Source organism: Seriola dumerili, unplaced genomic scaffold, assembly GCF_002260705.1.
Source record: "Seriola dumerili isolate Sdu_G_001 unplaced genomic scaffold, Sdu_1.0 BDQW01000478.1, whole genome shotgun sequence".
Taxonomy (NCBI): domain Eukaryota; kingdom Metazoa; phylum Chordata; class Actinopteri; order Carangiformes; family Carangidae; genus Seriola; species Seriola dumerili.
The window spans coordinates 4,304,251-4,559,850 of record NW_019174733.1 but is presented as its reverse complement, the minus strand read 5'-3'; the positions used below and the strand labels follow the sequence as shown (position 1 = coordinate 4,559,850).

At 40.5% G+C, this 255,600-nt stretch overlaps 6 protein-coding genes across 10 annotated transcripts; 2 read left to right on the top strand and 4 right to left on the bottom strand.

Moving 5' to 3' along the window:
* Positions 1 to 1,752: 1,752 nt before the first annotated feature.
* On the bottom strand, positions 1,753 to 55,822 carry bicc1 (BicC family RNA binding protein 1). Its single transcript, XM_022763741.1, has 21 exons — positions 55,354 to 55,822; positions 38,866 to 38,912; positions 31,170 to 31,239; positions 27,007 to 27,086; positions 25,922 to 26,080; positions 24,355 to 24,408; positions 20,409 to 20,591; positions 17,687 to 17,938; positions 16,037 to 16,168; positions 13,371 to 13,575; positions 11,413 to 11,574; positions 10,894 to 11,081; positions 10,621 to 10,762; positions 8,798 to 8,951; positions 8,189 to 8,348; positions 8,061 to 8,100; positions 7,464 to 7,618; positions 7,164 to 7,326; positions 6,273 to 6,436; positions 5,752 to 5,851; positions 1,753 to 4,366 (listed from the first exon to the last, which is right to left on the bottom strand). The coding sequence occupies exons 1-21, from the start codon at positions 55,544 to 55,546 to the stop codon at positions 4,239 to 4,241; spliced, it is 2,931 nt and encodes a 976-aa protein (XP_022619462.1). The 5' UTR covers positions 55,547 to 55,822; the 3' UTR covers positions 1,753 to 4,238.
* Positions 55,823 to 59,100: 3,278 nt separating this feature from the next.
* On the bottom strand, positions 59,101 to 61,754 carry LOC111235184 (ubiquitin-conjugating enzyme E2 D4-like). The gene is made up of 7 exons (XM_022763523.1): positions 61,588 to 61,754; positions 61,036 to 61,099; positions 60,894 to 60,925; positions 60,470 to 60,547; positions 60,188 to 60,293; positions 59,461 to 59,554; positions 59,101 to 59,365 (listed from the first exon to the last, which is right to left on the bottom strand). Exons 1-7 carry the CDS (start codon positions 61,609 to 61,611, stop codon positions 59,320 to 59,322), a joined length of 444 nt encoding a protein of 147 aa, XP_022619244.1. The 5' UTR covers positions 61,612 to 61,754; the 3' UTR covers positions 59,101 to 59,319.
* A 3,699-nt stretch (positions 61,755 to 65,453) lies between these two features.
* rgs7 (regulator of G protein signaling 7) lies at positions 65,454 to 117,718 on the top strand. Of its 3 annotated transcripts, none has more exons than XM_022763590.1 (18): positions 65,454 to 65,635; positions 66,597 to 66,715; positions 93,015 to 93,111; positions 96,474 to 96,524; positions 106,035 to 106,141; positions 107,247 to 107,298; positions 108,304 to 108,368; positions 108,741 to 108,817; positions 109,032 to 109,113; positions 110,159 to 110,233; positions 110,369 to 110,467; positions 111,201 to 111,262; positions 111,757 to 111,867; positions 111,956 to 112,081; positions 115,369 to 115,555; positions 115,859 to 115,948; positions 117,174 to 117,210; positions 117,373 to 117,718. In XM_022763590.1, exons 2-17 carry the CDS (start codon positions 66,638 to 66,640, stop codon positions 117,192 to 117,194), a joined length of 1,380 nt encoding a protein of 459 aa, XP_022619311.1. In that variant the 5' UTR covers positions 65,454 to 65,635; positions 66,597 to 66,637; the 3' UTR covers positions 117,195 to 117,210; positions 117,373 to 117,718. The 3 variants fall into 3 exon arrangements, with proteins under 3 accessions (XP_022619311.1, XP_022619310.1, XP_022619312.1); XM_022763589.1 differs by having other exon boundaries at positions 117,368 to 117,718; XM_022763591.1 differs by lacking the exons at positions 65,454 to 65,635; positions 93,015 to 93,111; positions 96,474 to 96,524 and having other exon boundaries at positions 66,642 to 66,715; positions 117,368 to 117,718.
* Positions 117,719 to 119,098: 1,380 nt separating this feature from the next.
* On the top strand, positions 119,099 to 126,442 carry grem2 (gremlin 2, DAN family BMP antagonist). Its single transcript, XM_022763819.1, has 2 exons — positions 119,099 to 119,504; positions 124,839 to 126,442. Exon 2 carries the CDS (start codon positions 124,840 to 124,842, stop codon positions 125,416 to 125,418), a length of 579 nt encoding a protein of 192 aa, XP_022619540.1. The 5' UTR covers positions 119,099 to 119,504; position 124,839; the 3' UTR covers positions 125,419 to 126,442.
* Positions 126,443 to 126,521: 79 nt separating this feature from the next.
* LOC111235377 (formin-2-like) lies at positions 126,522 to 162,666 on the bottom strand. Its single transcript, XM_022763818.1, has 17 exons — positions 160,452 to 162,666; positions 157,314 to 157,477; positions 153,395 to 153,547; positions 151,268 to 152,112; positions 150,573 to 150,714; positions 145,942 to 146,029; positions 142,524 to 142,585; positions 138,791 to 138,882; positions 138,574 to 138,703; positions 138,325 to 138,471; positions 137,650 to 137,709; positions 136,861 to 136,981; positions 134,614 to 134,706; positions 129,930 to 129,981; positions 128,815 to 128,964; positions 127,677 to 127,758; positions 126,522 to 127,414 (listed from the first exon to the last, which is right to left on the bottom strand). Exons 1-17 carry the CDS (start codon positions 162,664 to 162,666, stop codon positions 127,388 to 127,390), a joined length of 4,623 nt encoding a protein of 1,540 aa, XP_022619539.1. The 3' UTR covers positions 126,522 to 127,387.
* A 2,804-nt stretch (positions 162,667 to 165,470) lies between these two features.
* LOC111235350 (muscarinic acetylcholine receptor M3-like) lies at positions 165,471 to 241,074 on the bottom strand. 3 transcript variants are annotated; one of them, XM_022763783.1, is made up of 3 exons: positions 240,873 to 241,074; positions 216,495 to 216,609; positions 165,471 to 169,435 (listed from the first exon to the last, which is right to left on the bottom strand). In XM_022763783.1, the coding sequence occupies exon 3, from the start codon at positions 169,414 to 169,416 to the stop codon at positions 167,464 to 167,466; it is 1,953 nt and encodes a 650-aa protein (XP_022619504.1). In that variant the 5' UTR covers positions 169,417 to 169,435; positions 216,495 to 216,609; positions 240,873 to 241,074; the 3' UTR covers positions 165,471 to 167,463. The 3 variants fall into 3 exon arrangements, 2 of the variants coding, with proteins under 2 accessions (XP_022619504.1, XP_022619503.1); XR_002665678.1 differs by lacking the exon at positions 165,471 to 169,435 and adding an exon at positions 169,923 to 170,050; XM_022763782.1 differs by lacking the exon at positions 216,495 to 216,609.
* Between the last annotated feature and the right edge of the window lie 14,526 nt (positions 241,075 to 255,600).

Sequence of the window (255,600 nt, the reverse complement as noted above, 5' to 3'; positions counted from 1 at the left end):
ATTATAAGTGGCAATACTGCCCCCTTGAGGTTTTCAATCAAGCTGCCTGTGTTGTTTGCAATGCAGAGCACAGTATTTAGCTGGAAAACAATGCATCGAGCCAAGTGGTTGTCTGTTCTTCAGTTGGTGGTCACATTCTCTAAATTTTGCTGAGCTGCTCATATTCAATAAGAGACACTGTCCTGGCTTAATGTAAATGTGCCTGGTGACACAGTTCAGAGAGTTTGTGACCATGACCTCGCTCAAATGGATGACTTATGATAAAAATGATGATGAAAAAGTAATCGACAAAGTAATTTCTACTTCTTTGATGGTCCAGTAACCAGGTGGACAAGACAGATGGGCAGTAATTTACAAACCACACACTTGAGACTGAGCTTAAAATGAATTTGCTCTCATGCATTACAATATATGTTGTCTCTGCCAGTTGCAGCAGATTCATTTGGTTGGATTAAGCAGATCCTGGCTATGCGGATTAGGCATCATGTAGGCAAGCATGGCGCTGTAACCACATCTCATGGGACTGGGTTGTTTCTCGACCTGCAGTGTGTTTTTCATTGTGGTCATCTGTGAGGCTTTCAAACAGAGACACCAAGATGACGTAAATGTTGTGCACAGCCAGGCAATTAGCTCTTATTTATAGACATCATTCTTTATGGGTACTAAATTTGTCAGTGGTATTTTTTTGCACATATGATATCTAAAAATGTACCTATTTCAGTGTATCTGTGCTTGTGAACAGTGATTATAACACTTTTTTTAGCTGCTTGCAGAACATTCCTGAGGTAGCAAGGTTACAGCGCCTTACAGATACTGTAATCCTGGATTTCCTGAGAGCTTAAAGCTAATATCATCTTCCTTCCAGACTGAGACTATGGAGAAGATACATAAAATGATTATTGACACTGATGCTTTGTCAATCCTAACAGTTCCGTGATAAGCAAAAAAAAAAAACCAAAAAACAAAAAAAGAAATTTTGTTTGCATACATTTATTACCTTCATAATATCATTTGAATGTTTGAACAAACATTTTTTTTTGCCTGCTTGACAGTTTCTCCAAAAAGTCTTCTGTTTATGTCTGTAGTACAATACAGTTAGAATAACAATAGCATCAACAGTGAACAGAGCTTTGGCCACATGGCAATGTTTATACACAAATTCTCTGGAGCTTTGTGCAGAATTGTACCTTTCTCACACAAAAACAATGGTTGTATAAGATGAAAAAGTTGTACAAAAGTTATGTAATACATCATTTCCTTAGTGGTTTACATTTATTATAAATGTACCATTTGATTGCAGTACAAAGACTCCTTCAAATAAATCCCTTTGGGAACAACAATATGACTAACACAACAAATCAAAGACATAATTGTGAAACGATTCTAGGGCAAAGGGCAAAGACTAGACAAGCTGGCAGTAAACTTTTTTGACTTAATGAGTCCCTTCACTGATCCGTAATAAATCTGCAATAACATGCATCAATATTTTTTTATTATTTTTTTTTTAAACAACATTCACTTGATGAGACAAGAACCTCTACTGCCCTCCGAGCAAACACATCCGAACAAGGTGAAGGATGAAAACAAATGTCTGCTAGGCAGGAACACGAGTCACAGCACTGGGAGAATCAGTGCTCAACAGTTTCAATGTAGTACCATGATGAGTGGGGGCGAACTGGCCCCGGTTTTCCTCTCAGGATAAAGAATCCTTCCCCTTTTTTCAGTTTTTTTTTTTTTTTTTTTTCTTACATTTATTCTTTTCTTTACCTTTTGGCATTTTTTTTGCCTCTATACGGCAGTCGACAGCAAAGAGGCAGAGAGGAGACGGGGTGAGAGAAGGGTTCCTGACATGCAACACAGGTCCCTTAAGACTTCAAAGAAAACAAAACAAACAAAAAATTAAAAAAAAAAACAATTACCTGGTTGGCGTCAGCAACCATGTCAGAACATATTTAGTATAGTGTTATTAACTTGACAACCACATTGAGAATGGCTCAAATCAGATGCGAGGGAGGGTGGAAAAGTGGTTAAAAGTGAATATGATAAACAACAAATCACCTTAAAGGGATCATTGTGAATCGAAGAGAGGCAACAAACGACTGACTTCTTTCCGAGATTACATGAGGACTGCTGGTACTTTTTTTTATCATAGCTACATTGTCTAGATAAATGCTCATGCACTCGACAGTGATAATTTCTCAGAAGCGCCCTCTACATACTTAATAGATTTTATACACTGTACTCTCATTTAAACCAAGATAGGAAATTCTTCAGTCTGAGCTTTTATACTTATTGTACTGCAAATATAAACACATTTTCCCAGAAAAAAAAAAAGAATGAAAAAAAAAAAAAAAAATCTACAGAAGAGACACTTAATTGCACTTGATACGAAATGCTCAGGACCTTGGAAGATGGGTCGGCTTGTAGACTAAATCCTCAGATAAATCTTAAGAACATCACACAAAAAAACACTAGAGTTATCCAAAGTTAATGAACTGTTGGAAAAGGAGGTTTTCCTTTTCAAAACACATGACTGAATATAATACAGGAGCCCAGAACAAATATAAGCTTTAATGATAAACGCTGCTGCTGCATGCATAATCCTGTTACTTCATTAAACACTGCTTAACCAGGGTTTCTGGATATATTAGATTGCAAGACTGATACTAGAAAATTCCAGATTTTTATTTGTTTTTATCTGAAATCTCTCAGTCCTTTTGATGACTCTGCTTCCTTATTTGTGTCTCACAGAAATGCTCATATGAAACTAGCTTGGCTGTGAATATACTGGTTCTTTGTGTGATGCACCTCCTATCTGGAGAGCAAGGTCAGACCAAAATATTAGTGTTCTTAACAAAATATCTCCCTGCTGAAAAACTAGTTATGTACATTGGCACCTTTTACTACAAAGGCATGGTCCTGCTCTGTCACGAGGTCTTTCCTTGCTCTAAGTGGGACAGCCAGTGAATAGAAAGACAAAAAAGGGCACGCAGTTCTAACATAGAAACTCCTATTCTGGGTATATGGAGGAGTACATTGAGATTTTAGGCACACAGTTGGGACCGCAGGGAGGCCAACACTGACAAATAACAGATGAGACAAAAGACCATGCAATATAAACAAACAGAAGGGAAAACCACAGAAAGATGCCTGTTGACACAATCAGAGAGAGGCCTGTAAAGCTTAGCCTTACTGCCTCATGTCTCTGCTGCTGTCTTAATGGCACAGCCATGTTACGGCTCCACAGATTAAGGGGCAGGGAAAAAGTAAAAGATACTAATAATCTAATAACAAAATAATAGAAACTCATTCATGAACGTATAAAAAATACATATGTAAACTGATTACCGTTAAACATCCCACCCATTCCCCTAAAATGGTAATAAAAACTAAAAATAAAATCATAATGCATATTGAGTACAAAATATTTGATTTTTTTTTTGTTTTGTCTAGAAATACACAGACAGACAAACAGACTGTGGTTGGACACACAAACACTGACCTTGGAGGAATGTCCACCAATGAAAACACTAAAGGCAGCCAAAGGTCAAAGGCCACAATCCACAATGATACTTTCCTTTGGTAGATGTGTTAAAGTTGATGAAGTCACCACTTTGGTGTGCTGACCCATTTTGCACTTCATTTGGTGGCGCCCTAATCTCACTGGCTAAGTGCTTACATTTGGTTTGGTACAAAATGCATCTGTGCTTTTAGTCAATAAAAAAATGCATAGTTATCATTACTTCAGTCTAAGGAATTAGGCTCTCACAGGCAAAAGTCTAGTATTGTTAAAGTGCATGTCACTGATACAACAGCATAATACAAATGCAGGTAGCATCAATGTGTAAAATGATTGTACTAATCATTCTGCCTGTTCCCTTGAACAAAAAGTGGACAGAAATACTGGACAGTACCCTTTCTTCAGAACCATAACAACAACCTTCATATATAAATGCTCCAGATAGACTGAATGGCTCTATAAGGAGTGAACACTGAACCTCATGTGTCTGAGAAATCCCTTTTTTTCTTGTTGGCACTTCAGGTAAAACTATGGCTTTTTTTTAATACATATATATTTATACTATATGGCAACGACAACATTCTGAACAGTCTTAATTCAGCTAAAGCTGAATAAAGGTAAACAACCACTGAAACCTGGCCTGCTGAGGCGCAGAAAGACACTGGAGGCTGATCTCCATCATGGACGGTTCTGAGAAGGGCTGGAGGTCTGAAGGAGCCTACCATCGTCCACTGACGCTGGCCATGTCTGCGTGAAACTGGCGGGAGAGGCGGCCGCTCGCACCCCCTTCCAGAAAGGAGGACCTGATGGGTGGCTCAAATAGCTTCCTCCGGTTCTTGTTTAGTTCTGTGGGGGAAAAAAAGTACCACAAAACGTCAGCAGTCGTAAAGATGAGTGAAGAAATAAATAAATATATATACTATATATACACACAGGCCGTGTCGGAACATCAACATGTTGATGGGCGTTGTAAGATGGTCTCAAGTAACATTTCTTTTTAGCCTCCATTGATCAACAGTGACAAGAATATTGGATTCAAATCAGGATCACATTTCCTCGGATAAACAAAAGTCTTCTTTGTGTCCATCTGGTTTTACACATTAGCTTGAATAAAATGCTTTCATAAAAATGTCAGAAGCACACCCTGGCATCTCTGGGTTATTCATATGATAGCTGCGTTGTGTCGCTGCCAGCATAAACCTTCAGTTAGATCACTGGAGACAGGCGGCGTGCTCCAATAGCTCTTTTTACTGGAAAATCGGCAGGAAGTTAAAACCTGGATTGCCTTGACTGGCATTCTATCTCTTTATTATGAGAGGCAAAAACACAGAAAGACAAAGAGACAGACAGAGACATGCATGTTCCTCTTTTGGAGCCACAGAGTCCGTCGGCTGAGATTAAAGTTGACCTGTATTTGGCTGAGGCGTCAGGCAGCAAAACCAACTCTAGCCTTGGATCACTCTGCTTCCTTAATAATCACAGCACTGGCCTGGCCATTTCCCCTCGTTGCTCTCACTGTCACCCCTGGCTCCGGCCTGATGTTTGTGAACTGAACATTTGCAGAATATCCAGGAAGCTCATGATCCCAACACGTGCATGATGAACTTCTCCAGCCTAACAACTCCAGCTATTACAATCTCCAAAATATGACATCAGTAATGAAGTGTGACACCGACAACAACATTCATTTTGGATCCAGTGCAATGACAGGACAGAGTCTACATGAGCATCAGGGAGGCAGCTGGAGCAACTGGAGAAATATCAACATAGTCATCTAAGAAGAATGTGCCTTAATGCCATTTACTCCTATTGGTGCGAATTACTGCAGCATGTTTTCTCGTATCTTTACAAGATAAATTATTTGGAACAGTATTTGTCTTGACCTTCTCTGTTAGAGCCTTCTCAATAAAAAGGGCCACATATAACTTTGAAATTCAATGGTTTGCAGTGGTGAAGTTGGCATACACATTTTGTCTTTTGCACAGCTGGGCTCCACTAAGGCAACGAAAGACAAAATAGGAAACATTATTGAAGCACATAAACCAATTTGTGTGCACTGCCTTCAGCAGGAGTGAGCTGGCGGCTCCAGCTGGCATCAGAAAATGACTAATGTCATGGTGGCTGTGTGTGGGAAATCTCTCTACCATATCTGTTCTTATGTTAATGTTTTTTGTCAATTCTGAATTTGAAACTGTAAACTTTAACGAACACATGCTCCTCTTCATTTGTACCTGAGATGGCAAGCAGCATTTTCCTGCGGGCTCCAAAGGTGGTGATGCCCAATTCCTTCAGGTCCTGGTCTGTTAGAGTCAGGAATGTCTGGAGGTCAATCTGGAGAAAGAAACATGTCCATTTAGCACTACTATTGCCACAACCTGGCATCTTCTACTGCAGTAATAGACCTTCAAACAGAGTTGTCATGACTAGAACAATTAACATACTCTACACACCATCCTCCAACGCATATGTGTGAGGAAGAAGCAAAGCGATCACCAAAGTCAGTAGGATTCATCCTCTGGGGACCATAAATGGCTGCACAAAATATCATCTCACTTGATCCAATAGTTATTGGAATATTTTGGTCTAGATCAAAGTGGTGGACTGACATTGCCATTCCTTGAGCCACGCTACTAGCATGGATAAAAAAGTTATGGAAAGCAGTTACGGAAAAAGCTTGTGCCTTTCTTCAGGTCAGACAGTCCCTCAGTTTAAATCATAACACTAAAAGACGTGAGTTCATGTTCTACACTACCTCTTGTTGCTGGAAGACGTCTGTGTACTTCCCCAGGCCGAGCTTGCTGAACAGCTCAGGCAGGTCTGAGCCTTTCAGAGACGAGCTCAGGCTGCAGCCGTTGCTGCCAGTTACCGAAGGGATACAGTCCATGTAGTTGCTGCTGCTGAGGTAATGCTCTGCAGCTGTCCGTGGCAGGATTAAGGCAAAAAAAAAAAAGAAAAAAAGAAAAACACATAATGGTGATATTTTAGAAGTAGAAGCAAAAAAAGAGCTTTCACATCTGTGAGCTATCACAGATGTAATAAATAAACTACAGTACATTTAGCATAAAGTGGTCATAATGTTTTTACATAAGTTTAAGTGATGAAAGTCACATGACAAAATTTAATGTGCTACATTAAATGAGACCAACACAGATCCTGTTTTACAGGCTAGTGTTAGATTGGTACAACAGGCTGAAGAGCCATCTCTGAAGGAGAATGAGAACACCGAGAGCACGAATCAGCAAAACACACAAGCATGAATATGCCAAGCTCTCAGTGTGGAGAGACGTGTGCTCACACTGAAGGTTTAAAACAAGTTCACCTCTGATGGTAGATTGTGTTTTCTCTGGAGTGTATACTTCGTCTGTTCTCTTCAGTGTTTCATAATTAACGGTGTGGTATTTTTGTGAAGCTCATTAAACACAGAATGAAATGGAAAATGTGACCTTTTAATCTATTAAGTACTTCTATGAAATTATTCCATCAGTGCCAAAAATGGAAGAACCACATTCTGATAAACTTTGCTGAGGAGCATCTCTACAAACAAACTGATGCTTGTATAGTTTGCGAATACAACGCTTAGAAATGATCAGTTCTTGTTTGTTGTCCTTGTAGCAGCGATACTAGAAAAAGATGTTACACTGACCAGATTTGTTCTGCTTCCTCTTGGGGCTGCTGACAGCAGAGGCGAACTCGGCGTGACCGGGCAGTCCGTTACCGGTGCCGTTTCTCTCTCGCCAGTTGTCCGAGTCACTGCCGTTCCCCACGCCCTCCCGGCTGCTGGATCGAGACAAGGACAGTGGGGAACCCTGCGAGAGAATAAAGAGGCGAAGGCAATCCAAACATCAACAAGGCGTTCTGAATGACGGCACTGCATCTCAATATAGGGTCCAAAAGCATTGCATGTACTCAAGAATGGCAAACACTGGACGTCTGTAGGTCTGACCTCGTATGTGGTGCTCATGCTGGGCTTGTATGAAACGTGATTGGCTCTCCGCAGCTCCTTGATGGTCTCAGCTGGCATGGATTTTGAGAAGCCCAGGCCACTCCAAGTATTGGTAGGGGTCCGCACCTCAGTCACCACGGGCTTCTTTAGCATAGCTGTGTGAATACAGACATTGAGTGATGCACACATGCACCTATACAGAGATAATGTCAAACAAATGTAATGTAGATTGCCTGAATGTGACCAATTCATTTTTAATCACATAAAACTATTTCTTCACACCAGTTATAATGTTACACGTGGTAAATGTTATGCGTCTACTTAACTAAATTTTTAGATAATGTTTTGTTTATTTGAACAAGGCAATTAAATGCAATTAAATTGAACTAAAGACTATATATTTTTGGTCATATGCACAGGGGTAAGAGTCCTCTTTCAAAGATACATTTTCAGGAGCCATAAGATAAGTCCATGACTTTTACTGGAAGATGTGACCTTTTGATTATGTATAAGTGAATATGTCTTCATATAAAGCTAAGTGAAGGGCAACACCCAGGCACTACTAATGACAGTGTCCAGACACAAATGCCAGCTTACCTTTGGTTGCCAACAGCTTTTTCTGTTCATAGTCAAATGCCTGAAAAGACAGCAGTTTTATTCCTTTATTCCTTCATACCACCAAGGTGTGTATTACACATGCGTGTGTGTTGGATGCATGAATGTACCTGCATGTTGGCGAAGGAGGTCTGTGGTGCCAGCCTGATTCTCTCCCTCTCGTTCTGCTGTGCTGCCCTCTCAGCCGCCCGCTCGCTACCCGGTGCCCTCTTATCCGCCACAGGACTGTCTGACGAGCTGGACTCGGCATCCGAGAGAAGACAGTCAGAGCTGTTGGGATTACACGGAGATAGAGTATCGTGGGCTCAGAAATGTAGCCTAAAGAGCAACAAAAAACAAGTACAGAGCCGCAAAGCATTGCATAACCTCTCTTCCATCTCATCTTCTCCTCACATTATCACTGAGGCTGTTACTGTTCCTGGCTCATTGGGTTTGAGTGCACACAAGTTACAGTTGGTTATTCTAATAAACCATGCTGTTCAGGGTGAGTCTGTGTGAGCCCAGCCCATATGGCAGCCAGTACTTAAACACAAAATTTGAATGAGATTGACTGAATGCAATTTCACCCCAGTGTTTCTGTGGCTATCCTCACTTTGTCCACGTCTAAAGGGATTAATAGAGGCCTGCCAAACTGTAACAGCATGAGCTTTAAATGATCTCAGAGGGGATGCTAAACAGTACCAAGACGAGCTGTGAATCATCTCTAGATTCAAACGTACTGTAGATGAGAATTTTTGGTGCCCTGCAGGAGCTCCACAGCCTGTCGTTTCCCTGATGACGTCTTACATGAAGCCAGCATTTGTTTCAGCTCGCTCCCATTGGCTGAGTGAGAGGGGCTCCTGGGCATGCCCACTTCCACAAATGTGTCAGAGCCTGAAAGAAAATAAAACACAAGCATATCTGGATTATCACTTTATTTCTTTCTTGTTAATTGGTCCAACTTTAAACAATGTGAAAACACAGATATAGAGTTTACAGCTGTCCTCTGTCTTCTGTACAGAAAATACACAATATTATGAGAACGAACAGTCTGTTTTCAGCAGTGACCGGGTCGCTCAGTATAAAGGAGTGTGTGTAGCTTGGTGGGCATAAGTACAGTATGTGTGCACGCATTGAAGTGTGACATGTCTCAGCTGGGATCCTGGATTAATTAAAAACACAGCAGCTGTAATTATGGTGGTTTTCATCTGCTTCTCTACTATCAGCCTGACAGGAACCTGCTCTGTGTAAGAGGACGTGCATGAGCGTACGCATGTTTATAATCAGGAATATCTGAATGTGCATGGCGTGCTGTATAACGTAAAATAATATGATGTCAGTCAATCTAATGAATTTCTCTGGTGTTTAATGTTTGAACAGTTCCCCCAGCATTCCCTCATTCCACAACGCAGTCGAGTCGGACTGGGTGAGCCAGTCCAAACACATTCTGGGACACAGGAGGAGGTAAGAGCGGGAGAGGAAACCTTACCAGGACACGCTGCGTTCGGGGAGGACCGGCTCAGAAAACAGCGGGGAAAAACGAGACGCGTGAGAGTGAAGGTTTGAGGGGAAAACCGCGAGTGTAAGACACAGAGGAAATGAGGGCCTTTCTGAACCGCTAGGAGACCAGCAGTTAATCTGTCTCTGCTCCAACACAGTAAAAGTAGTCAGAGGGAGTATGAGGTTCGGAGGACAGTATGGAGGAATAGAAATAAGTTCATTCAAGGCGTTTTCCTCAAAGTGGGTTTAAGGGTTACATAAATCTCAAGTGGAAAAGTTTAAATTGGATATTTATGTTAAGTCTGCAAGGCCGAGGTCCAGCAGAGTCGAAAATGTTAACAACTCAAAAATCTTGTCTGTCCAAGGTTATAATCACACATTAATCCCAAGATTTTAAGTGACTCACAGGAGGGCCAAATTCCTGATACAAGAAGACTTTTAGATTTGACTTCTTAGCCTAGGAGAAAACAATAATTTCCTTTAAATAACATGCCCAAACAAAACAGTCTTTTAGATCAGATTAATCATAAAAATGATTTAATAGTAGTAATATACTGGCTCACTAGAAAAGGTAGACATTCCAGATGACAGACATGTTGGTCCTCTACTCGCCTAATAACTTACAAAGTTGAGCAGGATAGGGTTGACTTTTTCTTGAATGGGAGGTGATTAGCAAATAAGCTCTAGCCTCTGTATTCTGTAGGGCTGAATAAGCTTTGTGAATCAATTGAAAACAGATGTGGACATGTTTTAAATGTTTTTCAGTCTGTACAACCTTCACAGTCATAAATTTCAGGCTGAACATGGGTCTTTGTGACGCAGGGAGATGATGCAATTTTCAGTATTTTGCTCTTTGAAAACAGACAAAAGCATAACTCTCCTTTTAGTTTTTTTTTTTAAATGACCTAATATGATACAATAAAAAACAAAAAAATAAAAATAAAAACAACTTATTACAGTTATGCAAGATTTTGTCTGGCCACTTATGAAAACCACATCTAATTGGTCAACAACAACATTTTTCATAGTGTGCGTGCCAGGATAGTTGAGCTGTGAAGAATACCTTCATCTGGACTGGACTTGCTCGACAGCGGTTCTGATGGACTGTGTCCACTGGCCTCCTGGACCGAGTCACATGGAGCTGGACTCAAAACTGTTTCTGCAAGTGATGCAGTTGCTATCCTCCCATAGACTGAACCAGGATGCTGCACAAATATGCACACACAAACATTCACATGAAGTGAGAGAAATAATACATGAAAAATGATATTTACCAAACAAAAAAGTTCAAAGTGAACTCCAAGTAATGCAGCATACAGTATATAAATGGGCCAACCTTGACATGTCCATTGAGAGTGCAGGGGCCCTTGGTGCAGTCAGGAACCCCGTTGGGCTGCTTGTCTATGGGGGCGAGGCCAGGCGGAGGGGACGGTGTACTCTGTGTGTAACCCTGCACACCTGACAGCAGGATGCTACTCAGGGTGGCCTGGGTGGCAGGGTGCAGCATCAGCGGAGATGAGAAGCCTGAAAGGAAAGAACGTAGCATCAGCAATTTTTTAAATTTGAATAATTCAAAGGAGAAAAGGTTTACAATTATCTACAAGGTCTGTAGGCTTCTGTCTGTCTATGCAGCTACACATTCATTCAAAAAAACTACTGAAAAAATGATAAGGAGATCAGTAGCTGCAGGATAAGTCCAACAATTAACTTTGCGTGGTTTTTCTATGATGTATGGTATAATCTGTCTACAATATCACACTGGATTAAAAAAAATAATCCCTGTACTTTGAAATATGCATAAAATGAAAGAGCAGTAGAGAACAAAAAAAAGACATCAGAAATCCAGCATTCGGACCTTGGGTGCTGGTGAGTGAACTGGGCCACAGTGAGGGGGAGGGTGTGGGGGTGCTGGGGCTCGGGGTCTGCAGGGGGCTCATGGAGGAGTTTAAGCTGTTGAGGACAGCGTTTGGGGCAGCCGAGGTGGTGAGGGAGTGGGCCGCCGTTGCACCCAGGAAACCTGAGGACAACAGAAAGGAACGGGGGGCAGAAAGGAGAGAGCAGGAGATGGATACATCAGCGGTGGTCCTGTCAAAGCACAGAGCAATTTTTCAAGCTAATCACACGTTACACTAAGGCCCTCAGAAAATAATCTTGGTCTTCAAGCTATTTAACTGGAATTCCATCAAACTGCCATCAACCAGACAGCAAATGAGAGGAAGAATTTCTTCAATTTCTACAAGGTCATGGATGCAAAAAGAACACATCTAGTGCGTCCTCATACCCAACTAAACCATGTTATTGAGAGCACCAACAATGTGGTGCTTGGTGTCTTTACCCAAACACAGTGTATGAAAACAGAAAGAAGCAGGTCTGTGGCTTTAACAAGGGGCTAGTTTGGCTCCAGGAATAAGGCCAGGGATTCTTCTGGCAGACTGGCCTGTAATCTGAGGAAGAGAAGCATGTAGCAATTACTAAAGGCCAGGATGTGGCCGTCCACAGCTTCACCCCCAGGCCCCTAGGTTTAAACCAGGCAGCAAGAAACACTTTCTATTGTAGTGGTTCATCATGGCATGTTGTATTTTTTATTTGATTGTCCCATCTCATTTGGTGGGGACAAGAGGACATAAAGCAAAATCCATAAATTTAAGTCCTACATACATTCCAATCAGAAACAAATACAATTTGCTATATTTCTCCAAAATGAAAACCAAATACAGACGCGATATTAGTGCTCACCTACGCTGTATGCCCTACATACCTATAATCCCATGACTGCTAAAAAATAAATATATTCTGGAGATTATTAAATTAGTGTCATATTCTGCCTCTTTTAAATGTGTAAAGGAAATGTCTAAATAATATAATATTAATTTGGTGCGGTGAGAATTTGACAATATAGATGCATAAAAAAAATGCTGCATTTACAGAAACACCGTGATAGATCCATTCCCAGCAACAGTGCTTACAGCCATGAGCTGCTTCCTGTCAGCTTATTCTTTTATCTGCTTTTCTTTCTGCCTTTGATACATTACTCATATCCTCATTTCATGTTTTTAGATAGGCTGAAGCCCAAAACTCTATTATATGAAGGCAAAAGGCAGATAAACTGGGGCTAAATATTTATGCATAATACTACTCTTACTACAATCTATTGAAAATCACCCTTGGAAAAAAAAAATCCTGACATCTGTTCCAGGCTGAACTCTATGCCTTCATGTTGAGGTCAGAGCTGCAGACAAACAAACTCCTACGCGATTATAACCATTCATCATCCTATGATTCATGAGCTTATGATTCATTCAAACTAGTGCAACTAAATTCGTATTGAGGTTATTTTCTGATGGTTGACTGATCAAAGATTTGCACATGTGGAACTCACTTCTTGGCATCATGGTGTAGTCAGACAAACGGCTCCTACTGTAAAGTGCATATAGAGATGATGGTGCCATGATTCACTGGCTGTGATTTATGTGGATGCTGGGAGGATATTTGTATCTGGATATTTTAGATTCTGAAATCACTTTTACTCAGTGATTTAGTAAACCAGGTGATAGGAGGCTTTAAGGACATCTGGCTCACAGATATCTTCAGTGGATGTGTTGCTAAGGGACTCCCTGTTTTGGAGTGTGTGACTGGTACAGACGCAAATGACACTGATATATGAGAACATTAGTTCCTCTACAAAGACAGTGCATCTCTAATGCATTTCTTGAAAGAAACAAAAAGGGTAGCGTCTTATCCTTCCTGGCCAATTCATTTTTAACCCAAACATGTACGAACTAAGTTTCTTTACGAACTAGACAGTGTCATTACCCAGATTGCTCAGCCCCAGTCCAGCTGAGGCCAGGATGTCCAGGCCAACGGGGCAGATGAGGGACGGGGACGGGCCGTTGGTGGTGGGATTCAACACCACGGAGGGTGAGGAGGACGACACTCCGTTGCTCTCCAGACCCAAGAGGAATTTTCGGGCTTCGTACATGTTCACCGCATTCCTCTCCACGCTCTTGACTATCACAGACTGAGAGAGATTGAGGGAGAAAGGAAACGGTGATGAGAAACCCAAGAAAAGACAGGTGGGGTGGATAAGGAAGTAAGAGGAAAATGGAAAGGAGAGAGGCGAAAGAGAAGGAGGGAAAAAGGGCATGAGAAAGAGGCAGAAGAGGGAAGGAAGGAAGGAAGGAAGGGAGGGATAGATAGGGTAGAGAATGCTGGCACCAGAGATAGAGAGTGAAAGGGAGGATGAGGGGGAGACTATCATGAAGGGGAGGAAGGAAGAGGGAATTAAGGGAAGATTAGAAGGATAAACATTGAGACAGTGTGGGAGAGAGAAGGAAACATGGAAGCAAAGTTTGAGAGAAAGCGTTTTTTAATCTATTGCATAAAATACATATCTAGCTGACTGATACGAATGAAGAGAATGAGGTAATACGTCAAGTGACTAAGTCAGTGACTATTATACTATGAAGCACTATATCAACAATAAAGAATTAGAAACAGGAATTTTTTAAGTCAGTGAGAGCGATGACTTCTACATTTTCCACATCACCAGAAACCCTGCCCATCATAATAATCAAATAAAAATGAACATCGAGCATAAATCATGTCCTGGCTCTTTGTGTTTTGCCAGTGCTGAGCTTTAGAAAAATGGATTCCAATCACGATCAATCTCTCTGACACACACACACACACACACACCCTCCTTTATGGTTCTGCCAAAGTGCCGGGAGCACAGAGGCGACAGAATGCATTTGGACGGGCCTTTTGGATTACTGCTGTCACCTCGTTAAAATGTTTAAGTGAAGGGTTCTTAAGAGGATCTGGGCTGGGTCAGTGTTTACACTGGCACCTCCACACCAGTCCCCACAGGCCTGTCTGGTTTGGGCAGTGAGCCCTGGCTCAGAGTGGGACGTGGGCACCTTGAAGAGACAGTCAGGACAGGGCCAAGTGGTGAAATATGATTATGAATATTATGTGTTGTAGAATAAGTAGACCATGAGTAACATTAGAGGCTGGCTTCGACTATAACACAGGTGCACCACAGTTAGCAAATCCTATTTAGTGAAATGCGAATGCGAGTGCCTTCAATTTACTACCTACTTTACTAAGAACACATTCAAATCAAGCCAGCTATTTTTTTGGTGGGAATAGCAGAGGCATAATAAAAATATTTACTTTTCCTGTCCATGAAGGGAAACGTGCACAGCGAGGAGAGAGCAGCCTGTGATTCCCCCCATTGTGGCAGATGTCAATTTGCCAAAACTATTCTCAGTGTTGGTATGGCATGATTCCCCTCAGCATATGGTTCCAATTTTTCCTTTTAAATTTCATCAAATGGTGATGAAATGTGACATGGCAATCTATAATTTATTTCAATGTCATGCTGTGACATTTGATGGGGAGTAATTCTCGAATGGAACAGTGGCGTATTTGTTTCTTGGTAGTTATATTTTTTCCCTGCCCGACACAACATTTGAAGAAGACAGACAGCAGCAATGTTTTTCTCAGGATGAAATTTAGGACGCGTCTCCTTCTGAACTTTAAGGTCTATTTGAAGTTTAGGTTTAGTGGGAGAGAGTCATTTCATTACTCTTGTCTCTTCTATGCCCCAACATCACCCCTTGAAACAGACATTAATCTTGACAAATAAAGGTATCGGCTCCAAGAGCAAAATGTAAATAGGCCAGCACATCAGTTTTAGTCTTTAATGCAACTGAAAATTCTTAGCAAGTATGATTCTGTACGGACAGTAAATCTGATTAAGCATATATTACAGGCCCTTTTTAAACTTAAAGACTCTAAAGCCATTCTAACAGCTGTGACAGGCTTTACTTAGCATGCTGACATGAGCATTTAGCTTTGCCTAACATGCTCATGATGGCAATGCTAAATTAATGCTAACATTTGCCAACTGCCACAAAACACAAGGACAGTTGAGGTTTATGGGGAAATAGTCATAAACCAAAGCATTGTGTCACTGTTTGTATTTTGTTTATATTCTCTTTATTTTAAAAGCTCATCTATAAATGGGCATTGCAAACTAGCTAAGGCTATAAATGCTGTGGTATGAGGCATTGGTGCTATTCATGTCTCTATAGAAATAAACATGAAATAAATAAATATTAGACAAATTGCAATTTTGAATTGATGGTGACATTAGATGAAAAATCAGGGGATCAACCAGTGTTAGGATTGTCTGTACACAACTGCATGGTAATCTATCCAAAAGGTCTTGAGGCATTTAACACAAAACCACAGATTTTGAACCTCATGGTGGTCCCTAGATGAACAACTCAGAGTAACACCAAAGTCATAATGATTCGTTCTCTCGATCTCTCTGAATGTGTGTACAAAATTTTATCGCAACCTATTTAATAGCTGTTGAGATATTCCACTCTGAACTGACCAACACGCTGCTGCTAGCATAGCTAACAATCCCTTAAAACTTCCCATGCTGTGCGAGTGTAAGCCTGGTGTCATACCTTGCTGGGCTGTTTGGGCTTTGGTTTGATACTGATGAAGACATCCAGCTGCTCCATTAGCGCTGTGATACACTGCGGCTCCACCTCAATGTCCTCTTTAATGTCAAACATCAATACCAGAGGCAAGCAGCCCTGTGGAGCAAACAAAAAATAAAAAAAAGTAAATCAACGAAAATACTGGTTTTCTTATGTCAGCTGTGACAGACTGTGATCATATATTATAGGCTTTTTCTCATAACAGTAGTAAATTATCCTTTATATTTTCACCATTTGCAGACCTGCATGTTAGCCATACCAATAAATACAAGATTCACTGCTGGATTCATCCCACACAGGGCTCGGGAAATTCCGCCAAGAGCAATCTGTTTTGCATGATCACCACCACAAGCACCACAGACATCTATATTTTGGGCCGAGAGCTGGACAGCGCTCCTATTGTGAGTGGGTGTAATTAGCAGCAGAGTATAGGGCCAGGCTGGCTCTGACAGGGCCTGAGATTGGAGCTGTAATCTACAGTCTGGCTGGAAGAGGCCAAATCACACAGTACACACTACTGCGGGCAGGAAGGCTTCTACTTTCACAGCAAACTCCCCTACTCCTCTTTCTCAACCTCCTCTCCCTATCCCATCCCTTGCTTTCTGTGCTTCCCCTCTCCCCTCTGACTCCTCTCTCATGAATCAATTGTTTTTTTTCTCTCCCACTCAGACAGTGAGAGGATCCTTCTTGTGTGTCCTGTTTCCAGACCAAGAGAAAGTCATGTTTAGTCACTGCAACAACTTTGGCATTCGGTAAATGTCTTTGGGTCCAAACGGGAGACCGCAGACAAAGAGAAGGCAGCTCTGGCAGAATTACTGCCCCACATTATGGATCTCCAAAACAGAGAGCCAAAGCTGTTTATGGCTGAGAAGTCTTATATGCACCAGCTCAGCAGAAGCCTTACGCCAACAGTAATTAAACAGCCATCACTTTTGCACATTTTTGAAACAAACTTCTGATTATATTCATAAGTAATTCAGATAAGTGTAGCCTCAGTGGTCACGGGCAACAAGACAAGAATGACCACATGACATTTTTAACCGAGAGAGATTTAAATGCGAGGCTCTTCCTCCTGTTCCAAAACGCTAATGCTAATGTGCTGATCTCTGAATTACTGACAGGGCTGAAATTCCCGTCCACCAAAATCTACTGTACATGCAAGCCAAACCATTAACACCAATAAGGATAATCTGTATGCACACAGGACATTAAGAGCTCAAGCCAAGCTGATGCAAATCTCGGTGTCCTTCCAACATGCAGGTATGTGGCAGCGATAAATCACACAGGCTAACCTTGAGGTGACTACAGATTGTTGTTCTAACTGACCTGAACCTCTCAGCAGTTTGAGCAGAGCCAAGCAAATCTCTCCCAAGGCTATTCAAAACCACCAAGGCAATCATGGTTTCTCCTTCAACCTCATTTCAAAACACATGCCATAATGATGTTAATGAAACGGTGACATCCATTACAGTGACCACACAGCATGTGGAGTCCGTATATGTTAGGGAATATATTGCTATTGCCACTCTACAAAAACAAAGCTCAGCAGCCTCAAGTCATTCTTCTCAATCAGCGGACGTCAATAAACAAAACACAAACACACAAAGTACACACCATGAGGTACTGCCGTGCCAGGCAGACCGATTCAATGGTGCCCTGAATGTAGACTGTGGATTTCTTCTGGGGGCTGTTGGGGTCAGGGAAGTGGATCTGGGCACCTGTCCTCTGGGTGATGTGCTTGATGTTGCTGCCATTGCGGCCCTTCATGAAGAGGTGGTGCTGGGGCGCGATGTCCAGGTGGGTGGTGACAGAGATGGTGCTTGCCAGGCTGCCAGCCAGGTGCTCCAACAACAGAGCTGTACCCCTCTGTGCAAACAAGGACGACACACAATTGAAACAACTGACAAACTATATGAATATAGAAGTCACTCTCCACCAAATATGTTTTGCTTTTTGTTACTTCACTATTATATTATTCATGGGTCACGGTGGTGTATGCTGTAGAGATTGTTAAGCCCCATGAGGCAAATTTGTGATTTGTGATCATTCCAAGCAGAGTTTTTCTTATATGTGTTAAAACATGAGGGGATCTGTAAAACAAACAACAAAAAAAAAGACAGTGCAGTAGAACTGATATTTTAACAAATCCAAACACAGGTCTTCAAAAATCATGTCAGAAATTATATTATATTATAAATATTTGCTTTAATGATATGCCATGAAAAGTTATGTCAGAGCCAACCAGCGTTGCACCTGATGGTTATTTTCATTATTAATTAATCTGTCAATTATTTTCTGGATAAAATTGTTTGGTCAGAAAATAGTAGCCTTTCATAATCCCACTCAGCCTAATGTGAGGTCTTCAAATGGCTTCTTTTGCTCAACCAACAGCCCAAAACCCAAAGATGTTCAATTTACTTTGATATAAAACAAAGAAAAGCAGCAAATCCTCACATTTATAAAGCCAGCTAATGTTTGGCACTTTCGCTCTAATCGTTTATCAAAATTTATATTAGGAGCAATTTTCTGTCAATCATCATAATGATTAATAAACATCACTCTTCAGCTGTGATGCCAACTTTCATTGTGTATGAGCAGTTTATTATATGAGTGTAATAATACAATAAAGAGTGACGTGACAAAGAGTTAATTTCTTTGAAAAAAAAAAACAAAGCTAGAACAACATTTAATTCAGAGTAATGTCCAGGCCACATTACAAACTAATTGGTTAACAAGGAGAGAAGTGGAGCCACGTTGCCCGTTTTCCAAAGTAAACACCAGTATTTCCTATATAACCAATGGAAACTATTATTTTCATTACTGTATTTTCCACTGCATTTGCAGGCCAGTTGAACAGCCTCATTCCTCACCGTCTCTGCAGTGCCTCTGCAAGCCATCACTTGGCCTAGTAAAAGTAAGGCATTTCCAGTGTGCAAGGGGAATCTACACACTGTGGCCAGCATAATGCAACAATCCAGGGTTTTGGCAATCCTCAAAGGTGTTCCAAGGGTCTCACACCACCACAAACATAGCACACACATTCCTCTAATCCTCTAGACTTCATCTGGCTGGCTTCCCGATATTGACTGACCCCTCAGACCTACCACACACTCGGGGGCTGTGCTGCGGTATACGCACATATGCACACATTTACTGTACAAAGAATACAGGAAAATGCACAAATTCATACTGGTGTACTAATCAAAATAGAAGCAGACAAGCATATATGAATAAAGATGCATATACGCCAAATGCAGTTGCTGGCAAACTGGAAAGAGCTCCATATTGTTAACTGAGGCCAAGTACTGGGGAAAAAAAAAGTGAGGCAGTGGGCATGATTTCTTGGCAGAGATAATGGGGAGAATCTTTGGCAGGCTTTAACTAAACACAACTCAGATGCCTGTTCTGGATGTGCATACATAAAATGTACAGTATGTTTATGAACATACACAGCTGCAGAAAGGAAGCACAGTAGGAAACTCCAAGACCAATTTCAAATAGAAATGTAACTCAGGAGAGATGTTTGGACTTGTGGCCACAGTAGTGGTCTTAGTTGAAAGAGCAGTGTCTCCTCCCCGGCGGAGAGCTGAACCAGCAGCTGTCCAGTTCAAGCTACCAAACATCTCTCACCACTCTCTTGCCCCTGCGGCGCTAAAAGCAATGAGGCAGTTCATACGAAGTAAAAGTGAGGAACGCCGAGAGTGTTGGTGGGCCTTGACGTGGTGTAGCCCTGGAAACCTTTTCTTGGTCTGTGGCTCGCCATGTAAACGGGTGGAGAGGAGTGAGGGTGCTAATGCAAATATTGTTACACTCTAAAATGACTGACAAGGAGTGCACAGGTTATTTCATTCAAAGTTCCTTTAACACTGGCTGCTGGGTGGGGGGTTATGACCTTATGATTTGGTCTCTTCATAATTTCACTCCAATTTAAAAAGGGAAAATTCGAATCAGCCAATACAGTATCAGTATGGACTGATGACATGCGACTGAGCTGGTCAATTAGTACTGAAACTGTGGATTTATAACGAATTTACATCTACAAACATATTGCACATAGAACACTAATATAGCACATCCTGATGGTTAGACAAGTGTCAACTGCTGCCATCATTGTGTGAGTGTGTGTTTGTAAAGCATTGTGGGTTACAGTGCTATATTAATTCAATCCATGGTTGTCTCTTGAAGGGTGACAGCTGGGAAGTTTTTTTTTAAATTTTATTCTATATAAACTTTTAGATTTTGGTGTCTGAGACAGAGAGAGCACTGATGATCCCAGTCACACAACTATTCAACACCGCCAACAATCTTCATTTCAAAATCACGAGGGGCTCCTCACCTTGACTGCGTTGGCGTTATTCTGTGAGCCGCGCACCACGCCCGTGGCCCTGTAGAGACGTGTCGGGGGCTTGAAGGAGACTGTGAGGTTGTAGGTCTGCGAGATGTGCTGCACGGTGGGGGAGCTGGGGTCAGACTGCATGATGGCGGGAAGCTCAAAAGACAGCACAAGAGGGAGCAGCTCCTGCAATACGGGGGGGGGGGCGTGAAAGTGAACGTGAGGGAGAAAACCCATCGTATTCTTCTGAACATGGCATCACAGAATGCATCACCACGATGGCTGCTAGAAGACGGCAGTTATTTCAATTGTGAAAGCTTGTCATTACGCTGTCACTGCTTCTGCAAAAGAATAGAGAAATAAAACATGTGCCAACAGCTTTCTTAACAAAAATCTTGTATGATGCTGTGCAGTCATTCTGACTCATTGAGGCCATTTGGACACTGAGTAAAAACACTGAAGCAAGAGAATGATTTCTTTACATACTGTAGGTTTATCTGAATTGATGCACAGACATAACAACCCTTCCTTCAGCAGAAGGTGGCATGTAAATATGTCAGCTCAAATAAATCCGGAGAAGTTAATCAAAATAAGGTCGGCAGTGTGAGAAATAAGAGCAACCCTTTGTTGAAGGGAACGAAGTACGCTATAGTGTATACTGTGGCGGTATCACAGGGGAGATCGATTTAAACATTATGGCTACATGGTCGTTCAAACTATGGTTTCTGCAATTCTGCAAACATCAGTGGTCTATGGCCTGCTCACTCTCATACATTAATTTCGAGCCACTGAATCAAACCACAAGGAGCAGCGACAGACATCAACTCTCGTCATTTGTATCGCAGCAGTCATTCAAAGAAAATAGATGTGGACAGGAAGGCTTCGCTTCATGCATACACATACTTATGCATGCATGAGAGAGAAATCACACAGGCACACACCCATACACAGACCGACTGAAGGGAATGCACATGTACACACTCACAAAGAGGAGAGTGAATACACACTCTCTCTCTTGAACACACACACACACACACACACACACACACACACACTTATCCAAACACTGACTCTCGGGCAGAGCGCCACTATGGTTTTGGCTGCCAGTGAAGGGCAAGCAGCATGAATTGCTCTGACCAAAGAAATGCATCCCTGATCAGTCCCATATGCGCTTGGCCTTACATTTATATCACGTTTCAGCACTCGCTCTCAGAGGGCTCGAGAAATTTAGGTCAGCACTGAGGGAAATGCAAGAGAGGACAAGCAGAACAGCGGGAGTCAGGCGCTGAATGAAGAATAGACTGATTTTTATGGCGGAGCTGACCTCAGCTTTTTTTTTTTTTTTTTTCAGAAGCCTACCTGGCAGATATGAGTTTCACATGTATTCAGCCTATTAAAAGGCCTCAGTTCTCCCGACTTTAGGGTGAGAGATGGAGAAAAATGAAAATATCTTCAAGGTGAAGCAACAGGCCAGACCTTTCATCACCTGCCTGTCAGCTCCACCTCCGAAAGCTCCTAGAAATCCCCAGAGAATCCATCACCTCAACAACCGACTTGTTACAGACTCAAACAGATCTCCACCCAAGAAGGCCTCTGAAATTCAGTAGACCTAACAAGTCCACTACAGTGTATCTGAATGTTTAAGGGACGTTACGTTCACTGCTAATGCAGCCCAGGGAAAATGGCTTCTGGTTTCAAGAGAGATGGGGAGGATGTGGTCTAAAGGCCACCCAGGACCTAACACACAGAATACTGTGTAGTGTTTGGAAACCTCAACAGTAGAGCGTAAAGAAACCCTGCATTTTACAGTGTGTTGCCTTAATACCGACACAATACCACCCTCAAAAATTATCCTCATATTCCTCTTTTCAAAATAAATTTAAAGGAATAACTTGATATTTTGGGAAGGAAACTTTTCCCCCCAATTTCTTGCCAAGTGAAATGAGAATATATCGATACTGGCACAGCAGATGTATCTGACTGAAAATGAGGAAACTGGAAAACAGCTAGCCTGTAAAAATTGCTGTTATAACCGATAAAACTGTAACCTGTCGTTTCTTCACACTTTTTTTTTTTTTCAATTCATGCTTAATCCATGCTGGTAGGCATTTTTTGTAATCAGATTTGGTGTTCATTAATGAAACATGTATTTTTGTTTTTTTAGCTAATAAGATGATTACTAACATTTACAAAGAAATCCTTCAATCACTCTCATTCTGCACAAGTTTGCATGTATTTGTTGACCAACTATTATAAAATATTTCATTTGTGCAGAAATACCTTGTTATGACTGAATGAAGACAAGGATGCTTTATAGATGTGCATTTTTCTATGTACAGTAATGATTAAGTGGACAAAGTGCCACAATGAGATGAAAAGAAAATCTCTCTGATGTGTTCCTCTCTCCTGCTGCATTTGAGGAAACTACCACCAGCTGAAGTGATGTCGCTCATTCATGATTAAAGTAATGTGTGGAAGGACTGTCTAGTCAGAAGTATCGAGTGTTGTAAGGATCACCATACAAGGTGTTTGGGAAGCGTGGAATGAAAGTGAGTATCAAGGTCTGGCTCCATCAAAATAAGCCAAGTTGACAGAGGGAAACCTGTCTTTAGATCCGCCTCGCTCATCCGCCGACTCTGTGTGCTTTGGAGGCCAGAGCAATCTTTGTGGTTCTCTACAGCTTATATTATAAACCCCTTTGTACAACACTCACTGCTACGGTTAGGTTTGACTCTTCTTTTTTTTCCACCCATAGCAAAAAAAAAAAAAGAAAAAAAGAAAAAAAAGAAAAAAGGAGTATGAATTGGGCTGCGGCTTGCTGCTTAAGAAAACAACCATTAAGCACGGAGAGGTATGCATACATGCCGACATTTGCCAATACACACTGCACAAATATCCAGCATGACCTTCTCTTTTTCTCTCTCTCTCTCTCTCTTCATTGCACACACTTCACTCACTCAGTCATTCTCATATGCACACACAGCCTTGTTAGTTTTGGTCAGTCCATAGCGGAGGAACGTGTTCACTGTAGACAACTGCTGCGGTGTTGAAATTCAGCAAAAGTTCAGAGATGTAACAGTTCACACGAGCACAGAGGTCCTCCGCCCACAGAGCCGGGGGCTGGAGGCCGAGCTTCCAGTCACAATGAAACTCAAGATGAAGATGAGGCTTGGACATGGACTGCAGATTGGCCTCTGAAAAGGGCCGAGGCTCATGCTTGTATTTTACAATTGTTCTAGGGAAGTGGTCTGGGAATAAGTTAGGAATGGTGCTTGCGGCTTAGACAAAGTGCTGAAACTGTGCCTGGAGTGCACAGTTACCTACTGTAATACTGGCATTCTTCCATTTGCAGGATTAGGTAGAGAACTTGGCTGTCTTGAGTCTGGTGGTTCGTTTACTGAGGAAGTAACTGTTTTGAGTAATGCACCAATCCCTCTTTCTTTGCTGCTTGTATTATTTTGACATGATATAAACAATCAGTGTTTCCTGAATCAGAAGTCAATCCCACCTCCCCTATTAAAGTGGCTGGACACTGGAGAACCCTCAGTTCAGTCTGATTGGACTCGCCCCATCCCACATAGATATTAATGGGAAATGAAAATCTGGTCTGACTGCACCATAATCCGTTAAAACTAATCCACATGATCAACAGGGTTGTTGCGTGTCCAAACTGAGGCAGAGGCAGCCATATATCTGGAAAAAATGTGACTGTTAGGAAAAACAATGAGCATCATGCTGCGGGAGAGGTGTCAAAAAGTTTTTATGGGTGTTTTGAAACTTTTTCTCCTTTAAAACTGTCAGAAATTCAAGCCGACTAGTATTGCTTTGCTGCACAAAGGTAAAAACTACAAACTTACACGCCTGCAGGGAATGACTGTTTGGTACTCAAAAACCTGGATTTTTGGATGGAGTATCCCTTTAAGACAAATGTGGCTGAGTTCCAACTTACCCTTATTTTCACTCGAGCTGCCTCCACCCCTCCTGGCTGCCCTGCGATGGACACCTGTTCACAATAAAAAGTTACATATGTAAATCAGTTAGCCAGTCCCTGACCCAATCCAAAACAAATAATGGCTGTGATCTTGCATGTAGTTGCTCTTAATTTCAGTGTTGAGAGCAAAATCTAGAACAAACAGGAAACGCTGAAAGGCCTCCTCTAAACTGAAACCTGATCCATTCAGTATTCTTGAGCCACATCATTACTAGTACCATGAATCTAACATCGTAATAAGCAAATTGTCCTTCACAATTTAAGTGATTTACTTAACAAAAACACCTAGATGAGAGACATGAAATAAAAGTGATGATTTCTCATCTCTTATTCTTTGCCCTCTTTCATAGGCAACTGCTGATTCATAGTGGAGCAAACCAAGAACTGGTCCACGGTGTTACTGCTCCAGATTCAATTTTGGGGAGCCGTTCTTGGAAAAAAAAAAAAAAAAATGACAACATGACAAACATAAAGCAGATCAGTCTGGTTCATCTCGGGCCCTCCTTATTTTCCCACACGAACAAAACACACACGGCAGAGTCAGCAATGATATCTTTCCAAATGAAAATCATTGTTAAAGCCTCTTGTTAGAAATCATCCGCCCTCCTGAAGTGTGCTTAAGCAACATCCTGAATCCTACCAGCTCCAGAGAGAGTGAAAGGTAAGTAGCCACTTCATTGATTTTCACAGCTATCTATATTTACTTATCAACATCACTGCACTTGTCAATATGCTCTGCATCTCAAAGGCTCTGCCGCAGTGAGAAAGCTTTTGAAACCAGAAAGAGACCGACTGCTTGAGGGCTGTTGGGCCTGAAAGGAGTCTCTTGCTACTTATCAGCCTTTACTTGCATCATCAGAGTAAGACTGGGGGGGTGGGGGGGGTGGGGGGTTTGTGAGATGCAGAGTATTGAGAAGTTTAATGGTGTGCACAGCAAGCCACACTCTGCAGAGTCCACAGACATAAGGTTAAAATTGGTACCTTGGATAAAAAACATAAGTGAACTTGTCATTACTTTCATTCACAGGTGCACAGTAGAGCACACCTGGCAAAGATAAGTATCTGATGCCGTGCGTGGCAGTGTGCTGAACTCCTCATACTACATTTTAATGGTAATTACAGCAGGATCCTACTGCTCTTCTACCGAGTCCAGCCAAAACACACCGGCTTCCTCCGGCTTGGCCAAACAAAACAGCCAACTAGACCGACTCTCTGCAACCTGTCCAGTCAGAGACGCTGTGACAGTTAGTAAATGGACTGGGGTGGTGCATGTACAGATCAAAAAACATTTTTCTGAACCAGTTGTGGAGAGATGATGAAAGTAAACACTCAAGGCAGCAGAATGCAGTCGATTACACTCAAAACATAATCATGGTGCGACGTTGCGGTTCATTAGATGAAAGCAAAGCATTCGATGAGGCAAACTCTTTGATCAGCAAGTGGTAAACATCTCGCTCCACTCGTCTATCTATCATACCTCTGTGTGAATGCATATACATATATCCATGTCTGTAGCCCCACAAACCTGGTTGCTTTTCTCTGTCTGGTTGTTCCTGTTGGAGTCGGGGAAATGGATGTGGCACCCCGTCTCCTCCATCACCCTCTTGATGTTGTTGCCACCTTTGCCGATAACGTGGGAGTGCTCCGTGTGGGAGACGTCCATCTTCAGAGTCACCCTGTTACTCTGATGAGCAGGAAAGACAGGGCTGGGGTGAAGTGAAGATCAATAACACTTGCAAGAGTTCTGTGAGTGCAGTATGGTACGGTGCATGTTATTACACATGAAAGATACTACAAATATTAAACTTCATCTCATGCATTCATTGTAAGTTGGACTGCACAAAAATATTGCTGTAACCGTCTTCCTCTACGTTCAAATTAAATTGGTCAGTTTTTATGGCTATGTGTCATTTTAAAGTACAAACCAAGACAAACTGCACTCTCTGGTTCGCATCCTGCTCCTCGGATTATAAATGTTGCTTTGCTGAAAGTCCAGAGCAGCATCTGTCCTTTTTACTCCATCTAAACAGTCACAAGACCCAGAACCTACAATTTCCCCTCTTTTAAACACTTTCACATGCTGCAGTCATTTAGAAAAGAAGTAAATGAGCAACAAAATATGCAGGATATTAAAAAAGAAAAAGAAAAAAAAAAAGAATCAAATTATCAAATAGCTCTGCTGTGTCTGCCAGACTAAAACGGCCTTTCCGTGACAAAACCATATGAAATGCTACAAACCGAGCCAATCACATGCTGCTCCTTTTTGTGTGTGGCTGTTTGAAAAGTGCACGGATGATTGCCTGCCCCCAGGGGGTGCTACAGAGCAGGCGCCCAGGTAGGCGATTTCTTGTGTTGCCATGGCAACGAAGCCTTGCATGCACACACACTGCAATCCACAGCAGGCTCTGGGATGTGAGTATCTGGCCAGATTAGTGCCAAGTTGCACCATACTGCTGTGTGCAATCTGTCACTTGGACAGCGGGAGACCCGAGGTGAAACACATTCAGTACAACTGAGCGCCAAGAAAGGGTGTGAAACAGAGGCTCGAGAGGGCAACACAGAAGAGACATACACATGAAATCTTCACTGCGATAAAGATGCTTACTGTACCTTTGTGTCGAGGACGGACATAATTCTGTCTTTGGCTTCCCTCACGTTCTCCCTCTTCCCGCAAACCTTGATGTGTGGATCTGCAGGGAATGACAGGAAAAAAGAGAGAGAAAGGAAAACATTAAAAGCGGGGACGCAGAGTATGTGTTTATCATGTCTGCATGTTCAGTATGTGTGAGTAAACGAGTCAGTGCTGATAAATTTTCAGATAGAATGTGAGAAGTGGGACACGGGTTAAACCCATTTAACCAAACATGACACAGCAATCTGCATTTGTCAACAAATTACGGCGCGTCGAGAGAAAAGCTCTGCAACAGTAATTGCTGCGTTGATATCTGCCGAGACTCATTTAAGTCGGCGAGTAACCACATGGCACAGGGAGGGAGAGGGTGGGGTGTCGGGGGTGGGGGGGGTGGGTGGAGATGCAGCTCTGTCGAATTGCATTCAGGCAATTCATCAGTCAGCAGAGCCCACAGAACCACTATGAGCTGAAGATAATTGTTCTGCTTCAATTTAGCCCCGACAGAGACAGTCATGTTGATGCTTGTCGTGTCATTTTCCTGGACGTCATTCTGTCATTCAGTCCCTGCAAAAATATACGCCAACTAATTTTTCAGCTTCTTTTTCAGACTTTGTTGCGGTGGAGTCAGCTTGCCTGTGTGTGTGTGTGTGTGTGTGCTCTCTCTGTCAGCTGACACGCACAGAACCAATGTTGTCTCCTCAAAAATCAAGAAATGATGAGATACCAACCCGCATCAGAAACTGCGACATCCTAATTCTCTGTGTCAATACATTGAGTGCGCGCACAGAAAAAGGTGCAAGTGAGGTCCTAATAGCTTGAGCAAACTGTGCCTCCACAGACCCCCCCAGCCTCTAAATACCTCTGTTAAAATAACCAAACAAGGCATACCTAAACCATTCAAAGCAAAATGCTTGCGTCTGTAGCCTACATCTGGCTCCTCCACATGCCGGACCCCTGGAGAACCAAAATGTGAAATGTGCAAACACATGCATTAAACAGCCATGCTCCATCGCTCCTGTGTTAACTGTACTGAGCTGCAGGAAGTCCGGTAAGCCCCATTCCAGGAATACCCCCCACCACCCACCCCCTACACACACACAGTAGGTCTCAGACTTACAGTATAGCCGTCAAACAGGACCCACTGAATCCGATTCACTGTCACTGGGACCTCTGAGAACCCCACGGCTACATGCTTAACAGTGCAGATATGAGAACAACTAGAAAAAGATGGACGGAACAATTTTTGTGATGACGAGGGAGAGTTCCAAATTCACCAAATATTTTTGATGATGTGTAACTGTCATCAACAACTCACCAAAGCCAAACAAGCTCTCCACGCAGCTGAGAAACACAAAGAGAGCACATGATCTCAATCTTCTTTACAGAGCAGCAGAACATGGGTTGGCTCGAATGAAAACTTCTGTTGCCCCTGAGTATCAGAATGAGCTTCAGCCCTCTGTTTAATGGGTACTGGGAACTATGAGAAACCGCGAGTGCCAGCAACCGAGCACTGATCTTGTTAAGAGTGTCACGAGGGTCAGGCAACCTCAACACACACTCAGAGACATGCTACATCACATGAAGGAGTAACAACAGCTCTCAGATGTTTTGAGGGGTGGGAACTAAACAAAGGCCAAGCTGCAGTCTGAGACAGGAAAACAAAACAAAGGAAAAAGAGCAGAGAGAGCGGTCAGAGACCCATCGCAGCACCGCCACTGGTTCCAGGAAATTTTCCCATCATACAGCTGTTGCTGTGAACAATAGAAATCTCTCAGCTTCCTCCTGTGTCACCCACTGTGACCATTGGAGGGAGTATGGTTCTTCCAGTGTCTAACCTGCACTGCACATCTGGCAAACATTAGCCAGCCTAAACGAGTGTTGCAGTCGTGATGTCGAACACCCCCGCATTTTTTGAAGTGGAGTGTGCTGTATGCTCTTTTTTGATGAATGATTTGTGGAAAAAAAAATGAACACCTTAAGCCTTAATTTGGCACAGTCGACACCTATAAAAACAAACACAAACAAGAGAAGACTTGCAGCTGCAAAAAAGTGCTCTCAGTTGCACAGATTTTTACACTGTTTCACTTGACAGAGAAGAAACCTTTTGACCCCGAGCTCTGTGCTGGCAAAGCTAGAGCATTTTTCCAGCTAGGGACTACATTCGAAAATACCACACAAATGAAGGGAATTAAGTCCTTTTGGCTTGGTGGTTCTCATTCAAAACATCTGCGGAAACGTTGAAACAGACAATTGGCAAGCAGGAGTTGCATTAAAGATATTTACCACATAAAAACAAAGAAAAAAATCAAACCTTTAGAATTACAAAACATGAAAAAAAAAAAAAAACACAAAGACTGGCCACACAGTGTTGACCACTCTGTCGCACAGTTCTGAAGTTGCAACACAGAACTGTCTCGCACATGAGCGATACGGGTCCTCACTGCATCAAATCGCCGGCAGCGCACTGATGATGGTTTGCCCCAGAGGTTAACTACTTGCCTTATCACACTTATGCAGGTGGCAGCGATGGCTAGCTGCAGGTGATATATGAAAAAGAGGAGCTGGCATTTTGATGGAGTGTGGCCCTTTATGGACAGAGGTTACCAACATGCACACACACACAAACACACACACTCACACACACATCTGCAGCTACCCTGATGAGTATAACTGATCCCAGACCACACATGGGAGAAAACGCCAACGCAAAATTCCGGGAAAACAACAAGCAAACTAACACCCTCAAAGAGAATGACTTTAGTCAAAACAAAACAGCCACGTTATCAGCTATTTTAGGATGGTGATGATGGCGACAGCGCCAACGACTTTTGTGTTGTCACATCCTGTGTTACATGATGAGGGGAGAATGGAATGTGGCGCGACACAAGTAATTTTCCTGATGGCCTCTGCGAGGTTTCAACCTGCAGGTGACGCACCCCCCTCAGTCGTCCGAAGCCCGCTGACTCTGTAAGAAGTAGAATACTCTCATCTCACCCATCTTGCCTTTCTCCTCCCATGAGTTCAGGGTGTTGAAACGAATGGCCAGTTCCACATTTCTCATAAGATAAATGAGTGATTATCCAACATTCCTCCTCTTGGTTTACGCAACACAGAGGGAAAATCTTGACGGGCTCCACATCGTGGGTCAGAATTTGAAATATTCCCACTTCACACTCAGAACATCATTCCCAGGTGGTGTTGGAGGCAGGTGTTGGGAGGCAGGTTTTTTTTGTGAATGAACTAATACTTTGGGGTGAATGGAGGGCTGTGTGTGAATGGGATTGTCAGGTCGTACAGTTCAGTATCCAGAGAGAGAAATGTTAAAAATTCTGATGTAACCCCTGTCATCTATTTTCTACAGTGAGTGAGGAAGTTACATAATGACATTGGAGTCCACATCTGGCTTGAGGACGCACACTCGCAATTCTCCTGAGAACAACAAAATGGGCACAACTACACCTTCTAGCCCCCCCCCCCGAAACTCTGCCTCACCCCCCACCTCCCGGATGAGCTTTAAATAACCGTGATAATGTTTTATTGGTAAGAGTGCTGGAACAACCCCCCCCCCCACACACACACACACACACAGCAGAAACAGCAGAAAGTCCTCAGTGCAGATGAAGTTACTGTCTTGTGAGGAAACGGCAGACATGCAAGCTTTCATCTTCCTCTAAATTAATTTTTTAATTAAAGCTAGTGCAACCTTGAAGTACTTTCCTCGTGTTGGTCCGAGTGTAATGGTTTTACTGGGAACATATTTCTAGTTAAAACAACATAGACTCAATCATTAACCTATGTTGTTACTTCAGACTCCTACAATCAGTTTAGTTGTCGGTCTCGTTGTTGTACATCTTGTGAAGTACTTGCGAGTGAAAGGCTCTGAAGTTATATGTTTAAAGTCCGAAAACTGATTTGCTGAAGACAGAGCTTTAAACGTTGATGCATTTGATGAAGGGCAAGTTTGGTCTTCATTTGAAATCACATTCATACAGGTCCACTGTTCACTTAACCCTCAAGTTGCACAAGAAAAAAGTAATGCAGGCAAGGCAGGGATCCAATATAAGAATAATCTGAAAATGAGATGTAAAAAAAAAAAAAAAAGAAAAAAAAAAAAGGGAAAAAAAAAGAAAAAAGTAGTTACCTTTTTTGGACTTGGCTCCGATTTTCAGTTTGGACGGCCATGCTATCTGTGTTTGGGTCTCATCCATGATCTGGAACAGAGTGAAGGAAAACTGACATTAGCTTATCACATATCATATCAGTGTTGGCAGACACTGTGTCTGCAGGAAAAAACAAGCAAACAAACAAGCAAAACACAAACTATCGCATCAGCTTGCAGCATGTGATTTGGCAGAACAATAACAGATTGCCAGCCTGTATGCAGTATATGTTCATCATAATTATACTGTAATATCAGTACTGGTGACAAACACCCAGTATCCATTGGGCACAGTAGGTATTATATAGGACCTTTTTAGATTTTTTCAGTGTCTTAATGTGGCTTTGGCTTCACTTGAAGTGTGGGCAACTCTGATTCTCCTGTGCTAGCAAATATTAATATAGTTGACTTAAGAGAACATATGGAACAAGGTATTAGCAGCCAAAAGAAAAGCCTTACATGATGAAAAGTGGTATAGAACGCCAACATAGCACAAAAAAAAGAAACAAAGATCTGCTATTCTTCTTTATAGGTTATGGAACCTGGAGAAGTCGGAGCAGCAGTTTAAACATGTCTGGTGATATAAGTTTATACATTTCCAGACATTGTTTCGTTTCAGCTCAACACCCGAATCCTCTGAACGCAACACTACCTAAAAAAACCCCAAACAAAACATTAAGTACGCTTGGCTTTGGTACACGTGAAAAATGCCAACAACAATCTACGTTGAGAGCCCTTTGACAAGTCTAGTCATCGTAACCAGGAGCATATGTACTGATGTGAAAAAAGCAAACTGCTGGCAGCACAGAATGAGTAAGGCGCTGGTAAAGATGCTGTCAGCAGACCAATCGGGGGAAATCGTTTTACCCAATCTCCTGCTCCTCTTTTCAACCACGGGGAAGCTCACCTCGCCTGGATTTCTGGCTACAAATCCACAAACACACCCCTTGAAAAGTGCAAACTTGATGTTAGTGGAAAAAAAAAAAAAAAAAAAAAATACAAGTGGAAAAACTGTCAAACCTTCCAAACCAAAAAAACAAAATGAGGAGCTGACATGCTCTCTCCTAATGGCTCTGTCCTCGATGTGCACTATCCTTGTTTTCACAAAGGTCCTGTGGTCTTCAGTTTGTTTTAGTACTTTCCAGGGGTTTATGTTTTCAGGGTGGAGAAGAATATGAATTTCTCAAAGTTTTCAAAGCCACGTGATCAAGCACCGGAGGTCTGCCTCAACCCATTACATGAGCAAAAGCCGCCACTTAATATTCCTTGGTGGTCCAGTGCATTAAGCAATGAGCCACATTCTGTAACTCAAATGGGAAAGAGGGTCCATTAAGATGAAGATTAGATATTAGGTTTATTAACACTGCTAAAGCCATCCACAGCCTTCATTAAACTTTTTTTTTTTTTTTTACAAGCATTTTCAAGTTTTATCTGCTCTTCTTCCGTGCCAAAAATAAAAACAACGGCATGTATTCCTAAGGGAACTGATGCACAAATCAAAAAGGGAAGTGCTTAAATTCCTCCATATGTTCTTCTGGAAGTAGCATGGTCTGCTTGGCATCCTTTACAACTAATTCTGACAGCATGTCCACCGCTAGTCTGACACACCTGTAAAGCAGAGAGACAGCTTTGCTCTTTACTCTGCAGCTACGTACTCCGGGTCCATGATGGTTGACTGGAAGCCCTTTCAGGCCTCGCTGATTTTCTACAACCTCCTATAATCAAATTTAAAAGAATCGACAGCCTGGACGAGCAACAGCGTGAGGCATCTCTGCCACTAGAAAACCAAACTAAAACAAGTACCTGTAGTCAGAAGCGTAACCGTTTTCAAAAGCACCTTTTTATTTATCAAAAGCAGCTGCAAGTTTTTGGTTTTTTTTAGGCTTTCTTTGTTGTAAATGCACAGCAGAAAATTAAGAGCTCTTCCTTCAAAAGACGAGTTTGTCCGTTCTTTAGTAAAACAGGATTCTGAATTCCTCATAAAACAGCCAATGAAAACCATTGCAAAACACATCTGTACTACTGAAGTGTTTTTTTGTTTGTTTGTTTTGTTACATTCTTGCTTCCCTCTCTTGAGCTCTTGGTCCGGGTTGCATATCTTTGGTGATTTTTATTATTTTCTAATGGCAGACAAACATTCTTCCAGTCATTCTTATGATGTCTTCTGCTTGTGCCTCTGTGTTTACTTCAAGTTTCTACTGAGTGAATCACAAAACTAGAAGGAAATTTTAATCATCATCATCATCAATGCGCCATGAAAATAAAGACGAATTCCTTTCAGATCTTGCGCTTGGCTATTTTTGTAAGGAATTCTTCCGTGCTATCATTAATGTGACTGAGCTGAAAGGAGTTCTAGCTTTAGCATCAAGCATGCTAATGATCGCTGAATAATGTCCACTGACTTGAGACCTTCCCATCCCTCCCCTCTGTAATATTATCACAAGTGCTGCAATAACATAATCAGTTTATTCACTCTTAATTGTTTTACACACAATGGAATTTAAGCCTGAAACCTAAATCTGATGAGTAGTGTGTTACTGGATTTAGTAGCCTGAGGCACAAGCGAGTGTAATCATGACACCATCCCGCCGTCGTCTTGTATATGTGAGAAAGGAACAATAAATCACAAAAAAAAACAGACACCCGTGTAGCTGTATGTAAACCTTTTCTTCGTTGACTGAAGTCTCATGCTCACACCAGCAGCTGGATGTATCACAAACAACATTAAAGGACATTCTGTTCTCAGTGATAAGGAGAAATTCCTTTACTGTTCCCCCCACTTTCACATTGTTTGTCTTTTGTTCCTTAAAATCAGCCTCCTGGGACGACGGCTGGTGAGTCTGGATTTTGTTATAGAGGCGTTTGATTCAAAACCAAAAATTAAAGAAATATAACAACTGATGCAACCTCTCAGAGGATGTTTATGTTACAGTGGCAATGTGAGAGCCAATGTGTGATGAGTCACTGAGATCAAAATAAAAATGTCATTTAAAAAGTGCTGATTTACGATGAAAATGGTCTTTTCGGTACTTTTCAGCAACTATGTAAAAACATTTAATACGCGGCCCTGTATAAATGCAGTACAGAAAAAGCTCATGATAAAAACGACAAAAGTAACATCATATCAGAAGTCACTCCAATTATGTTTTCCTAAAATTATCAAACTGCATAGCCTATGCCTCATCAACTTTTTCTCTAAAGGGCCTTGTTCACAGAGACCTGTTTCCTGTCCAGTGTTGCTGTTCTTGGCAGCGTCCTGCAGATGGGACTGATTTCTAACAGACCACACACCATTTTAAAAGGGTGGATGGCGTTTATTTTCATGAAGGAGCTAGCAAATACCTCTCAAATGGGTCAAGATATTTGCACAAATTAAGTTACCTACTCATATAGTGCTCCACCCTTTCTTCTCTGCCACCCCACCCTTTCTGAAATGAATAAATACATGATTGACTATGGTTCTGATCAGTTTCATGGCACGACCTTGACATGATGATTGGTTCTTAGAGGTTTGCAGCTGGTGAATAGAGACGTGTGCAGAGCTGGAGGTGAAATCAAACACGATATTTAAGTAATGTCCTGAAGGACAGCACATGTGTTCAGCACACGTGACTGTGTGTGTGTGTGTGTGTGTGTGTGTGTGTGTGTGTGCGCGCACATTTATATGTGTGTACATATAGCACAGCAGCAATCAACATGGTGGAGGCATGTTTCCTGGCCTGCACTGCAATGGTGCAGCTGTTTATGCAGCTGGAATGTCTGCGTGTGTGTGTGTGTGTGTCCGTATGTGTGTGTATGTCTGGTGTGTGGGAGGGGAATACGGAGGGGGTGTTGGGGGCCGTAAAGACTTGGTGAGTGGAGCTGAGACTGACCGAGGGGGCAGCAGAGCTCGACACTGACAACATTGACTCAACTATACCCATGAGACTCACCAGCCATAACTGAGTTCATGTTAACAACCCGAGCACTAACTTGAAGCTAAAGCCCCATTAAACCTCAGGTCGAATACTAACATATGCATAGTTATGAAAGAGCAATGAAAATTACAAGGAAGGGACTTCTGCATAAAACTTTCTATTGCTGAAATGCATCAAGACTTGAATAAAGACTCCTTCATTAGAGGGAGCATGATAAACTAATTCAAGCTGCTTGATAAAACACAAACATTTGTTTATATATGTTTTGCTTTGATGGCACTCATACTGACCTAGTTATGTCAACATCTCACAATTTTTTACCAACCAAATATGTCATCCTGACAGTCTTAAATTTCCTATTTGCCCTGTGTCAGCGCAGAGAAATACAAGAAGCGCCAACGCCATAAACCAAATGAAATGAATTACGCCTGGCCTGAGATCTGAGTGCGCTGGCACTTACATATCACGCCTGGCATTATTTACAGAACCACAACTGCTGGGAAGGAGAGATGGAAGGGGGGGTGATGTGGTGTGTGGGGGGGGGGTGGGGGATCAGAGTTGAACTGGCTGGGGGTTCAAAGGCCTGTCTCAACTAAAATCCACTCCAAGCTCTTCTGTGGTGCACAGTTATCGCCTCAACCAGCCGAGCTTCCCGGCTCTTCACTGTCCCACAGCTCGACTTGTGCGCAGCTCTCCAAACGGCTTATTGGTCTGCGCATGATTTGACACTGCAACAGTTCACAGTCCAAAACTTTCACTGCAAAACAGAGTGTTTATCTGTCCACTGATGCAGGGTTTTCTGTTCAACAATCAAGCACGTCATTAATAGAGAAATCCCCTCGTTATACCAGACTGATAACAATGACACACCAGTGGTTTAATCGAGTGAAAAGATGAAACAACACTCAAACAGCGGGAGGGAGGGAGGGAGGGGGGTCTCGGTGGATGAGGGAAGAGAAGGAGGGAAAACATGCGGCAGAGACTGGAGACCAAAACAAAGACTGAAAAGAAAGAGGGGCATGTAGCTGCTGCGTTTCCCCCATGTGAGCTGAAGGGACTTGCACATTTCCTAATTTCCCAGCTGTGGCACCCTCCTGTGGTCCCACTTTGTCTGCTATCCTTTTTACTTTTTCACTGACTGCATGAAGAGGGCGGACTGTTCGCTCTCTATTACAAAACGTTTCTCTGGACTCAAAGGAAGTCCAGCAGACACTGAGTAAGAGGGTTTGATCAACCACAGGGACCGGGGAGAAAGTGCGGGGGCGGAGCATTTTATGTTGCTCTCGTCAGCGACTGAACTCGAAATCTCACTGCTGAGGCAACTTCAAAATCTCATTCCCAAAGCCTTGTATGTAAAAAAGTTTGTGCGTCAGAAATGACCATATGCCTCCTTAGGTGTGGGACAGAGTTGCTACGCATGTACTTTATTAGTCTCACTGAGTGTGTGTGGCACATGGGTGTGTTGGACAGGCAGGAAGCGGTCCAACTAAGAGTTTCCATTTTCATCAACTTCAAGGTATTTCACACACCTCATCCATATTCTTTCAACAATACTGTTCCAGAGTCGCACTCTGTTTATTTTCCTGACTTTAATTGGGCATGTATGGTGATCACGCTATCAGAGGGAAACTATACAGAGTTATCCAAATGGAAATTCTACAATAAAAACATGACTTTAGCACTCCTCCTTTACTGCCCCTCCACAGCCTGCCAACTCAAACAGCTGCACACTAATTTCTAATTGACAATTTAACCTTTGGTAACCACAGTTTCTTTGAACAAGCTGTGACAATATTACAGCCACAGACTTTATAAACCATGACTGCCAAAGCTGATACACCAGCAGCCGTATTTTGTCAGAATATCTTTGTGGAGCGAGGTAGACACCTACACTGGATGTCTTACACATTACAGTTATATTCAAACCAAAGGGGGCAGTGAAGGAGCAACAGTATAGCTAGAGTTCTTGTTAAAATTCCAAGGAGGGGAATCTTAAGGCGCCTGGTTTGCATTACTTGGTTTTTGAAATCGACTTCAGGGACAGTTAAATTGCCTCCTTCTTTGACATTTAACTCAGCTTCCTAACCTCCAAAACCAAATACGGAAAATAGACAAAAGGGAAATGCTTAAACAAACCACTATCAATCATTTATTTCATTACAGCCATTAACATACTATAGAGGGAGTTCAACATACTCAGGAAACTGAATTTTAAACACCAACAAATCCACTTGAGATATTTAAAAGAGAACCACGTAATTAACAAGATGCCTTCATAGTAACTGCTGCCCAAACTCAATGAAGGCTAATGGTTAACTTTGATTGTTGAGAGTGTGATTGTTTTCATTTTCAGCGCCATGTGACACTGAAATCACACGCACACGCACGCACACGCACGCACACACACACAGCAGTTAGGGTTTAAATTAAACAAATGGAGTGTATCAGGGTTATTTCTTTGCCAGTTCGTAAAACATGAACACTCTCTCATCTACTGCTAATGGCTGATTTTCCTGATAATGAGGCCAACTGTGGTCAAACATTGTTGCACAAATGCAATGAACTGTTTCAAGATTAGGGTTGGGCAATAAGGCAAAAACATTTTTTCATGATCATTTTTTTCAGACAGATATACACAACTGAATGTTTCGATTCTTATCCATCACATTGCATCAGGGAGGTTAAAATTCACTCTGCAGCATGAAAACAACCCCAGACATACAGCCAGAGTCATAAAGAACTACCATAAGAACTACCCCCCCCCACCACACAGAGCCCTGATCTTAACATCATGGAGTCAGTCTGGGATCACATGAAGACCCAGACAAGTCCACAGAAGAACTGTGGCAAGTTCTCCAAGATGCCTGGAACAACCTGCCAACTACCTTAAAAAAGGAGAAGTGGTGTTGTTGTAAAGCCGAAAGGACGGTCACACCAAAATACTGATTTGATTTAAATGCTTTCTGTTTACTGCACTTTGTATGGTGTTAACTGATAAATAAAAATGACTCATTACATATGTATGAAAGCATCAGTTTCTAACTGTCTAATTGGGGAAATAAGGATCATTGTTTTATGAGGTTTATATTGGTCAGGACTCGCTGTACAAATAAAAGGAAACTCACTGCTGCGTGATGAATGAATGTTCGGAAATGATTTCATTGTTAGAGACATGGAGGCTTTAATAGGACATGTGCTTGCTAAAAACTAATCTTTGTAATTATAACTTGTATGAAAAGACCATTAATTCACAAAAGGAACTATTTAAACTCTACACCAACTGTTTAAAACCAGGCAGGGTCACAGACTTGACTGATCAGTGAGGACAATGTGAGCAAGCAGTGGAAAAAAAAATTCCCATTCAAGATTATTTAAGATCACTGAGGCAAATCGTTATTTCATTGCACATAATGAAGCTTCTGAACATTAATTAAATCAGTGACAAAGAAAAACCAGTGAGGCAGCACTGGACTGATCAGTCTCTCTTCTTAAACTGTAGAGATGATCAGGCATATTATGGTACATTATGTAAGTGAGAAAGGCTCACAGTGTTGTGTCAGCTGCGTTATAGGATCAGAGCCCCGGAGTGATTTCACGTCACTTTCGTTCCATTGTTTTTGTTTGTTTTGATTTGTAATTGCGAGTGACTGGAGGAGCACCTGACATCTGCTCCCTTACCAAAGGGAGAAGCGCTGCTCAGTGGGCTTGAACGCAACCCAGAGACAAAGCAAACACTATCCAAGCGCAGACTACACACTCACCTTCTGAAAGAAATCCTCCCCGCCGTTGACTCTCCCCTCAGAGGCAGCTAGAGTGAGACAGAGAAAGAGAAAAATAAATTCATAAAACCACACAGAGCCACTCAGTTTTTGAATACACAATGTAACCTCAACACAGCCAAATCACACACAGATTATCCGGTCTCCTCAAAATGTTACGGTATCTTCACTCAGAGTTGTGTTTATGGTGGATCTCCATTTCTTTGGATATTGTGTTTGGCACAGCTACTCATGCTGCTCATTTGCAGGAATGGAATAAAATGTTCCAAGTCATTTTCTATAATCCAAGAGATTGGACACAGCTTCCGTGTAACAAATTGATGGATACTGTGAAAATATTTGGGCTTTTTACAGTAGCCGTTAATGGAATATTTCATACCACACTTGGGTCAACTGGTGTCAGTTTCACACATCTTAAAAGAGGTTTTCACACTTTTGAAATTTGTCTGTCAGCACACTCTACACTTCCCGCCCTGGGAACTATACAGCAGTATATGAAAACTTGTGAACAACCTGTAAACAAAATAAGCACTAAGGAGAGCCCTGGTGTTTTAAAGCCTTTTTCAGACCGGGTGAAAAAGCCAAGAAACTTCCCTCAGATGATACAGTAAGCTGCAGAGAAACAGAGGGCCAACTACCAAAGTAAGTCAGACCTGTAGTCACTAAAAACACATCTGCAAGTCCTTCAAGCTGTGGCAGCTCTGTTGATACAAAATACATATCTGCTCTCCAAGGAGGATTCTCATGTTCCTCTGTCATTTGGGAGTACAGGGAAGGTTTAATGATGCGTTTCAGCCAGCGATCCCGAGATGGATGTGCTGCTGTCTGTGCAAATCTGGGTCAGGAGCAGCAGCAGAGTCGATGTGGGTTATACAGCTCAGTCATAAATGCTGAACTTGGTGCGAGAATGATATCGTGACTAAAAGAAACCCAAAATCCTGCTTTGTTTCATTTGAAGGAGAGAACTTGTTTATTTTTATTATTTTTATACTTTCATCATAAAGTGATTAAAGGACTTTTCATGTCTGGATGAAGCTGAAGAAAATGTAGTCGTTCGACAGAACATTTATCAGCAACTATTTTGATTACCAATTAACCAAAAATTCTCTACTTTCAACTTCTCAGTTGTAATGATGTGCTGGTTTTCGTATGTGGCAGTAAATTCAATATCTTTGTGATTTTGACTGCAAAACGTCACCTTGGGCTTTAGGAAAATGTGATGAACAGAAAATAATTCACAGATTAATCAATATAGAAAAAAGTTATTAGTCCCTGCCCTGCACACTATACTTCAAAAATATTCTTTGCAACCACACGGTGAATTAGACAACTTGTGAATTTACTGTATATCTGCAAAATATTAGTTCAGGGGGAAAGAAGGCTGATTTGGAGAGACAGGAATCTCTTTATTAGTACTTTTGTTTCAATGATGACTAATAATGACATTTTCTCCGCCAGACTGAAAACATGTCATGACTGTAAGTATGAGTCACAATGGGAAATTCTTCCTTAAAAGTGAGCTAATCTAGCAACTTAGAAGGTGGGTAGAAAGCATGCAGATACACACAGATAAGACGATGATGTGAAACCTGGATGTGGAAAGGCATTGTTATGACTTTCCCCATCAACACCACTTTTCAAGGAACAAACAGAGAAAATGAAAACCCTCCCTGACCAGCTTCATTTTCAACCAGAGCCGACATTATGGCCTATAGTGATGCAGTAATTCCGGCATCATGAGCATCTAACACATGTTTGTACTTACACAGGCTGCCCAGTAAACAAGTGCAAGCCACAGTTTACAAAGACATGCAGAGTGGTCTGCCTGGGCTCAAAGGGTAAATTAATTTCAAATTAAATTTGTGTACATCAAATGCTCAGCACTCCATTACACTGATAAAAGATGAATTAAGGGAAATAAGGATGTACAGTATATTAGAAACTGATGTCCAATGTAGGCCAACACAATAGTTTCACAGCATGTCAAAGTCAGTTTTCATAAAGCAGTCAAAGAAATGAAAAATGTTCCAACCACCAACTATCACCCTTCTGTCATTCTTATCCTGCTTAATCTACAGCACAGCCTCAGTTGTAACAGGACAATATCCAGTTCAATACTTCACATCACATTACCTGCTTTGGACACACTCGTAAAAGAAAATTCCTCCTGTTGTGACTCCCATGAAAGAGCAGCAGTAACAACAGATGGAAACTGTCACAGATGGGGAAATGACAAAGTTGGATGCTTTGCTCAGCTGCTTCAAGAGCCTCTGAATTTTTGTTTAAAGTTACAGTAATCTCACCAAGTGGCTAATACTCACAGTGATGCACACGGCATGCATCCAAATGCTTTGGATAATCAGATGAAGAATGATACAGATAAGGGTGAAGACAGCAGAAACAGCATGCAGCTAGCCAAGAACACTGATATAGACCGACTTCAACACTTTAAAGTTCATTTGAGATTTAGGACTACAATTGAAACAATAACAAAGACGATATTAGTATACAAATTTGACAACGATTGGTTACCAAGTAATTTTTTCCATAATAAAAAAAATACTTGGTCACAGCTTGCCAAGCTCAATAAGTTTCTGCTTTTCCTAATCTCATATGATTGTAAATTAAACACATTTGGCTTTTTGACTATCAGACAAAAATAATGATGTTTAAGATTGCAAGCGGATGAGATACTTGTCATTATCTATGAAATTTACAGGATAACTACTGAATTGAAAAATGATCAATAGATTCACTAAAACTGAAAAGGAGTGTTAGTGGCAGCCCTAATTATGGCTCTATCTGAAGATCAAACAGTCTGCATTCACACAAAAGCAAACGTATTTGGTGACTATGACTATATGACAGTAGCTTTAAGTGTTTCCATCCAATATCTAGATTAGTATAAACAGCTCCCTTGGATTTAACAGCTCTGAGAGAAGTGCTCAGTTCTCAGGTGGCCTGACGTTATCCAAGACCATGAAATACCATGTTACTGGAAGTGCTTCCTGTAAGAACTAAGACAAACAAAAAGAAGTGCAGTAACAGCCAACAGCCTGTTTTTCCCCCGCTTGGTTTACTGAAACAGTTTAGTAAAGAAAGTCAGTCATTTTTCTTTGTGGTTTCTATTCTTTCATCGACTAAACAAAAGTAAATCCCAAAGGTAAAGTCTCTGTCAGTGGGAAATTAATGAGGCAGGGTGTATGGTAAGCCAATTAAAATGCCACTTACAAACATCATTTGCATTAGGACAATAATATTCTAACTGATCTGCTTTGATCATACACTATAGCTTATACGTTTCACTTGAACTGTCATGGAGAGGTAACAGATGTCTCTTATTATTCACAGAGGAAACATGTATGAAAAAGAGAAAAGAAAAAAACAGCCTCTGCTTTATGCCTGCCTGAGTTGTGGAGATGCTGTCAGGCAAAGTGACAAAAGAGAAGATGCGCAGCTACCGCAAAAGTGATGCTTGGTAAGAAAGTACAACACTTAGACCAAGTAAAACACAAACCAACAAACTCCACAAACTGTACATTTTAATACTACTTCAATAACACTTTGACAGCTGTGACATGCAATTTATCCACGCCCTGAATTATATGCTCCTCTTCTCCAAAGCAACCATGCACATACAAAGATGCATTACCAACTGATGATCACACATGCTCCTAATATGCAGTCAGACATGTATAGTAGCAACTGGTGAATTCAAACAACTCTAATGTCAAAGTCAAACAAGAAGATCAAACGAGGCCAAATTATGACATTTTTCAGGAAACAAATAGTTAAAGAAAATGTGTTTGCTTCTTAACCTTTATACACACAGCGTTTTTGTGTGTGTGTGTGTGTGTGTAGGGAGCTGAAAAGAATCTGATATGAAACATGAGTGAAAACATGAGCCATGTGCTGAGAGCAAAACATCCTGTTGGCTCATGTGTGGTGTGTTAACTGACCATGGGAGAACCCAGTGCAGAGACAGGAGGGGTACAGTGTGGTCTCCTATGAGCTCTGGGATATTTACTGAATGTAGACTTTCTAAATCTGCACTGAGCTATACGTTAAAAACAAATAAGTAATTGGTTCAAGTTTCGAAAAACCCATGAATGACAACATGTTCAACTTGAATTCTGCTCTCTTTGTTTGATGTAAGGCAATAGATACTTGAGGCATTTGCAGCTACTAGAGCTTCTTGGAGCAGACAAACGTCATTACCCTGAGCGCCAGCCTGGCTCAAGACCTCTGAATGGAAGGTTATGTGTTGTGTTCATTGATGTCGTTTCCCTTGTTGAAAAAACCCCTGAGCCAATGAGAGCTTTGTAGGTGGGCTTAAGAATGAGGATGTCATCATGTGGAGACAAAGATAGATGAAATCACTGAAGCTACACAAGTTGTTTCTGCTGCTGTGAAACAGTAAAACTGATTTATATTTATTTGTGAGTGCCGCCAATGTGGCGGTCAATGTCGATTAACCCGGCAGCCACTAATAAATCAACGTATGGGAAACACTGGTGTGATTAGAAGGCTACTTCAGCACTGTGTTAGATTATTAAAAAGGGGTCATGATGGTTTTGCATGTTTGAGTCTGCTAACTACAAGTTGCATATATTTTTGATCACTGCTGAGTTTGTATTAAAGTTAATGATGCATTCAATGGAGCACTGAAATTTGAAAGTCAGCTGCTGACTGGCAAACTTTTTAACGCGGGAAACCACCAAATTCAAATATAGTGGTCAAAAAATTCAGGTTCTCTTTAAAACGTTTGCTTGTAGATTTACTTTGCCAACAACATAAGATGAGAAGGGCAGAAGGAGACCAGAGAGATCTTTTTCATTCGTCTCCTTCACTCAAAGAATTGACAGGCATTTTACCACAAAAATGCATAGCTCATGCCTCATTACTTAGATAACCAAGACAAGAAGCCTATTATTTTGTCTGCCAACCAAAAAACCCAGTTTAAATTATAGGCCTTCCCTAAGTAAAAACGACCAAATGGTTGAAGAGCACATCCCTAGTTTAAAGTATATTTTTCAGTGTTTGGTAGCTCTGGTTTGTATCAACGAGACTGTGTTTCATATGTTTCTCAAGTGTTAGGATAGTGGTCTAATAATGTTTTTCTCATCCAGGTTATACAAGGACAATGTAGGGCTCCTCCCTCGCAGCACAGCAGATTGTAAAGGCATCATGGCTGAAAAACAATACGAGACCCCTGAGCACAGATCACATGTTGCAATCGATTCCGTCCTCTGGTGTTTTGGTTTTTTTTTAATTTTTAAATTTTTTTTTTATATATATTGGACAAATAATGTGGCACTGATGTAAAGCAGTTATCTAAACTGTCTATTAATCTGACAAGGTAAACATGATGGTTGCGTTTAATGAGATCCACACCCTCTAATTCGCTCCATATAATTATTTAATGTACCTAATCACTGTCACAGCATGTAAAGAACGAACTGAGTGAAGTTGCAATGGAAAGATATAAACGACTCAAAGCTGGCAGATGGACCAGGGTCTGGTATCCATTATTTTGTGGAGAGACTAAGTTTCTGGGAGATTCCACTGCTTTGACACTGAAGGAATGTAAACAGCGTTGATTTCTACAGTTATGGCTTCAATCCACACACAACAATCAAACAAACAATAGAGACATAGGCCCTAATAAATCAAAAGACATTTTTGACATGAGTATTTTCAATATAAACTGGTGTCAGTTTCTACACTATGGAGCTTTAATGGAAAGATTGAAAGTAGTAGTAGCAGTAACAAATTAGAGTTGACAAACTCACTATGACTTTTCCAACAAGTGGGCAAATACCTCAAGCTCAAATGTAAGAAATAATATTTCTAACATGCTATATCAGTCACTCTATAACCATCAAATAATGGAGGGAGAATTTACACACCTGGTTACCCTGATATTCATGCTGTGCCAGAATTACTGGGCGAGAGCTTATATTGTCAAAGGATCTCCATGAAGACAGGAGCTTTTAGATTACAAAAAGCAAAAGAGAGCCCCTAAAGGCACCAGCTAAATCTCTAAACTGCAGAGCTGCTTAGACAAAATCCTCTGCACTGGCAATAATCACACAAGGACTTAAGGTGAAACTTGGGACATTCACAGAAAAGTCTACGCACGCATTAAAATTCTACTTCCCCTGGATAGGATTTCAAAACACATGACAACTCTAATCTAGCAAAAGTTTGACATCTCAGTCCACCATCTGCTCACATGCCTCCAAAGTGAGACGGATTAATATTAAAGCCAGACTTATGATCCCCCACCTCCCCTTGGCTGAGAAGACGACGACTACTACAAAAGAAACTACATTTCCTATACTTTTTTGAAAAGGGGCGGGAGAGCACAATGTTTTCACACCAGCTTTCCAATGTCTGTCCCTCCAGTGCAGCTCTCAGCTGATTCAACATGGAGGTGGTGAGAGGGCCTCAAGGAGCCGAAGCAAAACACATGCAATGCAGCACCCATTGCTCATTAATACATGTTATTGTATTGTGCAGATATGACATCTGCAGGCCTGACTAAGACGGGATAATTGTTTCAACCAAGATTTGGATCAGAGAAAAAAAAAATAGCAATTACTTCATTATCTGCAATCCACATGACATCTCTTTTTATAACAAGGGGTTTTTCCTATACGAAACTATTGTTAGAGAGAAAATCTGACCTTGTTTAACTTAACAACAGATGTCACAGTCAAAACTTAACATAAAACTGCAGCTTATGAGACAATTTGACTTATCAAGGGCTGAATTAGTATCCATACATTGTTGTATTACTCATTCAGGGTGGGTGAAATGGATTAAACATCTGTCAAGGTATATGTAATATTTTATTGCAATACTGATATAAAAGTCTATCATGATATAGTATATTTCCTGGAAGTTCAACTGAAGTTAAAAAAAAATCTCCAGCTGGGAATTTCTGATTCTGGCTAATCAAGCGATTAAACACACGATACATTCACTTCATCACAATGTGATCCAGGATTTTTTTTAAAAACCAAACATTTCTGCTCTTTGATTTACATGCAACATTGCCCATCAAAGCCTGATTCAACCAGAGATTTTAAAAAGCTACCTCAGTAGCAGTGTTGGAAAAATCTCTGAGTGGTGACGTACACACACACACACACACACACACACACACACACACACACACACACACACTGAGTAATTTAAATCCAGGAAGCCTGTTTGAAAGGTATATAATAAGTTTAAGCTATAAAGCAAACAGCCCATTCAGTACAGTCAATAGCATTCAGTCAGGCTGTTTTCCATTAACGACGGCTGTTCTCATCAATCAAGCCTAAATGCTTCATTTCAAAGACAAGATGTTTCTACACGTGCATCACCTTGCAGCTGACAAGTAGTTGGCAGTAATAGGGTTGAGATCAACATGAAAACAGACAAAAGCCAACACTTTAGTCTCCGTGTGAACTGCTCTGGCATACTCTACGCAGGCTGGCATCTAAACAAAAAGACTCCAACGCCTGAGAAACATTTCAACTGCTTCTCCAAGACAACAGTGGTATCTAATCACCAAGTAAGAATTGGGGAAGTATACAGCTACAGCGGAACTGGCTGTCTGCTTTATGTGGACTTTCATAGCAGCACTGCCAGAGAAGCATACTGAGCTTTGAACACCGACATCTTTATCTTTGTTAAAAGAAAACTGAGGGGTTATTAATGTTTTCTGGCAGACAAATATTCCTCCTACTACAAATATACATTCAAATATATTCTGTAATTATGCACAAAATGACCAGAGATTTAATCCTTGAAGTTTGTGGCATAGTCTGCCATTCCCCCAGTGGATTCAAATTGAATCCACTACCTATCCATGAGGGAATCCCAGGATGCAGCATGTAATCCAATGTTAGTGTTTTTTTATTTTTATTTTTTTATATGTTATTATCTTGATACCAGTCTCACTATTAACAACCTTTAACTGTACGCAAAATTCAAATCACAATTGCAGTTAATCTTGATTGATCCTTTTATTAAAATCAACACGAGTTTGTTTGGCTGCACTACAACAGATAAACCTGTTGCTCTTGTGTCGGTCGCTACGGGTGCCACTAAAATCAAATGGACTGAAATCTTAAAGAATATAGCATGACGCTTTGATACCACTAGCACCTTCCTAATTTTTGGTAATGAGGTTATTCCCCACAAAATTAAACACCTGTCAATGTATTTCTGTACCGAGTCACCTCTGTACTTTAAAAAACGGCCCCTCTCAACTCCCGCTGTGTTGCCAAGCAACTGTACTATCAAATAAATGAACTAAGTGCCAGATGTTGCTTTTTGGCAGACAAAGATGAAAGCCTGCCAGAGAAACTAGAACCCACTGACCCACAGGTTCACACAGATGACAAAGTCTAAAAATAATTAGAAATGGACTTAAAGTTTCTCCAGCCAAAACTGTTTTTCACTGTGTCCATAAACACCAAGTCCATTATGACTTCACATTAACACATGCATCTTTGCAGCAGAATGATCCACTCCAGGAAACGAGACCTCATCAAGAAGTTATTGGTAACATGTTTGGGTTATCATCTCCTCCTTCATCTCCCTTGTGTGAATGCTGCCAAGTGATTACACAACACTGCACATTCCTGGTGCCTGGTATCTACTGTGTTAGATCCCCCGCAGAGCACAGGGAGTCGGTCTCACTTTGCAGGTCATGAGTTGCACTGTAAACATTACATTATGCTATTGGGAAATCACTGACATGTCACATTCATCAGCATTTCAACCATAGCACATCTTTCCTTTGAAGACATGATGGGTCTGTACATGATTATTACTCAATCTCAGAGTTATCTCCACTGATATGTCAATCACAGGATTGATACATAACAGAACAGCTCTAAGGAAATAAAGATAATTCATTTATGGCCTTTTATTAAACGCCTGCTCTTGGACTAACTTAGGCAAAATGAAATTTCCTTTTCTTCTGTTTTTTTTCCACCCTCTCTCTTTTGTTCAAGTGGAGAGTATTCTGGTAACAGCCAGGAGTAGATCCAAAAGGTGCTCTTATAAAAATGCTTTCTCTCCAATCAAGGCAAGTGGAGAAAAGGCAGATTGTACTAGATGTTGAATGAGGAGAGAGAACAACAAACCAAAACCTGAGGTTCTCCGAAGATAAACACCGAAAGCTCTTGGGGGGGGGGGGGGGGGGGGGGGGGTAGGGTGGGGGGTGGGGGGAGTGGTTTAGGGCTGGGTGGTGTGCATGCATGTGTGTTTCTGTATTTGTGTGTGTGTGTCATGAGTGCGCACGCGTGCAGCGTAAGTCAGGGCTGCCCCCTCCGAGAAGCGTTTCTAAAATAGCAACCGCAAACCAGACAGAATGTAAATCTGCACTTTGAAAAGGGTTGAAGAAAAAGAGCTTTGAGGGACGTAGAAAAACAGGTATTCATTTCAGCCCATTTACAGTTCCAGGAGCATAGAAATGGGTCACAGCACTCCAGCTCCACTCGGACTGTTGAAACAGGACTCCTGGTTTTATTTTCTTGAGTAATGAATTACAGGTTTTTCCGCGGACTGAAGGTGAATTATATTACAGCTCCTGAAAGCTTCATCATGCCCAGGATGAAGGAATTCAACGTGTAAGCAAAGTTGAATAGAACTGTTTAATTGTATCAGCATGTTTCAGTAAAACCTGAGAGAAACAGGGAGAGAGAGGGAAGATGGCAAGAGAGGTAACTGGGCAAAGTGAAGAGTAGAATTCAGCAGTTAAATCAAATGAAGCATCTAAATTAGAGACTGGTTGTTCTGATGTGTGTTTGCTTTCCACACAGTTTAGATTCATTAGCTTGGATCAACACTCTGGGCCGCACACTCTGGTGCAGGTTAAAATAATTCTCAAGATTCAGCAGACAAAAATTAAAAAAAAAAAAAATTTTACTTCCTACTGGTATATACATGTTTATATGTATTATTTTCTCAAAGGCAATATGACATATTGCTGTCCAGTGAAAACCACATATATCCATATTTGGTGCTTTTCAGGCTTTGGGACGACCTGAAGGATTGAATGCTCGTAACAGGCTGTTTTCGCTGTTTTGGGAAAAGTTGACTTTTCAGAAATGTATGCCAGTGCTTCCCAAAAGATGCAGCAGGAAAATTCTAATTCACTAAACTTTACTCCATCTACTCAACCAAAGTAAGCAGGTCTGCAAATAATACAGCATCAACTGCTGGAGCTAGCATGGCTAACAAGCTAACTTCAGGATTCCTCAAGCTGAACGTGACACACAAACTCTCATTTTCCCCATATATTCTTGTCCTTGCTATTAATGTAAGCCATGCAGCCCCCCTCCTACTCTACAGCGTGTATTCATTCAGCATGACATTAGATAACCACGAATAAATACAATCAATATTTCCTGAACAACGACAGGTCAATCCTCCTCTTTCCCTCAAATGGACAACTGAAGATTCTCGCCATTTCACAGGTCAAAGTTCAATCACACTTGAACTCTGTGCGAAGCAAACAAGGCAGAACCTATTATGGAAGCAAATGCATCTCTACTTTGTTGTCATGAATGGGAAGCATTTCTTTGTCCTGACAGTGGCCGGCACCTCCAAAAGAAAAAAGAAAAATCAACTGCTGCTCTGGTACAGTCACAGCTATAAACACACATTTTGCACAGAATCCAGTCAGAATCTGGTTTAAACATCACAATATCTCCAACAAACTCATGCGAGAGAATAAAGGATTTTCACATCTCGACACGAGAGAGGGATTTTCCTCTCAAGTGCTGGCTCTATCTGCTGTTTTCCAGTCTTTACTGCATTTTTTCCAAAGTGTGGTCTGTGTAGGGTTTCTCTGCTTCTCCCTCTTTACTTTCACTTTGGAATAGTCAAATATAACGGCGTTACATGACATACAGCACTATATCTGAGAATCAAAAAAACTTCAGAACAGATCGGATCAGTTATAGAGATCATGATGTGCGATTATATACAATTCATTGTGCTTTTTGGCTGCAAAACTGAGGAGTACAAGATGCATAACCACAAGTGCTTCTGATGTTCAAGTCTATTCAGTAATATTTTTTGCCTGGGTTTGGTTAGGTTAGAAGGTCGGAGTCAGGATTGTGTTATAGTGTAGGGATAATGACCCAGGGAAGTCCAACTTCTCCATAGTGGATCTGATGGAAGCTGGAACAACAGAGCAGTGTTTTGAATGCTCAAGAGGGAGCAACAGAGGGGGAGAACGAGGCAGAGAGGAGAAAGCCTGCAGCACATTCCCCACAAGACACTCACTTCCTGTCTGTGAGTCTTACTCAGCACCCAGGAGGAAGAGGAGGATGAGGCCCTCACACACACACACTCCTCATTACGTGGGCAGTGAAGCCAGAGAAATCATTCTCTAAACAATAAGCAGAAGGATATTGAAAAATAATAATCACATTTTCACGAAAGGACCAGTTTCCTTTCTCAGAGGAAGCGTTTCAACTTGCCTCCAAAATAATATGTTCTTCTGTGAGCAATCTGTGGTCTACACACCAAGTTGAGTGTGAGAAAACATTGCAACGTGCTTATTCAGAACAAGTCCTAGTATCAGTATCTTCCACCCAGAGGATATAAGATGAAGTATTGTATCATATTACCCTGATAGCATTATCGCTACATACTGAAAATGCATATGAAAACCTCGTCCCTTCTCACTGCCAAATGCAACAGTTTGTCCATTCTGAGACAAAGCTACCCAATAATAGTCTGTGGTTTAGGAGCAGGCAAACAAATTAGTTCAATGAAGAAAATGATTCACTAAGCCTAATTGTATGTTGTTGTCGCAGTTACTCAGCAAACATGTTGTTAAGATGTGTGCACACACTGGCCCACCAGGAGGCTATGCACAGTCAGAAACACCACTAACTTCTCATCATTACAAGCCTGAGCAGGGAAACCCACAGCAAGAGCTCTTCAAACTGACCCGTACACATTAGAAGACATCAGTAACGTATACTTAAAAAAAAAAATCCATGGAAAACCCTGTTGTACATGCAAACACAATAAATTTGGATAATCAGGGTTGGAGAAAATGTTACCTCTTTCCCACACTTGCCTCTGGTCTCTTAAGTTCATAATGAATGTAAAAAAAAAAAAAAAAAAAACGGCACAAAAGTTCTCTCACACTGCTCCCTCTACACATAAAATTATCTTTCAAGCTCTCATGCCTCTGTCAAGGTCTCCAAGCCATTAACTTGGGAGTTCTATTCTAGGGTGCCAGCAGTACAACAGTAAACCCAGATGGCTGTCAGGGCGAGGTTTTGTTGTCACTTCACACTCTATTTACCAACCTGAGCCCAGGAACCAGGCGTCCCTGCCAGTGGGAGAGACAGTAAATTTGTAATTGCTAAGCAGTTAATAATTTCCATTTTCTCCTGATGCAAATTGTGCTAGACCGGGGGAGTAAAATACAGCTGATTCAAATACAAGGTAGTTTAAGTGTGCACGCTGGGATTTTGCTTCAGTGTGGGGAAATGCTGGTTGAGTCACTAATATCTTTTAATGAGCACAGAGTGCTCCTGGGTCATTTTTATTGTCCGAAATTTATGCAACCTCTGACTAAACGCCTCTCCACCAGTCTGATGTTCCACTCTGACCCACTTTGTGTACCTTCCCAGTACAGGCAGGTTTATTATCATTATTATCATCATCATCATCATCACCATCATCATCATCAGGAAAACATCTTCAAATTCCTGACTGACAGCCAATATAATCACTATCATTAATGCACTTACGAGATTCTGTTTTTCTGGTTATATCTTAAAAACTGTGATGGTCTGCCACATCAGTCAATCAGTGAATCACTTCCTGAAACCTTTCCAAATGATTGTATTTTGCACCCAGAGGGAGAAACTGGGAGCAGAGAGATTTCACAGCAATGTCACAGCTCGTCTACGAGACAACGCACCACACACAATCAATGAAAATGTAATCTGTGGAGCAAGTTGATGCTAATTGCCTTACAGCAGCAGGTTTGCCTCTCTAATTCAATGTAAAAGTTAAACCGCCCAAACTCTCAGGCAAAACATCGAGGACAAAAAAAAAAAAAAAAATTTGGTAAACACACAAGCGTCGGGCTCATTTGTCTGAGCAAACATACACTGCATCACCCCATCAGTCCTAATCATACCAATTAGCTTGCTTCTCTAAACAATGGACACCACATATAGAAGGATTTGATCAATACAGCCTAATTAGCATACTGCATATTGGCTGCAGCTGAAATTGAACTGCAGCAATTAAACTGAATCCATGAATCTAAAATAAAGAAAGAAAAAAAATCATTGCTTTAGTCCTAAGCATCTTTATGCTGTAGTAACTTTTCCTGTTATGCGTTATAAAGATCAGAGATGAATAGTCTGCTAATTGATTTGTTAAATCGACAGACAATTATTCAGCAATAATTTTTGATAATAAATTACCCATTTAAGTTGTTTCTTAAGCAAATATGCCAAATATTCTGCAACTGCAGCTTCTCAAATATTAGGACTTTCTGTTCTATGTCATTATAAACTGAGTATCTTTGGGTTTAGGACTGTGTGCCATACAAGACAACAAGACATTTGAGGATGTCACCTTGGGTTCTGGGAAAATTTAATGAGCACTACGTTGCATTTTTCATTACTTTGTGACTTTTTATAGAACAAACACAAAATAATCAATAGATCCATATAATTTTCAATAATGAAAATAATAGTCATTAGTTGCACACCCAGTTTAAATCTAATTATCCATTTCCTCCATATATTATTTTTTATCTGATATTCAATATGTCCCTGTTCTTTGTGCAGTTTTTCCACAATTTCTAAAGAAAAAAAAACCAAATGTCTTTGTCTTTCACTCAAAACCTCTAATGAAATGTGTACGGCAGAAATGTGTTATCCACACGCAAGAGAGTGAATGAACACAAGAGAGTGTATGTTTAGCCATACTGTACACACACACACAAGCAATTTCCTTAAAGAATAGCCACTGACATAAGAGGTGGTTGTGAATGCAATTTCCACGGCAGAGGATCTGAATATAAAAATTCAGAAAAACAGCTTTGATATTTAACAATTCTGGACTAGGTGGTCATTTAAGCCTTCAAATTGCAAAACAGTGCAGCCATTACCTAATCTAGCAGAAAAGATGCTCAGGTATTGTTGTTAGGGAAGTGACCGCAGCATGATTTGACCTGTGGCTCTTTGCCGAGGGTCAAGCTCACTTTATTTTCCAGGAAAAAGAAGCCAGAGATACCGTCACACACAATAAAACACAGAGTAAAAATAAACTGGAGTTCCCATAAAATTATTTCATTATAGTCCAAACTCGGGGCTTCAGAACATGATGTACCATGTCAAAATCTACAGTTTATCCAATCAAAACACAGCCAGATGTTACACAGCTCTGACCCAACTGGACCAGACTAAAAGAGCTATTTATTGGGATTTGAATTCAAACTTACAGCTACAGAACAAAAAAGGAGACGAGAATCTCTGACCCCAGGGAGTTAAAACAAATCTAGACCATAACCAAAGCTTTTTGTGTCACCAGATGCTAGGACTGTGAAGTGTCTATTCAGAGTTAACCAAGTTACAGATGATGCAACCAGACATCCTGGATTCGTGCTGAAGGTCAGAGATCAAAGGTTAAAGCAGTTTCACAGTTGAGATAGTACGGTATTTAAACCTGAACCTACAGCTGAGCAGAAAGACCAGGAGACAGTGGAACACAGCAGTTATTTCGATTCTACATCCCAGCAGCATTGTCAACATGAGCAGTGTCAGCCACGATGTCATGAAGCAGCTATTGGGAAACAAGATGTTGGCAGAGATACAAGACCAAATTAAAGACTGAGTAAACTGGATATATTATACATAACATATACAGACGCACAGACCGACACATTTAGACACACTGCGTGACGTGGCGCATGGTATGTCCGGGACACTCAGATTTAGGGCCGGCCTCTGCTTAAGTTGTTTTCCTGGAAGAGTTTGGGATGACATGGAGCTTTGAGGAATGTACTGAGGAGCGAGGCAGCAACCAGGACATTCTCAAGGGGAACTACGTGTGTGCGTGCAAGTGTCTGTGTGTATAGCATAAAGGATAAACTGACTTCAAGACCAGCTGCTCGCTGAGGATTACTCCCAAAGTTAGTCACAAATGTAAATCACTACTTAAATACTCCTGATGAGCGGCTCTCACCATGTTACAGTGCTAAAAATTTAAAGCTATACTCATCAGCAATGTGGACACAGTTTATATCATGCTTGTTTTAATTACAGTTCCTCCACAGGTCCTGTTTGGCCGCCTCCCAGCTCTGACTTACAGTCTTCCTGTGGAATTGATAAAGAATCCAGCAGACTTACCTAATGCTGTAATATTCCACTCAGTGTTTTGAAATGTGTGATAAATGACCTCAACCTGAGTTTCCAGGGACCTCTCAACAGAGCCCGGTCTGGCCTCTCTTTATGAGCTTGTCATCGCTTGTTTGACTGTTCACTGTCACGTCATTAGAGGAGAGCTCACACCCTGGATCAATTTTATCACCAAGAGGAAAACATGCAGTAACAGCACACATGCAAGAAAGACATGATAATGTACAAAAGATAGATGACTTTTTTTTTTTTAAGAAATCTGGTGTTGAGTTGAGACAGACTGCATGACAGTCATGAAAATGTAATATATGTAATTTTCTAATGGAGACTGTTGCTACTGTACTTAGACCAGTTTCAATGATTATTTATAAACTTTCAGATCCTTTTCATAACATTTTTGTTGGAGTCCGCCAAACGCTGCTGCACCAGTTGTTTCTGTGTGCAAACTGTTTTACTGAGAAGTAAATGAACTGCATGTTCAGGTCAATTTCAGTTTAGTCTACAAACAAATGCACGCCATGGGAGTTTGTGCAGCGACAGCTTGTGGTCAGGGCATGTTACTACCTCCATAGGCACAGCACGACGGCTACATCATTGATGGTTAACCCTCTCTCATGCCTTTGACCCCTTCGACCTTATGTTCAAACATTAGTTTCAAGCAACACGCACGCCCATATAACTGTAAACTCAGTGAGTTCTTTAGCTGCTCAACACATCGTTTTCTTTAGTATATGAGGTGGTGACACTGACTGAAGTCACAAATTGACTCGGCTTAATTGCCCTAATTGATTCGTTCCGGATCAAGCACATGACACGCTCCTGTTTCCTGGTCGTGCTGACAAGGAGTCCTGAAATTTTAAGCTACTTAAAGTAATAATTATGTCCTGAAAGTGTCATTTTATACGTCCAATTTGAACAAAGGGCCGTCAGGAGGCTGCTAAAGTGTGCAGCTTCTCGGAAACAATGACAAGCAACACTCAGATGAAACGTGAAAAGAAAAACGCATTACTAAATGAAATACTTAAACATGTCACTAACTTTGTACTTAATTATTTACCTAATAACATGACTTCCAACTTCTTACGGTCCACCCGAAACCTCTCCTCAGTCCACTCCGGATCTGGCAGCGGATGGGGGCCGCTCAGATCCTCCTCTGATCCCGGGAGAGGAGAGTCGGTGCTGCGCTCGCTGTTAGAGCCCTGGTCCGACTGCTGCAAGTATCCGCTTAAAGTGTCGCACTGGGCAGCCATTGGTGCTGCGCAGCAACTTCTCCAGAGGCCACTGCGTTTTACTCAGAGTTAAGTTGAGCTGAAGCAAAAGCGTTGAACCTCTGGAAACTTTCTTTCTTTTTTTTTTAATTCCGTCACTTCGCGGTGTTGTGCGAGCTCATTGCAGCGCAGTTGAGACCTTCCTCCGCAGTTTCTTTAAGCCCCTTCGTTTTCCCCCATTAGGTAGACTTCTAAAAATAGGCAGAGGCACACTCGTACTCTCGCTATAGGTTGACTCCCGAGTTAACGGAGAGCCGCACAGCACACTGCAAACACACCAACCAACTCCTCGGGAAAGTTTCACGTGTCATCCTGCAAAAAAAAGCGGGACTCCTCCCAGAAACACTTTTTTTGAGCATCTACCTCCCCCTGGGTTCCCGTGAAAGTCCTCAAACTTTAGTAGGCTATTTGTGAGAAATGCAATGGATTCAATTTGTGTTATTGTGGGACTTGTGGAGTGCACAACTTTTATATTTCATTTGCGGGAAACTGCAGAGGGATCATAGCCAATTACAGCAAACAAAATCATAGTTATCATGAGCTGAAAATTATATTACAAGTCAATGTAATACCACGAAATATGAAAATAAAGTGACCATAAACGACTGAGCACAACGGCAGGCTTGACTTAAGCATACATTTATATTTGTGTGGCAGTTTTTCAGTCTGTCTGGCAGTTTTTAATAACACCCCATGCAACCAATTTATTGGTTTATAGAGGAAACACTACACATCCTGAAAGTGGTGAGAGGAAGCAATACAGGAAAGGGAAACCAAAACAACGTGGAGCAAGACTACATTAAGTAAATCAGACCCAAAATTGCTACAATCCAAAAATCAAAAATGCTGTATAAAGTAAAACAGAACAAAGAGTTACTATATTGGTCACTGAACATAATAATGTTTACAATGAAATGTTTGCAAGTCCCTGTAGAAATAAAATTCCTGGGTTATTCCCACATGGTGGCCAGGAAATGATTAATGACATTTTCCAGTGATATATGGCCTTGTTAAACGAAGCTTTCCATCTCTTACATTTACATTTTTAGGTTCCATCTTAACTTGTGTCTGTTGGTAATTCTCCATGTTTGTATTCTTTCACGAATATTTTGTTCTGCTGCATTTGTGAAGTTGTCATCCAGAACAGGAACCTGCTGGGCCAGTGGTTAGTGATGTTATACCTTCATCATTGTTATTCTTTGTATTTATATAAACTCAGTCAGGTGTGAATCTCACTTGCCAGCCATGACAGACTTCAGATGACCCCACAACCACAACCGTACAGTAATGGCTGGGGCCTTCTTTACAAAGCAAAGTAACCCCAGAGCTGCAGTGCCATGGCCCTCTGTCAATCCAAGAAGCCTTGCTCGTTTGCAGTGGCCATCATTCTAAATTCTAGGATAATAGGTAGAAATTACCCTGTACCTGATAACTTGATTTTAATCTTGAGAAAAAACACTGACAGCATTTCTAAAAGCTGAGACCAGCTTTACCTGCAATATAAAAAAAAAAAAAAAAAAAAAAAAAAAAAAAAAAAAAAAACTGAGCTCAGCTTTGACATTTGAGCCCTAAATCTTTCATGGTTAAGGTACTCACACCATTATCTAAAATGTTGTATTTCCATTATAAAGAATCCCCAACTATGTTTTTCCTCTGGTGGGTTATTGGAGTTGAAAAGCCAATATTTGTGTTACTACCAGTTTTGGGGAAGCTTCCTTGTAAGCAAAGCTTTACAAGCTACCAATTACTTAACACTGGAGGAAGTGGAATTACAGCTACCCAAGCTACCCAAGGGAGTTCAGTTAACTAATGATGCTTAGAAAATGTAGTAAAAACTACTTTGTAAAAAAAAAAAAAAAAAAAAAACTCAGTTGAGAGGCATTTTTGTTGGCATGTGCCTTTTTGGCATTAGGCCTGTGTTTTTTTTTTTAATTGCAAGAAGTGCCTACGTGTTCACAGGTCATACATAAACCAAAAAAATTAAAAATAAGAAATCAGGCCGTGGACTGCCTGACAAATGCCTGGGCATGTCTAGTGGTCAGATCAGGTCAAAGGGGGCTCAATTAAAACAGAAAAAAAATCATTCCTTTCCTTTCATGGGCCAAAATTGTCTTTAGTTTCAGTAGTTAAACAACTCAAAAATGGCAAAAAAAAAAGAAGTTGAACAACCAGAAAGCTACTGCAAAATGTAGTTAAAGTACTAGTGTAACTATAAAATGCAATTTCTGAAGAAATGTGGGAGGTTCAGCGATTTTAATAATGCCCCACTTCCTGTTTTCCTCCTGATTTTATGCTCTCAATTAACATTAGAGACAGTGGGCCAGTGGGATGGTACTCCCGTCACTTTGAAGCTCATAGTTCAAATTCTGTAAGTCACTGCACTTGACATGAACAAGACAAAATCTCCTACAATTTGGCAAAAGATGATGCACAAGGTGTGAAATTTGTGGATGTGAGAAGAACTTTTGGAATTTTTAAAGATCAGAAAAGTTCATGAAAATTAAACATTTACCATATAAAAAGTTTTTTAAAAATTTAATATAACCAAAAATGAATGAACTTTTGAATGACGTTTCTAACTGAAAGTATTAATGAGTAGAAGGGATTGAAAAATACATGAAAAGTTATGAAAAATTTGAGATTTTGAACCTTCTTTCCATTCATTTCAATGGGAAAAAAATGCAGATGAAATGTTGAATATTTAGGTAAGTATGAAATGTATTAAAAAACTAAATACATCTGATAATGTCCTAATTTAGCTGAACATTTTAAAGTTTGAATGGAGTTTGTTTAACATGTGTAGAAGGAGTTACATATCAAAAAACAGAATAGATGGAATAAAATGGAATAAGAACCTGAGAAGAACATATAGTGGGTTTGCTTTTGCAGCAATCCCACCTGATTACATGTAGTTCACTACTCCCCAACACTAGTTACTACTACTTGTGTTACTACTGCTGCTCAATTAATGTGTGTAGACTAGCTTCACCAGTGTACAGCAGCTAGAGTGCAAGCAGCAGAGGTGATGATAACGGGTGGTTTAATTTCAATGGACATAACATCTCTTCTCATTTCCATTTCATTAATAAAACAATATATTGTTATATCCACTATCCCCACGAATAACCATTTAGCAAATGGCCCTGAATTGAATGTAAAACAAATGTGAAAATTTAGTTGTGCAGGAGAGAAACTGCCCTATGTAAAAGGGTAGGAAAGTAAAAAGTGAAGGATGCCACCTAGTGGTCATGTGAATAATAAACGTGATTTGTTATTTGACAGAAATTACACTGAACCACCTGAATTTTGTTCCACAGGAGGATAGTTAAAATCATCATTTTACTTGTGTATTGTGAAGAAAGAAACTGTAATTCAATTTTGATCAATGCTTTTAATGCAAAACAATGCAAAATGAATTCAGTACAGTCTTGTCCAATATAAATCTCTTAAAAGAAAAATACAATCAGGCCATCTCACCACTGCTAATAATAATAATAATAATAATAATAATAATAATAATAATAATAATGATAATAATAATAATGATGATAATAATAATAATGATAATAATGCCAATTTAAGGGAAAAATAAACAGTAAAAACAGTTAAATCAAGTAAAATCTGATCTGAGTAGAGAAAGTGCTTCAAGCGTATAAAACACCTCAGCTAGAACCAGTGTGGATGAGCAGTTGAAACAGTACTGTCATATATTGAGGTGTTCAGGGATGCATCATTGTTGCTGACACTTCAGTCCTTCACATTGCATACCTCTGAGTCCATTCTCTGGCTACTTTGTTGTACCTGTAGAGAGAAGAAAATCAGAGTGGGGTTTCTAAAGAACAGTAGACTGATTTCAGTCTGTCCACATGCCAATAGTCATTGACTTTCATACTCACTTTTGTCTGTCCGATTTGTAGATGTGTGCAATGTCTGGGACTAGCGGATCATCTGGATTTGGGTCACACAGCAAAGAGCATATGGATAATAAAACTGGAAAAAAAAAGATGAAAAATCGGTATGAACACAGCTTTCAAATAAATTAAAGATGACTTCCCCAACTTCTTAGCTCAATCTTCACATACCAATTTAAATACAAATGGCCAAGCTTTGATTTCATGCTGCTTTCATCCTTGAAACACATATTTGAACATCACCATCGTTTGTTCCTCCAGTTACACAACACAAAACCTGCAATTTCAGTTTTTAAAGTGACAAAAGTACACAGGATGCAGAGGTTGATTTTTGGATAATCAGCCTCGGAAAATCCTGTTACCTGTGTTTCTAGAGGCTCAAAATCATTCATTTGGGAGAATCCAGATTTGACAGCACAGTGATTGCATAACTAAATACAGTTCACTGCCTCACTCTGTTTGATATAATTTAACATACCCATCTTTGACAATCCCTCCTAATGGTATATTTTGTCCCTACATCCTAATTTACCATTAAGCATGTCAAATTACGTTAAAAAAAAATCAAAATTTTCTCATGACTTCATATTAAATCTTAGATACAAACCAGATCATACGCAGTGTTTCTGTAATGTATATAATCCAGATCATACGCAGTGTTGCTGTAATGTACTATACTGTACTTCACAGGCAAAATGTAGATGTTAGTTACCTTTTGACACCGTAAGTGCAGGCGACCACTGTGACCTCAGGATGTCAAGGCAGATGCTACCATTGCTGTTTATGTTTGGGTGATAGATTTTTGTTGTAAAGGCAACCTATGGAAATAACAACCAGAGAGTAAATAGGTTAAATACCCTGCTTTTCAAAGTGGATTTGGAGTCTCTGTCAATGGACAGATTTGTTAATTGTTCTATAAAATGTCAGAAAATTGTGAAAAACAATAAGGCGGTGTAGTTTTGAGCTAATCAGTGTCTTGGATAAATAATCATACCTTTGGTGGTTTAAAGGGATAGTCCGTGGGGAAATGAACAGAAAGGAAGAATACTCCTCCATGATACGGACTGTCATTCTGAAACAGATGAGCAAATTATGTTAAATTATGCCTGCTACAGTATCCTTATGGGATAAAATACCATTTCCAATGAGTGAGCAAGCATAATTCAGATTATTATTTGACTTTAATTTGTTTAAGATTCCCTTTGTTTAAATTAAGATATTATGGCATTTCAGTTTTTCCTATTGTCTCAATAATGCCATGGGCTTCAGTGAGTAACATTGGGATAGAGTGTGCCAGTCTGTGCTCTCCATACAGACTAGAAAGTGCTGTAAAGTCAACATAAAACACTATTGTCTGGAGATCCAGAAGCAGCTTGGTTTAAAAAAAAATCCAGAAAACTAATACAGAAAAGGCTCACCGGTCCTGTGATGGTAGCTTGCCAGTGAAACACTACAGGAAACAATGATAAAGAAACAATCTGTGAGAACATACTTTACAGACATATATCAATTACAAAGGAGCAGATTACATGTCATCAAGTTATACATTTTCACACTTACTGTCCTCCCCTACGGGTCCAGCTGAACAGGAAGCTGGAGGATCTCTCTGTAAGTCATTTAACTCCTGTACAAATAAACAAACAACAACTTGTTTAACAGCTTCCGCCCCACTGTAGTGCATAGCTTTAAAAGCAGCATACTTAAAATTATAGTTACTTAATCTGCAAATTTACGAACGACTATTTGAGATTCTGGGGATTAAAATATATTGAAAACCACCCATAAACACAACTTAAAAGTGCTTTCACATTGCTCGTTTGCTAGGCCAACTTTAGCAGCCAGCGAAGTTAGCTCATTTAAGTTTAACGGCTTTGCTAACTGGCTTTGGTATAACGCCATCGCCACTAGCACAAATAGCAGACTTGCTGGCAGTAAAAGCTGTGTCGAGAAATAATCTCCTAGTCTTGTATCATTCACAAAACGTTGGCATAATAATCAACATTAGGTTAGCAAACAGATGCTATAAGGTGATTGACTCGCTACCGTTAGAGCAACGTTTCCGTGTCGCTCCGACCTTTTCAGCACATCAGATAAATTAACGAATACTCTTACCTTCTGTATTCTTTTCAAAGCCATGGCAAGTCGTTCAGACAGCGCAAGAGAAGCTGTGGTGTTAACTTTGACAGCTGTCAGCTACAGCTACGCTCACTTTATGCCGACTCGGTGTTATTTGTTTTGACAAACTGATTATTTCTTTTGTTTCCGCGTTTTTGTTTGACGACGAAGAATAGACCGGTGCATTATGGGATTTTGAGTTTTCAGTCAAGCCACTTAAAGGGACCGTTCACCCAAATATATGGCCGCAGCTCATCCTGTGAAAACCACTCTGTTAACTTATTAATAAATAGCAATTCTAGTGAATATAGTAAACAAAACTGTTAAACAGGTTGTTGAACTGTTGAACAGACTCTGACATATTTTCTGCAAAGCTATTATATTTTAAAGTGGAGACATTATAAATAAGAAGGGTATATCGTGTACATAACAGCCTGCAAGTCTGCAGTGGCCTGAATTGTTTGGATATGGGCTTGTCTGTTACCCTCTATTAATTGCATTACAGCTTTAGAATCAGTGGCATTATGTTGTATGAGCTGGACTCAGGTCACTATTATAACCAATGTCTGACCTTTGAGGAACATATGGTATTTAAATTGGACAGACCTGACTATGATGTAAGCTATTGAGATGGTGCTGTGGTTATTAAAACTATACAGTCAAAAGATAGAGATAAAAAATAGAGTCAAAAGAGAGCCATAGTATATGTAAACAGAACCACTTACAAACAAAACCAACTGTTTAAAGACTCCAAGAGTTAGAGATTTTAAAGACTAAAAAATTAAGTTAAAATCAATTATTACCTGAAGGTATCCAAATGTCATTTAAAATGAGAGAAAGTATGATTTGAAAATAATTTGTGTTGTTAGAACCAATGTAAAAAAATCAGTGTATCTCAGTTAAAGGGGTGAATTTATGGAACAGCTAGAGTGAAGAATTGAAAACATATAGTAGGCCTACACTTAATGCTGTTGTGTTGTGTTGTTTCTTTTATAGTTTCTTACCTTATTGCCTTATTGATCGCACATCACAACAAATAAAAAAAAGAATCCTATAAAATATTGAATAACTTGACCTAATGTTGTTTTGAGAAAAAAGTTCTTTCTGGAGTTTAATGGCTGTAACTGTCCCACACAGGGGAGTGTTTTGAGAGCCCACAGTGAAGTAAGATGGATGGATGGGATCGTACCACCATGACCATGAACTATAAAAACAAAGCAAGGCATAGCATTTATTTGTATTATTCACTTCCAAAAGAGAAGCTAAAACAACATATCAAAATATAATATAATGGATGGTAAAATGTAATGAAACAGAATGAAATTAACTAACTAAAATGCACAAAATACTGATTAGAAAAATTAAGGTTATTGCAAAGTACCAGCACAGAACAGTAATACAATTAATAAAGGAAAAATATAAATACAAAAGAATATAATCAATCAAAGACACCTGAGAATGAATCTTTCATTTTGATTTGAAAGTGGCTAAAGTACAGGTACAGTTAGATTCAACAGGAAGCTGGTTCATTCTGTGTGCAGCATAGAAGCTTAATCCAACACGGTGTTTAGTTTTGACTCGAGGCACTTCTAACTGACTGCTTCCTAAAGATCTAAGGGGCCTATTGGGTTTATTTTCTTCGTATTTTGGCCCTAAGCTATTAAATGATTTATGAACTAACAATGACACTTTAAAATCTGCTCTATAACGAAGTGGAAGCCAGTATAACAGTATAAAAATGGGTCTTTCAGCAACATTCTGAATTGGTCTGCAGGGGTCTAGTGGTCTGTTGGGAAACCAAAAAAGGGGCCATTGCTTCAGTCTATCCTCCTGAGATTAAGGCATGAATGAGTTTCTCTACATCTTCTACGGACATGAAATTTCTAATTGCTGCTATTTGTAGAAAATAAAAGGCTGATGAAATTACTGTCTTGGTGTTGCTGCAGAATCCATTATAACACCAACATTTCTAACTCTGCCTTCAGTCCTGCAGTCCAGATACATCAATGAAGTGAATTTAGATCAGTTTGCAGGATTACAGGATTTGGACTAAAAGCAGCATATAAGAGATCAAATATAAGTGGCCTGAGATCTGAACCCTTTGTGAATCTGTATGTAAGCGTGATTAGCTCAGATTAATTAATTCATTGCAAATTTCAACAACATAGCTTCTACTTTCTATATGACGACAGCCATCTTATGAAGACAGCCATACCTCGCTGTCCAATCCGCATCACTAAAACACAAGTAATTTACCACCTATATGAAGAAAATTGTAAAAAACTCCAGGTTGCATGTGTTTGAGGAGGCATTAAGTGACTTTGGAAAACTGCCTGACTGAAGTGACCCACTTGCAGCACATTCATCTTATATAAATAGGCACATAAACAGATGATTACCATAACAGATTATAAGGAAACAAGGAAAATAATGCAAAGACAGAATGAAACATGGGCATCAGTTGACTCGGTATCCCCTGAGGCTCCAACATCTATTGCTGTTTGGCTTACTAGCCAATTATCCTTACAAAATTGTTGTCATAAACACATCTATGATAGCTACACATTATTGTAATTCTGATGTTGTAGCTCACTGTGAAACTGAGTGGACTGAATGTTTAGGTCCATGTTGCAGAGAGCTAAAGTCCTGAGAGAGCAAAGGGGATAGGAGGGACTGAAGATAACATACAGACACATACAGTACATAGGGAGAAAGGGCACATCTGTCATCTTTCACGCCTGGACTGCTGCATATCTCAAAGCCACAGATTGCAGCAAATGAAGAGATTTTCTGTTTATTCATTTATCTCTGCAGAGCTGCATGCACTGAATCACAGAAACTCTTAGATGATTTATAACAGTTTCTTACATTTGCAGTCAGTGTCTGACACAGTTTCATGGAACTTCCTGTGAAATACAAATGCTGAATTTGAGTGAGCTACCTCATCTCATGCAGGTGAAAGAGTAGATTTCAGCTCCTCTGCATATACCCCCAAGTATTCATTTTAATGAAAGAAATGCTAATATGGTTTCAGAGAAGATCTGGGAGTGGCCCGTATCTGTGTTTAAAGTAATATTACATTATAGTCCATGTCACATGAATTATGTATTGAGGACAGTGGTGGAAGAAGTATTCAGATCCCTTACTAAAGTAAAAGTGGCAATACCACAATATAAAAAATACTCCATTGAAAGTAAATGTCCTGCATTCAAAATTGAACTTTAAAGCTTGTAAGTATTATCAGCAAAGTGTTCTGAAAGTACATCGAAGTAACACTACACAGGCAAAATGACTTCAGCGCTATATTATTGTATACTATCAAATTATTATTAGGCTACTGATGCAATAACATGTATTTAGCAGCATAAAATTAAAACACTCAAGTAAAGTGTAACTACCTCAGATTGTACCTCAGGCTACTTGAGTAAATCTATTTACTTTCCACTGCTGATTAAAGCAAATTTACCTCATTAAGACTAAACAGTATCAACCGATAGAACAGCTGGACTCTGTTATAGTCTGCATATTCAGGACAGTTTCTCCTCCTGGTTCAGAAAAATGAAGAATGGAACCTGTGCTTTATTTTGTCTCTTGACCTTTGGTAAAGATTGCATTTGTTAAAATATTAATATACCGCCACTCTCCTCAATCTTGGCCCAGCTTTCAGAACCAGTATATCACCGCAGTGCACGGCTATGCAATTTGAGAAAGGGAGAAAAAAAACAAAAACATATAGCTGTATGTCTCCAAAATGGGTTGTAATTTATTCCTCACACGCTATTGGTCATGGATCGATGCGCGTTCACGGCGCTCAGAGGTGGCGCGCCCGTGCTTCTGAGCATCGCTGGGAGAAGAGGAGAGAGGAGAGAGATAGAGACAGAGAGCTGTACCACACCAAGTGTCCACCGAATGTCTGCCTCTTCACGTTGCCAATGAACAATCCTCGCATTCCTATGTCTGCGAGTTGACACGTTGAACGCGAAGGACCAGGCTTCCACCTCTGCACGGATTCAGGAGTCCTATAGCGGGCTGCGCGTTTTTTCAGGTAAGCCCCCCTTTCCCTCCACTTCCCCTCCCTCTCCTCCGGTGACCGATGTCGCTGTGTTGTCTGTGCATTTGCGCGCTATTCGTGATTAAGGAGAGGGGACGACAACGGGCGCGGGCGTTTTGCGGTAGCTGTCCAAGGTGCTGAAGCGGGCAGTGGCTTGTGGTAAGAAAACACAATATAGTGCAGCTAACGGCCTCATGTTAAAAGCAGGTTACATGACTTCGCTGTTTGCATGCTATAGGCTATTTAGTGTTGCAGACTAAACCTCCCAAGGATGTCGTGTGGGTGTCGTAAGGGGAAGAAATCATGATGAAGCTGTAACGTGCATACCGTATCTGTTACATTTGCACAGTCTTGCACGCTTTGGTTACGGTCGCTTTACCCAAAAAACATGTATCCAAGCTGCATTGTAGAGTAGCCTACCTTCTCCAGGGACGGTGTGTTGTTTTACTGCATTTACCGTTGACAGGGTCCGGGTCTTCACCTCCCCTTATCTTGCCGTTGCAATCTTAGAAAGAGGAGATTAAGATTTCTGCCGAATCCTGTCAACAAACAGTAAAAGGTTATCACTGTTTCAGACACTGATTTTCGTGCACCACGAATCCATCTGAGTAAAGAGTGATCACAGTCCTACATGGTATCTCTCATTGCTTTTCAGGTTGAACTTTTGCCCCATTCACTGGGAATTCACACTGTGGCAGTAAACATACCTTGTGCAAAATCAGCCCCCTTTCTTAAAAAAAGAAAATGTCCTTGTCAAGACCTTGTGAAAAGCAGACATGTGTAGCCAAGCAGGAACTTCTGCACATCTGTTCCATGTGGAAATGTCAAATATGTTGAAAGGTGATCCAGGCCACAAGTTATGTAAATTGTTCTCTTCTTGGCAAGGTAAGGGCAAGTCACGTTCAGGCTCCATTGTTCTTCTGATGGACCGAAATATCCATTCTGTCCACAACAGGAGCACCTGACATTTCCTGTGGCAGATTTACTTACTGGATCATGGCACAGACCAACAGCGGTGGGCAGGGGACCAATGGGGTAGCGGATGAGTCCCCCAACATGATAGTGTACAGAAAGGTAAGACTGCTGCTATTTTTAGTCTGCACGTGTGTGTATTTGTTTGTGAGTGTTAGTGAGTGTGTGTGTGTGTGTGTGTGTGTGTGTGTGTGTGTGTGTGTTGCTCTCACATCAATTTACTTGACGATGAGCTGTGCAGTGGAAATTGCTAATACTAATGGCAAGACAGTGATCTTGTGCCATGGTTGATTTAGGGTTGTGATGCTACATCAGCTTGATGAGAGCATGGAGAGAACATGCAATTTTTCTCTCACAACATACATGACATGCAATGTTGATTCAGAGCACGCTAACACACATGAACACACATGCATGCACGCACACACACACACACACACACACACACACACACACACACACACACACACACACTGAACAGCCCTGACATGAATGCACACATTTTTACAGTTAAACCGTCAGCTTTTATTGCTAACATGTTGGAGGATGGATTTTTAACTGACTGACATTAATGGAACTGAAAGGAAGCCAAAGGCTTTTTAAGCATTGTTCATTACACTGCTAGTGGTGTATTTCTTCACTGTTAAATCTGTTACTATATTAGAAAATTAGAGGAAGGGAGGGGTGTGAAAAGGCCCGCTGCTGAGACACCTTAATCCAGTGCTGCTCAAAACATCAAATGGATTAATGAAATAATAATCTGCAGGGAAGATAACATTTGTTTACTTTGAGGCTAGAGGTCCAATCATATTTTTTTAGAAGCTTGAACACATGTAGTGTGAAATACATGCGTTGGTTTAGATGTACAGCTATATAAGATTAACCTACAAATAAGCCATTTTGAAAATTGCATTCACTACCATCAGGCGAGGCTTCTATTCCCTGGTGACACTGCTATTGTCTAATAGTCAGGGTTTATTTCTGATCTGTTTTAGCATTGACCATGTGGTATGCATTTCTTGAACATAAAATCCAATGCCTAAATCACTTCACCTAACCTTAAGTATCATTATTTCATAATAAAGATTCTGGCTTATGGTGTGTCAAACACCTGAAGAACACCAGAGCAAAAACAGCTGTAAACATAACATCGCCTGATGGGCAGTGTAATGTTTCTGCTTCAATCTCAGATGCACCAATGAAGTGATCATTCTCTCATTTTACTTGTGGACGACTTGAGCATTGAGTGAATTTCTTCATTTCATTCTCTTCACATTCCGGCGAACGCTCCTATTCCATCTGCGACAGCTTCTGCACACCAGGAAGGGGATGCGCTTAGCATGATATCATAGATTGACGGTCTTTTATAGCACTCACAGCGTGTTAGGCAATATTACTGCCAGTGTGGGACAGGATTTGCTGGATGTGTCGCTATGCTTGTTGCAGGAAGGAGTGCTCGTGATTTACAGGATCTTTCCAAAACAAGACAACAACAGGCTTGTGAAGTGGATTGTTCATAAAGCAGGCCAAATATTGAAGCTAATGGAGAGGGTTGAATGAAATTGGTTTTTGTCATTCCTTGTAAGTTTTATTTGTGGAGACAGTGGAGGAAATCACATCTCTTTAAATTTCATTTAAATAGGAAACAGTATCAAATATGCTAAGGCATGAAAACTAGTTGTATCCTGTTTAAGAGCATCAAATATTGACTTGAGGTCTTTCCAGTTATTCAATTACATGTGACGTCTCTTTCTTTCTCCTGCTATTGATCTGAAACTCCTGCTGTTTCAATCATGCCTTTAAGGATGTGTTGAACCAAGTATGCAAATAAGGAAAACATCTTAAGCTCATGTGTGTATTTTGCAGTTTTTATCTTTAGCAACCAGACTTTTTTTTTCATATCTTCAGAATTAGGAGGCAAGAATGATTTTAGACTAAAGGAGCTGTTTGTTCTCAAATGTTTGGTCTGATAAGGCTTTCAAACACCATCCAATTCTTCACTTCTCACCACTTGACCACACATGGCCACAGCCTGGCTGTGTATACTGACTGACCTAGATACACTGCAGAATGAAAGAACATGGTTGAAGGCAGTGAGGATGAAATCGTGTTTCTGGAGTGGGTTTAACTCAAAGTGCAATTGAAAGAGCACTGTCTGTAGACATGTGGATGCCGCCAGCACGAACAGGTGGCCCCAAATGCTTTTCAGATGGAGATGACTTGGCAGAGATGTTGCAACCCACATCGACTGGGCCACACTAACATGAACTGAATTCTCAAGTGGAAAACTCGCTTTAATGTTCTGTTTTTACTGCTCAGACCTCTTGTGCATCAATATCGTAAATACACAGTGGAAACTGATATTAAGCAACTGGCCACGTCTACCTGATAGCTGACAATGTGCTAGTAGTAAATAGTAGTGAAAGCATTATGTAATATCAGGAGGGGGAGTTTTATGGTTGAGGACAGCAGATAGTGGTTTGATAGTCTTTCCACTGGGAGTATAACTATATCCTTTCACTCTCTCAATCTCTCTTTCTCTCTGGCCCATCCACTCCTCTGCTCCTGTCATTAATGTCTAATGAAAATGGATGGGTGAGCTGAGGTGTTGACCTGCTTGCTGTGGAGATGTGCACAGAGATGTCTGTTTTCCTCAAGGGCGGATGCACTCGAGCACCTTGTTTGAATGCATATGTAGTTGTATTGAAAATCTAAATGCCCAAGCACACACACACACACACACACACACACACACACACACACACACACACACACACACACACACACACACACACACACAAAACACAAACATTCGAACAGTTGGGTGTGAAGAAACACATGGGCCAACACACGCCACTTGGCTTTTGTGCTGATTTACTGGCGACAGTCGCTGGTGACCCTGAAAATTTCATCACTCACTATATAAATGAAGGAAAACGCTAACAACTGATATATCAGACCTCCTACAGTTTGTCAAGAAATGGCAATAAAATGTTCAGCGATTGATTCAATGGATAAGCATATAAAAGGCATTGTGTTGTCTCGCTGCTCACACATTTACCACGTCAGGCTTATATCATCATCAAGTGTACCATAGCATGTGTGTGTGTGTGTCTGTTTTTCATGCCTGCTCACGTGTGCACCATGAATAATGCTGTGATGCATTTGCGAGCATGTGTGTATGCTGTATGTAGGGCGAATGTTGCTAAGAGAGAGTCCTGAATTTTTTATGCGAGCCTAAAACAGCTCTGCGAAGTTCATAGCCACTCAGCATGAGGAGGGAACATCTTCTCTCACCAGCCAGCGCTCTTTGTGTGTGTTCGTGATTGTGTCTCTGCATGTGTGCGTCTGCGTGGGAGCGCGTGTGTGTGTGCCGTTTCTAATTAAGTGAGAGGTAAGAGAGAGGAAAGAAAATGAGGATACATTAGACTGATCAGATTTAACGGACAGTATAGACAGACAAAGTCTAAACATTGATGTTTTCACAACATCCACTTCATCCTCAGACAGTGAAAATCTACAGTGCTCACCAGTCTCTTACAACTTTATTCAGTCAGTAAAAAAAAAAAATCTTGAGATGATCATCAAGGCAGCAGACACAGTTAACAGTCTCCTAACTGAAATTTAACTGAAATTTTGGCTTTGCTCCATCACAAGTTTCCTGGATTTTGCATGTTGCACTGCATATAATTGATAGAGCTTTTCAAAAAATGCTCATCTCCACCTGTTATTTGACTTGAAATATAATAACTTAACGATCCACAAGTGACAAAAATCCACTTACAGCTTTTCTTCACAAGGTGATGTTTGCAGTGAACAGTTAATGCCACAAATCAGCTGATTTGTCTGAGCAGATTTTCCAGTAGAAAAATACTGGAAAAATAAGATTCATAGGACTCCATATAGGATAAAATAAAATAAATAGTTAAGATTACATCTATTTCGCAGTATACTGTAACTGCTGGAATGGATCTTCCTCTGTGGTGTAGTATCTGACAGCTGAGACACCAGCCCACTCTTATTTACATCTGAGCTGTCGACAGGCATCCAGTAATTGTTCTTCCAGCAGCCAGTTTGGCTTCTGTCTCTGTGCACAGCCATTAATCCTATGCTGCATGTTTATTGTTTTTTTCTGCTCTGCCTTTTTCCCAATGAGCATATACAACATTGTATCACACTGTTATTGTTATCTTCGGTTGATGTGGGAGAGTTCTGCTTCTGGTGCTTACATGAATGTTGGTACTGTGTATCTTTGATGTAAACTGGTCCCTGGTGAAACTATACAATGATGTACAGAGTGTACGAGTGTGTTGTTCATATAACTATAGCTATTATGGCCAAACAATGTCAGATAATGGAATTTAAAACCTTGCATTAAATATAATTATTTTGACCTCTATGTCACGCTTCAGGTAGCTACAGTATTTGACCTACCTCGTATATTGTTGATGAAGAAAGATTATTTAAATGTCTTTATGTGCTTTCCTCATTATAGCTTTCTGCCTCCTCTGTTAGTCTCTGTGTTTTCAGCTTCGGGGAACTCTGTCCTTCACACGTTTGAAAAGGGTGTTGATGCTGCACCGTGAGATTTGAACCGTTTCCCCTTAGTGTGACTCAGTAATGAAGCAACGAACAAACAACAATAACAAACAGGGCAAAGGTATTAGTGCATGCTATTGATTTGTCAGTTGATTAAGAGGTTGTGTACAAGAGATCATTTTGCTGGGACAAGACTTTCCCTCTCCTGTGCATCACTGCAACACAGCAGTGACACCTCAAGATGATGTGTTGTCAGATGATGCAGAAATGCAGCCATTATTAATACATTAAATCTTGGTTTAGACTACGTTCAATCAGCAGAGATCTCCTCACTGTTCAAACCCGAGCCTAATCTATATCTGTTAAACTTACCCTACATCAGCCTGCCCTGTTATCTGTACAGTTTCCCAACCGTCCTACATTGTTCATGAGTCAGAAAGCGGAGGGGACTGAATACATTTTCAGCTTTTTCTCAGTTAAGAGCCAGATTGAAGGGTTCTTGTACTGCCTGTCTCCCTCAATCTGCAATCAGAAGATCAGTAAGACCGAGAGAGAGAGGGTGGGGGGGTTGGGGGGATGGGGGTGAGGTGGGATGATCTATAATTGCCAGATCAGAGAGAAATCTTTGTCTGTGAAGTAGGGCTCTTTGTATGTCAGATTGCCAGCCAGGTGATTTCTCTTCCTGTGTATGAAAACATGCATGTTCCTTTTTCGCACACACGCTGCTGAGGGAAAGTGTGGTTGTTTGGCAGACACTGTTGGGGGGGTGGGGGTTGGCGTTTATGGCTTTGTTCTAATCCATTTTGCCTGTGTTTGCTGACGTCAAAACCGTAACGCCAATTAGAGGGGCTGGCATCACTGACACATGCTACAGTCGATAGTACTGTAGTTCTGGTATCTCGTCATACTACTGGAGGCTAAGATAATCCACCCGGCCGTGCTGCATCTTGTCACAATGCGACGTATAACTGATACAGCCTACAAATACCATAAGTGACTGGAGGCTTTCTTGATGAAACCAATTTCAGAAATGCATACAGTACAATTTATGTGGGTAGATCATTCTCCTCAGTCCTACTTTTAGTCTTCAAAGAGACAATATAGAATGGCAAGAATAAACAGAAAGCAAGGCACACAGAGAGTATGTAGGTGGCGCTATCAGAGGCAAATTATAAGTGTTAGTATATCATCTGAACACGACAGGGGGGTGTCATGCTGCCTGCCTTATGTTTTATCAGACGAAACACTGAAGTTAGTATGTGAAGAATCTGATAAATGTTCACCCCCCTGTGGCAGAATCACAAAATGACACAGAGAAATGCCTCAGTGCTGAGCTACAAAACATACATATTGAACATATCTGTTAAATATTCACTGCCAAAGTTTTGTTTTTTTGGGATTTACTATAAGAAGGTGTAGAATAGTTCGACAGGTTACACATTTGTACGTATTAAAAAAGATGAGATACAGTGTATTAATCAGTGAGGTTTAAAGGTGCTGGTAGGGAGATTTTTATTTACCTTCAGACTGAGCCAGGGTAGCTGTTTTCCCCTCCTTCCAGTCACTCCTGACTCTGGCTTCATACTGAACAGACAGATATAAGAGTGGTATCGATGTTCTCATCTCCTATCAACTACTTCCTTAAAGCATGGTCCATTTCACGCAACCAGGCTGAGGGCACTGAATGATGCACATACATTTTCTATGAACATAAGTTGTTGTTGTACATTTGTTAATGAATTTGGTGCATAAAATCAAAAATGTGGCTTACCTTGTACATCAAAGGTAGTTACTGAAGTAACAGACAAATGATCCAATACTGGAATTCATCGGATGATGGTTTTGGCTTCTCTGTGAAGACAGTGAAAAGATACTTAAGCCTGTCTCGCTCTAAGCTTTCCCTTCTGTATATGTCTGCCACAGCTGAAGTCTTTAGTCCTGTCTGTTGGGGTTATATAAGGGCCCAAGGAAGCCTGGGCATTAAGATAGAGGCTGACTCAGGCATCTCCTCTGTCTGGTCATTTCATCCCAGCTCATCATTTAGCCAAAGATTACAGGAGAACCCCGGCCAGAGTTGTGAATGACTTCTCTTCCATCTCTGGTGTGATGGTCTTAATGAGGACAGTGATGCTCAGTTAGGGCTGAAGAGAGAAAAGAGAAAATGAGAGGGGTAATGTGTAGAGGGAAAAATACATTGTGTGTGTGACAGTTTCATTTGAATTCTACGCTGTATTTCTCTGTATTCACCACACACACTGGGCATGTGTCTGTGCATCCGTCCAAAACATCATTGTGTCCCTATTCTCTTTGTTTATATGTCCGCCCCTGCTGTCCTGACCCTGCATCTCTGCGTACACCATCTGCATCTCAACTGTGTCCATGCAGTCCCTTCTACTTCTACTTGTGATACACCCCCCAGTTGTTTCTGGTTATGGGTCGTTCCTTCCCGGACACCATCTATATTGTACAAATTCCCGCTGGTCTGCTTATCTCTTGGTCTTGATGTGTTAGACATTGTGTCTCTGTTTATTGTAGAAACTTGGTTTCCTGTCTGCTTCTTATTTGGCAGTTGTATCCCTTTCTGATTTCTTAACTACGCCACACCATCTTAACCACAGCATTTCCTTTCTCGCCTCCTGTGGCATAAGTCCAATATAGTGGTATGCAATGATGCACTGGTGTATTTTTTGCAATGGAGATACAATTTTGATTGTGAAGCATCAGTTTTAATAAAAAAGACATCACATCCCTTATATGAAACATCAACTACAGAACAGCCACCTAATCTCCCCTGATTGCAAAAATTAACTTTCTTGAAAAAGTCAGTGCCTCTTGAATCTATGATTACATCTACTAAAGCATTCTGCCAAAGCAAAATAAAAATAATTGGAGAATGCCGCTTTCAACCGCTGTATATTTCATAGCTGCCTCAAATCGTTGCCAAAGCTAAAATCATATTTGCACGTCAGGAGCCTTCAAAAGTAAACAGAAATAAGAAATCTTGTTATCTTCTCCACAGAGTATTTCATGCATTATCTCTCTGCTCTGCAGTGTATTTTGGCAGCTCGGAGCAAGAATATCGTTTCTTTCTGAAAAACACCCTTTCACTTTTCTGTCTCTCCCTCTGTCTGTCTCTCTTTCTCTTTGTGTCTAGACTTGTGAAAAAATTTCTCTCCGTCTCCCAAGACTTTTTCATCCCAGTTTCCTTCACTGTCTGTCTTGCGCGCGGGTGTTCATACTTTGCCCTCTACATTTCTATCTCTTTCATCCCTCCCTCCATCACTCTCCCCTCCCACACTCATGGCCTCTTTTGTTCACTTTCAGGTCTTTGATGTTGCTCATATACTAACTTTCTCTCTTTGTCTCACCCTGGCACACATGTGCAGTCTCTTTCTACACCCCGCCCCCCTCCTCCCCTCCTCCCTCCGGTGTTTGCTACCTTACCTGTGAAGCATCCATCCACCTCTGTCTCTCTGTCCCCTCCTCTCACATCCCTCGCCTCTCTTTGAAGTCATCAGAGCCCTAGTCAGAGTCCATGCCACTCCAGTCAGCTTTTATCCTCACACAGAGAAAAAGAGTGGAATGTATTTAGACCCTGCTGGAGCACAGTCATCTCTCCTCCTGTGTGAAATGATTCACTTGTGTCTCATAGCTTTATTGGGAACTCTCTCTAAACAAACAACCATTGGATGTGGCGTTTTCTATCCAAATTGACTGTAACTGTAACTGAGAGTGCTGGCCTGATTGTCCCCCTGGAGCTCAGTGCCTCTCAACAATGAGGAGTCGTTCTCCCAGAAGCAATCATGTCTCAGTGATTAGCCTGCCACCACTAAGTGCCATTGCACGAATCCAATACCAAACGAAATAAAGTCGAATCCAAAGGGTACATTTTCATAAGTCTGAGACATATATTTTCATTTGCCAAACACACAGAGGTGCACCTTTGTTTAAAACTGTGTGCTTCATCTCTGCGGCACACACGCACACATGAGGACGTCACTTTATATGGAAAAGTGGTGGGGACATAAGGGCTCAGATCAAAAACCATTTCTTAAAGGGTCTTATATGTGATTTTAGGCAATGTAAGGGGGGTTGGTATAGTCAGAGTTGATTTGATAATTACAACGGGGAAAAGAAAATCCCATAACGTTAGCCTAGGCTACTGCAGAATCGACAACATGAAAATCCACACACAATGTCGACAGCACTCATCCACATGCATCAGCACGGCTGCAACACCATGTCAGTCGCACAATGATAATATCACGTCTACTGTAGGAAGCACCAGTGCATGTCAGTCAGCCCAGCGATAACAATATCCAATATCACTGCCCTAAAATAGGACAAAATAGAAACAACTGAAGGAGTAACATTAACAACCTTAGCTAAGCTAAACATAAGAGCTCAACCTTACCTTTAGATGTTAACTTAAACTTGTTGTTTCTAACATCAGAGAAACAGAGTTCACAAGAGTTCAAGCTCAACTAATCATGACTCATTCTAAGCATAAGGCTTAAATTTAAATCTTTTGAATATGAAATGAAACCTTATGCTGTTATGGAAGAAGAAACTATGTAAGAATTTAAAATTACTGATTGGAACATAAATGTTTTTATGTAATTTTAGAATCAGTAGGCCATTATTTTTTAGCTTACATAACTTTGGACAGTTTGTTTCTTCTATATTTGCATTGCATTGTATGTTTGTATGTTGTTCTCCAAGCGTTCAAGCTATTTATTAAAATCGATGTCCCCAGCGTCCTCAGTGTAAATGACACCTGTTCACACACACACACTCAGCTCTCAGGTCGTACTGTGCTGAGCAGCTTCCACCTGCATCCAACTGAGGCTCACAGCTTCACACCATGAGTTCAGCTTAGCAAGCTCAGCCATCCAAAGTGCAGCCTAGTCAATAAACCTCGGGCACCATCTTGGCTCAACCTGCTGTTGCCTCTTTTTTCGTCTTGAGTCTTTCACTGCTAAAATGTTGCAAAATATTGATTTCCAGACATAAACAAAACGTATGCAGCTAAAAATAGCCCAGGCTATATACATGAGTGCCCTAACATCCAACCATAACTCTTGAACAGACAACCCTGATAATGTAATAATCAAGTCAGGCAAACTTTAAACCATACTCAAAAACTGTATTATTTCATGGATAAATTGAGATATTTTATGTTTTCTTTAAAGACAGGGGGGTAAGGGACTGTGTTTGATTTAAAATATGGGATTTAATTAGCTTAGCTTGCTGGTTATGTAATCTGAAAACAAATGTGAAGCGGCCTATATCATTTCCACATATTTAAATATTTTGAGGTGCGTTTGAAAGAATTATGTCAGCTGTAAAATATGAGGAGGTAAATTAGGATCTGGGTGGAGGGAAATTGGCCTCATTAAACAAATTCAATGTCTGTCTTTTTTGTCTAGGCAGCTATGTAAACAAGATGATTAATCAGCTATTCTGATATAGTTGGCAATGAACATTCCCATCAGCCTCAGCTGTACATGGTAATTTGAAAACGTGGCTGTAGACTCCTAGTCTTCCTACTTTTAAAACAATGCTATAAACGCTCTTTTCAGGCATAATATCATCAATATCTAAAACGAAACCTCTCTCCCACTGCTTCATTAAAATTCCTTATCTTATTATCTCGGTAATAAGATATCTCGGTTACCATTTTATTCCTCTTGGTTGTCAGACACTGACTCCTGGTGATAGTGTCTCATTTGCTAATTGAGAAATGACATTCCTGGGAACAATGCTGTCTAGAATGGTTGTGCTTTCTCCTGCCCTCCTTTTTGTTTCTGCTTTGGTGGCTGGTGGCTGTTCTGTTGGCATCCCCATGACAACCACACCAGCAGTCTGTCAAATGCTATTATCTCAAATACTTCAACAATGTGTCCAGCACACCCGTAGCTAGCAAAGTGACAGAACATGAGTGTGTTTATGTGTGTGTATTTGTGTGTGTGTGTGTGTCTTTCTGTTTTTCTGTGCTACTGTGTGTGAGCAAACATTCACACACTTTCAAGAGTGCTGCTCAGTCCATGAGAGCCTGCAGTGCAGTGGCAGAGTTTATGCATCTTTCACCAACATCTTTCACTTATAACTACATGAATAACAGGATGAGAAACTGTAGCTCACCAGCATTAACCAACAGAAGTGAATTTACTAAAGTACTGTACAATTTTGAACTTTTCTTTCGTGTTTTTTTATTGTATGCTTTCGTGATTCCTCTTCACTAGAAATATTGTGCTTTTTACTTACTTTGCAGATAGATATTTCAGGAACCTATGATCAGTTACATGCTGCAACGATTATTCAACTAGTTGTCCAGTTTCTTAGATGTGACAGGTGATTTTTCTTGTCTTAACTTTATAGTAAATTGACCATCTTTGGGTTTCAGACCATCGTTCAAACTAAACAGCGCACTAGATGACAGGGAACTGGAAAATATGAAGGACATTTTTCACAGTTTTCTGATTCTTCATAGAATAACCCATTAATCAAGAAAATAATCAGCAATAATTGATAATGGAAATATTTGTTGCAGGCCTAATCATTTAAAGAGTTGGATTATTTATTGATTGGTTAGCATTAACATACTGGCTATATCTTTAAAAAATAATACAGATTATATAGAGTATATGAGAATATAACACTTGGGATGAATGTTCATGATGAGTACCCTCCGGCACAGCAGGCTGAAAAGCAGTACTTTACGGTTCTGTCTGTAACCACACCTGACAGTGATGTCACAGTGTGCTGACCCACGCTGAGGTACACTTCTACATCAGTGCATCAAGTTGAGAAGTAAAACTACAGAAGCTCAACAGGATATTCAGGCGGTGTTAAGTTGCTCTTTTAGTACATTTAACAGCTAGTATTCTTGAGTAGTTTTTTTTCCACCATTTTACACTGTTTATTGCTACTTTTACTTGAATAAAGGCTCTTATTACACTATCCACATTGCCCTGATGACTAAAACATACTGTATATTAGATTATCTATCTCTTCTCTGCTTGGCCTGTGACAGAACATTGTTAATAGTGTTTCTCATCTCCCAATAAAGCCCTACCACAGATCTCTTGCCTGATGCCTGTGCTGGACAAAGAATAAAATATGTTATCTAAGCCTGCGCTCAGTGAAAAAAAAAGGCAAGGTCGGGTCTAACAATGCATTAGGATATGGTGGGAAGGGTCTCTCTATTCCTTGCAAAGGACTGATTTGATTTGCTGATATTAGCTTCCCTTGCCTGTAATGTCAACGCAGCCGTGGTAATAGAAAAGCTCATATTGGGGCAAGGAAGAGAGGACATGTCAGGGTGAGGATGGATGTACATGTCCAGATTTTGAGATATGCTATTAGTGAAGCTCTTTTGTATGTATTTATGAACTGAGTCGTTTACTTTTTTCCAGTGGCCTCATTTGTAAAATTGCAATCCTCTAAATTGAGCATGAAAAGTTGACATTTATGACATATATGACATATATCGCTGTACATCTGACCCTCGCAGTGATAAAGTTTTAATTTGACCTTCTAATTTAGTAAGACACTATAGCTCTCCATCTCTATGTTATGTTATATTATTAATGGTATATTAACGGTCTCTACCTGCTGGCAGTTTTGAAAGGTTCAACAAAACCTATCATCCATCATCTTCATTGCCCCGTAGTTCAAGTGTCACTTGCGTCAAACAGTCTGCCCTTATCGGCTTATTGTCTATCCTGACTGTGTCCTCTGAAGTGTGCATGTGTGTGTCTTGTCAGCCACCCAGTCCTTGTCTTGTCTCTGTTCTGCAGACAGGAGAAGGCAGAAGAATGTCAGCCTGCCAGTATACAGCTGCTTCTCTCTTATTGGTATTCAGGGCACACAGAGCCGTCCTGAGTGTCTGTTGCACGTGCCAAGGAGGAATGTGGGAAATGAGAGGATGGGGAGAGGAGGAAGAGAGGAGTGAGGCCCCCTCTCTCTCATGTTATCTGGTCCTAAAAATAGACAGCATCCTCCCTTCTTCTCTATTCCCAGTGCATCTCTGTTTCCATACCCAGCCTCTCTCCCTGTTTCTCCGTCTCCGTTTTCCTCTCTTCCTTTTCCTTCCTCTTCCTCGTTTCTCTGATTGGTGTTAGTAAACATGCTCTCTGGTGCCCAATGACTCCTCAAGTGTTACGCCAAACAGTTTGGACACTGCTAACAGCCTTGCCTCGACAAAGTAACTATAGGGGTGATTTCATTTAACACTACAGTATTCCCATTGCTAGACTGCACTGTCTAACCACCAAAAGTAAAAGCATGATTATTAAATGCTCCTGAGTACGATTCCTAAAGATCCCCAATTATGAATAAGTGCTGCACCACAGTATGATCTTTGGAAACCAATATTTATTATCGGTTTATTCCCAGTCTGTGCATGGCTGATCAATACAGCATGTTTTCTTTTGTTTTTTTTAGGTATGTGTATGAACTCCTTTCATTAACCTTTAGCAACTATTGGCAATTAGATAAACTCATCATGTATTATTTTAGTTTTTGGAGAACTTTTGCACAATATATCAGAAAGTAATGCAGCTTTCTTCTTCCTTTATTTGCTAATTTATGATAGCAAGCTGTTTGAGTGATGAAATCATGGTAGGTGGGCAGGAGGGATATTGGCTTTCAGTGGATTATGTTCTAGCACATGGCCAACCTTGGCTTAGTCATCGCGCCCACTGCCCGCCCACCGAGAAGATGAGAGTGAAAGAGAGAGAGTGAGGGAGAGAGAGAGGCCTTGCCCTAGGAACAGTATCCCACCACTAGCCAGGAACACCAGATCATAGTAGATTTAGAAACAGACAGAAACCAGTGTCTAGAAAACAGAGTCAGCTGGAGGTGGAATAAGGTTTTGCCTCAGGAGTACTGTCCCAACATGAACTGGAGACTCCTGTATGTAACAGTGACGCGATTAATACAAAGAATAAAGATAACACTGAAAATGGAAGTAATAAAGGACAAATGAGTGTGTGTGTGGATTCGATTCCACACCCTGAGTCACCTATATCAGAACTGTATTTGTTACTTGAAAAAATAAAAGTAGACACATAATCAGACTATCGCCACTTATTGACCCTACTGTTACAGCAGCCTACTACTAAAAACACAACTATTAGTGCTAGCATACAGTTGCTTGTACAACTACTTCAAATTCTATTATAGCACAGAAACCGTGATAAACAAAAAAAAAGGAGAGTGGCCATGGGATAAAGGCAATAAAATGTTCAAACTAAATCATGTATTAATATCTTTTAAAACAGTATTAATTGATTTTTTGGACACTCACTTGGGGACACAGCATTAGCATTTATTTGAGATCATGTTTCTGTGCTCCCAACAAATGTAAGTCTAATATTCACTCTCCTTTTAGCTCCTCACAATCTCCCGTAAATAATGTAGCTCTTTAGCTGCTAAATGCTAAACTATGTTAGCCAGCAAGTCGCTGCTATTTGGTGCTGGGTAGGTAGCATGTGGTGAGTTTTTCAGGGTTTTTTAGTGAAAACACTGCTGTGGCTGATGAAAGCGGTGAGGGTGAACCAAAACAGTAAAGTTGCAGTAAACCAAAACAATAAGCTAAAATATGCTAAAAAGCTCCATAGAGCTGAGGGGAATTGCAGAGTTGATGAAAATTCTCCCCCTTTCACATCACTTGTAGTCATTTTATCCATTGTTGATATAAAAATATTGACTAGTGCAGCTTTAATGTGAATAAATATTAGTTTATTTAGCTTACTTGTTATTTGGCACGATACCACCACAATGAAAGTAAGAAATTGAAACTGCACTATGTTATTAGACAAGTCAACAAGAGTAAACAAGCCTGGTGCTTGTAGAAACACATCCACGACAGTGCCAACATTTCTTTACCATTTCTGTTCATAATAAAAGCAAAAGAGAAGAAACTGAGAACAGAACCTCCTGTTTGTGCCAATATACCGTACAACATGGATGAGAATCTGAGATTCTGAAGGGTCTGATGTGAAGCTAAAAGGTTTGTTGCATCTTGTCAGCGTCAACTACAGTGATGCAAAAAATTAAAAGTTAATCTTCCACTATGAAAAAGTCATCACATAGAGCTTTAATTTGAATTGGAACATAACATTATACTACAATCCTTCAGCAGTTTCATTATATTCATAATAGAAATGTGGCTGTGGCTGCATAAAGCATGAAATGGCAGAAACATACTGCCTGGCAAATTTGGAACAACAAATGCATTAACAGCAGCAATGTCAAACGAGGATAAATGCCAGTTTTTTTTTCCAGGGTGTAGGCATAGCTGGATGACTACCTCTCATCCATGATTCAATGCTTGTCTCTTTCTCTCACTACTAGAGGGTTGTCCCTTGGGGAGGGAGTCAGGGGAAATATTGAACATCCTTCTGCCGCCATTCGCCAGGGACGATAATTCTCCAGGGACGTGAGGAGGAAAGAGGCCGTGTGTTCTAGAAAGCTGTAGAAGTTGATGAAAATACTATGAAGGAGGGCATTGTGGGTGCAAGTATCTCTCGGCAACTATCTGGAAAACATTTAAACGACATAGCAATAATAACCATCTGTCCATCGAACCAACACTGCAATTGCTGCTTCTGCTGTTGTGCGCAGGAATTTTTGATTATTTAGATTTCCAGCGAGAAAACAGGTGGAGAAGAAGCACTACCAACCAAGTAGTATATTATGAAAGGCATTTAATGACATTGGAGGAGTAAAGGAGATAGATTAAATATCTAGATTACTTCAGTTTGCTGATAAAATAACTTTGGGAGGTGAAAAGAATATAATATAAGATTGTCAGCCTGCCAAAGTCGTGCAGATTTTTCACTTTGCTCAGTGTGGTCTGGCAAGGCCGTGGATGAATTAGCTTGAGAAAAACATCAAAAAGGCCGTACAACAGATGACTGCCAGCTCTCTCTCCCCGTCAGACAACAACAGGAACTTTTCCTACGCTTGATTAGAAAAAGTCACCTCTCGATGTGCTGCAATTGGCCTTTGCTTCTGATTGTCAACCTGAAAATACACTAAAAACCTGTTTTTGAATAAATTAGAGGCGAGAAGTACATCATGCAGCAGCTGCAGAAGGCTGTCTAGCCCATGTTATAGCTTCAACACCACATTTAAATATTTGTTTGTGAGATTAGGGAGTTTCACATGATGACAAGACCCATCATAAACAATGGCTGTTAGTTCTGGATCGTATCTGTCTTGGCTGAAATCTTCCAGCAGAAACTGAGCTTAATAGATGTAGTCTAGTGTGACTTTACAAGGTTGTGACTTATGTTACAATCTTTATTTCATTGATTCTTTAATCTTTAAAAAAAAAGAGACTGCATTGCTACTGCAGGACAACAGTAGAGTAGAGATGAGTTATGGGCCTGGGAATCAAGATGTCTGTATGCTCAAAATGAGCTAGGGTCATAGGAAGTGTCGTCCAACTACATCTGAAGACAAATATGAAATTTGAAAAATAAAAGAAAGAGGAGTTTGAACTCTTGCTGTGAGGAGTGGGTGTGGATTTTTAGGATTGTTGGAAATTACAGAAATTGTCAAATGCAACCCACATTGTAGGATATTTGTGTTCTGTTTAATCAAAAGGTCAAACCTGCAGCTCAGGGTTCATGATGCCCATACAGCATGGGCCCTAACCACTCGGCCATCGGGTTGCCCCATCAGGGGACTCTTAATATTTTGTTTTTCTTACCAAATTCTTCACATTGATCTGAAGATGAAAGTAATGAGTCTGTGTGTCTATTATGTATATCTATATTAAAGTTTCCTTGTGGAGATTTTTTACCTATCCCCTATGTTTTTCTATGAGTGAGTCCCTGTTTTGTGTATCTCGTGGATGGGTTCCCGGATGACACAGTCCTGCCAATAGTGTCACACTTTTCCACTGATCTACAGGTGGTGGTAACACATCAAAAATGTACAGCAATGCGCCAGCAAAGGCAGAGAATAAGAAGACTGTTGGCACATAAACATGGATTTAAAACTGTCGGATTTTAACTATTTCAGGACTTAAAATTGGCTTTACAAATGTTTTGTGAAGACGGAAATACATTCAACACATTAGTTAAACCTCAAGGATACAAACGATGTGTTGAAGTAAAAACATAAGTTTTGTTTGTTTACAAGGAAACTCCACAGGACACATTTAACAGCTTTGCAAAATCCAGAAATCAGTTTGATTCAAGTCGATTTGATTTGGTTCAAATTTGGTTATTTAATGTATTATTCACATTATTATCCTTTGAGACAAACTTTGGCTTACAGACGGACAAAAAAAAAAAAAGGATATATTTAAGCACATAACATGCCACTCAGGTGACACATACACCACACAGGGAATCAAAGCTCTACAGTCTCACTTTCATCCATTACAAAATCGGACCAAATCAGATCAAGCCATTAGATGGCTCTCAGTCACACCTTGACGAGCATTTCAAAGCTGAGGAGGCATCATGGTTGACAATATCCATTTGTTAACATCCACATGAACCAAAGTCTGTAGTGGCAAAATCATCTGTCCTTAATGCTGCTGCTGCTGCTGCTGTGAGCAAGACAGTTTTACAGTGGCATGAGCTTTTTCTTATCACAGTGCTCCATTATGGAAATAATGGATCAGGCAGTACACCACCAACTGGTACATTATGAAACACATTAATGATATTAGGTGTGAAGAGAGAGAGGAGGCATTGAGGAGGAATAATTTCCATCTAAAAATTTCATAGATCTTTGCAGTTTGCTGCAGAGATAAAGATGTGAGCTGGAAACAGCAGAGAAGATTCTTACCTCCTCAGGTTTCTTTATCCTGCATCTTCTAGGATGTGATGTTATTACAAACGACGTGTAAGGAAGAATAAAGACGACGGGGGAACAAATGTGCGAGAGAACATCCTGAAGTGTGAAACAGTGAAGTGACATTCCAAGAAACAGATGCTCATGTTTGACTGATGGCTCAATGGAGCTTGATTGTGTACACAGAGACAGAACTGTACTGATGAACACAACTGAAAGCAAGGCTTATCAGGCAGCAAACTGCAGATGTTGCTAAATGTTTAATCACTGGTTTGCAGAATCTGCCTCAAGCGTATAGAAATAAACCGTCAGTTTGGATGGAGTAATTGCTTTCTCCCCAGGCAGTGTTGTCACCTGGGCATCTGTTCTTCATGCTCTATGGTCCCAGCCTGCTGTGAGACAGACTGTTGTCCGCTCTACATATGAGCTTCGTAGTCAGGGTACCTATGAGAGTTGAGGGGTTGCATGAACAGAGAAAAGTGTTCAAAGAGACCGAAAATTCACAATAAGCAGCCGTAAAGGAAGTGTAAAGGAAGAAACATAAGACTGGGGCAGAGAAATCCATTTAAACTAGGAGGGAGTATAAATCAGGATGTTTCGTGTAAGATTAAATGTGAGCAAAGCAAGCAGAGCATGACCATCTGTTGCCAAGGCCAAGGGAAGGGTTCTTGGTTTTTTGGCCTCTTGCTTTTCTCTCATTACATATTAGACCTTTACCCACTACATAACCCTGAATGCTGAAAGTTTAACGTACCAAAGTCGCTGGGATGTGGGTGAACAGCAGTTGAAGTAGTGCTTAAACAGTTAGTCCATCGACAGAATACTAATTGCCCACTATTTTGATGATTGAGTAATCCTTTAATATTAAAATATTTGCTGGTTAAGATTCTCAAATATGAGAATTTACTGCTTTATATATCTTATATCAGTGTAAACTGAATATTTTGGTGGCTCCGGACGTATATTCAGATGTTTGCTTGACCTGTGGAAAATTGCAATTTGCTGACAAAGACCAAACAACTGACCGATTAATGAAGTATATAATAAACAGATTAATCAAAAATGAAAACTACAGAAAATTGCAGCCCTAGTGATAGAAAGGTCAACAGTTTATCTTAGGATAATCAACAGAAACAAAAAAAAAGACCCTACTATTAAAATGATCTTGAGGCAAAGGCATGAATGGGCAACTTAAATGTTACACATTTTAAATCTTAAAATAATATATACTATACTATACTATAGTATACTATACTACTACTAATAATAATAATACTAATAACAATAATAATAAAAATAAAACATAACTCTGCTACAGCCCAAAATAATATTGTGGATTTAAGCCAACAAAATATGACTCTACCACAGACAGTGTATCGTACAGCTTAGCTACACAACATCAATTAACAAAGGAAACTTATGTGATGAAAACAAAAACTTTTCCTCTTTTTCATATACTCACATATTCCTCTTTTGACAATATTTGTCTTTCTCTTTCTCTCCATCCTTTACGTCCCCCACCTCCTTCCTCCCACCCACCCTTCTTTCTTTCTCTCTTATGAATGAGCGATGGCGAGCAGCCAAAGATGTCCTTGTGATAGTGGTCGCAGACTGTGTTGCTGTGGTAACTCAGAAGCGAACTGCAACCTCGGAGAGGACTTAAGATTCATGGCATCTATTCAACAACCTTGTCAGCATGCGCTCAATAACTTCCCTCACCTATCTGCAGGGTAATTTTATTTTAAATTCCCAAGTGGTGCGGTACTGCACAGGTGCAGCCTGAGGTGTCTGACTAACTTTGTTTGTATTTAGCACGCAATGTAACAATGTTTTCTTTGTGTTAAAAAACAGTGGCCGGTTAGTTCAGCTGATATGTTTATTGTTTTATCTGACACTTCTCAGTCATGTACATTTGGTAGTGTTTACTCTGACACAAACATTAGTGTGCTGATATCTAATTGGTTGGTTGTAGTTGGGCGTTATGGCTTGGGTATCTAGTACATTATCTGCAGCAAATATTTAAATCAAAGATTGATAGTTATGATCAAAAATAAGCAAACATAGCATTTCTATTTTTGGGGTGTACTACTGGGTATGAAAACCTTTGCACTAGTCACACTGGTTACAATTAGGATTCACAATATATTGACAATAATGACTTGAAAACCTCCCTTCAACACCAATATTTTGTCACTAAGTCATCATATAGATTTTGTCTCACAGATGTAGAGACCTAACCTCATGCACATACAGCATTAACACAATCCATATCCATAGCAAATATATGCATTGTGATAATTAGCTTCCATTTATTGATCACTAGGTTTATTTTGGCCTGGATAAAATACACAGTGAGTAGAACAGCTTGTGCAGCGTTCCAGTGAACCCATATTTATGTAAAGTTATAGAGGGTTATTAAAAATGTTCTACTCATACTGATTGATTCGTTGACGCTGTGCAATGCCTGTGAGGCGTACATCATATCTACAAAACTGTAATAAAATGATTTGTCTCTTGCTTTCTTTTAATATATGAATTATTTCATTTTAATGATGTAGCCTCATGTGAGGGGTTTTACTCTGTGTTTTATAATCCAAAAGCTGATTTACATTACCGCAGCAATGTTTATGATCCAAAAGGTTCGTGTAGACCTGTTATCACTCCCGTTTTTCCCCGCAGTCTCCTGTATTTCAAGGTAATCTCCCAGCGCCCTCCCGTTTTGTTGTTTCTCCCAAGACACTCCTTCAATTTTCATGGCCCTCAACCTTTATTATTAATAATCGTCATACACGGATCCATACGTTTCATGTGTTTGTCTGGCGTTATTCAAGTTGGCAGATTGTGTATGAAACACAAACTAGACACACAAGCCACACACACATACATATTTTACATACAGACGGAAAAAATCTCCTGAATTTTCAAACAAAATGTCGACAGGTATGGGTTTATGGTGTATATAAAAGCTCTGCTATGCCCATGCAAAGTGCTCTTGTCTAACAAAGGCTATTACAGTATGAATGCCTTTGGAGCCTTTGCATATCTCCTCTGTGTTTGCTAGTAAATGAGCAGTTGACCTCTACGTTCCTGAGTGGGGGCTCGGAAAAGTCTGCATTTATCATTCACTTGTTTGTGTCTGTTTAATGTCTCTCGATGGGTAGAGCGGGAAGGTACTTCACTCTCACATCAACACTAGACTGCCTTCAGAGATTTAGAGATTATATAGGAAGAGATAATCCAATTAAGGCTGTTTGAAAACGGTGTTTGATTTCTCCTCCTCACCAAAATCTGGGTCACCACGGATGCGGAACAGCATCATTTGAGTATGTCACCTTTGTATACAGATGGCAAAGGCTAGACAGGCAGAAAGGCTTTTCTATCAAAGAGCATAATATGAGGCAAAATATTGTAGCTCATGATATGCAAGTCAAAAACTACACTGGGATTGTAAGTCTTTGAGAAGTTATTAACGGTTTGCTTTGCCTGTATTGTGTCCGCCCGCTATCCTCCCCTTATGGCATGAAGAACATTGTGTTTTTGGATTTGCTCCATATGCAAATGCGCCAGGCTGTCTAGAGGAGACGTGTGATTCATTTGTGGTGACATAGCATTTCACCGTGCTTTAATGCAGCTATAGTGTAGATCTGAGTGCTTTTGTGGTCATCATATTGATCCTATATAAAAGTTATTGACCTTGGATCTGAGATGTATGCTGTAATTTTTTATTTTTTTTTTTGTAAACCGCTGCTGGTTTTTGAGGGCAAACAAAATGTAAAATATTATCTCTCAGCCTCCACCATAGGTTCTGCCTCATCCATGGAGACTGCAAAGACTGCAGTTCAGAAGGAAATGAGATCAACCAACTGCAAAGACTGTTTTATCTAGTAGAGCTGTCATGCCTTATAGCCACAGGTTCTATTCAGGCTGCTCTCGCACCGCCTTAGGCAGCCAGACTTGAGCTGGGTTGCTCACCTATTTTGATGATGTGGGTTTTATAATATATTAATCCACACCTTCTGGGTTCATCTGCTTTCATAATATGAATCTCTGAGTGAGTGTGTGTGTGTGTGTGTGTGTGTATGTGTATGGGTGTGTTGCATCTCTGAATTCTGTCATATGCTCTGCCTGCAATGTGACTGATAATTGCTACGTGTTGTGTGCATCATGTAATGTTGCAATGTTGCATGCAATATCTGTCCTGTTTGTGTGTGTCAGTGTGTGTGTGTGTGTGTTGGGAGGAATATCTGTTTTCCGTGTGTAGACACACCTGTCCTCAGATAACACTGTGAAGGTAATACCACTCTCCCTGCACATCTGACGCAGTAACATTCACCCATCAGAATGCAGACAACATAAAATAAACCGGGGGGTGGGGGGATAGGAGAGCTTTTAATTTCCTCAGCAGCACAGTTAGTGAGTTTTTTTTTTCTTTTCTTTTCTGCACAGACAGAAAATTGAATGAACTCTATATGAATTTCCAACTGCCTGACAAGACAAGCTGCATTTGATAGAATGTGCTAAGAAAGATCAAATGTAAATTTCTTTTAGAAATTGTATTTGAGGGTAGTGTCACCTTTTATGTCAACAAGACAAGCGCATGCCTCTGAGTTTCATTTTGTTAGTGTGCGTCATGGCAAGTTTTTTCTTTATTAAAAATGTATCGTGATGGATCATTCAGGCTCCAATAAACACCAGTCTGGCTTAAGAGATTTAAAGCTGATGTAAGAAACGATGTTCTAATTAAGACTGTTTGAATATGTTTGAGTCCATCGAGTCCTGGTGATTTATTTCAATCATTTCAATCTAGGTCAACACAAGACATGAATAGCATCACTTGTTAAGGAATTATTTCATGCAAGCTGGAGGTTGTGCAGCACAATCAACAAGAGGATGTTCTTTGGCTTAGACGTAGTATCTCACTTCAATTGTCAATGTCATTTAGGGCATTTTTGAGCCATGTTTCTTCAGGCAGTCTATTCACATGCTTCAGTTAACCCACAAAGGTGCCCATCTCAACCCATACACCCACACGCCACTGTGATTAAAACCTAGGTAACCGAAAGCTCTCAAAATCAGTTCTCAGAAATACCTAGAATGATGTTGTTAATTTGTTTTTCCCATTTTTACAGAGCGTAAAGTTATGGGTTGGGAAAGATCCCGTTTACATGGTATACGCTTAACAACACTTATCCATGTGGATGTAACAACTATTTACTTTAGGTTGCGCTAAAATCAAGTGTAAACCTATTTAACATTTCCATCCTCCATCATCATCACCAAGGCAGCAAAACAACCTGTTTTCAAGCCTCCTTTTGTCTTGTTGAGGTGACTTATAAAGGTCACCTCAAAATTAGCTTTCTTAGGACATTAAAAAACTGGTGAAATTCCCCCTGAAACCTCCTACCTTCCTGATGTGCTCAAGATAGAACCTTGTTAATAACTGGCTCTTTTATCTGCCCACTTTTCTTAGAAAAAGCCTGTCAAATAAGTGGACTCATGGTGCACTTAACAATGGCTAAAAAGGCATCTAAGAGGCCAGTATTGATTTACAAACCCAGTTTGGAATGTTTTTTGCTCCAAATGATGCTTCAGAACATTATGATTGCGCCCTGAGTGCCCTCAGTCATAGTCTTTGAAGTGCTCGGAGCCATGTGCTGACGCTCAGTATGTGCTTATATCCGGAGCTTTTGTTAGTCACTTTATATGTACTGAGTCCTGTGCCATCATTATTCAATGATTCACACTGTGCAGCCAAAACACTCACTCTTATCTGTTAAGAGGCTGCAGAGATGCAGTCAGACAGATCTGGGTGGGTGGATGGGTGGGGGACAGAGAAATAGAGAGAGAGAGAGAGAGAGAGAGAGAGAGAGAGAGAGAGAGAGAGAGAGTCTTGCTCTCCCTCTCTCTTGAGGGAAATGACTTTTCCTCTCTTCCTCACAACATGAAGCCAGAGAGCATCCCGACTTCAAGAGCTTTAGATCCTGAATATTCACGCTGGTGGCATTTTACCATGTGTAGGCGGTGAGGGTTTGCAGAGATAGGAGAGAGTGTGTGAAGTATTGATCACTGTTGCTGTTGTCCTTATTTGCTCTGCGTCTCACAGTGCCAGCTAACTCTCAGGGAAAGACAGTGAGACTTGGATACAGAGAGAAGGTTGGCGTTATAAGCCAGACTTACTCAACAGAGATGAGCTGAACACCATTAGGATTAATATTGAGAGATATGTTTAAAAACAACAAAAGGGATGATGCACACAGCACATAAAAGGAGGCTGCATGAATACTGGTAATTTTTGTTTTTCTGTGCATCAGTTCACAAGCCTAAGTTATATAAGGATATTATATTAGTACTTGAATGGTTTTTGTTTTGATTTTAGTAAGAAGACCATCTGCTCCTCTAACTTTACCTTGTATTAGTCGAGGAACATCATAGAAAAATGAGACCATTTGCCACTTAACTGTCAGATGTCAATATTCTCTGAAGTTCACCAGCTTCAATTATGTTGTGATCAAATATTATAAGCCTCTTTGAGATGTGGCCTTTTTCCTTAACCCTTTTCCTCAGCCTTGCCTCCCATTAATTTAGTAAGAGTCCCTCTACATAATCTGAAAATGTGTTTATATATATATTTTTTTTACCAATTCATTTTTTTTTCTTTCTATTCCTGTCTCTCAGTAATGCTGGCCCTTTAACTCTCCTCCCGCAGCTCTGTAGTTACAGTATTTGCATGTGCTCCATCATTGTCAATTAGGCTCCTATCACTAACTGGGATGATTTTTAGCTCCAGGTTATTTGACTAGCTACAAGCTTTCATAATAACATATGCTACAGTACTAGCTAATGAACTGCCAAACCCGAGTACTCACAGATTTACATATCAAACCCATCTTTTTATTTTATTTTATTTTATATTTTTTATAATCAGAACTGCTCCTTTCTCACCAATATGGCAGCAGAAATTCATTTTCACCCACACAAAACCTTCATTTGTACGAAATGGAATTGGCTGCATTCAAATTGTGTCGTCTATCCCAGATGAGCTCCACTGATAAGTCGTGTGTATGTCATACGAAGATGGAGAGGAAACAAAACTGAGGAGGGTGGGGTTGGGTGGGGGGATATCCATGAAGCCAGACCTGTGAGTACAACATAACACTTCAGCTCAGTGCACGGTCACAGTCACAGCTTCCAGACACCATACACTACGTTATGATTGGTTAAATGTTTAGTGTAGTCAGATAAAAGGGAAACATTTTAAAATCAAAAAGACCATTTTAAACACAACACACAACATTACATTATCCTGATCAGTTAGAGATTCAGCTCTGATGATTGGTTCTGCTCTCACTGCATCTCTCCAAAAGAGGTTACTATCTTATCATGGACCAACCCTTTCCTCTTTAACCTCCCTGTCATGAGATGTTACCCAGGGATCTATCTCGGCTTCCCTGTTATTTTCACTTTACATGTTGGCTACATACTTTTCCTTTTTTTTTTCAAAGATAGTCAACTAAATGTTGACGTCTGAATCAAAATTTCAAGTGAAAATGGCAATGGCATATGTCTTATAATGTGTGTATTGAATGTTTGGTGCTGGATGTCATACAACCTTCTGCACCTTAATGAATCACAATGAAGTGATGAAATGCTTTTAGTGGCATCAGCAAAATGTCCACTATTGTCAAGTATGCCACCTATAATTAAGGCATACTTTTTATAGACAGATTATAGATTGTCTAGTTGATGAATAAAATTAACATGTTTTTACTTGGAAAAATGTCTACAATACTACTGTACCCAGGACTCAGTCAGAAAATCCATTTCCACCAATTATTGCTTCTCTTCACTGTGATGTTTAGAATTGATTTTAAGAGATTATTGAAGGAAATATTTGATTGAGTCAAAGATTTACATTACATTGGTACCCGGTTAGCAACAAGCCTTACTGTCTGCCACAATAATGCCAAACCACTGAAAGGAAGCAAAAACAGATTTTTTTTTACAAATTCTACATATGGTGCTTTTAATGCATATAATGAGAACACTACCAAACTGTTTCATTTTGAAGTAAAGACACTGTGACAAATAAAATCATGCTTAAATTAATTAAGCCTGAGACCTCATTACAATGAATACCTTTTTTCAGATGAATCTCTTTTTAATAATGCTACCATCATATTTCTCTGTTTCTTTGTTAAAATGGACAAACATCGATAGAATCACAACATTTTTGGGTTCATTTGTGTAGCACATACGTATCAGTTTCGTGCTATGCTATTGGATTCTGCGTATATTTTTACACTGAGGGAGGAGTTTGGGGAGATCTCTTGCCATCCGATCTGGCTGACGAACTGTATCGGGGCCATGCTCTATTCTCTGCTTTGCTCCCTCCTTTGTGTTCTTGGAAACGTGGTTGCCTTGTGTTGCCCTGCCAGGCCCTTGAGACAACTCCCAGTACATTTCTGTCCCAGTGACGCTTGCAAATGTTTGTGTGTTTGCATGTATGCCTGGCTGTGTCTACTCGCCTGTGCATGTCTGTTTTCAGCGCAGCTTTTTGGTTCAAATTTGTAACTCAGTCAGTGCTGAACACAGAACATTTGTGTCTGAAATGTCTTTTGATGTCAGAAAAATGTAATTTTTCTTCTCTGCTCTGCAGAGTTTGGATGTGTGGCTTGTGTTTTGGGACACAAACATATTGTGATGGATAATAACTAGAAACTTCATTGCTAGACTTCCAAAATTCAATAACTGTTGCAGAACTCAATAAGTGCAGCTTACTGGCAGTTTTATGTGACAAATGACAGAAATCAGAGATATTTTTCAAAGGAAAGACAGAAATCTGACAGTACTGACTGTTAGTTACCAGCTTTCTCCCTGAAGACATGGCTGAAACACACAGAAACCTGTTTCTATCTGTTTACCTCTTTCTGGCTTGCTCACACACAGCCTCCACTTACAAAGGCAAGTTCATGAAAAGTGCTCACTCTCTCTCTTGCTCTCTCTCCCCCCTCATCTCTCCCACTGTCCCTGTGTTGTCCAGATGGAGGAAGTAATAGCACGCATGCAGGATGAGAAAAATGGCATCCCTATCCGAACAGTGAAAAGTTTTCTAACCAAGATCCCCAGTGTTTTTTCAGGTAAGGCTCTTATCTCTCTGTTCTGCACTGCACTGCACTGCACTGCTTTTCTCTTCTCTTCCTCCACTTGGCTCCCACCCACTAAGTGCCCAACTAGTACTGTGTTCGTGCCAAACAAAACACTGAAAGTATTTAGAGAGTTGTCTGTTTTGCATTTCACACTGGCAGTGCCAGAATGTCAAGAGGATCATATTGGATTTTCGAGCTGTGCTACCTAATAGATAAGAATCCATGGTGCTCCATAAGAGATGAGTTCAGTTAAACATGACATTCAAAAACTAAGAGGAGTGAGGCCATCACTGTTATATTACTGTATATGGATATAACCAGACTAGGTCAAAACCTGGTGTTGCGAATGTGCGAAATTGAGGATGTACTTGAAAAAGTATCAAAAGCCCGATCGAAAAGCCGCTAAATATAACTAGATGACGCAATATTCCAATTAGCATATTCATGACGTCATCGTGTTGTATTTGCATTCTGTCTAGTGTCAGCCGGTTTCAGGCCTTTATCTGTTTGCTTATCCCTTTCTCTCCGTGCTCACATATACAGAATTTCAGGCAGTTGAATTCCCAATGAAGCTGTTCTCATTTACATGTTTACACATTTCAGTTGTCAGACCAGTCAGTCGATATGAAGTGCTGGAATGCATTGTATACTGTAATATAAACTTTCAATAGTTTATTAAAACAGTGTTATAGTCTATAATTAAAAGCCTGCTAATCATTATGCTATCCAAATCCTTATATCATATTAAAGATTTATCAAAGTCTTCTGATAAATTAATAATTCAAACCCTTACTCTAATTCTCAGTTTTTTCGGTAAGTGCTCATTCCTGCCAACTGTGCTTAGATCTCTGCCTTGCGTGATTTTTCACCTCAGGGCGCCAACAATACCAGAGCCACCACTGGTCGCCATCACTGCTAACAAAGGGCCACGTTTGGCCTGTCACAACCAGTGACATGTCTAGGGCCTTTTGACATGGATGGCTACGATGAGGCACAGATTAAAAAAAGGTTGGGCAGTAGGCACCGACATACGAGCACAGACACAGATAAATTTAAATCACTAACTTTAGCTTTAGTGACGTTGGTGAAACAATGCTTTGGGCACATAAAGAGCAGCTGATGCAAACTTCTTTTCTTTTCTTTTTTTTGCTTGGTTTTTAATGCCAGGTCTGCTACACAGTGTTTGTCTTGGTTTAAAAACAGTAGTGGCTCTATTGATTAATGATTTTACATCTGGCCAGGCAGCATCAGCTTAGATTCCATCTCTATTCTGTTTTTAAAAAAAAAAGAAGATATTACTTAATCAGTGCAGCTAGGAAACAGCTACACTCGCTACGTCTTCAGGAACATGATGAAATTGCAACAGATGGCTTGTATTTGTAGCGCTGCTTTACACCTACCCTATGAACTGTACAGTACATACCTTTTACTACAGTACTATATTAATGCTTCATCCAAAAATGATATCGTAATCATAAGCATTACAGTATTTTTTGTCAAAATGTATGCAGTTTGTATCAAGACAGCATCAAGGAAAAGGAAAAGTAGTGTCATTACCATTTTAATCACTTGTTACAGTAACACCACTTATTCTTAAATGAGTGCACTGTTGGCAGAATTGATGTATCCGGATCCCTTCCTCAGGGTAGTTTTTCATTAGAGCTGTTGCAAATGTGTTTTTCGTACCGGTGAGCCAAGCAACTCTGCTGCTCTCAGTTTGTTTTCTATTGATGTTCATACAAATTTCACACAGAGCAGAGGTCAGTAAACATTGACATGCTACAGATTTCATGTACAATTAACAGTGCATTCTAAAATGTCACATTTTCTCCTTTAATTCTCCTTCATGGATTTTTTACTATTTTTTTGTGTAATCTTTTTTTTTTCTCCAATGGTTCATATGGTTCTACTACTATGACTTTCACCACCTCTACATATTATAGTAACTTTTCATTCATTTCATTCACTTTTATTCTTGCATCTTTTCAACTTGATTTTCAAGTATTCTGAAATAATATCTTCAGCTCTGCTGCCCTTTGCTGTATGCTGTCACTATTTGCTGCAGCAATTATCCAATATTTGCCATCACTGGGATCATTAATAATTGATCTTATCATTTACCTCTCTGTTTATATTATTGTCACATTGTAATACGAACACACGCTTGTGCCTAGACGCACGCACACACGCACGCACGCACGCACGCAGAGCCCAATCTATGGCCATGATATTAATCAATTCGGAGAACAGCCTTGTTAGAGGATTACCTTACATATCTCATTTAAGCTCTCTCTTAGAAAGTGGGTCAACTTTGATAGTGTGAAAATGGGGTTGTATTAATGATGTTAATCCATGGAAAATCTCATCTGGTTATTGGGGGGTGAGAGGGGGGGTGCTGCTGAAAAGCAAGGGGGTGCACTGATAGAGAAACGGAGAGACAAAACACAGACAGACTGAAAGGCAGTTTGATGGACAGAGAGACGGCCACAGAGACTGAATGTCTCACTGCATGAATTCCCCGATGTCTCCATTTCACACCTTTTTTTTCTGCCTTCCGCCAGTCTCATCTCCGCAACACACCTTCACCTGTCAGCATGACAGACAGTAATAATAGCTTGGAAAATATATATTTAGTCAAAGTGCCAAAGTCACATGTTGCAGTTGGGTGTGAAAATGAACAGGGGCAGAGGATGCTGTTATGTTTTTCTGAGATGTGAAAATGATTTAGTTGCAGTCTCAGATGGAAAAGTTTGAAATGGGATGGAAATGGAAATGGTGATATTTGAATGATCTCTAGACCTTTACTCAAAATAGTTTTGATGACTGCATCATCTATTATAAAAACGTAATACAAGTACAGTGTATTGCCTTGTCATCTGCTTGATTTTACATTTCTCCTCTCCTCTCCTCTGACCTATTAAATCTTATTCTTTGTTCGTGACAGTTGGAAATGTCCAATGTGATCCATAAACTTACGAAAAGAAACAATTGCAGCTGCAATGTCGGTGCTGTGACTGAGTCTGACAAATTGTGTTGTTACTGTACACAATGGATGCTTCATTATGCCATTGTACCTCTCTGGTCATTTATATTAATGGACTACAGCCAAAAGAGAGCTGGCTTGGAGAGGATGTCAGAAAAGAATATTTGGTAATGGATGGCCCATTACCCACCCACATGGTGCAAGGTGAGAGGAATTGGTATGCACTGTGATGATGAGGGGAGGTGGGCAGAGTTAAGAGTGTCATTGTTTTCCCTTTCATTTGCATGTATATGCAAAAATGTGTCTCAGCACACTGTGAATATATTAGATATGTCCGTGAGTCACTTTTATGTGCTTTCTCTCATTTCAGGTTCTGATATTGTACAGTGGATGATCAAGAATCTGGACATCGAAGATCAAGGTAAAAGAGCGAATCAGTATTGATGTAGGACAGAGGTTTTTAAAGTCCCTGTTAGATATTGTAGTTTGGCTGCTGATTTGGCCCCTTTAACAACATGGTCAGCTGTTGGAGCTGCACCAGTGGATGTCACACACAGCTCACGGAGGCAATTAAAACACAATTTGCATCAGTCATAACTGACAAAATCTGAACACACAGACATGATTAACATATTTTTATTTTCAGTATTACTTACACTTTTTGAAGATAGCATTATCTCCCGTGTCTATCCCAAATAAACACCCATAAATCATAGAAAAATACTCCTGAGCTTCCCTGAGGAAGTCAAGTTTACTTTAGTGTCAAAGCAATCAAGTGATAGTCGTCTCTACATTTATGGGTACAGAGTTGTTTTTTAGTTAATACTGATGCTAAAGATTAAATTGTAGGATGTCAATAGCCACTTTCATACAGAGATCTCACCATATTACCGTTAACAAGACCTTTCTTTATATCGCCTTCGGCTGTTTACACTCAACCAAACAAACCGGAATAATGCTGCCCCTGTGTGTGATTGTAGGTAGCTTGCCGGCGATCTGGAATCAGAGGTGTGATGTGTAACACAACAGCGTTGGCGTATGTCCCGCCATGCCGGTTCTTCCTTTTACACAAATGTCAATGTCTGTCACTACCTCACAATGAGGGGTCTCTTCTTAATGGCAATATAACAGGATCTGTGTATGAAAGGGACCACTGTTACAGCTGTTTATACTTATATAATATATAATTTCAAGCTTGCTGTTGCTTTTCTGGGCGAGATAAGAGGAGAGGTGCTGATCATATATTGTACGTAAGGTTTTGAATGAGAAGTTTTCATTAGCCTGCACATGAAGAAAGAAGAACACCTAACGTGCCTTTGTGGAACCTTAGTGTATGTAAAAGTCCACACTTAGACATTTTTCTTTGATCTGTTTTTTTATGTCCTTGAGCTAAATCAGACACTGCAATTCTTGTTCCTCCTTTTTTCTTTCTTATTCTTTTTTTTTTTTATTCCAGTGTAATGAAGTAGAACTACACTGTCTTGAGGGAGTTGCCAGATCATTAGCTGAGCCCCTCACTGCACAAAAAATAACTCAAAAGTGGGCAGGTTGAACTGTGATAAATATGGAAAGTTAAGACCCGGTTTCTTGCTTTTAAAGACGGTGATAGAAGAAGCGTAGCTAACAATGTGAAAGCGGATCTTTTCTGAGGACTGTAGGTGTGTGTTTACTTGGATGTTGGGGTGTTTATGTGTGTGGGTGTGCATTCGTCTGGTGTTTGTCTGCTCTAGTATGTGCCTCAGTGTTGTACAGCCCAGTTCATACATACATTGTGACATAATCAATTGTTCACTTAGCTGACTCATCAGCTCACAGTTCCTTTGTGTGTTGTTGCATTTGTATGCACGGATCTTCCTGTCTTTTTCTGTTTGTCAATTGTGCATGTTTATGTGCGTGTGTCTGTGTAAGTGTTGTGTGGACAAATTCTGGTGTGAAACCATTGTTGTGAAGACATTTTGTTGTAAGGTTCAGGCTCGAATAGATGTAGAGTTTAGATCAGCGTTAGGAGTAGGGTTATGTTAAGGCATTTATTTATGATGGTTATGGTTAGAGTAAGGGGCTATGGATTACATTATGTCAATGCGTGTCCTGACAACCATAGTAACACCGATATACGTGTGTGTGTGTGTGTGTGTGTGTGTGTGTGTGTGTGTATGTGTGCGTGTTATGTGCTAAACGGGACACATTTTTGTGGTCTGTCTGGCAGTAACACGTCACATATGTTCCCTCAAGCAAATTCACATTTACAGTGCTACATTTTGTGTCACCTGCACTATTGAAATTGCTCGTCCGTAACAGCACTCTCGCTTAAAATTGTCAAAAACTGCAATTTAATAACAGCAAGGAGTCTGAAAACCTGTTAACAACCTGTTAACATTCTTTGTCCTTTAAGAGTATTTTGTTTTAAATCTGTTGTGAAAAACTAAGTGACTTCGGCACAGAGCAACTCCTGGCGGGGCTCTCAAACACAGCAAAGTGAAACGCAATTAATTTGGCTCACAGCACGATAGCAGCTTGTTTAATATAAAGGAAGATGAGCTTATATCAAAGTTGGGGACTGGGGATTTGGAGTTTTTTTTTTTTGCTAAATGAATTCCACAGATAATACAGTGACGCCCTCCAGATGAACTCATCATCTCAATCTCTCTAGTCCCTAAATCCTGTTTTCATTCAATGCTGCATTTGATTAGCCAATGCAAATTCGTGACTTCAAAGTTATTCTCAAAAGTTTTACACGTCTTTTGGGACATTTTAGCAGAAGGTTTTGCACTTGTAACTCTTTACTTTGATTACAATTCAGACCATTACAGATCGTCACACATCGTGCTTCAACTGGTTTGGCAGGCATGAGAACTACTGGAATTAACTACTTGCCACATTTAAGGTGGCTCAGAGTTGATTGACTAGCATGCATTACTGTGCGGCTCAGTCCAGACAGCTCACACAGGGATTAGAAACACTGAGATGTGAATGAGGAGCCACAGGTTGACATGATCTACAACCTTAAGATGATCCGTCTGGTGTGGATAGTAACATGTTTGTATATAATCCTTCAGTTATATATTTAAACATTACACCAGTAACCTCCAAACTGACCGAGGACAAGCCCTTCTGAACAAGACTAGGTCAAAACCTAGTATATGGCTGGATCACATACGATCAATGTGCGAAATTGAGGAAGTAGTTGAAAACTGTTGTGGAACGGCTGTAAACAACAGACATCATCATTGCATCATATTTACATTCTGCCTAGAGTCTGTCTCTCCGTTTGATACTCTCGTGCTCACATACACAGTGTGTATGTTTCTCTCCACACAAGTTTTACATAATGACAGAAATGTAGCCCATAAACGCTTCATGTGAACTTCCAAGCCATTTCCAAGCTGCTGCTCTGCTGCTAAAATCCTGATGTTATAACCGTGACGTTGTCTGACAGAATCACCAATCACAAGTTAAAGACAAAGCCTGTGCTGTGTTTTTGTCTATATTTACTTGTAAAATGATGACTCGGAGAGAAAGTCAGAAGCGACAGAATATCTATCTTATTTTGTCTCTTGCACAGCGCACAGCCTCCGTCTGGGATCCAATTTTCAATGACAGCATTTCTTCAAAAAATGATCAAGGCCTTTATTTACCTCAACTGTAGAAGATAACAGGCCAAATTCCCTCTGTTTGAAATGTATAATTGGTCAGGGCGGTATTTTAGTCCGAAGCCTCATTTTCAGTTGCTCGTTTGCTGTGTTAAAATGACAGCATTACGTGTTAATACAAACTCAACACTCACTGTAACCGTTTCAAATTAAAAAGCCTTCTAGCATTTCAGAGGGCAGAAACCCTTTATTTCTTAACTGGACTTTTATTGCTGTGCTGCAGTAAGCGTATTGTCCCGTGTCTGGTTGCTGCTGTTTCTGTTGTCTACATGTTATTCAGATCTGCTTGTTTCTTTAGCTGAGCAGTTACCGATGGCTTCTCTCTCTCCCTCCCTCCCACTCTGCCTGCCCTCTCTCTGCACAGTGTGTCTTATGTTTAGTTATTCCTCTGCCTCCTTTAGTAATAATGATGTGTAATGTAATAAAAAGTAGTTTATTTGCTGTAATGGAGGCGAGGCTCAGTGAATTGAAAGTGCCACTCAGCTTCCCTGCAGTTCCCGAGCAGCTGGGAAACCAGAGCGGCTCGGTAGACTGCCGGTAACAAGAGGTGTAGCCATAAGCCCACGATTGGCACCCATACACTGTCCAGCCATATACTAGGTTTATACCTCATCTTGTTTGAAAATGATCTCAAAATCTAATGACAAATGTGCTAAGTTGGCAACACTGCAGGCTATAAACGCCCCCCTAATATAAACCATTTGTGCCAATTCATTTAAAAAGAGCAGCCAATGGGGAAACTCCAACTCAGTCACATGGCATTTGGCTGACCAGTGATGGAAATATGATAACTCAACAATGATCACTCATTCACTCAGTCTGTCACTCATGGACAATCATGATAATAGGGCCGACTCCGCCTTTACGGCCCAGCCAAAAAGAACATATAGAGTTTTTAACACTTTGGACCATTTGTGGAGCCAGCATGATTTACTCTTTCCAGTTATGTAACTCTGATTCATCATGAATAAATGCCCACAAATACAATTACACATTATTACACAGTCACTCTTTTTATCTTCACATCTCATCTCACAGACATCAAAAAGTAATCCAATTAATTATCATCTGTAAGTCTGTGTTACAGAGAAAACAGTAACAGCCACCGGCGAATTCAACTTGAGTCTCCATGGCGCAGAAGTGACAAAATCCATGAAAATAAATCTTTGCTTCAGACTATTAATATACTGTAGCCAAGCCTACAGTAGCTAAGAGATGTAACTACGCTGTGAGCCTGTAAATGAAGAGCCTCACAAGAGTCACTCACAGTATGAATTAGCTTTGCTGTCATTAGGCCAGGAGGGTTGTAAAAACCCAATGAAATCCAGCATCAATGGTCCTGCAGCTCTGTTGACCTCTGACCTGCCTGAAAATAAATCCCTGCAGGGGTATCAATATGGCCATTTATTGCTGAAATAAATTCTCTGACACTGCAAAGCTCTTACATGTGAATCAGGTCTGTCTGTAAAACAAGATCAAAATATCATACTAGTATAACAATAGTACATATAAAATAAAAATATAGTAAATAGTTGTTTTCATTGCCAAATTCAAAAGTAAATCCTCTTTTATGCAAATGAAACTGTATCACTGAATAATAGTTAGCAGGTAAATGAGCTTGTGGGAGGCGGGGAAACTGAGTTTGCATGTGTGAACATCTGTGCTTGCATGCGTTTGTGTGTGCGTGTCAATAAATCCTCCACCCTAAATGACCGCAAAGTTCCCTCGAAGATGACCCATAACTGCGTACCAGCAGCCGAGTTGTCATGGTAACAATACATAGGGTAAGGGTTCACGCTACGTCACTTGTCTTCCCTCTTTGCTCCTGTCATCACTATTATACAGGTCACCTAACAATAAAACATAAATATGGGTTGTAGTAAGCTTCTGTGTGTGTGTATGAGTGTGTATGAGAAAACGCGACCAAACTGCATACAAGAAAAGAACATAACACCTAACCTTTTCACAGAAGCTAAAGCATTCATTTCTCACAACAGCAAGTGAAATTTGGGAGGGTGATAAAATCTCAGCCTCTCAGGATAGTGTTTTGTTGACTGACATGTTGTTGGCAAAGAGCTGGAGTCATTGCCTCTGTTTGCGTGCGTGTGTGTGTTTTGTACCTGTGTGAGAGGGAGCAGAAATGAGATGAATGGATCTCTCATGATATCATCATGGCTTAAAAAAACAAACAACATAACTATTTTAATTTTGTGAATGTTATCATGCCTGCCTTAGATGCCTGTGGGGGATTAAACATGACTAAACAACACTAGATAAACACAATAGTCAAATTCATCACACCTCAACAGGATATCAACAAACTAGAATTAATTAGGAAATATGGCCACAATCTCTCCTTCTGTTGCTGAGTTACAGTGTTGAAAAATGGCTCTTTGCAGAACATTATGATGTCACAGTGAACTCGACCTTTGACTGGATATAAAATGTCATCACTTCATCATATATTCCTATTAGACATTCATATTAAATTGTGTGATAATTAGTGTATGAATTATTGAGTTATGGCCAAAAATGTTGTGTGAGATCACAGTGACCCTTGACCTTTGACCACCAACATCTAATCAGTTCATCCTCGAGTCCAAGTGAATGTTGGATGGACGGCATAACAATCAACATCAGTCAAGCTGTCAGTGAGTGTGTACCAGTGTGTTGTTAAGGGTGTGAACTGCATATGAAAGAGCACCTAATCTGCTGTGTGGAACATCAGGGAACAGTAAAATGATCTCTAACAGAGGACATTTGGCCCATCAGAACAGCATGGAGAGGGTGCGTATACTGTTCTGCATTATGGTACTGGTCTTCTCCTCCAACCGTCTTTAAGCCTCGTGATCATCAGGCTTGAGAGTCACTCCTGCAGCTGAGCACTTTAGATGATCTTTTTCAGTCTCCAGACATCACACCTCTGCACACTGCTACCATGGCATGCATATGTGAAATGGTGTCATTTTCCTTCCTTCAGTCAGTTTAATAGTTCCTTTGCATATGTTATTTGTATGAATCTACTACTGCCTCCTGAACGAAACGAGCAGGAGAGCAAGTGCTCAGGTCCTTTACTTAAGGAAAACTACTACTACAACAAAAATACTCCACTGCAAGTACAAGTCCTGCATTCAAAATCCTACTTAAAAAGTTTAAGTCGAAAACCTGTTGGGCTCCATCATAAGGTTCACAAGAATTTGCAAAGCATCTTGCAACGTCAAAAAATGTTCCTATGAAATGCAGCTGAGTACCTCAAAGTACCTCAAAACTGCACTGAAGTACAGTGCTTTAGTAAATGTACTTAGTTACTATCCACCACTATCCGCTAATTAAAACAGTTTTCATCACCTCAACATCTCTATACAGTGCATAGTGTATGCTGCAAACAGACATGAGCAAAATATCACTACAAATACAGAATCTCTGCCGGTGTGTTTAGAAAGGCTCAGCTGTAAAAACACTCCCACACTCCATTTGGCAGGGCTCCAAACTGCTGGGTTTTTGGCACAGAGCTGGTAATATGATGAAATCAAAGGGTGTCTTCCCCCTGGACTCTGAGGCCGGCCTTTCTCAACAACTTGACTAATTCCATTCCAAGGTTTAGTCAGCTATAAAGCTTATAGAAAAGCCTACGATATGTTAAAATGAAAGCCAGAAACTCCCTTGCTACCAGGAATTGATCCTAATAGACCTTTACTAGTAAAAGCAGAAACAAAACAATCTGGCTTAATCTTTTCTTCATCCCATAGAAAACTCTACATCGCATTAGTCTTTTTGCATTTTCAGATTCATTATTTTATGCCCATCATACTGTATATTTTCTATACACTTGAAAGAAATTAAATGTTTGTATTAGAAACTCAATTAGTACTTGCTGCTCAGCTTTATCACATTTTATGTAACTGCCTTTTAATTGTGTTGGAAGATTTCCTAAATTTAAAATAAGCAAGATATTCATGTTGACATTCAACATCCATCCTTAAAACAGCGTCAGAAAAACCTGCAGCTTCAATCTCACAGAGAGACTGAGCAAACCATCACAGGTGACAGAGACACTCAAACACAAAATGAGAACAGATCAGCCCTGTGTTTGAAGAATAGGAGACAGCTCTAACTGCACTGTGCCAGATGTCATTTTTCAGACTTTTTCATACTTTGCTGACTTCAACTTTCATCTGACATTCATCCCGTCTGAAATAACAACCCAGAAAATGAAATTTTTGAATGAATAAGTAAAAAAAGAAAAAGAAAAGGTGCACGGCTGAGTGTATTTTTGCTTGTAAATGTCTGTCTTCTTGAATTCCTGTTTTTTTATGGGCAGATGCAGAAGACACAAAGTTATGATATACAGTAAACTTTAATTCATATATATTTAATACACACTGTATATGTATATAGTGTGGTGCAATATTGCTTTAAGAAATACAGTACAGTGGATATGGTGGGGGTGTGTTTATACGTAAACAGGCTTTAATAACTTATGAGTCATAATTTATTAATAAATGGAGCCCAGTCATAAATATGTGCGCGCGCCCCCACACACACACACACACACACACACACACACACACACACACACACACACACACACACACACACACACACACACACACACACACACGCACGTCACAAAGCTGTGACAGTAACCTCAGCGGTAAAGGAAAAGTCAATCTATATTTATCACACACGCGCACACACAGATCCAATATATGTGTGTTAGAAAGCAATAGAGCAGAGATGTGCAATTTTACATATGCATACAGTACATTCCTCTTATTGCATTCACAGCTCTGCCTCTTTAGATCATGTCAAGCATTCCGACCTTTGTGTCTGTTAGCTTATTAGTGTGTTTACTGCTAGCCTCCCCTGTGCTTTCCACGAAACATCCAATAAATAATCTAATTACGTGACAGAAATAAATGAGGCCGCTGCTGCATGAAGCGGTACGTAGATAAACCGTTTCATATACTGTTCATATTGACCAAAAAGTGACAATATCATCACAGAAGTGTCAAGACATTATAGAAAACACGAATAATAGACATCAACCTCATGAAGGGGTTACAGGTTGAGAACAGCAGGGAATAACTGGTGTCAGCTGATGATGATTACAGGTTTCCATTATCTGATGGTTTTAAATCAGGGACAGTCAAACGTACTGCGGAGCGCCAGAGGGAAGCAGGTTTTCACTCCAACCACGCACAACGCCGAGCGATTTGACTGATGAGTTCCGCCTATCCGGCTGAAGGCGGGCTAATCAGTGAGACCCCCTGCTGTGCCGTTTGGTCAGAGCGGAGACCTGCCCATCCTTTTGTCAAAGCTGTGTCAGGGTCTATAAAAGCAGCAGCTCCTCATTGAGGCCCTGGTGTTCATTCTGGCCAGTTTGTCGAGGACAATATTATACTTGGGGACGAAAGGAGGATAAAGTTAATTAGCTGGTGGGACCGAAAAACAAACAAACAAAAAAAACCAAAAACCCAGCATGCTGGCCCCGGATCTGTGATGAGGAACTATTGACTGTAGAGTAATCAGAGAATCTTCTTTTAATATAAAAGTGAGATCCCAAAGCAGATTTATCCTCTAATGCCCGAGCATAAAAAAGGTGTTTATAAAGAGAATATATTAGAATTTAAATTAAGGAAGGGCTTTATCTGCTTGATCCTTAAAGCACAAGTTTGACATTTTGGAACATTTGCTTATTCGTTGTCTGGCAGAAAGTTAGATGAGAAGGTTGATACCACTCTCATATCTGTCTGATAAATATTAGGCTTAGCTTAACTTTAAAACAGGGGGACACGGTTAGATTGGCTCTGTCAAACGGTAACAAAATCCACCCACCAGCACCTGGAAAGCTCACAAATGAACACAAAATATCTTAAAAAAACAAAGTGGAAAAAAACAACATTTTGCCATTTTACAGGAGGATACGTGTCAGACTGGCTCTGAGCAATTGGCAGGAAACCAGCAGTAACCAAGTAACTGGTCATGGGCAAGAAATAGTCCGACACATAACCCCCACATAAGAGCAAATTGTCACAAGATTACATAAAAGAGGTGATCATTAGAGATGTCGGTGGGTGGATTTATTTCCATTTGACAGTCACACTGACTGTCCAGTATTTATGCTAAGCTAAGCTAGCTGGCTGTGGGCTAAGCTCTTCCTTTAAACCTGTAATGGCCATATTGTTATTAGAAAAGTCTTGATAATTTTTTGTTGAAACTGACAGGAAGAACTGGAGTACACCAAGTTGTAAATTGAATTTTTGTCTGTTTTCCCTCAGTGGAGGCTCTTCACCTAGGAACTCTGATGGCTGCACATGGTTACTTCTTCCCCATCTCAGACCACGTCCTCACTCTCAAAGATGATGGCACTTTCTATAGGTTTCAGGTAAGAAGAATAAGAGTAATGCTCTGATCTTGTTATATCCCTTTGAGTCTCTAGATGCCTATGGTAATATTTAACTTTTAAAAGCATGAAACACTTAAAAGATCTTAATTGTAGTGCAGGGGTCAATCACTTTAAGTTGACTAAATCAAATAAAACACAAAATTGTGATCTTTTATTTGCACACTGTGTATTCTTTCATTCACATTTTGACTTGTGGCTTTGTTTGTTTCGTGTCTAATAACTCTGTTTCTGCCATATTAAGGCTCTTAACATGGGATTTTGCCATTATTTTTGACATAGGCTATATCACCGTCATCACATGAGCTTTAGAGAAAACTTTCACTTGTGTGAACTGAGCGTTTTAATCCTGGGTTTCTTAAGGATCCAGTCATGTGATAAGATGACGGGGCTGCAGGAGATTTCTAGGACTGATAAACTGTTCTTTATTCTATGTATTTTTCATAGAAGAAAAATACATTTAGTAGGTTAACATAGACTATATTGTCATTTCTATATAAAACTCAGTAATAAGAATTTTAGAATCTATAAATGGAGTGACAGGCTGGAGAAAAAGCTCAGAAATCTCTTAAAGAGCCTCAGTGTGATCTACTGGAGCCAAAAGTGAATAGCAGTTGTTGTGCTCAACAATTCTTACAGGTTCAACATTGCTCTGAATGTCAATAGTAAGATTGACAGTTTTAGTGATTTTCTACCCAGTGAGCTCCCCCAAGTGTGCTACACAGGACTAACCAAAGTAAATCAATGCCTAAGGCTGTGACTGTGTTAGCAGCATGCTTGATTTTGCTCTTTACATGTAATCAGTTCTCATCTGAGGCCGGTCCATACCATGCTGAAAAAGGAGGGTCAAGATTCACACTGGTGTCTGCTCTCAGTGCTCGCTGAAAGGAGCTTATGTGCTTTAGACGTTATGCCGACCCCATTATACAACAAAATCTTTTATTGTGACAGATGCAGCACTGTGACTGCATGCCCACCTCGCATGACAGTGCACACTTTGATTCAAAGCACCATGTGGTTAGTTGCACGCTGTCAATGTAAGGTTTCTCTTAGTTCCGTTTCTTAATGACCTATTTCTCTCCCTCAGACTCCATACTTTTGGCCATCAAACTGCTGGGAGCCAGAAAACACAGACTATGGTGAGAGAGCTGTTCCAGTCAGATCTTTACTGTGTGCATTGTGCAGGATGTACTGAAGAGGCTAATGATGCTGACTGTTTGTGTAGTGCATAAAATATATTTGCCCAGTAGATCTGTTATCACCGCTGATATTACCAAAAGTTCAAGAGATGAAACGCAAATGATGCAACTGCAGTATCTGGATGGTTGATATGAAACATAAAATCACATTCCGTTCTACTCAAATGCTTGGCCCACAGCCAGAGCAGAATCAGTTATAGTGCAGAGGGCATGCAATAACTCTGTCTGCTTTCTATCTTATTTATATTTTATATTTTTTTTATTTTCCATTTATTCCAGCCTCAGTCAATTGCATCTGCCTCTGTCATACTGTCTGACTAATGCAGGCTGATTACAGTGACGGAAACCAGGAATGTGTTTGCATGCGTGCACCTGTTGTTCATATTTGCCTGAATGTTTTAATGGCGATACAGGGAAGAGCTTTTCATTCTGTATAGCGGAGCACAGTGGAGATAAACATTTCATAATGCCAAAAAATGGTTCAGGTGAATAGCCGCAGCTCTGCAGGTCTTTCATTTGTTGTTTGAGTTGTAGGAGAGAAAAAAATAAGGGGCTAACGCATTTACTAACGCTGTGGGAATAATCTTGTGGGTGTTAGGGGAAGTTAGAGTGTCTCATATGTAGCAAATGATTCACGTGAATGATGCCCCTTAATGAAAACACTCTAATGGCATAATGAAGCTTTCCACATAATGGTCAGTTAACAAAGGGATGAAGGGATGATGATGATAGTACAGGAAGACATCAAAAGTCAGGCACACACTGTAACAGACACTCACTTGCCATGCACAGTCAATGACCTTTGTGATTTGCAGGCCAGTTTAAATGTGCAGTTGAGAGGATTAAATGAGTAAAAGCAGGGCCACTTAAGGCTTTAAAAACCAAGCTCAGATCCCGTTCTCCCTCTAATACCCATCTCTCTCTCTCTCTCTCTCTCTCTCTCAGCTGTTTACCTCTGCAAAAGAACAATGCAAAATAAAGCGCGTCTGGAGCTTGCAGACTATGAAGCGGTAAGTGAAAAAGGTCTTTTGGTGTCAGCCCTCCCCTCTTCACATATCTGTTCTGTTCCTGTGTTGGCACCGCTCTCAGGATTTATCTCCTGCCTTTTTGTTCACACTGACTCTGAGAACATTCGTTTGTTTTCTTTTTTTCTTTCTGTGTGTCACTGCATCATTTTTTAACTTTCTTCTCACCAAAGCTATGAAATGAATCCCCGGGTTAGTTATATTCTCAGGGTTTTTTTTTTTTTTTTTGTATGTAAGCAGGGATCATTAAAGATGGTATCCAGCCGTGCTCTGTACACAGCATGCGCAGTAAACATAATCAGCCCAGATCCCTCAAAAGCCTTTCTTTTCCTGTTTTGTTCTTTGTTTTACTTGCAGGAGAGCTTAGCAAGGCTACAGAGGGCTTTCGCCAGGAAATGGGAGTTCATTTTTATGCAAGCAGAAGCACAAGCAAAGTAGGTTTCTATAATAACCACACACACACACATACCTCATTATGATATGATTAAACTTAGTGGTTTTCTACAGCCTCTCTTGTAATTACCAGCTTACAACTTCACAGATAACCTGCACATTAAACATGTGGTGGAGTAACATGGATCATACATGTCTTGGAGTAAGCTACGTGCTCCGTCAAAACAGTTCTGAACTCCATTTTTTTTTTCTCAGAGTGGACAAGAAAAGAGACAAAATTGAGAGGAAAATTCTCGACAGTCAGGAAAGAGCATTCTGGGACGTGCACAGACCAGTGGTGAGTAAAATTACTGATTATGTTGTCACAGTCACCTTTGCTGTTCCTGATATCATAGCAGACATTATCGTCATCATTTTTAATTGTCCCTGCAGAAGTGGAATATATTGAAGAAATAATTTCACAATGACCTGTGCTACAGCCCCCTCGCCAAACAGACACACACACACACACACACACACACACACAGTCAAAAGAATAATAACAGAGATATGGTAAATCATTTTTACTCTCTAGGTTATTTTAATCTATTCCACACATTTCACAGGCAGTGGGGGGATGTGTCAGACAATATGACAAAGAAATAATGCTTTGAAAATGTTACAAGCGCTTCATAGATTATATGCAATTTATATGTGAGCGCTACATGATTCCTGTGATGTATGTAACTGTGTGAAGAGGTGAACACACTGCAAATCTGTTGTGCATTTCTCTGCCATACACATGCAACGTCACATCAATAGCTGTCACAACACATCAGCTTCACTGCTGCTCTATACCTTGTTCACACACACACTTGCTTAGCATTAGCATTTAGTTCCCCCCTCAGGTTAAAGGGTCTCCTCTGCTGTATTTCTCCGAAAGCCACTGCTCCATGCTTAATTGGAAAATAACAAGTTCAATTTATGCGTCCTTGGAGCAACATAATCAATATTAATTCAAATTTCACAGTGACGCTGTCAAGCTACTTAGCTCTGTTCTTCTAGAAGAGACCTAGATTAGACCACTTGTTCAATCAGCCAGAATTTGCACACTAAGACTCTGATTTCCCGCTGGTTTACTTGTTTTGCTAAAATTGGCACATTCCATGTTTAATTAACCAGCATCTGACACATTGTCCTGGAAACTTCTCAGGCTCGCTTCACGCCCCGGCTCAGCATATTGGATTAGATTTACCGAAACTCACATAATGGCGGCAAAAATGCACCTTCTCAGTCTGTAGCGTCATCCTTGAAGGCAAAGCATAAATAGCTTATGTTGTAACAATTTAATTTAAGCTGAATTAACTCGTGACATCCTGATTTTCTCCTCACTCCTCTCACAGCCGGGATGTGTGAACACAACAGAAGTCGACATAAAGAAGTCCTCCAGAATGAAAAACCCCCACAAAACCAGAAAGGTAGAGTTTCTTTCTTTTAAGGTCAGGGTTAATGACACTGAAACAAAGACATGAGCAGACTGTGCTTGTCAGCAGCTGTAGGGCTGCTAATATTGATTGTTCCATTTTATTTTGATGTTTTTTTTCTTGTCTCAGTCTGTGTATGGGCTGCAGAATGACATCCGTACCCACAGCCCAACCCACACCCCCGCCCCAGAGGCCAAGCAGCCTACAGAAGAAGAACTGCAAGAACAGGTTAGACCTGCAGGTGGCGCTCTACTATTAAAGATATAGGGCTCTGTTTTAACCGTGCAAAGTGCATGGACTAAAGCACATGGCACAAGTGCATTTTTGCTATTTTGACAAAAAACAGTCGTTGTCCCAGACGCATGGTTCAAAAGAGTTGTACTTAGTCTTTTAATTAATCATGGGAGTGTTTTGGTGTAACTTGCGATAAACTAACCAGAGTGCAGGTAGCACTTGCACCTTAGTGGATTGCTAATATGATGGCGCAGTGTTTCCCACAGAATTAGATTCTATTTGTGGTGAGTTGATGATTCATTTTGAAACTGTGGTGGACTAATATAGTCTAAGTGATGAAAGGGAAACACTGTGGCGGATTTACCAGGTAGTAAGAGAGAATGCTTCTCTGCAGAGCCTCATTTATGTCTAAGAGAAATCCACAAACACACAAGATAGCTATGCGCCAACAACACGCCTGAGCCCACCTAATGTAGTTGTGGTTTTCCATCTGTAACTTTATTGTAACATCATTTTTGGAATGCAATTAATTGTACAGAGCATCATTTTAATAGAATGATGATATGTACATAATTAAAGTCAATGTACCACAGAATGTAAAGTGCACACATTAAGTCAAATAGTAAATATATCTTACAGCTGGTGAGTAAATATACTTGCAAGCCGACGATTTCTTGTGAATTCATGGAGACTGACGTACGCTAACTTTTCCCTGCTATGGTTTCAGATCACCTTTTGGCAATTGCAATTAGACAGGCATCGACTGAAAATGTCCAAAGTGGCAGAGAGGTGAGTGATGTTCTTTCTGTCTTTATTCAGTTTAGCCATCGATCTGTTTATTGAGCTGTTAAACAACCTAACATGGCGTGGAATTAAGAGCTCCGACGACCTTGAGGAGTGATTGGGCCCAGACAATGCCCTCTGTGAGCGTTAGCGCCGACAATGCCAGATGCTGGGGTGCACCCAAAGCATCGGCTTGTCATTTCCTTTGTTGAAGGAAAGGTGCATTTAGCAAAGGGTGGTGTATTATTGTGCCCCAATACAAGGGTCGGTTTCTCTTGTCAAGACTCTGCCTTTTATTTAAATTTCAAGTGTTTGCTCTCAAGAGGATTTCACTTCTCCTTTTGTCAGTTGAAGCTCACAAATAACTGAATCATAATGACTCACAGAAAGATATGGAGCATAATTTCACCAGATGTGATCACTAGACCATATGTCAGATTTCTACCAGTGATGCAGACTGATGCCGTTCATATGTTCTGTGTTGTTTTCTCAAAAAACAGTTTGCTGGCCTACACAGAGCAGTATGTTGAATACGACCCTTTCCTCACGCCTCCAGATCCATCCAACCCCTGGATCTCAGATGACACCACACTCTGGGAGCTCGAAGCCAGGTGGGTATACTGTACTTGTATGTGTGTATTACTGCACACTTACCTTATCTGTGAAAGATGTGATGCATTTTTGTGTGTCGTCTTCCAGTAAGGAGCCAGGCCAGCAGAGAGTAAAGAGGTGGGCTTTTGGCATCGATGAGGTTCTCAAAGATCCTGTGGGGAGAGAGCAGTTCCTCAAGTTCCTGGAGTCCGAGTTCAGCTCAGAGAATCTCAGGTACGTCATGAAATACACACGCACGCACACACACACAATAAATACACCTGGTTTAAGTAACTTAAGAGAGCAATGTGTTTCCTTAAATTCATTCATTAGATGCTTAACCTCACCTTAAAGGCCCAATCTGTATTTTACTACATAAATATGAAGGATATTCATATGCACATTAGAGTTTGATACATATGGGACTGTTTTACTGCCATGTTTACCCTACAGTGAGCTAAGTACATTTCTCTATTACATGAAAAATTCTGCATTCATAATATTTTGAAATAAAAATTCTGAATCAGCAAAGTTGATTTAAACTATCAAAAGTAAAATAATTATTTTATAATAAAAGGCCTATATATATTACATCATTTTATTATTTGATTGATTCAGTGACTCCTAAGCAGCATTTTAATGTTATTGTTGGTCAAGATAGAGATGCACCGATCGATCAGCCGGCGATTGGAAAAGGCAGGTTTTCAGCTGATCAGTGTTGGATAATATCAAAAATACATTCAAGCGCCGCACGATGGTTCATGTTGCGAACACAACAGCCACAACTTAACAAACACACACACACACACAGCTACACGCATACAACATGCCGTCCACGTGGAGTGAAGAGGACACACGGTTTGTAAAAACCTAGTAAACCAAAGTAACAACAAGTGGAGGAACAACGACGAAAACATTCCGAACAGCAAACTTTAGCAGACACTTATCTTGCTGAACATGTCCAACGTCAAGAAGCTAGCAAAGGCAAAGCGGCTAAAAGTTACTTGCCACACCGCTAACCTCACCTGTGCTTGACGGCTACCTGCTGAACTGCTGCACGCATGCGTCCTTCCACACCGCCGGCGTTGCTGCTGCGCCTCGGTGAGAAATGGCCGTCAATACTAATGATAGTCATCCATGATGACCGATCTGAAAGTTGGAAACAGAAAGCATTCACCTGATTTTTGTTAACCCTTGTTCAGAGATAGATAGATAGATAGATAGATAGATAGATAGATAGATAGATAGATAGATAGATAGATAGAGAATTAAAGACAATGCAACTATTAAAGAAAAGTTGCAAAATCTTTGTGTAGCTGCCAATTATAGTTTATATTATAGAAAAAGAAAATCAGAATCAAGAAAATATTTCTGCGTATCTCTAATTTTACTACTTGGGTGTAAATGCCTTGGGTAGTTTACTCCTTAACATTGAACATTGCATCATATTTATAAAATGATCATATATTTCATATTTCATGTTTTAATCTGCAAAGCAACCAGTAACAACAGCTGTCAAATAACTGTAGTAAAAATATCATCCTCTGAAATATAATGGAATAAAAATGTATAGTAGCATAAACTGGAAATACTCAGGTGAAGTACCTCAGTACTTGAGTAAATGTACTTAATTACTTTCTACCACTGCCTGTCAGTCAGAGTAGCAGACTGGATTATGGACTGTACCTTTAACCGTGAGTAAATTGTATCAGTATGTACCGCTACATGCCTAATCCTAACCCTTACAGCTGCCTGGCTGTTTGCAAATTGCAACCTCAACCACAAACCAAGTCTTAAGCCTAAAATAAATGGTTAAATTTAATGGGAGCAGCTTTTTTGTTCCCACATGGGACCTCACAATGTGACTGTGTTAACAGATATTTTTGCCACAACGTGATTAATACAAGCGCGCACACACATGAACGCACACGTGAGAGACTGTGGAGGATTTAATTCACACTTTGCTGTGCCCCCCCGACACACACACATACTATTGAGATGATTGCATACACTATGCGAAACACTCACAGAAACATACAGTATATGCATCGCAGGACTCCCACTTTACATGGCCATAAGGTTCTCCTGGAATAAATAAACACCAGTGTTCTATGAATTCTCTGATAATGAGAGACATGAACAATATTATCTCACTTGAACGGGTTTTTACTGGCAGTACAAATGCTCACATAATTATAGGTATGCTTTCATGTCAACAACAACATGGAAGCTAGCAGCTATCACTCTTACTAATGGGGTCATTGTTTTTTCCTATATATAAGAAGTACCCTACAATAATAAAGTTTCATGTTAGCAGAGAGAGCTGGTGACAGTAGCTTTTTTAAAAATATGCACAACTGCAGCTGTGGCTAGAATAACACAGGTGGGCAGGAATATTATGTTAATCGGTTTATTCATGGTAACAGGAATACTGCAGAGTATTAAAGGTGCATGCAAACAGCTAAATATGAATAGAGTAACGACTGTGCAGGATGGCTCCTTTGCTCCCTCTCATGGTAGATGTCTGTATTGTCTCTACCCAACACTCTCTATAAGGCCAGTTTAATTGAATGTAATTGAATAAGTTGAGCATTGTTTTCCCTCTCCTGTAACTGAATGTGTGTATTGCTGACAAAAAGCATGCTGCAATTCATGGACCTAGTTAATTTTAATTATAAACCTTAACTTTTTTAAATTAAGCTTGGTTCTGTGCCCCTCCACTATTTATAGTCTGTCTCTGCTGAAGTGTCTTTAAGTAAGGCAAACATTGAAATTATTCTTGCTGCAGTTACTGTTGCACATTTCTTACCATGTGTCTTTTTCCTCTGTGATGACAAGATGATGGAACAAACTCTTAAATGTAATACTGTATGTGTAAAATGGAAAGGCGATGCTCCTAAAATTAGTTACTGAATTATTAATAGTACCCTGTGTGCTGTACAGACTGTAGTTTGCAAGTTTTAAGAAAAAAAAACCCTCAAAGGTATTGTAGCGACTAAGGGCCTAATATTGCACCAATCAGAGTCTCAGCTCCAGCACCTCCAATAAGCCTTTATTAAGTGAGTCATGACTGATCTTTTTATATTGACCATTAGGTCCGTTGCCTTTTCTTAACAGAGTTTGGGTCATTTATGTAGAAAATAAAGCCTGCAGTAGATCTAGGCCTAAGAATATGCATTTTGATCTTAGACAGCTCAACTGTAAATTATATATTCGTTCATTCGTATTAGTTGTATATATGCATATCAAAAGACTTATGGTGTTTATTATGTTAAATCCTAATGTCATATATCCCTTGAAAATCTGCCGAGGGAACCCAGAACTGAGCTGACTTCAAGGCTGATCCACAAAAAGTTGTCATCACTGGATTAGTTTGACTTCTGACTAAAAAAAATGAATGCCCGTTGAATAAGTGTGGATCTGTTACATTTAGTTTCTTCTCAGCCATGAAAACTTTTGATAAGTTGTCCAGAGCTGCTATATTAAGATGCAACTATCTTATTGTTAACTTTGGTTCGTAGGTTCTGGCTAGCGGTCCAGGAACTAAAGAAACGTCCCATCAGAGAAGTTCCAACCCGGGTTCAGGAGATCTGGCAGGAGTTTCTGGCCCCCGGAGCGCCCAGTGCCATCAACGTGGACTCCAAGAGCTACGACAAAACCACTCAGAATGTCAAAGATCCCGGACGCTACGCCTTTGAGGATGCACAGGTGACTGATTGATCGAAAGCAAATGATACAAATACATTAAATCATGTTCATAGCTATTTTCTGTAGAGGTTTATATACGGTTTTACGCAGAAAAGTTCAACTTTTGTCTGGAAACATTGCTCATGATCTAAACACTTCATCGTGCAACTGATACAACAGCAGCATCTTCTCTCCTGGCAATTTATGAATCACAGCTCTGCTTTGGTGCTCACTGGAATTTCTATTCAACACAATCTGATACTTGTCTGATGCTTTAATACATTATTTAATACATCATTATCATATTCTTTGTTTCTACAACAGGAACACATCTACAAGTTGATGAAGAGTGATTCTTACAGCCGTTTCATCCGTTCCAGTGCCTACCAGGAGTTATTACAGGCCAAGAAGAAGGTAAAAAAAACAGCCTGACTCAAAACACTGGATACATACACGTCTCAGTTTGAAAATAAGATCAAATGCAGACAAGTACATGCAGATGACAGTGCATGCTAACAACCTGTGTTGCTGTTTGTACATTCACTGATGCTCCAGTCTTGGTGACGCTGAAACTTGCCCTCCTGGCGCCCACAGTCATGCCTTTTCAAAGTCTGTTAAATCACACTTTAAGCCCATTCCCAGAAATCCACTCACATATTGAACAAGTGTGGAAATTTAACACTGATGTAATTCTGCTCACTAACTATATACAGACATTTTTGACCATTAAGGGGCAGAAAAATAGTCCTGAGATATGATTATTATTACGTAATGTTTGCAAACAGTTGGCAGATTTAGAACAACACCGGTGTCCCGATGGAGCTGTGATTCTGTTCCTTTTAGCTTGTCGTTTGGTCTCAGCTAACTCCTGAACAAAAGCTCGTCTGTCTTGAGCTGCAGAGTTGGATGTTTTCCCCAGTAGATTTAACACTCCAAGCAACGCCTTGAAATTACATGCAGTCGTTTGTGTTAATACCACAACTGTCGCTTAAAGCAAGCTCAAGTATATGTTTCCTACAAACATGCAATGTATCTGAAATGGATATAAAATCCCTGAATTTCAGCGGTGTACGTGACAGAGTCGGTTAAAGGTGCGAACTAAAGAACATGTCAAACAAAGTGGCTCCTGCGTGTCGGCAATGCCAACGAGGGGCAGAGAGTGTGAATAGAAGGTATTAATAGAGTCTTGCTAAAGGTGTGGGTGATGGAGTAGCTGATCGGGACTCCTGTCAGGCTTGTAGAAACCATTATGAATAGCAGAGACACGGAGTGTGTCATAACATGATGAATAATTCAGAATTACACAGGTGTATGTATGTGCTTAAAGCCTGCTCCGTCTCACGCCTCCTACACTTCCTCTGCTTGTCATTCTGGCTAAGGAAGATTTTATTTTTATTGGCAGGGATTTTAACAGGAAGAAGCAGCCAAATCTACATCAGTTCCTAGGTGTACGTTATGTTTGTTTTCTTTCTCATATCAAAATAGCATGTGAATACAGTTCACTGGAAGTGACTCTTCACTATTTAGTCTCTTTTGATGCAGTTTTTCCTTTTTGAATGGCTTTATAACGATGGCGGAGTAATCCTCTGCACAGCATTAAGAACGCCTTCACGTAATTATCCTTTTTTTGTTCCCACAGAAAAGTAAGAACTTGTTCTGAAGGCTCTTGCTTCCAGGTAATGTCCAATACAAAATGATACATACTGAACATTGGAATTTGGTTGTTGTAGTCTTAGTGATGCTGCCAACCACTGTAGATATCTTGTGATAGCCACTAAATAAAAGTATTCACTTCCCCACCTGTCTGTTCCTCTCTCTTTTCTCTTCTCCCAGTGCAGGGGAAAACCACAGCATCCAAGAGGCTGACCAGTCGTGTGCCATCATGCTAAATTCAATGCCATCTCTCTCTCTGGGACATGGAGAGGGGGACCATCTCATCTCTTCATCATCATTGTCTGTCCATCCGCTCTAGGCTCAGCCGGGCGATGAGCCGGGCCGTCTGTTCGTCTGTTGTCCACCGGATGTTGCATGTCCATGGAGAGGACGCTCCTTCTTCTCTCTCCTCTTACAGTACCTGATATATTTCCAGTATTCTCAGAAGGGAGGCACTGCTGGACTTGTGAGGACACTGACAGACTGGCGAGATGAAAAATGCCATTGGAAAAAAGAAAAAAAAAAAAAAAATCGAATCCAGTATTCCAGTTCTTTCCATCGTAACTGCTGGATCAGAGCCCCCTCTCTCACTTCCAGCTCAAACAAATGATGTCAGAGAGAAAAAAAAAAAAAACACATAGAAAAAAAATATAAAATGACAGCTTAAACTGATAAATCTAACCAATGTCATCGCTTTACATGATCTGAGGTCACAGATACTTTGTCACGCTATGGGAAGTGTTGTGCAGAATGAATATACAATATATATACATATATATATTCTGATTATTATTATGATTATTTATTGTGCATTTATTTTTGCTTTGAATTATTTTATTGCACTACAATAATTAGCACATATGGTTTTCATTGCACTTGTAAAGTCACATTCAAAATTACAAAAATGCTGTCTCCTGTCTTATGTAGAACATAATTCTTTGTTATTCTCTCCTGCATTTATTTTTATACCATATTTAAAGACACTTTTACTTACTTGTATTATTAAAGTTGGCCCTCTATCTGTTACTATGACTTGGTCTGAATGTGTTTTCTTTTTTCTTTAACTTCTTGGACACACAAAATGCCACTATAACGAAGTGCAGCATTCATTCTTTCACACTTCTCCCTTCTACCACTAGAGGGTGATAAATTATTTGCTACAGCAGGGATCTGCCTCTTTTCAACTGGCTCCTCGTCAACACAGATCAGCAAAATGCACCACGGTACTTTGCAGACAAATGAAGTTTTGTCATGCAAAAGTGTCATCATCCTCTGGTCTGTTGAAGGGGTTATTGTTCAGACTGTACCCATCTGAGGTTTTACAGGGTCTGTTGATGTCTCAGTGCTTTGATGGCAGAAGTGACAGTCAGTGTTTTCAGTCTCTGTGCCCAGTGGTCAGCTTAGCAAGAGCCACAAAACAGACAAACATTATTGTCTCAGTTGCATCAAGGAATGCAAGTTGTGGCATTTTTCAAAGCATGCTGTTAGTGTGTCTGGATACATGCATGCAATGATTTATGGATCGGGGTTATGGGTTGTAATGTGATGTGGTTACAGTGTCAATGAAAGAGGATAATTTAGGTTTTTTTGGAGCAGATTATTGTTTCTATACATGGTGGCAAAATGTCTTACACTTCCTGAAAATGTAAATGCAAATGTCAAACACAGGGGAAGAGGAAAAGAAAAAAAGAGGATAAAGGAGAAGCTGTCAGTTTGATAGGTTTGAAATATCATGGATGAGTGGGCACTACAACAAAGAGATATATGAAAAAAAATCAGTAGGCAGACAGAGACAGACACAGGGAGAGACAGACTTAAATGAAAGAAGTGAAGCTTGGTTTGATTCACACAATGACCAGGGCCAATAGGAAAAACCCTCCCAGTCTTGAGGAGGGAAGGGGTGGTGGGGATTCAAACTGAGGCAGGCTTTACAGTGAGTCGAACACTCTCAAAGACAGACTACAGGCAGTGTCCACAGCACTAAGATACGGGCTTACTGTGACGTAAACCTGGAGCTTTTCTCTTTAACCTGAAAACAAGAAGACGAAAAAGAGAGAGTCAGACAGAGAGAGAGGGAGTGAGACAGAGATACACATTTTCCAGGAAGATGGAAAACTGATCGTGTCCAAGACTCTGAATCTTTAGCAACGGGGGAAAAAAAAAAAAAACAGGAACAAGGACAAGCCTGAGGATACTACAGATTATGTTGCCATGGAAACCGAAACCTGGAAGCGGACGCAAGGACCACTGAAGGTGGACAACCATCCCTGACTGCATCCTCAACACATTACTGTCCCGCTGCGCACTGTGGTGAGAGGTACATAAACCATACTTTATGCTTCACTGAGATAACACTTATTTAACACTTAATCAAAAAACACCCGTTCAACAGTTTTACAGCTTGGAACAACTTTCTAGGGATGTTTTGAAATGTCAACTACCGTAACCGTAAGAGCATGTAACAAATTCCAAATTAATGTTTCATTCAAGAAAGTTATTGATGCAGGATGATACACGTGGACATACAGTATAAATTACCTCACTTCATTGGCTGAACTTTCCTTTTAAACAACAGGATTTCAAAATACAAAGAAAAATGCTTTCAAGATGGACATTCTTGGCAGTGTGTGTTAGGGAACAGTGATTATATATATATTTATGAAAGTAGCATATGTCATTTGGGGTTACTGAGAAAAGTGTAGCTCAGTGAGTGCTGCTTTGGGATATCCCACGTGAGTGTGAGACCGAGTGACTCAGTGAGTCCGTGAATGACTAAGCGCAGAACCATGTCACTCGAACAGCAGTAGTTGAACTGCTACTTAGTATTTCTGCCAGCACTGATGGTTTGATTTCCACTGGGGCCACCCATAATAAAAAATGTACGCCTTTAAGGTACTGTAAGGTATTTTGGATAAAAGTGTCTACTAAATGACTATAATTAGTGGCTGGAGGTTCCAGGGCATTAGTGTTGTGAGTGAGAGAATTAGTGAGTGATGACAGCGTGTTGTACAGAGAGTCTCAGTGAGATTAAGAGTCAGTTTAGTTTTTCCAGTGAATGTGAAAAAGGAGAGAAGGAGAGATAATGATGTTCATGTACATGAGGAAAATGTATTCTGTGTGTACAAAATAATCACTATTCTTTTTCTCTGTTCATGTGTACAGGTGTATATCCTTGTTTGTGTGTGTGTGTGTGTGTGTGTGTGTGTGTGTGTGTGTGTGTGTGTGTGTGTGTGTGTGTGTGTCTGTGTTCACTTTTGTATCATTACTGTATTTGTGTGTAGTCATGTGTATGTTGATTTGTATCCAAGATGGTGTGTGACCACATGTGTGTGTGTGTGTGTGTGTGTGTGTGTTGTTTGTGTGTGTGTGTGTGTGTGTGTGTCTACAGTATGCGTGCGGTGAATGGTAGAGAGTTTGCCTTCTGATCCTTCTTACAGCTCCGGTGACTGCACCACCTTGTACAGTCCGCTCTGATGTCAAAGAGGATTTAGCGCACAGACACATTACAGTTTCTTTAGCAACAGAAAACTCTGCACAGTAAGCTTCTAAAGATAGTAAAACTGGTATTTGATAGAAACCTTAACAACATTCTTAAGATGTGAAGTTTTACGCTTATACACCCGACCAAGTACTAAGAAAACACTCAGGAAAGCGGATTAAAATGGCAGTGAAATGCTGCAGTCTGTCCTGCTGTGATTACTTTTTTTTCAACCAACAGAACATTCACCTTGCTTGAGAGCGAAATATGGCTTAAAAAAGCCGACTTTAAACACTTTAACATGCTGTGGCCTGTCGGTGCGCCAGTCATTGCAAACTCATGCTGTGCAGCCAAACATTGTTCAAACCCACATTATTTAAAATTCTAGTGGGAATCCTAAACTTTCCAAAGACACCAAATGATGCTCAAGACGTCTAGAATATTTCTATTTGATTAAATGGTAAACCCATAAAAGACATGGAGTCTTGGTCTCGGATGTTTCATCCATAAAAATCATATCGCTTCAGTGAAGCGCTGGAACAAGCTGATACAGAGTATAAATGTGATACTGTCAGAGCGTGTGAAATAAGGCCATTTTAGCAACCTTAAAGCTACTTAAGGGGAAACAAAATGACAAAGCTCTATGTTAAAGGATTAAATAAACTCCACTTTAAGTGCAAGTGGAAGGTGGTGTTAATCACTGCAGCTTCATAAGAAGTCTCATCCTGATCTGGAATGAGAAACGCTGTACTATCATAGCATCTCTAATTGCCCCTCATCCACCACTAAAGCACTTTATGTTGCTGAGGCGAAGGAGTTGCCGTACATACTTGCCAGTACTTAGCTTGGAAAGCATTATATCTGGGCTGCTAGTCATTATCAAGATGGATTGTGGTGACAAATGGCTGCCCAAACTGCCTAAAGCAGCCTCCTGGCAATGTTGGCATTAGACACATTTGCACAGAAAAGCCCCCGAAAGGAGCCCCCACCAACTCCCCAACTGTTAATGAGCCAACAGCCGAGCGTAGTTTGGGAAAATACAATCCGCAAATGCAGATAATGACATGGTTCCTCTTTGTGTAATTGGCTCCAAGTGAAAACATTTCATTTACCTCTTTCCCTCTTTCTCTCGCTCTCTATATCCTGTGTGTGTGTGTGTGTGTATGTGTGTGTGTGTGTGCTCGCATGTGTGTGGTCACGTATGGGTGTGTGCATACGTGCGTGCGGCTGCCCGTGTGTGATTGAGGTTTGAGCTGCACGGTGAATTAAATGCAGTTCTACTGTAATTAACTGCACTTACCAGTCTGTGTATGAGACTTTCTGACGCACCAATAATTGAGGCATCAGGTTTTGTTTGTTTTAACCTGCCTTTGAAGACATGCTGGGAAGATGTTTCACAGGGTTTTGTGGAAGCACATCTGTGTGAACAAATTTCAAAGCCGTGACAGGACTTCTCGCTTCTATTTTCAATTATTTAACAACTGAATATCTGAAATATTAAATATTTAGCAGTTAGGCTTTCCTTTGACAATTTTGTTTTTCATTTCAAATTTGAAATTTGAAAAAAAAAAAAAAAAAAAAAAAAAAAAGACCCATTGTTGTGCAGACAGAAAACATTACCATGGTATTATAATGCCATTCTGAAAAACAAAACATAACAAATTCCCACTGATGATAATAGCTGTTTTCAGGAAGGCTTGTGTCTAGCTCAGCAGTCTCTCTGGTATTCGTAATTTCATTAGAGGTCTGAATTTTGGAACCAAGGTCTGCCACAGTTCAGCGAAGCATATCCCCCAAGTATTTGTGGTTCTGGTAAAACATAAAGCTGTGTTTGTGGACAATATTAGTGTTTAGCAGACAGAAAGGTCCGGTTCAGTTCTGTCTCAGCATTAACACACAAAACCACAGTCTCCTTCCGTCTGCGGGGCTGTGTGATGATTGGTGCTGTGCGTCAGGGAGACACACACAGATAGAGTGACAGAGAGAGACAGATGAGGAGAGAGAGAGAAATAAAGAGGCAAACAGCTTGTGGAGAGATATACAGTTAATGGAAGGAGGGCATATACTCCACATGAAGCCCAAGTGAGGCTGGTTTTGTTTCCCAGTAGGTCATCTGTCCCAAACCTCACCATCCTCTCCCCCTTTCCTTCTATCTTCTATAACCTCGACCACTAACCACCCACCCATCCACCTCAGCGCTCCCCCCAAAGCCCCTGAATCCCTACCCTAAAACCGCAATTTGTCTTGCTGCAGAGATTGATGAAGATAGCTTGGCAGGGTCGGCACTATCATACTTAGGCCGGGTTTGGGAGTGGAGAGGTAGCGCGGCGGCTGACTGTATAGGCCATCCGTCATGCCCTATGTACACAGTCGGTCAGGTCATCCCTCCAGAGTCCCTGGGGCTTTTGCAGACTGTAGCTCTCCAAAGTTACAGGGCGCCTCTTGAAACGATGGATGGAGGGGAACAGAGAACAAGAGGCTGCCTGCACACAGAAGCATGGGGGGGGGGGGTTATGTATTTAAATACATAGTCAGCAGGAATAAGACTAAAGACAAATGAGACTTTGTTGCACATGGAAGGTAGATCACTGGAAGATGGAATGGGGTCATGACTCCCTGATGCAGTAGGTGGTGGAAGAGCCCAGCGGGAGTCTTTGGTTTAGTTATTCTAACCGTATGATGGGTGTGGGGGTGTGTGTACTGGCTCGTGTGTGTACGCAAAAATGTGTACATACATGTCTGAGGTGCAGATATCTGAGAAGATGCTCTTGTGGTCCTCTTATTGAATTTCAAATTCAGAATGCATTTGTCTTCTGGAAATCCTCATGGAAAACACCAAATATCAACAATAGACTTGACTATTGTTCTGATTTCTTGGCAGACGGTAGACAAAATCCAAAATGCACCCTTCCTGCACAGGTTTGATTTCTTAATGAAGAAAACAAAAAAAAAGTAGATTGAAGGGATCAGATTTCCATAAGAAAGCATTAAAAAGGAAAGTAGATCTTCTGTGTCAATGTAACTCCAACATTTCTCTTGATATCCTTTAGAAAAAGTCTAGTTAGAATTCATACTACATCTCAGCTTGATGGACAAACAGCTGCTGTCTAGCTTAGGGGCAAGTGCTGCCGGGACAGTGATATGTAGACTTGAGGGCTCATGCAGCTCGGACAGAGCTGCCATGACCCCAAGGTCAAGGGCAGAAAAAAGGAGGCAAAAAACAAAGTGGATTATGATAAAGTAATTTGTTCCATGTCAGAGTGAGTTGCAGGTCCAGGAAGAGAAGAAAGGGAACATACAAATTTGCACAGCAAAGAAGAGTCTGTGAATAGGAGCAGCCAATAGCCTTGAGGCCGTTTGGTTCTCTGTCAGGATTTCTGACTTGATGTCATGCAACGCTTGTCAAGAGCAACATCTGCTGAAAAGATGCTTGAGTGATGGTCAAAAATGTGCTGGCACAAATACTGACAGCATGCACACGGGTGGATACTCCATCCTAAATGGAGGAGAAATCATCTCTCTGGATCTTTTTGGTGCTAGCATGATACAGAAGACATGTCGATTATGGACACCACAGGTCATTCTCAGTTCAATTTGCTCCATAGTATATCACCAAAGAGTAGAAGAGTGGACTCCCAAAGGGTGCTGTAGAGTTCCCCAACTCTTCCCCTAATAACATGCAGATGGGCCTCTCTAATGCCTGTTTACATATCTGCGGCATAGTTCATGACTAAAGTAAGCAAAGCCCTAATTATTTTACCCGGCGACGGGACCAATAAAATCAACTTCCCCTTCTCGTTATGGGTGTTTAAGTGTATCCTTTGATGGCAGAGCTTTGTTTATTTTTGGAAGAGTTGCGTAGCTGAGAGGAAAGCAAATAGAAGTAATGACACAGAGATGCTGACAAATGGGGGCCCTGGTGATGGATTCATTTCCTCAATGATGCCTAGAAGGCTAGACTGCAAAGGTGGTTCAACATGAATGCACATTTACACAATTGCAAACATGATTGGCAATATTCATATCATATTAGCCATTGTATGACTGTTGTGTATCATCACATACCGCTTGAATTATTGTTACACCAGCCTCGGTGTTCTGTTCATGCGACAGCAGATGTTTTCCTCTGTTTGGGAACGTAATGCTTAGTAATGTGTCTCTTTCTTTTTCTAGAATGCTGTGGAGAATAACTATCCCAGTCATACTGGCTGGGGTGCTCTGCATCACTGCAGAGACCAAAAAGCCTCGGCCCCAGGGATCCATCCCATCCCCATACAAGACCAAAGGGAACCTGTCATCAGAGCGTCACCATCGGCTATTGCAGCAAAAACCAGAGGTGCTTTCCTCCAGCCGAGAGGCCTTGGTGGTGACGGAGCGCCGCTACCTTCGCAGGGACTGGTGCAAGACCCAACCCCTCCGTCAGACCATCAGCGAGGAGGGCTGCCGCAGCCGCACTGTGGTCAACCGTTTTTGCTATGGCCAGTGCAACTCCTTCTATATCCCCCGCCATATGGGCCCCAGCTCGGGTCAGGGCCAGAATCGAGGCCAAGCCTCAGGATCTGGAAGGAAAAACCACAACAAGGCCCAGGAGCCGTTCCAGTCCTGCTCCTTCTGCAGGCCACACCGCATCACACAGCTCACAGTGCAGCTAGACTGCCCAGACCTGCAGCCCCCTTTCAGACACCGTAAGGTGCAGAGGGTCAAACAGTGTCGCTGCATGTCTGTGGATGTGAGCAGCCATGGGAAACTGTGAAGGAGGACTTTTAAAATTGAAATGACATCTGAGAATTGTCAAAGGCAGATATTTGCAAACTTCGCCAAACAAAGACTGGCTTCAAGTTGAACTACGCTGCATCATGTTTTACAAATAATGGCTTGTCCCACAATAAAATGACATGAAACATGGAACTGGCATTAATTAAACTAAGGCCCAACATTGATTTAATCAGAGACTATGAGCCATATTGGCGAGCTGATGCTGTTTTAAGAGACTGATTCAAGTGGCCATGCAAGAGACACTGATGATGAAGCAGCCAATTTTCCTTCCTGTTATTTCACAAAGTTCATATCTACCTGCTTTTTGTACATTTGTTTCTAGATTCCTTTGTGATAAAGGAGATGAGAAAGTGCCTGAGTTTTAAACTCACAAAACACTATGGACTCCAGGAGAGACCATGCTGACAATGCATTGCCTTTTAGAAGCTAAACTGTTCCCTGTGACCCCATTAAAAAGTTTTTTGTAATACATGTTTTTCTGCAGGTGAATCTACAGTAATTACAGTCTGCCAGCATTGTTTTTAAAACTGACTGTTTAGAAGTATTGTATCTGTTATCCTGTATCTTTTCCTTAACTTATATGATGTCCCAAATGATACACAAGTTGATGTCAAGGACATGATTTCAAGAAACATGAAGCGACACAGCAATGACCAGTGGCATCCACCTGCTTGGACATAAGCCTGGCTGTATACTGTACATTTGCCACAAATATACTAGCCAGTAGAAAAACATACTGCAGCATGTGTAATGAGGGTGCAATGCAATATATACAGTATATATATATTTTATGTATTTGTGTAAGTATGTATGTGAAAAATATATTAAATCTATTTCATACAAAATCACAGTGGTGTTTAGAGTATACGGCAGTTCTGTACCACATGATAACAGAGGTGGACAAGTGATACACAGAAAACAATTAGCAAAAACAGAATTTCTATTAAAAATTAATGTAATTTCTTTTATTCAATAAATATATTTTTTCATGGTCAAGGGTATTCAATCAAAACATATTGTTGGTATTGCACATGAACATCACATCACATAATCCTATTGCTCAATTAGCATATGGGATTTCACACACTCACATATAGTGGGAAAGGCAAAACTAACTGCATAGGATTTTGCTTCAAACAGAGCAAGTCGACAATAAAACAATATTAGGTCTGTATTACAGCACATCATTTAAAGATGCATGGTCTTTTTGACTGAAAAAAACCCAAACATATTAAACCACCATAGAGGAAGTGCTCCATGTAAAACAAATGTAAAATTATCACAAGGTTCTGAAACACACTTGATGAAACTATTAAGAAAAGTAAATCTGTCATGTTCTGGCCTGTGTAAAACTGATTTTTCTTCTTTATATGTAACAATTAATTACAAATGATATGTCTTAAAAAATAAGCTCTGTACTACAGCACTCCTCTGACCACTCCACTGTGCGATAAGGCACTTTCTGTCTGGCAGGCAATCCCTACCTACCGCATACAAAGGTTATAAAATTCTAGGCTTTTCACAATTAAGGGAGATATAAAGAGGAAGTGTTCATGCCTTCCTAGTAAAGAAGGCCTGGGAATTGCACTAAAAAAGAAAATAGGCTACATATGGCTTATAAAATACAGAGAAAGCTTGGATATAGTGTTGCTACAAATTTCATTTTCTGGTAAATGACTCAACAACATTTAATCATCTCAGCTTAAGGACGTCTTTTAGTAGCAATATTTCATTTAATTATGCGAGTGCTATCAAAAGCTGGCTGAGAATGTAACATTACCATAATATCCACTTTGAACCAACTCATAATAAAAACAGTTCTAAATCAATTGAAAACAAATACTGGAAATAAGTAAATGTTTTAAAAATGACTGATGAGTCGTGTCAGATTGTACAAACAGTGCTTGTGCAACAGGCTTGATGATGATCATTTTCCATTCTCTGCTTCAGATCTTCTGACCCAGCTTTGCTTTCTGTGGAATAAAATAACAGGTCTGAGTTATTTACAGCTGGCAGTGCTGGCACTTATCTCAATATGTTGCTGCTGGAGCCAGGAGTGTTGTTTCTCCTACACCCTGACAAGTGTTTGTACGGAACAGAGTCTATTGGGTGAGCAGATAATGTGCACAAAGGGAAGAAAAAAAGAAGATGGCAGGTAGCGCTGGAAATGAATTAACAAATAAAAGCACAGATGAGACCATAGAGTCAACTGTGATAAAAAGTGCAAAGACGTACTATTCCAGTTGCATGTTTGGGTTTCACACTGTAGGAAGCCTTCTCCCTGGCCTGTTTGAAGCAGTCCTCAGCCATTTTGACCCTGAAAAAAAAAAGATTAGTCATAACTATCAGTCATCCTGTGGAGACCGAGGAGCAAATAATTGGATGTACACACACTCACTCACTGCTGAAATTCACTCTTTTACCCTTAAAAATGAAAGACAGCACAAAAATCCCAGCCTGGACCATCCAGACTATGGTCATGTGGTATTTGGACACAGCGATCTCGGTTTGTCAAAGGGCCAATCCTCCGACTTTGAAGTGACTCACTCTAGTTTACTACTGCATGGAGCGAGCCAACAGTGTCGGTACTCATTTGTGCTTTAAAAAGACAAATCATCAGCATGCTGGCAATGAGTGAAAACAGCAATTTACACTGACTGACATGCATTTTGTAGACATCCATTACATGGGTATTGTGTGTGCCAGCATGTCCAGCGCAGGTGAGGATTAATATCTATAGTTCCACTAGAGTCTCAAAGGAAAACCAGCAGACAGGGGTTGGGATGGCTGCCTATGGCAAAGGGCAAAGAGTTAATGCTTTCAAATTTGTTTTTATTCTTTCCTACTGTACAAGCAAAGGCTGTTACATTTTGCTTTTCTTACAAATACATATCACAGTTCAATCTTCATTTGGCATAATGGACCAATTTGCTTTTTTGTTGACATATGCAACAGTATCTTTATATTCATCAAACCACTGGAAGCTAACTGGATGCTGCATGTGTTTTTTTCATTACTGGGGTGAAGACATAGATTTGGGTCATTTAACCTCTTTTCCCTTCATGAATTTAAATGAATCTGATAGGATCTTCAGTGAACACGAGATGTACTGCAGGTTATTAATGGTTTGGGAACTTGCGCTTGGGGAAAATTATAGAAGTAGGAACATTGGTGTTTCTGTAATGACATTTGTAAAGGTCAGAGAGTGGTGTACTCTTCCAAAAGACAAAGACAAAAAGAATGAAGAGACCCTGATAACTAAAAGCATTTGATTTTGGGACAATAGGCCCAAGGTCCTGTCAGAAGAAGGTATCTGCATCAGTACAATGTCACATTCTGAAACAGGAAACTTGTCTCCGCATCACATTCTCACCGTTCCTGTAACATCAGTTTATTCTGCTTCTTCCAGTGGTCTTTGAAATCAGTGGAAAACTCATGCCAAATGGAGAAGAAAGTGTTGGGAGAGACCTCTTTCTCTCCTGCCTTGGGTTTAACTGAGAAGGACACGCTCAACTCCAAGAAGCTGAGGACAGAGAACAAAAACATTACTTCAAGGCCAAACTATTACACCATGAGATTACAGAAACCTACACCAATTGTTTTGAAACCTGGCAGTGCTATGCAAATATGCGAAATATGAAAGTTAATCTTGGAATAATATGCTTTTTTAGAGATTTAGTGGTAGAGTAGCATAAAAAACACAAACCAATGATGACTCTGCAGTTCAGAGGACAACCGTCCACAAAAAATGCAATTACTGACACAAAAACAGCACAGTCACTCTGACAGATTAACTCTAAACCCTTAAGTAGAACTCTTATCCATCTCATAGAGAGTGTTTAGCTTCGTCACTCCTGTCCCTGGTGTGCACAGACCTCTATGTATATTTGTGTATAGAAACAAGCACATACTGCATATGAGTGTAAGCATGAGTGAGGTGATGCGAAAGAAAAAAAGGTGCACAGCTACGGGACAAAGACAGATCCACCAAAAAAAAAAAAAGCGTGCACATGGCAGGGGATGACACGTGTAAAAGTGTTAAATGTGGCGGCCATTTGCAGTGGATCAATACAGTGGACAGGTTGGGGTCTCTTTGTTTGGAGTGTGCTATAGGAACACATTCCAAGCCAGCAGTAACAGAAGCCTGGAGCCAAGGCTGTCTACTCTCGCTCCGCTTAGATAAACAACACAGACACCGCACAGGGGGCCTCCCGTCTACTGAAGGCCTGGCATGACGGCCTGCACCTTCCATGTAACCGAAGGAACCAGGAGTCCTAAATATTGACAAAGCAGCTTAGATTATATTTCTTTACTGCAGTGAGAATCTATCACTTCAAAACTTCAGGCCTGATCACTGCTGTGACACTTGAGGAAAGAGCAAATGTCACCCATGAAATGGGACAGAAGTAGCTGCATTTATATTGCAGGTGAAGACGCTTCAGGAAAATGTTTAAGGGAAATGCTGATAAAGAATGAGAAAGTTCTTACATCTTCTGGGTCTCTTCCAGCTGCTTCTCCTGCGTTTCCAGTTCTGTTTTAGCTAAAGGAAAGTAAATGAAGGGACAAAAAGCAGTGTGTATTGGTAAATAAATGATTAAAACATTCCCTCCAGAAAACACATCTTTCACCCGCAGTGTGACTTGTATATACGGGAGGATTCCACATGTCACCATTACTTAAACCAACAGTCATCTTCAAGGTCAGTGCTGTGCCACCAGGTTATTAAGTGTTGGATTGTCCACTGTTGCACAACTGACAAATGAGTAGTGCAGACTTCAGGACAAGTGCTTCTTTGTGCAGGGTTACTTCGAATGGAGACAGATGACTGTGTGTGTGTGTGTGTGTGTGTGTGTGTGTGTGTGTGTGTGTGTGTGGGTGTGTGTGTGTGTGTGTGTGTATGCATGTTTGTGTGCCAGAGGCGTGAGAGTAAAAGAGAGACAGCGAGAGGGTAAGAAAACGGGGAGTTGGACACCATGGTACACATTAGGAGATATTTCCAGCAGGCCGCAACACTTATCTCAGTGGGCCATCAGGATCATTTTGACTGCGTTATAAATTATGATATAAGAGAAGGGCAGTGAAACGTGACAGCCTCAGTCAGGAGAATGCCGCAGGTTACCACTTATCAAATTTCACATCTAGGAGCAGATTTTTCAGCCCATTTTCAAATATATATATATATATTTATATAAAAAAAGCTTTGGTAGAGTCAATCCAGCTCTGTTTTTTTGCAGGTCTTTATCTTCACTGTGCTGCTGGACAACTGACAAAAGGTTAGACAATAAATTCTCCCCCACAGCTTCTCTGTCCCCTGAAGGTCAATAATCTGTAGCTGCTTTTGCCTTAAACTGTCAAATGACCAGAGAAGAACTACGGCCTCCTCATGGCTTTCCAAGGCAGATATGGCAGTAGCTGGGACAGGGAATCTTTCCTGGCACAAATCTTGGGAATATCTGGTTGCTATGTGTAGTTACGACCAGCGCCACATCTGAAGATCCCAGACAAACCCGCTGAGACCAGCACTGTGCTTTACCATTCCACAGTGCTAAATCACTCAGGAGCCCACAGTCGTGTCTCCCTCTCTGCTGACAGCTCATAAATAAATGATGACATATTGATAAATAATATGAATGGGGCTTGCTAAAAGCATCTTACTATCAGGATTGTGTTCCATCCTTCGAGCGAAGATAATTTAAGATCCTACTTACCACTTTCTATAACCCTGAACAGGAAGATCCCGTCGTGATGTAAAAGCTATTTCTAGAAACACTGAATATCAATCAAGGGAGATAAACCCTGACACTCTTAGATAAACCTTCCCCTGACACTGAATGAGTCAGTGTGAATTCAACATGATTAATTGTTTTCTTATCTACTTATCTTATTGTGATTATATAAAGACAATGTGGTATTGGGGGGGTTGAGATGAATAAACTGATAAAAACTGTATTTACAACAAAATAAACAGTGAAATATTTCAGGATTATTTAAGGATTGTTATTGCACCAACATCATCATGTGGTTCAACATGATAAAGATCAACATGTCTATTTAATATGTGATTTTGCCAAATTGTGGCGCACATAAACATGAAAACGGTTAAAAGTCTGATGTTTAACCACATCGGCGTAGATGACGTGACGTCCTAGGCGGCAGAGTAGTAGTTGGTAGAAAAGGGAGGTGAGTTTGACAGCAGTCCTCCTAATCTTTATGTCCATCAGAAACAGATTATCACATGGCCAGTGCTCTCTTGCAAGTCACAGTGACTCCATCAAAGGCCTGCATGCATGAGAATTTGTGAAGCGAGCGGGGAAAATCGAGCTAGACCAAACAGCCGAGCTCCAACAAGTCCGCTCCCACTGTTATTCTGTGGTTAGTTTCATGGTCAGAAAATAAACAAAAGCGGTTTAAACTGTGGAGCCAGAAACAGTTTAACCCCAGGCTTTTTAGAAATTACAGAAATAACAAAAATAAGACATTTGGCTGTTGTTCTTTTTTCACCGCCGCAGTGGAGGAACCCCAAGAATCCCGTCTGGAGCCTTCTGAGTCACATGTCCATGTTACGGTGCTTACATTCTGCTCTCAGAGGGAAAAACCTCGTCATTTGCATCAAAGAGAGAGCTCCCATATTTCTCTCAAACACAGAGAGAAAGGAAAAGAGAGGGGGAGAGGTGGAAATGGGAGACATGCTTTCATCTGCAGACTTCCTTTAAAATGGACAGTGAGCATTACCGCGGAAGAACATATGCTATATATTATACTCTCATTTGAATACAAAAGCAGTTGGTGAGAGGCCTGTGAGCTGGGTCCTTCAGAAAGATTGGACACAGTCAAGTGAATGTAGCCAGGGTCAAAGCCAATGTGACAGAAAGAACGGCATTTGGCTTGTTATATAAAAACAAGCATAACAAACTTAGTCTTACACCTTTGAAGTGGACCACAATATCCCAATATTGTTGTAGATGTCAGATTATGGAGATAAAAGCATGACTGTTTAACATCTGGTGGACATGACAGATAAACACAACTACATTTTCAGTGGATTTTACCGTAACAATATCTAGAACAAAAATGTAGTACAAGCTGTTAGCCTCCTTTAGAATAGAAGATGTGTTTTCTGTCTTTGCTCTAATGTTGTGTACAGCAGACCATTAACCATGCTAGCAATGGTTGGTTGCAAAAGGATGGCAATGACGGTCTCTTGGTCCACCACTTTGCTCTAGAGTGAAATATCTCAGCAACTATTGGATGGATTACCCTGAAATTTGTGCCCAGAGGACGAATCCTAATGAATTTGGTGCACCCCTGATTTTTTCATCGAACGTCTTCAGCAGGTCAAAGTTTTCGTTTATCCAGTGAAACCTCTCAACATCTTCTTGATGACTGGCACAAACCTTTTCATCTAGCACCACCATGAGGTTGACATTTGTGTTTTTAAGTGAAATGTCTTAACATGTATTGGATGGATTGCCATAAAATTTTATGGAAATATTCCCCTCAGGATAAATTGTAATAACTTTGAAGATCCTTTTTGCTGACTTTTCATCTAGTGCCATTGTCCAGTTTATGACCAAACACCTGCAAAACTAATGACATTTCCATCATCCTCAGCTGTACTTTGTGTTTAGTGCTACTGCTAAACTACACACTAAACTAAGATGGTGAACATGGTGAACATTACACCTGCTAAACATCAACATGCATGTCATTGTGAGCATGTTAGCGTGCTGAAATACACATTCAGCTCAAAGCATTGGTATGCCTACAGCCTCACAGGGCTGCTAGCGTGGCTGTATACTGTATATTGGTCTTGTTGGAATAAAAGTGCAGTGGAAGCCAGGTTGCTCCTCATTAACAATAAATTCATCATCATCATTTTAATAGCCCTTTTAGTAAACATCATACTGTGAAGGGTTTGATTCGATTTGATTTCCTAATAGGAGTGCATTAGGCCAAGCATGCAACAGAGTGCTTCTTATCTCTCTGTCATTCCTCTGGCAGAAGAAAAAGAACAAACCTCGTTATTAGACGGGCAAAGGAGACTAATGTTGTAAAAACACGGCAGCCGAGGAAAAAATTTAAACAGCAGAAATACAGGCAAATATATGACAAACAAATGTCAAAAGTACAAAGTGAAAGGGGTCAGGTGCTGAACAAGTCAGTTTTGTTCCAGCCTCTCTGGCATCCAGTTCTCTTCCCTGCAGTCAATTTGCTAGGCTTCATGACAAGTTCACGTTCGGCCATCCTGGATCTTCCTTTGAGGGAGAGCAAGATGTACTCTTTTATAAGGTAGAGATCGAGATAAACGAGCCAGCTACCAAGTGCAGTCATAATCCGTCAGAGCAGATAGGTAAACTTGAAACAATGGCCGTGAGTTATTCAATACACACTGGAATAAACACACGTCCCTATGGAAACAACACTGACTGAACCCTTGTGTGCGTATATCACCCAGAAAACAGCATGAAACAGATTTGGAAATGTGTCTGCAGACATAGAAGACCTACATCATTCTGATTGATGAGCTGCTTCACATGCTCTCACACCACAGAGGAATTTTCAGCTTAGGTATACCAAGGGTTTACAGGCACAGGGTACTTTTTCAATCAGAAGGGATAAATTATTTGCCTTTTTTAACCTCTTGCATGATGGCAACACAGATGAGCAAACCATATGTTCACACAGACTGACCATCACCTGTTTCATCATATTTAAAAGGATAAAGCCGTTGATACTCTTAATTTTTTTGTTATTATAAAATCTGATGAAAAGACCAAGACTAATAATGCATTAGTCTGATTATCAATACTTTCCTATTCTATTGAACATATAAATCTTGCAAACATATACTTTCAATAGACAAGAGGTTATAATACGGCCTGTGCCAGGGCTAGCTGGTGAGTGTGCTAACTTCAGTTGAAGAAAAGATGTGATAGGGACACGAGTTAACATTGTGGCAAAGCAACACTGTGGTTCGCTGATGTGTTTTCATTAGTTCTGGAGCTCATGGCTGAGAGCAATAAGATATATCAAGCTTTGGCTAAGCCAAATTCATTGTTGCATGGGATTTCCATGGGATTTGTTGACAAGATGAAACGAATATCACTCATTGATCAGACTGTTGAAAGTCTTATTAATCATCTGTTCCAGCTGATTTGCAAAATAGACTCACCTTGGCTAAGAAATGTGTACATCTTGTCCTTAAAGGGTTGCAGGTTCTCTTCAGAGGACAATTTGCAAACTTTCCCCATCTCAGCGGAGCATGCTGAAATAACAAGAGATGATCATGATGAGAAATGATCAGAGCGATAGAGCAATATTGTGTTGTAATTACAAACTCTACAGTACACTTCACCCTGGTTGAGCTCGCTGTGATAAATCTCTGCTGAATTTCTGCTGAATATGTGTCGGCAAAGACATAATGACCCATAATGACTAACAAGGCACCCGCAGGAACCAGGAAGGCCTGTGCTCTGATCCCGAGAGAAACTTATCGTCACGCTCTATATGCAAACATAACGGATACACAAACTCAGCTCAAGGCCTTAGAGGTGGAGAGGCCGAGAGACGCTTAAGGGAACGGGAAGGTCGGGACTAGGCAAATGGTAATTCATAGACCATATGGTGCCTCAACCTAAAAGTTACACAGTGAGCTCTCTCCACTGAGCTGCTTGCTGATGTCCTTCAGGCCAGCCAAGGCCATTTCTGCGCCGCCTACTTATCAGAACCTCCCTCTGGGAACTGTCATCGAAGCCCATGTCTGTTAGAGCGCTCAGCTGGCTCTGCTAGGTAATGAAGAGGTCTGCAGGTACAGCATGTGATGATGTATTTATGCACGGACAGCATGTGCCACCGCCACTGGGGTCGAAGCAGACGCAAGTCTATTTCCCCAGTGAGCAACTCCATCTTTATGAATTGCAAATAATGAACAGCCTAAAGAATCATTATGGCAGAGGAAAAACAATATTTGGCAACACGGATCAGGCACCTGATTGGTTTAGCAGCAAAGATACATAAAACATGATAAAGAACAGACCGGGTTTGGGGAATTGTCGATCGAGCTGCAAGCGCACATACATACTTACACAAGTGCACATATATGTTTGCACAAAAATACACAGTCATTTTTTACCACCTGTTGGCACTTCAATCCTTGGAAAGTGTTCTGAGTGCCGAGTGACTTGAGACGGAGTAATGAAAGAGAGTATTTCCCAATTGCCTCATTCATTAGGACTCTTTTTCATCCAACCAACCTGTTTGGCTTGTCAAGCATAATTCACTTTCCACACTTTCATCCTGAGGTCTTGATATGCAGTAACACAGCACATTCATTCTTGTGCCTCATTTATATTTTAACAAATTTTAGATAATTCATATGTTATATGTGAAATACCAAATGCAACATATTAAGTCCCTACATGCGACAATACTGTCACCATGTGATTCATTTTATAGTGTTTTGACTTCAGTGCGAGATTACATAAATGTAATCATAGCTAAATGGAAATTCTGTCTCCAAACTCTTTGGCTTGTGAAACCCACTAAAAATCTTTTTTTTTTTTCCCCCCAAAGTTGATGGTTAGTGGCGATGATAAAAAGTTTTAGTGAATAATAACAATAATTTATTCATGACATAAACACTGGTTAGTAGGAAGGCCATCATGGAAAGTTATGTAATTCATGCACCACATGTATTGGGAACTGATTAAACAACTGATTGATGAATGAATGAAGGAAAAAATGTATGAATTAAAGAGTCAAAGAGTCAGCCATTAACTACATCAGTTCATCCATGACTCATACTTAGGACACCTACGGCAAAGTGATGACGCACAACATGCAAAAGAGAGATGCAGGGATATTCTGAAATTCTCATTGTTGTGTGTTGTACATTTGTAGCTTGCAGGGTCAGTGAGGTGATTCAGAGCTCGAGGAGAGCCTCTTCCAGTTCAGTGAATAGCTGATGAACCTTTAACAGTGTACGCAGGTAGTGGAAGTTCCCTGACCTTGCCCCGATATATTTTGATCTCTATTTCATGAGGACAGTAAAGGCACGCCAGGTCCAACAGGAGTCTACATCTGACAAGTCACATCTGCTTCTGGTTAGCTCGTCTGTACGACAAACAGATGCTATCTCTCTGTTGACCCGCCTCTACGATCCACACATGACCATAGCTGGTCAGGTTTGGGAAATTATTTTCCATTGTACTAGGAGATATGTGCATGGATTAATACATAATTTATTACTCCATAAACTGCCATGTGATGGTATTTTAAACACGATATGACACTGCCATAATTTGCTGGTTATGGCGTGGCCAATTTACTACCTAATATGCTTGTTGTAAATATGCTGTTTAAAGGTTTTGGATGTGCTCAAACAGAAGGAAAGCTGTGGAATGTAAGTTGACGACCATACCATTGAGGTCTTTCCTCAGTTTGCGCAAATCTCTTTGAAAGTCCTCAAACTTCATCTGGGAGGCCTGGAAAAGGTCCTGGGGCTCGGGCAGAGGGTAGACACACGTTTCTCTGCCAGCATCCTGGTAAAGCACAACATACATTCATGCACAAAAAAAAACAAAAAAAACACACACCAACGTCAAAGACAATCTTACTCAAATGGGAGAGGGCCTCTCTAGTATATACTGTACACACCAGGCCAGATTGAAATAAATGTCTCCAGAGACCTACATGCACTTATTAGCAGTCCAAACATCCCAGAGAAGATATGGCTGAAACTACAGCAGATAACGACCATTAAGCTTGGTGCAGAAAGTACACTGCAATTCTCTCCATCAGAGTTACTACAAGGCCATTATGAGTGCTAGAGTCATGTCATGCAGGTTGATTTTGGCAGGCAGCACTCTACTGAGTTCATCTCATCTGGAGAACCTAATTATTTACACTAGTGCTCCTTTGGATGCTGTGCCAATGAACAGGCTGCAGGTTTGAATGAAGCCAGACCAAAGCAGAGCAAGAGAAGGAGATGAAGAGTGAAAGACAGAAAGAGAATTATAAGAGAGAGCCAGAGAAGGAGAGAGATTTGTTTCTGCCGTAAACGAGGAAAGGGAAAATAAATAATTTGATAAAGGATAAGCCATGGTATCCTCTGGCAAGAGAGGAGATGAAAAGAGAGCTCTGGAAGGATTTCTAAGCAAATCAGACTAAAACAGAAAAGTGATTCAAATAAACAGGAACCAAAACATACCTCATCAAAGTGCCTTAGATAGTAAGCAACAATGTAGGACAAAAGACTCTTGGAGTTATCCTGAAAGAAAGAAAAAGATCCAAATAAATAAACCAAAACCCCTTTATTTATTAATTTAATCATTTTGGAGCAGGACGTTTTAATTTGTGTGGGGCAAACAAGAATAAGGACAGCGGTCTTAGAAGTTGGGGATAAATCATGACATTGGTGGAGCAATACAACAAAACACAACTGTGCTGGGCTGGCTGTCATAACTCAGAGTTGGTGGAAAGTTTGATGTTCTTTATGGATACCTTACTCGGTTCACCACCACAAAAACACAAACCGCTCTGTCCTTATATGGCTGTGCCAAGGGTACACTGAGCCCGTTGCGATATTGAATAAGAACAGTAAACAGAATGGCCTCTCCACTAAATCTGAACAGCTATGGTCCTCATGTTTGGCAGCAATGACGGTCCCTTTTAACTCCTGGACTCACCACCTATTTTGTAGTGTAATGCTTTACTGCAGAATAAAGCTGTGTGGGTGCACATAAATTACATGAGTTTATCTCTTTATTTTACTCATTTTATACATATATACACTTCCCGTTTGTTTGAGAATAACACTTCATTTAGAGTCTGTTCCTGTAGTGTGAGTGATGTTTGCTTTTACTCCTGGAACACGCAGACTCACACTGCTCTTAACGTCCTTCAGTTTTGGCAGGATGTCCAAGGAGAAGCCGTCGGCCTGCCCTCGAGACCGATTGCCTCCGTTCATGAAGTTGCCGAAAGCCAGCACCAGGCCAAGCACCTGCAATACACACTGACCACTCTGGAGAGACTGGTGCACACACAAATACATGCACAAACAGATGAGATGAAGACATGAAGGTTAAACTGAGTGACAGTAAAGAAAATTAAATGAGAGAGGCCAGTGGCTCACCTTGCATACTCTCTGAAGGATTTCTACTTTGCGGAGGACTGAGGTGATACATTCATGGAAAGTAGACTGAAACAGGATGCAGAACACCCGTTCAGAGAAGTTGGGGATTTGGGATAGCTGGAATAGAAACCTGATGGAGGGACAGGATCAGTCACTATAACACATCTGTTTAATGACTTGTAATGAATTTGGTTCAGAAGGTACACTTGGCTCTTACTGTTCAGGCTTGTCCAGTGGCTTGGCATCCTCCTTGTCTTTGGATGATTTAATATGCTTCTTAATGCTATCCATCTCATCATCTTGAGCTCTCTGTCAGATGAAAATGCAAATTAATTCTAGCAGGAAATAGGTAGGTAATAGTTAGGTGAAACCCACGTACTTAATAAAAATGCATGCAATGCCATGTTATTCATTTATTTATTTTACTTAAATCAAGGTTTTGTAATTTTAAGACCAAAATTGATCCAAGCATTGGTATTATAGAAAGTTTGTAAATTTATACGATGTATACTGGGTGCTATTAAATAAATACTTAGATAGTCTAGATAAAACTTAGTTTTTGCTAGTGAAGATCATGTGATATGATCGACAGCTCCAGAACACTTACTAAATGGACCTTGAGGTAATGTTGTTTTGTCAATTGCGGTTTTCAAGGTCAAGAATGAAGCTTGAACTTTTTCTTTCAAGCCAACATGGACGAGAAGTCTAGAGTCTAGAACATCTACGATTCCACGACAACTGGCAAACTCCATCTGCTGATGAAGATCATGCGATGTGATCAAAAGCTCCAGAGCCCCTAATGAGGTGGGTTTGTTTTTCTTTTATTTCTTTGTTGACAAACGTTAGCTCAAGTGTAAAAGAATTCTCAAATTGTGCCGTTTTGTACATAAACTGGTACCGTATGCCAGCCTATACAATATAAGTTTCATAAATGCTAAAGAGCTGCTTTCAGTCAGACTACATTCCTGACTATTACCCTGCTGTCAGGCTCTGGACCACAGTTTTATACAAGGTGGTTTAAAAAAGAAGGCCAGAAATGCCCCTTCATTTCACAAGAGGCAAAAACAATAGATGTTAATGTGTCTCACGCAGACGGGCAAAACAATAAAACCATCCCCAGGAAGAGAATGTAAACTCTCTCCCAGTCCCTCCAGAGCCCATAGACCCCCTAAGTCTGAGTCTCAGCAGTCTGGTCTCTCCCTCTGTTTCTCTCCATCTTTCTCTCTGGGGTTTAGCCTCAGCATGGATCCTTGGAAAACATCAAACACCAGCATCAAACGGACTGAGGGCCCGATTAGTATTCTACACACCGCCGCCTTCTGTCGACGAGGGCAAGCTCTCCTTCGCCTTCTCTCGAGATGTTTTCAAGTGTAAATATATTTAACACAAAGCAGATCCTTTTCAAAGGGCAGCAGCGGAGCCCAGCAGTGTTTGGTGTAATTGGGGACAAGTAGGCATTAGCGTGTGATCTTTGAATTGCTAGGGCATGTTGCAGCGGTTGTTAGCATGAGAAATACAGTCCCATGTGGAATATCAAATGCAAAGGAAAGTAGGATGATATTTGTGATGCCAGAACTCCAGAAGTAGCCAAGTGGTATTCATTAGCCAGGTTTCTAGCACAGGGCTAAACAGAGCCAGCCGGGGCTTAATCATTATTTATGTCACTCATTTTTCAATGAAATGTCATTTATGAGACTCTTTGTACACTGACCTGCCAAACAATAGCCCCTTAATGACAAATTGCATCATGTAATAAACATGTAAATATATATTTAGACTTAAAAAAAAAAAAAATTGTATGAGGTGATCATTTGTTGTGTTAAAATTCGTAGGAGGGACTATGACTCTAACTGACCTCCATGACATTTAGCTACTCTCAGCTGAAAGGAGTCTGAACTTCAACTTCAGACAACTAGTCTGGGCCCAGATTATGGCTTGTGATATTAGAGAGGTGGGAGTGGTGTCCCACTATCACTGTGACCCCTTTAATGGCAGTGGCTTATTGTTCAAAGAACAGGAGTGGCTGTAATCCGCAGCTCATAGACTGAGCGACTCTGTCCCCGCCTGTGAGTGTGTTTCTGTCTCCATGTACATATACAGTACGGTTTGTGCACATTTGTATGGGTCAACATGTTTGTTTGTGAGCATGTTTGTGTGTGTGAGAAGAAAGAGAATGAGAGAGAGCAGTGTGTGATCTAGCTCCTAGCACAGTGAGTGAGGGTGTAACCATTAGAAGCCCCTCGCATTCCTCAAGACAGGCTGACTGTGCTGCCAACTGTGGTTTAGGGGGCTGGAGACCCACAGACAGGATGGAGTCTCGCAATACAAAAGAGAAACAATTTGGCTCCTCAACCCAATAACATAGCCTTAGGCCATAAGGGGGAGAAGGAGAGAGGGGGAGAGGGAGAGGGCTTGAAGTCTTGGGGTGAGTGGAGAGGTTAGAAGACTTTTGATCCTCAGTTATGACACATTGGTTCATAACTACAGCTTGTCTCAAGCCTCAGTCTCATTCCCATGATCAACATTATTAATATGCCTCTGGCAGCCAAAGGTCCAGGCCTCTCCTGTGTAGTTGTGCCAAAAAGCAATTCACAGGAATTTCACAGCATCTTAAAACTGTATCACAGTTGAAATGTGGAAAACATGCCCGTTTTCATGTTTCATTCTTTACTGACCTGACTTCGAACGGGTCCTGAACCGTTTCCACTGGGCGGGGGAGGTTTTCTATCAGTGAAAGTTGATGAATATGTATTTACTATATACAGGGAGCCCTTCATAGCCAAAATGGAGACATATTGGAAAATAGTGATGACAGCTCTGTAATTCTTTCTATGCAAATATTATACGACACAATGTGGTGATTTCACTTGGCAAAGCTCAGTGTAGTATCTCTCTCTCTTTTTTAAAACAGACCAGCCCTTTCAAGAGAAGCTCTGTGACACAAACACTGGTGTTTCTCAACTACCATTTCCTTTGCACAGGGGAATTATAAAAATGGAATCAATCACATCCAGTGTGAAAAAAAAAGATGTTTACTATGGAAAAGTGTTGGTCCCCTCCCAGCTCCAGCAGACAGACCTATACAGGACTGACTCTGTTGCCAAACAGCACACATACCCGTCCGGTTTGTGGCTCGCCTGTTTGTTTTGGTATCTAATGCACACTTCCTTTAGTTCACCCTTTCAAGTGGAACATGGAATAAGACCTCCAGATAGAGAAACGTGTTCACAGTGAAGTGGCATCTCTGACTGACAGTGCAAATCTCATGTTGCTTTAAATGAGATATTCCAATTTAATTAAAAAGTGGATTTTCCCCCACCTACACTGTATACAAAAGCTTTTGATAATCTTGGAAAGGTAGCTTGTGATGGATAGCAGTTGGTGTTTTGTGGTTTACCCTCAGTCAAGCGCCAAATAAAACAACACTAAACAGCTGATGAATGATTTTCTGCCATTTTGTTGATAACACAGCTTGTTGAGTCTTCTTAAGTTTCATTCTTTAATAAAATGATTGCCTGTTATTCATATATGGCATGAAATGTGTAACCATAAATCATTCTATTTCTCACAAGCAAACTGTTCCAAAATAATACTTTTACAGCAAACCACAGAGGAAAAGAAAGAAGAAAAAGCTACGGTTTTCCAAGACTGAATGCAGCAGTCAAGATCAGCCTGAGCTGTCAGTGGTGTTACTTTGTACTGGGCTTGTTGCTCAACACTGTGTATTTATATGATTCAGCATTGGCAGGAAAGTCCAGAAATGAATTTAGTTTGGGATATTGTCTTTTCACTGGTCTATTGACTTTACTGAAACCACTGTCCACATGAGACTTCATCATCCCCCCTTCAAAGTCAAAAATTTGCAAGATTTAAAAAATGTTTATTACTGTTGTAACCATAAAGACATAGCTCCAATTCCAAGTAGTGCTAAAGCATGTTGTTCTACTCACATTTTCATAAAGGGCATGCAGCGTCTCCAGATCAACCACGGTGTTGTCCATATTTAGGACGGCTGTGGATGGAAGGAGAGGATGACATGGTTAATGTTAATGTTAACGCTAAAGCATGTCATGACATTTCTCGGTTACCTTTAACACCGTTAACAAGTCAGAAATCAAACCAGCACAGACAGGCCTTCACTCTCACAACCTCTAGATTACAACATTTTACATTGGCTGTAAAAACAATCACAAACAGTGACAGAAGACCTTTTCAAATGTGAGTGTTTTTTGCTAAGGCTGAAAGCGGCATGAAACAAGGGCAGAAATTCTCCCTCCATGGCCCACATGAAGCATCATGAGCCGTTTGCTGCGAGTTACATAGTTATCAGCTCTCATCACGATCGCATGTAAGGGGCCACAAACTAAAACATAAATAGGGAGGTCTTAGAAATCTGTCAAAGGTACAAAGATCTGTGTTTGAACTCCTGTGTTTGAATTCCTGGTGTCGCCTTTTTGTCTCGGCGCGAGGACCTGGCGCCCGCGAGCATTAATCCTTTGAAAGTAAATGTTTAAAGACAAACAGAGCCCGGGGGTCTGCGGTGTTGAGGCTGAGGTGTTGCTGTACGCAGTCACCCAGTGAAGCACTCGACACCTATATATGTATTTCACTCTGCTGTGGGTGTCCAAATTACTCACATTGTTTTGATCTGCTGATTTGCTGTTGAGATACAGGGGGAAAAGCTAGCGTCAGGGTGGATAAAGGAGCTTGGAGTAATGGACTCGGTGCACAATGTTCACTTTGCATCACATCTTATGCCTTGACACTGAATATGATTGGACTTCATATAAGCTTTTCACCAACACAAGAAACAAGAATATGAAAGATCAAGAGAAAAACAAAATTAGAAAAAGGGGAAAAAGCCTGAAGTGGCTGTTGTACAGATCCAGTCACTTCTGTGTCATGTTTTTAGCTTTGATATTGCTTTCTCTCTGTATGTAATCCTGTAACCTTTTTAATCTCTTCACTTTTGAGCCACAAGGCAAATCCACTCCTACTTTCCCAGTTCTTTGCTGTCACTCTCTAAACTCTTCACACTGTCTCCTCTTCCAAAGCCACCACAGAAATAACTTCCTTTCCCTCCGACTCTCCCTTTTTCTGTTTCTCGCACTCTTCTCTTGTAACCATTTGGTTTTCATTACTATCTGAACCAGAGTCTGGCTGGCTGGTTTGATTGGAGACGGGTTTTAAAAGACACGGGAGAAAGCCGTATCATCACTCTGACACAGACCTCTTATGACCATAAGCCAGATCCATCTGCCTGGGTCTACCCCGACTATACCACATTCAACCCCAGCATGGCGCCAGCAACCACCATCTAATACTGTGACTGGCGCTCCAAACCCTCACAGGAAGCAGACACCGCACGGAAGTGTCCTATGAAACATGCAGAGTGTCGGCCAAGTCTTGAGAACAAACAACAACAGCTGTGAGGAACAGAAAAATGTGTTGACTTCTCACTGAGCAATCGTGCTGTCATAGAACAGACACAATCTAAATCAGTGATTAAGAACTTGTTTTTCAAGTCAGAGATATATCCAAGTGACGAGGGCTTTACTAGTCGACTTCTTCATCATGGAATCAAGAGGAAATACAATGATTCACAATAATTATAATGTTCTGATGAATGAATCTTCTTGAGTAAACAAATTGTACTTGGATTCTTTAATCATCGTAAACCTCTGATGGCACAAGGGAACATGAGATCTTTTTAGGAAATGGAAAACAATAGCATCACTAATATCTCTTTTGAGTTTTCTTCATTATGTGAAATAATGAATTTTCTATGGCTATAATCATTTGCCTAATATATGTCTAAAAATCCTTAAATTAAAATCCATGACAAAGTAAATAAAAAAGGGTTATTTTGCTTGTGCAGGGCAGTTGGAATCCTACTGCTTTGAGGAACAACTAGCACACATACTGAGAGATATCTTTTCTCTGATCTGGCTCTCCATGATATACTGAAGTTTCCAATCAGGGCTAATTATGTATTATGGCTAAAACTGTCCTAACATAGGAGATGAATGACAGTGCTGATGAGAGTGGCCCTCGCTTGGCCTCCCACTCTGACCTGAGATGAATGTGACCAAAGACTGAAACATAGAAGAGTTAAAATTCAGTCCACAAGATGCTTTGAAGATACTGCAAATGAAATAGCATCACACAGTCACTGTTTATTGCTGTGCAAGTGTACAATATGTACCAGCCATGGTTTCTGTGGTGCACATTTATTTTGATGTAACCTACCCAACTTTCATACGCATTGAGATAACAGATTTGAAGCCATAATAAAGGCTCTGCCGTAGGAGGGTTGAACAGGATGGAAGAAAGAGGAAGAGTGTTTAGACACATGGATGAGCGAAGACTGGCGAGCAATCAGAGAGTAACTAAAACAGGAAGACAGTCTGTTCCCATCAACATCTCCTGAATGACTTCACTTTAACAAAGCCGTTTAGACAAGATGGTGACAACTCATCAGTGAAAGAGAGAGAGCAACTGAGAAACATGATGTGAATGTTAGATGGGGAGAGATTATGCAAAATGAGAGCAAAGAAAAACAGGCGTGAAGAAAGTAACAAAGGAAACCCATTTCATGTGCCTCGCAACATTATAACTTGTGATAAAGCTAACTACTAAAGAGAGGCTTAAGCTTTGGCAATGACCTCAGCCAGTATTCAATATTATTGTATTTTATGTCAGACAGGGTCAAAAAATCTCAACACTGCGGTTTACATTATGTGTACAGAATATGTTTCACAAAATGTTGTGCTTTCAGAGTGGGGTTTGATGACAGCGATCAGCGTGTTTATGAGCATGAACGGGTGCACCAAATTTCGGGGCAATCCATCCAATAGCATCTGTCAACCTCATGGTGGCCCAAGTCAGAAAGTCAATAGATCAGCAAAGGGATTATAATTCATCCTCTGGGTACCGCGAACATCTTTATGAAATTTCAATATTATTTGTCCAATAGTAGTTGAGTGGTAGACAGACAAACTGCCACCCCCAGAGCCGTGCAGCTAGTGTGGCTAATAAAAAACATTGATGAAATGTATATATGTGACAGTTTATGTGACAAAGCAGATTTTTTTTCATGTGAAATACAGGTACATTGAATATCAGAGCAGTATTATCATTTGTATGTTTTAGAAACTATTGGAAAATATATAATCTATTATATCTATTTAACGTTTCCCCACATTGACTATGACAGTAGTCATGCTTTTGAAATCAGCAGGGCAAAACAGCTACGCTTTCTACAGAGAGAAGACACATCCTACCGTCCGCACAATTGTGTCAATTTACTATCACCTGTGTCACTTCCCAAAATATGAGTCAGATACATGGCTACATGATAACACTTACCATTCTGGATGTCCTTCATATCAAGATGAATGCTGGACATCAGAATACCCACAGCCTGTGAACGCTTGTTGCTCAAAAGCTTCACCACCTAAGAAATGATGATACAAAGACACATGAGCAGTGGGGTTATACGAGGTCAGATAGACTAGAGATGTTAATACTCCATATACCATGACGCACACATGCAGACAAAACATTTAATAACCAACTGGAAACAAAAGACAGCAACATCCCTTCTCTCCGTCTGTTTCCTTCTGTGGGAGGAAAACTGAAGACTATTCACCCGCAAACATTAGGAAAATTATAATGCTGTCTAGATGAATTACGGTGATTAATAATTTTTTCATTTTTTCTCCAATTCTCCACATCCATCATCTTTCAGTCTGGTGATTAAAAACCTACAGGTCATTTACACAACAGGCTTATTTGCTAAGCAGATCGACTGATTAAACATACAAGGAATGTGCAAGTTTTTTTTTACATATTAGTTTTTGGAATCACAGAGTACAGATATATTCTTAAAGGGGAAAGAAGTCCATCAAAACTTATAATAACATGTAGTCAAAACAATTGTATTCCAGGTACAAAACTGCCCTGAAAGCTGCAATATTAACAAAAGTTAGCTGAATAATAATAGCTTCCACTTGTCAAACAGCCAGGAGTTGAATATCAAGCCATTGTGGTTATTATGCATGAAAAACTGGATCCAAGGGGGCCATTATGAGCCAATGCTCATCTAAGTAAGCACAAGTGTGTGCTGGGTAGCTGGAAATGGTGAAGGGACAGGACAGGAAACCCGTAGCCTACTGCGATCCAGACAGAATGCTTCCATCTAAACCAGATCACACAGACCACAGACCTCTCAAACACACAGGAAGTTATATCACCAGGCCCCAACTGTCTCTGTTTTCCTGGCTCAGCCACAGCTTCAGGGGACAGGCCGTCCGAGATATGATTCCACAGTGAGTCTGTGATAGCTAGTGTATGGCAGCTATGTAGTAGGCGGTCATTAGTCAACTTTTATCAGCTGACCTGAGTCTCCCAAATGTACAAACAGTTTTAAGTTACATTAAGTTCAGTAGTTTAGTCCCTAGCAGAGTGGCCTGATATTACAGAGGATCACTTTACTATTTTATTATTTTATAATGAAACACAGCTGGATTCATGAACCACCATAGTTATTGAAAGTATTTTTGCATGACTAACAATTTCAACAGTAACCTTTTAGGACAACAAAACTACCCTGCATTTGGGTTGGGGGGTGCAGTATCAGACTTTGAAAGCCCCTGGATTTGTTGACAGAAAATCAAGCTGAAAATACTTTCGTGATGAATTAATTAGCCTATTTACTTAATTTTTTAGTCACAAATGCCAAATCCCTAGTGTCAGCTTCTTGAATGTGACGTTTTGCAGCTCCTCTTTCTTCTCTTTCTTTGTGGTTTTGAACTGTTGGCCAGGCACAACAGGAGCATCACTCACTATTTTCCAATATTTTACTAACCAAAGGACTGAAGGAATAACAAACAACATAATCAGCAGATTAATCAATAGTGAAAATAATTGTGAGTTGTAGCCCGACTGTCAATCATATAGACTATCCTCTTTTAACCTCTTTTAGAATTCTATTTTCTTGCAGGAAAACTGAGTGTTGAGGAGGAATAAACTGTGTACTGTGGAGAGCAGCATACACTGTAAAACAGCTCCGCAAGGGTAAACACTTGTTTCTGGATTATGATTGTATTTCTTCACATTTGACACTGCTGTCTGCAGAGGCCTTTAAACTGGCCTCTGCCAGCTGACGTCAAAGCTGCTCTCAGGCGGGAGTTCTGCAGAAGATGCTTGTTCCCTCTCATCAGCGAAACAGTCGAACTCACAACACACAGGGGGTTGGGAAGAGCTGCAAGTGGTAGGTGATGTGATCGATCGTCTTGAGGCCTTGGGGGCCGGTCCTCATGGAAGCTGGAAATGTCAAAGGTTGGCTCCAAATTGGGGTCAGTCACAGTTCTGTGCATGTTTTTATTTTGCCGTTATTTACTTCAATATCTTCAGCCCATTGTTTTGTTGGGGAACACCCACAGCAGATTCATGCAGTGATGACCAAGGGAATTAAACCCACACCCAACTCAATTTGTCTCCTGTCTCCCACAATTTAGCAATCCAACCACAACATGAGCTGCTTCATGATGTGGTAGCCTACTTATTCACAGTTCTATCAATCAGAACATCACAGCAAGGAGAGGACATTCACTCTGGTCGTTCTCCATCTCCCTGCTGTGTCATCACCTATCAAACCAATAGCACTACATCTAAGCTTGCCGGTGTAGTTCTGCTCTGTTGTGTGTCTATATTATGTGGAAGCAATCATCTGACAGCTCCTGGAGTGTCAACATGATTGATGACTGCTATTTCTGAAGTGTGTTTGAAAAAGGATTCCTGTATGAAAGTGTGATTTTCCCTGTGAAGGGCAAATTCAGTTAGCTTATCTACCGTTTTTTCATCGCTGCAGACTTTTGTGCTCTATTGGATCAAAGCTGCAAGGTGAGTTAGTGGTAGAATTTATCGTATACTGTGTACTCAGCTTCAGTTAGTTAGAGCAACATTCATGACTATTTCTGTGTGTTCAGACCCAGTTACTCTACTGTGCTATTATTTTCCTTTAACATCTATTTATCATTTATCTTATCTCCTGTTGAATCAATGATTGGATTAATTTTGGGTTGAAACAGTGAATAGAACTATAGGATTCGGTGGCATTAATGACTGGATCTGTGAAAGTAAAAATGACTTACAAAAAAAATCTTATCACAAAATGAACTACAAATTCTATTCAGACATTATACCCTTTATATGTAGGATCTGAAAACTTTGGCGACTCCTTGTGATAACTACAAAAAAGACAAGCTGCTACCACCCTGTTACATATCTCAAAGCAATACACATATAGACTGCATCAATTTTCACCAGGATTGTGTTTTTTCACTAAAAACAAAAACCCATGCGGTAAGAATAATGTGAAAGGTGTTATGCAATAAATAATAATAAATAATAATAAATAACCAAGAAATACTAAAAAGAACAAAAAAGACAAATTTTCCATTCATTTGAAAGGCACTTGAAAGAGCTTTAACTTAGCTACTGCAGTTATCAAGTTGCTTCCTGCTGTTGCATGTTCCTCATAAAAACAGAGAAGTAGCTCATGCTTGTGGCTTTTCTTATACAGGACTCTCAGGACTCTTCACAGCTTGAGGATCACATCACTGAGCATTGCAAAAGTGTTACACTCAAGTGAACCCGTGAGCAGATGAAACTAGTAAACACAGAGGCTGAGGCTCAAATATGATTTCTGATCCATATTCTATCTCTCTGACAGACTTGTGTTTGTGTTTATTTATCTTGACAGTTTTCAGCTGTCTGCCACCCTGTGGACCGTACACCTGTCGTGCTGGAAGTGGCATCTAAGTCATTCCTTATATTGTCTGGCGGCATTTAAATGCCAGCCACCTAGGTGTTGGATAGTTAGTAAGGCTCCTGCATCTTAGATTTGAGTCCACTGAGCTGTTTTCAGATTTATCTTGTCTCCTTAAAGTGACAAGCATCAAAGCTGGAGACAATAGAAATGCAAAAATGGGCCCAAAGGACATCAGCTGTTCCACACACACCTGGAATGGACCATGTGGCAAAGGTAAATACAGCACTGGAATTTTTTTAATTTTTAAAGATGCAATGTGGCTTCAGAAAGAACTCAACTGGACTTAAATTATTATTATGTTTGTTTTTTTTTTTTTTCTATGTTAAGAGTAGAGGAGTGCAACCTTTTTTTGCAAGTAAAACTTTCATTCAACTGCTGCCTTTCAATATTTTTTTTTGGTGTCAAGTTTCAATCCATCACTTCCCATAAACTAAAAAGATTTCCCACCAACGTCCACATTTCATCTCAACAAAAGCTGTCATGTGATTCTACTGGGTCTCAATTAGAGGGGTGAAGCAGTCTTCCCTAGTGCAACATTATTTGTGATTTGTGACACATAATTTGGGCGAATAGTACATTAACATATAAATCTTGACTAGAGCAGCTTTAAATTGTGGATCAAAATGTTTGACTTGTAGATTGATGGAGTGGCATAAAGTGCATTAGGGAGGGAAACAGTCTGACTATTAAACTAAGTCGTACAGAAAGCACAATGGGAGGAACCGCATCATGAAATACGGCTCCCAGGCTTCTCCCTCCCTCCCTTTTTTCCTTCTCACCCCTCGCTCTCTCTCTCGACAGTCATCACCGTCGTGAGGTTTCCTCACCGCACGCGAGACATTGGCTCGGTGCCACTTGATGGTCACGGGGGAGTCGGGTGGGAGCCAGAGCTCACACCACATAATAACTGTCTGGCTGTAGCAGTTCCTCCTGTCACTCAAAGCAACTCAGAGACTGACAGTGAGGAGAGAAGGAGAGGAGCAGGGCACCAGAGGAGTAATAGTGAAGATGAGAAAAGCCCTGAAGAGTGGCGTTTTCGGTGACCTAGCCACACACACACACACAGGCAATTGTATACATAAACTAATCTGTACAGATGCATTATATTGTATGTTTATTGTATGTAGAGACAAACACACAAATACCATAAAATGTACAGTACCTGCTTGGCCTTGGACTTGCTGATTGTGTCTGAAATTGGCTTTTTCTTCTCCTTAACAGCACTTTTGGAGAATAGTTCCACAAATTCTTCAAAGTTCACAGTTGGCTCCTCAATTTTCTCCCACACAAGTGAGTCACTTTGTCTAAAGATAGGAGGAAAGAGGAATTATTCACAGTGGGCAAGTGGGCAAGCTTTAATCTGCCATGCATTGTTTGAAAAAGTGGAGCCACTTTTATAGAGTAATTCATGTTATTATTTCACCACAACAGGCATTTTTGACATTTCTAGAGTCTCTTCTGATGTTTTATGGGCGCTCATTTGTCATCTTTAGCAGAGTAAAAATCCATAAGTTATACACTTGTCAAATCTGTCAGCCAACAAATTACATTTAGAATTCAGTATCAAGTTCCTTACTTGCAAATAAATCAAGTGGTCTATTTCTAGACATTTATTCAACTACAATTTTCCAAGCCTTATTAAGGAAAGAAACCTGGTTCAAGTCAATTCAGTGCTGACCGCAATGCCTGGACTGCATCACTTTCATTTTCCACAAGGTTAGCAGCTCTATTGCCATCACAGCATGTGGCCGATCTTTATCTTAAGTGGACAAGCTTCCTCTCAATTCTCTACTGTTCAGAGCATACCTTAGTGCAAATGATCCATGTCTATCTTCACTTTATACAGCATATCCTTACTTTTTAGCATGCAGCTGTATGCGTGTCCAGTAGAGCGGCTTCATTGGCTTGGGGGGCTCTATCACAGCCTTGGCGGGTGCAGCTTCCTGGACCATCATGGAGGGCATGGAGCCTGGTGGTGGTGGAGGCCCAAAGCCTGGGGGTGGGGGTGGAAGTGGGGGGCCCATTCCAGGCGGAGGGGGTGGCGGAGGTGGGCCCATACCAGGCGGTGGAGGAGGTGGGGGTGGTGGTCCGAAACCAGGCGGGGGAGGAGGTGGTGGAGGTCCAAAACCTGGTGGTGGAGGAGGAGGGGGAGGCGGTGGTGGACAAGGTCCAAGACCGGGTAAGGGCGGCGGAGGTGGTGGTGGAGGAGGAGCGACACCTCCTGGTAAAGGTGGTGGTGGTGGTGGCAGAGGTGGGGGCATACCACCAGAGGCGGGAGGGGGAGGAGGAGGGGGAGGTGGGGGCAGAGGAGCTGGTTGGGTGCTGCTCTGCTGCCTCTGCTTGCACGTGCAAACAAAACTCTCTGTCGATTTGGGGATGGAGGGAGAAACAGAGGACGACGCGCTGCCTGATCCTCTGCTGAAAGGCACGTCAAACTTAAACTCCTCCTCCACAGGCGAGGTCTGGACAGACACCTCCTGGCTCATCTTCCCCAATCTTCCCCCTCTTATCTGTGAGGCCTTGTGGTGGGCAGCGCCCAGGGCTCCCATATTATCCCCGCTGCCCTTTGCCAAGGAGGCCTGCTGGCCCTGCAACACAGCAATCTTAATCCGCAGGTCATCGATGGTCCTCTCCAGCTGAGGGATGAGACCGCTTTCATCCTCTGAGGAAGACTGACCTGATTTCAGCCTGCTGGACTCTGTCTGTCAGAGAACAAGAGAGGTGACTTTCACTAAACATACAACTACTTTGTGTTGTTTGTGTCTTTCCTACATGAAACCTTCTTTAAAAACAGGGAATGAAGCCTAGCTTGTACTCTACATGTTGAAAAGCAGATTCAAATTTGCTGTTGAATATTGGACACATAAATTCTACTTTACAAACAATAGAAACGCCAACAACTGAAAGAGCTTAGTGAGATAGCTAAGAGCTAAAGAAGGGTCAAGAAAGTCCATTATGTCTAGACTCCATCAGACCTCTGGCTCCAGACTGGTTAGAGCAGGGATGAGGGGATACCGAGAGATTTGACCCCAGAGACAGTGAGTCTCCTTGGGCCTCATATGGGGAGGGTCTGTGTCTGCTAGTACACATTCCCCAGTTGTGGTCACATCGTTGAATCTTAAGGAGAATGTTCAGTCAGTATGGCCTACCTAATTTATTAAGTCTTCTGGGAAAGAGGGAGGTTCACTGCGACAATTTAACAAGTCTTTCAAGACAAGCCTGACCTCTGGTGGACAAAGAATAAGTTGCAGCTGATGCAGTTCATCCAGAGCATCTTGTGAGCGATGGGACTGAGGTTCACTGTATTCCGAGAGCAGGTAACACAGGTCATGTTGTTTCAGATTTCAAAATAATATCAAATATGCATCAAAGCAACAATCACATCCTTCCATGCCTTATAATCTTGTATGGATAAAATGCATTATATTTACAAATCTAATTCATATTTCTACATTTGTTTCAAATCTCTTCAGACAATTCCGCACATTTGACATAAGGTTTGTAAAATAAACAAAATATGAATTTAATGAGGGGAAGAGAGCCTTAGGAGTCCACCTTACCTATAGATAACTTTACTTAGCTGTGTGTGCTTAAAATGATGCAGTAATTTTTTGCCTTGTTTGTGTGTTTCATTTATATTTGTGAATTCAATTGAAATAGTTTTTTTAAGGCTTTAAATAAATACATGCCAGTCTTCTGATACAAGGAAGGCATTCACTCATCAGTCAGCGAGTGGCTCTTGTAGAAAGACGTATTTATATAAAACCTGTGAAGTTTCATTTTTTAATTTGCTTTTGATATGATTACAGTAAAAAATGAAAGTAAGAGGTACAGACAAATGTTCACAAAAATAAAAACAGAAAAGCTGATGTTAGCAGTAAAACAAAAGGCTCTACCATAAATCAAAGCAAGCGTTAAGCACAGAGTGCAGACAGGGCAAACACGCTATTAAATATTTAGAGACGAAGAGATTATGCAACCAACCTGAGAGTGTAGAGCTCCTGGTGTCTTCGCTGATGATTGATTCAAAGGGGATATCAAGCTCTGCACTCTGCCTGTGCTTCGACCCCCGTAGAGTTCCCACAGGTGGGAGGACACTGGCAGGCCTACAGATGCCCAGGTGTACAGCTGCTCCTCCTGCATGAAGTTCACAAAACAAGCAAGTGCATGTATTGTGAATGAGATCAGATCCAAGGTCAGATGTTTGTGCTTAAAACTACTTGCTCCCTCCAAGGACTAGTACTAGTACATAAATAACATCCACCTGGGATATGAGTTAAGTGGTAGCTCTTTGTGCAAGATTTCGAATGTGGAAACACTTGAGGATAATAAGCAGCAGTAAAATCAAACAGACCGTGGAAGCTAATTCTTGGCATCTTATTTATTGTCTCATAGTCCCATAGCATTGTTTACACAAGTTGGAATGTACAATTATTAGTGACTACGATTTTTATCATTTCTGGTTTTCAGAGTTAGCTGTCCTGTCTAGATTTGTCTTCAACAAAAACATGAAACATGATGTCGCCACTAGACATAAATAAAAGTGCCGTTGGACCTCATTTACTGAAGGGCAGTAGTAAGAGATTAAAAACTGAGCCCAAAAACACACTGAAAGAATTATTACTGCATTCCCTCTCCCCCTCCCTCTCTCTTCAAATGGTCCACTTCATGACCACTTGGACATTTGTTCACAAGACTGCTTTCAAGATGCCTCAACACAGTGTGCAACCACAGAGCTTCTTTGGCAGCAGGTTTTTTAATGTTCCCATTAAGTGCCAAACAAAAGATACCACTCCACAATCACAGCAGCATGTTACATTTATGTTTGCGTGCGTTGGGTCACTCTTCCGTCAAAATGCGCAAATAAAAATGCTAAGCTACAACTGCTTGTTAGCCGGCGTTGTTGTGTATTCCATGAAAACTGCCTAATTATTTTAATGTATGGTAAAGCATGTTTCTCAAATAGTACAAAATCTTAATCACTTCAAACAAACAACTAATTATAAACTGAGAATTAGTGCATTTGCATTCATGTTATGTTACAGTACTTATTTTAATGACTGTAAAGACCATACCAGGCATGACAACAGACATCCACAAATACTATGAGGGTCATTCAAAGGACCCAGTTGTGAGCATGTTCCCACCCAGTACAAAGGTGAAATATATCAAAGCTATAATGAGCAAGTTATTCGAAAAGCTGTTTTGAACTTTCCTTAATTTTCTTAAATACTTGTGCTTAGATTTTAATAAGGAAAGTAATTTTTTTTCCATGGAAAGTGGCGTGTAGAGCTTAGTGCCGTGCAGAGACAAATTATATGATAATATGCCACATTGAAAAGCAAATCACTGAACAGTTAGATCATATAAATCTGCTTAATGTGTGTAAAGATTTAATGTGCACGTGAATCATGTGTGAGCACAAATAGCTAATCTTTTTCAGAGACTTGATGCCTACATTTCCCAACATGCACTGAGGGTTTCTCTCAGGACAAAACCCATTAGCTGAACTCTGGTAACCTGACCTACAGCCAGAAAAGAGTCACGCACACAAGGTACAAAAAAGCATGCCAGACTGATGTGAGCCAATGCCACTAATTAGTATTTATCCACTCAGCTATGTTTTGCCAAGTATAAAAGGGATGACACTTGATTTATATGGTTCTTTTATACTCATCCTCCCTTAAATCCCATTTTTGGACTGAATGAAGCTGGTGGAGTATTTAATTTCAGGCAGTTTGCAGAACAAGAAACAAATCCCTCACACATTTGTTCACGCCAGCAAAATACAGTGATGAAATTTGATACAATGCCATATTTAGGTAGCAAAGTGGAGGACAAACAGGAGATGAGTGGATATAAAAGGAAATACAAGTGGATATAAAAGGAAAGGAAGATGGAGAAAGAGATGACAGAGGTGATGCAGTAAGTGATTCATTTCAAGACAGAATCTAACTGTAAAATGGAGAGTATAAAGGTTTGAGATATTAAAGGGGTTTAAGTGAAAAGGTTGCAGAGAAGCAAAGTCAAATTGATGATTTACTTTAAAAGGGAGATTAGCTGAAAGACAGAAAGCAACAACAAGAAGATCTGTACTTTCAATGGCCACAGCAAAGGTTGTTCTTGGTCAAGTTGAATAATGCAGGACTCCAGGCCAAACTGAGAGAGTGAGGAGCTTTTTGCTGGGGAAGAGCAGCCTGAGCCCAGGGCACGTGGAGTTATTACATAACATGGTCAGCAGATGGTCTACGCAAGCACAGATGTGTGTATGTGTGCATTTGTGTGTGTGTGACTAAGCGAGTGTCAGAGGGAATGCTATTAATCCAGCCATGCGAGGGAAATGTCTGAACATGTATGGGTGTCTCAGGCTGTCCTTTTGTATATGTGCACATGTGTCTTTAACACACTCATGCAACTGTGGACCATTAGTAGAGTTTTACATAAAAAGAAAGCACTCTGCATTTGTGCCCTAACGTGAGTGCACGCTACACAAGAAGAGTAAAATGTGACTGGATATGAGAGATTTGTATTTATGGGAACAAATACAGCTTGAGAGCATGCATGTAATCCTGCTTTTGTCCGTATGAGTTTAGCTGTTTGCATTTAGATATGCATATGAGCATGTAATGTGTATGTCCATGAATGTACTTCTGTGGGGGAGGTGCATTGTGCAGCACTAATTTGATGATATTCTTTGATATACAAAATTACAAGACCTACAGCCAAGCTAGCAGTAGTACTTTGAGACGAATGCAAACATCAGCATGCTAATGTGGTCACAACGAGAATGCTAACGTGTTAATGTATAGTAGGGAATGTTTACTATGACCACTTAGTTTAGCTTGTTAGCATGCTAACATTTGCTAATTAACACAAACCTCAAAGTACAAATGAGGCTGACGGGAATATCATTCGTTTTCCAGGTATTTGGTCATAAATCAAAGTATTGGGCAAATTAAATTTTGACCTGATGATTAGAGGAAAATTCAAGGGGTTTCATTCAAAACCAGAAATGTCAACCTCATGCTGGCGGTAGAGGAAAAGTCTGTGTAATATTTCATAGCAAACCATTGAACAGTTGTTAAGATATTTCAGTCTAGACCAAAGTGGTGAACTGACCAACACTGCCATCTGTAGAGCCACATGGCTACAGTGGGTAAAAATAACAATAATGACATAATAATTTCTATTTAATTTTTCCATAGTTATACGTCCTTAACCTAAACCTGCAGTATTACCAACATAAAGTTCAGTTAGATGGACGCAGCTAGAGGGGGAATTTGACAGAAATGGCTTTGACAGTGGCCGTGGTGAACTGTGCAAGGGAATGTGATGCACACAAGATTAGGTCTGAGCAAAGCATTACTGGAATGAAGAATTAAAGATTCATGAAATCAACTTTCACATGGTCACTCTGACTTGACTACATGCACCACTGCTCTTCAGATAATGAAATGTCTGTGGGATGAATCACAGTAACACAGCAATATATATATATATGTGGAAACATATTGGATAAGCTTTGAACTGACTCTGTATAATGCATATAAGGTAATCACTACAGCATTCTTTGAGTATTTCATCTGATAAGCACATGTTCTCTTTTGTGTAACAGCCAATGTTATACTATCTTCACGCAATGAATTGTTATAAAAAGGTAAAGTGAGAAATATAAATCATACATCACAACTTGGTAATTTACAGTTGATGTCAAATTAAGGTAAAAAAAAAAAAAAAAAAAAAAAAATCAATGCTGACTGATCCTATAATTCCTCTTTAACTTGACTGTACAGTGTTCAAAAACAGCGAAGTCTATTCAGCTTTGAGCCGAGCTGAAGCAAGAAAGCTTGTGTCATTTTTGTAAAACAAGTGTGATGACAGACAGTGATGAGAAAGGTCTTACATTAAAGACTCCTGAGGCATTGCTGTCACCATGGGGCTCTGCGGAGCCATCACTGAATGGTTGCAAAACACCCTGGACCAACATTCGATGACACAATTCCTTTGCCTCTTCTTCTGTGGACCCATCTCCATGATGCATACACAGCCTGTCCAACAGAGTGCGACCTGAGAACAGAAGAGAGATGCAGTGCAAGAATGAAACTGGCCTGGAGAACACAAAGCTCCATTTTCTATGTGGAGAAGGATGCTCAGATATGTTAATCATGATTCTGGACTGTAATTAATATTTTTATACTACTTATTTTTAGATAGCTTAACAAAGAGTTAAATAGAGATGTCTCAGTTTCATATGTGATAATTAAACACCTTCATTTGCAAACTCTATTCACACCATTTACATGTGGGTGACGAGAAAGATGCTGTTAATTGTGCAGCACAAAGAATTGACAAATGATATTCAAGATGCATGTTACCACACAATATATCTAATAATATCACTCAGTTTTTAAACTACTATTTTGGTTTCAAAAACAGTGATGGATGAACTTTATATGATTAAAAAGTGAGTTTTGGCTGTAAAAGAGAAAACACACATGGCTTAACCTTGTGGTTGTAGGGCTTGTTAATTTCTGCATTTGAATATAATAAAGTGGGGGGGAAGAAAAACAGATTGTCTTGGAACCAGAGTAAGGAAGAAAAGCGAGTTTAGCCTGTGAGAAATATTAATGAAATTTGTCTTAATCTCAAAGTCCCGGAGCAGTTCTGGATCCCAGATAAGGGAGAATCCTGTTTCTTGATGATGGCAGGAGTAGACGTAATCACTAGGGGTTGGAAAAGCTATTGACATCTACAGAGGATGTGGAGCCTGAAAAATAATCACAGCTCTATTACTTCAGAAAGACCAACCCTGAAACACTGTGCGGTGAGTTTGTAATGTTGTTAGACTAACTTAATATTTTTTAAACCATGTGATTCCGGGGATAGCACCAAATGAATTAACAAAGTCCCATGACTCATTGTCCTGCGCACATTCATTTGAGGACTTTGAGGACAAACAGTCTGAAGGCTAATGCTGTAATGTTTCGGAAATTGTGCGACAGAAATCAAATCCAGAGTCAAATCAGTTCAGGTTCAAGAATTTAGATCCAGAATCTGTGTGATCAGTCTCAGGGAATGTGTTGTTATTTTTTTCAATTGTTCAACCCTATTTCCCCCTTTCCTCTTCCCAGTTGTTCCTAAGGGCCATATGTGACATGGAAAATCTACCGAATTAATTGGTATCACATGAAGTGCTGAATAAGTGTGAGATGGACTGGTGTAATAGCCAGAATCTGTGAATAAAAACAGGACAGTTCATATCCTACAATTGATATTAATGGGGATTCAAGATACAGTCCATCTCTATTGTGTGGATACAGTAAAGGCACCAAAATGTCTGTGGCTCTCGTATCATGATTTATTTTTGTCATGCACATAAACTGTCAGTTGGGTTTAGCATCCACAAGTGTGCACTGTGTGTGTGTGTGTGTGTATGTGTGTGTTATGTCTGGGCCAGTGGAATCAGAGGATGGCATCGCCGTGGGTGGGTGGCAGTGTTGTCATTCGGTCCTCTGATTTATGAGCACAGGCGCAGACAGTGGAGAGCAGCTGAGCCCTTGAACGGCACCACAACAGAAAGGAGGACAGAGTGGCATTGTTTTATTAGAAGGAGGCATTTGTTCTGAAAACACTTCTCAATAAAGAACACCCACAGTTTCATCATGGTTTTCATAAGCTATTGTACTTTTAAATCATAACTTTAGTACTCCCGCTGTGATAAATTGTATAATGTGATAATTTGTAAGTCATTAGGATTTAAATCACTAGGCAATTACCATAATCATTTCACAATACCATTGCATAATGTCAAATGAGGATGGGGCTCGGAGCTAATGTGAGTCACATCCGGCCCACTGGGGATTCCCAGCAACAATAGGAATAAATGATGAACTATCTCAAATATTCTAAGGGAAGGATTTTTATTCTCCCCCGATACACCGCTAGGTCAGGAAAAGGTTGCTTTTGTGAGAGTGGAGGAGTCAATAAAATGAAGGACAATAGACTACTACATTAAAGGGCAAGTCTGGCGATAGTCTATATTTCTCCAACTGTCAACAAATCCCATGAAAAGACCAAAACTATTGGTCCCACTATGACTGGAATGAACTAAAGCCTGACGTAGGTTACTCCTCTGTGCCACAGACCTCCATTGTTGTCGAAACACTAGGAAAAAACACATTAATGAATGAAACCATTACACTGGGTGACATGTTCCTTCGTTACTATCAACATGGGCACTGTTGTTTACCCTTATTTTCCTGCATATCTAATCTGCAGTGGCTGAAAATATTCCCCAACAAATGCATTATTTACTCCTGTTTGAGTAACATTTGCTGAAAACTACAGTTCCCTTTTGGTTTAGGTAAATGAGTCTACATTAACAAATAGGCTTGGAGCTGAATGTCAAAAATAGGTTTGGAAGTCGGAAGGTATCGAGAGAAGGACTAACATATTGCTGGTTTTGGGCTTTTTAAAGGATTTGTTGACAGTAAGAAAATTATATAAATTCACCAGTCTTATTCTTTATGTCTGATCTATGTCTAAATTCATGCAAATACTAAAGTATAATATGGGCTTTATCTAACAGTATATAAACTAATTGTTTTGTTCAATATTGTAGGGCTGTGACATAAACCTGCCAGATGTCTTTAGCCTGGAGTACTATTTTATTCTTAATCCTTTCTTCTCTGCCTGTTCATTCATTACTTCCTCTGAGACAGACCCCCCCACCCCCCCACCCCGTGCCTAAATCCTTCCAGACAGAGAGCTGTTAATAATCACTGTGGTCTTTATTAAACTAATTAGCCATGTCTGTAGTTAAGAAAGATGATATCACACATCTCATGCCACAATGCCATCCATAATCAGTGCAATGATGGCCAAGATGGTGGGTTATATTGCTAATGAATAATGGGCTGATTTTACATAATCAGGCACTTATCTGTGAGGAAGCCCACACCAAAAAACAGTCCTTTATACCTGTCCTGACTGAGCTTTATGTGTGCCAACAGTTCAGTTACCTGTTTCATATGTGACTCACCAGAGAAGACATCCAGGTAGGGTGCTGTGGTAATGGAGGTCTGCCGTCCATAATGTGCTCTCCTGGAGCCCAGTGTCCAGTAATTCCCACTTATGTGACTCTTCTCTGTTGTCTCCTGCTCTGGGAATTTGGCCCTTTCTCTTCGCTCATCCAGCTCTGGGGACCAGTCTGCAGACACACTGAGGGGCCCAGCGAGGGAGCAGGACCTCTGCTTGCGCCTCCTAAATCCCTGGGCCCCACTGGATTCCACTGGAGCAACGGGGGCATCTGTTTTCCTGGGTATGTGGGGGCTGGTAATGGGAGAACCAATTGGAGAGGTGAGCTGCCTGGTGGTGGTCTTAACATAGGAAGGGTGGACTGGTGGGTAGAGTTTGACAGTAGAGGAGGAGCTGGAGGATGTCCGTCTAGGTTGAGGAGCAAGAGGGCTGTCTGTGGTCAGTTGGCTAATAGACATACTACTCTTCCTCCTTTTCAGGGACAGGAAGTCCCATCTGCCAGTTACCTCTTCCTCCTCCCTCTCCATAGACAGGTCCATGCTGCTCACACTTTTGTGAGCCCCCATTGGCCCTGCCCCAGCCACCACAGGATCCAAGCGAACACTTGGCACGCATATGTTTTTACTCAGTGCAGCTTGATTACCTTGAGACTGCTGTGGGTGAAAAACCGGACTCTCCAGGTCTTCCTGGGGCTCCTCAGCACTCTCATACGAGGTGGTGGTGGCTGTAGTGTCAGGGAAGCTATATGTGCTATTAGTCTTTGGGAAAAGGCTGCCACTGCTTCTCTCTGTGTCTGGGGCTGAAGATGGTGGACCGCTCTCACTCAGAGACCCCGGACCAGATGAATTTCTTGATATGGGTATATCACAGCTTTCGTTCTTTAATTCCTCACACTCAGCAATTATTTCTTGAGCTACACTTGCACTACCAACTTCCCTATCAAGATTTAACAGCTGGTGAGATATTACCTTCTCAAGGGCCTTTTTCCCGTCACAGGTCGAGTGTTCAGGTAGGCGGCCAGTTACCATTTCCAGCACCGTGTCACTGGCCACACACTGGTCTCTTATGGCCTGCTGGATGTCAGAGAGCAGGTCTTCATTTTCAGCTGCCGCTGAGTGAAAACTGTAGAGGTCAGCATCTGACCCTGAGCTCGTCTTCCGGCCAATCTCGTCTGCTATAGACTGGTGACTCTCTGTGGGCAAACAGCTTAGATCCCCCTCGACATCTGATAGCATCCCCATCTCATCAGCTGACAGGCTCGCCTCGGCACCGGGACTGAGCCCTGCTTTACCAGAGTGTGCTGCCCTTCCATCTTCCAACATGTCATCCTTGGACAATCCTTTCGCCTTGGATAAACTCTTCCTGATTTTCATGCTTGAAAACACAGAGCCCTTCGACTCTGACTTTGACTTCTTCTTACCACTCTGTTCTCCTCCTCCTTTACTTATCTTGCTGTGGGACTTCTTAGATTTCTTGTCCACTTCAGCATCACCATCACCGGAGACATCCCCTGATGCTCCTCCACCACTTCCTCCTCCTTTCTTCTGCTTTGTCTCCTGGTTCCCCATGTTCCTTAGCAGGCGGACACCCTTGGCTAACAGGCCATACTGCTGGGGTCGAGGCTGGGCATGCTGGGTTTCCTCCTGGGCTGCTACTGATGCTGGTCCTCTGTTGGATACAGCGCTTTCAGAGCTGCCTAATCCCTGCTGCCTACTCACCACGGTTGAAGGCAGCTGTGATGATGATGATGCTGCCTCCCCCGGTGGCGCTGATGCTGATGCTGATGATGAAAGGAGGAGGAGACTGGCACTGACAGTCGCGGGCTCACTACCACTCACTGCTCGCTCACCCCCCCTCCCCTGCACAGCCTCTCTTGCTCTCTGATCCTTCCTCTCTTTTTGCCCCTCCTCTTTATCCCCATCTGCTCCCGCATGCTCGGCTGTCTTGCATAACGGGCTGCTGGTCGAGCGGGCAAGCTGCAGATGCTCCGGAGGGCACTGCCCTTGTCCGTTTTCAACTGAAGGGGAAAGATATTGCTTGGGATGCTGCTGGTGATGCTCTAAAATGCACTGTTGTTGCTGTTGTTGATTAAGGAGTGATTGCTGTTGTTTACGGAGGATGTTGGTAACGCTGCTCTTCCTCCTTCCTTTGAAAGTGGTGGTAAAGAAACTCTCTTTCAGAAAGGGCACTTGGGTCTCCACTGTCTTAATAGTCTGCATCCTGACTACTGTGGCTTCATCCAGAGGAGAGATGATCCAGAGAGGCTGAAGTAAAGAGAAAGGAACAATTTAAACACTGACTCACTTTATATTTAAGCTGAGCTTCACAATAGCACAGGAAAGGAAATCTGTTCTCAGTTTTTGTAGAATTTGCGTGTCCATTACCTCTATAAATGTTTTGATTTCTTAGACACAGATCTAGAACTATTCAGGAAAATCTAGATTGAGAATCAAAGTGAAATTGCCACTGTAACAGATACAAAATGTACAGCTGAAACGATTAGTTGATTAATCAATCCATCTGCATAAAATGAAAAAGCAACTAATATTTAGATTTATCAGAAACAATTTTGATAATAAACAATAATAAATTTAATGGTTTCAACTTTCTCAAATGTGAATGTTTGCAGTTTTTCTTCCTCTTCTACGATAGTGAACTGAACATCCTAGTTTTTTTTACAGCTGATGAGCCCTGGGATCATGTGATGGTCATTTTTCATTGTTTTCTATCTGATCTATTTTATAGATCAAACCAATCATTGATTAGCAAAGAACATAATTGTCAGACTTATCCACAATGAAAATAGTAGATTTTTCAGCCGCAATATAATCATATAGCAAATATTACTGAAAAATGATATTGTATAAAAATATTACATCTATACTTCAAAATACAGACAATATTACTATAGACAGACAATATTATTACATCAAAACATTTCATTTCCAATCATCTCTTAGAGCTACTAGTGGATGCTTATTTAATTGTGTATATGTGTCTGGGTCTGCATCAAGGCATGTATGAGAACTGATTAATGCCCATGGGTGTGGTACAGTCAAAGTCAAGCTGTCATCAATAATTCTAAACATTGCCAATCCTTTCTTACTTAGTGTAAATGGTTTGAAATAATAATGTGAATTCAGTGGTTTTTAACACATTACGCACAACTAAATAAATAAATGACATGCATTCTTGAAATAAGAATCCTAATTAAATAAGAAGAACATTTACCAGAAATAACCAGCTAACCCATTCAAGTTTGTATTTGTCCAAATACTTAATAACTGATAAAGGTTTTCTTTTCTTCTTGAGTACTTCAGAACAGGTTGTGGTCTCTTCTTTGTAAAACCATCACACGTTATGTAATCATTTAGCAGCATGAGTCAAATTTATGAAATTTGTAGTCAAATTAAACAATATATGAAACAGAAAGAAAAAAAAACGCTCAAAAACTTTTCGATTTTGTCTTAAAATTGATAAATATATAAATGAGTCTACTTGCCTGACTGGTGGATTCCCCTCAGCACTGAATGGAGAAAACAACACAAATGGGTGTTTGTCTTCGTCTATGAGCCGCTCCTTAGCCATGGGTCACATGAAGTTGGTATTTTCCTCATCACATGTCTTGTCTCCTTGGCCATCTCCCATTAGCACTGTCTGACACTCCCCTCACTAACTTCATCAGGCCACATCATGGGAACATACACAACTGTGCAAAAGTCAAAGACCACACTTGTGTTTATTCAGTTTCTGGTTAAAATCAGTCCCTCGGTACTAATTTTATTGCAGTGTCAGACAATGATGAGGGTCATATGTAATAGAAAACTAGACAAAAGCTTCCACCTCCACCCGTAGTATCGAGTGGATCAGTATTTTCTACTTCTGGTTGGGGTGCACCCTGGTGCCACTTTTAAGTCCCTCCCTCCAATCAACTAATTAATTGCAGCTGCGTCAGCACACGTCTGTGACTTTCATCTCTACAGGTTCTGATCAGACTAGTTAAACTATAAGATAATTCAATTACATACAAAATGTTGAAGTTAAAGAAAAACATTAGAAAAAGAAGCTATTCATTTTTACAACTGGAAGATTAGAGCAACATTCACACACAAAAAAGGGAGTTGTGATAATTGTGCTCGAGGTGGCAGGGATCTGAAACTATCACCATTGCGGACAGCATTTATCTTTCCCCAAATCTGAACAGGTTTGATGAACAAGTCTAAATCTCAAAGACTCTCAAACCCGTGTCCACAACTTTCAGTGAAGCATGGTGGAGAATCACTGAACAATGTATGATAAAAGAGTTTGGAGTTGTTGATTTGGTTTTGAGTGAAGGCATCATGGATACTCATAAATATAAATGAATACACCCCTATGTTTGAATGGCAGGAAATGCTATAATGACACAGTACCCTGCTAAGATAACAAGGTCACACTTATTAAAGACACTGCTGGTGGACTGGAAATTATAGAATGGCAACTACAAAGTCTAGACCTCAATATGAATGGTTTGGAGAGAAGATTCAGATTTGGAGCGTCTTACAAGGAGCATGTAACAATATTGCAGCATATTTCTTCAAAACAAGTCTCCCAGAAACAATATAGGCCATTATCACAAGAGTGAGCATATTCAAATACGTCATTACAGACCTAATATTGCACAGTTGGTGTAGAGGTTTGTGGCTAGCACCAAAATTAAAGTAACTTACACTTAATGAACTGTGACAGTGAAAACAAGAATGTAATTATCCCCCTCACATATTTACAGCTGATACAGAACAAATAATAACTAATGGCTCACAACAGTACTGACTTTGTAGGACTGATGCCAAAAACTCCAGATAAGTGCCTTGAACTGGTCTTGTTGGCTGCTCAGCTGCTGTAGTACAAGACTGGTCTCAGATGTGAATTTGTAATAATTTGCAATACTCTGGGTGAATTAACCCTAAAGGCAAAAATAAATGAAAACATTCATGACATGATTTGTGACACAAAAAAAAACAAATAGTTTCTGTCAAAAAGTTTTTTGTTTGTTTATTGACTTAAAATATGAGTATGATTGGCATACTTGAAATGTAACAAAATGTTTGTGTTCACCATTTTGGTAGTTTACATTCCCGATATTTAAGTACAAAAATCTCATATTTTGATGAAGAGTGTAGGCTATTATGACACCGGAGCACACTGTGTTGAAAGCAGACAAAATACCCACTGTTGACAGGCATGGGATATTTTTTTAACATCTCATTTTGCAAACAGCACATAAGTCATACCATTATGCATGACCACTGTATCCAACATAATCCAATCTATTCATTCCTCAGTATGCCAGTCATCATGATACAGTTTATCTCCAATACCTTTTGCACAATATTCATACTGAAAGATTTGGGTGCAGCAACAATGTAAAAACATCTACTTAAGATAAGAATAACATAATGTGCATTACAAATAAAAATAAAAATAAATTCTTGTCTTAGCTGGCGTCTTTATGTTGACTTTTGTTGGTATGTGGTGTTTGCCCACTTTCTATGTAGAAAACCTGATGTACTATAGACCAAGACAGGTATCAATTCTATTTACAAATCAATTGCTTTGTAATTTTAAAGAGGAAATAGTTCACCCATAAATCATATGAAAAAAAAACAAAACAGATGATGACAGAAAGTTAAATATTATACTTTCAATGACTGTGGTCATTCTTTTTTACATGCCAATATGATATTTAAATCAAATTTATGAACTATATGCTAATTCATGAGGCCAAACAGCTTAAAGGATGCATAATCATGATTAAAAAATTCTCATTTTTGTTTTCATATTGGCAGAATTGCACTGTAAAGGTTGGACTAACAGTTCCTGGACAACAGGCCTTTCTCAAGCCACTAGAGGCCACCATTGCTCTACTATATCAAAGATAGGTGGCCTTTAACAAAGAGTCCCTTAGTTGTGTCATTTTGTAGAAATTTAAAAGGTAGAGTAAAATCAAAACACATATCTTTATAAATGGACATCATTGTGTGTGTGCAGCCAATCATTGTGTATTAGAAATATCCAAATGTACACAAACAGAATATTATCATTGTATAATCAATACTCTTGACAGAAAACCGCAAGTACATAAAACACAACCAATGTACTTATTGTCTCCACCATAAAAACCACAACAATCACATTGAACACAACAGCAGTTCACTGACTGTGGTGCCACACAGAATATTCACAACTCAGTTCATCAGAAGAATCATTTTCAGACTGGCTCAAAATTTCAGGAATATCTAGAAAACCAAAGATGAATATCACAAAAATAACAAATCTCTGTTGACGAAAAGTAAGGACACAATTTAAGAACTTTTTATACTCCATCAGACACAGGAAAGTTATATCCACGTAGAAAGGCAATGTACAGGAGTTCTGATAAAAACACATGCCAGTCAAGAGGATGGCAGGTCAAATCAGCACAAGTAGAAGCCTGTGAACACAAAATAGTTTTTGTTTTGGCTTTCAGTGATGTATTACAGATACATAGTTTTGTCTGAAATGCAAAACCACTCTGCATGTTACAGATCTAGCTACCCACAGAGAGAAATGATAAGAAAGGTGAATCACCCAACCCTGTGACAAAGATATCCTTTCCCCTTGTGTCAATTGCACTTCAATAATTCTCCTGCAATGCATTTTAAAGCCCTTTTCTATTATTTCCACTCATCTTCTCTCAGCTGTACTAGCGTGAAATGGTTCTTCAAGGACAGAGGGAAATGTTTCATCTCTGGACCTCATCTTCTACAGTCCTTCACGCATACATACAGCTTTGCTAAATGGATGCTCCAACACGAACACACACTCTAAGACCATCGCACAGGATTGCTGTGTTTGTCATCCCAGCAGAGAAACGCATTAAGGATCTCTAAGTAAAGAAACTCCACGGAAACAACTAAATGGATGCTTCTTCCTTTTCCTTCTCCTATGTTAAATCTTTTGATTCTCTGTTATCAACCATCCAAACTTCCTGTCCTTTACGTAGACTCCCTGGGAATCCTCCTGTGGAAGACCACTGACTGCCTCTGCTGAAACTGCTGCTTCCTCCTTTTTTTCTGGTCCCACCGACACAACAGTATCATCTTAAAGGTTGTGCGGAAAGTCTTGTTGCACAGGGCGTAGCACATGGGGTTAACTGTGCTGTTGACATAGCACAGCCAGTACCCTACTGCCCACAGGGTCTCCGGGATGCAAACTTTACAGAAGGCATTGATCAGCACCATGATGTTGTAAGGTGTCCATGTGATGATGAAAGCAAAGAGGATGGCACTGAGAGTTTGAGCTGCCTTCTTCTCCTTCACCAAGGACATGCGCTTCCTCTTGGTGATCTGAGTCCGAGCTCGGGCTGCAAAACGCTTCGCCATAGCTGCCTCTTTGAAGGACATTGGGACAGAGGGAGATTTGTTGGCTGTGGTGGTAGTACTGGCAGTGGCAGTGGTAGCGGTTGTTGAGGGACCATCCAGAGAGCCTTGGTTAGATGTAGCCTGGATGATAGGCATTGACTGAATCTTGCGAGAGCAGAAGTGTTGGTGGTAGCTATTTTCTGAACTGTTTGCTCCATCTGGAGTCGTGGCAGCAGTGGTGTTGGTGGTGACTGTTGAAAGACTGTCTCGGTTATACTCCGCACCCCTGAGGGGATCCTCTTCTGTGGCTGCATCCAGATCCTCACATGAGGTGAGTTGGGAGTTGACAGCAGCCTTTATACCAGGCAGGCTGAGAACAATGGAGAAAATAGCATGACTCTGGGAAATCATCTCTCCTCCCCCGCAGTCCTCATCCTCTGAAGACCCAGAGTGGTCCAACGAGACCGCAGCATCGTTGTTGTTCCAGCTGTCGCTGCTGCTCTGATCTGGATCACCCTCCACCTGCCGTGTACTACCAGGTCTCCAAGAACGAACCCCAGGCCAGCAGTGGAAGCGACCAACCAGCTCTCGACATGTGCTCTTCCTCTTGGACAACCTGGTCAGCTCGTAGCTGCTGCAACTTCTAGCACTTCCTGTCTGATGGACAAAACGGGTTCTCTCACCCCCATCATTCCCACCTCTTCCTCCTATGCCACCATGACCCCCCGAACCCTGCAACCCAGCTAACTCTTTTGAACGGTTCTGGGTCTCCTTGTAAATGCGCCAATAGAGAACACTCATTATTGTAACAGGCAGATAGAAAGCCGCCATGGCTGTGCAGAAGGTTATAGTGGGCTCTGTGAGGAACTGAATGTAGCATTGACCTGAGGGTACTGTCCTTTTACCCTCAAAATATTGCCATAGTAGGATGGCTGGGGCCCACAGAACAAGAGAAACAAACCAGGCAAGGCCTATCATGATCCCAGCTCGCTTTGTGGTCCGTTTGGCTCGGTAGGTCAAAGGCCTGGTGATTGAAAAGTAGCGGTCAAAACTGATGACCAGCAGGTTCATAACTGAGGCATTGCTTGCCACATAGTCTATAGCCAGCCATAGGTCGCAGGCCCAGTTGCCCATGGCCCAATAGCCCATCACAAGATAAGCTGTGTAGAGGTTCATTGAGATGACCCCTATGATGAGGTCAGCCACAGCCAAGCTCAGCAGGAAGTAGTTATTGACCGTCTTTAGCTGGCGATTAACCTTGAAGGATACCACTACAAGGATGTTTCCAATGATGGTGACCAGTGACAGCATTCCTGTCAGCAAGACAATGAGGACAACCTGCCACACAGGGTGGCCACCCATGGGATCGGTGGCTGTAGTTCTGTTCCCATTTTGGGATTCTGAGGTGAAGTTTAAGAGTTTGCTGGTGGAAGAGTTATCATCCAAGGTATTCACATGAAAAACCAACCAGTGAGCTCCTCCAGCTCCTCCTTGGTGTAGAGCATTGGATTGTGGGAAGGCTCCTGCCACTGGTGGTGAGGTGTTGGCAGCCAGGAAGAGACCAGGGTCTGTGCTGTTGGAGCTCATTGTTATGTCCTGGCATATTCTGAAGAGAGAGACAGAAAGAGAGAAAAAGGGAGGTAGGAAGGTATGGAGAGAGGGAGGGAAAAGGGGCTTGGCACAAAAAGAGAAGCAGAAAGGGGGAGAAGGATAGAGTGACAGAGAATGAAATGGATAAGGAACACATGAGTAGCTGACATTCCTATTCATATCCAGTAGGTGAGGCTAGAAACCTATCCTTCCAAGCTGGGTGTCTGAAAAGACTGAAAAGATGTTTGTGTCTAATTTATCTCTCCTGTTAAACAATCACTCATAACTTAATTTGTATACGATCTGTTTACACACTGTAAATAAAATGCAAGCCATACATCAAAATTACAAGTTGACATCTGAATCAACGAGGCTAAACAGGCAACACTTTCAGTGAGAGAGAAGGATTGCAACCAACACCTGTTACTTATGACACCCAGCAAATTGCAAAGACATTTCACTTGCACACAGGTATTGTATTTCCCCAACATGTTTACCTAGTCTGTAAAGATGACTGTGTTGGAATTGCACCTTGCATATCATCAGGCCTTGGATGGAGGTGGTTTCCCCCCGTCAGATCAGGCGGGGAGTTTATTCAAAATGTGGCTCTGGTGTCAGTCTGTCTATCAGTCTGTCAGTCAAACACATACACAGTCAAAAGAGTTTTCTGGCGATATGTTTTGTAGTTCTGCTGCTTAAACTTTGTTGACTGATTTATCTAAAATATGAACATGACAGACAGCAGCCAGAGAACAGCAGGTGCAGTACTTGTTCATACACAAATCCAAAGGCTTAAAGAAAAAACTAATGACATTGGGAGGGTATAACATCATGTAGAAAACAAGTGTGGGCTTGCAGTATGCAGAAGGAATGGAGGACAAAGGAGATAAATCAATTGAGAAAACCTTGGGAGGTATTCTGGCATTTCTTTTTCCTGTCTGAATACAGAGGTTTTTGGTGTCAGTTTGATCATGCAAATTCATGGTGCTACCTAATTAGTCCCCAGAATTGTGTTTCATGGTGTTTCATTCTGGTGTTTCGTAAGAAGAAAGAGAAGGTTCAAGACACATTTTGGACAAAGAAATCTATGCAGAGACAAAACTGAATGGTGAAATAGAGAGAAAATATCAAATAGCACTGCAAGAGCTAATGGAGACGTGATCCTGGAGAGTAGGGAGTGCTGTTTGTTGTTTGATTGGGGATCACTCCACAATGGAAACACAAACAATAAACAGAAGGTCCTGCTGTTTTTGTCAAAGTAATTATGGATTTTTGGATAATAAAATGAGGAACTGCCATTTTGCCTGTCCCATTCAATTTTGCTCTGAGATAATTCATTATTATTGTGGTATAATGTGGTGCATTCAGATGTGTGCATGTATATGTATGTTTGTGTTTTGCAAGCAAAAAAGAGATGCTTAGCCACGAATATAGTAAAATGAGGAAGTTTTCTGTTAAAAAAAGTGTGCGATATATTTGTATAAATACGGGTATAGCTTAATTCATTATATTTGCATACAATAAACAATAAATGTGTGTTCATTAGGGTGCACTAATTTCTTTTGACAAATATGTATCTCTCTTAAGTTAGTGTTTAGTAACACTTTCAAATATGATAAAATGTGATTTGAGAACTGCAGCAATCAATATAATAGACTTTTGTTTTGGGATTCAGATAAATCAGCTGTGGGTGATTGTACAGAGTGCAGCACATTAACTCTTTTTTTTATTATGGAAGCCGTTAACACTGTCTTCTTCGTTTATGACAATAGTTCATTTAAAACCATCCAACCAGAGCCATCCTGTGTTACGGGAACAAACAATCTCTTACAATGGGGGACAAGTAAGAACATCGAACCCCTCCTCTCACCCACCCTAACTGCCACACACACACGAGACACACCATTTACACAAATATCCTGCCAAATACATGTGCTGACAAACACATGTAAGCACAGCCACAGCAGTCCCATACTGTATAAAGTCACAATCGCACACACACTATTTCATCCCACAGGGAAAGGTATTTGAAGCTGAGTGCTGCACCTGTGCCTTGACAGAATCTCAGACCTCCCACGGAGCTGTTAAAGAACCCGAGTAGCCAACAGGGACTAACAGCCGTTTGTGACACTGAGCACACACCGACGCTACTGTCATCAGGAGGCTCTCTGCTATTCCCCACTGCGGACATGGATAGTACGCTCATTTCATGCATATGCTGTTTATCTTACACGAGCATGAGCAGTCACATAAATGCGTCGTATACATCATCACATATACGCATGTATATGAAAATCAAAACCAGATGAATACAAAAGAAAAAAATCCAACAACTCCAAATTGACTATAAAACGACAAAGCCTGCACAAGCAAATGTAAAGAACTGCAACGTCAGACAGCAAACTTAAAAGCCTCTTAAGAAAACAAAGTCTACTTTTAACTTTTCACAAAGCAAATTCTTCTGAACATGTCAGACAGCAATGTGTTACTAATGAGTGTTAAACATCTTTTAATTGGCTTACGAGGGCAAAATGTGTCTGTGAGAAGATAAGGCCTAAACAGTGGGGAAATCGGTCTATAATCTTCTACCTTGACTAACTGTAAACACAAGAAAAATAAAATTAGAAAAAATGAACAATAAAGTTTTTAAAAAAGGAAAATCAGGCAAATAAATATAGTGAAGTGATTCATATCCTGTCAGGGGAACAGAGTCCCTGATCCTATGGGAAATGGCCAAATGTCAGATTCCCTGTACCTGCTCTCTTGTCTCATTTTGAGAGTCACGGGAGAGTTCAGTGTAGGCACAGGAGGGTCAGGATTCCCTCACATGCAAGGATTTAGAGGATACAATACACTGACATGACAATGACAATTATTTCAGTTGCACTGATTGCATTGTCTAGTTTTGTATGCAAAAATAAGCAATAAATACCCTATGTGTCTGTATATTTATACCATTTATTCATGCTCCATTGTCATGCACAACATTGACTAGACCATGGGAAAAATATTTAGACATGGAACAATTAAGCCTTACTGTTGCCTCAGATTGCAGTGGCTAACTACCATGAATTTATATCTGTCGTCCCCTGGGAGCAGAAACTGGCTGTACAACAGAGGGAGAGTGGTTTTGTGTTATTTGTTTTTCCCTAAAATTGAACTGATCAAGCCTTTTCAGATAAAAACTGCATGTGGCGGATGACAACATGGGTGGGCTTGCTAGACCTTTGACAACCAGTTGAAGCTATTATAGTGTCTATCTCCCCAAGCCCACGTTAAGCCTTATATCTTAAGTTTGACTCCCAGGCACGTAGGTGTGATGGTTTCAGGTACACAGAAAGAGAGAGAGAGAGAAAGAGAGATCGATAGTCGTTTACTGTGTTGCAACACAACGTGTTCCCTGACATTTTGAAGCATTTGTCCCAGCAGGGTTGGACAGCGAAATCCAAGTTGGGTCCAAGGATCCATCTAAATGATTGGATGACTAATACACGGCCATTTCAGGTTTCTATTTTCAGCAACTAATCTAGCAGAGCAGTGATACGGGCAGATGATATCCAGCAAGCATGAGTCATGTTGACAAGCACTTTTTAATAAAGGTTAAAGCTGCTATAATTTGAATCTTGGTCACTTTGGAAACTCCTTGAGCGCCACAACATACCTTCAGTTAGAGGGAATCTGTTCGACAAATTTTAATTTTTCCCAATTGTTACATAGGTAAACAGTAAAGGAGGATTAATCAGCAGTGTCTGTTTTTTGGTGTGGTCCTGTCTAAAACTTCACAATTTGGTCTACCATTGCTCATGTAGCACCTTTTGTAATGAGCACCTCTGTGCTAGTGCCAAGTGCCAAGTGCAGAGAGACATCTGGAGACAGACAGGGGTTTTAGAGGTTTACTATAATAAGGCATTATTCTAGAAACATCTTAAGCATACCTGTCTTGAACACAACAAGGTTACTGCCAAACAAAGCAGAGCTAGACTCAGAGCAAACTCAAAACAAAACAAAAAAACACCCTGGCTGTACAGACTGAGAAAAACAAATCAACAACTGGAGAGCTAGATGGGACTGACAAATACTAGAGTTGTGGGGCACTTGCAATTCCGAGAAAGCAACTACAGACTGAATGCATACATATTTAGTCGACCCAGCAGATGCAAGCAGTGAGTCTGTCATTGCTGTTACTGGCTGGGCAGTGCTGCATTGTCACGCAATATGCAGATTGCTGCCTTTGGCGAGAGGACAGACGGCAAGTGTAGGAGAGAGTCAGGACTTTACACAGTGATACACTGACCATGCATTAAAAGAAACGATGCCTTCTATTTGTTCTCATAGGGATGTGTTATTTAGAAAACAATCCACTAGATTGTGTCAGTAAAGCCTCTGCTACCCCTCAAAGCTGAATGATGCATTGCACAAGGGATAACATTCAAATATATGCCATGCCCATTCCAGGTTGTACTGAGTGATAAAAGGTAGTGAGGCTGCTTGTTTCAGGGTGAAATGTGATCAGACCACAACACCGACTGCTGCTGCAGTTATTGATTCCCATCTACTGATGCAGCTTTGCTGGTAAGCAAAACCGGGAATAGACCAACTCTGACCCAGAAGTTTTCTCTTACATTTGCAAATACTATGACTGACAGATGACGTAACCTACAACTGCAGTCGCATTTGCTAAAAATAGACTTAAGGGAAGGTAAAGCCATTTCCAGATTGATGCATACGCCGTGTGGATTACTGAGTCTGTATGTAGAATCTATAATCTATTTGATATTTACCAACTTTAAGTTAATAAAAGGAGGTGACGCCACAACAGCTAATAACTCGGGAGCTATAAACCTTACACAATTTGACCTTAAGTATAGGCTCTCCCTTATTCGAGACACAAGCACACAGACACTCTCAGTGACCACCAGGGGAGGATATATAAAGGAGGACAATATGGGTAACATTACAAATGGATATCAATATTTGAATCAATATATCCCCCTCAGCATACTAAAATCATGTGATGTGTCCGTGGTGAATCCACTAATATTGGGACACTTCAGAATGTCTTTGCATGGTAATTGTGGAGTAAAGGCAAAATTAAAATAACCCAATAATAAAATGTATAACTATGAATGGCTTTCAACTACATCAGGATTCTAGGCAGTGGAGACAAAACATGTGGTGTTTGATACACATCACAAAACGGCCTCTGATTTCTGGTAGCCCAATAAGCAACTTCTGCATAGATATGCTGCTATTCAGCACAGAAGGAGCACTTCAGGAAGCTTATTTAAGTCCTTAACCTTTGCGCAAAAAGTTGTTGAGAGCTTTTTTTTTTCATATACTATACATCGTCCAGCTGTACACAGAGCATGAGATGATACTAGAGGAGCAACTGGAGTCTGTTGCTCTTTCCCCACCACCTGCCTGTCTATAGGCTGTTAACATGATAATGGATGATCTTTTTGTTTTGTTGTATAATTGTACCTATATATAAACATATGAAAGATGGATATAATAGCTACAACCTAATTATATTTTAAATCATAGTGACCCATTTCGTTATTTTTTCTAACAGTTACATCAGACAGAGAGTGTAAAGAGGTAGTGAAGTAGTGCTGGCTCTATCCTTCTATCCTTCCCTCAAAGAAAGAGACTTTGTAGTTGCAGAGGATGAGTTAAATCTATCACAAGCTGGTGATGATGGGCTTTCTGCCAGAAGATGGTGGCAGGGGTTGTGAAATAGCACAAGGCCATCTGTCAGGTACTCATTGCTGACAAGAACAAGCATTTAGTGACTACTTGGCAGGAGTTGGCATGGACTTGCTGGAGTCCATCTCCAAAAGTTCACAGATTTTCAGACAGGCAAATCTTAAGTATGCGTTATTCTGTGAAGCCTGTCCTGTACAGCACCTCCTCCAAGCAAAGGTTGCGAAACCTGTAGATCACGGTTTAGCTCACAAAGTACGTCAACCAATATTGTCTGTCTCGGTGAGAAAAGTAAAATTTGATTTGCTGGACACGTAATCGCTGGTGGAGCGCCGCTGAAAGGCACAATGGTAACGAGACTGATGCCATTGAAATAAGGGCGGTGTCTAATGGTGGAGGGCGACCATGACCCATAAACTTCAAAAGCAGTTAGAGGAGAAGCTGTGGAGGAGGAGGCAGAGCCAGCTGCTGCAGCCCTACCTGCCAACTGTTACAGATGGTTAGAAGCTACTCTGCTTATTTTAAAACCAATCCTCTTTAAGCATTTCTGCCACCAATTCAATCTTTGACAGGAGTTCAGGGAAGAAACAAACATTGCTATCTATTAGATTACAAGCCACCTTCACTGAAGGAATTAAACTGTTTTAATTTATAATCCTTCAGATTTTCATGAGATTAAAAACCATTTGTTCGTTTGATACTGTTTCTGGTCTGCTTTTTTCCTGTCATAGCCATTCAGTGTAATTACATTTAGCAATTACTTCACAATACAGTAGTTTTCATTGCTAGTGGTAAGGTCTGTCATCAAACTGGCTTCATACACATGGGGGATTCACGTGAAATGCACAGTATGTATGTAATCCAGCATTGCTGATATGAGCCTCACTGTTGTTCACTCTCCTGCAGCTGTAAAATGCCGTGAAGTTACAGCTAATGCAAAACAAACATTTCCTACTGGTGATGCACTGAACTAGGGAAATATGGGGTGACATTCATTATGAAGCAGTAACAGGAAAATCAATCGATTTGTTTCTGAGGTAAGTGCTGACTGCAATTGTTTGGCTAAACTGCATCTGCAAAACAAGACATGATGCTTTTCAGCCTTTCTGACAGTGGATCAGTTCTAAATGTTGCAGGGAGCAATGGAACAAAAAAGAGCAGCCATGCTCCACACCTCAGCAAGCACAATCTCGCCTTACATTACCACCACGCCATGTGCAAGTCTGTCATTACTCATGGCATGATGATAAAAGGCTGATAGTTTACAGGCTTCTTTATTAAAACAGATACACCAGCTGCTCTTCTGTTGCATTTCTGACACAATAGCAGCTCAAGAAGTGCTTGCTGCCCCAAGAATTCTGGGACGTGCGCTCTTAAACAGCACTTACTGTTACCGTGGTAACAGTAAGTGCTGAGCGTACGGCAAAATTATCCGTGACTGAAATCTTACAACTATACTAATTTGATTTCATTAATTTATTGATATGATTTATTGATATGATCCAATATTAAAATGAAGATTTATGCAACTTTACTATTAAAGGTCACCAAAATATTTAATATCCATAGATCCCTTTTCACTATATTACTTGAAACATTTTTTTTTATATCATAAATTATAATTACTTGAAAGTAAATTAATATGACCCTGTCTGCTTGATTATACGCATCATATGTCTGATAATACTGGAAAAAATATGCAGAAAAATGTTTGTCTAGACATTTGTTTTGTTGCCAAAACTAACATGGCATTTAGACATTTAGGGAACATCTCCATCTGCTGATATCGTGCTTGTATTTCAGACGTGTTGATCCCTATAGCTGCCTGTAAACCACATCCGTTCAAATGTGGGTTTGTGTTTATTACAGTCCATGTGTTATTAATATTAGGCATTTGCATTATTTAGTAATGAAGTGTCAGACACTATATTTGTGCCTTTTCTCAGGAGCCAAGAGTCAAATAAGGACACTAACTCAACTTCACATACATGTATGTCTCTGTAATTTATGAGAGACACCTCCGTAAGCCTCCATCTTAAAGTCCAACTGACAAGAAATGTCTCCCCAACAAGCAGCCAACATTTCATCCCTTATCACAAACAGTGCATGAGAGGCTCTCTGCACCCAAGCAGCAAACATCAGAAGATGCGTTGAAGAGATAAGGTGAAATAAAGAGCCAGAAAAACTGTGATGAGTTATTGCACTAGATGACAGGACCCTCTCCATGGTGATTAACATTTAGGGTGCATGTTTTAAGCTAATGTGTGTAGAGTCAAGTCTCTGAATAGCTTTCTCTTCTGGCCACTGTGTCTGAAGTCACAAGTGGGTATTATTTTGCATTGTTTGGATTTTGTGAGGAATTTTGTTGCATTAAATTGTTGAAAATTGAATCTATACATAATAACTAGATCATCATATAATAATGATTGAAATTATACATATTATACAAATATTTATTTAACATATAATAATGTAATTTGCTATGGTTTTTGATAATATATTGAAAACAAAGTTACTACACTATGTCGCTCATAATCTGCATAAAACTGAATGCAAATGACCCCTGTCAGCAAGTGACTGCACCAGCCAGTGCTCTGCGCTCTGGTATTTCTGATCTCCCAGCATTCATAGGAAATTAATGACTGATGCCAGCACATTGCTACACTGAGTTCACATTTGCACCGCATCAGCAATTCCGAGACAATCACAGTTTTCTGATGTCAGTCGGTCCTGAATTAGTTAAGGGTTGCTGAGGTTAAAGGAGAGGAGGTTTTTAAATTGGGTTGATAAGTTACAACAGGTCATACCTAAGGGAATGTGAATGTGAATTTTATAGCAATCCTTTCAATAGGTGTTTAGACATTTCACTCAAAACTACAAACGTGAACCGCGTGGTAGCACTAAAAAAAAAAGGTCTATTAGACGTTGAGATATTTCATTGGATAAGTAAATCTTTGACCTGCTGGTGGCGCTCGATGAAAAGTCAGGGGATCATCAAAGTCATTAGGATTCTTCCCCAGGGGAACATGAATGTTTGTACAGAATTTTATGGCAATCCATCCAATAGTTAAATAGAAACAGAAATTTCAGTCTGGACCAAAGTAGTGGACTGACAGACCAACATTGCTATCACTGTAACAAAGCTACTAGTTTAGCTAAAAAACAAACAAACAATGACTCTGACAAAAAAAGCATATCTGAGGCCAGGTGCCAGAGTAGATCAAGCTCTAGTTGAACAGAGCACTATTGGGTCTTGTTATTCATTCATGTGTTATATATGTTCACACTTGAGCTCAGAGAAAGAAGGGGAAAGAAAAATTGTTGTTATCTAAAATACATTTTCACACTTCTTGATATTGTCGTCAGAATAGATGTGTGTTCACATTTATTCACTGTAAAGGAGAGAAGGAATCTTCCAGCAAAAATCCACCCATGTTGTCATTCGATACCTCTAGGATTGTTTAAGGCATGTGTGTACATTAGCACAAATATAAATACTTGAGTCATCAAATGTAAATCCTGCTCTTCAGATGGAAAGTGTAAATGTGTCCAGTGTAAATTCTTCTGCCTGGAGAGCCAGAAAAACAAGTCTAGTGTCTGTACAATAGACGAAGTCCCGTCAGTCCCTTAATACCAGGAAGCAGCTCAGCATAATTATTCTGCCCTAACCTTGTTTATTCTCCTTTATGACTGTAGGCAGCCAGGAGATCTGCTTTTATTGAGGTGTCTTTTTTTTTTTTGCTGCAATCCCGATTACTGCTGCAGAGTGTCTTGAGTCCTGCTCACACTGGCACCACGGTCCCATAAACAGACGACAGTTTGACGGGAGCTTAGTCTGATAAAATAACAATGTGAGGAAGTGAAATAATAATCAGTGTGAGAGGTTATGCAGGGAGCCAAGGATGGCTGTGCCTGGGATCCAGCCAAACCCCTGGTACTTGGAAAGATCTCTGTTGTATCGAGAGCAGGTAGAGGGACAGCCCAACTATTTACAAGGTGCAATATGTGTAAGCTAAGATGCGCACGTCTCTTCCAAAGGTTTGTGTCTTTTGCTTTTTGTCAGTTACATTTTGTTCTTATAAATCTGAACATGTGGCAGGCTGCATATTTTGCAACTCTGTTTCCAACGTTCATACGCAGTTAATTTGAAATCATGATTTACATTCACAGGAACATTTAGTTCCAATACAGGAAGTAGTTTAACATTCTCACACTGCAGCAGAGGCAAAGAGAGGAGGCTGAGGTGGATGGATGGTTGTACAAAGTCTTTGACTTCAACACAGGAGACCAGGGTTCATGTCCTGTCTCATATTTCAGTTGTGTCTGTTTGTTTTTTTTAATATTTAACCATGAGCTCTCCTAAACCTTAACCAACTGCTTTTCACTTCCCCAAAGATAATCATAAATAACTGAATAATTATTCCGATATGTTCATATCTTGGAAACAGACTGTCCTCCCACGAAACCAACAGCATTATTTGATTCAGTGAACACCCAGAAAAAGCACATATGCTATGTTAAAGTGGCAGAGCCCTCTGGGGACCACCGGATGGGTCGACAAGATGTTGGACTTTGATATAGGAAACCACTGTTTGTTTCCCATCTTCTTCCAGAATCAACATCGGTGTCATTGTTTTCTTTTAATCATGAGCATGATCGTTCCCTGTTAACGATGCAGTAACTTTAACACACACACTGAACCTGTGTCAGATCAGTCAGAGTCTAAGAAGGCACTGACATCCTGCTGACACGGGAGCAAGATCAGAAAATGATTCTATGTGTCATTCCGGAGGGAAATTACAAACAGCACATTCTTTCATTTAAATTGGAAGTTGGAAGTTTGCTGTTTAAAAAGAAGTGGGCCTCAAATTTTCCCCAAACATGTATTAACCGAATTGTAGACACTTGTATACATATGAAAGTAATTCTTATTCTTACAGGATTCAGCTGCTGTGTTAGAGTAGCTCGATGTGAGGAGAAAACCCCACACGTGGAAAGAGAAGCAGGATGTTGTTATGCGTCTGACCACTGCTAGAGGCTCATGGGATTTCACACACATCCTCACCTCGGTGGTGGGTCTCCGTGCTTTTTGACAGCCTCAGTAACAAGCTGCTGGAACTCTTTAGACATGGCACTCTTAAGCCACTTAGACATGCCTGTGTAGTATGTGTGTATGTGAAAGCAGGAGACAGGAAGAAAAGTAGAGAGGCAAAATAGAGACAGTGGAAGAATGGCTCAGGAATATGTCAAACCAAAAGTCTGCGGCCACTTGAGGATGAGAGAAAGCTCAAGTTAACCTTTCTTTCATTCTCACAGTAAATCTAAACCTGGATGAGGGCCAGTGCATACCTTGTGTGCCTTTTAAAACAAAAGCAAAGTTACTGTCACTGAAATTAGTTTTATGGTGGACGTCAGACTGGAACATGAGAAAAAAAAACAGAAGGACTTTTGCATTAAAGTCGCCACAGTGACAGCTAGTTCCTGACAATTCCCACGATCCAAACGCTGAAAAAAAAAAAAAAAATGTCATTTCGTGTGAGGCTAATTCCAGGCCTGACCCTTTGCTGAGCTCCTCACGCCTGCACTTCGACACAACCCTACACAGATGCTATACACATGTAGGTGATAGGCTATTGCAATCAATCCTTAAAAGGAAGTGCAACCATCTGCCTATTGAACAGGAACTCGAAAGAGACAGAGAGGGAGAAAAAACACACACTCACTCCTATGTAAACATGCTTCAGCAGGAAGAGAGGGGTCTTGAGATGCTGGAGGCAGAGATGTGGGGTTGTGCAGAGGGTACAGAAGAGTGAAAGGATATTGTAGGGGGGAAGCTGGAATGTGCGAGGAGACATAAGTAGTCACACCTCCTGTTTGAGGAGTGGAAGTTATCCAGCAGTGAGAGGTTATGTGTTTACATGAGAGAGGTGGAACAAAACAGATTTCTCATCTCAGGACAGAGGGCTGTCAGATAATCAGGACAATGTCTACTACTATTACCGTGTGCTTCTACGCCACATGCATGACGTAACGCTGATGAAGTACACCCGTAAAAAACCTTGACTCTGTCACGGACTCTTGTCGTCCTTTCACTAACACACTTACAGGCATGCAAACACACACACACACACACACACACACACACACACACACACACACACACACACACATCATCATCAGTTGCCAAAGCTCAAACACTCGACGGGGCAGTGAGTCAACAAGGTGATTACAGGAAAGTCTTGAGAGCGATCCAAGTACCATAGTGCCACAAAGAGAGGTGGTGCTGACAGGACTGGTTATAATACAGTCCAAACACTTCTCTTGGCGGATGTAGAAAGGGCTCCATAGACAGTTAACAAAGCCTTAACTGTATTACAAACATGAACACTTGCAGGGGCGTGGAAACACACACACATACACACACACACACACACACACACACACACACACACACACACACACACACACACACACACACATACACATACACGCACTCTGTCTCATTCACTTAAACGTTGCTGTCTCTCCGGCTGTCCCCTCCCCTCCCCCAAAAGAACTTAGCAGAGGGTGTATCCTATTTCATCCAATAAATTCAACCCAGGTGACGTGTCTGTACGTGGCACTGGAGCCAAAGATAGCTTTTGAATTTGATTCCCTAATCACTGGCTAATCACTGGAGGTCACAGTAGTGTCATCTGTCTCTCTTAGCATCAAAATCCCACTCTCTTTCAACCAGCACCAGATGAACCAGACCCTGATGTGTAGATCTAGAGATACAGGAACCGAAAAGAAGAAAACTAAAAATTAACCTCTCAAACATAAAGGCACCGTGGGTGGGCTTGATCATATGGTTGTTTTGCACATGCATGCGCACACACAGCTTAACTGTGCAGATGAACAGAATGCCATTTCTTCCATTCCTGCAGTCTGAGGGATCCCAGGCAGTGCATAATATCATAAATCTGTGTATTTCATTGGAGAAGGTTGTTGTGTACTTACAAAGCTGGACTCACTTTGTTTTTATTAATATTTAATAGCTTTGCCAACACAGCATCTTATCAAACTATTTAGTCCGCTGGATTACTTTATTTGTGTTTACCTTTCTTGTATTATTAATTGATGGTCCTCTGACCTTTCAATATAACTGCGTTATATTTAATTCATTGACTTCAAAACAGAATTGGACTGGGTAGTGATTACACGGACATACTTTGTAGAGAAGTTATGGCTGGCTCAGAGTTTGGGGTTTTTCTGGAACTTGGTTAAAAAAAATCATGAGAGATGAAGATTTAAATGTGTATATGAAAGGCAAAGCACATTTTTAGAAATAGTGGGATTTCCATATAAATTCAGTTCAAAGATGTGAGTGAGAACAAACAGAAGTACATTTTCTCTAGTTGACAATGTTTCAAATGGAACAAAAAATGTGCACTTATCCCAATTAATGAAGATACAGAGAAAAAGAAAGAAACTGGCGTTTTTGGTGAGTTGACAACAGTCAGAGTCTGAGCTGTCACACAAGTACAGTAGATACATTTGCTGTTTGAGCTGGATAAACACAGACTGTGCAAAAAGCTCACCAGGGCAAAAAAAATTCGCTTCACTTTCAATTTCAATGTAGCGTAAGAGAGCAAGCAAAAGTGAGAGTGTTAATGGAGGGAAAGTGCAATCCTAAGCCATTCTTACTCTATTTATCTATCAGGGAAATACAAACAAATACACACAATGTGATAGCAATGTGCCAGATTTTGCCAAAAGGTTTATTTTCATTTGCAGTCCATAAGCACATAGATGTTACATGTTAGAGGAAAATGAAGAGAAACAAAAGAAACTGATTCACCAGTATCAAAAAGGTTTAGAAAGGTCTTGGTCAAATTATATATGACAAACCTGGAGTCCACATATTGAGAACAGAGGCACCTAAAGAGCCCTTACTCTGAAACATGTTCAATGGTTGCCAGTGGGCGAGTGACACAACAAAGTTTATAGCCTACAATTATATTTTATATTGGGTGCTTACTGGCTAATGAACCTTGAATGCTAATGGCGACAGACGAGTGATGGATCAGCTACACTGACAATTGGCTTTTGCTGCCGAGGCCTGTTGTTATTGGTCTGTCAGAAAACATCCAGCACAGGAGGGAGACATGAAAAGGAGTCCATTCATAGCCGAGGGCTTTACATGGGCAGCATTACAATGGGTCTGATCTGACAAGAAGCCGGAGATCAGAAACTGACATATTGTAAAATAGATCTGAATAGCAGAGAAGTGTAATCCTTTTGACAAGAGCCTCTTGTCTACTCCCAACTAACGACAAAGCACATGAGACACATTCAGAAATTAGCATAACGAGGCAAACCACTGAGCTTATACACAAATGGACTAATATCTTGCATAATAAAACTGCCAGCATTTATGGGGGCCCCTGCATCTAGTGAATGATGATCTGTGGCATGTAATAGTTCCCATCCGGCACACTGACAGGAACATTATGAGGATGGAGAGTGATGAGATCCTCATAAGCCTGTGATACTGTACGGAGCCATGCTGAGTGGAAAAAGACTCTCTTTGACTCCTATTACACTTACAACACGGCTAATATGAGTGGGAGCACTCCCAGCAAGAGACAACACAGACCACAACAGGCTCACTGAATATTATGTGGGTGGTTGAGCCATAAAAATCATTCTCAGGTTATAAAGGAATCATACGACCAAATTACATCTTGGCTATAATGACTCTATGAATATTCACCTGTTGTTGATTTGTCTCTTCAGGTGTTCATCTGTTTAAGTGTTTTGTTTTCAAAACTCTCTCTTCTTAAGACTTACATAATACATCTTACAGTATGAAGGGTAACGCAGGCACAGCATGTAATATCATAACAAATACCAGTAATAATATCAGTAATCCCCTGCTATTTGTCAAAAATAAAGTAGCAATTCGAGAACTTTCATTCGTCATAATCACATTACACCTGCAGTGTAATTCTAAACACTTCGTGCTGGAGCGCTGGCTGCGTAAATCACTTTGTTTATTGATACTTCACTCAGGGACTCTCAGAATAATAGGAGCTAAATGCAGCAAAACATCAGTAACTATGTTGATTTTCAGCACAGAATGGTGAAGGTTTTAAATTTCCATTGAATTAGCCTATTGCAAAAAAACCCCCAAAAAACAGAAAAAAACATATTTTCCCCCCATGTTCAAGCACTTGTATCTGTTGCCAGAAAATAATAATGTATCTTTTCTTGCCTCCTGCAAAACCAGGAATGAAGTTTCGTGCTCTTGCTGCTTTGAACTACGTCTCTCTTAATCAACTGGACCATTTTTCACACCCCAGAGGCTCTTTTCAGACGTCAACACCAAACGAGGAGGCTCTGAGGCCCTTAAACTTATTTAAACAGTGCTGAGAGGGAGTATATTGCTCAGTGTTGAGATAGGTGGATGAAGATAAACACCATAACCACCTAAGTGTCTCAGTCATTCCTCAGGACTATGATCCAGAGGTGGCAGCCATTTTGTAGCCTTAAAACTTTAATGTATCATCATACCAATCGAAAAAGCCCCAGTGGAATACAATTCCTCCCTTTATCTCACCCCCCCCCCGTACAGAATTTCGTCCCACGGGCTTATGGTTTTATCTCCTGCAGTTCGATGGTAAGTGTTTAGGGGGACAGAAGCAGACAGACAGGAGGACATGGTGAGAAGCAGTTAGTCTGAGGAACGCAGAAACTAAGATATAGCAGGGAGGAAAATCCCCCAGTGGCCTGGATTTGACTGATATAATTCCATTATCTCGCTTTCTATTTTTGCCCTGGGTGACCTTAACCTATACTATGTGGGAATTAAAGCCGCCCTTGGTTGTCATCCATGAACAAGGTACCCGATGAAGCTTCCACTGTATATCCAGCAGCCCCTACTGTATTCTACTTTCAATGTGTCTCTTCAACATTTGAACCTTTTCTGATTCATTTAGAAAATGATGGCTGCTTAACACTCCAGTGGTGTATTATTATTTAATACGAAAGGACCAGGACGTGACTGTGATTGGGAAGGGTTATCTTATTGAAAAATGCAGGTCAGTGAGCTCCGTAAATATTGAACAAATGCCTGTGTTAAAGATCAACTTGATGACGCACGGAAAGCTAAATGAGTCCACTGTACATAGGGCTATCATTAATCTGGTGTCAGAATCAAAAGGTCAGACACCAGAGAGAATCTTTGGACTAATTTCTCAGAAAGTGATGTCAGTGCATTATATTGGCATTTTAAATCTTCCATACTCCTCATAGGTGCCCAGGAACAACTTCTTCAACTATGTTATTAATAATTCTGTAAAGGCGAGCACAGTATTCCTGATAAATTTCTAATTTGTGCAGAAGGAAAAATCACTTTTCTCCACGTAGTCTGGTGTAATTATTAAGTAATTATTAAATAAAACGTGTTTCCTATTACCTATAAGGCCTGAAAGATGTGAAGTGGAGGGATGAGTGAGGAGCTGTTTGAATCACTGAACGTGATTGATGTTTATCGGATCAGCTGATGATCATCTGCTGGGTGCACATGACTTACAGTACACGTCCTGCCTGAACTAACACAATGCTTCATTAACTCATTTGATCTATTGTTCTTCCGAGTCCCAAAACGGCCAGAATCGTTCACTTAGCAACTCAAAGTCACATTAAAGTGCTGCACTCCCCTCATGTGCAAACACAAATCCCACCTAAGCCCCTGATGTCAAATATTTTCATCTGTTTCACACAAAGCATTGTAGAAAGTGCCATTTTTGGAGAATTGGTCTGGATTGAGCAGAAAAAATGCAGCTCAGAGGAGGAGGAGGGGGAAAAAAAAAAGCTTTTCTAAGAAGGATTATGTGCAATTCACACTTTTCCAGCTCCTGTAGAAACTTGAAACTCCATTTCCAAACAACTCAATAAGCATTATATTGCTTTGTTTCACTCTGTTGTTAGGTGACTAAATTGCTGTGCACCAAGATCAATAAAAGATTTAGGTGTTAGCAAACAGAGTGTTCTTCATTGCATGGTTTTCAGGGCACGGAGGAGTTTGAACCAGGAATTTCAGGGCGAATCCACGTCCGGGACCTGTCATATTAATAGATACGTATTGGCCCGCTATCTTGTTTGTCTATGTGACACATTGATACTCTGACTTTCATGTCTCATGAGTAGGGAGAGCAAACCCTCTCTGTAAACATGGCACAACTCAAACAAACAATACAATGAGAATCACGTTTCCCAATCACATGAACTCATTGCATAACAAATGCTCTTTTTTTTTTTCCAGCTAAAACACATCTCACACTCTCCTCTCCAGATCTGGAAAAAGTGATCCATGCCTTTACTTCATCACGCTTGGATTACTGCAGCTCCTTATTCTCCTGTTTCCTGAGCACGAGCTCCATCAGCCCCAGAGGCAGGACCGCACAAAATAACACTAGCTTAACTGCAACAGCTTCCCTTTCATATTTTAGAATTAATTTTCAGATTTTACAGTAAGTTTCGTCAACCTCAATGAGGCCTGGTTTCAAGTTAAATCACTGACCTCATGACCTCCTACATGCTTGAGCAGGAAATCTGCTCCTAGATCCATTATTTAATCTAAAAGAGACCAGGCCTGCACCGTCCTGCTGCAGCCAGGAAAAAAAACTGAGTCGAGGTCATCTTCTATATCTCTGCTTTTAAAAATGTCTTTTATAGAGTAAGGATGTTTTCACCTAGCCTTATCATTTATTCTGTGTTGTATTGTCTCCGCTTTTACTTCTTCTTACACCGTCTGAGAAACTTTTCTCTTTGGTGGTACACAGAAACTTTGGTTGCGAGAGTAAACAAAGTTTCCTGTCTGTACAGAATGATAGTTCTCTTTAATAAAAGTGCAAGCAAGCTGGTTTTTGTTATTTTGGAGAGGAGGGTTCATAGAGGAATATGCTGGCATGACTTTCTACTAATGAGAAGCTATTTTTCTAGTGTTACCATTAAAATTAAAATTTTAATGTGAACCAGACCTAATTGCTCTTTCCCGGCATTAAGCATAAAGGAAAATGGATGTATCAGCTGGACGTCCGTAGAGTGAGTTATGCTGATATTATGCCTCTGATGTCGTGAAATGAACATTTTCCAGTGTCATATTAAATTTAGAGCCTGTTAATGTACACTTACCAAAAATACCACACTAGGCTCCCTGTGACTGTCAGTGCTGTGGACGTTTAATGAATGCTTTCTAAGAAGCCCCTCTCTCTCTCTCTCTCTCCCTGGGGGTGGACAGAATGAGGATATTTTAGAAATGCGGTCTACTTGTTGGTGTTGCTCCCTGGATTCACATTCAAATGAAATGCTCTGATTTGCCACCTGTAGGCATACAGTACGTTATGATCCCAGGAAGTTCTCAAACAGTAGCTGCTGGCTGATCAGCCCAAACTTATTATTCCACGTGCGTACACTGTTAACAGACGCTGAAGGATGCAGGATATTTGTTCCCATCAAGATGAAGATATTGGCATAAATTGAGAAGGACAACTGTGCTTATGCTGATATACAAACGCCCTTCAACCATGCCATGAGAAGTAAGTGTAAGTTTATACTCCTCTGGCTTATGTGCCTATAGACAAACATTCCAGTTATTCTTAACTGGATTTAATGTTTGCTGCACTAATCTATATCAACCAGGCAAGTTTGAGGTCATACATCAAACTTTAGACCAACAGAGGCAAAAGGTTCATCATAGGTATGTCTCTTTTTTCTGACATGTGTGATCACTCTGCTTCTGAGGCTAAAGTTTTTGGCTTTTAAGTTTTGATTCATCAAATCCCTGTGGGTGGAAATGTGTCCACAGAGACCTGACACCAGCAAAACTGCCGGATTTGAAAAATGCAAGAGGCTGCGGTGAAGCCCGTAGCATTTTTAGGTGGGTAAGAGGAGAGTATTTGTTCAGCAAAATCCACATTCTGCTTCCCTGATATCTGAAACATCTCAACCACTTTCTTAATGCAGTCGTCTGACATTAAGGCAGCTGAGCAGGTTGTGTGTGGAATAAGGAGGGGAATGGTGACAGGTTGCCTTGGTGGACAACAAGGGAAACGTAGGCTGGTGTGAAATGACATTAATGCTGTTATTTACACTTTCTCACTTCTCTCCTTCTCTTGAACATGCATATTATCATTATTAGACTAAATATACGTGTCCTGTTCTTTCTCTCTGTCAGGAGTTTTTACATGTAACATCTGAAATATGCAATTATCGTCACAGTAGGCAATTTCTTCTTCTCCCAAAAAAAACACGCTGACCTTACTTGGAGCATTATGCAGATGGTGCTGATCGTGCTGACGAGAACCAACTCACTGCAAACTCTCTGAGAAACAGCCACAAAAGCAGAAAGCAGTTACGGAAGCTTTTTCCTGACTGAACTCCTTTTTGCATTTCACGATGCTTTTAAAATACATACATAATAATAAATGCTTACAAGTTGACAGGAGAGCACTTTCTACAATATGAGAAACCCAGAGATAATTAACCACCGTGATACATTGCAGGTGGTGTTTCTCTGTTTTACTTGGAAGCTGTCACCTCTGCACACAGCCCCCACTGACTGTCAAGGACGTGACTCACAGACTATTATAGTTAACAGACTTTCTTCACAAATATTTTTGTTTAAAATGCTCCTGAATTTGTAAGAAATTACTGGGTGATAATTGTTTTTCATGTTACTGGCTGCAGTAAACAGAACAACAAAAACATCCTAGTTTAAACTTAAAATCATTTTTATATGAATCATGAACCAGTTTATATATGTACTATTCATATGCAAGTCAGGTTTAAATGTGACACACTATGAGAATCTATTGATGTTACAGTGTCGGCTTTTGACACGAGTTGATGTTTTTACTACAACATTTTCTCCTCTGGGGAGAAGCATCACTGCTCTCTTGATGCATATTACATGAAGTCATTACATTAAGTCTTTTACTGTCTGTATTTTGCTGCATACAGAATCCATGCAAAGTGTGAGGACTTTACTGGAGTATTCAGACATATTGTAACTTGGCTGTTCTTGCATTATTTCCACAACAATGTGGAACACTATAAAAAAAAAAAAAAAAACTAAAAACTTTGGTCCCCGGAGGAAGAAGGCTCGTTCATCAAACAGACACTAAATGAACCCGTGGGCAACATACATTACAGCTGATGCGGAAGTTACCACTGAAAAATGAACGCACATTGGGGGTTGATGGACCCCAGCAGACTCACAGGATGTTATGTAATTAGAGGTCAACCAACAGAGCTACTGTAGCCTTTAGGTGGTCTTGTCTTGCCATGTCGGCCATGTGTACTTGTAAACCTCACTACAGGCTCACTGGAGAGATGAAATTAGAGAAATTCATGAGTGAACTCGCATCTATCATTTGTGTTTTGCAAAACTCGACTTAACCTGATGCCAGTTAGCTCCAATTAAGATTAGCTGCTTATGTTTCTGTTTCTGTGTGTCTGCCAGAAATGATTCTGTTTCCCTGCCAGTGGAGTCTGATGAGGTGTTTTCAAGCAAATAGAAGTAGTGAATATTCCTACTTCATGTTATTAATCTTATTTTTTCTTCTGGTGGATAAAACTTTTTTCAGTGCTCTCAACACAGACTTGTGTGCGTACTGTTGCTTATGTTTGCAGGCTAAAGCTAAATACAAATGTATACTGAAAAATGACATCTAAATGACTTAACATGAGGCATTTCTGCTGCCTAATCACCCAACATCATCGTTATGATATATTAAAAATAAACAACTGTGCTAATGATTCAATTATTTAATTGATTAATTAACTAATATTGCTCTGAAAACATACTTGTCTCTGAAATGCTGTGTGGTATTTATTATATTTAATTTAATTTAATTGCTAACCTGAGTTATATTAATATTAACAAAATAGGTTCCCTCATTATGCAAATTTAAGCAGCAATGCCCCCTAAATTTAATGAGAAGATCTATTTTATCTGAGGAGTCAGCATGGATATATTACAGAGCCTCTGTTGGAAAGGACTTCATTTTTTTTTTGTTGAGGAGTCAATGAGCTCTTCCCTTGAAAAATATAGTCCTCGAAAAAACTGAAAAAAACAGCCTTCGCATTCACTTTAAAAGACAGCACAACAAAGAGACCATTATGACAGCTCCACAGGGAGTGTTTGTCCCCTCAGGAGGACTTTAAGGCTCTGCTCTGACACCATGCAATATGGGCCTGCTAACTCTGGGGAGGCGGGCTGCTAGGTAGGAGGGCGGATCTCTTAGGCATCTATGCCCAGGGGCCAATCATCTCATACACCATCATGGGAGTCTGCGGCGGTTACTCCACCAGTTGCAGGAAACTGAGTGTAAAAAGTGCAGAAAATGGTTTATTAAAAAATGTTAAATATAATAGGAATTTGTCTCCACGTAATTGTGACAAGGGCGTTAATAATGACTATGAACAAGCCCAAACAAATTACAATTATCTGTTGGTTAATGAGCACAGAATTTCTGTACTGTGGGTATTCTAACAGGTCTGTGTGAGGTTCATCACTGATTTAAGTTTCTATGTACAGCATGTATCAGTAGTATTCCTTTAGAAATGAAAAATTTGAATTACTAAGCTGATGTTAACCTCCAGAGGTGTCTGCCAAAATTAGTCATATCTAAAATTACAGTTGCTAAATTTGTTCAAAACGGCAGGTGTTTGATAATGCCTGAGCTTCAACCTGGGATCCACAATAAATATATCCAGACCGGTTATAACATTTTATTCTGTATCTCATTATCTTACAGTTGTCCTACCAAGTTCGATTTGATGGCAAAGTTCATTGTAAATTGTTCATTTCATCCTTTTGTAGCTTCTCCCCCCATCACCCTCTTCCTGTCTCTCTGTGCTCCTCTGACTCCGAGTCTCTCTGTTGCTGTCACTTGAAGGATCTGTGCAGTGATATCGCTGCTCTCACAGGAGGCTTAGATGGATGAGGGGACAACGCTGGATGAGATTTCATTGATTAAAATGCGACTGACTATTGTGGATTCCTTCGATTGGGTCTGTGCTTCAGCTGTGGCCTGTATCAGCCCATCTCATGCTGCATATCACATCCCCAATTACATTTTTAAAGCATTTCCCGTACAGTTCTCCTTCACCTCCTCCATAATCACAGGCCGTCTGCACAGTGTTTGCTTTGAGTCACGAGTTAGGACACAGTCAGCAAAGACTGATCTTAAATGCTGTTTCTGCACAGAGTTATGCACATTGCTCAACCTTTGCAGTATTTATCGTTTTCAAGGATGTTGGAGTATTTATTTGGTGCTTTTTACAGTCCGAAGGACAAACTCAGTGTCCAAGTGTCAGTCTCCCTGTCTATTTGGTTGCTATAAATAATAATTCCTGTCTTGGGGATGAATGATGGGACTTTATCCTTGTAAACATTAAGCACACAGAAGGTCACTATTATGGTTGTGGCTTTAGCCTCAAAACAGTCTCGATACAGCTTAGTAGGCAGTAGGCGGCCATTCTTAGTTCAGCAAGAGTCTGATTTATTTTAGTGCATTTATTGGCCATAAAGGGCACACTCTTTCACCAGAAGCTTTGGCATTTACCCTCTAAAACTTATATATATTTCTACTATAGATGCTCCTTTTAGAACGCAATGTATTGCTGTCTCGATTAATGACACTGGAAGTTATTTCAAGTTCAAAAATTACAATCTGCAAAACGCAGCCAGCTAAAAGGTGCCTGTGTAGCAGTGATAAAATCATGTGAGGGGAAATTAATTAACTTCCACTGACCCAACCAGAGAGTTAAATGAGAAAAGCAAAGTAATACAAATGCTCAGTGGACCACAGTTCCAATGTTTGTTTAGTGTTCAGTCACTCTCATCATCATCGTCACCTTGTTTAATCTGTCTAATCAATCCATGTCGCTGGGTTTTCTTGTACAGGATTTTGTCACGGCTGATGGAGCACCTTCTGATTGACCTCACCCCTCTTCATCACCCACTAGCGGATGAGGGAGAAGTCAATGGACCCCGGCAGCTCTCTCCTGGATTCTGCAGTAAAAAGATTTTTTATCTCTGAACCCAATCTCAGACATCTTTTGTACACTTATCTGCGGTGGAAGAACCTGAATGACATGTCTTCTGCTCATGTTACTCTCTCAATTCTTCCAAAGAAAAGAAGGTGGGTGACAGTTTCCTGTTACTCCTGAGGATTTCAATAATGCATTTGTTTGCTTAAAATGTCGTCCATGCTGTATATGACATAAGAAAACTCCGAAGCATGTATCTTTTTGCCAGGAAAATTATGTTTTTAAGGACACACATAATCAATCAGTCAGTTGAGTTAATGTTTGATATGGATTTCATACGCAATAGGTGCAATTTTTTTCACTTTTGGATAGTTAATTCATTACAGAACAGTATGTTTCTACAACATAACTGCTCAGTAATACCACTTGTATGTATATATCATGTATGTATTAATATCACACGCCAAATTGAATAACACCAGCCAAGATCTGGCAAATCCGGTCTCTGTGTCTTTGTTTCTCTGTTTTCTGCATTTATCTCACTCCAACACACACAGACATGTCCCAGCTTGCCACACATGATTTGAGTTTAAACCAGCTTGCCGGGTGTAGTTTGGTAACCAGTGTTTATCAAGTTAATTAACTGATACGTATTGCCCCAATACGATCTATTCCGACTCATGCAGAAAGACCAAGTTCCATCCGTAAATCAGTTTCTTTGATGTTGCTTTGCTTATCAGAAACAATTTACCAATCACTACATAACCTTTTGCAAATCACTGATGTCACAAGAATTTTGAATAAGACACGTACAGAGGCTGCACACAGGTGCTTTGAGGACAGCTTGCTAATACACCCCCAGAAACAATGTAAGTACAATTAAGTAAGGACAATTAAAACATAGACACATGATAGCTATAGTGGGAAATCAGAGGGGCGTCAAAGGTAACACAATTCATACTGAGGGGGGCATGAATGTATATACCAAATCTCACGGAAATCCATCCATAGTTTTCAAAACATTTCACTCAAAACCACAAATGTTATCCTAGCAGCGGCACCAGAGGAAAAGTCGGTGGGGGTGGGGGGGGTCGCCAGAGTCAGCTGGATTCATCCCCTGGGGACCATGAGTGTCTGAAGCAAGTTTCATGTCAATCTATCAAATGTCTGTTGAGATATTTCAGCAAGGACTAAGGTGCTAGACTGACCCATCTACCAACGACAGATCTTATTACAACAAGCAATATCTCCCCTCTAAATGTGTCTTTCACTGCATCAATGACTTGTTTCTTTCAGAGAAGAGACAGTTTGGACCGTCTGAGTCAGAGCTGCAGCTGTCATTGAGGAGGACACTGTGTCAAGTCTTCAGTGTTTTTCCGAGAATGTAGCAAACTGAACCGCAGCTTTAGTTCAACAGAAGATTTACACAGAGAGTGCACACGGTGTAAACACATTTTTAGAGGGTGACACTTATTAAATGTTTACAGTTTGAGAGTGATAGGTTTGTCGTTAAATGTGTGCATATATCATTAACCTTCACTGGTGGAGAAAAGCCCATCAATACTCACACATTACATTTGACTCTATTGACTTTTTCCCCCTCTTTGAAAATACAATAATGTGATGGCTTCATGCTTCTGACGGTGAGTTTTCTATTTGCAGGCGATGGACAAGAAACATTTGGTTCTTACTTCACCTATAATTTATTTTCCCCCGTTAGTATAGTTACTTTTATTGCCCAGCTACTTGGGGCTATTTAACAAAAACTCCTGCAAAACTTTAGTTATCCCTTAATTGAGGTGGATGTCTGCTGGCACATTACTGAGTGAAAGCAGCGAGGTCTGTCCTCTTCAATATTCATCTGCAAATAAATGTTATGCTAATACCGAATGTGGAAATGGAAGTGTACAAGTGGAATTAAAGGATACTTTGGTAAAAACTAATTTGATGATGCCTTCAAGATGATGCAATTTGGATGCAATTCATAATAAGGTTTTAGCAAACTACATGGGGATGACTGGAGAGTGAAACCAGGACAGAGAAGAAATTAGGCAAACTGCCTTTGGTTTGCTCGCTTTCATTCATTTAAGAAACAGATCTCGGTCAAGTAGGCCTTATTAAATAACTGCCTTAATTTGCACGGACTACAAAGAAGAAAAAAAAATACAGTTTAGTCTCGGTTTCTTTAGTTAGGATATTTTCTTTTTAACAAAACAACAGCAGCATCAGCACAGTAATTTCCAGAGGGATAATAAATCACCTCTACCCTGGAGACAGACAAACACAGCATGTGTGATGGATAGCCAAGCTGTTAAAATGTGAAAACGCACAGTTTGGAAGGAGACAATACAGCGCCACGGACTATGCCAAGAGGCATTTTGCCAATATGAAACTACCCATTATCATGAAAAATAATCTTTAGAGAAAAAGGTGATTTAAAACTATGTTGCTCAGGGTGACGACAATGATAGTACCATGAGTGAAATAAATCACTGCAAATATGTTGGAGTACGCAGTGTGTGGCATAGATACATAATAGGCAAAACCAAGGGAGAACACAATCTATTTAACTGAATATTGAGAGAAAGCGGGAAGACAAATGGAAAAGCGGGAAAGTGCAAACAGGTTGCAGCAGCTGAGGAGAGCAAAGAATACAAAAGACGATGCCAGGAGAAACACGAGTAGGTAACAAGGCATGACATCAGGGTGTGAGCAGCAAGAAAAGGCAGGTCAAGGTAAGAGAGAAAATATAAGCACATAAAAACTTGTTATGATCTGACTGAGCTGGTGGAGTTGTGGGAGGCTGCAGTGCAGGATGGGGGTGTTAGGGCGGAAAAGGCCGGGAATGTAGCTTCTCTTCTGGGGTAAATTGTGTGTGACTGCTTTGCGTGTCCATCATTTCTCTCTATGGTCTAATTACAGTCGGTTCCACCTGGCTACACCGCTCTGTCCTCCTCAGTGCAGAATGATAGAAACGTACGACCACACTGAGATTCAGACACGGGGAGTTAAAGCTGGAAATAATTGCTGTTTGGAATGTGGCGACGTTTTGTTGTTGCTGTTTTTTTTTTTTCTCTCTTTCTTTACATCTTAGACTCACATTCAGCTGTATTCAACAAAATGCAGGAGTTGTATCAGCAGCTTTGCTTTTCAATTATTGCAGGATCACCAGGAAGAATGTTTTTATAAATTCAGGGGCATGAATCATTAAAATAGAAATTAAAAAAAGACCACAATTAGCAATTGTAACTACGCACTGTGGGTCTGTCAAGGTTTGGATTTCACCACATGGTGAAGCTGTGTGCATGCGGCTACAGTATTTAGAGTCTGCAGAGAGGGTTATTTTTTGTCTTCACCAAAAATAAAATTAACAACATACATACATAACTACATTTTTTGGCTTCACAGGTTTTGTCAGAAAATGTTACACAAATGTTCACTTTAGCACATCCACTGCGTTGTATTTCCCTACTGTAGGCTACAGTTAGCATCTCTGTCCTGCTATGTATTGGATTTGGGGACATTTGCACTCCAGCATCTCCAGCCAAAGTTGTTTATCCAAGATAGTGTCACATTCATACAAGTTAGTCCTTTTCCAAAATTCCTTTTCTTTTGCAGAATAAAGACAACTAACCTCCTCGTTGATTATTTAAGTATCTAAGTAAAGCAGCCAAATAGGGTTGTGTTAGGACAAAATAACATTTTTCTTTACCAGGAAATGCCTAAGTAGCTCTGCACTGCAATACAACAACAGTTCTGTTTCTTCCGTGTCTATTACACAGATCAAGTGGTGAGGATGCTGAGACATAGCTTTACTTTCAGTCTTTCAGCTCAGCTTAAGCTCATATGTGCGGTGTGACCAGCTTGATGGGTGTAGCAGCTGGCTTAGCAAACTTTCTCCATTCTTCAAACTAAAAAGTCTTTAAACTTTCAGTAGCAACAACTTTATGTGGTAATTTTTTTCATCAAGTATCATTATCTTAGAGCTCGTGTGCAGCAGACTGTAGACGGCCTTTCCAAACATCAGCAGTTCCCTTTAAAAACTTCTTGAGATCTAACAGGACTGCTACTAAGGTGCATCACAATGAAAAGTCCCTGCCTTCACCGTCTAATGAAAGAAACGCTCTTCTCTTCTTCGATCAAAATAATGATTCAGAGAGAACCTGAATAATAGGAACTGTGAGACTCACTTCATCCAGCAGCAGATTCTTGCCTTCAACTCCTACTTTCTGTTATCGTCTGAAACTCATTTCAAAGCTGTCATTCAGAGTAAGTCAAAGTGACTTTGGCAAAAAATGTCATCGTTAGAAGAGAAAATTAAAACTGGTACATAGGGGTGATGTCTTTGAGGTAACAGGGCTAACAAAAACAAAAGCTCGACACGGATTTTCTTCAGGTGTTAATGTCCAATATGGTAACATATTCAAGAGAGACTGAACTGCGAAAAATACAGAGACCCATGGAGTCATTCAGATAGCAAGTGAGAAATGCTGGCACACATTTACACATAAATATACAGTGGAAAATTATTTATCAGAACAATAGCATGTTATTTTCAGATTTTAAGCCTAATTGCGCAACAGGGGATGATTCTCAGTGCTACACTGTCTTTCGTGGGCTCATTAGCAAGGAATGTATTCAGTTATTAGTCGTCTGCAAAGCCCCTGCCACCTCAGGTGAGTGACAAGTGGTCCACATCAAAATGCACGGTGAGAATTTGCTTGACATTACAGATAATTTGGAAATCATCCTTCAAAATAATAATCAACTTATTACAAATCCTGACAATTGTGACTGAGAGTACCAATTAAAGCAGTGACAGCTGTCAGACTTTTAAAATTAAGCAATGGCACTAATTCAACACGACAAGTACAGCTTGTAAATGATAAACTTAATAATCTGTCTAAATCACTTCATCAGTTGTCATTTGCTGCTCAAAATACATGCATAACGCATACAGCATTTGGGTGTGCTATGAAAATACACTGCGAGAGGCAGAAGAGAGGATATAAATGAAAAATGACAGGCATGAAGCCGTCCAACAGTAGCTGCCACACAGGAGGAGGCAGATGCCAATAAATTTAACAGCATCCTCTTCAAGTCACAGACATCTGTTCAATAAGGAGACAGAATCAGGGGCAGCTCAGAGTTACATCCATCTACCTACAGACACTTCAGCGACAGGGAACTTTTTTAGCTGTCTTCAAGGGTTGGACAAACTGAGCGACGGCTCAGTGCTGAACACCAACGACACTCTGTGCCAGGTTTCAGCAATCCCGGTCACTCAAGGAGAAGGGAGGGCTTCCCCAAAAGTGAGCCAGGCTTCACAACATGGTGTCACTTTAAATTCAGACTGAGGCCATTCCAAGGCACTAGTGGAAATCCATTAAGGAATGTAGGCTCTTCATCTGAGGACACATCAGTCATCACAGGGAGAGCTGCAGAGAATCGGGAGACTGCGTGCAGCTACTGTGCTGAAAAGAAACACCACCTAATATCGCTGTACAGTTTATACTATGTCTCTTTCATGCTTTGCTCGCAAGGCTAACAATCGCAGCCACAGCCGGTCAGTTTCTCAGCTGCCGGTTGCTGTGTTGCTGTGCTCCTTTTCGCTGATTCATTATGAAATCAGTGTGAGGTGAACATGCATTTAAGGTGTTGAGGACAGACTGAGATAACGTTTCATGTGAGGGATGAAATAGCGTTCTAACTGTGGGAGGTGAGACAACAGAATCAAGTAAGCATTTTATAACCCGAGCGCTTCGCCTAATGAAATACTGCCATGTGAGACATTTATTGCTGTGAACTTTAAATTATCCATGGAGCCATTTGGAAGTCAGATTTCCGGCCTGTGTGAGTAAGGACATATTTTATGGCCTTCCCCTCCACTTTCCCACATGGATATTGAATTTGGTGATATTACACAGCACATGTGACCTGTATTAAGTTTTCAAACAAACAAATGACGTTCTATTCTTGACTACTAGGTCAGGTGTCGGTTACACCGCTGTCCTGGTGCTGTGATTGTGTTAGCACACGCAGAGACTTTGCTATGTGACTGATGACAATCTGTGGACACTGCAGCGGTGGACACTGCTTGGAGCAAACCTCAGTTCGTTATGAAACATGTCTTGGCATAGTCATGTCTGAGTTAAGCCAAGTATTGGCCACCCAAACATGGGTAAAACTGTGGCTGGCTTGCGCTGGAATCTTATGAGATTGGAAAAATAACAAACAAAAACAAACTAAATTATGGCTGTAATCACTGTGGAAAATACTAATTTAAGGTTGTGTAATTTGCAACAATCGGCGAAACAAGCTAAACCAACAGCGTGAACAACAAGCCGATAGGTCACATTGGCGGTCATTTGAATCTCATTTGAATTCTGGCAGCATTATGTAAAATGTCACGCTCTGCGTCTCGGGTCACACACAGCTTTGCAGATTATGTGTGATGTCGAGGATATGACCTCCGGATCAGAGGAGGGAGGGGCCCACACAATCAAACTGGTACACATTACTATGTCAGTGGCAAAACAGACCTGTCAGGCATCTCACACTGCAGCAATGTTGAGCTGTGACTGTTCAATCCCCCCCCCCCCAACTCCAATCAATTCTAGTGAATGTGCAGTCGCTTAATATGATTCCATTTTCTGTGTCATTTACCCGCCATGTGACAGAGCCTTTGCCACAGACAGACTATAGCTCTAAGACAGATGGCTATAGATTTTATTATCTATGCATACTTATCAATTAGTCTGACTGCAACAGCCGCTTTGAGAGGGGAACAGCTGCAGCTCTTCCTGCTGTTCTGTGTGCTCCTTTCCCTGCTCTTATCTCTCTTCTGATGAACCTACGCCGCCTTTTCCTTTAGCTATCCTCCCTTCTTCACTTTTTTCTTTTACCATCATCAATCTCTATCGCTCAACTTCGGTCTTCTCTTGATCTGCCCCCTGCTTTTCCACATCCTCATTCTGTCTTCGCCTGTTAAATTGCCGCCTTCCTTACAGAAACTGCTGAAATCCCACAGGTTTTCACCACTTTCTTTGTTCTTGTCCAAGTATGTCTGTGACAGTTTTAATACTGTCTGTCGTACCAACTACATGCCTAGATCATGAGGTTGATGTGAGAAAGGCATTTCATTTAATGAATTCAAAACACACAGACGTGTTGGTGCTGTGGGGGAATACTTTGAGTAGCAGTGACTCCTTTCCACAACTTCATGCCATGGGTTCAATTAGAGCAGCTGGATACAAATCTGCATTACCATTAACTACTGAAATGATGTCCGTCATTGACGTTCACTTTCTGCTCCAGCTTCACAAGGACAAAGTCAAGAGCATGGTTCAGTTGGCGCTCTGAAGTATTGGCTTCTGCATTATGTTGTCCAAGTGAAGCCATTAACACCGTGTCACCAGGGCGTTTCTCTGTCAGTGGTTACACACAGAGAGATGGCTATCAGAATTCACATCGGATCAAAGCTCTTTTGTCTCCGTCAGATGCAGGTGCAGCGGCTAGAAACAGCGAGAACCCGCTCATTGCTGCTGGTCTCGACGAAAAAGAGATTTTCAGTCTTATCGGGTCCAAACAAGTGCACACAGCGCTGCATTTGACATTGCAGCGAAAGGTGAATGCACACACAAACCAATGCAACCTGGAAACTGGGCGAGACAGGAAATCAAGACAGAAATCCATTAGCCAGTTAGTTGTACAGGTTGTTTCATTGATAGTAAGTTGGATTGATTGCATTGTGCCAGTGAATGTCTTTTGCTGTTATATAAGGTGAACATACCTTTATAAAGCAAATTTGTCTTGCTCCTGAGCCATAACCAATTCCTTTTTGCAAGAGCTAGAAGGAAAGACAATTCACTTTCACTTATACCTGCAAAGAAGCAACACACTTCTTATCATTCATTGCAGATAAATGTGCAAGAGGTCATCAGATACTGAGGCAAACTCTGACATTCTGTTTATGCAGAGCGCAACACGATCAAGGAGGCATTCATTTCCTAAAGAGGCGAGACACCAGGGAAGCTCAGTAGATGAGCAGATGCCCGGCAAGTTTGTCAGCTGTGAAAAGTGAGTCATCGGTCGACTGTACTGCAACTCAGATTTTCATCCCTCCTGGATGTTGCACAGAATAGATTCAAGGTTTCTAAATTCTCTGAAATATTTATTTGATAGTTCTCAGGTATACTTACAGTACCAGTCAGAGACCCATATTTTTCCAGTTTTTATTGAAATGTGAGCAGTTTAACTCCAGTGAATAACTTAAAATCATACTAAGGTAAGCAATAAACTGCCAATAGAAGCAAGTGAAGCCTTGAAAGTTAATGCAACCAATTCCTACAGGTGCCTCAACTTTTGGTTATTTACAACCCCTCTGTCTGTACAAAGGCAGTGTTGGAACAAATTGTGTTACTACACACTCTGATGCATTATTGGTGGAGGGATGATATAAGAGCAGGAAAGTCTCCAGACTTAAACCACACAGATCTGGTTTGGGATGAACTGGACGTAGGTGAAAGCAAAGCAACTTGCAAGCGCAACACATTCATGGGAACTTCTGCAACAGTGTTGGGGCCAAGTTTCAGTGCTTCATTTCCATCGTAGAAAGAAGGTCATGAGTGTGTTGCGGCTGCTGGATCAGTCAAAAATTTTGATGAAATTTAGTTCAACAAGAACTTTCCACCATTGCTTTTTTGGAATTGTTTATTTGTTCTGTGCTTTAATTTCAGAAACACTGAGAAATATAAATTATGCAAATTCAAATAACAGCTGGAAAATTGAAGGTGCCTAAAACTTTTGACTGACAAAGTAAAAAATAATGCAATTCATGTCTAGTTTCACTTAATTTTTCTTACTTAGCATTTGCAGCTAGCCATGGTGATATCTAATAAAATACAGCTGTGGAAGTAAAAGTAGCAAATACTCGAGTGAAAGTCCTTCACTAAGAATTGTACTTAGGTAATAATACAGAGGTATTATCAGCAAGATATACATTAAGTTTCAAAAGTATCAAAAAAGTATCTATCATACAGCAGAATTGCCACCATCAGTGATATATTATCATATATTATTATTCAATGATAGTGCACAATTACATGTACAATGTGTTTTACAATAATAACAATAACAATATATGATATTCTGGTTATATGTTTTGTATCGAAAGCTAGACACGTAGTAAAAAATGTAAAAAGTACTAAATATATAAATATATATATGAATATAAAGTCAATATTTCTATAGTATAATACTAATATACTACTGTAAAATGTTATGAAAGGCAAAGCAACAACAGGGTGGTAAAATATGTAATTTGTATAAACACAGCTTTATGCTACATCTTTTTTTTTCCTTTACATATTAAAGCATCTTCAGACCAGTGGAGTCAAAGCCCCTCCCAGTGTGCGCACCTCGACCCAGAATCAAGGTCACACAGGTGATGAAATCTGAAGCTTCATTCAAGGTAAATCTTTTATGCTCCATGCCATAATTTTGGAAAGTTAGTAATTTTATAGCTGAACTGCATGCTGCTCAAAACCCTCTCCAACCTCTCTCCTTTATCACTCTCAGTACATATGAGACCTCTTACTTTCCTCTCAATAGCCTTCGCCTCTGCCTCACACTGCAGGATTCTGTATCCAGCACTGGATGCTGACCAATAACACAGCCCCTTGCCTTATAATGGTGATGGAAGGTTTTCTGTGCCATCTGCCAGCCATGTGAATTTGCAAATGCAGATTGCAGGTGCATCTGTAAGGATATTTCTGTCTAAATAGGGTGAACAGTGTGTTGTGTACAGGCAGGAGGGAGAGAGAAGACAGAGGAAGAACAGTCAGGGGCAGGAAAACATCACAAGCAAGAACTGGTAAAGGATAATGACCTTTTTTTTCTTAACCTGCATCGTTCCTCAAAGTAACAATGGGGAGAAATATCATGAAATGTCAGAGACTGGTTTCAGACTTTCTGGGAAGAGAAATAATACACACTACTATTTAAATATTAGCCTTGAAATCAAATCATATATGAGCACTTCTAAATGAGCTGAACTCTGCTGGTTAAAAATTAATTTGTATCCAATCCCAACAGTATTTTAACATCATCATGAATATTCAGATGTCAGCCAGCTCGAACTGACCTCAGTCTCACTGGATGAAGTGAAACGTTGAAAAGCAGACACGTCTGACTGGGCATAAAAAGCCACTTTAACACAACATTACCTTTCGCAAATAAACCAGACAGAAGTCGCCTGCAAATCAAATGTTGAGTGGACTCTTGATTTAGGGTCTGTTAAGGGGTAATATTTTGGTGAAGCTGTGTCTGTTATGTCCCCAGAGAAAAATTTTAACTAAGTGCATTAAACTAAAGAAATCTATGACTAACAAAAGCATCCCCGGGGAGGAACAATCCTCGAGAGAGATTTTTTTCCCTGCCAAAAGGGAATGGGCTGAATCAATGGACTGTCATTAACTGCAGGACAGGGTGGTATTCTTGGCTCCAATAATTCACTGAGGAAATGGCCGTGAGCATTATTGCACCGCACAAATCACACTGGCAGTTAGCTTAGCTGATGGACAAGGGGCAGCCGAGCTTGAATGTTTCCGAGAAATGAACAAGAAATTATACATTTGAAGTGAAGCTCTATCAAAGTCACATTGTCTGAATCTGGTCAAAAATCTAGGTGACCCAAGTGTCTCCGTCCTCATATCCATCCTTCTGTCATTGTCATATGCTCTGGTTAAGGACAAGAACAAAGGCAGAGTGATGAGTGAGGCGTAACCTGCCAAGAGAAGAGCAGTGAATGTATTAAATCAAAATACTGTGCAACATAAATGAAGATGAAAGATGTGATTAGTTTCCACAAGAGGGAGGTGATACGGTTAAAATCTTCTGTCAAGGTGTATAGAATTTTACATATATCAATATCAATATATATCATAATGATTAGGATTAATCAACAGACTGTTGATTCATTATCGAGTAATCTGCAACTATTTTCTTGATAACTCAATAAATTGTTTGGTCTGTAAAATGTCAGAACGCACTGAAAAATACCCATTTAAATTTTCTGTAGCCCAAAGGGCCGTCTTTAAATTGTTTGTTTCACAGTCTAAAACCCAAAGATATTCAGTTTACTATCACGTAAGACAAATAAAAGCAGGGAGTGTTTGGCATTTATGTTTGAAAAATGTCTTTAATCAATTATCAAAATAATAGCAAATTGACTTTTTTGGCCAATCAACCTACGGACTGAACAACAAATCCTTTTGGCTCTGTTGTTGATTAAATGGTTAATGAATAAAATACCACACAAGAATGTCTGTTTTTAGCTAATACCTGCCCAAAGAGGTACATCATCACATTGATGCAATGATCAAATAAATAAATCAACATTCTGATTTATAAGCCCTGCTCATGTTTTTGGAGCTTTGCCAAAAATGGCCTACTAATCTTTGGCGGCAAATAAACATTATATTTTGTCATGTCACTCAACTGCAGCAACATAGCAATATATCAACTTGTTAAAATCAGTCACTGCCAGATTCTTTGTCAACAAACTTTATTATAACTCTATGTTGCATACTGCAGAACCCAGCCCCTCCATTTCCAATAAGTTTATATTTCCCTAAATGCACTGGCAAATTACTGGGATTCCAATTTCTTATCATATGCTCTTATCTTGATTTAGTCCAAATGAAAAGTGAAAATAAAACTAGAGAGTTTGTTTATTTTTTGTTCCAGGCTATGAATCAAAATAAAGAAATATTCCCTCCCAGCACTCGATCAATGTTTGGAGAAAGAGGGAGATTTACTCAGCATTTGCGATCGCTCACGCTCCCACACACATACAGCGGGTACCTCATAAAGTAAGGTAGCTTAAGAGCCTATAGCTGCTCAGGCATAACACTCCATGCATACAATTTGGAGAGGAGGAAGGTAATGAGTCAAATTACGTTGCTAAATGGAGGGGCCTGGTGCTCTGGAGTATAACACTGTGAAAAAGTGACCTCAGGAGGCCCTGCACTTTACTCTCTCTCTCTCTCTCTCTCTCTCTCTCTCTCTGCTGATGGGTAGGATTCAGCCGGGATTTTATCAGCAAGGTTAAACAGGGTCCACCACTGACCGATGGATTACAGGTGACAGTCTGCGGAGGAAAGTTTTAGGGCTAAAATGTCACCACTGTCATAAATATGCAAGCTATTAAATTATTACAGAGGTACATCTATAAATACACCACATGGGTTACCATTTTTTTATGTAGCATAAACAGAAAAAAACTACAGTTGTACTTGATATTGAGACATATGTGAGCGATGAGAAAAATGTGCACCAATTACTTACGTTTTTCCAAAGTTTCATTAATATAATTACAGAGAGAAATTTGAACATTATTTCCATTGATGAGACAACTGAGGAGACAAAAGACAGACAGGGATAAAAGCCCCACTGAGGAATAGATAATTGAGAGCATTAACTTTATTGGGCCTAAGTTGATGTAAGGGTGGGGAGTAATGCAATCATTGGCTTTCTGTAAAGTCGAACGCTCTGTGGGTCTGATTTAAACGGCCACATTAGGGATTTAAACACAGCTGGACAAGATGGATGGAATCTTAAACATGCGAGTTAATTGCTGTTAGCCATAAAGACAGGTGATTCATCAACACAGATGTAGATAACATGACACAGTGGGCTGCAGACTAATACACCAAATACCAAAATCAATCACCGTGAGTCTCAAGCATGTTGCAAATTTCGGAGTAAATTGTGTGTGAGAGAGAAACGGCGAGACTTAATCATGTCCCTCATGAAGGCTAAATAATGACTAATGGCAAATTACTTAAAACATTAAGCTTTAAAGGGTTGTACATGAGGAAAACTCTTGGGGTGATTATGTTAATGGGAGCACATTTCCTCTCTCAGCTGCTTCAAAGTGAAGCCTACACAGGTGGATTGATATTCCGGCTCGGAGACAAGGCAAAGCAAAGGCGCCCACAGGGTTAGTGTCAGGCCAGTTGCACTCGGTGCGTGTGTGCATAATTGCGTGTGTTCACATGTGTTTATCCACCCGTCTCTGTGTCTGTGTGTGTCGGCATTTTTTATCAGGGTCTGATCCAAGTGCCTCTAGATGCTGGTGCCATTTGCTCCCCTGCCAATCAAAGGCCACAGCAGAATGCCAGTCCCTCAGAGTCCTGGTTTACAGGCGGCTTACCTGTATGTCAGTATTGGCAGATGCGCACTGTGCATTACCCCTGTAGCAGCAAAGTCACACAAAGGGAAGATTTTCCCCACAGTTAACGCATTTATCAGTTGGTAACGGTGGGTATGAAAAAATCCATGTGTAGGTGAATTTTGTTTGGTGATAAATAAAATAAAAACTTCCACGCGTAAAAACCTGCAAGTTCTAAAAGAGTTCAATCTTTGATGTCTTACAAAATTCCAATATTTTCCAAATGACACATGTATTGATCACAAAGGGCAGAAAACATACTATGAGCAGCTACTCAGATCGGTCATGATGTACTGCAGCTATACCAGCCTGTTTCCTCCACAACATGGCTGCAACAGGCTGTTTCACTCTAACGGATGACATCACTGTGTGACATATGTGCATGCAAGCAAATGCCATGTAATGTGAATCTCTTATGCATGTGTATGCCACTCGAATCCACTGCGGGAAGGGCTGACTTTGCCACTGCCGATATAAACTACCATGTCGAGTAAAGAGGTGAATACATTTAATTACATTTAACAGCAGAATAAGTGAAAGCCATAACTAGAATCAAAAACTGTGTATGATACAATGGAAAAGGATTATAACTTCAAACAGATTGCTCCAAATCCTCCTAAAATAAATAAATTAATATATAAAACATGAAACTGATAGTATGAAGCCTTATGAAGCTTTTTCAAGAGGGGACATATTCTCCATATGTGCATTTGCGAACAAGACACACATTTATCATTGTGGGGTTCAAACAAGCTTCTGCAGAGATAATGACTTTTTTTCTTTTTTTTTAAAGTACTGGCATCCTGTTAAATTAAGTGTCTAAAGGTTATGGGCCTCTACCGCACTAGGTTAATGGAAAACACACCAACAGAGCGAGGCAGCAGCTACTGGAGCTAGTGTTGTCCGTACTTTTTCACACCAATGATCCACCTTATCCAACAACAAAGGTGAAACGAAAAAACAATGGAGGGAATGAGATACTGACATCATCTTTGACATTTTCTCTCATCGAGTTGTTGCCCAGCGGACGGCCCAGAAAAGGCCACTTGATTGCAGCACGTAAGACATATAGACCTACTGTACACTGGTGTTTTTCGTCCTAGTAATTACAAATTATATCCTGTCTGTGAGAAGAACTTTGTCAGCTCCCATCCATCGTGAGGAACTATTTTTGTTGCTCTTATTATATTTCAAAAGCACTGACTTAAAACCAGCAATAGATAAAAAGAGAAAATTGGGGAATGACAACAGTGCAATAAACGACTTTAATGTACGTCATGGAGAAATGCATCCGTCCCAATTGCATTGCTGATTCTGGCACAGATTAGCATAGCCTGTAAAGAATTGCTGATATCACTAAAACAGGCTATACTAATTAAAGCCAGAATCATCAATTCAGATCTTCGGACACGTTGAGCCCTAGAAATGAAAGAGAGGTTGGAAGTTGGAAACGAATGAAACAGTTAGCATCAGAAGGTGAGTAGATGAATGGGAGATAAAAAGAAAAGCACATGAGAAACTGGATCCTTCCTTTGTGTAAAAATACAGAGAACTTTAAATGTGATAAAATACATTTATCACAAGCTATAAAAGCGTTCTTATTTTCTGTCTTGTTAAGGGAAAAGGGGGAATTAACAGTTTTTGTTTTCACATCACTCAAGCCGGGTGGTTGGAAATACTTCCAGTTTGCAAATCCCTTCTCCCACTGTGGGTGTTCAACACATGGTTCTGTTCAGTTCAGTTCAGAGCAGCACGGGAGCAGAGAAGGGGGTCCACAGGACAGATGTCCCCTCGTCCTATAAGCAGTCTTTATCTCACAGAGGCCATATCTGTGAGTTATATCGCACACAATGCATCACACCAGGACGAGCTTCTCAGTAACACTCTGCCTATAATGGATGGCCCGGCGGAAGAGAAATGAAAGGAGCATGTGAAAAAAAAAAAAAAGTGAGAAGAGTAGGGAGGGCGCTGGTGTGAGACAGAGAACGAACAACCAGGGAGAGGAGTTAGGAAGGTACAGTTTGACAGAAAACAAATGAGCAGAGAACTGCGTTTTGAGATAAGGAAAATATACATTCCGTTTCAGACCTCAGACCTCAGCTCCATTAGAATTGCCCAGTGAAGACTAAGCAAAAAAATACAGCAGAGAGGAATACAGCAATGACTACAAAAGATGAGTCAACAGCTCTAATAATGAAGCTGCTTTACTGGCTTTGATTCTCAGACTTATATGTCAAAGAGATGACATCCCCTGTGTTTGGTTTGGTTTGCACTTTGAAACGGTGGTGAATAAAACACCGGAGAGTACGCCTGTTTGTCAGAATTGTCCAGCGAAAAATTGGCACTCAAGATGCTCTGCTCAGAAGTCTCAATCCTTTACCCTCCATCTGTGGCTTAGCGGACGTGGAGGCTGTAATAATTCACCATCATAACAATACAGACCTAAGATACAGTGTTCAGCAGAGACAGTTTACTTATTCATCACCAAGCCATTATGACGCATGCCAAGATTTCTATCACTCACTTTGAAAAGGAAAAATTCTTAAGGGGTTGTGTAAACCAAATAACTAAACTGGTATGACAGAAGGTGAAAAGACAAAAGGAAGAAAGTGTGTTTTGCTCCTTTTCAAAGTTGTGTCTCAAGGGTTACTCATGGATTTAAGTAATTTGAGAGTTGTGGAAGAAATTCATATTTGGAAAAATGAGGAATGCGCCTGCCAGGAACATGTTTATTTTCCTTTTGAAAGTCGTCTTGTCTTTTGATACTGAGCTGATGAAGATATGTGAATTATAATGGAACTACTAACTCAAAAACATAACATATGAGTTCCTGGCCTGTTCATTGGCAGATCCATGGCTTACACGGTTTGGTTTAGCATTTCTATGACATTTTTCATCTTTTAACGAGACAAAGAGTGTCTGCATGCCAACATGGTCAAAATGACAATAATAATATGCTGATGATGAGTAAGTAAGGTTTTTAAAGCACAACTGCCATTAGTTTTGCAGATCATGAAAACTTTGGGGATCATGAGTCATCCCGAGGGGAACATGAATGTCTGAACCAAAGTTTATGGCAACCCATTAAAATAGTTATCAAGACATTTCAACAAATACGTAATGTGATGTAAGGGTGCCAAAGAGGAAAAGTCTAAGGGTCATCAAAGTCATCAAGGTTCACTTTTTAGAGACCATGAACGCCTGAGCAAAATTTAATTAAAATGTTGAGATATTTCAGTCTGAACCAACACGTGGTTTTATTGATCAACCACTGATACACTGGCGATGTCATTCTAGATCACGCATGCATTGACAGGTAAAATAACAACTATCACACTAATGTCACATCAGAGACCTGCAGACTGCACAGGTATAACACACAGATGACACTGAGCAAAGAAGCAGACAGATTATTGGCAAATTAAACTCAAGACCAGGCTACAAAAAAAAAAAAATGTCAACACTTTTTTAGTAAAGAAACAGAATTAAAGCCCTAACATCAAAAGGCAACATATTTCTTTTTCTCCCATAAAAATAAGCTGCAGCCTAACAGTGTGTGACACCAACTTGAGCTGCCTTGTCCCAGTCAATAACGTTTAGTGCTCAAACAACACTGTTAGTGGGATGGAGTCATTCTGTGCTAATAAAATTGAATTAAGTGTTCTTTAAAACAATTTTCTTCTGTGACCAACTTTACATCTGTCCTGCTTGTACTTTACAGAGTGTGTGAGGTCCAGTAAGACTATAAAGCTTGTGAAATGGGTTTACACTCAAATTAAATCATGTGGTTATATAAGGAACCTAGATAATAAACATTGATTCAGATTCTAAATGGCGTGTATTTTGGTTTGAAAGCTTTTAGTTTCCAAGTTATGTAGGCAGTTAAGAAATATTCAATGTTATGAATAAAACTTGTAAAAACAAGTTAATAGCCAAAGCCACAATAGCCAACAAAGAGTCAATGTGTACAGTGTCTCCATTAAAATTCCTTGCGTGTCTAGAGAGAGGTGGTGGTGTATAGGTTGTGTTAAATATTGCAAACACGTACAGAGGTTAGACTATATTGCATACCATGACTGAGGAATAACATGTCTACAGGTTGACTGAAGAGCCACATGAATTGAAAGCCACCATATAAAAAAAACATATTTATGCCACGGGAGCAAAGCTGGAGAGATACATCTGGACACTGTCTCCAGCAGGTGCGGGACTGTGTGTTCTCGCAGCTGAAGCAGGAAAGATAATAAAACCAGGGAATTTTGTGGAGGAAAGGAAAGGCAAAAAAAAAAACAGAGAGGAGGTCAGGAAAAGAAATTAAAAGTATCAAAAGTTTTGTGGCTCCTGTTTAGGCAACCTTCACAACAGGTTTTCTGAGGTTGAAGTACATAATTTCCAATTTAGCTTCCAGTGTTAGCATGATATGAGAAGGGGGATTAAGTAAAGACAACATAAAAGTGGGTGGTGGCAGTGGAAAAGGCTGTTAGGGCAGCTGTGCCTCACTTCTATGCACTAAAATGTTCCCATACACAAACTGAACAACACTTGACCCGCAGATGGAAGCTGAAAACATATTCACAGCGAAGACCTGGCAAGCAGAAGCCACTCCAGCGTCATTAGGGTTCAGCAAAAGGCTTAAGAAGGTGTTGTGATGCAGCTGTAAATGAGAGAAAGATCATTTCCAGAAGATAAGGCAGAAGTTAAAGGGCACTGAGGGCACTAAGTTTATATACTGCAACTCATGATTCCTTAGATAAAGGCGTGGTGATAAGAGTGGATATGTTTCTTTGGCTAATGCAGTCAAAGGCAGTATAAGAGATTAAAAAATATCGAAGTTAGAAATGGCTCGGAGTCCCATGGAATAATATGGGTTTTTAAACTTTCAATTGCTTATATCAAGTTCAGAGAGTCCACAAAGGCAAGGGTATGAGTATAGAGCTTACAGTGACAACCGGGGGATAATGACATTTAAAAGAAGCACCTGAAAGGCACAATAAGTGCCCAAAGGTTATAGGACAGGTGCACCAAAGTTCTAGAAGATTAACACTGAGCAAAGGGCAAGATTTCTGCTGCAGGAGAACTCGATCACAGAAAAGACAGATTGCTGTGGAGCAAACATATTGACAGAAAGAGGCAGCAATTTGAGCAAAAGCTGCCTTTGGACAAAGCAGTCAGTGGATGAGCTGGTAAAGTGCAGGAAAGAGACTTGGCTAAAGGGTTGTGCAATATGGTGGGAAACCAATTTAGACTAATTTCGTGCAACATATTATGTGCCATCATCAAACCCAAACCGCAGTGGAGTGAGGGAGAGAAAAGAGAATACTGGGGAACAGCAACACAAATAATATCCAACTGTTACTGCTAAATATTAAAAACCCCAGTTACATAAAAGCAGTACAATAGCAACTCTCAAGGTTTCTGTTATAAACTGCTGAACAGTACAAATCACTTGATCTATCATTTGTGTGTAGATCTTGTGTGTTGAGATAATAACAGCACACTCGTTCTACTTCCTATTAATGCGGTGCCAGTATAAAATCACAACATTTTATCACAATGTATTCCAGATCTTTACTATGCAGAGTATCTATAGCCTACTTCAATGAGAATGACACGGCATTCAGTCTTGACATGACAGCACCTCTAGGCTCTGACTAGAGAATAAAAAGTCAACAGAAACGACAGCTGTGCATCTGCAGTGTGGCAAGCTCTGGTACTTTTCCTTTACTTTACACCCATGACTTCTTCAATCTGTCCCCAGAGGTTTCATGTTGCTATGGCTGTCCCCATAAGCAACTAATACATAGAACACATACATAAAGACACAGAAAAGATTGGCCCCGGAAAAGACAGAACACACGAGATTTCTGGCTACAAATGATACACATATATACACAAGATGCATGTTTTCTGAAGTATGTTATTTGACTTAATACACGTTGTACTATGTCCCAAACAATGCAGTCAATCCACATCTGCAGGTGTACTATATAGAAAGACTTTCCAGGTATTCCAAACCCTGGAGATCTAATCACAATCACAATAATCTTTGCTATAAATGTGTTCAGTTTCACAACTGCTGGAAATCTTAGTGATGGCCAAGCTGTATTATATGCAGTTAACACAATACAACAAGTGAGCAATTTCCTCTTCAAAAAAATGAAACGTCCTGTGGCGATCAGCAACATCATCAAATAGTCCAAGGAAGGAATCTTTTTAAATAATCGCTAACCACTGATCCAAACCACATCCTTTATTCATTGTAACCCATTGTGTGCAGCTGTCAAGTGTTTTCTATTTTGCTGCATTAAAATACTGTAACTATTGCAAAAAATAGAGTTTAATTAAAGGAACAAGAGAACGACAGAGTTGCAGTGAAAAAAATGAGCAGCAGACAACTGTTTTAATGAAGATACACACACGCTGACAACGAGGAGAGTAGAGGTTAAGAAAACGAGTCAATTTGCATCTATTTCAGCAACATTCTGCATAAGCAGCAAGTGCTGTAATTGGTAAAACCTGTATTTAAACACAGGGAGAGAAAGGCGGTCTATTTCCTGTCCGCGCCTTCCTGTCCCAACAGATCCAAATGCTCAACATTTAAATACGTTATTCAAACCAAAGCGATTCAGAAACTATAGGTACTACAGGACAATTCAAATTCAGGTGTTTTGAACAAGTGTTGAGTCAGAGTTAATGTTGAAATAAATTGTAGAATAAAATCATTCTGTCTTAAGTGTTCTGCTGTCTTTTTTTTTTTTTTTACCTAATTTAGTGTTCAGTGTGCTGCTGTGTTATGTAACTATAAAAACATTATATTGGAACTGGTACTAAATATCAAATGACTTGGATCAGGATTTGGGTGAAAAAACATGATTAGTGCGCTCCTAGAACACACACATCGTTGACAACTGCTCACACACTTATGATCCACATTTGGCACAGCTGAATAGTGCTGAAGGAGGCTGAAAACAAACACTGCACTGTGTTTTAGAAATCTATAATCCCGCTACAGTTTCATCAGAACACTGTGTGGACAGGACTTGAGCAGAGTATGCTTAGTTTAAGTATGTGAGTGTATGTGTGTGCTGTGTGCATCCGTGTGAAGTAATGGACTTGTTAGATGGGAGATTTCCTAACTTAGCAAAAGATTATTCTGTAATTACAAGTACGAGCCCCGGAGAACTGCTGCTGAATACCAGATAGGTTTTTATAAAGTTTGAAGTACTGTACCGCTGCCTAATGAAGTCCCACTGGACTGCTTTCCTTCACTGTAACTCACCTTTTGTTCTCACAAACACTCCCTCAGCTCGACTGTGACAGACATGGCTAGCATAACCAGCAACAAACAGACTACGACAGAAGCTGAGAGAATATTATAGCCTGTGGCTTTCAAAAGTGGAGTAAATGCATTCTGTATGTAGTTATGCAGCTATGATTAAATGACATGTAAATCCTATGGAAATAAGTAAGAGTTCCTTCACTTGTGCACAACTTGAGGACAAAGAGTGCTGGTAAGTGCAGGACAAACTGCTGTTGTAGAATTTCAGAGCTCAGCACACATGAGATCGCTTAAGTTTCTGCATGAGAGTTTTCTGGACTGAAAGATGCATTTTGCAACCGTGCAGGATTTAAGTAGCTTCTATGGCTCAGGTGTGCAGTTCGATTGTACACTAACTTCTATTAAAGTTTTCAATGACAAGAAAATTTGTATGTAATTATTGTAATTTCTAACCACAAACTTCTTCATTGAGTAACAAATTGGACTGGAGAAAATGTCCTATAGTTTCTGAATTATCAATATGCACCTACGTTGAAAAGATTTCTCCAGTGACCTCTTCAATTGTGGGTTTCAGATAAACAACAACACATTTCAAACCTTAAATCAATGATTACAATCTGCCACTAACATCCTGAATATCCAGTAAAATCTAACAATGCAGCCATAGATGACGTAGATAAAACGTGGGGCAAACACATTACTTTAGACAGGTAATCATATTCTAAGAAATGAGATGACAGAAATGGTTTATCTGTGGCTTCGTACACTCATGCCCAAATCTCTCATCCATATCCCTTGTATAACCATGTCAGTCCCTCCTGTTACTGCAAACCCAAATTAAATGCACGCTGACTGAATTCTATCCAATGCTCGAGTGCTTTTAACCACTCCTGCTGTTGTACCCACGCTCACCGATACGCCGGGTGACAAAATGTAAACCCACTGAACTCTATATGGAGTAGCAACACTGACACTGTACATATGCACCACTTTCTCCATGACAAATGAGCCTCGCCTTTGGCCAGTTAATGAAAATTATTATTATTATTTTTATGTTTGCCTGATTTGAATGTTTTTTTGTGTTACTTTCACTTACAGAGATCGCATCGATTATAGCCTGTGGTTCTCTACTCTCAAATGAATGCAAGTCTGTTATCAATCATCACTTCATTCACTTCAGTGCAATACCTGATTTCCATAAAGAGGCGCTCTAGCCATAGGCGACTTCATTCAATACTAAGTTTTCAGGAGCTCTGAAGGTAATGTTTTATCACAGAACAAGTTTTGCAGCATGATGCACCGTGTAGATAGTCCTTTCACACAAAATCAGCCCTGCGTCGGTTGTGCTCAGGGGATGAATTTTATTACTTTGAAACAAGGTTAGCTTCATAAGTCTTGGCATGTGTTTTCATTTGGAAAAAAGGGGCTAATGTGAATGCAAAAGCTTTTTATGTGTGGTCAGGACTACTTGTAAACCAACTGTTTGGTGGCAGGTTTAAGGCCATGGTTATTAAATAAAGCATAACATACACTATGAAAACATAAAATATTCTACTGGAGTTACTATTTTCACACCAGATGAAACCAGCCATCTACATGTGCCGCAAGGTTACCATTTTTGATACACTAGAGAGTGAATCATAGTATCCCTGTATAACTGCTGCTAGGTCACAAGTGGCAATTCAGCCTGTAAAACCAAAATTGTAGCCTTTCCAATTCTGTAGCTAACACACATATCCATTTCACATGCTAAGGAACTGCCTGCCCCTCCTGCAGCACTAATACTTTGTCTTCAGCTTTATTTCTAGGGTTATTATTTAGAATCAAACCACTTGTTTCAATTAAACCACAGACATGCTGTGCATTGTTTCTCTGGGTCTCTAATCACATTATACATTATTGCACATCACATTTATCATTATTAGTAGAAGCAGTGGTAGTACTCTTGCTGTTTTGGTATTGTGGCTGTTGTTGTCAGGTTATTATCATTATGTTTGTTTATTTGTTCGCTCTTGTGTGTGCTGATATTTAGTTTCCACAGGTAATAACTTACAGATGGTTTGCACTCACCACTGAGGACTGCTGCCCTATATGGGCCTTCGCTTATGCTAATAGCAAACCGCCTGGAATGTGCATCCAAATTAAGATCAAACATGATTCACCAACATCTTCACATGGGCAATTACAATTTAGTGGTTTACGGAGATTTCAAAGATGATTTACTCTCTTTCAGAGAATAAATGAAAAAAAAAACAGTCTGATGATTTTTTATATTTTCTTTACTGTCATCAAAACCCATGGAAAGACCAAAATCAGTGATGCATTGATCCAACTGTCAATTATTGCCTGTATAGCCAAAGCTTGATATAGTTTAGTGTTGCCCAAAAACTATGAAGAACACATCAATGAGCCACACCTAGAACCGGGTGACATATTCCCTAATTACGATTAAACAAGGGCATTGTAGTCAGTCACACATAATCCATCCTGCTGCCAGAAATACTCACTAGAACACCAAGAATGTATTATTCCGCAGCTGAAAGTAGTCCCCCTCAAATATATCAATTAGACTGAAGTTTACTACAAGATGGTTTGTTACACAGAACCATCTGGGAAGGCCTCATTGGAAACTGTTTGGAAAAGGGCAGGCGCTTTCAAAAAATACTTGGCAGGTGATTGGATGAACTATCTGTCTGTTCTCTTCTATCATGGGCTAACTTCAACCAATCAGATTCTGCATCCTTCCCGATATTTTTCACTACCGAGTGGAGCCAGCTCGTAATTTAGAGTGGAAAACATGTTCCATTGAGAGAAGCCTTCAGTGCTGTTCTCTGCTTTTCTTTCAATTTAGAAATACTCTCCAGTCCTGATATGATTGCGGCATATCTACATAACAAAAGCATCACTTACGCTAACCTCTTTAGGAGCTGCCATTGTTTTTATCGAAGAGTAACTTCTCACTGTTGTCACACCGAAGACCCACCTGTATCTGTCAGTAGTCCCTCCCTCATAGGACACTTATTGGTCCATTGGTACCACTGTGGTTTGGTCACAAGCTAATAGCTTGGAGCCTGGAGGGAAATCCAGCTGCCTCGCAAGTTTAAAAAGTTAAAGAATCCAGCAAATTTAGGAAATTACGGTTTCAAAAATGAAATTTTATATTTGTGAGCATTTTTGTAAAGATGAAGTCTTCAGGAGGAATGAATGTGTTTGAGGCTGAGTGCCACAGATGGGGAAGTGACGTTAGGAAGCATTGAGTCCTTTTAATAGGATTGGCTGACTTTGGCTTCTTTAAAAGAGAAAATATGAAAACATTAGTGAATGAGGTCATACAGTATATCTGGCCTAAGCACAGCCATGTGATCATTTCCTCAGTGTGAATATCAGAGTGGCTTCAGTTAAGACGTTTTGTCACGAAACACAAACATGCACAGAGACAAAGATTCAATCTTTAATGACTGATCAATACCAATCACCGTACCTTTTTCACACGTGCTTGCTCACATGCACTCATGAAAGCACATGTGTGCAAAGGCTTATTGATCCTATTGAAGGCAGATAAAATACCAGCATATGCTTTGGTAAATCAATGCTTTAGGAAGGAAAGAAAGAGATTCGACACTGAACTTTTTTTTCCTCTGAGGGAGCAGAGATTAAAGCAGAGAAAAAGACTTTGGATAATGTGTTCTGTTTTAGAGGGTCTCATTTAAAATGTCTGACATGATGGCTTGGAGCTGCACATCCTGCCAAATGTTGACGGGAGGAGAGGAGATGTGTCATTTGTGAGTACAAGGGATTCACTGACTCTTAACTCACCAAACGTTTTGGGGAGGTGAAGTGTCTGGAGGTCACCTTTCAGCGGAGTGCCTTTCGGTGTCCATGCTGTCTACTGGGGGTGCGCGATTATCCTCCTCCCGTCGGATCATGGCGTCTGGCAGGCAGACGAGGAGCAAGGGTCAGATGGAGAAGGAGAGGAAAGGAGAGAATGAGTTAAAGAGGATGTGTCCAAATTAGGAAGTGGAACACCTATAGCACACTAACTTTTTTTAGCATCGGAAATGAATGGCAAGCTTTAACAGGTGGGAAGGCCCATTACACTATGTCACAATAATATGAGCTGAAATAACTGCTCTTTGCCTCTCAAAGCAGAGCCAAAGGTCTTGGGTCGACAGCTAATTTGTACATCTTGTAGCTCATACTGCTCAATAATCTATCTCAACATCTGCAGCAGTGTTAACATCTTTCTTTATGCTTTATTTATGCAATATGTTTTAATCAAGGGTCTACTGGAGTACTGTAGCTACCATTCCCCACTGGATAATATCTGTCAAAGGGAAGAATGGCATGTCTTCATGTCTAGGGAAGTGTTCATGCCTTATATAGTCTTGGTCTAGTAGAGTTGCCTGCTGCACATAGCTGTATCTGGCCAGGGGCTAAGGAAGCAGACCTTATGAGAGCTCATTAAAACAAGTCTTCAAGTCTTAAGAGACAAATATGAATGTACTAAAAAAAAGAGCTTGTCATTAAAAATAATCAGAAGTACTGGAGCAGTTCCCAGACTGAAAAACATATTTATTAAAAACGGAAGTCAAAGCTGGCCTGGATGGGTAAATGAAAAAGGGCAACAGAGTGGAGCGCGGTCAAGGCAGGGGCTTGATACTAATATTCAAACAATTCATGATCCAATCCAGTGTTGTGAAACAAATGAGCCCACCACTCTGCTTTTCATGTTGCATTTACAAATGACACCTCAAAGGTCAATCGAAGAAGCTTTTCTCTTCTAATGGGAAGTTGCATGACATTTCTGGCTGAGGATGATTCTCTTTGCGAATGCGATGACATCTTCTTTTTTTCTTTTTTTTTTGGCAACACTGACATTTTCACTGGCTGCATGACGATTAAAGTAAAATCAAACGAGTTTAAATAAAAATCAACAACTGTTTTCTAACGTTACATAAGAGGCATCCTAACAAGATGGACTGCTTCATCCTAATATACAACCTCACTTGGCCTATCTGCCCCACATTTTAACCGAGTCTGGAGGGGCTCTCTTAAGTAAGTCGTAAAGAGGACTGAATGAGACAATTACCATTTTCAAGTTTCCACTTTAAATCTGTAACAAGACTTGATCTGAGTCTCAATTTGCATGAAATATCCCATGATTGAGGGGGCTTTTCCCACAATAATATGAAATGGTAATTATCCAGATAGAGAATGTGAACGCACAATGGCTCATTATCAATCTGAAACAGAAATGTGTCATACAGTAGCCTACATGTGAAGGCCACTCCTCTAAAGTAAAAGATAAAAGGTCAAGTAATTATATAAGCTTTAGTTCTCAGTCTCACAGTGAATTACTCTGCAGCAGAAAGTCTTGAACTGTTCATTTTCACAACGCAACTGTGAGGAATATGAGAAGAAAATCTAAATTAATCACGTTAGCAAGTGCACATTAGTTTTTTGATGGTCGCTTCAGTTAGCTACATGATTCCTACACCTGGCAATGACTATTTAGTAACAGCTAGTCTCTATGTAAGAACTAAGTTGTGCGTTGCAGCCTGTTTTATCTTTGTGATGTGTAAATCTCCAAACACTTCCGTTATACACTAGGCTGTATTTGAACTGCAACCGGCTCCTGGAGGAGGTATGAACCTCCGCATGCATTTAGCAACAGTAAACAGTGTATTAAAAGGAGGCACATAGGATTCTACAGCCGCCTCGGGCCAACAGAGGGGACTGACAATTGCCGCACACGGCCACAGCAAAAACATAATAGGTCGGCTTGTTCAGATGAACCTAAACCACTGCAAATCTCACTCACAGTCCCACGTCTCTCTTCTTCCTAAATGGAGCGCCTTATCTCACCTTGCTACGGTCCAATGTAAATCTACTAGCAAAGCTCTTCAAGTTTATTGGCCAGAAATACATTGATATCACCTTTCACTGACTGTTTATCCTTCCCTGTGAGTGCAGAACAGCGAGAACAACCACACAGACCCTTAAAAAACTGCCCTTGATTAATGTGTTTTGAGATTTACAAGTAAAATACCCAGTGTCAGGTTGATTTAAGAGCTGTGAATTCTGTTGGGGCATGATAAAAACGGGGCTACAACTTCATTGAATGTTTAGGCAAAGGAAGAAGAATGTTTACTGAGCCTCCTTCTGATATTAAATATGAAACAACATCTTCACCTTGCAGCAAATACTTCATCCTGCTGTGGTAAATGCTGCAAATGACTGAGTGTCTAATCACCTGCTTTTAGAGGCTATGCAAGAGCCTCAGCGCCTCAGTGAGTGTCTTACAAATGGCTTTTTTTTTTTTTTTTGATGAAGTGATACTGTGGAGGAGTGTATATTGTCTCCAGCTGTAACACTGCATACAGGAATGTGTAGGAGCAAGGCAGTTGTGTGTGTGTGTGTGTGTGTGTGAGAGAGAGAGAGAGAGAGAGAGAGAGAGAGAGAGAGAGAGAGAGAGAGAGAGAGAGAGAGAGAGAGAGAGAGAGAGAGAGAGAGAGAGAGAGAGAGAGAGAGAGAGAGAGAGAGAGAGAGGCAAAAAGACAAAAAAGGCCAGAAAAGCGAGTGTTTCTTATGGTTGAACTACAGTTGAGATTTAGCCAAGGTCATCCTCTTATTTCTGACATACATGGAGCCCGACTGAGTCTCTCACTAGGACGCTCTCCATCTGCTACCACTGATAAGACCGGCTACTTCATGTGCAGCAGAGACACACTGCAGCTATGTATTGTGTGGATATCGTGTGATTAAGCCACATTAAGATTCTCCTGGATCGGAATATTCTCACGCATACATGTCTTTGAAAAATCTACAGAAGGGCGTCAGTGATGAGTTTAGATGTCATGTTCCACCACATCTAGCAGAGGACTTCTCTGATGCTTATTTTTCTATAACTTGATGTCTTTTTTAAATGTGTACTGTAATGATATGCTGCGTTAAAAAAGGTCGAGCTACTGTAAAGCAAAAGAAGCACACTACAGTCACACCTACTGCTCAGTTATTTCTGCTCAAGGACCTTTCCAGCCACAAAGGTGGACAGGGATATTCTTTTAATTGGTTTATGCATGTCAGCCGGGGACCTCAATTGCAGGCTATCAAAGAGGCCTGAAACAGCTTAACCCGAGAAAGACCTTAACCAGACTATGTGGACTGCCAGTCCACATGGTTTTCCATAGTGTTTACTGAAGCTGATGTAAAGTGGTAGAGGTCAGTAGGTGTAAATGCACCTCGCTGACCAGCAGGTGTACTCTGCCTTCTCCTGATCAGCACTCAAGACACCACCCTGCGAGCTAAAGCTTCCGTTAAAATTATCTATAAAAAAAACAAAAAGATCTTTCTGCTATGTTGGAGAGGACACATTTCAGTTTGGATTTGTGGGCCTGCTGTCCAGCATTACTTGTAGAGAGCCACATGAATTCAAGACTAGGGCTTGGTAAAGGACAGCAGCTCTCACAGAACAGAAAGAAAAAATATGGGCCATTATAAATACCGTATGGGTGAGACATTACTGTTTGAAGAGATAAGATAGGCGCCATGTTGGCGCCAAATCCATGATGATGGTAAAACACATTGTTTAAGAAAGTAGCAATAAAGTAATGACGAGTCATATTTGCCGATGTGGGAGGATGATTTGCTTTTTGCAAAGACTTGAACGCAATTAAAATAAAATGACAGTGCTCCGTATGCAGATTACAGTCAGTTGTTGTTCACGCTGTGAATTACTTTTATGCTTGTGTATCAAACAAATTGTGTAATTGTGTAGTGTGTGTTTTCACACTAACAGAAACCAGGTTCCTAGATCAATAAACCACATAGAGTTTGACAGCAGTCTGACCACAGGGACAATGTTTTCTTCATTAAACTTTCACATTGTTAAAATTAGTAAATTTGTGAGCCATCTGCTAAAACACTGCCACACGCTCACTCACACACACACACACACACACACACACACACACACACACACACACACACACACACACTCCCCCGGAGATCTTATAAAGGGCTATATCCAAAACTTCTAAACAAATGGCCAAACTCCAGGCAAGCTCCTGTGAGGCCGAGAGGTTCACAGACTGATCACCATAACTACAGCTGATGATCTCAACATGCGAGGCTTCCTGTTAAATGAGCCTTAGCTCATGGAGGTGGACCAATTGGCAGGAAATGAGACCAAATTGATTGGGAAACAGATGGAAGAGAAGCAGCCACTATAAAGCCCATGAGGCTGTAAAGGAAGGAAAGAGATGAGAGGTGAAGATGAAAATGAGGCAGACAGAGCCCACGCGACAACGTGACAAAAAAGACAGATAAAATAAACTACAGGACATGACTTTTTATACGATTGGAAGAAACACAGAGCAATTTTCCTCTTTTAAAGCAAAGAACTTTAAACTGAGATCTATATTTGTCTAGGTGTACTAGACAGAGCAGAAAGTACAGCTTTGAACAGTGACATTCAGATCTCTGTCACACACTCACAAAAAACTCAATTTTATTGCATCTGTTTCAAGAAGTAAAAAAAAAAAAATTTAAAGTGATCTGTTACATTTTTATTTTCTGTGTATTCTTATGCAGTCGTTCCAAGAAACAAGACATGAGAGAGACACAGAGAGGCCTTGAAAATTTGCCCAAAGCGCCCGCTCACATTTGTTAAAAACCATGGCTCCACAGAGTTCAGCACGGAGACAATATTTCTACTCGTCACAGCTGATTTCAAGACAGATTCAAGATTCATTCTGTCTTTGTTTTCATATCAGCACTGATGGCATAACAGGTCTCTGTGACCTCACAAAAACACTGCCTGAGTGCTAGACAGTTGCCAAGCTCTTCAAAAGCACAATCTGTGATCCAAATATAAACACAAAGGTCACCCTACCACCACCATTCAAAAGGACGTACGCACTCTCAAACTGACAGATCTTTTAATATATGCTAACTCTAGACAACAACTAAATTAAAGTTAGTAGTGTTGTCAGAAGCGTGTTCATCATTATGATAAATCAGTTTGGCTTTATAAATGAATTTTGGCTGAATTTTGGTCAAAACATTAAGGATTTTGCTTTTGCAGTAGGTTTGAGTCAAATTACACCACTGTGCAGTTTCTGACCACTAGCAGCGCTATGGGGAAAAACTTAACAACTGAGGTCCCTGTTTTGTTTGCACCATGCATGTGCACAAGGACAAACATGCTCACACGCAAGTTTCACGCCATTCCAGTGATTGAAGTGTTGCAGTGAGTCCACAACAACCTGACAAGCATGTATGTAAAAATATTCAGGATTTAAACTTATCAAAAAATCCGCTTTGCAAGGGAAATGGTCAAGGATTCACTCAAGGCCTAAATGATACAAGAAAACTCCACAGGTTACTTTGAATTTTCTCTGGCCTTTGCTTCCAGGTCTTTTAGCAGAGTTCCATATGATGGTTACAGCTTTGACAACCCTGTGGTGACAGTAATGTCAACATTGAAATAATAGCTGATTGTGAGAGCAATAAACGGCTCTGGAAAGGCCCTGGAATACCTGCTGGGTTGAGACAACGTCTACACAGAATGGCCACTCAGATAAAAAACCTTTTGTCATCTGAGCAAATGACTCATGGCCACATTAATGAATCTCTTATGTTGAAGTGGGGTGGGCAAACACACACACACACACAGCCACACACACTGCCCGGTGTTTGTCTGGCTGACTTCACTCTGTCGAGGTCAGTGAATTACAATCAATCTTGTAGGTCCGGATATGAGAGCTTCATTTATAAATGTCTATATACTCTGTGAGGGTACAGCAGCATACTCAAAATATCCCCACTCCACTTCCAAAGCAGTGAAGTCGAAATGTTGAGGCTGTTAGAGTATAATGTAGTTGGATCATTTGCTCTCTCACAGGCATGACTGTTATTATATACTCCTCTACAAATAGGGTATTACATTAAGAGAGCTAATGTAGAAAAGAAATATTTAAGACAACAAAACAGGATTTGAACCTTGGTGAACTGATTTCTGGAATTTGCCACTTCACTGAATTACCTCCCATTTCAAGTAAGTCTCTGTACTACAGGAAAGTTCATGACAACCGCCGATTTTAGAAGTGTCATCTACCCCACGTCTGCCGCCATTAACAGCCTATTGATCCTGGTGAAGCAGACATAGCATATAATGACAAATCTAAGCCAAGCCATGTCAAATTACACTCAAATGTATTCATATAAATTGCTTTAAATAAGCAGGTTGTTCACCAAGTGCAAAGAGCATGAGTCATCAGTGGAAGGATGAGACTCGACTGGGTTGAGGGTGGTTATCTGCCCAGAGTGTGAATTAAAAATCCAGAGCACGTTCTCCACATCATTAACCCTTCAGAGCTACACTGACCTTAGATGTTCATTTGATCTCATCATGTTTGGTGAGTGTGGAAGTGGAATGGGGTGAGAGTGCGGAGGCGCCCCTTTGATGTTGTAATGCAAAATTTCTTTTATCTCTCGTGAAGCGTTTGAGACCGGGCCGGCTGTCCAAAAACTCAATTAGAGCTACTCCGAATGTGAGCCGACAGCACAAGAGGAGGCGTGAGGCACAGAGGTGTAATCGGCACAGGGTGAAAAAAAACAACATAAATGCAACTATTAGGACAAATGGGACCACAAACTGAGCAACACAAACAAAAAGAACAGATTTTTAAGTTGAAATTTGCTCTTTGTAACTGCAGGGGAGGAATCATGAAAAAGAAAAAAAGAAAAAAAGAAAAAAAGGAATCAACAGCAGTTGCACCAGCTCCGTGTCTGGTAACAAGATGACCGAATAACAACCAAATTACTGTTTATGAGTTGCCCTGAATGTGTGATATCCAGCTGGTGTACAAATAAGCTTTTCATTGAAGTTCATGTTAATGGTTAGCATTGTGTTTGATGGATAATTGAAGACAGCTTGCTTGACAAATGATGTGTATCCTTGCTGCACACAGTGAAGTTCCTCAGCCCATTTAGCCAGCCATCATCACCACGAATACCATAAAGTAGCATAAAAGAATTCAGATTCCCAAAAGCTCGAAGCTCTTAGCGTGTCCACTCAGCCAAATCCATGTGGGTTGTTTTCTGCCCCCGTGAAATAGATTGTACCCTAGAAACAAGGTGGAAAGAAAAGGGAGAATGTGTAAAAGTAGAAGACTGGAAAATTTGAAAAGAAGGAGAGGTGGAATATGTGTCTGCTTGCCTGTGCATCTGTGTGTTATGCGTATGAACAGGACTGGCAGACCCCTCTGCATTCTTTCATGACTGTTAAAAGATGCACTGCAGCTTAGGTGAGGAGGGAGGGAGGAAAGAGAAGAGGAGGTGGGGAGGAAAAGAAGCAGAGGCATGGCTTTTTACATTAGGCCTTTCATCTCTCTCCTGCCATCGGTCATCAGAAATGGGAGAACACCGACTCCCAAACACTGCGCTCCGTTCCAATTCCATTTAGCTCAGGACTGGTTGAGACGTGAAAGAATGATAAAATAAAGCAGGCTTTATTACAATGTCCCAAAAGGAGCAAAAAGAATTATTCATGCACAAAGGAATTTAACTGCATTGTCCCACCGCCAGTACCAATAGAAGAATATTCTTGGTTTTCACATAAAGATGGTCTTCCATCAGGCGAAAACTATTTCCAACCTTCATCTTGCAAGACTGCTAATAGTCATAAAATACTTCCTGTGGACTGTGTAGTCCAAAAAACAAGAAATGAAAAATCTAGGCTAAAGGTCAACGTTAACAGCGTCAAGAGAACAAACTTATTATGAAATTTTTGTTTCTTAAATCAGAGCACACTGTTTGTCTCACACAAGCAAACATATAGATGAAGACGCCTTTTCTCACACATTAATAAGACCCAGTGGGTGTTTTTTAATATGTTGTGGCCATAATTTGACTTGTATGATGCTGAGAAATGTTTGTGTTTTCAAGACATTGTTTAGAGAGAATTATAAGTTCGGCTGTGTTGTGAAAACTTGCCTTTAGAAATCACGGGAACAACTTCTTTGCCCCATTTGTTTGCCTTTTCGCAAGTTATTTGTCCAGATAGACCTTTTAATGCTCCACAAACAGTAAGTGATAAACAGTGAGGGGCAGACCCAGGGTTTTCACTGAGAGACTGAAAAATGAGCAATAATGGACAAGAGATCTGAACTGTATCTGTGGTGCATGTTTAAAGAGAAAGTACCATATTTAAGTACCATATATTTAAGTTAATAATTGAGCGAGAGAGAAAACCCATGAATAAAATAAGCAATACATTCAAAAACATGGTGAATCGTAAAACACACATGGCTTCCCAGCAATCCTGGAAACGAAAATACAGAACCATATGCTAACTCATATCAGTGATAAAACAGCAAGCAGGTATTCTTCACTGCTCTCCAAAAAGCAGCGGTGATCCACGGTTATGACAGCTGAAGGGTTATTACCAATTAGACCGGCTGTGTTGCTATGTCTGTGTGACGGGAGCGGGGCTGGGGGGGTGGTGGAACAGCTGAGCCTCTGCCACATGAGGTGACAAAATGACAAAGGGAAAGACAAGGAGCAGCGTTCTTATTTGAAAAAAAAAAAAAAAAAAGTTCCTCAGGACAACAGAATGGAAAACAGAAATGAGACGAGGGAGAGAAAGATTTAGAAACTGAGCCTTGCAGCTGTTGAAAAAAACAACCAAGGAATACTTTTTTAGCAAACCAGACTACCTGCGGACCTGTGTTCAACAGAGCAGTCATATTCAGAAATTAGACATTTCCTCTGTTTCAAAAATGCGTGTCACCACAACACAAGCGACATTAACTTTAAGGACGCACTCAGTGGGGTTCACAGATGAGTTTCAAATTATTGACAATGAGCTTGAAGTAGTCAAGTAGAAGAAATCGTTTGAGGGTATTTGAAAAAAAAAAAAAAAAAAAAAAAAAAAAAATACAAAATGTATTTCAGTCTATGATTTATTTCATTTTGCAGCTGTCATTGTCCAGTGGGACACCAACGACCTTAACTGTGGGGCACAATTTATTATCCAGTGAAGAAACAATGATGAGGTACATGCTAATCTCTCCACAACAACTCCACTGATTTCAACAGGGCAATAATAAGAGCTTTTGGGATAGCAACCCGGACTAATTAAAACACATTGTACATCATCAGAGAGACATTTTCAATTGTTTCCTCTACAACAGCGGTTCCCAAACTTTTTGTCTGACAGTAAATCTGCATCAACACCACCTGTCATATTCCAAATGTGTTCATCAGAACTGATTTTAAACTGGATGTTACTCTATTGGTAATATAAAATCGGATTTTGCTGTAATAAATTATTCACACAATTTAACTGTCAATGTTTATGTCAGTCTGGTCAAGTTTGAAATTGTACTTTCAGCACTTGAGGTGGCAGCAGATGGATATTTCAACCATTTCTCTATCACCTTTGGCTTACTATTTCAACCATTCATCTATCACGTTTAGCTAACTATTTCAACCATTTATCAACAGGTTGTGGCTCAGTATTTCAGCAATTTATCCTTTTTATTTTACACATTTCAACAATTTATTCATTGGCATTGGCCATTTCAGCTGTTTACCCATTATCCTTTTAGCTAACTGTTCAGATTTTACTGCCCACTAGCTAACTTGTTTTCATGAACTCTAAATTGCAACTGTGTGAATACAGTTATTTAAAATCATAATTTCTACTTTTCTTTTACAAGTGCCACTGGTTGTGAACCAGTGTGTTATAACACATAGCTTTTTAAGGGATAGAGATTGTATGTAAAAGTAATGAGCACCTATAGCAATCCTCTATCATCCAATGTGGAACAGAAAATCATGTGTTGTTCAAAGTCTGAAAATACCTGCAGCACAGTTGAACAGGAGGTCGGGGAATAATGAGAGACAATAAAATTATAAAAATGCAAAACAGAATCAAAACAACATGGATCAGGGAGTGCAGCGTAACAGCTTTATTAGAAAGCATCCATTCTCTCAACACATAAACGGATCCATAGTTTTCTGTGTGGAGGGAAACAAATAAAGAGAGACTCATGCTCTGCAACTTCTTTGTTTCTTCTCTGCTCTGCTTGATCAAGAGTTAATTCTGCTCAGAGTCACTGTGGGCTGCAAGTGAAAGCAGTGAATTAATGATTCATTATGCCCAATGTAAGCAAATAGCGAGCCGGTGATGGAGGAAAATGGATTTACACACATCCAACGCCAAGCATGACATCTTTGCAGCTATTAAAAATATTCAGATACCCACGTAGAAGGATTTTAAAGCAGTGCTGGTTTGTAAAAACCACAGGATTTAAAATAAAATAAAATAAAATAAAATAATGAAATGTGTTGTTCAGATCCACAGAAATTTTTTAAAAATTTTACACCCAAAACCATCAACATTCATGATCATTCATTATATATGTTATATTTTGCTTTCTCAGCCTGAGGCTGTCTCCTAAATTAATTTTCCATTTTCTTTTCATTCAGGCCAGTCACTTGAGTCCTCACCACATCTTAGCCTCAAAATATATTCAGAGGTACAAGACGAAGTAACTGTAAAAAAGTTAGGATGCTGTTGAGTCTGTTGGGTGCTTGATGCTTGAAAGGACATCATGAAAATTTGATAGACCATGTCAAAAATATTTCTCCAGTTTGGGATTATTAATGCAGAGAAAACTGCACAGCTGCAGAACGTGTTGTACATGCACATTCCATTAAGAGACACACGGCTGGTTTTACTGATGGTGTGCTTTGGGATAGTTTGTCCCTCACACATCAGATTATTTTTTCTCGTTTAGAACTTGTGGCATAGCTATAATATGAAAGCTCTTTTATGGTTCACACATGCAAGTCTACAAACCTCTTAATCTCCTGTGTCCATGGATCACCTCAAGGCTGTGAATTCAGCCGAGCATTGCAGATTAGAGTCTTGCTTCTCTAGTTTCTATTTTAGGGAGAGTGTTGTTCAAGTTCACAAATGTTATATCATCCCTTCCTCCTACCTTTCCTCATTTCACGTGTCCTCACTATCTCTGTCACAACCCAAAGGGATAGCATGTGTGAATTATTAAATTAAGAAGAATTCATGTTTAAGTCGAGCAGAGGTAATATAAGACGCTGCTGGACTGAAAATCCTCACTGAGCCTCACGATCAACACTTTATTTGGCCTATGAGCTTGTGCTAATGTATAAAAAAATCTTAACATCAGCAGTGACATTGCCGCAAAAATTTTAAATAACACATCAACAGATGCTACAATCTTTCAAACTCCAGAGACATGAAGTTTAAAATGGATGGTCTCATTCAGACAGGACTTATGAGAAAGTTAAATATGGAGCCGCTGATGTCTGGAGGCCTTATGGCTGTACAGAGAACCATCTGCATATGTCACTCTGATGGATGAGGGCGGGAGCAGAGATCCAATGACCTCGCTGTTAAAACAAGCCTTGTGTTAGGTTGGATCCTGTCCTGTCACTTCCACTGACTGATGGTTGCATCGAAGGCAAACATGCCCATACAATCACAATGACAAGGACCTGATATAAGGGGGGGGGGCTAATCAATGTGAAGTGTGCATGCATTTGTGTAGTATATCTATCAAAAAGAATGTAGAAGAAAGAGTAAAAGCTGTGAGTGCTGTGTATAAGACTAGTACTAGACCCAGCAGCGCTCACTGAGCACTGAGTAAATACATTTGGTGCATATTAAGAGATGAGGGACCTCTCATTTCATTCCCCTGCAGTCTTCAGAAGTATGTTACTATGAAGGAATTGATTTTCTCTCACACATCCAGACCTCCAAAGATTGCAGAAGTCACAACAGAAGCAAATCAAATAAGGAGGCGAGAGATTTATTAAAAACACCTTAAAAAAGACACACTTCCAAAATCGATGTGGCATAATTAAAACTTCTTTTCATACTTGCACATTCTCTCATTCACGGGAAACTGTTAGTACAAGGATGAAAATTCAAACAATAGTGACCCAAAACATAATAATTATTCTCTTTGAGGTGTTAAATTGTTACAGCTAAAATGGAGGAGAAGTAATAATAAACTGACATTACTAAACTGAACATGTGTATACTTTGGCAATGGTGATGTTTTTGAATTTGTTCTGCACAACAAAGATAGGTGACAGCAGCTCCAGAGGAAAATCGCCTGCCTCAGATGCAAACATCTGCACCGCGATTTGAGCCTGAATGTTGTCATGGCTCTTTGAACCATTTGACAAAGAGAAAAATTTATTCTTATTCATGCTCACGGTCTTTTGTACACCCAGTCAGAGTAAGATTCAAGAGATTTGTTTGGTTAGAGCGTTTTAGGGAGTTACAGTTACTTGCATTATTGTCAGCACACACGCACTGAACTACTTGTGTTGTACCTGTAAATATTTTCAGTCTGATCCAAATTTGCCGGACCATTGAGAAGATGGTCAGACAGACTGTAAAATAACAAACAGGTACGCTGCAGAGTATGCTTGATGGATTTCCACAAGAGGTATTAAAGTACATTACTGTTTAAATCAGCATATCCTGCACATCCAGTAAACAGCTGCATCTGAAACATCATTTGTTCCATTTAAATATCCCATTTAGAACACAACTATGTTTCCAACAGTTTGACAAACTTCCTCATTTCACCCTTCAGCAGCTCTTAGACATATTCCGCGGGGAGACAAATAAATTTTGGTTTAGACACCTGGCACTGCAAAGACTGAAAAGAGTCAAAACATATGGGTTGAGGAATTTCAACAGTTGGAGTCTCTGGGTCTCATCAGTATTCTTGCCCTACTGTTCAGTGACGAAGCATTTCATACAACAGCCAAGCGCTCCCAATCCCAACTCCACCAAGCCGCTAGCAATTAAAACACGGAGATTTGGCAGTAATATGATTAACTTTCTTTGCACTAGCACAAGATAGTGCTTGGAAACTAACCATGGAATTAAGGAGCCCAAACACTGGATTGCGAACAATGTAAATAACCTCTGCCACATCCTGATTATGATATATGGATAGCAAAGTGCTGTGCTCGAACTCAGTGCCAAAGCTGAGATACATAAAAAGGGTCATTACCAAACCAGGGAAATGACTCAGACTCTGTTTCACTTGCGTTCCAAAGAACCGTCGATCATTGTTATGTCATTATATCACCTCAGATCCTGATATGTAACGTACAAATAATAAACAGAGGGCGGCGGCAAAGAGGTCGCAGGGTTATGCCGCTCCCCTGGTGGTTCTCAGCAGTTAAGGATTAAGCAGGATGTGACTGATGTAATGATAGGAGCTTAAGGAAAATGAGCCAGATGACTACAAACTAACGGCCCCTCCACGCCTGTGTTGAAAAAGAGATTCGATGAGATTAATTTAAAGAGCTTTAGTGAGACTAATCTGGATTTTTTTAAAAAGAGTGGTTAAACAAACATGAACAGCTAAGAGGAAGGAACAAAGAGGTGGCACAGCCTGAGAGAAAACTTCAGGAGCTTACTCAGGGTCAGTAACAACATGTAGCCTTTTTAATGAAATACTGGAGAAGAGCTGCAGCAATCTATCCTGCCAGTTCAAAGCTGTCTGTAATCACACAGTGTACGGCATTTATTGTATTTACTAGATCCCAGTGCCGTGTAGGAAGCTTTAATTACTTAAAGTCACTATGTGCAGATTTATTATGTAATTACAGCATCTGTTAAATTCTCCTGATGGCATTTGTTTTTGTTTGTAGAAAAATTAAACAATCCTGGCAAAAAACTTGCTAGCTGCTTGCAGTCAGTTCATCTGAGTGGCCACAGGTAAAACAGTTTCCCCTGTAGAAGTGCGCACTGCTGTCTGCCACTACCACTGGGCGGCACCAAAGTTGGAATTTTCAGCCATGCTGCTGCCGCGGCTGTAAAGGTGACGTCAGTCAGTCGGTTCACCACTTTGGTCTCAACCACTTCTGGATAAATCATGAAGTCTTGTACAGACATTCATGGTCCTCAGAGGATGAATCCCTCTGTCTCTGGAGATCCTCTGACTTGATTTAACTGCATCTTAATTATTGGATGGAGTGCCTATAATATTCAGATCCACGTCAGGATGCAAATATTAGCATGCTAACATGCTAAGCATTGCATGGTAGCATGCTGATGTTAGCATTAAGCTCAAAGCACCACTGCGCAAAGTACAGCCCCACAGAGCCACAACAAGCAGTTGTAGATGACATTTTTAGTAACAGTCACTCATATAATCAAACATGATAAATTCTTCTGTAGTAATCTAATTTAAAATGGTGTGTGTAATTTGGTGTAGATGAATTAAACACTCATATCAAAGGAAAACAAAAAAAACTGCCCACTGTGCACACACTTGTGAAGGGGTGGTCTGAGTGGGCAGAATTGCAGACACAATTTTCATGCTAAAACGGCTCCAAAATCTGCAGCGCACCTCCTAATCTATATGAACACAACATCAGCTGTGCTACTTCATCCTTCTCTGTGAGAGCAGGTTTGTTTGAAGCAGCAAAATTCCCAAACTAAAACTGAAATTGTGCCTTGCTTTGTGCCTCTGCCAGATTTGCTACTGCTCAAGAACAAAAGTCCATAGTGTCCTTTGTCTTCCTTGTTTGCCACTTTCATTTGAGGGGATTTAAACTGAGTTCTATGCCAGGAATCCCTTTATAAATCAAGCTGATTTAACCATTGTATTTTCATGTTTACACTGTATGTAATGCTGACTAAATATTGATAAATAATAAGCTCCTGCAACTACAGCATGTTGCCTGTATATGCAATAAATAAGTCCAGCTTGGGTTATGATTACATTTCAAAGAAACACAGTGGGTACCAAGCCAATAAACAGTTTTCTTCTTTTTTTTTCTAACATAACCCTGCCAAAAACTTTTGTATGGAGACATGCCAGGCAATTCCATCCATCCTCTCTTGCTTCTAGCCTGCTCTTCATCCAAAAGACACCGGTAAAGTTAATGTACTCTGGCTGTCTAGTCCCCCCACCCAACCAAATCTTCCCATTTCTGTAATACCTCAGAGTCTGTTGAGCTTGTTCTACACAGATTTGAAATTGAATTGAAGGCTACAAAAAAACTTATACAACTTTTCTTTCACAAAGCGGTTCGATAAGACTCATGCCCGATATTAGTTATTGCCAGAGGGTTTGCACAGTTGATAAGGATAAACACCAAACAGGTGACCAGTCCTAACACCTTCTCCAGTGATTCATGTCATTGCACTCCTCTCTCTCTCAAAGTTTTCATGCCATGCCAAGTTACACACATTCCTGTGATGAGCTCGAGATTATTATCACTTTGCTAAATGGAAGTAATCCCTGGGGAGATGTTAAAGGTGTATCTCGCCCCATCCACAAAATGTGGAGTGAAAGTACCAGCAAAGGAAAGCTGGCATCCCCCTGATCATGACAGGAAGTGTTGACTCTAGAGACAAAAAAAATATATAGTTTTATATTAATTACATTGGTTGTTGTACACAGATGTTAAAGCTTAACTCTCATTTCCATCATTCAGCTTTTGTAAATTAGTAATCACACTGCATCCTGCTTTATGCTGCTCAGTGGTGATGTTGCTGTGTTGATCCTGTTTTCATCTTCTTTTTTTTTTTAAATGCTACTTTAAACTCCAGTACATTTATCTGACAACAACAATGACAACACACAGATGTGTAGAAGAATTTTGTTTTGCCTCCTTTTTATGTGACCCTTGGGAGGGGACCGACCCGCAGGAACTACAGGATGAAACAACACCTCAAGCAACTACAAAAGTAAAATGCTGCTTACACACTAATACATCATTATTGACAATATAACATCAGTCGAAGGGGCCATTTTTTCTGGAGAACCAATACTTTTACTTTTGATACATTGAGTACATTTAGCTGTTAATATTTCTTTACTTTTACATTTTGAATGCAGGACTTTTATTTGTAATGGAGTATTTTTACATTACTGTATTGCTACTTCAGATTACTTCTCCCACCTATGATTATTCAAATATTATTTTTTTCTGCAATAACATGACTGTGATAAACATTCCTTTTACAGTTTGCGAATATATAGGCCTGCACATAAAAAGAGGGAAGCGCTAATTGTAAAGGGTCAAACCTCAAGGCTAAACTTTCAGTTTGGTTGATGAACTACGAGGGTTTCATTTCTCTACCTTGTCATTAGGCTGCTGTTGTCTGCTGGTTACTATTAAGAAACACTTCAAATCCCCATAGGGACATTGTGCACCTGCGTCCCTCTTGTCTAATTTTGTCTCAGCTTTCAACCTGTCCAATAAGATCCCACCACTGTGCGGTAAAAGAGCGACAATAAAGAATTGAACCAAACACTTCTTAAGATGCACACTGACAAGATAGGAAATTGGAGTAAAATTATTTCCATACCCTTTTTGTTGCTTTAGACTCATGTAAATGTCAGTGGATGATTTGGTCCACTGGCCTGAGGACTGTGGGTCTTGTTGGCTTGGATTAATATTCCTCTACTAAGTTTAGCCAGAGGGCTCGCTCTACATCTTGCCCTAGCCTGGTACAAATTCTACAACTCCCTGTCTGCTTCTGAAATGTCAATCAAACTGAGGAAGGAGGAGGGCTCTAAGAAAGGTGCTGGTTTGCACTCCCTTTACAAGACTGGCCAAATTGTCACTCTTACACCTGCTTCAGGGAGAAAAGCTAGGAAAATTACATTTCAAGTAGCGCTGTCCATTTGACTTTACTTTGCACATGTCATTCTAACTTTTGACGTTTGGTGCGAACTTGGGCAGGCGATAATACCGAGAAAGGCACAGAGCCGCACAGGAGGCAACCTTCAAGCATCATTAAGAGTCCAGCTAGAACAAACAAACTTTTGTAAGAGAGATGAATCAGGTATAATGAAAACCAGCTGTGTAAGCAGTTAACGAGTTTCGCAACTGTAACATTAAAGAAACGATCAATATTTGATCCCCAGAGCATGACTGCAGCATCTGCTCAGAGTCTTAATAGTACTATTCTGTGAAAATAAAGGACAGATGTTTTTCTAAAAGGCTTGTAAGCAGCACCATTGTGTTCAGAATGTGGCCTGAGTAAAATGTTAAACAGGTTCTGCATCAACACACAGACACAGACAGACAGACAGACAGACAGACAGACAGACAGACAGACAGACAGACAGAGCATCAAAAAGGTAGATGTTAGTGTTAAAAGGCTGGAGTGCCCTTTAATCCCATGAACCAACACAAACAGCCACCGTCACGAAATGAAACCAGCAACTTGTTGGGATGTCTCCAGTGATACTACTCATGCCTCAGTAGCAGAAGAAAAACACAACCCATCAGACACAGTGGCAGAATTTTAAACCACAGCACACACTCTATAGTAAACTTATAGAAATGCTGCTGCTTTGCAGAGTATCTCTGCCCAAATCTTATCAAAAAACACATTTGGCTGCAACTCAGCATAGATATTAGCTCTAACAGGTTGGCAGAGCGGCCAATCAACAACTCCAAATCCCCTTGACAAAACCACTCGCTCACCTTTTTAAAATTGCATCCCATGCGCAAACTCCTCGACAGCATCCTTTATCTACATCTAGTACAGGTATGATCCTCTCAGCAGACATAATGGCCAGCCCATTCTCATTTGCCATATGCTGCTCCATGTGTAGTTTTTGATTAGTTCTGATTTGGGAAAAAGGTTACTCATGCCGTTTTAATTGTGCGACAGGTGTTAAATAAAAGCGTGGCACAAAAAGGCCCATACTTCACTCTAAATTACAGAGGCCCATTAACAGAGATAAAGCCAAAACAGCAGCAAAGGCAGAGCAGCAGACACATCGCTGGGGATTAAACTGAGAGATGATCCACAGGAGTCAAGAGACTTTAGTGATTTCAATTCTTTAACACGCCATTAATATGTGCAAGGGCCACATGTATGCAATGGATGTCACTAACCTGGATATACTGTCTACATCTCTAACTCTAAGTTGAAAAACTATCTGATATGGTTCACCTAGTCCTCATGACACATTCCTCTACCCCCCCCCCCACCCCCCTGTGGAAAACAACAAACAAAATCATGTGAAATGAAGAAGTCAGAAAGCAGCAAAGATAATAATCATTTATGCTAGAAAGTTCCTCACCTCGCTCCAACCCCTGACATGATTTGGAGACGGAACATTACAAAGGCAAACAACGCGATTAAGTCAAGATATGCGTCAAAGCTGAGCGACTCGACACACAATTTGACTCACTTGAGATGCGCTTGATGAGCTGTATTACAAAATCTAGAGGGAGTTGGGCAGAAACAAACAACTGGAGAAAAAAAAACATAAAAAGGTGCAGCAGATTTTTTTTTTTGTAATGTGTCAAATATTTCACGGCAGAATCCTAAAAAGAAATTACTTATTGATAAATTCTGACAGATTCCTTTTGACAGGAACCTAATCACACGGGAGCATCTAATCTTACTTTATGTTTGAGTGATTAGACGTCAAACACTTTCAATTTACTTTTAAATTACAGTGTTCTTGTTGTGACATTAGTGAAATGGATTCATCAGCCATAATCTCACACTTATAATGAAAAGGTATCCTCACTAATCCCAGAGATATATGTGCCTGAGAACATAAAATGATATGTAATCAGGCTTTATGCTTATTGGAACCTGTACCCAGGAGTTAAAGCATTTTATTGATCTAACAATAGATTGAATTGATTGTTTGTTTGTCTACACTATCATCTGTCATTGGAAACTGTTACCATGAATTATGAATTATCTGTTATCTTAATATGTAAATTTTTTTTTTCACACAGCATTAATTCACACGTCCATTCATCTTTATGTATAATAGCATCGCTCCACCCCCACTATGCCATTATTCAGTCCATGCAGCGTGGCACAGTAGGTGTTACTCTTTAGATTCCTACAGTCTGAAAGATTCCATCAAATGTCCCGCTGACAGACATCATCGTCACTTTTTCCAACATAACCCATAATGGCAAATTGCATGGTCTATACTGTTGCCATAATGTTGAGAGATAGCTCCCTTGTGTATGTGTGTGTGTGTGTGTGTGTGTGTGTGTGTGTTTCAGACAATACGTTAAATGAGTGAAAGCATTTATGCAAGTTAAACATAAATGCCTCCACTCTGGATAACATATCTTGTAGTTGAAATGAACGACGACTGCTGCACTGTCAGGGCAATGTGAGCAGACGTGGTCTTCGGAGAATTCAGCAATGTGGAAAACAAGAATCAGGAACATTCAAAGGAAACACACTGTTTCAGAAAGGAAAAGATGTATTGTGGACTGGCATCGTTGTGCTTTTTTACCTCAATTTTCGAAATGCTTGAAAAAGTAACATCTTTTTGCCACTTTTGTTTTGTTCTGTGTGCTTTTTTCCCCAAGTGGCTAAAGCATTGTACAGTTATCCCTGTCTTTCCTCTTTGCTACTTTCAGTCTCCCTTCATCCACAGTAGCAGTTCACCCAGGCAGCCGTCTAGTCACTGCTCTCTAAACATGATCTTGCACTAGCTACTTTCAAGATTATTAGCTATAGAGTATTACGAAACTGAAGCCATTACATGGCAACAGAGGGTAATTGCTATCTTATGAACACTTGAAACTTGCAGCCACCAGTCCTAACATAAAATTAAAGTGGAAGGACGAACAAAGAGTTCATCAAGGGAACTAAACGTTCAGCTCACAATTGCTCAAAATGTTTACAAAGAGCACATTCTTGTTAGAAATTTGTTAGTTTTACATAAACTCCAATGTCCCAGAGCTACCGTAGATAGCTTGTGATAGATCAGTGTGCAGGAAGAAAGCGAACAGTATGTTAGACTTTCATTTACAAAGCAATCTTTAGTGTAATCAATTCTGTGTGAAACTACATTAACTCAGAATAATAAACAAGCCATCAATGACGGCAACATTAATCGGAAACAAAGCAACATATGGCTGCATATTGAGAGTTTGAGGCTGGTCCAGACTAAGTCAAACATCCATCATCATCATAATTTCCCCTCTTTCTGTGTGTTAACACCAGCCTCTGCTCTCCAGTACTTGAGCTGGAGCTGGTGCACATTCTCTCTCAGTTGGTAATTTAGTTTTTGACTCACAGCATACATATTTCACCAGAGCTCTATCGTTCGCTGTTGTCTTGTTCCCTGTCCCTTGTTCTCCCTCTCTGTATGTGGAGCACAGGTGTCTAGAACTCCACTGAAAATGATGGAGGGCAACTTGTTATTGATTTATTTGCAAAGAACAGACAGAGAGCAGACATAAAAGTGCAGCCATATATTAGACATGAATCTGAATTCCCCCAAGTGAAGTTTACTTTGTCAAGAGAGCAGAAGTAAAGAGGGTGAGACAGTGAGAGAGAGAGAGAGAGAAAGAGAGAGAGAGAGAGAGAGAGAGAGAGAGAGAGAGAGAGAGAGAGAGAGAGAGGCAGTGACACATGACAGACGTAGTAAGATAGACAGGGCGACTAAAAATTCAGAAAAAGCATGTGCAGAGAGAACCGCGGAAACAAAAAAAAGATCAGAACAAAGATCATTAGTGCACTGGAGTGCACTGGCGGTTGCTAAACGTTTCTAAACTGTACAGAAATACCGGTATGGATGGCACACAGTTGCAGCTGACAGATTCAAATGGGCACTCACCAGAGAGTTTATATGCCGAAAAGACCCGCATGACCCTATGTACATAATATTATCGACCCCCACCCTCCACCCCCCACTCTGCCTCTGTAAATCTCCCTTCCTGGCCAATTTCTGACCTTTGAACTATAACTCACTCACATTATCTTGATTTGTGTGTGTGGATTGCTGTGTGCTGAACATACACAATATCCTAAGGTAAACATGAGGCTGCGCTGTTAACAGCCCTGAGGTGAGCACCTTATTGCCACCAATAAGGGGCAGTTCCAGCTAACCTTTTAACGACTTGTAAAGGTCATTGAGTGATGATTGGCAGTTTAACACATATGTTATGTTAGTTATAAAAGCCTCCACTGCATCTACAGTGCACCATTATTGCAAGTAATATAACCATGAGACGACCAAATAAACTGCAATGTCAATAACCTGTTATTTGCATTACGTGCCTATATAATTACGATTAAACCCACTCTTATTGAATCTAAGTTAATGGCCAAATACAATACATTTCTGCTTAAAACTGCCAAGATGTCAAGCTGCTTATTAGGCCACTGAAGTCTGTCTGTGTTTTCCCAGCACTGTATCTCTGAAGCTAAGCAGGCACTATGAGAGTGAGACAACAACAGCGGCTGCCCAGGGAGTGGAGACAAAGACAAAGAGGCAAAGCCCTCACCTCATAAGGCTTTACTGTAATTGCACCCTCAGGCAGCATCTCTACTTACTGGAGAAACAAGCAAAGACGGGAGAGGGAGCGCAGGGCTGCATAAACACAGCTGTTTATGGACAGGTCAACTGAGCAGACACTGATTGACAGCCATCCATCTGACGCTGAAAATCACCTTTCCCCATCAGCTCCGGAGAGTACAAGCAGCACAAAGGTTGCACCTCAACGCACACATTTAAAGGCCGCCTACATGGAATTTGTGTTATTGTTTTAATAATTGAACCGAGATGGAAAAGTTTCTGCCCATGTGCTGTCTAAAGATAGACTCTGTGCTTCGCTCTGCTGCGGTCTGCATGGCTGTGAAAGTGGATTAAACAGGCTTTAACATCAAGACGAGCTCTAATGAAACCCAATGGGGGAGTTAGCCTGTCTGTTTGGCCAGCTGACTCCCGTAAAATACCCATCACTGTCTCCTATTGCCTGCTCTAAAAGTAGCCTGGTGGTGCCAGTCTGTGCACGCTTGTGCCTGAGGGTTAAATTGTTTGATGCTTTTGTCTGAATCAAACAGCAGCTGCAACGCTCTATTTCTCTAATTCACCCAATCATACAGGTTTTTTTTCCCCTTATTCTTCTGTTTTATTGTAATTTTTTCAACCTACCTGGTTGAAATAAGCTGAAAATGATATGGTGAAGGGCAGCTCGATCGCATCATAATCATACTGTTTTAAAGGAACATTTTGGGAAATTCACTTCATCCCCGTTCTTACTGAGAGTTAGATGAGAACACGGACACCACTCTCATGTCTTTATGGTAAATATGAAGCTACAGCTGCAGCCGATTAGATTAGCTTAGTACAAAGACGGGGAAACAGCTCGCCTGGCTCTGTCCGAGGGTAAGGAACATCCATTCACCCCCAAAGCTCACTAATTAATATCCCATTTGTTTATTCCTTACAAAAAGAGGACAAGTGAAGTTGTGGATATTATAGACTTGAAGCAGTGACTTCCTGGAGTCTTGCTGTCACTGAGGTTTACATTTTTTAAGCGACATTTTGCTTTTGCACTTATGAAACAAACATTTTCATTATTGTTTCGAGGTGCATTGTTTCAGTTGTCTTCAAACAGAGCTATTTCCCCTTGTTTCCAGACTTAATGCAATGCTTAGTTAATCACCTGCTGGCTGTAGCTTCATATTTACTGCACAGACACGAGAGTGGTATTGATCTTTTTCATCTAGAAAGCAATGAGAGTATTTCCCAAAATGTCAAACTCCTTTCATTTTAGAACTGAACTTTAATGAAAGAGCTTGACTTTAAGTTCCATTAAACTACAGTGTGATAGGTAGGTGGGTTACCCAAACACTCCTCACCAGCGTTCATTATTATTTCAAAGGCTTCAGTACATATTCACAAGCTTGGGACTAATAAACCAAAAGCATCAGCATATGCCAAGGCAGCACCCACACACAACAAGTACAGCAGATGGTAAAAGCAAAGACATTTTCATCCTACGTGGAGCCATCTACAACTCTGTCACCAGGGCCAGCACTATCAATGTACCATCCTCCACCCCCAGTCCATTTGGGAAAGTCATAATGATGATCAATACGCTAGTAGCACTGTGCACAACAAAACCATCTATCAAGGGAGGGAAGCCAGAAAAATATTAGTCAACCAATATCAACCAGAGCTCAAACAATACATCAAGCCATGAAAGCTCTACTGCTGTTCACCTTTCTCTCTCATCTTCCCCTTCACGCGTCTCTTTTCTGAATGTCCTCCACTGCGTCTCTCCCCACAGCAGGCAATGGAAAGTCACAATCATCTAAACACATTCCTGCTCTACCTTTAACAGACTAGTAGCAGACCGTGAATTCGGCGTGAAACAGAACTTGACTGGACTGTTCCCTGACAATGGCTTTGTTGATATATTGATATAAAAAACATGCAGGTGGTGTTGACATATGCAACATAGTCAAATGTTAAACTATTGAAGGCTTCGCAGCCGTGCTGGAGTAGTTTGAGATTCATATACGGCTACTGTATTGTCAAACTCACACTGTGGCTCCTGTGATGAGTGACTGCAGCCGTGGACTAAAAGGAAAATATTTGCACCATGGCACAGATGCCATTCCCTCTGCTCTTACTCATTATCCAGCACAATGTCAAAGTACCCCCAGGTCACTGAGAGGGAACATTCCTTCACATTGCCATCTATGGGCATCATAAATAAACAGTCACCCCAATTCATGAAAGCCTACCACTTGCCATGTATGGACACAATTAATTTTATCCTCCGTCCACAGCAGTGCAGTAACAATTACTTTGCCCCTCATCACCATTCTAATCATAAATGTGCCACAAGAGGGAGAATACGCATTAAAAGACCAGCCCTTTTTTAGTGACAACGATTTTCTTCTTTTTAATTAACCTTCACTTTGGAGAATTGAAGGTATGAAAACTGATATTTTTCCGTATTGTTAATTAACTTTACAGGAGCACATTTGCTTTAAAAGCCACATTGTCTTTAGGAAGGAGATGCATCTGAAGAGCGCAGAGCGCAGAGGGCTGGGCAGGGATGCTGAGCCGGGCAGCGAGGGAACAGCAGCAGCACTTGTTTGCCAAACTTGCATTTAAACAAAATCACATCCAATACGAGCTTCCAACTCTAATCTGGATACAGTATATGCGCGTTGGAGTCATGCACAAGTAATTAAATATGATTCTGTTTGGTCTGCAACTTCAAAAGGCAGCGTTTTGCAGCGGAAAACGTGGCACAATAAAGCAGCTCTAAATCGGCTCTGGGAGTGGGAGAACAAACACTTTGCTTTAAACAAATATTTCTAAAACTTCAGTCTTCAGCCTTATTCCCACTTACCTCATGAACATTCACTGATGCGCGTGTCAATCGCAGAACAAGTAGATGGGAAAATGGCAATCCAGTCAAAGTTGTCAAAGGTTCGTGTTTGGCACAGCGGCGGTACGGCAGTCCAGCCCAGTCACATCTGAAGCGCTAACGGCACACAGCTAACGAGGCTCGCCACCTTCCACCGTCACAGAGTCGTAGCTTGGACGGCGACGTGAGGAGCACAGCGGGATCTCAAAGGGCGCACTGAGAGCTACTGCGTCAGGATTGGTCAGTGCAGCCGTGACGCACCAGCAGGTGGCACACCCGGCGAATAAAAGTCGAGATTCATTCATAGATAATAGCTGTGAGAGACCATAGGAGCTCCACACACACACACACACACACACACACACACACACACACACACACACACACGCGAGCAGATATAACCAACAAACACTCTATGGGAGGCATACAAGATCCAAAATTTGTCAGGGTCCTCCTTATGTCATCTCTCTCTCTCTCTCTGTAAGCTCAGATGCTATTTTTTTTCCCGTCGTAATTATGGCACAGTGTCATCATCAACCAAAGCTTCAAGCTGTTTAATTTGGCACAAAATGCTGAGCTATTTCATTTGGCACATGAAATGTCTTTTTCTAATTGCACTGTGTTTCCAGAGGTGATTCTGCTGCGATTTGAAAATAACAAAACAAAAGGCAGGTAAAAATGATTTTTACTTAAAACAAACGAACAAAGTAGGAGAAAGACAGCAACAAACAAAATTAAAAAAGCAAGAAAAAGAAAAGCAGTAAGTACAAGCAGTAGTGCAGTCAGAGTCTGGGGACTACTGCAGACAGCTACACATAAAGAAAATAGAGAGAACTTATGAAGGTGTTCAGTCAGAGCTTAAGAATTACTTGTTTATTTCACCCAGAGTGGGGGGAAAAACAAGGCAAGTGGAAACTGAGTGTGTTGTGACACTTGTCTGAGTGTAATTCAGGGAGCCAAAGCAAATGTTTTAATTTTTTTTTTTTTTTTTTTATAAAAACAAATAAGGACTGAGTGGTAATCCTCGGAGGAATGTGTAAGCCAATTACAGCTGGCTGCAGGGACTTGTGGAATGGAGCCTCGGAGCTTCCTGCTCAGACTCAGTGCAGACCCTCGGACCACATTTCCTGTTCCCAGTGCATGAGCAATATTTCTATGAAAATATAGAACGGTTAGAGACGTGAATAGGATATCGTGCCGACTTCCTCCCAACATTTTCAGTACTCTCATCATCCTAATGCCTTGTAGGCTGCTTGACACTGTGCCTGTGTGTAGTCTCCCATCAGTGGCTTGTTTGCATCCTGTGAGTGGATGCTGGTGTATACGTGTGTGCGTAGGCTTACATAATATCGTGTCTGTTGTAAGTAGATGAGAAGGATGGCTTAGACAGTTGTTGATCTGGTTAGTTAATGTTCTGGAGTTCATGTTGGGTGTGCTGTGTACTACGCTGTGCTATAGACTGTGCTATTTAAAGAGTCTTGCTTGATGTAAAGTAGAGAAGAAAGAGACAATAGATCGAGGTAGAATGAGGGCAAATATTGACATAAAACCCAATTCATTTTATTTCAATGTTAACTACAATTGGGCTTATAAAACAAATATTGCAAATACAGGCTGCAAATGACATCTGGGACACTGGGGATAACCTACGGCATAGTGATCACCGCATTATCTGCACCATCTCTGAAGGGTAAACACCATGCTAATAAAATAAAAAAATGCTTAATGAAATAAGATACCAGACATCTCACAGTAAGACACATAGTTAGTCTGGTGTCAGGATTTATTTTTCAAGTCATAAATAATAAAATGGTAAAGAGAACCCAGTCAGTGGTTCTAGTCCAGCACACCTGCTATGTGGGCCTAGATAAACACACACTCTAAGCTGAGCCTCCACATTCACCTTCCTGCAATTTCACACTGTCTGATTCCTCGAGAACTGCATGAACACACTGATAACCGAGTCACTGTAGCCCACTGGTCTACAGAGACAGTTTCACTTCATAATGGCCTCCACCATCCAGCTCCCCCTCTTAAGTTTGCCAACAAAATACACAATTACATAGAAATAATGTGGAAACATTGAAGTAACTTTTTTACCCACGTAACACCTGAACAAATCCCCTTCTGATGAAAAATTCAAGGCGCGATAGACAATCAGAGCTCGAGTTTGATTCCAACAAAAAGAATATAGGCTATGCTTCTCCTATTCTGATTTCTTCAACTAGAAATAAAGTTCTGCGAAAAAGAGAAAAAAAAGCTTTGTGCACGACGTGAGCCACAGAGAAAAAGGTGCTGCAAACTGCAAGATATAAAATAAACCTCCAGTGTTTGTGCACATTAAAAATATATGAGACTCTCATAAACTGCCATGAGCACTGGTGGTTTATTTTTTGTGAAATAAAATTCACATTGTTAGCATTGAATGCTATCCGGAGGAATGTTATACATACTATACATGTAAAGCTTGACTACATACTGTATCTACATGAGCAGTTCCTATTTGCATTTTGGAAAACTACATGAGATGAATACGGACTGAAATAATAAACAAAATATAATACAACAAATTAAGTAAAATAAAGTTAATACAATGCTGCCAGCATTAGAGTAATTTTAATTTCTTCATTGCTGAGTCTTGAGACAGAAAACGCTCACAGCTTCTTGTGTATTAAGTCAACACCCAGATTGATACGATAGCATGAAAAATCTGTATGAAAATTACAGAAAAGTTTCACAGATGTAATATTCTCCTGTGAACTTCTTATTGGTATATAAAAATAACATTTGATGGGAGAGATACCAGAAAAAGAATAATTGAGTTCAACCAGACAAAAAACCCCAAAGCTTTCAAATACACCAGCTCTATTTCATTTTATTAATTTGTCTTTGATTTGGTCATTACAGAAAAAAGGAGAAAAGTCACAGCATGAAAACATCATGCATCACTGCTTCAAATCATGAAATGTTTTATAGGAACCACAGTTGGGGTTATTCGGGGTTATACTCAGAGAAAACGTTGCCTGCTTGATCCTACATTTCTGATTTCACAGTGTGAGTAATTTCCACTGATGATTACAGCTCAGACATACCGCTATGAAGCTTCAAAACCTCATGTTGGCAAATATTCCTGGATAAACACATCTGCATTGATTAACAAATTATGACCACAAACAAATAATTATCACAGTTTTTACATAACTTTAGTCTTAGCATAAAAGCCGCTTTTACACAATGAAAAATGAACACCATGTGTTCTCATGTTTTGACACTCGTCGGGTGCTTGTGCTGATGACATGTTGAACACCACCAATCTTTGATTTTCTGGAGGGCTTTTCAATTTAGAATGCATGTTTTTTTCCTGGAAAATAATTAGAAGCTAACACCCTCGGGGTGATTTCTGTGTGTGTGTGTGTGTGTGTGTGTGTGTGTGTGTGTGTGTGTCCTTCCTTGACATGTGCAATGAGAGATTTGCATCTGAATGCCAATGAAATGTTGAATTATCAAGCAATCCCAGCTCTACACTGCTTTGTCATCTTTTCTCTTTCTTCCAACTCCTACTTTCGTTCAGTTTTTCTTACCTCAAGCATACACATTCAGCCCAGTATTTTCCCTTTTATAGGCTTCTCTTTATCCCTCTCTTCACATGAATAAAAAAACCTAATCCTCTCACTATGTCCAAAGAATTCTGCATTTTCATAGACATTTTAGCACTGACCTTGATCACAGCCTGACTTGTCATCTCCACTGTCATCCCTGTCCTTTAGCAAGTTGTAAGCAGAATATACAAGCAGGCCCAGTCTTTCTCTGTCTCCCTGCAGAACTTATTTGCCACACGGCCTGTCAACAGGATTCTCAGTCCTTCACCATGAAAGCTCTTCATGCTGAAGAATGGTACACAAAATATATGGCTGCATGTTTCCCATTACTCATACAAACTCTGACAAGCAAAATTCACTGGATGCACAACCGCCAATTGCAATGTGTCAATAACTCTGGCTTGAGGTTGGGTCTGGAGGTTTCTTTCATGGGGAAACCATGGGGAGAGCAATCAGTCAGTAATCGCCCAGAGGTCAACAGCCTGCTGTTAGAGCTTCTGCCATGTTGTGACAAAGAGTAATCACAATCAAATAGAGTTAAGTATAGAGAAAGTGTTTCTTTTAGACAGGAGAGGTGACACATGCTGACTCATGGCTTGAGTTAATCAACTTTACACTCAGCTCTGCTTCAGTGGTGGGGTAGGTTGGGTTCTAATCAAAAGGACAGAGACACTGCTTAAATTTGGATTTAGAAAATTTGTGTGTAATGAACAGAGAAACAATGATTTTAAAAAAAAAGATGAGAGAAATGAAGCTAATTCGCATGGTACATAAACAGTTTACAATGATAACTGTGGCAGATTCACCACTTGAAATTCTTACTATTTTGAAACAATGGGCCCTTGATACCACACAGAGATAGACAAAAGCAGCCTCTCATTTCTAGCCGGCGACCGTCAATCTTGCCGAAATGCCATCTGTCACTGGCAGATTTCATCAGCTCTAGCTAGCTAGCTTGATTTAAAATGAAGACCCTATAAAAGGCTCCTAAATATGAAGCTCACGGCCAAATACATGATATCGAGATAAAAGACAGAGACTAAAGCTGCATGTCTCAGGCAAAAATCAGCATCCTCACCAGAGCCATGGAGAATACATGGAAATACAGAGAGCGTTCTTGCATTGCATTGCATTGCATTGCAGAGCTAGTTAGTCTTTGTGAGTACAGTGAGTACAATTAAATAATGAAAAAATTTCAAAAATAACTCGCTAAATACTGTAATAAGGAAAACATCAGAATTGAACTTTCACTTCCTACAATGCAACTTGATAGTGTCTTTCGTTCAGTACTCCCTGACTGACAAACGTTCACATTTCTCCGCACCTCTAGTTTGTAACTAAGCGGTGACCTTCGGGACTGAAAAATGTAGCCAGCACAGAAGTGCCAAACAGTTCCTTGAACTGAGGCTGGCTCCAAAGCGAGTCAATCCCCCTAGACTGTCATGTTAAAAGGTCCAACTTAACAGCAGAAGTAAACATGTTTACAGTCTGGTAGCTAATTTCCCCCTTCATGACAACTGCACAAGGCGGTTCATTTTTATATAACTCACCCGTTTAAATTTTATTAAGGTTTAAAGTTATGCATAACTGAGGGCGTGGCCACTTTGAGTGACAGGTGGGTGCCGTCACAGTTGACTAGCTCCTTGGTGTTTAGCCACTAGCTTTCTGCTAGGTATCACCTGAGGTAATTCGAGCCACTGAACATTACCCCGTGGTCATTGTCATGGTCCAAATGCATTTTGGGAGGATTTTTCATGCAAATATCTGATCGATGAATGGGTTAATGTGCAGTTAACTGACTAAAAGAACGTGAGGAAGTCTGTGCTCCTGTTTTTTGAGGTGATTGAAATTCTAGTATTATTTTATTTTATATGCTAGTACTAATTAGCAGGTATCTGTGACAGTGCTCACCATACCTGACTTGTTAGCTTAGCTTGTTAACTAAGTTATTAGCCGGAAAATGAATAAATCTTGGGTTAGCCTTCAAGCAAAATGCCCAGGTGCCCAGCTGTGATAACGATGCTAACTGGAGCATATGTTTGCCATGGTTACTAAACTGGCATGCACCGAAATCTCTTTTGGATAAGCTGCGAGTTAGGAGGAGTCAGGCACTGCCAAGATGGTGACAGCGGGGCAGCCCACTCTGAGCTTCAAAACTGCTCTTCAGAAACCTATGGTGGTGTCACGGAGGCTACATCCATCTTTATATAACGTCTATGTTTGTAACACAGGCCTGTAGTCTCAGACAAAATCTGAATAGCCCTGGCAGCATCCATATAACATTATCTGGGTTATTTTTTCAGACTTTTGAGAGCTCCTCCAGAGTCACAGGAGACAAGTTGAATAGTACTCCTTATGACAAGCAAACTGATCTGCATAAAATTGGTGGAGTGGCCCTTTAAAATGCAAACAACTCTGAGTTTGTTCGTTGAATTACTATTTCCTCAGTGTCGCTCACAACCTAACACTGTGATCCACAGCCACGAGATAATGTGAAGACTTCTTAGTCATCTCATGCTTTCATTCTCAGACTCAAAGTGAAGACGCTGTCACTATTGTGATGCATGTTACACAGTGTCCTTCAAGAAATCTTACATATTCTTCTCAATAGAATTAGGTAGAGTTAAAAGTACAGCTATGGAGTAATTCTGCTTCTGAAAGCATCATTGAGAAGCAACCAAACAAAACAGACTCTTCAAGTTGACAAACACATTCAGTCACCCCAGACTTTCCTGTTTCGCCTTGTTTCTCCATGTCCCATCTGTCACCAGTCAGCAGCTATTCAGTCAGAACAAAAGTCAGATTATCGAGGGTTTTAATTATGCTGAAGGCATAAGCTAATTAATTATCACTATCAGTGGTATGGAACATCCCCTTAGATAAAGAAAATGAATGTAATTATCTTTTGACCTCTCTCTCTCCCCTCAGTAAGCTCCTCAGCAAGTGTACAGTCAACATGCAACACTTGTGAACTTGAAAGTCGAATATTAATATTCTGCAAAATTTCACTGCAGAATTCTGCAACAAATCGTGTTCGCTGGCATTCATTGTCTCACAAACACACAGGGGATAGACTGAAGCTTTTCCATGCTTGAGATAACTTACCAGCATGGCTCAGAGCTTTGACAGACCCAGTTGGACTAATTCCTCCTTGAGCCACAAAAACAGGGCTTCCCGCACATCCAACAACACAATGCCAAAATGTATCAGTGCCAAAGTGCATGAATCACTTATTTGTATCAGTATGCCATGAACCAACCACTTGCTCACCATATGCTTCTTTGTCTCTCCTCCCTGAGTCCCAGCTCCACTCCTTTCCTAATGATTTACCAACTGCGCACCTGGTTAGTCAAATACTGATCTTCCAATATTTACAAAAGAAAGAAATCCAACAGGGGTTTGACTGGGTACAGTTCAAAACGCAAGTACTCATGAGGACATGTGTGCGCGCTTATGATAAGCAATGAGAGTGTGACACTGAAAAAGAAAACAAAAACAAGAAATGGAAGGATGGATAGTAACAGAGCCCGATTTCTGAGTTTTGAACTCTTATATGTACTGGATAATAGCTGAACCTTAGAGGCCAATATGAAGGTGTTCATCCTTTTTGTCTCCTGAGCAGATTCTTGGCTTGGTTACTAATTCTAGACAAAGACAAGATAAACAAAGGCAAATAAAGGGACGCAATGTAATAAAAAGAAATTTGTGTCTGTATATGTGCTGTCTGCCCACACATGCAGCAAAGGTATGTCTGCATGTCTACCTTTAAGCACCCAAACTGACTCTGTTTATCTCTTTGCACTCAGGTTAAGTGCTGATAATTATCCTCCTCCTCCTCAGCTGTCTGAAGAAAAACCACATCTGGTCTTGGTTGTTAAACTCATATTAGCTCTTTATGCAGGACTAATCAGAGCCATCCCAGCCGGGGTTACAGGATAATACTGGATCATACCTTTTTGATGGACTGAGAGCCAGTGCTCTGCTAACAGTTTATCGCATCACATTACTTCATGAGGAAGCATCTGCAGACACCGTGCTATCTTTACTTGACTCAGATGTGATACCTCTGATGCAAATACACTATTGTGTATATTGTACTACCGAAGGATGCTGCAGCATACGCTTTATTAGTCACACAGCTCATGAGCACATTCAAAATCAATTTAGCTGAGCTACATGAGCTGAACTAGCAGCTCTGTGAGGCTCTATTTAGGGACAGTAGTGTTGGCATTAGGGTTAGTTGAAACGAAAGTATTGGACAGACTGAAGTTTTCACTTGATGATGACACTAATGAAAAAGTTCATCCTGACATCAATTCATCCTGTGGGAGACAAGGGTGGTGGCGCTACAGGAAAAGTCAGCAGATTCCGGAGGTCAAGAGGATCCATCATTGGGGAAATGTGAATGTCTGTACAATTTTTGTGTCAATCTATCTAGTAGACACAGACATTTCACTAGAGACAGGGAAACTTGGCTTGCTGGTGGCTCTAAACGAGTAGTCAGGGGATCATCTGGGCACCATATATGTCTTTTCAAATGCCATGGCAATCTATCTATCTGTTTTGAGATATTTCAGGCAGGACCTTCTCGCTTAGAGGAAAACAGAATTTTTGTATTTCATGAAAAAAAAAAAAAAAAAAAAGGAAATTTGACCGGGATAAAGGCAATGTTTTTGCAATGGACTTAATATCCTATATACCAAACCTAGTGACCCCAAGCAGCATCTCAGGTGACTGTTCTTATCGATAAATTATTTAACGCTGCACACTCATGTTTTCAGAATGAAAAGTGTACGTATTCTGTATGTACTGTAACATTGTAAAAATGACTCTGGCAGAAACACATCTCATATAGCTGAGCTGAGTGCTCAGTTCCAGTTAAGGACGACATAACACAATAAATATACACACAATTTCAGGTTATTAAAATGGACAGATAGTTTATCATATCCCTCTGGGTGATAAACAAAGAGAATGGAGAGTGGAAAAGACAGAAAAGAGGAAAAACAACAGAGAGTGCAAGTCATTCCCACTCTGCACTGTCTCGTGCTTCTTACTAACCTTTTACCACAGAGGTTTCTTTTTTTTTTTTTTTTTATCTAGTGTAGACAGAAGTGACACTTTCACTGTATTTTCCTCCAATGTGGAGAAACTCTGGAGCTCAACTTTAATGTTTACATATTTGAACACTGGTAAGTCCATGAAGTGTCTGTTTTTTCCGTATCTCAAAAATAAGTTTCTAGCTACAGTGGAAAATGTGACTATGTGGTTCTTTCTCAACTATTTCCCCCAGCAGCAGCTATCCTTCAGATACGAAGATTTGATTAAAAAAAGATTAAAAAAGGTCCAACCCCAGATAATTATAAAAGTAGATTAGTAGACGCCTCCAAATTGCTTCTGAGCTTCAAATATGACATTAAAATGCTGGCAGGTTTTCATTTGGTTTTTCAGCAAAATTAAGCTAATTTTTATACCATTAAGACAAAGATAATATGCAACAAATATGCCACACCGGATTCAAACCTAAATGAGAGGCATGTAACATTCCCTGTAGCCAAGGAGAACCAGCTACACTGTACATTCACAAATGAATAAAACACTAGAAGTAACCTCACACTAACTTCAACTTGGAGTCCCTGATAAAGGATAATTCGTATTAATTTTGTAATATTGCGAAAGTTTTCCTCAACTTCGTCTGAAGTGGTTAAACAAAACAAGGAGGGATTGCAGACATTTTAGCAGTGACGAAATTTGCAGTACACCACAAGGAAGAGGAGCGTTGAAAGTCGGGGCCGTTCCTCCTTTATTTCAAATGAACAACTTCAGAAAACCACAGACACGGTGCAGAGTTTGGCATCACCTGATGGCATTCGCGACATCGAGGATGTTACAAGCTACAAAGGCCGGAGGAGCCTCTGCAGTGACAGAGGAGGCTTTCACAGCATGTACTGACCCGCAGTCAATACATGTCTGTCACTGTAAAAGCCGTAGCAATAAAAAAGGGATATACTATGTAATACTGACTGTGTCCTTTTTTTTTCCCACACCGGAAACTGGTCCTCATAGATGAGTTTTTCCTTATTCTCAATTACCTGTCAACTGGATGCACCAAGAGAGGGCTTGGCCACCATTTTAATATCCACTGCACAACGGTCAGCAGAATCATTATAACATGAGCCAACTCCCTCTACTGCCTGCTTGGATCTGTGTGAACATGGATGACACCTGAAAAAATTAGAGCTCATCTTCGACATGAGTTCAGGGACTTATGCACACACCCAGATAATCATTGACTGTACAGAGCTGGGATGCCAAGCGCCTTCTTCCCTGCTACTTCAGAGTGAAGTTTTCTCCTCATACAAGGCTCGCTGCACCCATTAAGGCCATGGTAGGCATGACACCACATGGTGCTCTAACATTCGTGTCGGCGAAGGCTCTGTGAGTGACAGACAGATCGTCAGACAATCAGGCATCCTAAATTTCATGTCCCGACATAGCTGATTGGTGATTGGTTGATAAAGGCTTCCTAATATATGACCTTGCCCCTGGCAAAGTTCACCGGCCTCTCTGTCTAAAGGAAACCAAATGTCAGCAGGTGATTGTTCTTGAGACCCAGTTTATTGCTCGTTTGAGAGTCCCCATGGAGAGGTTAATTAAGAGGATCAAGGAAAACAAACAGTTTGATTCTGTAATTCCTCTGTCTATCTCAGGGAGCATCAATCAGCTATTCACTGTGGCATGTCTCCTCTCCAATTACCTGAACGGACTTCTGGTCAAAAAGTGGAGAGTAGAAGTCCGAGGATGCTGTTTGGCATAAAACACTGTATACTTGAGTACACACCGAGTTGATATGCTGTTTATTAAGTTTAATTGTTTTTATTTAAGTTTATGGATGGATTTTTCTGTAAACTAAAAATCTTTGGTTTTAGACTGTTGGTCAGACAAAACAAGTGTTCCATTACTCTGAAAAACGACAGTGATTCAAGAAAAAACAGGCTTCTTAACTTTCTTTGTGCATTGTCAACAGACTTCACAAACACCTTTCCATGGAGGTACAAAAAAATCTCTTTTATCACTTGAACCACATCCCCGTCTCTGTACATGCACTGAATCAGCCTATCTGCCTCTGCACACACCACAAAGTCACACCACTGCATCCCTGTAATGAGTAGCTTACCCTGCATTTGACAGTAGTATGCATGCCTTTGCTTTAACTCCAGGTTGTCATTTTGCATATTAAGGTGTGGATAGTCAATACAGCTCTTTACTTTAGGACATTTCATTTCAACAAGGCCAAATTGGGGATTCTCAAATGGGTACAAGGCAACTCTAGCGATGAGCCAAGCCATGGAACACCAGGGTAAATTACAAACCCGCAAGGAAAGTAGCTGACCGTCTTGATCTGGCAGTATTCCTGAATGGCATCTGCTTCATTTCAAAGCCCCTTTTCAAAGCTGCGGTCTGATGGATCCCTCAGAAAATCAGGTCAGCCAGCCGTTCTACAGAGCTCCGTTTAGCAAGGCATATTTCCCCAAAATGTCAGGAGGTAATGTCCTTAGTAGGTTTCCTGGTTGCCCCCTCTATCTTGTGAGCCACGTCAAAGGTAACTTGAGGAGACTTGAAGTTCAGCTGTACATGTTCACTACAAGTAAACATGCATGCAGATGGTTGTAGTCTATAACTAACCAGTGGTAGATCTGGGCGTAGTGGAGCTGTGAGGTCACAGTGGCCTTGACCTTTGACCACCAAAATCTAATCAGCTCATCCTTGATTCCAAGTGTCCAAGTGTTCAAGTATCCAAGTCTGTTTGTGCTAGATTTGAAGAAATTCCCTAAAGGCGTCCCTGAAATATTGTGTTCACAGGAATGGGATGGACAACCAGGAAACATACTGACACAGCTGTCACCAGAGCAGAGGCATAAAAATGGTAGTCAGCAAAACAAACAAGAAAGAACAAGGAAGTTTACTATGCTTAATAAACAAACTTCCTTGTTTCTCGTTACAGCAGTAATAAACAAATGAGGAAGAACAGTACATGAGCAATATTAAACTCAAACCAATTGGACTAATATGAACTGACATGTAATAACTGTTCAATCCCAATTATTTAAACAAGTTTAATGGATGGATGAATGAGTGAATGAACACATAAATGCATGACTGAATGTCACCTGTGGGCAGAGTCAGCTGAATAAAGGTCTATTTTAAGGCTGAGGCTTCTAAGTAAGCAGAGTACTTGTACATGTGTGTGTTTTCTTAAATTGGTGCAGACTGTGGTGTGCTGACGGAAAAACCTAAAATTGATTTAAACAGAGAGAAAAGTTAACTTCTGTGTAGGCGTGCATGCGTGCGTGCGTGTGTACATTAGTGCTACTTTGCCACTGTGCCAGAATCCTGATGTGTTTACAATCACACCTTTGTGTTATTGGTTCTGCATCAAGGACTGCCAAGATACTGCCACCACTGGGAGGACTGTCACAGCATGTAGAATGGGTGTAAATAACATCTGGGATAGAGAGTGCCCACAAAGAGAGGCAGACAAACTGGAGTTACCGCCTCAAGGTTGTATGCATCTGCCAACCAGTCCACCAGTCAAACTGCAGTTTACATCTTATGCTCCTTCTTGGCCACTACTTTCCTCCATGAAACACCATCTGGCATTGCTATCCCTGCACACAAGGCCATCCCAGTTCAGACTCTTCTCCTTTGGTTCAAGAATCTCTCGAAGACTCATCTCTTCTGAGAGCACCTCCTCTCCTAACACCTCTAACACCCTAATATGCCTTACTCACACTTACTTGTCTTATTGAACAGATTTAGTACGTAGTACTCACTCCAAGGTCTCCTACTGTACTGAAGCTGGATTGTTATCCCTCACTTTTAATTCAGTTGACCATTGACCTTGCACCACCAAAGTCTAATCAGTTCGTCCTTGAGTTCAATTGAATATTTGTGGCAAATTTGAAGGAAATTCCCTCAAAGCTGCTGAAATACTGCATTAATGAGAATGGGACAGATGGAAAAACCTGAAAACATGCCACAGCTATTACCTGCTTGAGGGCCTAAAAAAGAGACAAAAGGAAAGACAGAAAAAGACCCACACACCCGTGCATGGATGCACAGTTGTCTTTCTGATGTAAATCTTAAAAATCAAGTTAAGTGCACAGTATATAACTTCTCCTGCTAGTCTCTCCATCAAAACAATAACAAAAGACAGCATTTGGTGAAGTTATGAAGTATGAAAATTGCTGGAAACATTTGGGATGATGTAAGTCCACAACTCAACAAATTGTATAACATAGGTCTAATCGAAAATTGGCAGTGGATATCACTGGATATCAAACACAGACTAAAATGACCACCTCCAAATACTGACAGCTCGATACTGCTGATGTAAAGTGATTGAAGAAGCCTTTTGCCACACTTTGCAAATAGCCAACTTCCATGCATCCAACCAACTGTATGGTGGAAAGATTTGTCCAGACCTGAAGACTTTGTGGACAGGGGCTTCAGCCAGGCGTTTAAGGTTCACCCTGAACTGCATGTTTGGTTTCTCCTGGTCTGTCTGGCAGCTTGCCCTGCAACATGACCCAACTCACTACCAGGCAGTGATGAGCTGACAGCTCTGCTCTTCTCTTCATCTCAATTTTTGCTAAGGTATTCAGGACCAAGGTACACTCATGAACTACTGTAAAAACAAGGGTAGAATTTTATTCCCCCACAATTTCATACAATCATGTGCTGAGAGATACAAAATTACACGTTCAGCTTACAATGTAATGTAATACAATAAAACACTGTTGCAAATTATGGTCTTAAAAATAGCGTTGAACCAGGTATTGTGCCGATTAAACAAGCTATTGTCCTTGATTGTTCGTATTGTTGTGATCACCCAGTTTAGATTTGCATGACAATAATTAGACAGCTCTTAGGTAGCAACTGTGCTAAACAGCAATGGGTGAAAGAAAGGGGGAGAAAAAGGAGGAAAAGATGAAAAGAAAAAAAGAAAGCACAGCACTTCCCAGTTCAGATGGTGTTAATCTCACAAATTCTAAGAAGTTTTTAACGTTGAACTCCATGGTCAAATTTTAACATTTCTCTTTAACAGACAACACATCCATGAATATAAAATCGATCCAACACTATACAGTAAACAACACTTTCAAAAACACCACAATATATAGCTGCTAAATTAAACAAATCCCAATAGCAGCGTGTGGCTCTCACTGCTGGCTATATGTATGTGTGTACCTGCACAGACTGGGTGAAAAGTTTGTGTTCCTTATTAGAAAGACGAAGGGTTGCGAGGTGCCGGCTGCTTGCTCTAAATTGGGCTGGGTGAGGAACCAATTAGTGCTGCGTAGCACTGTTAAAATTCTCATCCCCTCCTGTGCCAATCATCATAATGCAATTTCAGCTGACAAATTAAGTCCAATTTACGGAGACAATTAACCTAACTAAAACCAGAAACTATTCTTAGCCCCCCCTTCTCCCCTCCTTTCCACCCTCACGGATTCAACGATAATATATGTATATATTTACCCCATTTATTTATTTCTGCAGGAGAAAGCAAATGAATAAACCTTTATCTAAGCCACAGTTTATGAGTCCTCGCACTACATCCACTTACACAGACAGAGGGGCAAAAGGAGAAATAGAGTGAGAGACACACAAGAGAATCACAATTGTCTCCAAAATGGTTGCATTGGAGATGAGCAACCACACGTCAAGGTAACTGAACAATTCCAGTAGCAGAGTAACGGTCTACTGCCTACTCTGAGGCTAATTTACACCATACACAGGATCTAGATAAGAGACATAGTGAAGTGTGTGTTGTGTGTGTGTGTACGTGACGGTGATAAAGAAAGGAAGTGGACAGATCCTATTAGAATGGAAAGCTGACGATGAAAGGCAAGTGTTCAGGACAGATAATAAGAGCAATCGATAAAAGTCTGAATGCCGGTGTGGAATATCCACAGTTACCGTAGATAAAGTATCTTTTTTCTTCTCCCTTTCTTGCCCCCCCTTGCAGGTTTGTTAAGGCAAGAGTGTGTAATTTTTCCCCTGCAGATCTCACACTCACACACACACTCTCACATTATGAGATATGG

Coding starts and splice junctions, on each gene's coding strand:
- bicc1 (XM_022763741.1), bottom strand. CDS start 55,546: ATGGCTGCCCAGTGCGACACTTTAAGCGGATACTTGCAGCAGTCGGAC. Junction 20,592..24,354: donor CAGCTCGAGTGAAAATAAGG/GTAAGTTGGAAC, acceptor CCCGTATTGCAG/GAGCTGCTCCCTCTTGTGCT. Junction 10,763..10,893: donor CTCTCAATGGACATGTCAAG/GTTGGCCCATTT, acceptor ATATTTGTGCAG/CATCCTGGTTCAGTCTATGG.
- LOC111235184 (XM_022763523.1), bottom strand. CDS start 61,611: ATGGCTTTGAAAAGAATACAGAAG. Junction 61,100..61,587: donor CTTTGAAAAGAATACAGAAG/GTAAGAGTATTC, acceptor TTATTTGTACAG/GAGTTAAATGACTTACAGAG. Junction 59,555..60,187: donor TGCACTTACGGTGTCAAAAG/GTAACTAACATC, acceptor TTTTTTTTCCAG/TTTTATTATCCATATGCTCT.
- rgs7 (XM_022763590.1), top strand. CDS start 66,638: ATGGCACAGACCAACAGCGGTGGGCAGGGGACCAATGGGGTAGCGGAT. Junction 96,525..106,034: donor TCTGGACATCGAAGATCAAG/GTAAAAGAGCGA, acceptor GTTTTCCCTCAG/TGGAGGCTCTTCACCTAGGA. Junction 111,868..111,955: donor CTCTGGGAGCTCGAAGCCAG/GTGGGTATACTG, acceptor GTCGTCTTCCAG/TAAGGAGCCAGGCCAGCAGA.
- grem2 (XM_022763819.1), top strand. CDS start 124,840: ATGCTGTGGAGAATAACTATCCCAGTCATACTGGCTGGGGTGCTCTGC.
- LOC111235377 (XM_022763818.1), bottom strand. CDS start 162,666: ATGCAGACTATTAAGACAGTGGAGACCCAAGTGCCCTTTCTGAAAGAG. Junction 127,759..128,814: donor AAACTGATGTTACAGGAACG/GTGAGAATGTGA, acceptor TTTTTTTTTCAG/GGTCAAAATGGCTGAGGACT. Junction 127,415..127,676: donor CCAAACATGCAACTGGAATA/GTACGTCTTTGC, acceptor TTTATTCCACAG/AAAGCAAAGCTGGGTCAGAA.